The sequence below is a fragment of the Falco cherrug genome, chromosome 3 (genome assembly GCF_023634085.1).
Source record: "Falco cherrug isolate bFalChe1 chromosome 3, bFalChe1.pri, whole genome shotgun sequence".
Lineage (NCBI taxonomy): Eukaryota > Metazoa > Chordata > Aves > Falconiformes > Falconidae > Falco > Falco cherrug.
The window spans coordinates 20,306,473-20,542,075 of record NC_073699.1 but is presented as its reverse complement, the minus strand read 5'-3'; the positions used below and the strand labels follow the sequence as shown (position 1 = coordinate 20,542,075).

Below are 235,603 nucleotides of genomic sequence, written 5' to 3'. Positions count from 1 at the left end.
ATACCCATTAAATGCAACAAAACCAGGTCCAATGTGGCAGCCCCTGCCTGCTCGGACGCCCTCTAGGCATCTCCTTGACACCAGAAGATGGCAGCGAGGGTGAGGAGAGGGAGGCCAGCTGCCCGAGCCACCATCGCGGGGTCTGGCTGCGGGTGGGAAGCCACTGGGGAGGTGGCTGCAGGTGGGCACCCACCGATGTCACCCACCCCTGTTCCTTCTGTCACCACAGTTGTGGGGACAGCCTGACCGGGGGCACGTATCTGCCAGCTCTCGCCACCACAGGATCCCTTAGGACAGGGATTGCGCAGCCCCCCAGAAGGGTTCATCTTCCCTGACTCAGGGCCCGGTGGGGTTCGCGTGGGGCCTGGCCTGGGCTCCGTCTGCCAGAGGGAGCTGTGAGGAAGTGCTTGAGCTAAAGCTGTGATGGAGATGAGTCAAAACCACAGGCAAGCACAGTTATTGCAATGGAAACAGTCTGCAGCTCAGAGATTCAACGGGAAGTCCACATACATCCTTAAACCATAAGAAAAAAAAATTAAAGAGGAGGCTCAGAAGACAGCGGCTCAGCACCACTGGGAGCCAGTCAGTCAGTCTGTCCTCTCTGCAGGGAGCAGTGCAGGATGCCTCGTCCAGGGCAGCCAGCTCCCCAAACAACGCCTGACATCTTGCTGTGGGGCATATTAACACTTGGCCTAGTATTGTTTTAGTCCTAGCTGTTTGCTGTGTGCGTTGGCTAGCAATTACTTTGTGCTCCAGAGTCATGTATGGCCACTTGCAGAGTCCTTCAGTGCTTGGTATAAGCTTGCACCAAATGACCCTGACAAAGAGATTTTACCGCCTTCGTGTTGGAACCAGAAGCTGGAGCTGGTGTGACAGAGCTAGCTGGGTTCGGTACCCAGCCCTACAAGGAGCAACTATTAATGTGACTGAGTCAGGCACCTTCTGCCTCCGGAAAGTCCTTTGCCTGAGTGATGCCAGCAAGGCAATTGGCCTTGGAGAAAACTTGAACTGAAGTTACGAGGCAGTTACCTCTGTCACACGTGCAGCAGCTTGTCCAAGACTGAGCCATCTATCGTATTTTCATGTTTTATTTCAGTTATTGGAAGGTTTCAATATAGTCATTGTGTACCCCGGAAACCTGAGACACTCTGACTTTGGCTAGTTTCTACTAATGTGTAGATGCAAATTGATATATGTACAGTCATATTTGAGACTGTTACATTTTGCTTTAAAGGAAATCTGTTCCTACACACCTTTAATGTAAACAAGAAAATCACTGTTCTACCAAGTTACTCTTTGCTGTACTCACACAGTTACTGTTTAAATAGCAACTTACTTATGCTGGTTTGAATTTATACCTTGATTCGTGCAATTTTCCAGTGACTTTGCATGCCTGCTTCTTCTTTCTCCTTTTCATTCTGTGGAATAAAATAAAATTTAAAAAAAGGTTCTGATACAGTGAAGGAACTGAATCCAAGGCATGAATTCATGGAGTTTGTATCTTAAGAGCTCTGCTACATAACAGAAACCCAATGGGAAGAAAATCACTGAATGTTATTCAGGCACTGGTCTGTGATCAAGAACATTTGTACTAGTAATTTTTCCAACCAGTTTTGTTTATCCTAGTAGTTCTGGTTGTAGGTGCTTTTATCTTGTTTCCTAAGGAGCTGAAATGTTTATGCCTGTGCTGCCTGCCATCTTTCTCTGCCTGTCCCTCGCTTACCACTCTGAAAGTTGCCATTCAAGTTCAGGCAAATTTGACAGGGAAAAGTTCTTGGAAGTTTTGTGGAAATCAGTGCCTGGACAATATATTGGAGCCCCTACTTAGGGGAAACCAGCTCTGATCCATTCTAAGAGGCACCAGCCAACTGGCCTATCAGCAAAAACATGGACATGAATCTATAGCAAACATGTCTTATTTCTCCAGAAACGATGTGTATCACGCTTCCGTTTTCACTGAGAATTCTTGGAGCAGTGACCTAATTGACAAAAACTGGTTTGTGTAGGAACTCATGAAGTTAGTTTCTTGAAACATGGATGAATCTTTAATGGATCTGGATTGCAGAGACAATGAGAAGATGCTGAACTATCATTGCTTCTGTCAGTTTATAAGGAAATGCATGCTATGGCAAGGGATCCTTGATGGGAACCTTGGTAGGATCCTGAAATTATCTTATAAAGATGCTGTGGGATTATTTATTTGCTCTGGAGTTGCTGTAGCATAAATGAGTACTGTTTTCACTTTGAGCTGGTATGGCGGGCTGAAACGGTCAGGGTTCAGGAGCATCTAACATGGTGGTACAAACAGGGCTGAAACTCTCCTGTAGCAGAATGGAAGAAAGACTTGAGAAAAAAAATAATTCAGCCATCCCAACTTAACTGATCACCAGCTGAAGTCATTCCCTCCAGGTGCACACTCGAGGCCTTAAGTGACTGCTGTGAGTGTACAGCTGAGAGGTATACGTGTTAGTATAAGGGAGAAGTAGACTGAACTGCTAAACAACTCACATCCTCAGCTGGGCTGGGGAGAGGAGGCAGGAATGAAGTCTCGTCTCAGGCAAGATAAGCTTTGGTGTAGTTTTTCAATTGACTAATGTTAATGGAAATTAGTGTTCACAGAATCTGGTTGACTAATGTTGAGTGAAGTTAACAAAACAGAAAACGGATTGTTGAAGATTATTATAGTCTTGCCTTTGAAGTTCCCGGCCCTGTATAATGTTTCCCAGGACTCAAAGATCAAGGATGCGAGCAGCAAAATAAATGAAGGGCAGCTGTGATAAATCAAAGAAAGGAAGTTCAAATAAGTCCAAAGCTTCACAACTAAGACATAAAACAACAAACCAGGAGATAACGTAACATGTTGTAACAGTGCACATTACCAGTGTCAAGCTCTAGTCATCAGGCAGCATGGTAGGAGGGTGACTTTGCAGGTGTGATTTCAATTCAAGTGCTTGTGAGCTCTACAGTAAAATGCAGTGAGAAAACTGGGCTATATGAAAAGGGGTGTTTAAATGTCGAAGGCTGATGTACACAGTAGAAATTTAAGAATGTCCTTCAAAACACAGTATAGGTAGCTGTGAAAATGAAAAGATAATAAAGCCAGCACTGGAAAAACTGGCACAGTGCCAAAGTTGAATACCGTAACACGTTATCAGCCTGCTGATAATTACACCGTTCACAGTTACAGTTCTTGGAGATTATTCCACAAGAGAGGCTTAGTTTGATTAAAGCCTCACAAACCTTAGTTCAAGGATTTATTTTTTCAGCTGAAATGTCACCTGCAATATTTAAAACTAGCATGCATGTTACATTTGCAGCCATTAAATGATGGTTTCTCATTGTCCAGCAATACCTGCCACTGGATGTGCTCGTTGTTTTTCAACACAGAAGGTGACCGTGGCAGCTGGACCTGTAGAGGTGTGACTGGGGGTAGAGCTCTGAATGCTGTTTCAACATGTTGCAGACTCCTGAGATGCTGGGAGAATAACTGGCTGCAATGAATGTGCTACATTTCCTTCCTAGGAAAACAAGGAAGAGAAAGAAAAACAGAACAGAAAATATAATTATGCCATTGTATAAATCCATGGTGCACAAGTATCTTGAATAATGAATGTCTAGTCTGTCTCAAATGTAAGAACTAGGGAATACCACTGAAATGAACAGGAGGTTAGTTGTGGATAACTGGAGAGAAGACGTTTCTATGAAACACATTGTGGGACTTGTGAGATATGGTTAAAGTCAAAATGAGTGTGATATACAAAAGTGATAGACAAGTTCATAAAGGTTGGATGTGCTTGTCTCTGTTAATCACAATGTTCAGGTTTTGGTCATAGCTCAGGACCCTAAATAAACTCAGACCCTCTAAACCACCAAAGCACACACACTCTTCTGCTCTCCATAGGAGTTATTGAGTTAGACATATTTTTACTTCTTTTTTTTCCACGTACTTGTTCTTTTAATGGTTAGCTAAAAAAGCAAAGCAGTAGCTTGTGTATTCTATGTTCCAGGCATTGATTAATTTGTATTATCATATCCTGGTAAAACCATCATACCTGGTGATATCAGCCAGCAAAGCACCACAAAACAGGAGATAACAAGTCCAAGGCTCAAACAGGGAAAATCTGAGCCGGTTAGTAGAATAACCAGATAGCTCATTGCTGCCTCAGGTAAGTGCTGTCTTGTCACTCTTAATAGGCCAACAGGGACATGCAAAACAGTTATATTCAAATTAGGAGAAAATAGACAGTTGTAACCAAACCTAAATATTTATGTAAACTACAATAGCTTGGAGTATCTCAGCGACATAAAATTGGTTCTGTGCTGGAAACACTGGAGAAGAAACACTCAAGCACAAAGCTGCAGCGCACATGCCAAAATAGCCGGATACAAACACCATCAACGCAGTTAGAAATGGCTTTGAGAATTTCACATTGCACTGTTGTGACAAACAAGAACCCCAATAACCAATGCTTATGACACAACTAGCGCTTAGATACCTGTTTTCTTGTTATGTCATTTCTCTGCAAGGACAGCATATGTAATTGCACACAAAGCCAGAAGATCAGTCATGCTACTCTGATGTCATTCATGATAAGAAGAGGTAAACCTGAACAAGCTGGTACCCAGCCTACATTCATAGCTTCTCCCAGTCTCAGCCAGTCAGCCAGGACATTCTTAGCTACAGAGCATGTCCTCACAGCGTAAACACTGGCACAGTGAGTGGGAAGGTGCTATGATTTCTGTTAACATTGGCATGAAAGACCAGGACATTTCCTTCAAGAATGTATTAATCATAGGGACATGGTCCCTTTTAGGTTTAAAGTATGTGACAGAAGTGTGTGACAAGCATGCATTCATTTAATGCATGAATACATCATGAAAATCTTTTCCTCCATGTACGTTTTCTGGATAGGTAGATCTCTAGAGTGCTTCTACCACAGCAAAAATTGTAATTCAGCCCCAGCTGAATTTGCTATTTGGCAAAATTAGCAGCAATACTTTACTGTGGGCCCTAAAATTTAATCACAATTAATACACCTGTTGCTACATTATTTGAAACAGTGTCATCATTAGTATCTAGGAGATAAATGTCTATAGATGAATGGAATTTAAAGTATTTTTGTTTAAATACAGTGTAGAGTGTCTTGTGGATAATTTGAAGGCTCAGCCTGGAGACCTTATTAATAGTGACATCCTAAACATCAGTACGTGTCATCTGGCAAGTTACCATATCATTATCACTTCTTGATTAACTAGTATTTGCATAACAGTAACGCCAAAAAGTTTTTTTTTACATCTGATCTATTATTATTTTTTGAGGCATTTCTAGGGCTAAGCTTACAAGTATGTCCCAGAAAGCTACATACCTATAATTTGTGTATGAATCTAAAATAAATATATAGATTAATTAATTAATGTGAAAACCATAGCCCTATTATGCAAAATTAAGAACACCCAACCAACCAAACAGGAAGATGTGTCAAATACCCTATTTGTGAAGAGTATACAGTGGATGTAGTGGTGCAGGAAAATGACAGTGAAAAATAGCAGGATAAAAACTCAAATGAGGACCATGAAGGAGCTAACATAGGAAAAGCTCACGAAACGAGAGGAGCAGAAGCCTTGCACAGGCAAAAATTAGAACGACAATACAAATAAGCACTTCAGTAAAATTCTGTCCAAAAAACCTAATGCTGTTGTTTCTCTTGTTTCTGCTTGTTTCTAGTTTCACCCTCAGTCATGTTGAATAATAACACCTCAGGCTGTAACCATCCAAGAATTGTCAGTTAGCTCAGTTTTGTCATTCTCAACTTCCTCCTGGTGCTGAAATGTTAGATGAGTAGACTATCCCCTTCCCATCCTGCTCCACAATATACCTAGGAGTCCTTCTAGTCCCATGTCCTTTTTAGCCCCAAACCATCTGCCTGACATTAAAATGGAAAAAAGTCTGTGGACATGTCTGCAAGAAACACTCCGTTCTGAGGATTTCCATCTACCTGCATCATCAGGTATTACTAGGGCCTATGCCTAAAGCATGAGTGTTCCTGTATCATATTTTTGCTATTTTTTTGTGAAGTTCCTAACCATCTGTATTTTTTTTCTCTTGTTGCTGAATACTAGAGCTTGTCACGAAGCCTAACATTTTTCCATTGTAAACATTGTGTCAATGAGTAGCTGGAATTTTTTTCTCACAACTCTGTGAGTAATGATTAGTAGTGAGTATATCACAAGGGTTTATAAAGTCTTGAGATGCTGAACAATTTGACATCATGTGGTAAGCTGTAACCGGAATAACAGAAGTAACTTTTCATTCATCAGATGTTTTGGCCTCTCAGATCTCCAAGTATTCTTGACTCACAAAATAAATTGCCTGTACAATTAGGAGAGATCCTTGTCCTCTCATCTTCTCTCACTTAGGTGTTGGAGACTGGGTCATCGGTTTTGGCGTGGACCTTACCTAACAAAATTGACTTTCCCTGGAAAGCTGGTTGGTAAGTGGGTGATGAGGCTGCTTTTATCATGAACTGCTTCAGAGGAGATCCTGTGTCAGGCTTGAGGGGAGATACTGCCCTTTAAGCCCTCTTTGGAGAGCTGAATGAGTCTTCCTCCCAAATTTAACTATTTGCATGTGAGAAACATCGAAGGCAATTCAGAAACTTAGAAATCTTTAATTAAAAATTCTGTGCAAGTTCCATTCCTGGGGGAGTTGGTGCTGGGACTTGCCAAATCAGCATAAAGGAAAAGCACAGATGCTGCTGACCCTATTCTATGGTGGGGACATGCAGTAAGTGGGTCTCCTGAGACGCTTCCAGGCCAGTTTCCTATACCGAGTGACAATTTGGAGGGCTCCTCTCCAGAGAAAGGAGTCAGTGCAGCCAGGAAGGAAAGGTCTCATCTCTCTGCTGTTGCTGTGGAGACAGGCAGCATCCCACTGTGAAGGCAGTATAATACAGAGGGGAAAAGCTCTGAAGGACATCACAAAGACAATTTATTCCTTCCACCTCCTACCTCAGCCTGGCTCTGTTGCTGCTGCCTGCCTCCCAGCTTCTCTTCCCTTCCCGATTCTCTCCCTCTCTTTTCTTCAGCTTATGTCCCAGTTCTGTTCTTAGTGGGACTCTCTTCTCCCCATTCCTTTCCCCTTCACAGAACTTTCTTGAACCTTTTTATCCTTGTTTCACCCCTCTTCCCTGGGTGAACGCACCTTGGTGCAGTTTTCTTTCTGGACGCAACAACTACAGACTTGATTTTCTGATGCTTTTTTTCTGCTGAGGTGTTGAGAGCAGGACAGTGTTTCCACTACAGTTCAGCCCTTGGCGATATTGTTGCCAGGTTCTGTATTTCAAGACACCTAAATTTGTTCTTAATGAGAAAGCCTTGCTATGTTGCTGCTTCATCCCAGTTGTGTCACTGGTGCCTCCTTCCCCCAGTTCCTTTGGGACCCAGTTTTTCTTATGCAGAGTTGCAACCAAACTCTTTCTCCATAAAGAATTCGGGTTCTCTGTAGCACCAAAAATACCTTCTCTTTGGTTCAATAAAGGGACTGGTCATACCAAATCATTTTGCTGTATCTCAGCGCAGTGTGGTATGTGATTTATTTCAGAAGCATGTTGTACTGAGTTTCTCTCATTGCTTCAGCACTCTAAGAGATCCATAAATATTTTGAGAACTCAGGAGGTCCCAGACAAATACTTCCTTGCAAGGTGCTTTCACAAAAGAGAATATTGACTTGCCTCGTATTTTATTGACTTTAATTTCTCATTTTGAGTAGATAGGGTAGTTATTTAGGGGTTCATTGTGGAGGGAGATTAATGATGGAGTCAAGTATGTTTGTAATCCTGTGCAAATATTGTTTAAAGATTATTCCCTTAGAAAATTACCATTAGCTTAATTTAACAGTCTTTTTCTTTTGTCAAGCATCAATTCACAACAATTTTCAAATTCTTGAAAGGACCACAGGGTGGCAGAGTAATTAAACACATATCTACTGGAAACAGTTTATTACACAGACATAAAGAGAGGAATTAGGTGAGCCAGAGTCCCTGCTGGTGGTGATTACCCCAGTGGAGCTGAGTGATGCCATCAGCTTGTAGCGTTTCTGACGTCTCGCAGCAATGGAGGCACAATTTCAGTGTGCTCTGCCTGACGCCTGTGCCCAGACAGACCCATCAGCCGGAGGAGCAGCTTCACTGGTGGGTGATCCTCAGGCAACAGGCACGGAATGTCTTGTGTCACACAGCCTTACCTAACAACAGGATGTGATGTGGTTAAGGATGCAGACAAGGCTGAAACCTCTGCTTTGGAGACTAAAGTTTGAAAAAGACTGTTTTTTCTTTATTAAAAGCCTCATCAGTCATAGGAGAGTCTGATTCTGTATCTCATGAAAGCGGCTGTTTGGCACCCTGTCAAACTGTTTGCATCTGTTCCTGCCACCAGAACCACATATCCACAGATATGTGCTCACTGCATGCTTGCACCCGCCACCTACCCCAAAGCCTGGCTGGGGTGCTCATCTAGGGCAGGGAACAGCCAGATCACCTATGGCAGAGTGTGCTCCATCACGAGCAGTGCGGAATGAGCAACAGTCAACAGAAACTTGGGCTGAGAAGCAGGAATAGGTAGCAAAGGACTAGTAAAGAACAGTGTCTTAGACTGAATCTCAGCTGTTAGGTGCTGCCTCCCAAAGGAGAAAAAAAAAAAAAAGGTGCCTGAGTGTTCAGGGCTGGTTACAGTGCAGAGTCAAACTCTCGGTTCAGGCCACAGTGGTTTAAGCAAAGCTTTTTGATCTTGCAACATCAGCATGCATTAACACAGCTATAGCTGGGGGACAGCTTAAGAAGCTGGATTTCACCGCGTAGCTAGTAGGTGTTGTCTTGACACCTGGCATGTGGTTTAGAAAGCAGTTCCTTTTCAGCTCTTAGTCACACTTCCCAGCTGACACACACCCCCCAGCCCATGCACTAGAGTTGGATACAGGAGTCCTGGACTACAGCCTGGGCTAAACACACGATACAGAGATAGCTCAGGCTAAATGAGTTCATAATTGCTGCCAGTTAAATGCAGAATAAAATTAAGAGAACACAAACCAAAAAAGAACTACTGGGAATACATATGAAATATTCAAAGATTAAGGTTTCAGCCAGTATTACAGATGCTTTTTGGCAGGTAAATAGTTTTGTGACGTTCAAAATCAGACATTATTGCAAAACTACTGAATAAATGAAATAAGAGGAATTAGAAAATATTCCAGGTATAATAGATAAGTAGAGGGATCTGAGTGTATAGAACAAATGGCATCACTGGCATTGGGTAGTGCAAAATGCTGGTTTAGCAGAATGTACTGTCAACTTGAGTTATTGAGTCTACTGGTCTGATGTGAATTTCTGATCTTTTATCTTACTGAAGCTGTTTGTTTCCATAAAATATTTATCTGTTCACAGAAGCAAGCACTAAAACATGTACCCATCTCTTGGTCACACTTTAGCCATCAGTCTGCACAGGAATCTTGCTATCTCTGTCTGACCCAGTGAGTGGACATTTAATGCAAAATGGAAAAGCCAAGGAAGGACAGGCTTAGAAAGCCCCTTTCAGATTGTCTCTGCATATCTCAGGATCAAAATGCCTTTTTCTCTGCACTTGAGCTCACTATTATAACAATGACCAGGTCAGTGATGCATGAAATGTAAGACTCTAAACAGATATGAGTCTCACTCTAGTGCTGAAATGTTGGAGATATTGTGATAAATTCCTCCTGTTATCTCACCATGGTGCTTTTTGCAGGAACTTGGATGTTGTAATAGAAAAAGAGAAGTTTAAAACATACTATTATTTTTTTTTCCTGAAAACTCATTAGGTTTTCCTGTGGTTTATCACAAGACTAAAATTAGCTTGGCCAGATGCATTCAGTCCTTTGAATCACACAAGCACTGATTCTTCTGTCCCGTTCCTAGTAGAGAACTTAAATTGTTCAAACTTAAGAGCAGCAAATGAGCAGCAATGAATGTAATCTGTGCACTGACAAGAATGGGAAACACTATTGTACGTAGCCTGAAAAGAGGAGGGGAGACTGGACAATACCTGGTAGTTCCTCTAGTCCCCTTGCCAGGCCTCTAGTGCTAAGGAAGTGAACTGGTTGAAACACAAAGACAAGTGAGCTCTCTTTGCAAAGAAGCATGGGAATATAGAAAAAAAACCCACCCACATTCATTTTCCATGAGTGTTGCAAGAGCTACTTAAATGAAAAGCCAACTTAAAAGCCAAAAACCTATTTTGTATTTGTCTTCCTCAATGAGAGAGGGACCAAGTATTTATAAATTTGATGCTTACATAATGCTGGCTCTTATACAAAAATGGGAGGAAAAATAAAACTGTTAACCCATTGAACATCTCACCTGCTAATGCCTTTTCTCACTGAAGTCCTTCACCATCTTTTACATGAGGTGATCAATGCCTTAATGATTTGTTTGTCACTTGCCTGTTTGAAAAGATCAAGTCATCCCAGCAAGGGAAATTCAGACAACCGTATATGGGGCTCAGAAACAATGCTACAGGAGAAATGAGATGTATATACATGAATATGGGTAATTCTTTCATGTGAATGTCTCATGCCAAAATAAGCTTGCAGAAAATGAATTAGTAAGACTCAATAATTAATTTATCAAATCTCAAATTAATTTATCAAGCCAAGATGTAGGCCACATGCAATATACTTTAAAGCAGTGAAAGCAATGTTCTTATTTCCCTATGTAGACATCTAACATTTCACTACTTGGGCATTTACACAATGAAATAAAGTTTACACAAATTACTAGAATGTTTTCTAAAACTAGTACTCTAATACAATGTGTCTATTTGTGTGTGATGTTCCACAAAGCGTCATGACCTTGGGGGTTCAAACGTGTGGCCTTATACCTTACTGCATGCCAGAAAGTTTCCAGTGTCATCAAAAGTCACTGGAAGACACTGGACCTTCCCTTCATACCTGTGGTACCAACTCTCCACCAGACCTATGTAGCTTTTGTTACTTTCTTGATGTTGTGGAGGATGAGTTCCTGAAGTGTCCTAGGGCTCCAGCTCGAGGATCTGTCCTGCTTTTGGCTGAGGAATGACTTACTGTTAGCTAGCTATCTTCATCTCACTTAAGTCCAGCCATACTAAGGTAAAATGCATGTATTTGTACCTAAAATAGACACCAACTCCTAAAATTGATCCTATATCTATAAAAAAGAAATCAATCCACTTCCTGGAGGTTACCTCAAAGGGATCTCTCTCTCTTGCTGGTCAGGATTTCAGACTCAGCACATACTGTCCTACCTCTTAGAGGACCATCTTAGTCTTGGTGGACAGTCTCCCCTGGGAGGATAGGTCAAGACAGCTAAATCTTTTGCTAGAACTTATGTTCTATAGCAGTCTGTACATTGAAAACAAGATACAAACGTCTAACCGGTTTATTTTATCTACTCATTACTGGCTCTAGGCTGAAATGTGACCCTTTGGGGTTATGTTAATTCACCATTTTTGGGTGACAGCAGGCTTGGAGTGACTGATACCCAATTCCCTCCTCCCAGACACACTGTAACTGTAAGAAATTCAAGTGTGAACATGTGGAACAAATTACAAATGGGATATCAGTGCGCAAAGGTAAACATGTCCATGTATAATCATTAAATAATTCAGCACAGGAAATTGCACTGGCCTGCATTTTCCAAGAAGCAAGACTATGCAAGGAAAGATATGCATTTCAGGCTGCAGTTCCTCAGGCACCCGGAGTCACACCAATACCTTGCCACTGCCCAAAGGCAGCTCCTTTCCCCTTTTCCTCTCCCTCTTCCTCTTCTTTTGTTCCTGCTCCAAGCTGCCCAGGCCCACTCCACCTCGGTGCCAGCTCTGGCTACAGCTCTGCTCACTAGCCCAGAAGAAACTCTCCACTTCCTGGTACTCTTCTGTCTGTTCAGTGAAATGAATTGCAGCAAGCAGAGGTCTTAAAAGTGGGAAGCACAAGACACATTGCAGATTGTGCCACTGGATCTGAGAAGAACACCATATCCCCTTTTAGCAGTGATGAACGGCTGAATCATCTGAAGCCAGGTGATGGAGCTGAGGGCTTACCCAGAAATGGTCTGCAATGTACAGTAACGTTCTCTTGAAATTGTCTTTCATCATGTGCTACAGTGCTTGATAAAAATGACTCTGTAAATTCTTTGTCCTAAAGATAAGGTCAGATGAGATGGTTGTTTCAATTCCCTTTTTGTTTCCAGCTTTGTGAATCTGTACTTTGTATGTTTGCAGTATGAGTGGAATTAGAGGGTGTTTGCAAGTATTCAGATTAAATGCATGTCTTCCAAATCTACAGCAAGCAAGCTCAGGCTGTAGTATTTACAGTTCTAAGGTGTCCTCTCTCCCTGGCCCATTCCACAACTGAAATGAAGGCAGATTGTGTTTTTCTCCCTTTGCCATCTGTGGATCTCCAGTGCTCTTTGAGACCTGCAAAGATGCACATTAAAATGACTACACTGGGTTGAACCAAAGGTCGGTCCATCTAGTCCAGTGTCCTATAAACAGATGCATAGGGAACAGCATGGAAAGCATATATGAAATGTCTCTCAAGTGCTTGCCTAGCTTCCAGTTATTTTTAGAACAGAGAATTTCCTGAGCTGGATGTGGCTGCTGTCTGCTTAGTAACCCTCTGTAGACTTCTTTTCCAAGTACTTGTCCATTTTTTCCTTGACTCAAAGTCCATTCTTTTACACCCAGAGTCTCCTTTCGTAATTAATACCGCAAGCTTGCTATGGGCCCTGCAAAAAACTACCTCCTCCCTGTTGTCTGCAGCCTGGTTACTACTAGCTTCACTTGATTCCCTCATAGTTCTTCTCTTGGTTCTGAAACTACCGTCTAGGTCCCGAATCGATGACAATATTGCAAAGGCTTAAGCATATGCAATTTCCATGCAGAGTATGTGCAGGCAGAAACAAAAGTAATGAGTAGGCAATCAAGGTATATCTTAATTGCACGTGCTTGTAAATGAAAACCATGTCTGGATCACTGCACTGCAGAAGATGCCTCCTGGACTTTTTTTGAAAAGGCTGGTCCCCCCGTTCCCCCCTCCCCCATCAGAAATGTTGACAAACAGTGCTTATGACCTTGCAATTTATTTCCCATTTCCAAGACTAAATGCTCCTCTGCCCTCAGGAATTCCGCATCCGCGGTCGCCTGGAGACAAAGAGGTGAGGTGGGCAGGGGACCAATGTCTGAGAATAACCCCGGGGTAGCAGATGAGCTGGAATCCGGGCAGCAGGAGGGCAGCAGCAGTTCTGGAGGGTGAAAATCCGTCCCTCCCGCTCCCTGCCTGCCCCCCGCCCCGGGCAGCGCTAGGGATGGCTGCCGGAGCGCAGCGCAGCATCCCGCCGGCCCCGGGCCGACCCGCACACCCGGGCCGGCCTCTCCCGGGGGCGCTTCTCCTCCGTTCAGCGCGTCCTGCCGGTAGCCCCGCTGCTCAGCCGGGGAGGGAGCCGCGGGCACCGTGCCCCCGCGGGGAGGGAGCCGCGGCCGGGGAGCGCCGGTGCGCGGCCACCCTCTGCCCCCAGCCCGGCCGGTCCCCGAGAGCCGGGGGGCTCAGGGGGTCCGTGCAGGAGCCGGCCCCCTCCCGCGGGGGCAGGCAGCGCCGACCCTGCCGAGTGACAGCCGGGCGGGGACGCTGCTGCCTCGGCGAGCCCGGCTGCGGCTGCGGCGGCTGCAGCCATGTGTTTCTCCGCCTGCCTGTGACACAATAACACGGGAAGCTGGGGGGGGCGGGTGGGGGGGTGGGGGGATCCGAGCCTGCCGAGGGGAAAAGTGACCTGCCCCGCTCAGGTGAGCCGAAGCAGCGGGGGAAGGCCGCCGCCGTCGTCCCCCGTGTCCCCCCCCAGCCGCAGGCTCTGCAGCCGCCGGGGCCGGGCGGGAGGCGCCCCGCGGAGCTGCCGGCGGGGGCAGCGCGGCGGCGGGGGAGGGGGGGCGCCGGGCCCCCGGTCCCCCCTTACCCGGCGGTGCTGTGCCCGCAGGCCGGCGGCGATGGAGGAGGGCATGAGCAGCATGCAGCAGAAAGCGGCGGAGCTGGAGCACATGGCCGAGGTCCTGCTCACCGGCGAGCAGCTCCGGTAAGCCGTGCCTTCCCCCCCGCTTTGCCGGGGACACGTACCCGGGGGTCAGCAGCTGCCCCCCTGCAGGCGGGAGGGGGATCTGCGGAGCGGAGGGCGGGGGTCTGTGCCCTCGGGCTTTCCTTGCACCGGAGCACCTGCCCCGCTTCCAGCGCGTCCCCGGGCTCCGGCCCCGCTTTCCGCAGCGAGGAGGAGGAGGAGGAGGTGGGGAGGGGGCGGCCGGCGCTGCGAGCCCGGGGAGGCAAGTTACCGCCTCGGGGGTCTTCTGCCCCGGCGGGCAGGAGGCGTCTCAAGGAAAGGCTGCAGCTCGCTGAAGGGGTGAAGCGATGCCAGACGACTTGCGTCTTTAAAGATTAAAAAACCAACGACCAAAGAAACCGTAAGCAGTGAAGTGTTTCAGCACGCCAGGGCGAAACCAGCAGAGCACGGAGACCGGCTCCTGCACGGACCCCGTGAGCCCCCCGGCTCTCGGTGACCCTGCAGAGGTGCCGCTTATTCGAAGGGCTTGTTTTTATTTTGCATCAGCTGGACCCAACAGATGGAAGGGGATCCCGCCTGCCAGTGCCAGCAGTAATTAACAGTGCTGTGTGACTGGAGTTGTGTGCAGTGCAGAAGCCCTTAACAAAAATGCCTGACTCAGTTTTTAATTTCTGTGATGTATTTAAGTGTGCCATCTGTACCCATACACTTTAGGGGAGAAAAGGAAATTTAAAGGCTTTTGGCTTGTTGATCTTGTGATTCAGGAAGAAAAATCCTAATATTGCTATGTGTTATCCTTGTAACTAGAAAGATATTCTAAAACCACTTTCCCAGTAGTTCTTGCCTGAATTTTCTTCAAAATTTTTGCTCAAATGCCAGAAAAAACAGTACAAAATGACAGAAATGTTGCTTGATTTGTGAAGTGCTGTCATTGCTGCTGGTACAGATCCTGACATTTTCATCGGTTGCATCCACCTGGTAAGGACCATTGACACCTTGTGATGCACACCAGTGGTACCCCTGTTTGGGGAGTAAATGTTGTTTTAGTGGTCTGGCTCCAGTACACACCAGTGTCTGCTTCAAGCTTGGGATTCCAATGCAAAGTAGCCTGAAGTGAAACCCAGGGTGACGGGGTGCACTGGCACACAGGCTCTGCGTGGTGGACTTAGTGCAGAGCTGTTCATCCAAGAGCCTGATAAGAATCCTGCTGTTCCTAATTTACCTCACTAGAAATTGAAGATTCAAGGCTAATACAAAATTTCTGTTAAGATCACATTAATCTTTCTCTGTATACCTCTTAGTTAAATGTAAAAGCAAAAGCTTTGCAAACTCTCCCTAAGGAGACCACTGAGGAAACTTCAGCAGATCTGGCTCCTAGAATCAGCTCATTAGTGTCCCAATCAAGGATGGCATTTGTCATTTATTAAGGTAATGAAACACAGTGCTTTTTTTGGGGCAGGATGATCTATAGATGCAAACCATATTATACCCTGCCCTGTGAAGTTACCTATGGCCATTCCTTTGCCAATCTGTAGGAAGTGTCCTAGATCTCCTTGGACTATGGTTTCATGAACAGCTCATCCTGAATAATGCCTAGCTACGCTCCAGCAGGGGAGATCTGCTCTGCCCTGACCCCTGACTCTCCACTCCTGGCTGTGTAGTCCCATCACTTCCCCCCACTCCCAGATGAGTACCTGCTCACGTGCTTCCAGCACTTCTTGGGAGCAGATTCAATGTGGAGATCTGGTGGGTATGTTAGTCTGCTGACTGCCAGAACCCACAGAAGATAGGTGGCGGGAATGTGAAGCCAGGAGCAAGAACAGGAGGTAGTGGAGAAGTAAGATCTCCCATTCTGGCAGCAGTGAGCTACTGGGTCAGGTGGAACTGTTTTGTGAAACTGCACCCAAAATTGTCTCTCTTCCCCCGTTTTTTTGTAAGCTTTGTTCTGTTTCTCTGTTGGGATACTCTGTGTAAAAGGTTAGTCTTCTTCAGTTTTCCAGACAACAAAAGCCACAAAATATGCGATAGAAGACTGGCTGGTAGACAAGTTTTAGCCAACCCTGCATTTAAAGTTTCCTTTCTCCTGTCCAAGATAAGCGTATAATTGTTAAGGCTGAATGAAAACGTGTTTGCAGGATCAAAGACAGGCTCTCTCAGCAGCCTTTGGCACAGGCAAACAGATGATAGAATACCAACACACATTGGCACTCAAGGAGACATACTGTACTCTATTCTTAGTGATGTTTACAAATGCAAGATAAGCCCCCAGCAGGAGTGATGCAGCCAGACAGGTGACTGTGTGTATTTGGGTGAAAGTGCATATGAGCAAGTGTTGCATACTGCAAGATGAACACATAACTTAGGAACAAAAGTGTAAAATGAAACTGTAAGCATGGTGTTGCTTACACAAACCCAACCAAATGTAGGTATTTAAAGCACTCTTGCACTAGACCAAACAGCACGTGTGTCTAAACTCAAATACCTACAAGAGCTGCTTGATTTAAATTCCTTGCAAAGTTCCTGTTGCCCGTCTCACCCCAGCCTCAGGCATTGCCTCATAGCCCTCGTTCCAGAGGCCTGTTTGCACATCTGTCCCTATCTGGCAGGGACTTCATGCAGCGAGGGCTGAAGTCATTTGAGCAGCACCTTGGCAAGCCTGGCTTTGCACCCTGGCTGTGCCAGTGGTGGGGATAGAAGCCCTGTGCCCCTTTCGCCTCCTCAGGCAAGTGCATGCTGGCTAGGGGAGGGAGAGGAGGAGGCTAAAGAGTTTTTTCCTTGTCCTTGTTGCTGTCCCTCGGTTGCTTGTGACCTGTGTCTCCCCTTTGCTAGGTCAGGAACCTCTGCCCTGGTGTGTGCTACATCAGCTGGCGCCCAGGGAGCCGGCTGCTGGCACACGCTGGCTGTGGGCTTGCACCCACCAGCTTTGGTCATGAGCAGGTTGTGGGAGGTGAGGGTGTGATGTAAATCCTGGTCCGTTGGTGGGGTAATTTATGGAAAAAGAAACAGGATCTTGAGCTATATTTTAGCTAACAGGGTCAATTTTTATACCAGTAGTTCCGTCCTTTGCCTCTATACCCAGTAGCTGGCTGAGTGAATACCTAACTCTTACCTTTGGTTAATAGAAACGTATTTTTCAAATTGAGGACATACGAAGTTTGGCTTTTGGAAAACCTTTAAATTATCAGGCTGACAGCCATGAAACAAAGCTGAAGATTTCAGCAGTGTGGCGCTTCAGGGCAGACCCTTTGGCAGCTTCTCAGCACCGTGCATGAGACTAGGAAGAGCAAGGGGAGAGCTGGGATGGGCACAACCTGGCTGTGGGCTCTGTAGGCACCCGTGGCCCTGCAAGGACAAACTGCTGGGGCTCTGGCTGCCTGACAGCTCCAGCCACCCAAAATCCCAGCTCATCCCTCTGTTCTGCTGCGGTTTCAGAGATCCTCTTGCTCTTCAGTTCTTTTGAAGAGCTCCTCAGCTCTTTTGAGGCTGGCTGCAACAGAGCTGCCCTTAAAAGGCTCCATAACTTAGGAGCAATGAGTATAGACCTGTCTCCTGAAGAAACTGCGAGAACTGTGTTTGAGAGGATCATGGGGCCTTCAGCTTCCTCAGGACTGGGAGGAAGCCTGCACCCCACTACATCCCTGCCTGAAAACACCTGCCTTGGGCAGCCCTGGAGAAGCAAATGTCCTGGAGCTTCCTTGGCCTCGCTGGGTGTGCCTGAAGGAAGGTGGCACAGCCTTAGTGCTTTGTATAGTCATCGTTGGAAGCATAATAATGGGAACTTATAACGGCACTACTGAAGTTGATAAGAATTTTATTGGAAGCGGAGCAGTTCCAAGCTTGTTTCCCTCCTGGTCAAAGGCAACAGGTTGTGCTCATTTCAACACTGTTGGCAGAGGGATTAAAGTATTTCAGTCTGGGTTTGAGCATTAACTTAGAGCTGATCTTGCCACTGGCAAGCAAAAGCAGTTTCAATGGGCATGTTTTGATAGACATGCTGTCTGTCTTACAGCTCAGGGGTGTCTTAAATCTTCCTCGTCTGCTAATTGTTTCTTGATGCCAGCTTGTCACCAAAATCTTGTATATCTTCTAAGAGTCCTTCATTTCTTGCAGAAAATGGGCCTAATCATTCAAAGTGTCTTAAGGCTTCAGTTGACCAAACAGCAATATTAAAGAGCACCTTTTTTTTGTGTTCATTTTTTAAAAATCAGAAATTGTCATTGTATTCAAGTGCAGTTCTCTGTAGTAGGTGTAACTTGAATGATATTTAATGTCTCTGCAATCTTTCAGATACCTCTTTATCACCAGCCTTTTCAAGAAGCAACACCTTTCCCGATTCACACTTGTGTTAAATAGTTGAGTAAATAATCAGGAAACTTGCTAGATAAGCCAGTGATTTTAACAGAGTAGTGCTTATAATTCAGCTTCTTCTGTCTGCTTAGGGAAATATGAAGCATGTATTCCTTTCAAAGAGACAAAGTGCAACATATGGTTTAACAGGAATTTGTTCGCTTTTTTATCAGAGTTTGTACATGATTTTCATCTTGCCAAAGAGATTTTACATGGTAAACAGCTATACATTTTGAAGCTTCAAGCCAAGTCAGAACCAATTTTCACTGGTCTTCCAAAGGTCTCGCTTCGGGAAGATTATCACTTTAAGAAAACTTCTTGACATGTTGGAGTGCATAACTTTCAGAGTCATTAACTTCTGAAGGATAATAGCACCTACAGGTTCATAAATTTTTTCCTACTCTGAGCAGTAAATAGTCAGCCTTTTTCATGGTGGTAGGATTCAAAACTTCATTGGCACTCTAAAGTGCAATGGGCACTTTCACAGTAACATACAGTAACAGCTTCTAGAGAAATGTTATCAAAAGAGCCTTAGTGTTAGTGTACTGCCATAATATAGAAATATATTAACCATATAGTTACATAATTAATTAAATGTGTTTGAAAGTATAGTAACACTGTAGTGTAAGCTTATACACTAAAAGCAGGAAAAGGATTTAAGGTACAGAATTGTCTACAGGTCACTTCCTCTCAAGTCAGATCCTGACCAATATTCAGATATTAAACAAACGTATATGACATTTTTAGAGACAGAATTCATTAGGATGAGATTTTGTAATCTGCCTAAGCTAATCCAACGTTGTATTTCCACCTAAAGGGATGATGTGTTTTTCTACTCCCTGCACCTTGCTCTTGCAACCTCCTTAGTTCTTCACCAGTGGTTGCATTATCCTTAGCCAGGAGCTACTGATCAAGCTCAAAACTAATCCAGAAAAAAACAGTTTTCAGTTGTCTCACTTTAAGAGGATCTTGTCTGCTGACTTCTTCAGGGTGGGTAGGACACAGAAGATTATATTACCGTATCTCAGTGGAACAGAGTGCTTCAGAACTCTCTGTCCAAATAATTGCACTTTCATTAATTTGTTTTCCAAAATCAAGCGCCCCAAAAATTGGCAATCTTCTCTGTGAGGTTCCACTAGAGTAAGAAGAAAAGGTTTCAGAGTGAGGGTTGGTAGAGCTGTTGAAATCAAGAAGTTTCCCCACTAACTCTGTCCTATCACAACACTTCCAATTATATATTTTAATTAATATAAATTATTTTAATTTTATAAAAAGCATGTTTCTCACATTTGTATGTCCATTTTTTCTAGAATCTTTGATACCTGATGCACCTTCTTATGTGTTTCAATCTTGCCTGTTTGTACTAATTTTAATGACATTGAGTCCCAAATGTATATATAAACATGCATAGATACATGTACGGGCCAGGAATCTCAGTTTCTCATGTCCTTCAGTAAAATTTGTGGCTATTTAACATTTCTAGAAATCAAGACATGAGGCTTTTGTTTGCTCAGTTCTATCCTTTAAGCTACGCCTTTTAATAATTTAGTCGTTCCTGTCAGCAGCGTTCCTCAAGCACAACTCAGAGATCAAGAAGTTAGCAATGCGTGTGCAAACAGCAATTGCTCTTTGGTTATGTACGTAAGAAGGCGAATGTTGTACGAATGGTTTATGCTGTATATTTTATGTATTCTGTTCCAGATGGAGTCAATCATTAACTTTTGTCTCAGGTTAGCAGAGGTCATCAGGCAAGCAAAGGATCCTCGTGTGTAGCATGTGCAAGAATATTTTGTATTTATTTTATATTAGAGGAGCTGCCCATCAACAGGTGAAAGAAACTGGTCTGATGTTGGTGCTCGTGCAGGGAAGGCAGAATTAATGTGCCAAAAGCAATCTAGCTTTGCATTTACTACTGGATCCCTGCTCTGCGGGGGCAGTGGCCGTAGCCTGGCACCATGACAGAGGGGTCCTCCTATCACTGGTTGTCATTATTATTTGCTATTTGTGTAGTGATAGCACTTAGGAGTTTGAGCTGTTTATGAAGTCCCAGCAGGGGTAGGCACTGTGTGCTCTGAAGAAAAATAAAGCCCTTGCAACACAAATCTTGGCTGCGATTGCTAGCAGTTTCTTGCAGCGGTAGCGGGCTGTGGCTGGCAAGGTAGGGTCAGTGTGAAGCCACCAAGCTCAGGGAAATGAAGTGGGACTCTGTTGGGATTTCTAGTCTGGGAGGTCAGACACCAAGCCCAAGAGTGGCATCCTGAAAGCTCAGAGAAAAATACCCCCCAAGTGTGGAGATGCAGAGGTGATACTGTGTGTGCCAGGATGAGTGGGGAGCTCTGGGTGCAGTGTTTGGGAAAGGATCTGCTCTTTTCTCCCTCCAAAGTCACACCTCTCACACGAGCGAGAGACCTGACTGAAGCCAGGAGGGAGGTCAACAAGCTTTCACTAATGGATGAACGGACAAGGACTAGGAAGGAGTCTGCATCTCCTTTTAGTTGAGGTATTTTGTGTATCTGTGGACTCCAGTGCTTTTTGAAGTATAGAATTCCAGTGGTTTCTGTGATGTATGACTTAATGGAAGTGAAGGGTGCTGTCACAGGAGCAAATTTTAGCTCCTTCGCAGTCCAGCTAAGCTCCTGACAACTTCATCCCCAACAGTAAGTGTCCAGGCATGGAGTGCTGGCTTGGGTGGTAGCTCTTGGCTTAGGGTCTGCTCTCAGACATTCCCTCCTGAGGCTCTGGGCCCTTCTACCTTTCCTCTCGCTTATTCTCAGTTTTTATTTTCATAATCCTTGTGTTGTAGTTGTGTTAACTCTTTTGCCTCTTTCTTCCTTGGCAGAGCAGGTTTGTGTGAGTTCTTTTGCTAAGTGAAAAATACTTTTTTTTCTTTATTCAAGGCCAGGGTTGAATACAGTCATCTCCTCAAAATAAACTTTTGTGGGAAGGGATTAAACTGATGGAGAACTGGCAAAGGGGTTGAAAGGCTGGTTAAGAAGCAATAGCTAAGCAAGTTTGGTTGGTGCACCTGGTCCCTGAAGAAAAACTGCATTGAGGCTCTAAAGGTTAATAAAGACAGAAATGGCAAAGCTTCAGGTCTCAGCAGAACCACTGGCATTTGTAGAGTGAAGGACACACTTATGTATTAGTCATAGGTTGATGTTTTGTTGTTTTTTTTTTTCTTAAGCAACAGCAAGACATACAAACCCTATATTTTAAACAATTTTAATGCATAAACCACTGGAATTAAATAGAGCTTAAACCTGTTTGAACACAGGCTTATAAGGATCCTTAGTTACACTGTTTCAGCTAAGACTATTGTTATAATAGAATGGAGAGACAGATTTACAAAGGCATTTTGCCTCCACTAGGTAGCAAAAGGAAAGCTGAGAAGCTATTTTTAATCAATTTCATAAATATCAGCAACAGTAATGACTTTTAATTTTTTATTATTTTTTTTTTTACCTGTTTGGAGGTTTGACCTTTTCCTTGAATGTCACATTTTTCCTGTGGTCTTTAAGAGAAATGACTGTATTGTGAATATGCCTTTGTTTCTTGCAGCAGAAAGAATAAAACTGATCTCAGAGTTAAAGAGAAAATATTTAAACCTACACTGCCAGGAGAGTGCTATACAGCAGGAGTGGCAGTAAAATAATGTGCAATCTTTCTCCTTTATTTTTTTGAAAACTCTGAAGCATTGAGTTGCATGGAAAAGCATGGAGAAAGGGAAAAGATAACCCACAGACTGTCACAGGCTCACTCAGGCTCTGGAGAAACCTGCTAAGCCAAAGCAGGCTCCTCAGGCAGTGATTGTCAGCAGGTCTGCTGCCGTTACATCTATTTCTCTGTTCCTCAGCTGGGTTCTTCCTCACAGTACAGCTATGCAGGGATCCAGGTATGCCTGGAGCTAGAGAAGTGGAGAGGGGCTAGTAGTTTGGATGGCTAAAACTTCAAGCGAGTACTGCCACTGAAAGCAGCTGTCCTCTCTTGTATCCACACCGACATAGGTGTTTCTGCCTCCTGGTTCACTCCTCCGTGCTTCTGCTCCTTCAGACTGACTTAAGCATCTCTGGACCATTACCATATAGTGACCTGCACTGGGAAAGTGATCATCAGGGCTTTTTGCATGGCTTGTATTTCAGTTGGGTCAGTTTTACAAACCGATTTACCGCATGACCACATAAAAAGTGTCTTTGGATGCAATAGGGGGGTAGAAATGGGTGGTGGCATACCCCATGTCACTGAACTACAGTTTAAGGCTGTGGTTTTCTGATACAGCAGATCTAACTGCAGGCTGCTACTGCCCTGCTCTTATCACTTCCCTTGCACTTCGCACTGGTATTCGTCTGGGATCAGAAGTTCAGGTTACTAAAGCAGCTGAAGTCAAATAAGAAAAATTTAACTTTCTAAACAGGCTTAGCATGAGGTCAGACTGGTGCCAGCACTGGGGTGAGGGAGCCGGCAGAAGCTCATGGTCAAGGATGGAGAGAGGGAATGGTGGCAGCAGCCACTGCTGGGTTCGCTTGACTACCCCCTCAGTGCTTAATTTCCCCAAACTCAACATGGGTCAAACATTTGCCGGATTCCCATTAAAAAAATTCAGACTCTAGCAGAAGACAGACTGTAAAAATCATGTTGAGTTAAAATGCCCAACACACATGTTATTACCAGATTGGAACAGAAACTATGTTTGCAATTTGCCTAGATTATTTTACTTTCAGGGTTTTTACCTTTACTTCTGTGCTCTTGCCAGGGTATTGTGCATGGACAGAGACAAATACTGACGTTTCATGTGTTTTGAAATTTGTGCTATGTAGTTTATATAACTAGCACATCACAGTGCTACCGATGTGACAGCACTACTTCAGAATGCAACCCCCTACCTTAATTATCAGCCCTATAATTTTCCAGTCTCATAGTTTGCTTCTTAACAGTGCCTCAATCCGGTAAATGCATTCAGATCTCAAAGGTGCATTTACGAATAATTAAAAAATATTCCTGATTGGGCTTGCTAATTCAGAGCAAATATAGAAGCTGGATTTCCCACAACAAGCCCATAATTCTCCATTTCCTTGCAATTGTGTGGGTGATTACATGGACTACCACAGCTTCGTCACAGGGATTTGCAGGCAGATGAGAGTTTCCTGGTGTCTGTGGAGAACCAGGGGACTGTATGTCGTGCTGTGGGTTTTACAGTGGCATTGAGCTGATGCGTCTAGCTGCTGCTGCAGAAGAGGGCAGCCCACCTCCCCTGGGCTGGGGCTCCTGCTGCTTGGCCTGGTGCACCTGCCTGGGTGTGTGCCTGATGCTGTGGTGACCAGTCTGGGGGGCTCAGCCAGGTTACCGTCATGTCAAACTAGCACCAATGACAGTGCAAGGGATCAGGTCAGCTGGCCTGGGGTCAGGGGCGGAGGAGCTCCACAGACCCCCGATTTAACTGGGGGACCCCACAGTAAGATTGGCTTCTCATGGAGTCAAACCCTGATGTTAAAATACAGCTGTGCCAGTCCAGGAGCCCCTTCTCATCCCATTCATCCATTCTTCACCTGCCTAACCACTGTTTAGATGTCAGGGTTTTGGCAGAGATCATAGCAATGTTGGACAGGATTTGGGGGACTACATCCAGACAGCTCTGGGGCTCTTTGGGCGAGGGTGCCTCCTGTGTATTAAGGCAGCAAGCACAAAGAGGCTTGCTTGAAGATTTAAAACTGAATGGCAAAACTGAAACTAAATGGCTGGTCACAGCAAAAGCCAGCACTGCCTGAGAGATGGTGATAGAAAAGGTAGGAGCTTGAAAGTGAATGTAAGCACAGTAATACTGCGTTTGATGTGACAGAAGAGGGGGCAGTGGGAGGAATCAGGGAGATGTTGAGTTCAGAAACTGTGGAAACTGTATTTCCAGGAGCATTCCAGCTAGGTAAGAGCCAGACAAGATGATGTTTGTTAAGCACAGTGCATAGAAGAAGCCTTGAGGTGTGAGCTAATAGGGAAGGAGAACTTGTAACAGAACTTGAACTTTCTGGGGGAGAGGTGTTAGCTATCCTGGAGGTGCGCTGCGTGAGGAATTTACAGAGACCAGAGTTCTGCTGATAAGGAGCGCTCACACTGTCGTGTTTATCCTTTATGGATCTTATATAATCTGCCTGGTTTGGGAAGATTCTCCCACTCCCAGTAACACACCTGCCTTCTAGCACAGTGGCCTTTGACTTGGAGTCGTGTGGGTTTGTCTGGGTGGGTTGTTTCATTGCTTCTCACACTAAGGGACATTGCCAAAATGGGTATATTGCTGTAATGTTTCCATTAGCGTTCGGCTGAACTGCTGTACCATCCACTGGCTGTGTGGTTGCACCTCTTTCCTGCATATTGGGCCAAATGAGTTTAGTGGCAGGGGTTAAAAAGAAGTGTTTGTATGTTGTATCTGTTGCTCTTCACGTTGTTACTTGTGTCTTCAAAGTGCTGGGGTTACTTGAAGTAAGCCTGTGTATTCCTTTGCGTTTTCACAAGCCATTCTCAGCTCTGATTTAAGAGGCAGGTCATATGCAAGGCATAATTACAATATGGTTCGTAAAAACAGTAATTTTTAATTTAATTCCAATGACTATTGCAGAATACAGGAAGCTGAGGTTGTCAGTGCTTGTGAGTCCAGCACTTATGCTCATCCTCTTTGGGAGGAGAATCTGACAACCCATGGCCAACATGTCACTCAGAGTCAGGACTGCAATTAATGGAAATTACGTCTGAAAAGATGTTAGCTAAGCCTTATTTATAGTGCTGATTATTAGCGGTAGAACAATTTCCTTTCATTTTTTGCAGAAAGGATCCTTGTCCTGATAATCACACATCCTTTTCTGCAGTAGCATATAATTATATAGCTTAGAAATCAAGGTGATATAATAGAAAACTGTTAATTGTTTCCTGATGCTCAGCATATAATTAACTTGTAGTTTCTTCTAGTTGAAATTAATTTATTTTTACTAAGATGTAGAAAGAGTAACTCTTGGTTTAAGCTGCTATTTTGGTGCTTGGTTAGTGCAAACAGGGAGGATGTCATGTGAAGAAGCTCAAAGTAGCATTATCATGTACAAATCCCAAAAGAGATCGTACAAATACCGTTTTGAGAGTTATTTGGGGCTAGAAGCTTTAAAGACTTGTCTTGGACAATTGAAGTGTTTTCAAAACTAATAGCATTTGGACAAACTCAGACCTTGCAAGCCTTTTGGGAAATGGTAGAAGTAGATGAGGTTACATTAATACATAGGTCTCTGAGACAAGAAGAATGGCTCCATAATAGGAGCTATTGGTATCATACTGCTGCTTGTCTAATTAGACGAGGTGATGGAAGTATGTTGTTAAAAGCACACTAAAGAAAAGAAATAAAGCAAAGTTGGTTAAAAGATTATTTTAATAAGCTTAATTTATTCATTTAATCTTAATTTATACAAAATCATACAGTTGTCTAAAATAGACAGAAAAAAAAGTGTCTTTGTGCAAGAAGCAAGCCCCAAGAAGGGCTAGCTGTCAGGGTGGCGCTGGGCTGGAGTATGTGATGTACAAGGAGATGCTGAGGGCTGCATCTGCTCAGCCTAGAGAAGAGAAAGCTCAGGGGGATTTTACTGCTGGTTGGAACTACTTAAACGAGAAGGCATAGGAAAACAGGGAGAGAGACCTTTTCAAGGTGCACAGGGGTAGGACAAGAGGCAGTAGGCAAAATTTGCAAGGGAATTTCTAATGAGATATTTGGAAATAATTATTCACTGTGAGGGTAAGTAGAAGAGTTGGAATATAGGCCCAGAGAAGCTCAGAGGTGTTAAAATCTTGCCTGGACATGGTGCTGAGCAGCTTGTACTAACCGGACATGCTTTCAGTACAAGTTGGAACAGATGACCTCCAGAGGTCCCTTCCAACCTGAATTACCCTGTATTTCATGAAGGCATAGCGTGATGTCTTCTTTAAGTTGTGGTGGCTGATATTATCAGCATTTTGTTACTGTCTGGTAATGAGACATTATTATCCACTCGATTGCACTGGTGGGAGGGCTTGTGAGAATACTTCCTAACCGACTTCAGTGCAAAATCAGCTGGTTAGTTTGTCAAACGGATGCATTGGTTGACAATACCACTCCTTTTGCATTGTCCAGCTTTTCAAGCAGATTTGAGGATGAGAAATGTATCCATTTCCAAATGAATGCCCAAGAACTTTTGAAATCTCTGTTTCAACTGAGATTTTTTTGAAGATGTGAAGGTGAGGACCTGATTCCCTTGATTGCACTGCCTTAAGGCAGGCCAGGATTTTACCCCACATCATGTGAGGTTCACGAGATGCCAACATCACAACTCTTCATGCCACCAAGAGAGCTTTTCAAGGTGTCTGCGAGCTTATCTGTAGATCCATTTCTTAAGAACTTGGGGGACAGAAATACAAACTGCGCATACTTAGGGCATAATGGTTTTATATCTGTCCGTGGAGGAGGAGAACAGAGAAAAGTCTGGGGGCAGTGTACAAGGCAATACATGCTGGAAGGCCAGTAGATCACGTTAGTGCCAGAAATCTGCTGGCTATGTTGTCTTGGCATTACAAGGGGAACAGTGAGCTCAGGGCAAGCCACCTGCTCGTCTGTTCTCACTGCCTGCATGGCGATAACAACAAATGAATCGAGCGCTCTCAGATCTTTTCACATGTGCACAAAGGACCCACTTTGGGCGTTCGTTTCTGTGCATAAATTCCTGGTTTTCCATAGTGCTGCAGCTCCATCTGTCCTTGTAGAAAGTGTATTTTCAGCCCGGTGCTGAGGGAAGAAGGTATTAGAGCTGTTAACACTGTCCTCCCTTGGAGGGGCATGTCTCATCTGATAATCCATTTGGAAGGCAACAAGATATATTCCCTTGCTTTTACAGGTGTGATCAAAGACGTGATTAAATCAGGCATGCGCCCAACCATTATCACACCTTTTCTAAAGTAATATGTCTTTCAACATGCACAAAGCAATGAGATTTGTTGCTTTTTCTGCATGCTGTTGTGCTTTATCACAATGCTGCAAGGCCTAGATCCTTTAAAAGTATTTAATAATGGGGGAAAATCCAATCATTTTAGGTTTCTATAAAGTGGTGGTTTTCCCAAGTGCTATACTTGGAGCCTACTGTAATGAATCAAACAGTGGTGGTTGAAAGATAATTGCTTGCATTCACTTTGGCTACAGCGGGGCTAGAGCTGCTCCAAACTAATATATTAAGAACTTCATGTGACTTTTTTTGGTAAAATCTGTAAATCAACACCAGCTGAAACAGTGTCTCCTACATAATTTCACATGAAATATGTTTGTACTCTTGTGCTGGTTTCTTTTCTGATGAATATGGAACATCTGAGTTTATATGAGGCCAGTAACAGCCGTACTCTTGGGAAACGCATTACTGGGGCAAAGGAGGAAGAAAAAAGGATTGCATAAATGGTTCAGAAGAAGCACAATAAACATGGAGAGAATAATTTATTTAAACATATAGCAGCTAAGGAAAAGTTCCAGTGGACTGGAAACTGTGACATTATGCTTGCAGGCTGAAGACTGTACACAGAACATTTTTTCATGTAAAATATTAGTATTCCACCTCAGAAAATTATAGACCTGTGGAAGAAGACACAGAAGTGTTGGCCTCTTGTTCAATGCTTTTATGTCTTTAGTGGCCACAAACCTTTTGCAGTTTCTGCATTCATATATGCACAGTCTACTTATATATGGACTGCAATATTGTATATCTTTATCAATGATCTGGATGAGGGTATCAAGTGCACCCTCAGGAAGTTTGCAGAGGACACCAAGCTGGAGGGAGTGTTGATCAGCTTGGGGACAGGAAGGCTCTGCAGAAGCATCTGGACATGCTGGATCGATGGATCAAGGCCAGTTGTACGAGGTTCAACAAGGCTCAGTGCTGGGTCCTGCACCTGGGTCACACCAGCCCCATGCAGCACTACAGGCTTGGGGCAGAGCGGCTGGAAAGCTGCCTGGGGGGAAAGGGCCTGGGGGTGCTGGCTGACAGCTGGCTGGGCATGAGCCAGCAGTGTGCCCAGGTGGCCCAGAAGGCCAACAGCATCCTGGCCTGCATCAGCAATCGTGTGGCCAGCAGGACAAGGGCAGCGACCGTCCCCCTGCACTGGGCACTGGTGAGGCGGCACCTGGAACCCTGTGTTCAGTGTCGGGCCCCTCACTGCAGGGGGGACACGGAGGGGCTGGAGCGTGTCCAGAGATGGGCAACGGGGCTGGGGAAGGGGCTGGGGCACAAGTCTGATGGGGAGCGGCTGAGGGAGCTGGGGGTGTTCAGCCTGGAGAAAAGGAGGCTGAGGGGGGACCTTGTCGCTCTCTGCAGCTCCCCGAGAGGGGGCTGTAGGCAGGGGGGGGTCGGTCTCTTCTCCCAGGGAACAAGTGAGAGGACAAGAGGAAATGGCCTCAAGTTGTGCCAGGACAACAGTTTGGATTGGATATTAGGAAAAAATTCTTCACTGAAAGGGTGGTCAAGCACGCTTTGAACAGGCTGCCCAGGGAAGTGGTGGAGTCACCGTCCCTGGAGGTATTTAAAAGATGTGTAGATGTGGCACTTAGGGACGTGGTTTAGTGGTGGCCTTGGCAGTGCTGGGTTAATGGCTGAACTCATTGACTTTAAAGGTCTTTTCCAACCTAAATGATTTTATGATTCTATGATTCTGTAGTTCAGCATTCAGAAAACTCTTGGTAGTCACGTTCAGATGAAGACCTCACTGGCAATGGTTGTGTGGTGCTTTGATAGCCAGGGTGAGTAATGGACTTTGGCACACTCTTTAGCATGCCTCCACCTGTCTGGGTAAACTGCCCATGGTCCATCTGCCCAGCTGTGGTCGTTGACACCATCTGAGGAACAACCATTCCCAGGCTCCTACAGATCCTGCCTTTCCTCAGGAAAGATGCTGTCCAGGCTTGTCTTGAGTAAATGAATTTGATTTAGGATTAACACACAGTGTTGGGCCATTTACACTGATGATGGGTGAATGTCTAAGTCTGTGTAAAGGCACGGGGCAGGCCCTAACTTCTTAGCTCCTCTTGTCCTGTTGCCCATCTAAGGTCTATCCCTACCTGCCAGTGCAACATGTGTTTTGGATTCACGCTCAGGCCTGACCCAGAGCTGGTGTGTGCTGTAAGCGTAATCCAAGTCTACCAGCGTTCAGCTGAGGCTGACACCCTGCGTCGAGCTGATGCTGTGCCTTGGTGAATAAGGGTCAAGGTGCGTGTTCTGAGCTATTAAAGCAGTAAGAAGTCACAGTCTGAATTTATTGTCTGAGCACATAAATACTTGTACGCTGAGCTTTCTGCATGTGCGGAGAGACAATGTTGCTTAGAATGAGAAATGGGAAACATGTGGCCCAGCAATGGCAGCAAGCTTTTCAGCAGAGCAGCAGAACTTCTCTGGGCTTCTTATTGATTTATTTATTAATTTTGAAGGAAAATTTCCATTTATTCTGAAAAGCAGAGGAATAATGCTTCTGTAATACTTGTCTTTTCAAAGCTCATCTACTTGTGAACATTTAACAAGGCCTAATCAAACAAGATGAGATCCTTGTTAGCGTCCTGACAGAAGGAACTATTTATAAAGAGTGGTTACGCAGCAGCTGTGTATCTGTTCATATCTTGTATCAGATGTAGGAAAATGCTGAGCTCATTGAAAGAAACCATCCCCAGACTAGATTTTTGCAAAAGTGAAATAATTTCAATAGAATTACTCATTAACTAGGATTTTTATGAATACGTTTTCCTTAATAATAAAGTTCTTCATTAGCCTGCCAGAATTTAAGCAGTGAGTAACTTCACGCCATTGAGTAATCCCCTTAAATCCCTATACCATAATTCTTCATGTTACATGTTTGTATGACCTAGATAAAGGAAGAGATTTAAAGCAGATAGGATGGTTCTTTATCATTAAAACGTTTGTGTCAGAGAGCAATTCTATGTTTAAAAAATGAATACAGTAGTGTTATGTTGCAGAATTCTGAGTAAAATCACTGTTACCATTTGGCATAGATGCATTTGGAACTCATTAGTGCAGTTGGGGACAATCAATAGCTTTCTGAGACATTTTTTGTTTTTTCTCTGTAGACGGTGATGATTTTTTTTTTTTTTCATTTGGTACTCAAAGTGAAACTGGATGTTACAGGTTTCTCTTTAGGAAAAACATAAATAAGCAGAATGTTAATTAGGCTTATGCTGATTTGTTGCCTCTAGCTGGCTGTAAAGGTCATACTGGCTTATATTTTACACTCAAAGCAAAGTTTTTCTTAAGCAAACATGACAACTTAAGGGAACTGAAAAAGGCTGTAACGTGAGTATATTTAGGCTTCTATCCTATTTTGATTTATTTACTTTAATAATTACATACTCTATATTATTGCAAGAAATAATTTTTTAAAAAGGTCAGGTACCACTATATAACATTAGACAAATTCCAGGCTTAAAAAGACCAGGGTGACTATGACTATATAGTCGGGTTCTTTGCGGTAGCTTCATAAGATCTCAGATGAGTGTCTGGAGGTTCCTGCAAACCTGGTGATTTGTGCCTCAGCAGGATGAGTGGGTGTTGCACACAGAGGAAGGAAAACCAACTGAGCACAGACACACAGAGGCTTCACCCAAGGGTAAAATGCAGAGCTGGGCCGTGGAGCTGGTGGAGCGACCTTCTGACACTGCAGCTTCTCCTGGCTTATAAGCTTTGATTTACCAAAGAAGCAGACCAGACCCTTGGCCTCTGCATGCTGCTAGCCAGCTGATGGGGTTTCCCCACAGCAGATGCCCAGCCATTTTTTGACAGAGTTGTATGTCACCAAGGTTGTAGGATTTCCCTCAGACATTGGAGGAGAACATGCCACCAGTTTGCTGTTGACTGTCAGATAATGACAGGCCAGTGAAGCCCCTGTTGTTTCAATCAGCCACCTAAGGACTGTTGTATGCTAGCACAGAAAAAATGAAAAACAAGTAATACCCTGTTGCAAAAGCAAGGAAGCAGGCTGGCAAATATGGGCGTCTTTCATCATGCTTACGGCTCCTGTGCTTTGGCAAGCATATGAAGAATGTCTGTATATCTGCATGCCCACTTTTAATAAAAGCCTTAATATAAAGAGCAAATGTTTTAACATAGGGAGTACTTGAACCTTTCTTTTTTTGCAGCTGACGTGAAACAGGACTTTAGAGAAGCTGGGAGTCCTTGTATAGTGCATTCAAAGCCTGCCTCTGATATTCTTCCTCCCTGTAGTATTCCCAAGCTTATTAATAGATATCAGTGTAAAACATGTAATTATAAAATACAGGCCTGGAAGGTCTTCTGCAGAATATTACAACACATAATCCTTTGGTATATTTATTACAGTTCTCGAAGTTATTTTAAGTTCTTGCCTCAAGTAACAATTAGAAAATTTTGCTCCAAAACTTTGCCTTATTTTTACCTTAGGATTCCTCAGTGTCACTTTAATAGCTTTTCTTGCACTCTGCTTTTAACTCACCTGAAAGATTACAGACAGCAAATCTGTTCCTCCCCGTTTTTGTTTCGATAAGGCTAGACTCCCAGGCCAGTATCTTTTTCTCTCTGCTCATGAGACTGGCTCCTTATTTCTCATACCAGTGTAACACTGCTTCGTCGTGTCTCTTTGAGCTTATCGTTCTTGAAAGAGGATGGTATGAACAATACACAATACTTAGATGATGTCCTGTAGTATCATATACAATGACATGAACAACTGGATTTACTGTCATTTCTGGAAACATCTCAGTTAGTGCAACTAAGATTGCCTTTGTTTTTGTATGGTCTCAGCCTGTTGATAACCTGTAGTCAGTGAAAGTTTAGCTACTGCATATTCAGCTATTTTTTACTCTCTGTTGCTTTCAGCCTCCAAGTTCCTAGTATTCAGCAGAGCATTTTGTTGTTAGTGCGCAGCCTTGCATTTTATAGTCTTACCTGTGCCTCCATTTCTATGTGAAGGTCATCCACTAACAATTTAATCACCTCTAGGCCGTCCAGTCAAATGGATCGTTACTTTCAGTGTTTAAAAATTTGCATCAGCTCCAGCTTTATGTTATAGTTTAGTGGTCACACACTGGATTTCAATAGACTTCTGGGAGACAGTGGAAAGAACTCCCTTGAATCATGCCTTCTGTCAGTGTAACATCCTGCATATTGCAGGATTGACAGCTATAGGAGGCAAAAAAAGCATGAATCAGTGCCAAAATATGGAAAGATTATATTTTTATTTAAAGAAATTCAATAGATTCAATAGAGTGCTTTTTCTAGTCAGTATTTTTTCACTTACTGCTTTCACAGCTTCCTCCAAAGTAAAAATAAAGCCCAGTAATGCAGTTATGCAAAACATGAAAAAAAGGAAGCTATTCATTTAGAATGAGGATAAACAAAGTGCGATGATTTTAATACGACGTACAGTATGTTGAAAGAATACTGCATCTATACTCATTGTAAGTTGAGCCTACATATTTGTTGGAAGTGAGTATGAAGTCTTGGATCATAGTCTCAATATAAAATCAGGTTTGTTAACGACAGTACATAGCACTAAGTATTTTATTGCTCATTTTATTATCTGTCAGGTACTGGCTATTTGTGCTTAATGACGCTCATGATTACACAGCACAGTAATCAGTTAAGAGTTTTATGTAGAGATGGAAAATAATTGCTGAAAGCAGTTGAGATATTACTGCAGTATGACGTATTATTAATAATGAAGGCAGAATTTTTTTTCTTGCTCTCAGCAGGGTTGGCAAGGCCTGCTGAAAGGAGTGCAAACTGTTTGTGCACCTCAGGAGCATAACATATTGGGGAGAAGATCTCCTGCAGGTCTGCAGTGCTGGGGCTGAGAGCAGGCATGCCTGGAAGGACTTTGAGATCAGGGGTTACCCAAAGCCATAAAGTATCTCAGCAAAACTATTTGTCACTCATTGACAGGGTGGGAGAAATATCACAGCTGCACTTGAGATAAGGTGCTTGGCTAATTTCAGTTCTCCTGTGGATTTCTTGGGTTACCTCTGGCAGATAATGACACCTGTTACTGTTTGCAGTGCCAACCTGTTCAGTACTGTGGTGCTTTCTGGGTGTCACGGATCTGCTCTTCCCCAGATGCACTGGGAGGCAGGTGGGTGGAAAGACCTCCTGGTTTCTCAGGAGGTCTGAAACTTGCGGCACGCAGCGTAAGAGTGTAGCAAGGTCACACTTAGCTTTTCCCTGGGGGTAAATGTAACAGAGATGCCAGCCTTGCTGCATAAGGAACCTCAGCCTGTAGCTTTTTTTTGGCTCCCCTACCCCCTTGGATGCAACCTGCATCCAAGAGAGAGGTTGTCACACAGCAGGGCTTTCTGGCACCCACAGCCCCATGCTGCAGCCCCTCTTCTTGACTCCAGTGTCACGAACCTGTAGTCCAGCAACCTATTCCCCAGTTCCTGGTCTGTATCTCCAGGTACCTGAATGGCCGTGCTAGCAGGAATAGCTGCAACAGTAGGGCTGGGGCTGCTTGACCTGTATTTGTCCTGTTCGGCCCATTTAGCATTTCAAAGGAACGTTCACCTCTCCCAGCTGTGCTACTGAGATAACAGGTCTGCATTCCCTGACACCAATTTCATTGATTTACACCGTTCACCCGTGAGACCTATGCTGCTCCTTCTTCAGTTTTCTATCCACAAAATACTTCCTCTATTGAGAGTGATTTTCAGCGTAAGTCCACGAGGGTTGGTGGGCTTTTGGCTACTATGTTAATCCAGTCAAGGGATGTCTATAACAACAGTTGTCCTATGGTTTCTGGTCTGCACATTGAAATTTTGGTGGTTTATGGTAGAAGTCTTCAGTTTAGGTTTGGGAAGACATCCCCAATAAAATTAGTCCCTACAATACTTACTGATTTAGTAAGCTTAAGTATATCTTTGCAGTGGAGATACAGAAAAATAACGTGAATAAGAGCTAGTTGATGGACATAAGCGAAAATGGCTTCTTCTTCAGTGAAAAGTACATTGGTTCTTTCGAGGATCTGCATAGTAGTATCACATAGACCTTGACCTGCATGCATTTGTCCCAGTTGTGCATCCCAGCTCATCCATACATGAGTGAGAAGCACAATTATATTTGACTTCCTTATTGAGGAGGAGAACTGTGAGTTCCTGAGTCCTGACAGCTTCAGCCCAGAAAGCAAACAGCCAGAGCGAGACAGGCAGGCTTCCACTTTCCTTATGACTAGGGGCAAGTGACATAATAACTTGTCTGAATTTTTGTTTTTGTCTTTGTAAAACCCGGTTTTATGCTTTCCAGCGAGGCAAAAGCTCTCAAGGTTCAAGTGCACAGGCAGTTGGAAGTATTACTCATGTTTGTAGACGTTTTGATTAAAAGTGACATGAGAGTGAAATGGCTTGGCAGGCTAACCGGGGAGGTTAGCCACTTCACGGCTTCCTGAGGACATGCAGGAAAGTGTCGTCAGATCTGTAACCTTGCAAGATACTGAGTGTTGCTGCTTCTTGCAAGAGAGAAGTGAACAAATATTGTTCTGATGTGGTGATACCATTTAACTACCATCACACATGGATGTATGACAGCCCAAAGAGAAAAGTGGAGGAGGGACAGCAGTCCACTGAACACATTCCTTTCTCTTGCCCTAGAAAAAAAAAAAAAAAGTCAAACCCTAGAAAAATGCCATAACATAAACGTTCCAAAACATGATATAGAAGTTATCTAAAGATCCTATTTATATTCATTGTTTTACCAGATCAACGACTTTATGTTGTGTTGTTTTAAATGAAGATCAGATACAGGATACACCTTTGAGGTTTAAAAATCCAAACTTTGGTTTTGCAAGTGCTCTCTAGTTCTGTGACAGATCAATACAAACACACAGATCTAATTTCCTCTGCAGTCTGGAGTACTCACAAGGGAGGCTGTGGGTCTGAATTTCTGGCTTGAATTTGTGGGCTGAAAGAGTGTCTCCAAGAGATGTCATTTTGATTTCATGCTCGACCCTGAGCCATGCCTGTGTCTGTTCCCCAGAGCTTGCTTTGACCCCTGCCAGTGTTAGTAAGGTGTTACGAGGATGGGGGATGTCCCTGTGCATGCTCGGTTGCAGGCGCAGTGACGTTATTACTTTCTGAATTTATACAAAAGGACTTTATAAAATAGGCAGCCCCAATGTTTTATCTAAAGCCACAGGGGCACTGGTGAGCCATCACTTCTTTGGAAGCTTTAGGCTTTTCTTTGCAGTGCACCAAGAGATGGTTTATCTGAGATCTCTCCGGCTCTGTGCTCTCGCATCTCGTCATGTGGACTACACGGCTGTGGGCAAAAAAGTGGAGATAAACAGTGATGAGAACTGATACCAGGAGCTGCTTTAAAGACGCTCTTTCTAACCCTGTTTCAGATGGTATGTTTCCTTCTCTGCCACAGCTACCAACACATAAATGTCTTCCTCCTATTTCCAGTATGACCCCATGTTTTAAAGGGTATTTTAGCTCCTGTGAATATCAGCTAACAGAACTAAGTGATTGCAGAGCTGGAGCATAAATAGAAAGAGGAACAGGCAGCAGTGAATCGCTGACACTTCAGCTGAGACTTGGCAAGCCCAGCTGGAAATGCTTGTCCCAGCAATACACATTGCATTTGCAGAGTACCTTCACGATCACATCTGTGTACAAAGTTTATATCATCACTGACCTATTTTATTCTTTTGGCTGACAGTGCAAAGGCAAAAATTTATTGTAAAGGACATTTCATGTAGTTCTCTGTTTTCCTGGGTGTGTATATCTACACAGACGCTGCCATATGCTCCCTTATTTTGCAATGAATTGGGTCTGCAGCTGACCTGTGAGTTTTGACTTTCAGTGGGAATTATGCGTCTTAAGTCACTGAGACGCTTTGGAAAATGCCACTTTTTAGTAAGATGCCTGCCTACCATGCTGTAGGCAGGACATAAGCTTACATTCAGGAAACAGCCGAACTTTTATACTCTGGGAGGGTATAAAACTGTTCCGTTTTCAACTGAAAGGGGCAGTTCTGCCTGCTAGTGGAGCACCTGTGATGTCCCTTGAGATAAGTTATATAAAACCCGTGCTTTTCAGCCACGATGAATTGTTCTCATCTTTGGCAAGATATTTTTTCTGTTCGTTTAGTATTGTCACAAAGGACATGGTGACTTGCTTTGCTTAGAAATAAGTAAATCCTCTGACAGAAGTTCCAAATATATGAAAACTGTGAATCAATTTGAAGATGGCAGAAACCACCTGCGATGATTTTCCCCTCTGCATATCACTGTTAATTTTCAAGTGATCTAATCTGGTTTTATTCAGAGTTAACCTTAAAGTGAGAAAACTGTAGTAGCTCAATGCATGCTGACTGGCAGTGCTCAGGCTGGGATGATCACTGAAACCAAGGGTATACGCTACAGCGAGGTGTAACGCAGCAGTAAGCTGTGAGCATGCTGGAACTTATCAGTGGCAGTTCAGCACTCAGGCAGGACATGCTTTGTGCCATGACTAATTACAACATCAGTGTATATTGTTCTGTAATTAGTAAATTCTGCTAAGAATCTCCATTTTAAATGGTCTCTTCACTGCTGTTTTGTTCTTCCGCTAAAAAAGCAGTCATTCTATGATGCTGCATTCTGTGATATAGATGATATATATAGTATATATGGTATATAATATATAACATGATACATAATACATACAAATATAACATACAAATATTATATATCATTTGTACATATGTTTTATTTGTATATATCATATATATATATAGACAAATATGTATGCAGACATTTCTATGTACATCTCTCTATATATGTATGGCTTGGCTTCACCAAAGGTAAATTTTGCCTGACCCAACCTAGTGGCCTTCTATGATGAAGTGACTACAGCAGTGGACAAGGGAAGAGCTACGGATGTCATCTACCTGGACTTCTGTAAAGCTTTTGACACAGTCCCCCACAACAATCTTCTCTCTAAGTGGGAAAGATACAGATTTGATGGATGGGCTGTTCAGTGGATGAGGATTTAGTTGCATGGTCACATCCGGAGGATATTGGTCAATGACTCAATGTCCAGATGGAGATTGGTGACCAGTGGTGTACCTCATGGGTCCATACTGGGACCAGTACTGTTTAATATCTTCATCAATAACATAGATAGTGGGATTGAACGCACCCTCAGCAACTTTGCAGATGACACCAAGCTTAGCGGTGCAGTTGATATGCCTGAGGGATGGGATGCCATCCAGAGGGACGTGGACAAGCTCAAGGAGTGGGGCTGATGAGGTTCAACTAGGCCATGTGCAAAGTCCTGCGCCTGGGTTAGGGCAACCCCTGATATCAATACAGGCTGGGCAACGAAGGGATTGACAGCGGTCCTGCGGAGAAGGACTTGAGGGTTATTGGTGGGTTAAAAGCTGGACATGAGCCGGAAATTTGAGCTTGCAGCTCAGAAAGCCAACTGTATCCTGGTCTGCATCAATAGAAGAGTGGCCAGAAGGTCGAGGGAAGTGACTCTCCCCCTCTGCTCCATTCTGGTGAGACCCCACCTGGAGTACTGTGTCCAGCTCTGGAGCCGTCAGCGCAGAAAAGACACGGACCTGTTGGAGCGGGTCCAGAGGAGGGCCATGAAGATGATCAGAGGGCTGGAGCACCTCTCCTGTGAAGACGAGCTGGGAAGGTTGGGGTTTTTCAGCCTGGAGAAGAGAAGGCTCTGGGGACACTTTGCTGCAGCCTTTCAGTGTTTAAAGGGGACTTATAAGAAAGATGGGGACAGGCTTTTTAGTAGGGTCTGTAGTGATAGGACAAGGGGGGATGGTTTTAAACCAAAAGAGGGTAGGTTTAGATTAGATATTAGGAAGAAATTTTTTATGCTGAGGGTGGTGAGACACTGAAACAGGTTGCCTGGAGAGGTGGTAGATGCCCCATCCCCAGAAACATTCAAGTTCAGGTTGGATGGAGCACTGAGCAACGTGATCTAGTTGATGTCTGTTCATCGCAGGGGGATTGGACTAGATGACCTTTAAAGGTCCCTCCTGACCCAAACTGTTCTGTGATTCTGTGATATATGCATATGTAGGTGTGTGTATGATTGCTTCAGGAAGCTTTAAAAGAGATGAATGTGTGGAGCACAGTATGAAAGGCTTTACACGGTGTTGTCTATCGAGTGTCAGGAGCCAACCTGTTCCCTGCACATTTTTACTGAGCCTTGCTAGGATGAGCATAGGGACTGTATAGGATGTACAAGGAAATGGTAGATGAATTATTCAGAAAATTACCAAGGAGAGCAAGAGACTTTTTGTCTTTTCATGCATAGAAATCAGGACTGGATGGTGCTCTGCAAGATCTACATTTAGCCAAGCACAAACTACTAGACTTGATAGAGGGAAATAGCTGGGTGAGATATTTGGACCATGGTCCAGTTAGTGACATCATTAATGTCTTCAGCCAGCAGCCTGGCCTTTTCTGGGGTTTAAAAGGAAAGCTAGACTCTTGTGCAGGCACTACCTTTGCAAAATCCTTACCCATTGGCTCAGAAAAAGATGCAAGAAACTTCAAAATGCATAAGTTCCCTGGTGGAAAACAAAATGCAAGTTTCAGGTAGCTGTGAGCGCGATTTCTTCCTAAGTTAATGCCTGATTCTTCATTTCTAGGCAAAGGTTTCAATGTTTCCATTATCATGACTCTTCTGACAGTTGGCGAAGAAAATGCCTGATGGCCTCTCAACAAATTACATTGTTCCTGATTAACTCCAAAGATATTTACTGCAAAGCAGGAGCAGTATGTTCCAGGTTAGCCCATTCCATGCTACGTAGGAGGAAGGCACTTCTGTTTGGAGCAAGACTCCCTATGTGTTGTTAATTAGGAACAACTCCTGTTTAGACAAGCCCCCAGGAAAACTGTTCTGGCACGTATGCTTGCAAATACGAACTGTCTTTATTTGTTCTAAGCATGAATAAGAGCCATAGACATCAATTTGTAAACACTGAAGGGTTGCATATGCCTGTTACAGTTCACAGGCAGTTGCTCAGATGCTTGAGTTCTCACGTTGTTTTCTGCAGATAGGGGAGACTGTGGCCCTAAGTGCAAAATCTAGCAGGTAAGCTTGAATAATATATGGAATTACGTATGGATGATGTACTGGTGTTGCACAAGATTGTTTTCTGGTGTTAAGCTACTAAGTTGTAGGAAGAGGGACAAGTTTTGAGAGGCTGGCTGAATGAAGGTGTCCCCCCATCACCCCTTGTTGTTCACCCTGTCTCTTCTCTCCCATCTCCCCTTATGGTGGTCAGGGTTTGTCAGTGAGTTAATTCCCCTAAGCAGCTCTTGGGAAAAACTTCTAGTGAGAGAAACATGACTGGTGTCAAGTTAGGTCTTTTCCAGTCATTATGCAGACTTGCTGATGAAAAGTGATTAACATTACTTACAGAGAAAACATCAAGATCTTTTGGTGAGAAGCCAGTTTCCTAATGCCAAGGGATAAAGAATTTACCATTTTGCTTGAGTGTTGGTTCCAGTGTATAATTGCATTCACTGCTACATTTTTTTTTCTTTTTGTCCCATTTGATTTGGCTCCTGATAAATATTTCTGAACAGACACATTTTTAGAATTCCTCCCTAAACTTTCCATTTGCATAATGCAAGATAGGCTCAGGAACGTTACCTGAGGCTTTTCTGTTTGTAGTTTACACGAGGTACAATTTCAATTTATTGAGCTACTTCTCCTCCATACAGTTTGATTTTTAGCAGGTTTGTAGAGGTGAGGGAGCCCTAACAGAACAGCATACATCACCAGGGAGAAAATCTGAATTCCCTTTGTCTTCTTTATTCCAAACAAATTAGCCTGGACATAATTCAGTATGGAGACAGTTGCTATAGGCTGCAGAAAAAGTTCTCACTTCCATTTGAAAATTGTGGGTAAATTTGGTTTTTCAGGTTTCTTGAGGCTTATGTGGTCACGCTCTGATTGATTTAATGACTTTGTAACCTTTTAGCAAATTTGGATCCACTTTAGCAAGGGGGTGGAGATATTTAAGATAATGAAATTTCTGTGATTTTTATGAATATAGGCAAGAAGGTATAGAGAGAGACCTTGTAGATGCTCTGAGCGAGGAAGGTTGTAGTGGGAATTTGTGTCTTTTGACATGACAAAGAACTTGAAATATTTGTAAGCCCACCAACTGCAGGAAAGCCTTTGGCCAGAATTTAAGACATTTCTGGGGCTCTTGGCTACTGTCTTGTTTGCGAAATGCCAGACCACTCCCGGCACATTCCTATGTGATGTTTGGACAAAGAATTTCATAGAAGGGGGTTTCCCTCTTGTATCAGTTGAACTCCATCCCTTTAAACTTACACTGATGACTGAAAGCTGGGTTGAGCCATCTGCATATGTGTTATACACTGTTTCCCTAGTTTTGTACTTGCAGATTATTGTGCGACCTAAGACTGGATGAACATGAACAGAACCTGGAATATATTTTAAAAGTAAAGCTCCATCAGACGTACTGATAATTGCATGTTCTATAATTAAAACTATGCAGGCTTTTCTTTCTAAGTATGGCAACAGCTGTTAGAGCACATCTGGAAAACATGCTTTAAGCAAAGATATTTTAGCTCAGAGAATTTCACAGTGCATGAGATATTTACCAGCATTTCTTTCCAGAATACTAATCTGATTTATCAGTATTTTTCATATAAAAGTCTCTTCATTTTTTTATGATGTTTGCAAAGCTGATTTTGAATTCACATCACAGATTCGTCATTCCAGTGTAGTTCAAGGCTAAGTGCTGCAAACCAAAACCGCTGTTTTGCTACTGTTTTTAGGTAGAAGCCTATGTAAAGCCTTGTCTAATGCCCTAATAATATTTTCTTCACTGATTTCAGCCAAATATTTTACCTTTCTTTTAGTCTAATGAAAAACAATTTTTTTCATACTGGAGTCACATTCAGAGGAAAACTGGTTGGACTCCTGGTCTGTGCTTCTTGAGGCTCATGTGAATGCCCTTCTGTGCTGTCTCCCCCTCTGGAAAACAGAGGTAACCCCTGAAAGTATTATAGCATTATTCAGAACTTCTCTGAAGTCAGTGAGAGTGTTTACAAGGTAGGATCCTGGCCACTTGGAAATGAATGGCAATATTTCTGTTTATGATAGGAGCCCAGGTGTTGTGGCTTCTATGCTTTCTTAAAAACTGTTGTATAAACATAGCACTTCAAGAAACAGAATTATTGAAATTATTAATTAAAATGAAAACAAGAAAGCAAAAATCTTTTAAAAACTTCAAAAAGATCTCTGTCCATTAATTTACTGATAATGTTACTCCTTTTGTTTATTGGGAAAAAATAACTAAGAAGAAAGATGCAGAACCCCAGAACCTTTACCAACAAGGTAATATTCTAATCAGGATCTTGCATTCTGACCCAAGTGTCTCAAAACCAGCCAGCCAACTTGCTTTCAAGGTGATGGGGGGGATTATGCGGCTAGGTAGTGTTTACCAACAGTTCCCCAAGTGAGAAATCAGTTTTCCTTTACTTGGAGTAGGAGGCAACTTTTTATGCTAGAGAACGTTGTGTTGGAACAGCTTTGCACCCAAATTTTAAATCATAAATGCTATGCTTCTGGTGCAGCTGGAGGCAAAACACAATTACCCAACCAAGGAATGAACTGCAGCAAAAAAAAAAGGAATGAGATTTTTTTTTTTTAAATAAAAGAGAAACATGGAATGTATTAGTGGTAATGTGGGAAAATTAATTCCAAATTATTGACAGTTTAATTGACCTACAGGAAGTATTTTAATGGGCTTAGCATGCTTTGCTGTTCTTCATTTTTAGATCTTTTCCACTGGGCAGAAAACAAGTTTTTCCAAATACGGGGTTTAAAGTTGTAATAAATGGTTGCTGTGGATTGCCTGGTGGTCAGGCGCCAGTGGTGGGCGTGTGGCCAAGTCTCTTCCCCTTCCATCCAACACCTGCAAAGCCCACCCTGTGAGCAGGGCTTGGACGCCTCTGCACCACTCTTGTCCCAGCCTTGCTAGTTACAGAGGCTCTTTGCAAATGAGATTCACAAGGTGATTTGACCCCCAGGCTCCGGCTGCATGAAGAAAAGGTCATTAAAGATCGGCGACATCACCTCAAGACATACCCCAACTGCTTTGTTGCCAAAGAGTTGATCGACTGGCTGATCGACCATAAAGAAGCCTCTGACCGAGAGACAGCAATTAAACTGGTGCAGAAATTACTGGATCACAGCATTATCCACCATGGTAAGTGCAATATCAGCTGCTAAAAAGTTCTAAGCTAAATTTTACTGACTGCTCTGAAATAAAGGGAAATCCCACTCCTGCTCTTCAAGTATAGGACAGGTAGGATTTTTTCCCTGCCAGAAAGGGAGCATCTCCCTTGAACTGTGTTGCTCCACAAGGTCCCCTGTGTGCTAAGGGACACAGAGAGCCTGAAGAGGTGTTGAGGGACCTTCCCCGTATTGGTGGGTGGGGGGGATGGGGGTGTTACTGGAGACTGTGCTGCTGCTTCCCTGCCTCCAGAGCAACCCCAGCTGGGTCCTGACCCCTTTCTCCCTGCTGCCCTCACCTCCTTGCTCCTCAGAACACAAGTTTTCCAGCTAAAAAACCCATCTGAAAAATCAGCTGGCAAAAAAAGATCATTTTTCTCATGTGGATTAGTTCTCTGGCCCTGTCCCTCGTACCAGCTGCACAAACATTAGTGCTGGTACAGCTGCAAGAAAGTTAGTGGTCCAACTGTGCCCTGATTAATTTTCTCCTAAACTTGTTGTCTGTTTGAGATCTGTTCCTTTCAGCTTCTAGAATAACAATTTATGCCAATGAAAAGAGACTTTGAATTCAGTGGTAACATTTAGTTGCCTTTTGGTGCACAAAAAGGCTAGGAAGCACACAAAGAAAGAAGATCCAAGGCCTTGATTTGAAGTGTGTAGTATTACCCATTTCAAAAAGGCAAAATGTACCCTTTGTTTCTTTTTTAAGAGAAAACCGAATGACTGTGAACAGATGAATATTGACTTTATGCAGGGGTCACTGTATGTGCAGCAATACTGCTGCTATCTGCAATACATTAGCAACACCTTAATTAAAGTAAGAAATGCACATATTGAATGAGTGCCACTTCTACAGCTTCTGCTTGGCTATTAAATTAAAATTCTGGGTTGTTATGGAAACTGGGACTCACGGTAGATAGTTAAAGTATAAAGTAATTATAGGGTATTCAAGTCTGACTACTTAATCCTCTATTGAGAAAATGTCAGTGAAGAGTTGCGTGGATGCCTGAGTGACTTAATTTAATTGAGCGATAGATGTTTTATTGCTGAATGCTTGTTTAAAGCTTTAACAGCTTTCAAATGTTTTCTACCTCAGGATCCAATTGCACACTGTAACTTCAATACAAATTTTATATATATATGTGTATATATTACATACAGAGCAGGTGTTTCTCGAAAATGTTCAAGTATTGCACTCAAATTTAATAAAATGGTTTGCAAAGTGAGCTAGGGTAAATGCAGAGAGGTTCAATCAGATTCAAATCAGAGCAAAGGATGCTCAGAGCATCCTTTCAACTCCAGTGTCAATCGAAAGGGGCACCAGCTCCTGCTCCTGCGGTGTAGGTGGTGAGCCCCTGTGTGTGGACTAAGTCTGCTAGGAGCAGCTTGGTCGGGATATCTTTCCCATTCATTTATGCCCTTGCTGGAGCTCTGTTCTGTGTTTACAAGAGTCCACCGTCAGCTGCTGTCTTATTTAGCATTTCTCACTGTGCTCCTGTTGTACCTACCATTTGCTAGCTGGCATGGCAGAACGACGTAGACAATTCTAACAGGGCAGAAGGCTTTGATTTTAACTGCTTCTGCAGCAAGCCTCAGGTTTCCTACAGCGTAGCTCAACTGATACAAGTGACTTTAAGAAGTTTGCCAGTCCTTAAACAAACAAGTGTTCTACACTGGCGGCCTTTTAAACAAACAAGCTAACGGACTGTTTTCATCAAAAGATTTTCCGGGTATGTAGCAGATGGATGCTTTCTTGCTCTTTACGTTTGCAGTAATACTCACAAAACTGATGAACATCTACCCCCCTTGCCTAGAAATCTGGTTACCTACCTGAAAGTTTTCTCCAGCCTTTCATCAGCTATTAAAACTGAATAAAGTTGTATGCTCAGAAGTACAGGGGATTAGGCTCCATATGGGCTTACCTTGAAGTTCAGCAGCGATACCTGCTAAATAGATCCTCAACTCCTTCACATCTATATGAAGGTTTTTTTAATTTATTTTATCTTACGTTTCAGTCTGTGATGAGCATAAGGAATTTAAGGATGTCAAACTGTTCTACCGCTTCCGAAAAGATGATGGGACATTTCCACTGGACAACGAGGTGAAGGTATTCATGAGAGGACAAAGACTATATGAAAAGTATGTTTCAGTCTGTATCCATCCACAATGTATTGGTAATAGTACCACAGGAGGCAAATTATACTTATTAGCCTATTTTTGAATAGTTAGAGGCTTTCAAGTCATGTGGGAATGGATCTGGGTAATCCTGTGACTTTAGCTGGTAACTCTTCTCTCCCATTTATCTTTTTCCTTTCTACCATCTTCTTCTGTAGCATTTTCTTTAAAAGGAAATAGTATTTTCTGATGTTCTGGTTTGTAAATACATCCTATATGAGAACCCAATGTAAATTTAAGCCCTTGTACTCTTTCAGTAAAAATAATTAGTAAAGGATGATTTGTCATGTAAAACGGTAATACCAAGACCTAAAGCGTTAGTACCTCAAAGTGCACTGAACAAATGGCTACATATCTGTTGAGACTCCAAATCTACAGCTTCACCAGGTGGTATGATTTTAAACGACAGGTGAAATTAATCTTCAGTGTTCCGGTCTACAGAGCTTCTACATCAGAACGGTTATATTGAAAGTAGTTTCAGAAAAAACCACCAACCCAGCCAGGAGCGTCTAATTAAGATTTGAAACAGATGATTATGCTGAGATATTGAATATCCCACTGGATTACTTCTGTCAGATAACTAAGCAGCTTAACCATACTTCCCAGTCTATAATTAATGACATTTTTATTCATGATGTAGAGATTGTGAGCGGTACTTTCAAGCAGAGAGAATAAAATGCATGTTGACATATGCTACAAACTAATGCAGAAGTTGTGATGCGTTACTTACCGAAAAGCGCAAAGCACCCCCTGTCCTGCTTGGTAGAGCAGAAGTATGCAGCAGCCGGGAGAGATGCTGTGTTTTCTGGCTGGAGTAAATTTATTTTCCTCTTAGAATAAAGCACTCGGGAAAATCCCAAGTTTAAAAGCTGATGATAAATATTATTTTCGAGATCAGGAGTCTCTGAAGGTCAATTTGGTGAAAGAGCAATTAAAAGTGATACATAAACCAATAATTGTAAAAGCCACTCCTTTTGTTACACCCATCACATAAAATTCCCTGAGACTCAGTGACTGTGACTATTTAAAGTAAAAAAAAAAAAAATAATTGTATAAGAAACAAGAAAATATACCGCTGAAAAAATCCCTCACTGGATGCACTGGGACAGATGAATTGAATCACCCACCTCCAAAATCTTCTGTGCCTTACTAAGCACACAGCATTTGCGCCTTTAGACTCTGCGCCTGTAAGGCTGGTCCGTACTATGAAAAAGTCAATCAGTGCATCTACATTAGCAAACCCTTTTTTCTATTTCTTTTTCTATATTTCTGTTTTTCTGTGAGAAAAATAATGTTTTTGTTGTTGAGGCTGATAACAGTCCTCTGCATGAAAGGAGCCATGGTGGGAAGAACTTTGCTTTACCAGTGTCTGCTTCCATCCCCATTTCTCTGCATGGAGAACTGTCCCCAAACCAATGTCTAGTGTGCAGTTTGTCCAACATGATACTAGCAAAAAAATGTTCGTAACAGTATACATCGTTCCCATCTTGGAAACGGAGTTAACGCCAAAAGCAGCACCTATATCTAAATATAACCATGTCTCATGAGGTGGTTGCACCTAGGCAACGTATCTAAAGGGTTCAGAAACTTTTAAAACCATCCCCCAGTGCTAAATATAGTATAGAATAAAAATACATGGCATTTCAAAACCAGTCTGTGACAGTCAAATCTAGTCAAAATTCTCCTTGAATCATTGGAAATATTTTATATTCATGGGAGATAAGAACTCATACCTGGCCTTCACTTTGTTTATTGTAGCAAACCTAGTGTGCAGAGCACTTGGATTTTGTTAGATCCCTTGTTTATGCATGCTTATTAGCAACCCCTTTGCAGTTTCGCTGGATGTATTTTAAACTCAAAATCTAATACTGAAAGACTACTACAGAAAGAGTTCTGCAGTGACATGTGTCTGTGTAATGTATCTGTTGTATCAGGTATTTGCTGATAGTGTTGAGAAAAAAAAAATCAGTGCAATTAAAATAGTTATTAAATGGCAACAACTGGAGTAAAGGATTCATGCACAGATGTGAAGTCACTTACCAGTATCTTCAACTGGTCTATCAAAATGCCTGGAGGCCTAATTTCAAGAGAAATGCAACTATGCCAGAGGAAATCTATCTGAATCCAACACATTTTGAAAATCTGTGACGAATTTTGTAGGTGCTGCTGATCTTCACTAGGCTTAGCTAGTTTAAGATAGACATTATAATACTACTCTCTGCTTTTTTCCACCCACTGCATTAGGGCTGGAGTACCATTACATTCAGAAGCCAGTGGAGTTTCTGCTGGCCAAAATTGTGGACATGTTATTTGACATCAGTCCATGCAGATTTGTACCCTCAACGGGTAAAATGAGCAAAGGGCTCTAGAAGGAGCAGCAGGTTGTTGCATGTGCAGAGGATGTGGATGCATGTGGCAGGTTCCCTGCATTCAGACAGCTGTTTTGGGTAAATGCCTTCTGCTCTCCCTGGGACACGGGAACATGAGGACTGTACCCCGCCTGAGGAGCTCCCTTTCCTGGTCTCCCTTCTGTGTGACCACAAAGCTCCTCCTAGGCTGCATTCTCCTCTCATGTGGCATTACCTCCTTCACCTATTGTGGACATCTTCAGCAGCTATATATGTGTGATTAGAAGATTTAAAATCAGTCTCTGATTGTCTTCTTTCATTTGCACTGAAAATCACAAATTACTTCAGATTCCCTGCACATCATTGCAAATGTTGGTAATCCTTTCTGTGAGCATGCTTTGGGTTCAAGTTTATAACTAGAGATGAAACCTGCTGGATTTCCTACAGTCTTCTCTGAAAATTGTTGAATAGTTTGTAGGTCCAAGGATGGTATCAGTTTTCATACTCCACAGGACTGACCAGATAGATCAAATGAGATAAACATGTTTCCTGTTCAACAAAACCCTCCCTGCAAAACTTAAATAAATCCAGCACAGACCTTTCATAGCTTTAAAAGAAAAAAAAAAAAAAGAATCAAGTTGTGCAGGCAGCCTATTTTTATGATGTTTGCAATTCTCAGTAGGCTTCGGTCAGACACACAGGATTGTTGTTTCTGGTACGGTCAGATTTAGGAGCTGTAAGTCATCTCATGATACTGATTTCAGCTGAGATTTTTCAACCAGATTTCACAGTGAAAGAAGTGCAGATTTATGGTTTTAATTTCAGGAAATCATTCAGATAATTTTGAGACTGCATTCTTTGAATCACTTTCATTTTAACTCATCAGTGGTTAAGTCAAATTTATCCTCCGGTGCAGTTATTTAGATAAAACAAGGTTAAAATTTTCTTTTGGAAAGGTTTTGAATTTCAGTGTTTGGCTAAATACATTCTCTTAATACAGGATAACACCAGCTTTAACAAATAATATGTTTTGACGTGAATAGCAGCACGGGGTTTTTTTGTAACAAGGAGAAAATGGAACAGAGAGAGGCAGTTTCCAGTTCTGGCCAGTGAAAAGCCAGGTTTTTGGCTGATGTAAATTGGTACAGCTTTGTTGACAGCCATGGAGTTACAGTGATTTACTTCAGTTAGCAGTGTAAGTCTATAGATTGCTGTTTCTGGGTTTGTTAAACTGTCAATTTGTCGTGTCTGTTTGTTCACAAGTCCAAATCCTTTGCAGTGCTATTCTGGGCACATGCAGAAGGGTGTGAAATGTCAAGCTGAGTGTTTTTGCACTTGATATTTTTCCAAATTTCTTTTGTGTCTCTGTAAAAATCTAACAATTAGCATCTCTTTTTCAATGACCTCTCTATCTGCGTCTTCAGTGAGCTGGTCAACTAATTATAGACTCATCAAAAAACAGTTAACACAATCCTAAGGATTTTTTATTTGGTGCTTGCAGAGCCTGGGTAACCAGTTCTGGGTAACCATGTAGCGAATGGTACAAAAAGACACGAACTTTGGGTTTGCATTATTTTCTGGGGGGAAGAAGCCTGGTGAACAAGAGACATTTAAAGATGGTCCCTTGGAGCTCTGTCTGTATTGGATGTGGTTCGTGTGGGACAAGATGTTGCCTCGCATGCAGATGCTTGTAAACCAAAATATGAAAAAGTCTAAAGTCTTTGCAAGAGTTCTGTAGTCGACACCTTGTCCCCTGTGACACATACTTTTGGCCTCATCCTTGGATTCAGCTAATGTTGACTTAGTTCTTACTCAGCTCGGAGGTGCTGGCAGTGATGCGCTGACACCCAAATGAGCAGTTCATTATACCTGCCCCTGACATACAACTCTGGCTGAGCAGCCTGTGCCTGGTTTGATGACCTGCTGCCTGGTGGCCAGATCCAGTCAGTTCAGGCTTCTGGTTAGCTCTTGTTAAAGTCAAGGGAATAAATCTTTCAGGTGAAATAACAGGCTGGATCCTGTCAAACCTCCTCCTTGTGATTTCAAATGAAACTTCTCTCCTCTTTCTTCTTATGGCACAGATTTTTCCAATGCTTCCCAAAGGAGGTGAAGTTCCATGAACTCTGGATGTGCTGGCTATTTAAGAAGCAGGTGGCCCAAGTATGGATTTCAATTCAATTCAAATTCAATTTCAAATTTTTGAAAAAAAATTCAAATTTTTGATCAGAAGGGCAAAGATTATTCCAGAATATTCCTATTGTAGTTCAGTTGGGCCCTTAATTTCAAAGCAGTTGGTGAAGGGAGGAGACTATTAATCTTACATGCACAAAAGTAATCATGCCGTTGTTGAGCTGTTATTCTGAAAGTGTTACCACTAGTCCTGTTATTACAATAAACAAAATAATTTGTAGAAAAATGAAATCAGTAAATAAGGAGGCTATGGTTCTCAGCCTCCCAATAAAACAAAAATAAGTGGGATTCTTTATTAAAAGGAAGCAATTCTCATTTCTTCTTTCAAACTGTCTTCTCTTTCAAACTGTCAACCTCACTTTTGCATTAACAAAATATTGAGGCTTTTTTTTTTTTCCTTAATACCATGCCATTTGTGTAGGTTACTTGAATGGAGAAGAATTTTATTAGTATCTTTAGGTAGGTGCTAATTGCTAGGAGATTTAGAGACACCTCACAATGTTCCTCTGAACTCTGGTGTTACACGAGCCATCTGAGGCACAGAGATGCTAAGACTCAGATGTTAAAGTGTGTTCAGGTGTGTAACTCACTGACTGCAGCTACATCACTAAATATTGGATACTAAATATTTATCAACCACCCAAACCACAGAACTACCTTTTTGTCTTCCTTTTGGATTTTTCTGCAGCTGTTTTAGAGCTTCTGGGGAGAATTTTTAAAACCGTCTAAATAACTTTGGGGTATAGTCCTGCTAACTGTAAACATTAGTTAGGAATCTTTGAACACATTAGTCACAATCTGGTGCTTTTAGGCTTATTTTTTTCGAAGTTGATTATACAGTAACTTTTAGAGAAGCTAAGGAACTAAACAGGGGAAATGTGAAACTGAAAAACCTTGTTTTCTTCTACAGGAAAAGACAATAAAGCATTAACTTCACACAGGGATATAAAACCTAAATTTCTTGACTAAGCAGTTGTAATTCACATCCTAAGTTTCGATTGATAGCTTGAGGAAAGATTTAGTAAGTCAGTGAAAGGTTCACATATGTTTGCTTAGCATCAGTGAGATTTACTAGCGCAGATCGGGAGCTCCTTTTCTGAAGAACCGTTTTCCCTGCCAATTTTTTTTCGCCCCATACCAGGCTGATGAGTTCTGAAAATACTCTGCTGCAAGCCAGGGAAGAGGAAGGAGTCAAGTATGAACGGACCTTCGTGGCATCGGAGTTCATTGACTGGCTGATCCAGGAAGGAGAGGCCACAACACGGACTGAAGCAGAGCAGCTCGGTCGCAGACTTTTGGAGCATGGGATTATCCAGCATGGTGAGAAATTTACTGCCAGGTAGCACTTTCTTCAGGTCAAATCACGTGGAGGGGCTCTTGTCTCCTCGGCCATAATATGTCCAAGTTCTAAATAATTTCTGATAGGACTTTTGGTAACTTTCTGCAATAAAAGGGTGGCTTTTTCAAATACTAATTGTATTAGTTCTGAAAAATCTTCCTCAAATGCACAGTATAGCTACAATTTGGGATTGTATAGCAACAAGAAAAGACTGCGAATGCTCCTACACTTGTGGTAATTGTAGAACTTGTTATCAGCGATATGTATAATTGAGGTAAATGGCTTTGTAATGATCAAGTAGGGATTACAGCCATAAATAAGATCAATTCTCAATGTAGAATATAAATGACAGGTTTTTGTATATCTTCCTACTTGAGAACAGGAGCAGAGCATAATCTGATGCTTTCCCTCATCACCATGTTGCAGAGTCGTTCTAGTATGTTTGGGCAAGAAAAAGGGTATCGCTTTTGGCTGAAGTGTTATTATATTTGTCCTGGTGCTGTAACTTCTTTGAGGCAGGAATCGAGGATTTCTTTGTGGTCCAGCACCATGTGTCTGGCAGATGCACCTTCACCAAGGAGCTCCCTCTGTTACAGGTGGAGGAGACAGAGTTTTCTCTCCGTCCAGCTGTAAGGGTGAAGAAATGAACACCACTGGCACTGAAATCCATTTTACATGTTGTCATCATCTGCTCCCAGTGCAAGTTGCCCTTCTGTGACCAGGAGTTTTCCACGTTGCAGTGCTTCTGGGAGTGATGAAGGTGTGCCAGGAGATGACAGAACAAACTGTTAGAAGCTGTTAGTTATGTTGCTTAATGCACAATGGGAAAGTAATCAGATCCTGGTGATCCAAATGTTGTCACATCAACACTAATTCTGACAGAGAACAAACAATTCGCAATATTAACAGGTTGTTAATAGATAAGGTGCTAGGTTGACTAGGTTACTTGTTGCTCTGTAAGAAAACCTAGTTCTAAGCATTAGAGCAAAGCGGGGGTATGAGTGACCTGCACAGTTCCTTCATGGCTCTAATCATGCTCACATTATCTTTAGCTGCCAATTACTAGGAGCTACGTCTGAATGTTTACAGTAATCAGCTTCCAGTTCTATAATTACCCCTGTGCTTCCTATGATTTATAGGGTGCCAACTGCTTGGAGCTTGATGGACAGGGAAGGTATGCCGCCCCTCCTCTTTATAGCAGCAATGATTTCATTCCTATTTTTACCCAAGTATTTTCTGAGTATTATATAGGAGGTAAACATTCCTTAAAAGAAACGGGGTGGGTGGGGGGGGGAAAGACAGTAGTAAAATGTACGCTGCTGTTGATGTTTTTGCGGAGGAAATAGTCAGGACCTGACATTTGGTGCAAACCCGGATTTACTTTGCTATTGAAATCTTTGTAGAGCTAAGTCAGGATGTGGCTTTTATCTGCTATATGCAAATCAGCCATTGTTTCATTAACTAAGGCAAATGCTCAGCAGTGCGCCTTGTCCAGGAAATAATTTTGCCCCTGTCAAGCCAGGTTTCTGGGGGGATTCCTGTGCGATGCTGGTCCTGCTCACCTTTATGGGTTGCCCTGGCCAGTTTTGCAGATTTATCCCCTGCTCATCCTCTTCTCACAGTCAAGAGCACATGCAAAGCTGCCTGTTAGAAAGAGACTTGAAACTCATGACGTGACTGCAGACGGGGTGCTGGGAATTGGTTGATTGCTGAGGAAGGGCCTTCACACTCCAAGGTACTGTCATCTGCCTCAGCTTTTATTGGGGCAAAGGTGACTCGGGGGATTTCACACTGACTTGGTGGGGAAGCTGGAAGTAAAGTATAACTGAATTACATCCTTGAGATTTATCTTTATGAGTAGCCTTGCTTTGTGCACACTCCTAAACAACAGATCTCCTTCTCTTCTGGATTTCACTGAAACAATTTGTCTAGATAGTGTTAGGAATATTGATGAAGGTACTGGCAGAATTAACAGAGCTGGTTTGGGGTTCACCTTAGCAACTGGATACATTCTGTGCATTTGGAAGGTTCATGTAATGCTGGCTTGCTCTAAGAAGGGAGCTTGAAATGAGAAATCCCAGTACAGAACTGGGGATATAAACTGTAGAATGGCAGGAGTGGTATTCTCTTCCCCCCACCCACCATGTCTTACTGAATTCTGAATTCTAGGTCCAATTAAAAAACAAAACCAAAAAGAGTATTTTTCTATCTCTTTATACCATGAATTCATTTCGTCATACTGTGCTCCCTTTGTTTTGTATCTCATCAGCAGTACCAAAATGTTACTTGACACTAATTGGCATCCTTGTTGGCAGAGCCAGCAGAAAGACTCTCAACTGAACAGCAGCAAAGAATAAAACATTTTCCTGCCCTAAAGGCAACCTTTTGCAGTGTTGTTTAATATCCACAATATGGAATAAAATAAAGCTTGCTCTACTATTCTTATGAAGTATTTATTACCTGACCTAATGCAATAGAAAGTAATAGAAATGCTGTGGGGGTGGTGAGGCAGTGGAACAGGTTGCCCAGAGAAGCTGTGGATGCCCATTCCTGGAAGTGTTCAAGGCCAGGCTGGATGGGGCTTTGAGCAGCCTGGTCTGGTGGAAAGTGTCCCTGCCCATGGCAGCAGGGTTAGAACTAGGTGATCTTTAAGGTCCCCTCCAACCCAAACCATTCTATGGTTCTAAATTGCCAATCTCTGTAGTAATTTTCCAGCCACAACTGACTTGTGCAGTTTATTTTTACTGATACTGGCTTTCATTTCAATTACTTAGAGAAGCTTTATTCTGCAGCTGAGGTACTGTATTCAAAACAGCTTCCTGACACATTTATCTTCACTTTAATTGGTCAGACACAAACCAAGTTTCACACAGGAAACAAACACTGATGATAATTTTAAAAAGGAAAACAGCGGTTTAAGAGGAATTGTACAAGTGGTATAAAAACATCAAATGTTTCAGTTTAAAAATAATCCTCCTGATCTCTTGGGGCATATATAACTGTACATATTTCCCCTGCCATACATGAAAATGATGAAATGTGCTTAAGTGCTGAATTGCTTCCTTCCAAAATCCCAGTGGTGCATACAAATCATAACCCTCAAACCACCATTTTCACAAATAGGAGCCAGATGTCCTTTCCTATGGACTGGTACCACCAGGTGATATGGAATAAAAAAATATAAGTAGCAGGGTATTATGCACTGTATGCTTCTTGAAGGCTTGTGTCGGTAGTGTAACTGCCAGTAGTTATTCTGCATTTCTAAACATCAGTGGTCTTCCCCAGAATATAGGAATAAAGATTGTGTGAAGAATTATAAACATAGTGATTCATGTCCAATAAGGGCAGGGACAAAAGGCACACAGAACACTTTTCTCAGCTGTAGAAAAGCCCATTTCTGGTGTGGTGAGGTATGTAGACCTTTGTAATACTGAGAGATAAACCTTTTCTCCAGGAGACTGGATCTTTCCTAGTTCTTCATGGGAAATGGGGAGACAGATTAGCTGCTGTGGTCAAAATTCACGTGCAACAAGAGAAGGAAGCTCTGTGCCAGCTCTAGGGTAGATCAGACCCAAGCAAGGGTGGTCCGGGGGCAGGCAGAGGACAGTGTGAGCATCCACACACAGCCATAGCCCTTGCTCAGTCTGGAAAACGGAGTTACTGAAATGTCCAAGGAGGAAAGAAGGTACTACAGAACAATTTCTGGCATAATGTTTTGGCCCATACTTGTTTACAGCACTTGCTGCAGCACTTGCCCTGCACCTGAAGCCCCAGCAGCACAGCACCACTGATGTGACAAGCTAAGCCCTCCTGTCCTCCTCTGAGGACTCATTGGGTATGGAAGCTTAGGGGGTGAAGAAACATCTGCCTGCCTTGCAGAAAGGTTTAAGGTCTGGAATCTCAAGTGATAAATACTTTCCTTTTCAAAATCTGGTTAGTACTGTTAAGAGGAACCTATGCCTTCTTAGGATAGCACCTGCACTTTGCAAGATGAATATTTGCATTTCCTTTGTGGCAGCAACCAAACCATAGCCCATGTAGAAATGCTTTTCAGTGTGTTGTGGAGCGTGAGCACGTAGCGATTGCCCCACACCGCAGGCGGTACGGCGGGTGCCCCTCTCCCAGTTGAGCCTGCGAGAAATGTGGGTCCAAGGGGCAGTGCTTGCCTTCCCATGCCAGAACACATTCTCTCCCGTTCGCTGTTGCTGTTTCCCAAGCTGCTGCTTACCTTCAAGTGCATGTGCTTGGTGTTACCTCCTCTCTGACATTCTCCAGCACCTTCCCCAGGCAGTGACCACAGCGCAGTTCAGCATGAAGCAGTCTGCACGGCTGTCGACTCTGCTCCAGGGGGAGGAATGCAGATTCCCAACCTCAGGCTGGCAGAGGAACATTTGTGAGAATTTGCTTTCCTGAATGAGTGAGGGGTTGGGAAAATCTCTTTGGGACATGACTGGCTAGCAGGTACCTTCTTTGAAACATTTTATCAGCGCTAAGGTTTTATAATGGTAGTAAATATGTGGTAAGATGTCTTAGGCATGATATGTGTGTTCTGCCCCCACCTCCCCTTAGAATACCTTTCAGCTTTAAGAAGTTCTATTGAGTTAATTGCACTTGGCCAGAGCCGGTGCATTCAAGGCAGGCACATGTTCTGCTGGCTTAGCACAGAAGCAGGTGCTTAACTCAACTCAACTGCTCAAGTCAAGAGTTAATCTTTTATCAGCAAAATCCACTGTGCAAATTACTTTCAGAGGTGAAAACATTTTGTAGTGACTTAATGAGAACAGTAAATATTGACATATGCTATCTCCTTGTCTCTGCAGAAAAGTCTTAAAACATATTTAATTTTCCTTAAAACATATATTTAATTTTCCCTATTCTTTGCAAGACCTCTACTTTTATACAGCAAAATTTCCTTTAGCAAGACGATCAGTGCATTTAGTTTTAAGCATCAAGACACACGATGCAGTTGAAAGTTTGTTATAATTGTGGAAGGAGATCAAATATGTAACAAAGTGTTATTTCTTTTGCTCTTGTTGAAAAGGTTTCCCTCTCATCTAAAACTTCTGTAAGTTGTGAAATATGTGTTGTTACATTTTCTTTAGATGTCCCATTGCTTATGATCGGCTGACATCTCTTACTTTGTAAGTGAAAACCTGCCATATATGTGAAATATATAATTCTTCCTTAATTTGGGATTTCTCTTTTGAACCCTGTTTCTTGGAAATATCAACTGCAGGTTGCAATTTATAAGTGCTATTGAACCATCCCATAAATCCTTGACTTAAACGGTCATAGGTTTTCTCCTCCAAAAATCAATGCCTAGATTTTTTTTACATAATCTTTCTAGTTGACCTGAACACCTGGATTGCATCAGCTGTTAGATATATCCAAGCATCCGTTGTGTATACTCTGTGCTAGAAATTATAAAACATCACATTTTTGCAGATGGTGCCTTGATTTATCTCAGTAGAACACAAGCCTTCAGTTAGTCTTTGAAGTCCTGCAACACAATTTTGTTTTTATTATAAGCCTGGTTCCCCCGAGCTGATGCCACGCAGAGGGACTCGGCTGTTTATTTGTGTGGCAGTTCTTGCCAGGTAGGTCCCATACGCTGGGGCAGTAACCTCACCCATGGTAAGTCAACTGCTTATGCTAAATCTGGAGACCACTTTGGATATTTTTCATGGCTTTGCCCTGGTAGGGAAGTCATAGAGTGAGAGCTTTGTATGCAATTGTATCATCTTCCAGCTTCCTATTCTATCTGCTTCTCATTGTGCTCTTCTTGCAGTTTTTTTTTTAATCTAAAGCAGGAATGGGGTTCTGTTTTGAAAGAGCCATACGCCCTGTGCATTATGTAAATAACATACGAAGACTTCTTTTCATATTAACTACTGAATTCTATTTTTCTGACAGAGAATGGGTTTCAGTTTTTAACAGCTGCAACAGTAAAAAAAGATACCCAGATGGGCCTTTTCATCTTCTGCTTCCCTTGACACAGACTGTACTTTCCATACTTTATTTGGAAGCAAAGAAAAGCAGTTGGCTACGTTCTGTAAACTTGCTAAGTTAAAGATGATAAATCCTCATATACAAACTGAAAAGACTGCTGAAATGTGTGTGATTCAACAGTGGCTTTTCATGCTAGGGTAAGTCATGTGTATTTGAAAATAGACTGCAAATAGATGGCTAACCTGCTGGAAAGACAAAACGTATATAGAAACACTTATCTGCATATCTATTTTAAGACAGCTGAAATAGAATGTTAATGCACTGAGCAAAACATGCTACCTTAACGAAAACAGGATACTCTGTATTTCAGTTCCCAAGGAACTTTTGACCGTTGTCTATCGTAACCTTGATGCTTTAAAGGCAGTATAAAAGTTGTCTAGGCTTTTTTTCACTACACGAATATACCACAGTTCATGGAAACAGCTCAGAAAACATGGTTCTTTAATGATATCACAACTTTTTTTTTTTTTTTTTTGACCTACTCACAGGTCCAGGACCTGCTTACTTCTGGACGTGCTTACTGGCTTCACCCTTAGCTCAGAAGAGCTGGAAAAGCTCTCTGGATTTTATATTTCAGGACCAGGATTTGCCTCGCAGTTTTATACAAGAGGGTTGGTGGAAGCTAGAGCAGTTCAAGCTTAGGTCCATTTTCCGTTCAATGTGAATTCCTTGTAGCCCAAATGAGAAAAAAATACTGTTTTTTCTTGTTCGGTACAGCTGCACTGCCAAGAGTTTAACGTGCTGCTTGAGTACATTCGCAGGTGGGCTTATCTACGGTCTCTGCAGCATATGTACATTCATAAAAGGTGGAAATGCAAGTGTTGTGTTTATGTGGTGCAGGGAATCCAAGACCCAAGGCGCTGTGCTTGCTGAACATCTGTGGTGTCTCTTCCTTGATTTGAGGGAGCTCCAAGCAGGTGGAATTCATCAATGTGTAAAAGGAAACTAATCTGAATAGGTGCCGTTATTAAAATGCATTTGCAGTGCCAGATTAGCTTGAGAAAAACAGGAAGGCTTTGAGAGGAGTGGGGAGAGCATTGTCCAATGCAGAATAAAGTGTCAGTTATTCTCCTGCAGCCGCATGTGTGCGGGTGTGGGGCTGGAGCAGGAGAGGGACGGGCAGGAGCAGTGGGGCAGCCGAAAGCCCGGCGGCCGCGCTGTGCGGGACTTGGCAGCTGCTCGGTGTTTTCCAAGCTCACGGGCTCGCCCTTGCTCTGTGGAAGCCAAAGCGGACACACACTTCCACTTCTTCTCTGGCAAGGGACTGAAACTGAACTGGCAAAAGGCCTGAGGCACGGAGGAGACGGGCTCAGCAAGCTCTGCGCTATCCTTGCAGAGAGGCGTTTTTTTAAGGAACTGTTATTCCACAGCATTGATTTGTTTCCTTCCCTTTTAAACACTGGTTCTGCTTAGGAGGGGGGAGTGAGGAAGCAAAAGGACACGGGGCTGGAGCCAGACCCTTTCCCGTGCACGCTTTAGGAGCTGGTGGGAGCAGCTGGGGCTGTGCCCTCCTTCAGATAAACCAGCAGCGCCCCCCCCACCCCCACCCTCCCACCCCACCCCCCCGTCACTCCCTGCAGCCCGCCAGCGTGCATCACATCGTCATGCATTTGGTTTTGGTACCACATCAACTCTTTTGGGGAGATGTCCCACCACTTCAGAGGTCAAAACTGGTATGGTCACCTGTGACTTGCTAGATGAAGGCACAGACTATTGTAGCCAGTAATAATGAAGGTCTGGAGGGATCTCCTGCAGCTTTGAACTGGGTTTAGTGTCATTTTAATAGAGGGAACTACCTCAGTAAAAAGATAAAGTATATTTGAGAATGGACTGGGGCCGCTGCCTCGTGTAGCGAAAGGCTTGGAAATGTGTCGTGCCCGGCTGGAAAGAGTTCGGTGCTGCTTTTGTCTTTAAGTGGGGAAAGACATGACATATCCACGCTCAAAACTCCACATCCTCCGCTCATGCTTTTGTAACGTCTTCCTCTTAACCCTAGCACAAGCACATGCTCATGCAAACAAACAAGCGCACACTTGAATGTGTCCTCCCCTCTCTTGAGAAAAGCCGCTCACCCGGCTCCTCCGGGAGCCTCGATCTCTTTCCCACCACTCCCCCGACATGAAGCAGCCGTTCCCTGGCCCCAGCCGCGGGCTTGCCTGGTGACAGGGCTGTGTTCCTGGGGATGTGTGGGGCAGCTGGAGCGCGTCGCTGGATGTGACCCACTGGGAACAGCAGCTTTCAGCTGGTAGAAAGCATTAATCACTGCAGTGGAGATGTACGCAGATTATCAGTGCTAAAAATCGCAGGGAATTGAAGTGGTGGGAGGGATTTAGGGGAAAAGCCAGTTATGAAAATGGCCTGATTTTTAAGGCATGAGTCACACTACTTATTAAAAAAGGCTTTTGTACTTTCCAAAGCCCCCTCAGTTCTATGAAACCAATGTAAAGCTAATATTTCTCTCTCTGCTCTGCATCAGCCCCCTTGCAAAAGGAGAAAAGAAATGGCTGTTTGAGCCCTGTGCAGATCCCAGGATTTTATGTCAAAATCAGAAGCTGAAAGATTTGCGTGGCTGTTGCAATTTATATTTTATGTATCTGGACAGAAACTGTGATGCAGCCAGGCACAAGAAGCACCAAAGCTGCAACACTAGGTGCTCCCAACCAGAGAAATACCAAAATAGTCGGATTTCTCTCTTCTTAATAGAAATGTAAATGGGGAATGACCAGGTAAAATCCTTGCCAATGAAGTTTGCAAACTCTAGGGATAGATGAGACAGTAAACAAATAATTGAACTCTATTAATTACAATGGTCATTACCCCAAAAGGGGTGTGTTTTTTGCATCTAATGCTATAACTAGAAGGCAAGACATCTAGGAAATGAGAATACAGTCTCCACTCATTGGTGTGAAGCAACCCTGTGCAGGGAAAGGAGGATGTACAGGGCACGGATTGTCCCCATCTTACACTTTTTGTGCAGCCCGGTTGTAGTAACTACAGTTGTAGTGATCTATGAGCCTGAGGTGTGCAAGAAGTACAACAGCAAGTAAGGGAAGGGGAGTGGGGCTGTAACTGTGGCCATGCAGTTCTGATAAGTGGATTTGTAGAAAGGGTAAAGAAATTCTGAAGAGGACTCAAGGAGGGCTGACCCCCCCCCCCCCCCCCCCTCAGAATTTAAGAGATGTTATTTATTCAGCTGATCAAAGATATGTTTGAGCATTGCCTTCACTTCATAGATCGCTCTACAAAGACTTTTTATCAGATCTTACGTAACTTTTTGATGAAGGTGTGACAAAGCCCAGGGATTAGCAGCTAAAGTTAAACAAATTCAGCCTTGAGTTAAATCTTTATTGCCTGGCAGGGAATGTAACTGAAGGCTTGAACAGCTTGTCAGGGAAAGGGTAAAGTGGCTATTACAGGCTGCTTTAAAGTATGAATAAACAATTTTTTTTGTGAGATTTAAAGGTTACTTTTCCAATTCTGTTTCTGGGAGAAATTTTATGGCCTGTGCCTGTGGGATATTAGACTGGTGGGTTGTGACCATATCTCCAAAGTTTGATGTTGGTAACTGTGAATTAGTGTTGGTGCTTTTGCCTCCAGGACCATATATGCTACTTTTATGATTTTGGAGGTTGCCAGTCACTGTATTTTCACTTTGCTGTCTTCAGTGCATTTCATTCTGTTTCATAAGTTGCATGTGGTAACATGAACGTGTTGCCACATGAACACCGGTGAATTAAATTGGAACAAGAAACCCATGAAGTCACCCCACCTTGCTCTTTACATCACCCTTATCATGTACAAATATAGGTCCTGATATTCGTAAGCCGTGGCCTGACTTTTTAAGACAAACTGAAATGGGTGCCAGTTTGCGTTTCTTCTGTGTTATGAAAGGCAGTGAACTAATTCCGGAGCAGTTAAGTCAATCCGTACTTGGAGGCAGCAACTTCCACGAGAGGGACAGATACATGGAGCAAGAGCCTTGTCAGCTGCCACAGGTTTTATCTGCTGCTACTTCTGAGTCAACATTCCGTGTTAGCTCGAGGTAACAACCTCTAAATTACCTTTAAAGAAATCCCTCCCAAGCAAGTCTGTGCAGTCCTTTCCGCATTCTGCAATCAGCTCAGAAAAGTTTTTCACTCCCGCTTTTCTCTGCTGAGTGCAGCAAAACACAGACTGTTACAGCAGTTGAGCTGAGCACCCGTGCCTGCTCCAGCACCGCTCACCCAGCAGGGACTAAGCGTAACAAAAACAACCTTCTGTGCCTACTCTGCTTCTGGTATTCACATAGCTGTGGTTTATCAAGGACAAGGGAATGCGTAGCTCCTCCTGGCAAATGCTGAAAGTCAGTCGCTGCACCTGAGGAGTGTTTCAGCGGTAGGCTGCTCTGCTCCAGTGTCTGCCTCCCCCTTCTCAACCTCTTCCTTCTGATCCATGGTCTGCAAATCCCTTTTTCCACACCATCCCAGATACTCTTATCTTTGGGCAGAGGCACAGCATGGACATTTTATCCCAAATCATAAATATGTCAGATTTGAAAAAAAAAAAAAAAAGCCCCATGTGGCACACCAATAATTTTGGTGATATATTTTATTTGATGAGGTATGTACAAGGAGGCAGTCTGAACTAACTACTCCTGTTTATTTTTTTATCTTCTTCTTGAATACGCAGGAAGTTACATGTTGCTACAAATACATTATTTGCTCAAACTGAGGATGCATGCTGCTGTTGTAACACTCTTACGTGAAATGTGAACTATCTGTAGAAATTAAACTATGCATTAAACCATGGAAGTCAATGAGCACTCCAGATTCTGCACTAATGCTACTTGTCATAAGCATTCTGGCTACAAACCCTTTGTTGTGTAAATCATATACAAATATTCTACCACATACAGTCATTGGTCTTACCTTTTCCACTTGTATTCATTTGTTGTATAAAAATTCGCCCTTCCATGGACTAAAATAGTTACAGTGGGGATGAATTACCTCGACGTAAGACCTCAGCTTTGCTATTGTAAGTATATAAATATTACAAGATTTCAGTCAAAACAAGTATTGTTATTCTAAAATATATTCAGTATCTTGGCATAAGGAAGTTTACATTATCTAGTTTCATCGTCAGTAATTATTCTAGAATTTCAGAGTGCTTTACAATGTCTGCAACATAAGCGTGTGTAGATCTCTGGTTATCGTCATTTCTGAAGACTGTCAGAGCACTGCAGTTAATGACACAAACAGAATAGTTTTAATTAAAAGCTGTAGTGCCATAATATTTAACTTAAATCAAAACCCATACTGATATTTCTTATATTGCAAATGGTTGGCAACAATAATTCTACCTCCAAGGGAATATTTGTGGGGCCCCTTTCATTTAAGTTTATGAACCCCAGTAGTGCACTGAATAAGTAGTACTTGTCTTTTTAAGTTTCAGGTAACTCTTTAAGATGGCATAAAAAAAAAAAAGGAAATAAGTTTATTTTGTGTTTACATCGGGTTGTTCTGATAATGTGGTAGGATATTGCTAGATATTGGTACATTTACTTCTTGTGTCAGTGATCTGAAAATGAGACTGGTAGCTGTGAACTCCTACATGCTAACTCTGCCTCTGATGGCAAACCCTTCTGTGTATGTAGGCAAGTCTCCAAATCTCTCCTTCACTATTCCTGTTCTTCAAAAATAATGAATGTTATAAGCATTGTTTAATAGTATTGCATACTATATGTGTCCTTTTGAGATGCACTTTTGAGTGTGTGCCTGCAGTAATCAACGTGTCAGAACACAGTAAGGAATTGCTTGCAATGCTAAATTTGACTTAGCAAAGCCATTTTGCTCGTGGAGGATGCGTACGGCTGATTTGAGGAAACAACAGGTTCAGCACCAAAATGAAGTAGACAAAAGCCAAGTGGCTTTTCCAAAGCTCTTCAACAGAACCAGGCAATCTAGCTAACAAGGGTCTTCTGTGTAGGTGGTACTTGAAACATTGGAGTTTGGCTGACTGGCATGACCTTTCTGCTTTATTCATGAAAAAATGTAGTTTCAAACCTCTACCTTTTTTCAAAATTCTGAGCAATACCTTACAGCTGTGGGGCTCTGGGGCAGATGGTCTGCATGGCAGTGTGGGCACAAGTATTTGCAGTCAGAAAGCTCCTGTGTCCTGATTATTCCTTCTGTCCCAAAGGCAAATGTCCATCAGTGTCCCCAATCTGACAGCGGCCCAGGCAGGCAAGCGATATGATTCTTTGCAAGGCGGACATACAGTCTGACCCCATATGGCAGTTTCTGTATCCGTATGATGCCCTGAGGATCACATGTAGGACTGGCATCTTATTTAATATCTGAATGTCTTGACATCCGTGGCATGAATATACTGGAGAAGGTGACTTGGCTTTTTCCTCTTGAAGGCTATTCCGTCAGCTCACACGCATCAAATGACATACTGGCAGTTTATGCCTAAATACAGCCTTTTTTTGCAAGGCTGTCATGTATGTCATGTACTTCTGTGGGGCTCATGGAGATCAATCTGAGACACACAGAGGTGTTAAGAATGCCTTGGAGATGAGGATGAAGGGAAAGCAACGCTCCAGGCTCTGGATCTGGTGTAGCACCTTGGGCTCTGCTGCTTTTGGACCCCGTGTGTTGGGCAGAGCAAAGAGCAAGGCAGAAGTTCAGTGTCTGCAGCAGGAGGCTGAGGCCAAATGACTGAGTCATGTGCTCAAAGACTTCACTGACCCCTGAGTGCTTATCTGTGTTGCTGTTTACACTTGGTATATAAATACATATAACCCACCAGTTCTTACAATTCAATATTGGAAGAAATGTGATTTATAAACTATTTATAAACTGGTTAAATCCAGAATCTAGGTCCTTCATGGAAAAGGCTAACTGTGGGAAATCATTTCTGTGGAACGTGATCACAGGAGCTAGGTGAAGACGGGCAAAATGCAGCCAAAACATCTACTGCAGCTATCTGAGATGCTGCAGTACTAACGCAGGGAGTACTCCCAAGGGCTTTCCTCTGATTAAGCCGTGAAGGAGTCGGAGCGCTTTCGAGACCTGGCACAGAGCTCCATCCAACTAATGCATTTTTCATCGCTATTGAGATGCAGCATCAGTGGCAGCGAACACACGGATGTCACGGCAATGCTGCAGTAGTCTGCGGGTTGGCTCGGCGCTCTTGCTCCGACACTAGCAACCTGGGATTTGCTCTCAATGTCAAAACAGGTTGTAATTAAGGCTTCTGTTCATTATGTAAGAAATGATTTTTGGCTGGCTGCCTGTTCCCAAACCTCATGTATCCGTATGAAGGGGGGAAGTGGCCCGCAGGAAGCGTCTGGGACACAGTGTCTGTGGTGAACAAGACAGAGGAAATACACAGGTCTTGATTCTCTGCTGCCCTGTAGCTCCGGACAAGGTAGTCAGAGCTCCAAGGGGCTGCCCTAGACTGATGAATTAACAAAAAGAAAATTGTTCTAAGGAGCTAAGTCTGGTCTATAGTGACCAGCAGCAGCAAACGGTGTGCAGAGGAACCATGCGTGGAGATGGACCGCTATGCAACCTGTCACAGAAAGATAAAGTACTCCCATTTCCACTTGACAATAAGAAGTGCTTGTCATTAGTCAAAGTAGTGTAAAAGATTCCTGTCAGCAATGGCCACTAAATTTCCTACTCTTGTTATCAATGCTATAAAAGCCTGTATATTGAAGCCACCTGTATGAAGCTGATGACCTTTCTCCTTTTTCTGAGCCTGCAAGAAAGCGTTGCTTCCTTACAGCGAGGCACGCAGGGAACACATAGCAGACCGGTATGCTCTGATTTCAGTCTACCAGGCATAGACTTTTTATCCATTTCTTTTTCTAGTGTCCAACAAGCACCATTTTATGGACAACAACCTGCTCTACCAGTGCAGAATGAATTTCCGCCGCCGGCGGCGATTAATGGAGCTCCTCACTGAGAAATCCCGCTTGATGCCAGAAAGCCACGACAGCCCGTTTTGCCTGCGCAAGCAGAACCATGACAACAGAAAACACACCAGTTTTCTCTCAGGTGACTCATCAACTATACTGCTGTCTGTAGGGCAACTCCACGGGATATTAAAAAATCCTTTTTGGACGAGGGTTTCAGTGATTGAAAAGAAAGCAGGGCTGGGTATTATGTGTCCCTGTTCATAGGGGTTTTCCATTCACTCAATTTACCAGATCTTTAGCTCCCTGGGGTGTTTTTGTATCTCCATGAGTAGCATTTCAGATGCTGATCAAAATTCGGTGTCAACGAACAAACAGAGCTGGTTAAAATCCACCAAGGCCAAAGTAATTCGTCATACATTCTATGTGGAGTTTTCAAGAAGAGTAAAAGTGAGGGGAAGATGTCCTGCAGAGTTAGCTGTACAGCAGTATCTGGTAAGAACTGAAAGAATAAATGCAAAGTAAAAGGAAAACTAGAAAAACTTATTTCCCTACATTGAAAAGCCTCCTGGAAGACACTGAATGGGAGCAGTTCAGCCATTGTGTTAGTTACAGTATTGTATTCATGCAGGAGAGCCCATAGCAGCCTGCCAGTACCTAAGGGGGGCCTGCAAGAAAGCTGGAGAGGGACTTTTACAAGGGCACATAGTGGTAGGACAAGGGGGAATGAGTTTAAAATGAAAGAGGGTAGATTTAGATCAGATATTTGGAAGAAATTCCTTACTGTGAGGTTGGTGCAGCGCGTTCCCCAGAGAAGCTGTGGATGCCCCATCCCTGGAAGTGTTCAAGGCCAGGCTGGATGGGGCTCTGAGCAACCTGGTCTAGCAGAAGGTGTCCCTGCCCATGGCAGGGGGATTGGAACTAGATGATCTTTAAGGTCCCTTCCAACCCAAACCATTCTATGATTCTATGTAGAACACACTAACCCCTTCCCAGTGTTGTCAGTGAAAACATGGTTTATTGCTGCTGTTTTAAAGAAACCATGGAAACTAGTTTAATAATTGATACCGGTTCTCTTTCTCTCTGTATATTCTCTATTTGTAGTGAGTCCCACCAAGGAGATAAAGATTGTGTCGGCAGTACGGAGGAGCAGCATGAGTAGCTGTGGCAGCAGCGGGTACTTCAGCAGTAGCCCCACACTCAGCAGCAGTCCTCCTGTGCTCTGCAACCCCAAATCCGGTGAGCACCAGCATCCCTTACAATGCACAGGAGCCAGGGTGCAGACACCGCTTTGGGGAGAAGGCCATGTGAAGAATGCCTTGCATCGTGTCTTAGGTTTATCTTTTCAAGGATACATAAAAAATTGACAGTGTCACAGGTTTTGTAGGTCAGAGGGGACTCATCTTCTAGCCTGAAGTCCTGCTGAACACAAGCCAGACGTCTGCCTCCAGTAATCTCTGCATCAAGCCCATAATTGTGGTTTGAGCTGCAGTTTATCTCTTAGGAGGACATGCAGTCAGAGGCCCAGATTTGCCTCTTCATAGCCAGGTTCTCAACCGATTCAAATCTCCTCCTAGAGACATTCCTTTGGTGAAAGTCAGAGGAGAGTTTAACTATCCAGTGGCCACTTGAGTTGCTATGAAATAACACAACTCCGAAAACAGCAGCCTCTGAAAAAAAGAGGCAGCATTGCTTCAGCCTGTCAGGGACCATTTCAACATTTTTATTTGTTTAGGTCTTACACCAGTCTGTTTAGGAAGGTAAAAGAAGCGTTGAAGCTTATTTTCCTTTTGAAAGGATTTCCTACCCCACGCCAGAAGGTTAAACACACCCATTCTTCCACAGTTCAAAATTGTTTCTTACTGTACATCTGGGAAGGGGGAAGCAGACCAGAATAGGTATTGTTTCAGCCTCTCTGTTTCCCTCAGAAACAGCTCTGAATTTCAAAGTAGAGTCCCTGCTGCCCTTTGTGCTCCTTACTATTTCAAATTTACCTGGTCTCTGCCAGTGGTGTGGGGAAGTGTTGTGCAACGGGGGAAAGCTTCAGTGGATATGTGTAAGCTTTGCTTTTGAAGGGATGCTGAAATCTGAAGTGATTACTCAAGTGCTACATGAATCCCCTTCAAAACATTGACAATGTTTTGAATCCGGAGATGAGCGAGCTAAAGTGCGTGTCGTTCCTGCAGTGCAGAGTGGCCATCAGAATGAGAGGCATAGTTGTGAGGATATTTTCTTCCTCTCTCCTTTTAGTGCATTTCCTTCTCTCTCCTTAGGCTCTGTTGGGAATTCAGTATGAAGCTCTAAATTAAAATAATTTGAGGGACTCTGTAGGATTGCACACCTAGAAGCCATAACCACCTACACCAGACCTGCTGCCCAGCTCAGGGCAATGCTCACAGAGCTGGTGGTTGTTGCATCTTTGGAGTACCTTGCTGCTGGGCATTCGGCACCACTTACCAATGTGTACCCTATACGTGTACCAATAAGTACCCTATATGCAACGAGTTTACCCCTATGTAAAGAGTGCCACAGTGTCATGTTTTGGCAGAATATCTCTCAGGTATACTTCCCAGAAATGCTCTGATAGGTTTTATATGGGGAGCTCTTTGGCCCCAGTACATCATTAATTACATCCTGGAAAACTTTCTGGGACAGATAAAATAGCATTCATGCACTGTCGGTGAACGTGTGTGTTATCTGAAGTATGCTGACTATTCCATTCCTTTATGGTTCTGATTATATATGAAGTGTCAACCCAGGAGTAGTGAGAACAAGTTTATTTTAATGCAGCTGATTACACAACACTGGAAGAAAAAGGAGAGGCTGATGTTGCCCTTGCGTAAATTCTTTTATTTGTTAAAATAAATTCTCCCTTAGGACTAGTTTTCAAATTCTGAATAGCTTTAACAGACTCATACTTGAAAGGAGACAGCAACGGGCTTATAAACAAACATAGTTTTAAGAATTATAAAATTACCAGCAATGTAGGGTAATTTCTCCCATAGCACAAGTACAGATCCACATGTTATCTCGCTTAGGTTAACATAAGGCTGTCAGATGTAAATGTTACAGAGGAATTCTTACTCCTCTGCTGGACTATAAAGTGATTTTTTTCACAGTTTCCTGCTATCCAGACCAGTAGTATGTTGCTGAACTGCATGCTAATAAACACAAGGCAGAGGTATATTTATTGTCAGGTAAGATCTCTTGTAGGCAAACACTTGAAAAAAAATCCCAGGTCACGACCTGACCAGTCATGTAGAAAAACAATCGTCAAACAAAGATAGATTTCTGGAGGTATAATGAAGGGAGGCATGCAAAGGTGTCCTGTGTGGATGATTTACCTGATTCTGACTTGTCGAATGAGCAAAATCATTCAGTTTTTTTTTACATTGACCAGGCATGCTCTGCAAAATGTAATGCTGGCTAAATTGCAGTTTGTCAAAATCCATGGGAAGCTTAAAAATATAGTATTGTTTTGTATGCTAGAATTCTCTCTACTCCCATGAATGCCATTAAGAAAGTCAAGACTGTCTTCAAATACCATCTGTGGGAAATTTTATCTTCCACCTGTGACTGGAAAGGCAGACATTATCAAAATTATTTATCGCTAAACGAAAAGCAGCTATAATTTTAAAGGTGAAGTAGGAAAATATGGTGAATGACATACATCTTTATGTTGTCCTCCATCTTGTGAAGTGTTTATAGACAGATAAAAAATGGTACAGAGAATGATACTGATTTGATTTGGCAGAACTTTAAATTGACTTTGTTCAGAGGAAAATTACCCCATTACATAGCAAGACAGTGGGGAATCACCTGCAGAAACTTTTTGGTATTTCCTTTCATGTAAAATCCCAGCCAGCTAGAGGTTACCTAGGCTGTCCCTGGATAAGATGGAGTTAGATGCCTGTGCCTAAAACTGCAGAAATCTCTTGGGGTAATTCCTGACCCAACCAGGACTTTCTTATTACTTAATTCTGTGATTCAAACAGAGGGCACCAAACATGCACAGAGCGAGTCAGGAAGAAAAGCTGCTCCATGCCGGGAAGCTCGATCACTTGTTTTAACACTGGACACGGGAACAGCCACTTCTGATGTTTGTGATAGCGTTTAGTGGATCTTGATTGCAGACAAAAAATGCCCTGATTTTCCAAAGATCTTATCATTTGTTCTCAGGGTTATTCTGCAGTCTTTTCCTTGGCTCTGTGACTACTTTCAAGCAAGTCTGCGAGAACTGAGAGCGTGTAATGGAAGTGGGACCAAAAAAGATGTTGTATCCCAATGCTGTATCTTATTTATTAAGAGAAATTGCAGAGGAATGTTGGTATTGAGTATCTATTTATGTACCTCCACAGTATTAAAGAGACCCGTGACTGCTGATGAGCTCTTGATGCCTGGAGCCCCATATGTAAGAAAAACTTTTACGGTATGTCTCCAGTATTTTTCTTTATTTTCTGCATGTTGTATGCATAAGGTAATCCAAACAGACATTTTCTGATGGGATAATTAGAGCTTATTTGCATTTGGTAAGGTTTGTACTTTAAAATCCCAAACTCCATTATCAGTGTTTCCACACATTTCAGGTCTGATGCTGTGCTTGTTTATCCTGTCTTTATGCCAATGTCATGCTGCTGACTTAAATGGCGTGTAAAATTACATAAAGCAAATAACATTTGTATTATACAAACTCATCTAGTCTTTGTGCTCCTGGTAATATTTGCTTTACAGGAGTGGATTACCTGCCCAAAGTGAAGTATCTACTTATGTCTTTCTAAACTGTGATGGGACAGAAATTTTGATTCTTGCTCACTATTAGAGAAAGCCTGTCTGTAAAGGCATTTTTTAACCTAGTCATTGGAAGTACTGATTTTTACAGTCTCCTAGTTCCACAAAAAAGTTCATTAAGAGCAAGAGGAATGATTTGGATAGAGCTTTTCCCATGAGTGATACAGCAGCCTGTACATAACATCCCTTCCTACGTGTTTGAAATATAGAGATGTTGAAATTGCTGTCTCGAGCCATTTAGATGTTACCCCGTTGAATTTCACAGAGCTGCCTGATGGTGATCATGTCCTTCTTTTCTCTTTCCAGATCGTTGGTGATGCGGTGGGCTGGGGCTTTGTGGTGCGGGGCAGCAAGCCCTGCCACATCCAGGCTGTGGACCCCAGCGGGCCGGCAGCTGCCGCTGGGATGAAGGTGGGTTTTCAAAATGGGATGATTTACTGGGAGTATTTGTGCTGCTCAGTGAAGGTCTTGGTCTGCCTGGACTTGGGGAGGGAGAGGTGCTTTTGTTTCCACGATTGAGTCAGTTTCAGGCATTTATGCACGGTGTCTTTCACCCCCTCCTGTTTCTTTCCTTCCATCCTTGAGGTTCTTCAAGTCCCTTTTCCACATGAAACTCATTCATTCTTTCCCTTTTTTTGAGTTTGGGGTTTTTTTTGGTTGGTTAGCTGGTTTTGGTGGTGTTTTGTGGGTTTTTTTTTGGTTTTTTAAATGCACCTTTTCCCAACACTGCACAGTTTTATCTTCCGTCTTTACTTTGCCATTGATGTGGTTGGTAGTATGCAGCTTCGGGACTTTGCCTATATAGGAAGAGACAAAGTCAGACATACCTATTGAAAGTGAAGCAAGCATAACCCATTCACTGTAAAGCAGTTAAGATTCAAGACATTTTGGAAAGAAGAATGTGTGATACTTTCATATTTCATTAAGAGCTGAAATAGTTTCTTACATGATTTAAGAATAAATAAATACAAATTCCATGTGAAGGCTTTTGTAGTCAGTGCAGAGCCCATTGACTTACCTGCGTGTTTGGATCACATCCTGCATGCATCTGTGAATTAATCACTGCCTTGCACAGTGGGAAAAATAAAAGGAAAGCATTACGCCAAGTACAGATAAAAGCAAGAAAGGGAAACTAGCTGCTGCATCTGCTCCGATGTCCAGGCTGGGCCAGACCCAAAGATTAAATTATCATTTTATGTCACATTTTACTGTATGGTGGCAACACAGATGAAAGTTTCAGATGTATTCCACATGCAGTCCAGTTTGCCGTGAATTTTGTCCTACCTTCTAATTCATCTCCCTTTGCCATCACACTAACCCCAGCAGCCCCTCGCCTGTATATTCACACCCACCAAGCTGGAGGCAACACGTGCTGCCATGATTCCCAGGATGCGCATCCCGCCCATTGCACAATGCCAGATCTGCCATGGCACTCTCCTTAGGAAATGCACTGCAGGGGTTTCTCCGCTCTGGCTGCTGGGCTTTTTTTGTAAATGAAACTTGCAAGGGCGTACTGTCTTTGAACATTTACTTTTTTTGAGCACGGCAGGCAAAACCCCTGGGAGGGGGAATGGCAGCTGCAGAGCCTGTCGGCGCATGCAGCACCCTGACGCATCCTGCTGGCAAACAGCTTGATTCCTGAGGGAGCTGGGATTTTTGATACGTTTTATACAATACCTAAATATAGTATACAGTTACAATTTTTTTGTATGAGGAATATACTTTTCAAATCGTAATCCTGCCTAAAATTTAAAGGTCTTTAAATTTTAAAGGATTAATTTATTCATGTATATGTTCTAGATCCTGAACTTGGGAGTTTAGTACTTTACAGCATCTTTTACTCTCTGAATATAGCAGCTAGCAATAAAGTAGATTTATTCTGAAACCTGACTTGTAAAAATAACACTGTGGTGTCATATGTGTAATCTAAGAGATTTCACTTCTGCACTCAGCAGCTTAGAGCTGAATATAGTGGGGCTTTGGTTTGTTTTTACTTCTGGTTTCATGCTGGCAGCCCTGTGACCGCACACTAAAATGTTTCAGTTAAGTTAGGTTCTTTCATATTTCACCTCTGAAACTGGTTTTATGTACCAAATTATATCCTTGTATCTTCCATTCGTGCTCTCCGTGCATTCATGTACTCTGATGGGCCGAATCCTTCAAGATGTAAGAATGTAAAATAGTCCGTTGTCCTGAGGGGAGCAAACAATTATTTTAAAGCTGGGATATATTGCCTTGAATTTGCACAAAGGACAGATCTGATTATTTTCAAAGGTGCTGCCTTTATATAAAATCGCTTTTCAGAGCAGAACTGCACGTGAAACTTAATAGCTGTATATTAGATCAGTCCCTGTTTAGACACAAAAATTGGCGCCCCATTTTCAGAAATGCTGAATACCCTTAGCCCCTGGTGAAGAAATGCCAGTTTTCTTTGAAAATAAGTTTTTTTTTGTTGAGGTGTTCCCATGGCAATAGATATGTAAATTCTAGTGCAGTATTTGAAATTTTTAAGAATCTATGTCACTTAATCCATCTGTTTATAGAACTCTTCAATCTGGCAAATTTAAAGGAATCTCATGACAAGCTTTAGATGACAGCTTCTTGAAAAAAAACCTTCTCCTGTGTGGAAGCTGCAGGAGGGGCACTTTGAAAATAGACTATTGGGCACGGTAACTTCTGGTGGGCTGGTGCAAGGAGCTTTTGTCTGCCAGCGTTGCTTTGTGCGCTACACCAAAGAAGCGCTGACAAGGAAAGTTGGCTATGATGAAAAGGGCAAGAATTTGAAGAAGAGCCAAGACTTGGCATTGCAGTTTGTAGAAAAGTTCTTGGCGGTAGCAGCAGGGTTTTTCCTCCTAAGGAGATGCATCCAGTGTAATCATTTTTGGAAATGTCTTTATTTGTAAAGCTCATGATTTTGCACTTACCTCTCTTGGAGAGCACTATATTCCTGTCTCTGCATTACACTGGGCAAATTGTTGAGAGAGGACTGCCGCCCACAATCTCATTGTAGGACCTCAGTTTGTGCACTTAAATTTCTCCCATGTATTATATAAAGCAGTAAACGTTACGGGCTCAACCTACCTGTAGGACTTTGTGGTGGCTTGCTTTCAGTTTGACCTTGGCTGGGCTGCTGAGCTGCTCCAAAGTGCTGTGAACTGGGAGCCTGAGTAGGCAGTGGCGGTGTGGTGGGCACGGCGCTGGTTGGCTGGGATGCAGGGGTCTCTGTCACACACATCCACCTCTGCATGGCTGCACTTGCCGTCGCCTTGTGCCTGACATCCTCTTCTAGGGCAATTGTCAGACAATTTAATTCTGAGAAAATCCCTTCTAGCGTGGTCTGCTGAAGAGGTATGAGAGGGTGTTAAGTTTTTTGGCTTTAAGTCTCGTTACCTCTTCTGGGGCTGGTAAATAGGGTTACCATTTACAGTATGAGGTTTCAAGTATGAAGGTGAGCAAATAATTTAATAAATATCTTGTCAATTAGTTTTATTGAAGTATTTTTAGATCTGGTTTGTTGAAGTGTGGCTGCCTGTGACAGTGTTGTGAAGAGCGTGGTTGCTGTGAGCGCGTTAATGAGTGGGAGCTGGAGGCGACGCGGGGCTGTGAAAGGAGTCAGTGTTGCGATGCGTACTTCTAAGTTATTTGCAGCTCTGTTTTGCTGTCTGCTGTCATCAGTAGTGGAAGACAGGAACAACAGGATTTTGAAGTTCCCAGGTTGCTTTAATATTCAGTACTGACTGGCTGCAAAATTCAGGTCTCTGCAGATGACGTATTGCCAGTTGTCAGGAAAAATATTTTTCCCTTTTTTCAGTGTTTTATTCTGTAAGTTGATTTCTGGTTCTGAGGTACAAAGACTCTTTGAAAAGTTACACAACTTGACTTAAAACTGGTGACTTATATTACGTACCACACGATGTTATTTAATGTGATGTCACTGCAACAGAGTGTGAAAAAACGAGCAGACCTATCTTAGTGTGAGGCTTGTGAAAGAGACAAATTAATCACCCATTTTGCTGATATTCGTTCTTCCCTTTGGCTGGGGAAATCAGTTCCCAGCTCTAACCTTTGAGGAATGGTAAAGAATATCTGGTTCCTTAAACTGATTTTGAGCAAATTACTTCTTATAGGTGTTAAACCTAAGGTCCTTGTATTGTACAAATTGTCAATGGCCACTCAAGCTTTTCTGTCCAATTCTAGTTCTTCATTATTTCACTAAGTAGCAGGGAGCTTGGGGGACCATGTATGGTCACTGGTACCAACACCACCTGTTTTGAGCTCTGCTTGGGGATTATGGTATACAGCCAGGACTATTTCATAGAATCATAGAATCGTTCAGGTTGTAAAAGACCTTTAAGATCATCGAGTCCAGCCATTAACCTCACACTGCTTATAGGTTCAGCATGGTTCTGCTCTCCTCCTGATCTTTAGAAGCTGGCACAGGGTGGAGGTCAGCCTCATAAATTTTCTGCCTGTGCCATCGTCTTCTGCATTCTCATATGATTATATCAGGTCCAGGTCCTCAAATGGTTTCACTAGCAGGATAAGAGCCAAATCTCAAGTGTAACTGAGTAGCCACTGTCTCATGGAGCAGATCGAGGTCATCAGGCTCAGTTTCCCTGCAGTCACAGGAACATAGGTACTATCTGATAAATCCAGAGGATCCAAGTACTGCCACAATCATAAAGTGTTACAGGCTTGTAACATAAAGGATTAAAAGATACTCACTATAAGGTGCCAACTGGGGGGAAAACCAACCCAAAACCATGTGATGTCAGAGGAATTGCCAGTGCCTTCAATTCCTGCAATAGGAAGAAATTTGAACTGTGAGATTCTCAGGAGGTTGAACGTACCCCATGCTGCAGAGAAACACAAACCCTATTCCATGGTCCTTGTCAATCTGACCTCAAACCTGGTGACGGCTCAACAGCTGGACAAGCAAGATAAACCAGTCAAAAAATCTTTAGAAAACAAAACCAAAAAAAATCAAAATAATAATTAAAAAATTACTCCCTCAGTAGAAAATATCCCATTTGTGGCTGTGGCCAATCTCCAGTGCTTTACAGGACAGTGGGAAAAGTAGAGAAGCTTGGACATCATAAGTGAGGAACCTCTTCGTAACTCCTAAAGGCAGCCTAGTGGGAGCTTGAAGGCTGGTATTTATATTGTGTAAATGAGGCACAACAAACTTCCTTCTATTTAACCCTACTCCATGAGGCTTAGGAAAGGGAAGAAACCTCAGTGTTTGGTGCGTGGTCTGACCCTTTAAAGCACTGGGGAGATACTCCAGTGCTAACTGAAGGTATCCAAAAGCTACTTTCACTATCTCATGTAACTGAGCTTTAAATGAGATGATGAAGTAGGTTTGGATAAATATTTATGCTGTGCACTAGCATATGGTGTTGTTCAAGCAGATGCAATTCAGTCGTAGAATTCTTATCTTATACCAACATGTTACTGATTGTAGAAAAGCGTAAATTACACAAGCTGCCATCTGTTTTCAATTACCGCATGAAAACACTGAGGCAGGTTGGTATTTTCCTTTAGCTGTGCTATCAGCTCACTGCTGAATTTGATAATTACATTAGAGTGAATTCAGAATGAATGCATTTGGTAATGTGAACACTCAAAAAAAGTTGCTGACAAACTGCTTTCATAGCTTGTCCATAAATAGAGAAGCAGCAGAGCTAAACGCGTATAGCACTCCGTGCAATGAATGCCACTACTGTAGGGCTTGAATATAAATGTATATGTTTCAAACATGACTCTGTAAGCACCTCATTTTCTGATAGTATTTAATTATAAGCTATGACATAAAGGTCCATTCTCCTTCATAGAAATGTGGAAGCTGCATTCAATCAGCTGTGACTAGAGAAATCTAATTTTAAGAAATCAGATTTGTTATTTTACCGTAAGATCAACGCTGATTTTGCAAAACCAAAGAAAATTCAAACAAATTTTAGCTCTGTCTTTCACTTTATGCAGCTGTAACCAGAACCTCAGATTTTGTGTGCCATTATCCACCTCAGAGATTGGAGAGCTGAGCAGGGTAGCCATTAGCCTTGAACATCCTGTACATCATGCTCAAGAAGAGTGGTTAAGACATGTTAGGAGCATAGTAAGAACATAATGGTCAACAGTTCGGATGCTGTTTTTTCCCCATTTGATATTTAGTAGAAATCTTTGTCAAATACTCTAAAGAAAAATTTAGTAAGGCAGCTGTGTTAGTAGCGTGATTCCACAGAAGTTGGAAGAGATTAAATATTTGTGAATGTGGAAATACGCAACTCTGCCATCAACATCAGAAGTGGATTAGTGGTTAGTTGTCCTTGACAACTGTTTAACAGCGTGTATAGCAGTCACTGGACTTTCCTGAACGACACATGAATCTGTGCCTGGGTGTTCCTGCTCTGTGTCTGCCTTCTCTTTTTGGTCTGTGATCATCATTTGCTCAAGGAGTTTGCTGGTAAGCTGTGGTGATGCCTTTCCCAAAGTTTCCATTTCCATCGGATGTTTTTAATTAACCTCAATTATTAGTTCCAAATTTTTTTTTGAGTGAGTCCTGTCACCACTTTTCAATAAGTTGGATCTACCCTAAACACCTGTGACTCTAACTGTACTGGGATTATTGCCATCAAAATTATCACGATGACTTGTGACATGTCATAGTGACCATTGAGTACTGGTCAGCAAACTGTATTGCACCCATCTCCTCTTGTCTGAGAGTTTTCTGAATTTAGCCCTTTTACCAAAGTAGGGGCTTCTCTTGCTGAAGGAAAATGAGATTTTGTAAGCTGCATTGTGTGTTGCTGCCAGAACTTTGTCTGATTGCCGGAAGGAGACAAGGTTTGTCAGATCTCTCCTTTGCTTTCAATTACAGAATACTACAAGTCCAACAGCAGAGTCTTGAAGTCCTTGATCATCCTTTGCATTAGCACAGTGTCTTTAGGTTGACTGAAATCATCCAGTGTTTTCCCAGCAGTCCCCCTTTCTCTGCATCACTGGGAATCCCAGTGCAGCATTGGATGAGCTGCTAGTCAGTCTCTGTTCTGCCCCTTTGCTGCACCAGCGACTCAGGCTGTTGTATCCCCCTTCTGTGGTGGAAGCCCTCTCACTGTTGGACCTCTCTGAGTGTCAGGAGACTGTCTTAGAGACCCTGGACCACTGGCCTGCTGGTTGGACACAGACAATTTGGATTTGGATTCTCTTCTTTACCCTGTCACAAACCTTTTGTGCAACTACACCGACTGTTTTCCTACCAGCGTACATAGGTATTCTTTTAAGGTAGTTTGGGTTTAAACAGATGGAAAATGCTAACAAATCTGACATGCTATCAAACATAAGCAAAATGTTTGATAAGTAGATCCATTTTGGTACCAGTACAAATGAAAAAGCCTTTAGGTTTGCTAAAGTTTCCCTGTGTTCCATGGGGCTGTGGTTCACAGTCTTGGTTTCCCAGTCTCAGGGCAATACGTGCATCCGAGTTTACAGACTGGACCTGCAGACTCCCGAGCAGCAATGTTCCACTGACATGGGCTCTAAATGAGTTTCAAACTTCAGTTTGGATGACTCTTCTCTTTCTAAGCCGTCCTCCTCCCATCCTGACAGGAAATTTGTGTCTGTATTAACTCTGAACACTTTCGTTGTGACATACCACCCCGCCATCCCTGTGCAGGTTGTGACTGTTCCAGGGATAGAGACTTTATATTTCCAGTGCTACCTTACTTCAGTCTCTGCTAATCTTTACCAAAATTCTCCTCTGTTTTACTCTGTTTTCCACTAATAAATCATTAAACTCTTAAGTATGACATTCTAGTTCTTTCAAAGCTATGATGAAGCTGTTGTTTTCAGAGATGTCAGAATTTATCCTACATTCCTGCTTTTTTTTTTTATTATTATTTTGTATCTCCATTTTTCTGTTTGTTTCCTTGGTTTGCCTTGCTTCTTTCCCCACAGCGTTGTTTAAGGATCCGTTTGTTTTGAGGATGTCTCTTCTGGGGCCGCAGTACTTCTGTTGAAGTTGTTTTGGATGGTCAAGTGAACCCCACCCTTGTGAAGACGCCTCTGGGTGCACGGTCACCACCATGTAGATGGGGTGGGGGACTGTGCTCGCTTCCATGGGCTGTGGGCTTCTGTTCTTCTGAGTCAGTGGACATAAAACCAATGGAAAAGGAGATGCCAGCTTTATGTTGGGCTCGAGACTAGCTGCGTGCTGTGACCATCAGCACTTGCTGTTCCATGATAAAGAAATCAAAACTCCATGTATAAAAAGACAGCCCCCAGAGGCATAAGGGGCAAGATCCACCCCCATGCAGACAGGCAGCGTGGTGCTCCGGCACCACTCTTGCAGGAGGTAAACTGCAAACTGCGTGCCCAAAACAGGGAAAAATTATTATTATGGTTTTTAGTCCTATTTTTGAACTGCAGGATCCAAGTTGTTCACTATAGGGAAAGGAATTAAGGCAGTGGGAATTCCTCGGTGAAATATAAACGGAGTGGCTTTAGCTTTCTGAGTATAAATTTCACCTTTAACAGTGAATTTCTGTTTTCTTCCCCCTAAACTTATAGGACACAGGTTTAGCAAAGTTCTACTTGCGTATCCCAGACCTGAATTTTGGCCTGCAGAACAGTATTAGATTTCCAATAACTCTGTGTGACTTTTTCTAAAGACTCTTTTAACAGAGAGAGAGTTTTACTGGGCAATAAAATTACTTTTTTTTTTTTTCTTTACAACAACTGAAACCTAAGGCAAATACAGAAAGTTTCATAATAGCTCAGAGCTCTTTTTTCTGCATTCACAGCAGTGTAGTTGAGTTAGAATCAAATTTGTTTGTAGACCAATGACCTAAAATGCTCTTGGACAACAAGAAACCTACTATACTTATGTCTGTCCATTGGCTCCTTCTCATCAATAGTTAATATAATTAATGGAAAAAAAATTGTCTGCAAGTTCATAATCGGTGGTCTGTGGATGTTTTAAATTTAATCACATTACTGTAATAAAAAATACGTTTACATATTCTTTTCAAGTAAGTGTTTTTTTATGGCAGGATAACGCAGATATCTGAACACTCTGCATTTATGAAAGTGCTTTCTTGATTGTTTCCGGAGTCTTACAGCTGGAGCCATTCAGAACGAGAGAGAAAGCAGTCTTGGTTTCAGCTGCACTGTAAAACAGGGCTGTGTCTGTGTTTTGCTACAGCTTCCAAATTGCAGCATGGTCTGTAGCCCATTGAACGGCGAGATCTAGCACCGGCCAGAACAGCTGGGACCTTGCCCTCGCCTGAGCTTCCTTAGGCTACTGCTGGTCAGTCTTAGGTAGTCCAGGTTTTCTAAAGAGAGGACTGTCAGCTGAAAAACTTGTCTGCAGAATGGCTGAAATCTTAGAGTATCCTAAGTGTCTATAAAAAAAACACATAAAATCAGACGTCAGTACAGCAAAATGCTGGCATTTTGAACTGCTTTTGCTCTCAATTGAGGGTGAAAAGCACTGTGTATTATTAGGTTTACTTGCAATATCCATTTTATTTGAAGCCTGGAAGGGGTCCTCAGGTGCTGTTGGATTTACAGCATTGTGGCTATCACAGCTCTCTGCCCTGAGTACTTCAGGGATGATGCTGCTCGCCAGCTGTCTGTTTTACAGAACCCTTCCCTGCACTTTTCTGTGTCTTACTTCGTTGCTGCTCAGGACACTAGCTGGCTTCCTTTCATGATATAAGTGAACGATCCGGGAAACATGTTGCACTAAAGCCAAGGCTCTGTTTAGCTAGTCAAACACATGGAAAAACAATTGCACTTTTGTCTGTGCAAGCGGAGAGCAGCTGTTTGTCTCAAATGGTGCACACTGCTCCTGCTCATTGTAGCCTTGATACCGGAGGGTGCTGAGGGTGCCCTGTGGGGATCCAACTGCCCTTGGAACTCCCTTGTTTGGGCTGGTTTAGGGATTGTTTCACCTTTAGCCATTCCAGTTATTTTTTTTCAGAGCTGTTCTGTGGTAGGTATCGAATTGCAGTATACAATAAAAACACTTATAACGTTAAGCATGCAGTCACTGGTTTGCTTTCCTGATGTGGCCCAGCCCAGCTTGGCTTTATCTGTGGGTATTTCTCGCTGGGACTCAGATGAAGTCAGTCATTTTACACACCAATTCCCAATTAGGGCCGTGAGAAGCAGTGGCCTACATTTCCCTATTCCATATTTATAGAAGGTTTGCATTTCAGGGCATTAGGTCCTTATGTTATTACCCTCCAGGTATCTACAGATAGATTTGATTTACCTAATGTGAATAGTTCCCATTTGCTGTATCAGTGTTTGCCTGGCTGCTCGGTCTATCCGTTGGGGTTACTCTGCCGCCACGGAGCTGAGACTCACGTACAGAGCAAGAGCAACCCACCCCAAACCAAGAGCTGTTCTCGTGGGCTGCTGGCTCAGTGATTCCACCAGCAGAAAGGGAGGGATACAGACACTATCTAAACCAACAATGAGGCCCTTTGAGAATCTATGACTTTTTATATTATGTGACATTATATTATTGGATGTCTTAATTTTTTTTATATTACGTAGGTTTTATATTATGTTGTTTAATTTCTGATTTTTTTTTTCAGTTGGAGACCGATGAGTTTGGAATACTCTAAAAAACCCCAGTCTTTTTTAAAAACAACAAAAAAAAAAAGTATGTAATGAGTATGTGTAATGAAAACATGTAACAAACCCTTGCTCAGGCAAACCATCCCTACCAGACTTCAGCCACAGACCAAGATGGAGTGCCAGAATTATCCACTTACGTTTGTAATTCTGTAAATGGAGTTAGTTTCCTCTGCTATGCCTTGTACTGTGCTCTGCTGGTACCCAGTTTCTAGCCCACTGATGGAGCAGTGGGCCAGCTTAACACTGGTGTAAAGATTGAACAAGAAATGTGTTCCTCTAGAGAGAAAATCCTGTGTTTATGCAAGACCTGGATACTTGCCTACTCCCACACCACCCACTCTACAGCCAATTACACATTTGGTAGAGATATTTACTGAGCTGAACACACAGCTGCAATTTATTCTGTTTCATCCAGTAACCTCAGTTATGTAGAAAAGGACATTGCATGATTTTTTAACCTTCCGGTGACGTGCAGTAGGTTTTGATTTGTAAGGTTCCAGCCTTGATTTACTAAACCTAGCAAGATTGCATGAATTCTTAAAAAAGAAGAAAGAAAAAATTCTAACTGGAAACATAACTTTTTGGACCTCTGATTTTCATCTCTTTTCCTCATTCCACTGTGACAATGTAAGGCATAGCAGAGCGAGAGCAAATGCTTTAGTGCTGCCTGTGTTTACTTTTATTTAGAAGGTTGGTTTTGGGTCTTAGGCTTTTCTGTGGCAGCACGTTCAGCATCTCTGTGGCCTGAGCTCTTTGCTGAGCATGGGGATTCCTCTGCTTCATGGCTATGAGTTACCTATTAAAATAGAAGAGCCCCTGTGTCAGTATAAATGCAGATTGTGTGTGTGTGTACAAGAAGTTGAGCTCTACGCCCTCTCTCCACTGTTGTTCCCTGCCTCACATTTCTCTGTGCTTGTTCCTTCTGCCCTAACATCCATCTTGCCATTGATTTCCCTGGGACTTTAAGTGATCTGAAAACTTAAGCTGCAGTTTAGTGACCTAAGTGTAAGCTGCTGCCAGAAAGGTTGATCCTATCTTTACTTCCTTTTCATCTACCTCTTTCCCTTTGCCTCCAACCAGATCCCTATCTATTGCCTCCTTCCTCCAACCATGTCAGGCACATCAGGGAATTTATTTTGCCTGGAGACAGGTCCTTTCATTTATTTATTTTTGCTGGCACAAGATTAAAAGGGAGCGGTGCCTGGCTTTGGTGCATTGTTCCCCAGAGCCAGTGCAAAGGGACAGGAGCAATTCTTGGGAGTGCAGGCACCAAGTCTGGCTATGAGCCCTCCTCCCCTTTGGAACTGGTTTGATACCCGGATCCACAAAGTCCTTGGCCATTCAGGCCGAGGGTATCCCTTTCTGCTGGCAAAAAAAGTGGTGGAGTCCTAGGTCAGGTTACTGATCCAGCTTTTAATAAACAAAACTTTGCCCCCCATATTTCTTTTAAAAGTGAGATTAGCTCTTTACACCCTAAGGAGATGGAAACCTCACTCTCTGGCATTGTCACTAAAGATTTTGCGTACAAACCCATGTTGTGGTGTGTGAGGTAGAAGATGCTGATGTGGTAATTAGCTTGGAAGGTTTACTCAAGAGATCTAACAACTGGCAGGGCAAACCTGTGGGTTTACGCGCTTGTAAATAGCTCCTTTTTCAATGGTAACTGCGATAAAAAGTAGAAAGGGTGTAATTTTTTATTCGTGTGTGACAAAATAACAGACATAGATGGGAGTGTTTACTTTCACTCATTTCTTAACTACTTCATATTTCATATTTAAATTACATTTTAAAAATGATGCCTTGGTTTCCATCTGTTTACGTGAGAGCACAGTGGTGCTCGGGAGGCGAGAGTGGGAGTAGCAGTTCCCAGCATCCCTAGAGGAGCAAGGAGAATGTGAGGGGGAGAAATCCCACGGGACGGATACCTTGTCCTTTGAAACGGTGGAAGCTTGGATGTCCCCTTCCTCCTTGCTGAAGGCTGGAAAGCTGTGTTTCAGATGTTACACCCTTGTAGCACCTAAGCCTTCCACAAATTTTTCTGAAATCTGTCAGCAAGATAAGAAAAGCCAAAGCAGATATATCTCCTTTTTAAGTGATGGTAAAGAATAATTTATCTTTTTTTTGCTTCAATTTTACTTCTCTGTTGCAAGAGTTCAGTAACCTTCACAGGTGAGAGCTGTGGCCGTACCACAGGAATCAGCCAGTTAGTCTTCTATCTTAGAAGTGGCCCAGAGTTTTAAAAAGTATCTACAAGGTGTGAAGAGCTTGATTTCTCGGGTATTCTGCTTAAGGCATCTCCAGGTCACTGACAATTGCTAAATGTTAATCCTTCAGCCCCAGTTTGCATGGGTGCTTGTAAGGAAGGGTTCTTACTGGCAGACTGTCCTGGTATTTAATAGAAATCAGGATCTGGCAGATCTGTCATGCAGATTACATGTAGAAAACAGATGATTTTGCTAGCTGAACGTGAAGAACCTTTCCTCTGGAAGATCTCAGTGCATTTCAGAATACCATAATGAAACAATTATAAGCTTGAGCTACTCGACCAGCTGATCCTGTCCCTGAAGGTTTAGTAGGACATGAAAAAAAGCATTTACTTATACTTATTGAGGGTCTCTAACAGAAATATAAGCAGGCTCTTTCTGTAATGGATTTAATTTTAATTTTCATTAGCAAGAAGAAAAGCAAACCCACTAACACTAGACTATTCTTTTCTTTTTGAAATAGTTATGTTGTCAATTCTGGTATCAATTTTATTCTGTAAAATTGTCAAAATACACTTTTCTTTAGACAGCTCTGAAAGAAGTTATACTTAGAAGCTTTTATTTTAGTTCTTAGGAAAATTGCTGAAGAACTTTCCAGGGTTGAAAATAACTCCTACATTTGCCTGTATTCATCATTCCTATTGGATGCTAGTAAGTTTTTAAAAAAAAGACCAAAGAGAAACCGGAACATTTTTCCATGTATTTTGGGAATGGCTTGCCTTAAAGTAAAAATTATCTGTGTAACACATCTGGCATCACATCAGATGGTAAGAAGAAGTAACAGTCAAAGGAGCATGTCCTAAACTATCTGATAACTCTATGTAAATGAGTGTGCGTACAAACTAGGAACAGAGCAAAGGGTTAAATCCAGTCTGTCCCATGGTGGATGACTGAGCCAGCCCTGATTTGCACACAGCTTTCCCAACAACTGCCTGTTTCTGTGCAATGCGCTAATGACTTTTGAAGTACCTCGGTTTCAAAGGGATCTGCTCTGCAGCAGGATATGGCCCTGGTTTGAGCTGCCAGCTGCTAGAAATCTGTTTCAGATCTGTGCAGAGTCCAGGGGTGGAATCCTGGCTGCTCCAGAGTGAAAGATTAGTGCAAGGCTGGATTTCACTCTCTCTCTCCAGCATTTTTTAAGATTTCCCTTCAGGCAGTTGCCACATGTACAATAATAATCGCACCTTCAGTGCAAATGAATTGGTGGCAATGTTTTCAGCATCTCTTTACACTATTAACACCTGATGCCAGAGCAGCTATCAGTGTCAAACAGCCGGTGAAAACCTTGCCGTTTGCTTGGCCTTGGTGCTGCCGGAGGAGAAAACTCAAGAATGCTGGTAGAGACTTTGTGCTTTGCAGTCTTAGATGCTGAATTACTGCCCAGATAATTGGGTAAAATATCAGTGCTGCTGAAACCCAGTATTTTTTCCCACCATCTGTAATGTGTCATTGCATAATCTAGCTTTGTATTCAAGAATGTTAAGCCCAGGTTGTATTTGGTAACATTGATTTCTTTGGTACCTACTTGATCTGTATTTGTCATAGTGTTTGTACTCTCTTTCTTAAAGAGATGTTAGGCAAAAGATAAAAGCAGAGTGGATTCCAGACACTGATCCTGACACTGAAGTGTAAACGATAAATCCGTTGAGAATTAGAGCCTTAACCCACAGCTGCCGAGGTGGGACGCAGACGTCTGCCGCTGTGGAGAAGGGCAGACCCCCATGCCGCCTCCTCTATGCCTGTGTGTGCATTTGTGTTTCTCTTCATCCCAAGCTTTTTAAAAACTTTTATGTCAAATTAAAATGACTGTGTAATCATGGTCGTGTCCTACTGTTCTGAGATACATTATCTTTTGACTCTGTGCGGCTGTTACTTGCTTCATGACCGGTGATGAATGGCTGTGCATGCTGCATCTGTAAATTGAAACGCTTCTTTAAAACTGTCTCAAAGAACATTGCAGTCATTGCTTCAGCCAAGTTCTGTGGTGGGAATTTCCAGCTCTTCATGATCTTTCACAGCACCCTTCTCAAAAGTGTGCCTCGAAGAAGAAAGGAAATTTTTAAAGGTTTGTATATAAAAATACATTAAATTGAAAAAAGTCCAGCAGGCAAGGCCTGGTTCCACTGTGACTAAAGCCTACAGTGCAAACGCGTCTGAATATCCAAGGATCTAGGCTAACTGCTTATCCTCAAGCAATATTCCTGTAACATTCATCAATATTAAGGTTATCCTGAGGCAGAATGCTAAGTAAGAATTAGTGACAGGTATGCAATGCTTTTATTCAGTAGTTGGCTTGAAGGTAGTTGTGCAGTTCCACACTGGTGCCTGCAGCCTGGGTCTGACATCCCTCGGGAGCATCCCGCAGTCATCCTCAGCTCCCGATCAGTGCTGGCTCAGCTGCCCAGCCCCCGTGCGGGCAGCCCCCTGCGAGGGAGCAGGGCTTTGGTTTGCCCAGGGGGCAGTTCTCCTGGCAGGAAGATTGAGGGGTGTGGATGTACATCTCCAGGGCAGCTTGGCAAGGCCAAGTAGGGGCAGGCAGCCAAAGCTTGCCGTGGTGGGAAGAGCGATAACCAGGGAGGGGGAGGGAAGGGTTGTACAGCTCCAAGTACAGCACAATCCTGATTTTGGCCATTAAATGTTTTTGTAACTAATTATAATTCCTCTTCCCGCCATCTTCAGTTTGCTGATAAATGGCGTGACACATCTTTGCTAACTCCCGTGAGTGGTAGGTTACCAGATCCTTTCTGTTCAAATGTAAGCCCAAAGCTGAACTTTTCCTTTTCCTGGGAACACCTGGATTTGGTTAAACCTTCTGTATGTGCCAGTGGAAACCTGCAGAAAGACAGCGGTGCCTTTTCTGCTATCCTGACTTCTGTGGGCTGCTGCCAAGGTGGGGAATTGAAATACTTAACAATAAATGTTTATTACTGTAGCATTTAAATATTTGAAATTAATTAAGAGAGTCTTTTAATTTCAGTGTTACTTTATTTAAGTGTTATTGTTTCTGTGGTTTTTAGATCACCGCATCCTGACCAAAAAAATGGTCGGAATTTATTCTGGTCTTTGTCGTTTCTTGGTCTGAGGGGTAAAAATGGACGCTTATCTCCTGTCAGATTCCTTGGAGAGCTATGAGGAAATGAGCAATAAAAGGCTCTTTGAGTCTTTTTTAACTTTAGTTTATTATCTATTATAGTTACTGATGTGTGGAAACCAACAGAGAAATTTTATGTGTTTGCAGTTACAAAGCCCTTAACAGCTGTAGCTACAAGCTGAGCACCTACAGCTTTTTAAAATGTGTTTTTATAAATGTAACGTTAAATCATCATGATTTTGTAAACCAGTCTCCTTAAGAAAATTCTTGAGATAATAATATGTGGGTAGATATACTCATTCGGAGGTGATTTGTGGGTACTCACTCACTCTCACTTGTTTACTAACTCCACCAAGAGAGCAAGGCATGATGTGGGCTTTTGTGGGGCAGGACTGATGATGGCGAAAACGCGCGTCTCATTCCCCCTGGCTGGGTGCAGTGCTGGGTGGAGAACCAGGGCGGGGAGAAGAAAACTGGGTGAGTCAAGGGCACTCAGCATACCAAAGGGCTCAGAACCGTGCAAAACTCTCTTTTCATGCAATTTTAGGACAGAAGTATGCTTTTCTGTGCATTGTCCTGCTCTCTGTATTCCTCTTCTCATCTGGCTTGGGTGGACTTTGTGCATCTAATCCTGTCCACTGGAAACGGTGAAACTAATAAGCCCTTTGGATCAAGTGCAAAGGGCAGCACGAAGGGGACTGTTCTCAGCCTGTACGCATTGCTGATTAATAATACCGCCATGGGCATACATTAAAAAAAAACAAAACCCCCAAAAAACCCCACAACCCATTGAGAATGCAGACATGTCAACTCTTGTCTTTTGCGTAAGAAATGCACTCCTTGGCATTCAGATTGCTGTTCACTACTGTGGTGCCCATATAGCCCCCATTTACACCATTGCAGTCCTGGTCTGAGTGACTGGCCAGCCTGGAAAGTCTGTTCCTTTGCCAGGGACGTTCCCCAGAGGCCTCCGAATGCCCCTGATATGATCCAGCATGCAGATGTATCCATCACACGCTTGCATGCTTGTCCCTGGCCAGACACGAGACCCATGCATTGGGATTCCAGTAACTTGAGAAGTCTGAGAATATGCAGCAGTAAAACAAACATCAGCCATTCAACTTCCAAAAATTGCATTAAGCCAGAAGAGACAATGTTATTTCTGCAGGTCTGTTTTAAATCAACCCAAGTATTATACTGGAGCCAAAGCTATAATTCAGTAAAACTTGATACAATCTTGGAAGGCCACAGAAAGTGTTAAGAAATACCACTGGAAGTTGAGACCTGTAGATACTGCAATAATATGCATTTTAAACTACAGAGACATGCCTCTTAAATACCATTTGAGGCACACTGCAGAGGATGATGGGTTACCTTTTCAACAAAAATCCTTAAAATTCAGAAGGTTTTGTCTGCATGCAAAACCTGAACCATTTTCCCAATGCTTGCAGCTGAAATACTGAATATGAATGTATAGGAAAGATGCATCCATAGTGCCATGGAAGTTGGCTAAGTGGAATGGCTGATGGCCATACTCTGATGGTCATTTAGGCTCCCTGTAAGGCTGCCAGCCAGGATCTTCAGCTCTGTAGGGGAGTTCTGAGGGCAAGGGGTAAGGCGTAAGAGAGACCTCTGCCTGCCCTTCAGGGGCTGCTGCTGCCACTCTTCCTGTGCAGAGGCTTTAAGGAGCAGAGATTAAAGTTGTTGGTGGCATTTTTGATGAAATGTTACATTTTTTTGGATTGGCTTTTCTTCCTCTGTAATTTTCCTTAAATGGAACATCGATGGCTACATTCTGTACATTCTGCGCAAATACAAACTGAGTTTCACCAAATGTTTTACTTGAGAGGGAAGGTGGCTGGTGCACAAAAGTTAAATGACTTGGCTCTGAGAAAATCTGTTTTAGAGCCAGCATGGGAAGACACCAGAGCTGCTTCCCACCTCTCCTGCATGCATTTATTTCTGTGTTGTGTTTCTGCCTAAATAGGAAAAGTAAAAAGATAAAATAAAGCATGAATGTCTCTAGTGATACTTGCTTCATATCTTCTTTCTTACAGACTCAAGATGACTTATGAGTAGTATAACCTTCTACTGAATGTATTGTTTTCATTGAAATATCAGGATAACATTATTGCTTTAGGCTCCATATTTTTATCATTAAAAATACAGATCTAGACACTACACATTTTTGGCCTTTTTACCAAATACTGTAATATTATGATTGGATACAGAGAAGGCTTAATGGTTTTGAGGAATCAATATTGTGATCTTTCTTTTCCTCCACAGTCTTTTACAATATCAATGTGACTTCTTTCTGATGAACTCTTTTAAGATACACAGTGGTGTCGTCAGAATAGAAATATTCTGATATTCTATCAAGAAATATTTTCGGTAGAAATATCAAGACTTTTTGCTCAGAAAGTGGCCTCTGACGGTACAAGACTTTCAGCAGTTGAATTTGTTACGGCTCTTAAAAACACAATATTAGCGTACTTGAAATTAATTAATGAGTCATACTTGCTGAAGAAAACCAAAAACTGTACACATAAAAAGTAAAAATAACTACATCTGTAAGAAAATCTCCTGAAAATGACAGTGACATTTTAATCCATCCTAGTACTGACTTCATCTTCCATGGTATTATTTCCAAGAATCTGGATCCTTTGGGTTCGTGTTGTACTGGTGGAGGTTTTGGCACTGAATCTAGTGAACTCATCATCCAGACCTTGCTCTGAGCCTGGAAATACGACGCATATTTTTACTATGATTACCAAGAACTGTTTAAAATGGTTTCTATGAAAGTGTTTAAGGCAAACTAAGAGTAATGGGCCTTTTGCAATGGCCAGAGCTGTCTTGTCCCATATTGTTTGCAAAGTGCCATCGATATTGGAAAATATCATTGTTAGAAGAAAAATATAATTATTATAAGAAAAGTGATTGATGTAGGACTTCAAAATTCCATCTATTTGAAAGTTGCATTGATGTTTTTAAAAAAATCACAGAAAATTAACTTGCCAGATTGATTCTAAGAAATGTGGTTTTCTTAAGAGTGGTGAATGAGATGGTGTGAAGAGTTCTGGAGGTTTTGCACACCCAGGAGTTGAGAATACATCTGTGTAAACAGCCTTACAAAAAAAGTCTGATGAGTAACTTGTTTTGCTACTTGCTTTTCTCCTCAGGTTTGCCAATTTGTCGTATCTGTCAATGGCCTCAACGTTCTCCATGTGGACTACAGGACAGTGAGCAACCTCATCCTGACTGGCCCTCGAACGATTGTGATGGAGGTGATGGAAGAAATAGAGTCCTGAGAAGGAAAAAACCTCTTACAGGACACTTTTGTGAGAGAAATAGCGACAACTGGTGGAGCAGCATGACACAAGGAGGAAGAATGTTGCTGTGTCTAAATAGATGATTTTGCTTTTAGGGGAGGGGGGCTGTCTTCATTTAACAATAATAGCACTGGTGGTGATGCTAAAAAGTGGACAATTGATACCAGCATGTTTTCACTAAGGACTTTTCTTTGCCCAACGGAGACAAGGTTAAGGCCTTTAGTTTGTCTGTCCAGCCATGTCTGCGTCGGTCAGAATGGTTTCCCACCTGAGAGGCTGTGCAGATATCCTCACGGTCCACACTGGATCAGAGCACTTCAGGAGATGAAAGAACCAAACACTGTGGGGTTAGGATGTCACAGATGGTTTGCATATCATATTTACGTCAGTAGACATCCTCCTGGTGTCCAGCTTTGTTCGAGGAGCGTGTGCCGTCACAGTTGCTCTCTTCTCGGGCGAGGGGCAGCTGACTCAATGCTGGCTTGATTGCAATCAAACACGAATGAACTGCAGATGCATGAAAAAAAAAAGTGTCCATTCTCTGCAGAGGATACTCTGGTATGAATGCTTGGGTCTGACTGAATACATGGTTTAGTCTAGAAAGAAAAATTCTGCAAATAGAAAAGCGTGCGGTACTTTCACAAAATCTGCCTTTGAAAATTGGACTTTTTCTTTTAGATGCCAACACCGGCTTAGGTGCTCAAGTATAAAATATTGATTTTGGTTCTTTCCTTATCTGTAAAGGAAAGGTGTCTCAGCCTTGCTGTTCATCACTTTGGAGAAATTTTAGACACCATTCCTGGAAGAAGAATGTTTAGGAGGTTGAAATGGAAGATTCTCAGTGTTAGAATTAGCAATGATACATCCAGATGTTCCAGTAGAGAAAGTACACTTCAAATTGAAGCAATGTACTTGAATGTACATTAAGCTTGTTAGCACTTTCCAATCATCTAATGTTTTGCAAACTACAGACTTGCCACATGAGTTGTATTTGACACTATTACTAATAAAACATTATATTTAACTGACACTTACTCTTTTTCAAACAGCAGGGTTTCTTCATTGGTGAATTCATGAAACAAACCTTTTTAAAAAATGTATCTACAAATTCCATATTCTGCAGACTTAGGTGAACTCCTCAACTTGATGGTAAGTGCACTGCTTGGGTTTTCTTTGATCTTTGAACTGAATAAATAAATGCATCCTTGTCCACAGAATTAAAAATACATATTGCAGACTTTCTCTGCTCTCTGAATTTTACAACTAAAGCTTGAATTTCTACATGACCAAACCACAAATCGTTCAGTTACGAGGTGGGGAAAGTATTTTTTCCTCAAATGATTTTGAAATATGTTTTATATTAAAAATAGTTCTCACTAAATACATTGCTCTTGCAGTATATTTTTCACCACTCAAACACTTTTACATCAGAGATGCAGCAAATGTTCAAAATCACATATGCCTACAGCTGTGTAGATAGAAGTCTGTGTATTCGTTATTTCTGATATAGTGTATCTGTGGTTGATTTTTCATCGTGAAAACTTCTCATATTCCACTAATATGCAGCAGTGCAGGGAGGTATAAAACTGCAACTGCTAACTTGATGCTAACCAGGCACAAAAGTGTTTGGAGGATTCTTTCAAACTGTCATTTAGTATGACAGTTGTTTATCCCGATGTACCCCGAAAAACTTCAATACACATAAATAACCTATAGCAGATTATATTCTACAGTTCATCTAAAAGAGTTCAGCATGTAATGTTATATGAAATTGTAACAACTGCCAATGGTATCCACTGAGACGGTTGGAAGACATCCTGTTGTCCCAGAAATGTGTCGGTATGCTACAAGTTTCTGATCTTGGGAATCCAGGAATGCTTCCCCAAATATCTCTGTTTTCTTTTCTTTTTTGCCTGGCTTGTTTTGGTGGCTTCATTGGTATATACCTTGAACAACTTTAAAATATAAATTCTACATGTTAGGCTAGGTTAAATATTAAAATGTGAAGGATTTTCTTAGCAAAATGCTAATGATTCTCTCTAATGCCATTGTGGATTCTTGTGTCTTACATCTCTTGCCTTAGTTAATATTCTGCTACAGGTTCCCCATAGCTTACAGATAATTAAGAAACTGGGTCAGAATTTAGCTTAATAATGCATTACAGAGTGCACTTTAGACTGGAGCAAAAAGAGTGAGAATGGGGTCAGGGAGAAATCTGTGCATATCATTATGTTACAGATTGGAGATGGCATTTTCATTTGCAAGATACTTTAGTCTCTATCCGAATTTGAGCAACATTGCTTGCCTGTTGTTTAATGGGGATTTCTGTATTGTGTTCCCAACTTGATTTGCAATCCAGAATTTAATTAATTCTTTCCCTCTTCAATGTGACAAAGGTGTTCAAATTATCTCTGCAGTGAAATTTTGTGTTTTGGAAAAACGGATGCAAAGTTAACAATTTAGCTATGAAATGTATCATTTCCAATTAAATTGCAGTTTGTCTGCACATAGTGATACATATCCTCTGAAACATCCCGCAGGAGACAGTGTCAAACTCTCATGCATTGCAGAGGGCACAGAATTTTGAATATAATAGAGCACATTGCTTCCTGCGAAATACCAGGGGAAATGTAAGATTATTCACAGAAGTGAGGCATTTCAAGAGATGCATGAATATCAGTATGGACTAAAGCAAGAAACCAGAAAGGAAAAAAAACCCTGGCATCAGCAGTAATAACTTCATTAAAAAGATAGGCATTTTTGTAAGACTTACTCTCTTACGTGATTGCATTTTTTTATTATTATAGATCCTGTGAGATCCTCTAATAAATCTCTATGCTGTAATAACACAGATTAGTGCCACTCCTCTGCACATGTACATTTGCAAGTCATTTATGGAATGTCTTCAAGCAATATAATAGTTAATTAAATTCAAGTAGCAGTTAAGCTAATTGGAGCATTAATTCAGTGCAATATTTGTCCTGTTTTTCTTCTGTTGTATTTCCTTCAAGATACATAATGTTGATTATCAAGATCAAATACTATATGTATACTGTTGAACACAACTGGTTCCATAGTTAGTCCTATGGAAGGCATTTCACTCACTAAATAATGCAGTAATCTGCTTCGGATGTATCAGAATTTGATTGGCTGCATTTCAGGTCTCCATAGAAGTTGAAAATAAAATTGAAAGCATCAAAAAGATACAGTGGTGTCATAGCAGCATCTACAATACCAACGGGTCTGTCCTAGTCTTTCTTCTATGAGATTACCTTCAGGAGGAGGTTTGGGAGGAAAAAGTTATGCAGTAGGAATATTTTTCTTGTATTTATCTTGGTATTTTCTTCAATTTCTAGTTACATCCTCACTAATAACTACAGAGTGCTAGGGATGTGTCAAACTGTCCCACAGTTACTGGTTTAATGGTCAGCATGTCCGCTTAGCATGATCTGGACCTCTGATAAAATTGCCCAAGTGCAGTTCAGAGATGAACATGAGATCAGAGTTTGGGCATAGGAGTGCAGGTGGTGGTGTGCCATTTGGCCTTAGGACCAGAAAACAGTCCCTGTATCAATCTGATGTACTACCACAGACATAGCCAAAGACAGTAGTCTGAGGATTAGGAAGAAGAAGGAGTGACTAACTTCTTTCTTCGTCGGCACTGACAGCTATGATGCATGCAAGTTTCCTTTTCCCAGTGGATGGAGACAGAATGATCAGATTACAAGGTAATGCTCTAATAATCTCAGATAACAGCAGGAATGAAATACTAATTTTTATTGCTAATTTTGCTAAATAAGAATTCTACTAATTTCAGAGACAGGAAAAAACAGAGACAATATGGTTTGCAAAAATGTTTGCCTAATGCAAGACAGACTGAGAAATCAATTGTTGCAATTGTGAGTATTTTCTTCCCAGTGTATAATTAGAACTAGACCACTCATGTAAGTGAAAAAACATGTGCATGTCACATGCATTAGTAAAGCTAGACAACATCACTCTTCAAACGAAGTGAATTACTAACCTTTTACAATAAAACTGCCATTAAAGGTTTCCATAAATCACACTTACAAAATTTGTCTTTATCTGGTGAGTGATGTGGTTTATATTTTTTGCTTATATGTGTTACTTATAAAACCAGAAATAGCAACTGCCAATGTAATGATTCCTTTTGTATACATGCAGTTAAGATAAAAATATCACTGATATTCCAGAGAAGCTGAATGATTTAAAACCATTACATTTCTCTAAAAACTTCTACATAAATAAATATTTACACAGCCATTTTTAAAATGAAACATTAATGCAAGACATAATCTAAGAATGTCAAAGAATGTCACGGGACTCAATGATACAATGGATTTATGCTATAAAGACAGTGTTTCATTTATAGGTACTGAGTCTTTATGCTTGCAGTTCCTTAGAAGAGTTCAGAAATATTCAGAAGGGAATAGCTGTAACTGTCAAACGGAGTGTCCCCCAGAAAAATGGCTGTATTGTTGCAGTTAGGTATTCATTCTCATATTGTCCATGGGAGCTGTGAATTTCCAGGACTGTTGAAACTCAAGTTGCACAAGAATACACTTAAAAAGAAACGCTTAGCTTCAAGAGCACTGTATGCCAGGTAGCACAAATTGTCTTGTCTCTTATACAAATGCTGCTATACACACAATAGCTTTCCCATCCTATGTCACCATAGCTCTCACTGAACTTAGAGTACAACAGTTGCCTACTGGCTTTTGTATGGACTTGTCAAATAATAATTGATGATTTCAGAATTTTCAGGCAATTAGAGCCATAAGGAATTCTCTTATATTTACGTGCAACTTCTTGCCTCTGTTCCTAAGGTGTTTCTACCCAGGCTTCTACAAAATGGTCACTAGGTTATTGCATGTGGACAGCTAGCAGCATGCAGGCCATTCTGAAGGGGTGTTTGCATCATGCCTGAGCAGCCGAACACCTCCTTTTACAGGGAAATGTTCCTACAGCTCCTGCTGCTGTGTGCGCCCAAGCAGGACAAGCTGGGAAACACTGGTCTAAAGGACAACCCATGCCCACCAGGCTGTTCCGCCTCTGCCAGTGATTTATGGACATACTTTGTTCTCTTCCCTATTCTATTTCTTTTGCCACATAGTTAACAACGGTCCGATTTTCTGCTTCCAGCTCAAAAATTGGTTCTTGAAGGTCCTGATGGCCCTGCTTTCTTTGTCATTTTTACTCGTCTGTGTTTGAGGGGCTCTTAATCATGGTCAGCATCACTAGCTTTTCATGAATTAGCAGTGCTTATTTATCAAGCCTAAGATTTCAGGAAAATGCATGAACTATCTGCTGCTTTGCTGTCGAATGATAGCTAACATACAAACAAAGTCTTGAGATACGAGAACAAAATAAGACAAAGTTACCAGAATGATGGAATAAAAATCATTTGAGGTATAAAAAACCACCACACTTACTCTTAACAAACCTTCATATGGTTCATAACAGAGTATGACCATGGCTTTCATGGACTTCCTCAGTTTATGGAAAGAAAAGATGAGAGAACTCCAAAGAATGTTGTTTTCCTCTCATCCTATGGATGAGCTACCACAGACCCTCTGCTCCTTCCCTCCATCACATCCTGGCTGGAGTACAGCTTCCCAACCATAGCTGGGCTTAGAACCACATAAACTCACATCTTCACTGCAAACTGTAAGTGACTGGAGAATTTAATCATTAGGATTTATGTTTTCCTCTTCAGATTTTACAGTGACTTGTACCAAACAGGAAAAAAAACCCCAAAAACCCCGAAAACATTTCTCCCTCCATCCAGTTAAGAAATGCTCCTTTTGCCCCTTATGTTTTCGGTGGAACGTGTAATGAACAGAAATTATACTTTTCTGTTTTTGTACCCAACATAACTCAGGGAATACTAGTTCTTACCTGCACTTCTCAGGCAAACCTCCACTGAGTCTCCCAGGGAAAATTTTACCTGAGCAAAACCTGCAATATGATGCCTATTACTAAATTGTAGCTGGAAAATACGTAGTATATACAAACCACTAGGGTTTTTTTGAAAAAAACAAAACAAAACAAAACAACAACAACAACAAAAAAATCCAGTTAGTTCTTTTAAAATTCTTATTGATGATTTTAAAGTAGAAGCAAAATGAATGTAGAATGGAGAAGAGCATCCATCAGGCAAGTGCAGTGACAGGGTGTAGTATGGAAAGGTTCTGTCCCATTACGTTTCTTAATAGCATCACAAAGGAGAAAAGCAGGTTTATGACAAAATGTACAGTTTACATTTTTACCTCTGTCTTCTCAATAAAACCAAAGTTGTAATGAATACTTTTGTATTTAAGAACATAAAATGCACTGTATAAGAACGTAGTGAAGATTTGTTTGTGAAATATTTGTTTCAAATGTAACAAGCTACCCAAACAAAACATTTCCTTTAAAGAAACAATATTCATTTATAATATGAAGTGATGAAAACTTTTTTTCATATTTTTGATTTCTAAAATCTTTATGAAATATTTATGTATATCAGCAAACACTGCATGTATCAACTAAAAATATACATGCAGATAAGCAGGCTTGACTTAACAGCTGTTTTGTCAATGGAGTCCAGCAATGGGGCCAAACTGAGCTCTTCATGTTTATTAGCAAAAGTTTAATTAAGCATGATGCTGAGCAAAGCCTGGGAAACATTAAGTTTTTTCGCTTGGAAGAAGTGCTTAGTAGTTTGCAGGATCAGAAATCCATTTAATTTCTATTCTCAAAGTGCCCTAACATCCTTGCTTTACCTGCAAAGTATTTCTAGAAACAAGATTTTCTTAAAACTCCTTTAAATATTGCAATGGAACCCACTAGCTTTTATGGGTTAACTTGGAAAGGAAGAAACATGAAAGTATTTAAGATCTTAATGTTACATTTTCCTGTTGCCTGTTTGGTTTTACAGGCATTGTGAGCTCAACTGCTTTTTGAAGATAACTTACTGCACCCTTTTGTTTGTTACTGCAGTTTGGGATGTGTGTGTGCTTTGTTTGTGTTGCCAAAATCAACAAGATCCTGTTGAATATTAAAAACATTCAATATTTCATTTTCCATTACGCTCCAGCAGGCAAACCATCTATTACAAAATATGCTTACAAGAAGCATTTACAAAAGGGTGCTGTTACTCTCTTAAATGTTCAGTTTTCATTATAAAATATGCATTACACTTTTTAAATTATGTTTCATTACCTGCTGTACATGTATCTGCACGATTGTATTACTGTTCGTTTTCCTAAGAGACTATTTTCCAATGGCTATTGATTCACCTTCCTTATAACAGCATCAGTATTCCATTCCAGAGCCCATTTAAGTGTAAATCCCCTTGACCTTATCTCCTACATAGTAAAAAAAATAAAAAATCTTCTCTTCTGGTTCAGGTGGAGATTATATTTGGAAGATGAAGGCATAGAAAACTTCTACTTTAATTCTTATTCGTTGTTTCTTTTGCAAAAAACAGAAAATGCTGTCTTAATGTGCAGAGCTTCAGGAAGCCATATAATACAGGAAGAAAAAATTTATAATTAGGGTCAAATTGTCCACATTTTAAAGGCTCTTTGATGATACCCTCTTCCAGTAGTTACCATGATTAACTCCTAACAATGGGCTTGTAATTACAAAGGTGACCTTTGGCACTGGGCTAATGCAGTGCTCTCTTCCCTGATCTGCAGGTAACCTGAAAAAGCACCACAGCAGGGTGATGGCATCTACTGCTACTTATCTAATTGGAATCTGAACACAGAAACCAGGGGGTTGGTTCTGTTGCCTACGCATAAGTTTCAAGTGCCATCTAAAGATGCTTTAGGGTATTTGAGACATTCTCACGGGACAGAGAGGGACCTATGGGGAAGCCCATGCCCCCTCAAAATTACATCTAGAGACAAAGTCCCAGAAGATGCCTTAAATACTGTAGGATGTGTCAAATGGCACTAGACACCTATGTGTGAACAACTGAATGACATCCCTGATAACCACCACTTAGTATCAGCAAATTCAATTATCTGACTGCTGGTAATTTTATTGGAGTTACCCAGCTGTATATTCAATTAGTGCTGATGATGAGAAAGAACTTCCTGGCTGTCCAGCCAATTCTCTGAGAAATTGTTGCACAATTGTATCATGCAGAACTGACTATGATGATGTGCTATTCTTAAATGTCCCAAGAAATGTGTCTCCTTTTCCTTTCTTCTTAATGTTTTTTGTCAAGATGCAAAGTGGCCTCTCACTCCAGGACAGCTTTGTTTCTGAATTGTCTATCGCCAGTCAAAGGGACCAGAGCCATTTGTCAGCTGAGCTGCAGTCTGTGTATATAAGTGACCATACGTAATTACTTTCTGCATGTTCCAGCAGACTCTTCCTGCTTCTTGGGTGTTACTGTTTTTAAGTTATCCTGAAAAGGACTGATTTCACTCAAGGAGTAGCAAGGCAGCAACCTGCCTCTGTCAGGGAAATGAGATCATAAGAAGGAGCAGCAGCTACTGCAACCACAGCAGATGAGAACAAAGGTAGCAGCAGCTATTTCCACTTAAACCTGAGTTTTATTCCACTCCTTGCAATGTGACATGTACTGTAACTCTCAGGTGTCCTGAAGTGTTTATATACCTCCCTTATGCTTCAGTGATGGGTCTCCCTCTACGTCCTTTGCACCATAGTCATGTACCTTGGTGTTTGACATCTCAGCCCTTGGTACGAGGGCAGCTTCTGCTCACCCCCCATAGCAGAAGGAGGCAGAGGCAGTGTCCAAAACCAAATGAGGAATTCAAAAGTGAATTATAGAGAATTTAGGTGGTGACATAAAAAAAAAACATTTAAAAAAATCCATTTAAAAATACCTGTTAACCCACACAGGTGCTTAGAGGGCCATCAGCACTGAAGATTTCACCAGTAGTTACCGAACATGTTGCAACTGCGACTGTAGCCTTACCAGCTGGCTTATACATCTTCACGTTCAACAGGTTTAACAACTGGCAGCACTTCCTCGGGTTCCCCACTTCCACATCTACCAAAGTGTCACCTGACGAGCCCCTAGACCCACTGTCGAGGAGGTAAAACCCACATGGGCAACCTGGATATCTAAGGTCATCCAGGAAGCCTGTGGAGGAGCAGAGCTGGAACTTGCTCTTGCACGCAAGACCTTGGCTGGTTCGCTGCCTGCTGGGCAACCCCCCGGAGGGGAAGCAAGACACATCCCCTGTATTGACTGCAACCCATGGGCTCCGTGGCTGTGGAAAAATATTACCCTTTATGTATCATGTATCTTCTGTAGCTGTCAATTTGCTATTTGCAATCCCATATGTTTCGTTTTGGCAGGCTCTTGTCACCAGCGTGCCAGGTACCCATCATGTGCAGCCAACCTGTGAGCTCCTCAGCTCCACGCTCCCCTCCAAGCTCCCCTTCTTCCCCACCTTTCCCAGCCAGAGGCTCCCTCTGTAGCAAGCCCCAGTGCCAAGCTCCGCTTGCTGAGGCCGGATCGGGCCCCAGTCCCTGTACAAACAAAAAAACCAAAGCCACAAGAACAGCCGGCAGTGCTCTGAGAAGCCAGTCATACCAAACACCGTCAATAGCATGTTCAGCTGAGGGTTTGGTTTGTCCGGCACATTCCTGCCCATTGCTAAAAAGCAAGCGTTTGGGAAGCTCACAGGCTTTTCAAAGGAAGAACGGCATAGCTGAATAAGTATCGCTACAGTTCATGCAATATTTCTAGTAAAACAACAGAAGTGGGAATTTGTAAGTAAATATGACAGTTAACATCTTTTGAACTGCGACAGCTGTAAAATGTGGGTTTCAGTCATGTAAAAAGACTGTGAATTGTGAAGAATTCAGATGTTTAATTTTACCTCCATCAATAACTATTACTGACATTAATTGCATATAGAAAGCCCTATAAATCTTACATGCTTGCTAGGCAAGTGAAGAAAATTAACACTAGTTTAACAAACAGTGTTGAAAATCTTTTGAGAATGGAGTTAGGCAAATGACAATACTGAATATAAATATTGATGGTGAGCTTCTGTTTTATTTACCCACTTGAAAATCAGGAATAATTCCATTAACTCTACAAAAATGCCACTTGACTATAAGAGCAGAAGCAAAACTACAGTCTGTCCTTTCATTGGCAGCTTGATTTTAACAGCAGAATGGTAAAAGACAGCTTACGTTTGGGAAATTATTATGGAAATTGGAACTGGACTTGCCCACCAAATGTAGCCTTTGTTTAATAAGAAATGTCATTCAACGTGAGAAGCACGGATTTGACTATGATGAGTCTCTAAATCACTCTAGAAAAAAAAAGGCAACAAAAAAGAGAGTGGATGCTCGTTGTGACTACCGCCAATACAGAATTATGCTGTTCTGCTGATAGACAAGGCAGTTATTCAGCATCACTAAAGCACCAAGTCTTGTTCAGGCACTTATTTTAATGGGCTGTGTTAAGTGTGTCACACTAGGCTCTCACCTAATTCTGTAAACCCAGAAATAAGTCACGGCACTGCACTTCAACGGTGTTCCTCTCCTGAGAAAATTTTATATCCTATGAAATATTTTGTAAGTTATGTGAGGAAATTTTTTTGAAAATGAACAGAAGGCACACAGCAATCTGAACTTACTTGCCCTCTCTTGCGGTTGTAATATTTGCTGAACGTGGCAAAAGGCCATGGGTGGAATTTTTTTAAAAGATAAAATACAGGAAGAATGTAGCACATGGGAGAAAGAAAGCTTTTCTTCACTTCCTCCAGTTACATCTTTTTTTTCTCTCTGTAGAGTACAGCCAATAACTCCCCAAGTTTTTGAACCTATCAGCAGATACGACACACAGAAAATGAACTTCAGACTGTAGAGCAGGGCAGAAACATGATTTTTGGAAATGTACCTTTATGCTTAACAGCTGATGTTAGTAACAAAGTGCATCGTTACTGATACGGTACAGAAGCAGCTAATGGACAGACATCTGGATGGTTCTGCATGACCTGGTGGAGAACTGCTCAGGGAGAGCCACTATGTGCAACAGCTGAGCCTGAACCTTGTGGAATTGTGAAGGTGCTTATAGTTTTCCCTGAAATACGTGGACGCTACCTTCCCTCTTCCCTACAAGTGAGTTTCACTCTTGATTTTAGTGGAATACAGTCAAATCACAACCAAGTTGCTTTTATTGTTACATAGACTGACGTCCCCCTTGTAGACTCCTACAGTCAGCATATTTTAGGTCCAACCCAGTTATTTTACTGAAGACAACTCATTTCCCCAACCCTCACTCTCCTCCCCCTCAGCTTCCCAGGCTTCCCAGGCTGGCAGTCTGAACAGGAACGGAGAGCAGGGAGATGAGAGGGGGAGTTTTCCAAAGTTTAATGTCAGTCAAAGAATAGTCTGACTCCCCCCGTCCCCGTGGAGAGTTAGTTACCTGTGCTATATGGGAGACAGGGGGGCAAGTTATTCCTTTGGCTGGCATCAGGGAAAAACAATTGAACAGGATAGAATAGGATCATGATCCATCTTGATCTAATCAAGCTGCTGTCCAATTGTCTGTACAGTAAGTCTCTTACACAGACTGATAGTGACTGTAACAAACCAGCATATGCAGAAGCAATGTGAACATAAGGTTTGTTACTACAAGGACTCACAGGTTTGCTTCTCAGTGCAAAAGCATTCAGAGCTTCCAGATTTTAAGGACTAATTCTCCAGGTCTAACTCTGCTCTTTTTTGAAGGGACAGATTGGCTGATGTCCCAGACAGCACTAACTGCTTTCCATGTGCTGAATAATCACAATAATAATAATAACAACAACAACAATAACAATGATAATGATGATGATAATAATAACAATAACAATATTAATATCAACTATTTAAAATAATAACAACGTTGTTAAATGCCTAGTGACCCGAAGCAGATGTTTTAGCTAGCCTTCCAATACTGCAAACCTAGGGACAGAGATTTTAATTGTGTAAGATAATGAAGAATATAGACTACTCCACCAGTATCTCTGAAGACTGTGCTGTAAGGAATGTTGTGCTCTTCAAGGCTCTGTTTTCCTCAGGGCCCTGTTGTAAACTGACTTACCTTAAGCACTGTGTTAAACAGGCCATGGACAAACATTCTTCTGTGCACTGTATGATAAAGAACATTATGGTGGCCAATGACAATACTACAAGAACATTTAAACTAGCATTTATGAAGGATGCCACCTGTAAATTAAAGATTACAATAGCACCCAAACAGTGATAATTGAAAGGAAATAGCAAAAAAGAGTTGACATGCGGATTACAGTACTTTGTCAAAAAGCCTGAGATGAGAAGTCAGTCACTGCAGTTCACTCAATAAATACTAGAAAATGGTGTAACATCATAGATGGAGTGTTGCTAAATGTCCTATTTTTACCTGGGTTTTGTGAAGAACATGGATTGAGGTGATATTCAGTGCAAGATCCAGATGCTGCAAAAACTTGTACAACTGCATAAAATATAGTCGGGGAGTGGTGTGGGGGGGTGGGTGGTGGGGGTGGGGGAAGGCTAACCCCAAAGCTTTTGAGATGTTATCTGCTTTTCGTGGTTGCAAACTACTGCCTCTCCTTTTTTCAGCTTTCATATTCTTTGTCACAATACCCTATAATTCTTTAAGTCATCAGATCAATCGCTTTGGAGCATAATTACTGCCAGCTATTTGTTTAAGGCTAGTATATACACTTGCTTTCCTCCTGTGTAATATCCTGTCATTTTTTGCTTTATATTTAAGGTACTTAAGTCATGTTCAGTGGGAAATGTCCAAGCACTTCCTGGGTGCACAGGAGACACAGAGAGCTAGTTCTGCAACATGTGCAGAGCAGAACCAAAACTTTGCCTCCTTCTTCTCTTTATCCCATCAACTCTTGGCAAATCTTGAGACAGCTCATTGACAACAGCCACACATACTCTTGGAGGGTAGGTACCACTCTACGACTTCAGCAGTAATCCTGAGCAGCACCACAGTCCATCCCATGGCAGCACCTTCTTCTCTGGAGAGCAGCTTCATACGGGTTGGCTTTGGCTGAGTGGAACCCTTCTGCACAGAAACTGAGTCATGCAGGTCTTTGCAGCTGATAATTTATTGAGTCTTACAACGTAGATCAGACGGGAGCTATTGAAGTGTTGTGTTTTAGCAGATGCAGTACTGGAATTTGGACGCTCAGAAGCTGGAGAGGGGTTTGTTAATACGCAAAGGAGATTCTGGTCCAAGACTGCCCCCCTCTGTTATTGCCTCACAACTGGAAAAAATGTTTTCAACTGCTGTAAATTCTCATACCTGATAATGTGAGAATACCAGTATACTGATTTTTATTGGAAAAAAATTAAGTGACGGTTATTTCAGCTGCTTAAATGCCCCTGAAATGTAAAAATGGAAGGCATACGGAATTTCTTCAGTAATTGAGTAGGGGTAATTTTATTGAGCTGTTTGCAACAACTAGAATATTAATATTTCTCTTGGTTTTCTCCATTCACATTTTATGTAAAATTACCCTGAAATACAGGCTATGATTTTTTACAGTAATCGGTTTTTCTGTGGCAAATACAAATTTCAGTATCACTTGTCTTTTGTAAGATTTCTGCTAAGGTCAATTTAGCATTTTATTTGTGGAAAGCTAACTTCATACGTTTAACATATACTTAAGTAAATACCGTAAGACTGAGTCTATTCTTGAAAATTCCAATTGTGATGCTTAAAGATGTGTAGGGGAACAAAGCACCCATCTCTGAACCTTGTCATCCACATCAAATCCCTTAAAACAAAACCAGCAAAGAGAACCAGGCTGTTTAAAACTAAACAAAAGAAACAGATGAATAAAATTTATGAACAATATAAATTGCTATCTTAAAAGTGAGTTTTGTTTGGGTATTTATTCAGTGGCAAAAAAACCCCACCTCTATGTGTTGTCAAGCAGTATTATCGTAGGAGACAATTCCGTAATTATTTTTCAGAGCCTAATGAACAGATGTGGTTTTCCTAAAATTGCAAATTCAAAAAACTGAAAATTCAGGGTTTTGCATTAATCAACAAGGTGGAAAAATGGATCATTGGACAGTATTTAACTATTCTTGTTCCTCTTGTCAAGCATTTTACTCTCATGGCCACGTATAGTGGAAAAGTGCTGAAAGTAGACTGGGGCCGATCAGAGATGTGTAACTGGAGCATTCACGAGTATGTAGGGTAGGAGCTCAGACAAGAAGCTCAGTAGGAAATAGACGAGAAGCTCTGCTTTTAGGTAACAGCTTAAGATACATGTTATTTGGAAAGGAATTCGTCCTTGTTCCAGACATCTCTTGTATTCATTACTCTAAGTATATATTACAGAGACCACCATGGTATTGCTTCCAGCTCTTACTGGGTTTAAATGTTCATTTCAGCCTGGATTTAATTTTGAAGAAAATTACTTCTGGCACAGCCAGCCAGAATCTGTAGGACTTCTGCTTACTCAGTAAAAAATGGGGGGTTTGCTGTGTAATGTTTTACCATTGGTGGGCTGCAACTTAATCTGCACTGCAGTGTAATCTGGTGAAAAGAAATCTGTGCTCGCTTGGGCCAGCCCAATATCATATTTGAGCCTACCTATTTCCAGCTGCTAGTAGATCTAAACATCACAAAGTCTGGTCTTTCCTCTTTGCTCAGAGCACCCTGCCTCCATGTCGGCAGCCTCCCAGGATCTGCCCATCAAACACATCTCTCTCTCGGGACAGCTGATGAAGTCTCAGCATGCAGTCTGGGAGCAAGTGGGAGCGGTGATTATGGGTTTTGCATTTTAACTGAAATGTTGTTTATCTTAATGTTAATAACGCCTTCTCCCAACTTTCTCATCGACACACTGTTGGAGCATGGGCTAGAGAAGTGGACAGTGGCATGAACCAAAAACTGGCTGAATTCCTGGTTGCACTTCATGAAGTTGCAACCAGCGAGAAGTCCGGCTGGAAGCCAGTCACTAGAGATGTACCCCAGGGGTTGATATCAGAGCCAATGCTGTTTAATCTCTATTAACGGACTGGTCAATGGTGGGGAGTGCACCTTGAACAAGTTTGCAGAAAAACCTGGGAGGAGTGGCTGATACACAGGAAGGATGTGCTGCCATTCAGAGCACCCTCAGCAGGCTGGAGAAATGGCAAAACAGGAACCTCATGAAGTTCAGCAAAGGGAAGTGCAAGCTCCTGCCCTTAGGAAGGAATAACCCCAGGTACCAGTACATACTGGTGGCTGACTGACTAGAAAGCAGCTTTGCAGAAAAGGCCCTGGGCATGCTGGACACCAAGGTGACCATAAACCAGCACTGTGCCCTTGCAGTAAAGAAGGCAAACAGCTTCCCAGCCTGCATGGGGAAGAGCATTTCCAGCAGGTTGAAGGAGGCAATCCTTCCACTCTACTCAGCCCTGGCAAGGCTGCATTTGGATGCTGGGTCAAGTACTGGGCTCACCAGTACAGGAGAGACATGGACTTATTGGAGTGAGTCCAGTGAAGGGCCATGGAGATGATTAAGGGCTTGGAGCATCTTTCATAAAGAGGAGAGGCTGAGAGAGCTGGGCTTGTTCAAGCTAGAGAAGAGAAGGCTCAGGGAGATCTTTTCCGTATGGATAAATACCTGATAGAAGGGAATGAAGAAAAGGGAGCCAAACTCCTCTCATTGCACCAAGCAACAGGATGAAAAGGCAATGGGTATGAAAAAGGCAACGGGTATGAATTGAAACACATGAAATTCCATCTGAACACAAGAAAACACTTTCTTGCATGCACACCCACACACACAGCCCCCCACACGCCCCCCTGAGAAGGTTGTCAGATGCTGGAGTAAGTTGCCCAGGGAGGTTGTGGAGTCCCCATTCTTGGAGATACTCATAACTTGACTCGACATGGCTGTGTTTAACCTGCTCTAGCTGACCCTCCATGAACATGAGTGGGGTTGGACTGGATGTTCTCTAGACATGTCTTCCAATGGTTCTGTGATCCTGGGTAACGCTCATGGGTCCAGAACACTGCTTGGCAGCAGACCAGGAAATTCTTCCTTCTCCTTGCAGCCTGAGGGAGAAGGAACACACAAACCCTCCCTGCCCAGTGAGGTGAGATGGGCTCCTACTGTGTGAGCATCATGTGAGGATAACATCACTTCTCTGGTGGGCTGCCCTTTCGTTGCAGCTGCGAGGAGGCTGTGGGTGCAGGAGTTAAGTTAGTGCTTGGGGCTCCAGTTTCTCAGCAGGTTGAACTCAGCCTCCCTGCTGCTCATGGACCATAATGTGTGGCTGAACTCCCTCCCTAAATGGATCTGGATGAGCTACATTTGTCAGAGCCTAAGAAAAGGGAGCTTAGCTCCTGGCTGTGTCTCCAGGCTCATCGAGCTATATCTGTTCCTCAGCATTGGCCAGAAAAGAGCTCAACAGCTAGCTCAGATGCTGAAGTATAAACCAGGATAGATTAATCTTACTTCACAAATCTAAAAGGATCTAATTTGACTGCAGAATGAAAACATAACTTCATGAAACACTAAACTTGCCATACCTTTATCAGTTCCATCACCTTCTGGAACCTTCATACCGAGAGATGAACAGAAAAATACATGACCAAGAAATATTGGTATTTTCCCACCTCCCTATGTTCCATTTGCTCAGTTTTGCTCCCTTTCCTGCACATTTGGAGGAGCAGGACCAATCCTAAACATGAACAGTTACAGTTCAATGGCCATGGCATCAGTCTGGCTTCTTATGTATCCCTTTCACTTACCTCATTATGTGTAATAAGCTTCAGATGAATCAACTCAGCAACTCACTAAATGCTGACAGCACTGAAATCTCCTAAAAAGTATCAAGGAAATGAAAATGACTTATCAGGCATGCCAACCGATAATGATGCAAAGCTGGACTACTCTGACAGCTCCTGCCTAAAAATAGAGATGTAAAAAGCCACATTTGTGGGGCTGGTATCAGAGAAATAGTTGTAGCACAAAGGAAGTCATTAGAAAAAAAACATCACAAAAAATAGACTAGCTACCTTTTCCAGAAGTTGTTTCATTGCATATTCATATCACAATATAACTGTGTAATTGTCTTAACTAATGAAGGTAAACTTTAAAAAGTAAGCACGGCAAATATGTTAGAGGCAGTGTATCACAATTACATTTTTCATTCAATTTTTTTTCCCTGTTTTTAATTTGGAAAATACAGTCCTAAGTCCTTCTCCCATCTCTCAGCACATGACTTCATAAATCACTTAATTAGTGCAAGTGTTGACAGACTGATCTTGGCAAACCACTTTTCAAAAAGCATTGTATGTACCATTCTATTTAATAAAAATTACAAAATATAAAGAAAAAGTCAGCTATGCTTTACCTCAATTATTACCTCTGTCTTTGTGTTCTTTAGTTCTTTTAACAGCAAAAAATAAATTAAAAAAAAATATCTATGGATTGTTGTTAGGCCTAGGGACTAGTTTGAGTCACACAAACGGATGTTCCATAGTCAAAACCTTTGGATGCAATTGGATAGTGGGGGAGAGAGGGCATTTAAAAATGTACATCTGTTTGTAAGATATATTAGTTTAGAAGAGAAAAACACTACTCACCTTCATAAACATAATTGTAATGAAAGAATATAAGACCTGTTAAGTTTTTAATTATTCACAATTTAGAAATAACCTCCAAACTTGATATTCTCACTTCCCAAGTCTTGTAAAAAATGGCATAGCAACTAACATTGCATTCATTAGTATATAAGAAACCCCAGAGAAATATTCTAAGTATATCCTAAAAAGCAGAAGATATTAAAGCAAGGTGAGGATTGATATAATTACAGTGTAATTTTTCCCCACAGCCACCAAAACCATCCATTATTGTTTCTGTTCAATTCCCACAAATACTGCTGTTGATGATCCATTTGTTGTTTCACTTGTACCATTAGATAATCAGCCTGGCTCACTTTGAGCTCACCAGCCTGCACTGCTTCTGTCTTATGTTGGATTAGTGGAATTGTTTCCAGCTGTATTTTTGATACCATTCCCATGTTATCCTATTTATAGGAATTTTGTGAAATCTATATAGCCAAACAAAGGATGGACCATGTCTTGCTGGTGTGAATGCTTTTAAAACATGGTGGCTGTAAATCATTGTGGGTTTTTTTTGAAATCACTAAGGCTTGGCCAGTTCAAAATCGTAGAAGGTAAATTCATGGGGAAAATTTACATTCAGTAAATTTCTTCTTAAAACTCCAGGGTTCTTTTTTTTTGGATGGAAGACAAAAAGTAAACATTGGTAAATAATCTGCACATTGATATTGTGCATATTGTGAACTTACTCTATTTGTAGATGTGCATCTTACAGAAATTCTTTCAAGGAAGCTTTAAATTTTAAATTTTAGCTTGAACTTTTGAACACGAGCTGTTCCTTGTAATTATGTAAGGAGATCTATGGCGCTTTCCAGAGAAAGCTGAGTAAAGCTGAATGGCAACGTGTGATTCGCTCTAAAAAGTGGACAAATAGTGTAAAAAATAGCATTGTAAATCAGGAGAATAAACTGATATTGATAAAATCAGCTGAGTTACTCTTGAAAGCACACACTTTGCATAAACGTAAAATGTTAGTCTCATTTCTGCTGCAAACAGGTGATTAAAGTATAAAGTAATTTGAAGGATGCAGAGTTACAGAATCTATTTACCCATCGGCGGGATTCTAGAGATTTTTTACTCAGTCCCAGTACTCTGACTAGCTGCAACCACACGATGGTGCTCATGGACTTTGCTTACTACATTATAAATCGGGGGCGGGGGGGGGGGGGGGGGGACGGACGGACGACTGAGAGAGAGGGAGCCAGACTTCAGCTGGCTTTTCCTTGTCCTGCCCTGAAACACACGAGCCAGCAGCAGTCACGGATTAGGCTGATTTATCGCTCTGCTACACTTACCGAGTTTTCAAGGGCATTGCAAATAGACCTATCCATCTGCTTCCTTGTCTTCTGGATATTACTGTTTAGCTAAATACATAAATTAGGGACTGAAAAGGTAGGAAATGGTTCATGTTTCACGTCAATGAGCCGAACGTCTTACTGCTTCAGAGGAATTGTTACCTTGCAAACTACTCTCTTCTTGACTGGTGCAAAAGTTGCACCCAGCTGGAGGTGCAGTGGAATAACTGCAGACAGCAGGATCTCCCAGATTCCTCGATCTGGAGATGCTTTTTAGATGTAGGAATGCTTTTTAACCTTTGCTATAGAAAACAACCTGACTTAAAGAGTTTCTTTAAAGCTCAAACACTGCTGCAGTTTTAGTGGAAAGGTATCTGTGTACTGTGGATTTGGACAAGAGCCTGCAGGACTGGGAATACTACATGGCAACAGGAGGTTCTGCTTTACAGTTGGTCCTTGTCGTCTCCCCAAGACTTACTGCCTTCCTCGCCCCTAGAAGGGGCTTCGATTTACAGTAAAAAAGGGATGCACATCTCTGTTTCACCTACAGCTGTTGTTTCTTTACTGTAGTTCTTCGGTGATTTCATTTGTAATTTCATACAGACGGCCAGTCATGTTGTAACGAGTATTTTCATTCACCTCTTAAATTCTCGGGACTTATTAGTAGCCTTAATTGGAAATTCGGTAGCGTATAGCTCAAGGTAACTCGTATTTCTGTAGGAATTCGCAGTGCCACGTCCCCATCGCAGTGTCCGTCCATAGGGCAAAAACGTGCATATGTACTACGACGCTTTTAATCAAGGTTTATACTAAGCCAGACTAGTGCTTGAACACTTTAATATAAATATTTCCCCGATGAATCATTAATCCACACACCGCATTACACGGCACCGGGGGATACTCCCATTCCAAGCCGTACTGCGGAGTAGGCACCTTCTAAATCATTGAAAACGAAGCGAGCGAGGGACTTAGAGGAGAGGAACATGAGTTAGAAGGTAAAAAAAACAGAAGAAAGAGGACACCGCCATGCACAGCACCTGCCCCGCCCCGCCCGCCTCCCCGCGCACCTGGCCGCGCCCCCGCCGCGGAGGTCGGGCTCGGGGGCGGGGGGCTGGAGCTCAGGCACCGCTCATGCCTCTTTTTTTTTTTTTTTTTTCTCTCCCTCCTTTATTTTTTTTTTCCTCCCCCCTTCTTTCCACCTTCTGCTCTATAATTGCCCGCCTCCTTTCGCTCCCCTTTCGCCTTATCAGATGCGGCGCAGCGAGGGGAAGAGCGGCCAGAGGGGAGGGAAGCGGCTCTCCCGCAGCCGTCTCAGCACCCGCAGCCACGCGTGAAAGCGAGCGGCGCACGCCCCGCCGGCGGCTCCCCCGCTGATGCCCGCACAGGTCGGTGTGAGCTCCGCGTCCTCTCCTTCGAGAGCTGGGGCGAGGCGGGCGGGGGGTCAGCGGCGGCAGCGCCTCCCGCCCACCTGCCCGGCCACCCCCGCGGCGGCCCGAGGGGAGCCCCGGCGGGGGAGCTGGCCGAGGCAGGAGGCGGAAGGGTGGTGGGGAGGGGGGAGCCCCTTAGAAACTCCCGCGAAAGCCTTACTTCTAAAAAACAACAACTAAAATATAACCGGTCACGCTTTAAAACGGAGGCACGCTTTACAACGTCTCCTCACGGCCGGCGGGTGTTACCGCGGGTGGCTGCCCGGGCAGGCGAGCCCGCCCCCGAGCCGCCGCTCCCCGCCGGCGTGGGGTTCCCGGCGGGCAGCCCCTGCGTCTCGCCTCAGCTCGGCGGAGGCAACGCGCTCCCCCGCTGACCCTTTAACTTGCGGGGTGGGGGACCTGTCTCGCAAACGGGAGGCCCGTGGGCAGTGCGTGGCGGCGGGGCGTCAGGAGCGGCTGGAGCCGTGTTGCGAGGGCTGTGGAGAGGCGAACGAAACGCGCCTACCGGGTCGTGGCACCGCCGGCGGCTCTGCCGGAGCCGGGACGGCGTCTCAGCCTCGCCGCCGGCCCCTCTGCCGCTTTCCCGCCCTTCCCGTGTGGGGGCGGCGGCCATGGCGGCGGGCCCGGCGGCTCCCTCGAGGCCGCGGCGGTGCCGGGGCAGGTTGCGCTCTTCTCTTCGCCCCGCGGATCGTCGCCCCGGGGAACGTGTGACTGTCCCCAGGCAGCGGGGTGGACGCCGGGCCACGCTGCTCCGTGACGACCCGCCGAGATGGGAGAAGAAACCCAGTTCCCACTCAGAAGGGCAGCACGAAGCCGCCGGCCGTGGGGAGGGGTGGCAGGGCTGTGCCGAGGCGCCTCTGCCTCTCCGCCTGGGCTGGCCGCGTTCTGCGCAGCGCGGGGGTGTGTGTCCCGTTTCTGCCGGGCTGGGAGGCCTTGGAGGCAGGCTGTTCCCTCAGGAGCAGGTGCCCTGTCGCCCAAGGCCGGCGCAGAGGCCCCAGCCAGGCAGGCAGGCAGGCGTCCTGGAGCCCGCAGGGGAGAGGAGCTGTGAGCACCCAGGAGAGCGGGACTCACCTCACGGGCAGGCCTCCCTGCTTGGCCGCGTTTGGCCTCTGCTGCCAGGGCTAGTCTGTCCAATAATTTTTACAAATAGTTAATAAAGAGCAGGATCAATAAGATATTTCTTCTTATTCCCAGATGATGTCAGCCACAAGGTGGCCGCAGACCAGTGGTTACCTTTCCTAGTTAGCTGAACCTTGAAGTGCAGGTCAGAGCAGAGGTGACCTTGTGCCTAGTTTATACAGCACCAGCTGTATGTATCCCAATGAACCACCTCTGCGCAATGACTTTTCTCTAAAAGCATCTGTAAAGAGTGTTTCTATGCAGGATTACCCATCGGTTAGTATTCATAGCTCTTATTTGGGAGGAGGGTTTATATCAAACCTAGCAGACAGGGAACCATCACCGTGAGTGAATAATTTAATGTCTAGGTTATTATGTGGAAAGATTTGCACATCATCAATGGTGACTGCATTGAAGAATGAGTTGTACACTCTTCTTTGAAGAGTCTATGTTTAGTTGCTCTGGGTTGTTCCTGAGTGAAGGGAGAAGCATCAATGCCCATTGTGAGATGCACAAGGGGTGAATTTCAGACTGTTTAAGACCTAACTCTTCGTTTTTCCTGTTGCCTATCACTAGGCAACTGTCTGCTGACTCTGCTGACTCACATGGATCCGATCCTTGGGTGTCTGGCACTTTGTTTTTATGTAGTAGGAAGCCTGTGCACTTTGCTTGGGTTTCTGAATTCCATCTGGAGGATGTGTCCTAAGAACTGGGCATAGCAATACCTGTTTCTGGCACACATCTGTGTTATTGGATCTAGCTGTTTGCCTCTGTCTTGAGAGATCTATACTGTAAAATATAGATTTGTAATATATATTTAATTTGTGTGAAATTTGTTGATAATTTGGCTAAAACCTAGGTAACATCCTGTGGGGATGGAATTCACAGTGTTTAAGACTCCTATATATTTCTAGGTAGCATATCACACATTCATGACTGGGATTTGCAACAGCAGACCTACCAAGTCCTGGGATAATTATGGCAAATCATAAATACTTGAAGAGAAAAAGAGATGTAGGTCTTGTCCAGTTATCTGTTTAATAATAGTTGAGGTACTTTAGTTTGCCTTTTATATTAGATAGTAGTTGTACCACTTGCTTTGTGCCTTCTTCAGAAGACAGTGAAAGCATGGAAGGCAAATTCGATTATGGTATGTTGGGAATGTTTGAGAAAGTGACACAGGAGGTAAATGAGAGGGACCTGCAACACGGAAATATGTAAACCAAAATTTACCAAAGTAAACCTTCAAATGCTGACTCTTTGGTGACAGAAAGAAATCTACTATTAATTATCTTAATCTAATTCTCCTGTAAAACGCTAACAGGAGAGGGCAGCAAAAATTCTTCTTCCTGGCCCGGAAAATCAGCTAAAACCAGTGCAGTAAAGTTGAGCGATAAACAAACATTTATAAGCACATTATTATGAACATGTTGATATATCTTGAGAGGTGCTTCTATATCTGTTGAATAATTGTACTGGAAAGCGTTAAAGGCCAAGTTCAGATAAGGAATTTTGTACTGTTCTTAACCTAGCTTCTGTGGACAGATAAATTACCCATTCTGGAACTTGTTCTTTGGCACCAGAATTGCTTCCTGTAACCCAGCTAGTTCACCTAGGACTACCTTGAGCATTCATGTAACAGAGCTGCACTCTGAAGTGTTGAGGTTCCTAACTGATTGGAGTAAATATTTTTGACCATGCTATTACCTACAAATAGAATTAGTGCTTATTCAGCTGATATGCTGCGTGTCTTCTGAGCTGTGTCTGCTTTAGTCACATTAAGTGACAGGTAGTACAACAGAAAGAGCAGAATCTTTTGAGTAAGATGGAAAAAGGAAAAATAGAGTAGGCTGTAGAGGACAGTGAGAAGAGGACTTGTGTTTCCTCCGAACCAATTTCTGTGTTTTTTGACAACTGATGTGCAAAATTGCTTAGTTGAACTGATCAATGATTATTTCACTGGAGTTATTGAGTACGTCTATTTGCTGTTTTATGGTAGGCTTGCAGGGCAATTCTCATCTCATTTTTTTTTAATTACAGAATCCTGAAATACATAATTTCACACCCCATTCTGGATGCTTTCTGAATAAGAAGTAGATGACTGGTTTAGTCCTACTTTGGTATTGAGAGCTTCAGAGTTCTCTACCAGAGGCATCTTCATTAGGTGCTTGCAACACTGGATTGTGTAGAGATGCCCATTTTAGCTTGTTATGCATAGCACGCTCTACTCCTAGTGCTCATGTATGCTTAAAGTTTTTTTCTTTACATGGGTTGAATTTTCAGAACTGTTGAGTAGCCCAAATGTTGAGTAGTTCTTTGTCCCTTTCAGGTAAAATATGTTTTGGTTATAAAGCTGCTGTCAGAATGAAATCTTGGCTTCACTGATGTCTATAAATTCCTAATATTTTTTAAATGGAATCCAGATTTTGCCCACACTTCTCATTAAGGTGGATACTTTATCTTTGCAGGTTTAATAAGTTTTTGGGTTTTTTTGTTTTCTTTTTTCTCCTATGTGTTTTCAGACCTGCTGATACTGTGTGTATTGAGGGGAGGAAGATGCTTTGTCGGTATGAGATACAGAGCTATCTCCTCTTGGCTTTTTTAACTGTCGCAGTTTTCTTCATCAATGATGCCCAGGGCCAAGGTAAGTCATGATTAAAAAGCTGGAGCTTTTCACTCTTATGTGCAGAAATAGACTTTCTTATTCCAAATGCAAGTGTTACTTCCCTCTTAGTAGGATGTGGATCCGGTACTACTGAAATGAAGCCGAAGTTTTGCTGCTGATCGTGGGGTGGGGGGAGTAGATTTGTGTGCGCTTTGACCCTAGTATCTCAAGTAGCGTAAATCTTTTGGCAAATACAGATGTCTCAAAATAAGTTATACAAAACAGTGATTTTTTTTTTTTACCCATATTTACATGGAAGTACTGATTAGAAATTGTTGTGACTGTTCTCTAAATAATAAGTTTGAAGGACCAGCTATGATATTAAGCTTGTATGAAATGTGTATTTTTTTCTTTGTTGGAACAGTAGCTGTTGTAACACTTACATCATTCAGCATTGCACAGGACTGTTAAATGTCACAGACTACTTCTGCAGCTTTTGAAAAAAAAAATTCCTTTGTGGGTATTAAAAGATACTGCTGAGATTGTTAGGCTTAAATGCTTGTTGGATCGTATTGACAGTGGCTTGACTTCTAGAGAAAATTTATCCTATTGCTTGGGGAAGAAGGGAGGCAGAATGCCAATGAGTTCTTATGATTTCTAAAGAAAGACATTTCTCTCAACTTTATATTTATGTAAGCCCTTTGATATGAGACTGCATAGGCATAACTGGGAGCAGAATTGATCCTGGGGCTCTTCTAAAGCATCTTGTATAATGCATTATTCATGAGCACATTCAGAGATTAGTGGCAACCTGAGGCTTTCCAGGTTCTGGTAAATGCAAGTAGCAGTGCTGTCTGGTCTGCGTGGCACTCAAGTGCTGGGGAAGCATACCATCTCGGATACTTGGGAATCTACGAGTGTTTTACAAGCCTCTCCCAGAACTTAGGGACATATGTAAGCAGTAATATTTAATGTGGGCGATGTGAGGTGAATGAAGAAATACATGTTCCCAATGTTCAACACATCAATTCTGGTCAGAAATGAGGTCCAGAATATTTGTGACTTAATGAGCCAATAAAGCAAAGCATATGTTTAGTCCTCTCTGTATTTCAGTCCTAATACATATGGTTAAGATTTGCAAAACAGGATTGGGGATTGAGATCCATCTCCAGAAAGTTTTACAAAATTCCTTGAGCTTGGAAAACCATACTCTTCCCCCACTCTTTTTTTTTTAACTTGGATTTTATCAGCCATATGTAAGGGAGAAAACTCTCAAACTATTAATAGAATGAAATGAAGGTCAGGATTTTTTCTACAGTCATCACACCAGCAGAAGCTAGAGTTGATGTACTGGATGAATAAAGAACAATACTTCCCTTGTTCTTATACTCTTTCAGCAAGCATCAGCTGCTGAATGCTGTCAGCGGTGTGATACTAAGCTAAGTGGACTATTGCCTTGGCCCAAAATGGCCGTCATATTATTCAATGAGGTGATAGGAAGTCTCTATTCCATGTTCGCAGAATAAAAATATCTCTTGCTACACTTAAAGTAAGGAGATGTTTCTCAAATCCTTTCTTTTCTCAAGGTTGCCACCCCTTGCAGTAAACTTTTCATGCAGCTGGCCAGCTATTAACGATTTAATACAGAGCTAACAGTATGTTTGTCTGTTTTAAGAAACCGTGCACTCTGCCAAGGTGTATGGAGAGCTGGTATTAGTTGCAGTTTGTGTTTCCTTCCTTTGGCAAAGATGTTCAGGTAAAGGTGTGTAATGTGACTTCTTGGAAAGGACGCTATATTTGGGAGACTGAAGTCAACACGCCTGAAGCTACAACTTATTCCTTCAACTGAGGAGCTATCTGCATTGAGCTACATGGTTTCATGTCATTTATTGCTTGAATGCCTTATAAACCACACAGCACCATTCAGTTTTTACTCAACAATTATTCTTTCATCACTGCTGTTTCATCCTCATTCAGCATAATGTCACATAAACAACAGCTTTTGTCTACTTATATTCTTATATAGTACACAAAAATAGTGCTGGGCAAGAAAAAGACACTAGAATTTTCCATTTATTCATAAAGAAACTTGCTTTAAGAATTTTCCTTCTGTATTTAAAGTTGGAAACTTTTCTTTGTGTAGCAATAATTTCCATGTGTTACTAATGTAATTGGTAAGTAATTGCAGTACATATTAACTTGGTCAATTCTTATGACGAAAGGAAATTGGAAGCCACAAGGTTTAGTTAGTATGCAGTCTTAGACTATTGGATGTCTTGGAGAGCTGCACATACGCAGTTTACGGTATTCTTCCTTTCCATTGAGATAACTGAATAGTTCAAAACACTCTTTCCCTAGTTGTCCACAATAGTCATGTATTTGGAGCGCTAATTTACCTGGTGGTATAAACCAAAGTCTTGAACTTGTCTGTAGCTTTCTTTTGGGTGACTGCTCTAATGTTGCTGACGGCCATTCTCTTTTGCATTCCTGTAAAACCACTTAACAAGCTCTAGCTACTGATTTTTATCAGTTAACTGACTCAGCTTGGATTAATTTTTTTCCCTTTCTGCAAGAAGTGAGATTTTGTTCCACAGACAATAAAGGTCCAAAGAAATAAAGATACCCTCCTCAGGTTGGTGAATGCGTAGTAATTCCCATCAATATTTTGTTGTCTGTTCCAGTGTTAGATTTTTAACTTCCTTAGCTATATGTACTTTTCTATGCCAGAACATTAGTCTTTGCACAACTAAGACACAGTTGAGTATCTGTCTGGTGAATAATTCTTTTCTTCCTGATGGTTAATTGCTGTGTGGGAATGTCTGTTCCCTTGCACTGCCACCTTTGATACAAAAAGCACCCAGTGAAAATTGACTAGTTATGTAAAGACTATTCTGGCACAACTCTTCTAGTCTTTCCACATTGTAACTCTGTAGTAAACAGAAAAACTTCTGTGTCCTTCTTTGCTTGTAAGATCTGTGATTGTTTTTTAGGGGCTCCCAAAATTTACCTGGTTTGGTGATGGCTAATAGCAATTATGTCAGAATTATGCTTCTTTGTTAGAAGGTGCTTCCATAAATGCTTAAGCTGAAAGTAAGATGGAATGGAATGACAGCAGAAAGGAGATGGCAGAGAAAATTAACTCTGCAATTCTAAGACATGATTATTGTGTCAATTCTTGGTGTTACTTTGTTGCTGTCTGCTTTGCCTTATAATCCCCATACGAATTTACCATTTAATCTTGGTAAAATGTGCAGCGTTTTTACACTTGCATACTGTCATTGTTCAAAAGTTTGCTATTCTGTAGACCAAATAAATAACAAAAGGAACTGCATAGTTTGCAAATGTCTAGGTATGATTTGTCACTCTTAATCCATTCAGCCCCAATTCATTGCGGTTTATGTATCGCTCAAAGACAGAATGACTCTTGAGAATGAATTAAAAGCTGTAATCCATAACTACAGTCTGCTTGGCTTTCAAAACTTTTTTGCCATAGTCTCTGTCATTTTTTTACAATTACAGCATGCTGAATGTTCTTGCAGAAACCTGCCCAGCCAAACCTTTTGCAATACGAGGGCCAAATTTTCAAAGAACTGATTTCGCATTTGCAGTGATTCCTGCACACGCTCTTGCTTGCAGCCTCTCTTTCTCTAAACTTCAGGGAGGTGACAGGCAGTCTGAAGACAAGGTCTGATAAGGTTGTGCCCAGCAACTGGAGAAATGCATTGTTTGGGTGTAAGCCCTGTGCTGTGAAACAGGAGTTTTTAGTGTATGGAACTGGTGCGCTGCCTGCTGTTTCTGTCCCCTTGCCTCTCTTCTTGAGCTTGTTCTCTGAAGTTTTTGAGAATGTGTAGGTGTTTCTAAGCTGGTTTTGGTGCTTACGTACTCTCTTTTCTGTGTTCTGGTGTGAACTCCCTCAAGGCAGAGAACTGCATAACCTGCCTTTAGTCTGGCAAAACTGTCCCTTATGAATTGAGGGGCTGGATGCAAGGGAACACACTTCTTGTATTAAACCTTCAGATTTTTAATTCTAAGACCCAAAATGTTTTTAATGGTAGATGACATGAAAAAAACACCACCCCAAATCTCAAAAAAACCTACAGCCTGCCTCTTTCTTTTATTTCTTCCCCCAGGCTGTTGGAAAAATAAGCATGTAGGAAAAAGTAATCAGTTCAGGACAGGTCTTTGGCTGCTGCTAGTGCCAGAGCTGCATTGACTGTAGCAGGTCAAATGAAGAGGCCAGAGACTGTTGGCTAGCACATTCTGCCTGTTGACTCAGATGCTCCATATGTTGTAATCCTTAAATCTCAGAAATGTCATGAGAGCTGTTGGTTAATTATATCTAGTGGACCAACAAACCATGCGCATGAGCCTAGTCAATTAAGAGCTATCTTGGGCCCTGGGGAAAAGAAATTTTCACTTCCCCCCTTCACACATTTTCCCTTATTTTATAGACTTAGTAACAGAAACCTTAAGGGTGGTAGTTGCAGAGACATGGAAAGTGAAGGAGACAGTTCAGAGGGTTGTGGAGGTAGTGGGAAGAGGAGGGTAAGATTGATGGAGGTGTGTGTTAGGTTTTTCTAGCCCTTTCTGTTGGTCAGCATCTGGGTAGCTTCCCTGGCTGCATTTCTCTCTAGATCATTCAGTTCTGTGAGCCAAACCCTATTTAAATGTCTGAAGGTTTCCTGTTATTGGCAGCCTTGGATACCATGGGCTGCACAACTAGCAGCTCTGCTTCAGTTGTTTGCTGTGAAGCAGGTGTGTGGCTCCCTGAAGCAAAGCGGCAATGCCATGTAGAGTGTTGTCCAGCACCAGTGGAGCTTGCCTGAGCAAAAGGATGCAAAGCTGTAAAAAAATAGTTTATGAGCATAGACACAAAGTTGCTGATATTGCAGTAACATAGGGTGGCTTTTCCGTTTGTTGCTCTGTGCATTGCTTCACTGAAGTACCACCTCTTTCTGAATCATGTCATACTTTTTCTCATTTCACCTGCTGCTTCTGTTTGAAACCTAGGTGATGGTACAATATAAATAGAAGCCAGATTTGCTTACCCTCCAGATTGCCCTTGTCTAAATCTTGACTTGCCTGTGCATGCCTGCTAGTCTTGCTGAGACTGAAGCAGTGCTTGCAGCTGGGCAAGTCTGTGTGCTGCTTAGGCCAGGTTTGCAAATTGGGCAGCTGATGTTCCCTCTGCCTTGTGCATATCTATCTTTCCTCTTGGTTTTTGTGTCTTCAACAAGGCTTTGAAAATTTGGCCCTGAGTGACCTTAAATGTGGGGAAACGCCCATGATAATGCAAGGTAAAGGAGGCTAGGTAATGCATATTGTCAGGGTAAGCAAGGAGAGCAATTTTAATTCCCATATATTAACAAAGAGCATTTTTATTACCAGCTTTGCCTGCTAAACTAGAGTCTTAACATCTAACACTGTTTGTCTTCCCGTCCTCTGCTGTTAGGTTGTTAGTTTGTTTCTATAAAGGGATAAATAAAAGGTATGTCTGAAGTAGTGCACCTGGGGATGTCATTTTACAAACTAATAAACTGATGTTTGTGACATTTTAAATAACTTGCATCCTTTATCATTAAAATTTTGTGTTGTCTTCCTATATGTGTTTATTTTTGTTTGTTTGAAATTGGTGGTTGCTTTTTATTTGAATTTAAAATGTTGTTTTCTTTCCCCACTTGCAGTGTCCCCACCAACAAGACTAAGATACAATGTAGTCAGTCCTGACAGTGTACAGATCTCTTGGAAAGCCCCAAAAGGGCAATTCACTGGGTATAAGCTTCTTGTCACTCCAAGTTCAGGTAAAACAAAAGTCTCTCTGTTCTCTTTTAAGGTGAAAGGACTGTCTTTCTAAGGCTGAACAGCTTTTCAGAGGCTAGTGTCATCCTTCAGGGCTAAGGAACTCCGAGCAAGCTGTGGCTAACAGAGTATTGGCTGGTCAACAGAAGAGAGAAATTGATCTCGTGGGGGGTGGTCATAAGCATAGAATATGGAAACTGAATGCTTGAGGTAGTAGAAGTGGGTGGGTGCTAGTTATGCTCCATATGTAGTTCTTGGGAATTGTCGCTGATCATCTGTCTCTACCTTTCTTCCAGTGGGGTGTAAGGAAATTCAGGAAGTGTTCAAGGGAGAACATAGGAACCCTATTTCAGCCAAAGCTTTGAGGTGGATCTCCCCGGGCCTTCTCCTATACTGAGCTCCCAAGAAAAGACCAAAAAGATTTTAGACTAAAAATAACCCCAAAACCTTTTAAAATTTTTTTGAATGAAAACTTGAAACATAAAGATAGGCAACAACGTGGCTGTGTCAGGCTACCTGTGTAGAGGTACTACTGTACATACTTGAATTTAGACAATGATACACTTTTAACACATAGCTAAAATACATCTTTGTACATATTATTATACAATCTTTATGTATACATAGAAATGTGTACTATTTGTATTTATACATGAGAATTTCCTTGCCTGAAGGAAGTGGGCAAAGAGGGTATTCAGAGCTGATGTGGGTACAGTGGGGTCAGAACTGGCAGCCACTCACAGAGCAGTGTCAAAGCCTGTAGGTGTAATGTTACCAAACTTGACAGCTTTTTGTCAAATGTTTATTTTTTTTTTCTTTATGAATAGTTTTGCTGGACACATTGGCTATTCCATGAGGCCCAGACAAAAGGCTGACCGATTGACCTTAGAGTGTTTCTACCTAAGAAAATTGGTCCCTGTCTTTGGTTAGGCTGCCTGACTTCTTGGTTTTCCAGGATGCCCTCTGGTCTGGCTGTATGGATAATCTAAAAAGTGGTAACACTTGGGTCATTCTAGAGCTTGATGTAGTTCTAAGTCATTACATTTACTGTGCTGTAAGAAAAGCAAACAAAGTTATTTGTGGGTTTTTTTCTGTCTTACAGGTGGGAAAACCAATCAATTAATTCTTCAAAACACTGCAACCAAAGCAATTATTCAAGGTCTTATTCCAGATCAAAACTATGCCCTTCAGATCATTGCATTCAGTGAAGACAAGGAGAGTAAGCCAGCGCAAGGCCAGTTCAGAAGTATGTGTCTTTTCATGCCTGACATGCAGAATTTATCAGATATTTAATGTAGCATATGAAATTGTAACAAAATCTAACACTAAGTGGGACAATGGAAAAACAGGTTCCTCTGTGGTGGAAGGCTAACCAGAGCCACAGATTTTAACTGGTACATACACAGCTGGAGGCCTGAATTGATCCAGTCGCTCTTGCACAGGAGTTTCTTGCTTTGGGCTATCTTTGTCTGCATTGGTTTGGAATCCCTTTCTTCCCTGTTCCATTATGAAATTAACCAGTATCTCATGGAAAAGAATCTTCAGTGAGTGGAAACCAGAAGGGAAGCACTATATTCTGATACTTTAAAAATTTCCTGCCCTTCGTTCAGCTTTTTATTAAAACATTCTTATAGCTGTGCCAACTGGCAACTAGTTGATAGTTCAATGATACTATGAAAGGCTGAATTCTTAATGATCTTCAGCTGTAAAATATGTTTACAAATCACACTTAAGACTTTTTTTATCTGACCTACACACACTCTTAATATCTATGTCATAGTGATATACATGTCTTAGCTAATTTGTCTTGATCTGCATCTTAAACAGTTCAGTTAAATATGATCAGTGGCGATTTGGTTGATAAAGACAAAAATGTGACAATTTGATAAAGACAAAAAAAGTCTGGGAGTATGGTTGAAAGCCTACTGAATTCCCTTGACACTGAATATTTCTCACTGCCATTGCTAAAACACCTTTCTCTTGGAACCAGCACAAGATAAAATATACTGGTTACTTGATGTGGTTTGTGTCAAAGTCTTTCTAGCTTTTCCTCACTGCAACTCTGTGTTTACTACTTTAAGTTCTATCCCGGTTAGGAAACCCACAAAACCACAGATTACTTTAGCATTAAAGAGCAGCCCACAGAAATCTACACCAAATTCTATAATTAAGTGTGGCTGTTTTTTAAACTGCCTCTATTCTTCAGGAAAAGTAGAGCTGGCAACTTGATTTAAGAATATGAGGGTTATGTTTTATTTAGTAAATTCTTTCTTTGTGACAGGTGAAATCATGTGGTACTTAATGAGGCTGGAGTTTCATTTGACAATATGATGCCTTGCATGAGTAAAACCAGATAGAGCATGTATTCAAATCCTCTTTTGCTCTCCTGTATTCTATGGGTTTTTTCCACTTCTCTGACAAATGGTCAATAATTCTTGAGATGAAAAAAGGTCAAACATATACAAAGCTTGGAGAATATCTTCTGGTTTAGTACATTGGAAATATGTTTTTAATGCTGCTGAGTTGTAATTGATGTATAAAGAATTCTCAAGCCTACAATAAAATTTTATTGTTAAAAGAATATTCCTCTTTATATTGCCAGGTATACTTTCCTATTCTAGTGCTAGTATGTTCTTATTCTAGTACACAGTATGTAGTTAACAAAGATCACTGGGGAATTTTTTCCTTTTAAAACGCAGCTGTAAAAACATGTACTACATCAGCTTTTTGTCAGTGTAAATATCTAGTAAAACTGGTGTCTTCTTGTCTCTTCTTCCGATGTGGTTACAATTCTGACCATTAGAAATAGCTTTCTCAAATCCAGAAATCTCTGTCAGGACGTGATCAGCTTGTCTTCTATGAGCATTTTCAGACTTCTGTTCGGTTTCTCTGAAGACTTGCCACTCAACAGCACTAACATTAGAGGCCATCAAGCAGCTTCTTAGCTTGCTCATAGCCTTTTCTCAAAGGAATGCTCTTAGAAGGCTAAACAATGGCATTCTTTTATACTAGCATTATTCTGGTAATTTCACTTCTCTTATTTTAGTTGGAGTCTAATTTAGGTAAGGGTTAAACTCAGCCTTCTGAGTAAGACCTGGTATTATCGTAGCTTTTATCTGTAACCCTACCTTGGTAGAAGCTGACTCCTCAGTAAGCTTGTGGACCTGAATTTGCTTCTGAATCAGTTTTACAACTGTTTGCTAAGGATGCAGATGATGTACAGGTACACGTGCTGTGTTAATAAGGAGAGGAGACAAACTTCAAGTTTTTCACCAGTTTTCTTACCTCTGTACCTGGAGTGCGAGAGCTGTAGGTCCTGCAGAAGATTATCGCACTGAGGAGGTCACGCTCAGATGTTTGGCAGTGGCTTGTTGTCTTTCTAAGACCTTAGGATGGTCTTGTGATTATATTTTGCATTGGAACTTAGAGCGGTCTTGACAGTTTCAGATATTCCATGTACTGTTGAGTAGATCAGTGAAATCCATTTGACTTTGCTTCCACTTCTATAAAACAGAATACTTGTATTGCCTATTTTATATTATATGTTTCAAGATTCAAACAACCTTCTTTCACACTCTCGCAATGTTTTCTGAAGGATATAGCACAGAGAGGCTGTGATCCTGGCTAAGGGTCAGTGTCTGCCTGGATGAACGTCAGTCATAATCCTGCTCTACATAAACTGAAGTTTTTAATTTGAGCAGAATTTTGTTTTCTATGAAAGATATTCTCTGGTTCATTCCTTTAAGCTGTTCCTGGCCATTGTAGACAGCTGAGACACTGACACCAATAAGTGTTCTAAGAAAATTCTGAAAGGATTTCTTTTTTTTCAAATACGTGACTTTTGCAATGATTTTGCCAGAATTTTTCAGACTGAGTGATACTGGCTACTAATGTAATATTAGGAATTGCTAATCAAGCTGGATTCTGCTTGGCTGTTATGAGAGATTTGGGACATCATAAGGGAGGTATCCCACCCACTTGTGGGACAGGAAACTGTTGAATTCTGAACTTTGGAGTAACTTTGCTCTCATGGGAGTATCTGGTGCCCTGAACACAGATTTGGGCATGGGATCTAAGCTGATTCTTTGAAGAGAATAATGTAACAGCTGGCTTATGTGCTTTTTTGTTGAATGACTTGGAGTGGAACTCTGATGCTGGACTTTCCCCAGCTAGTTTTGCCAATTTTCTGGACTATATTTCCAGTGCTGGTTCTTGTCAGCGTGGGCTTAGGTGCTGATGTCACTGTATTTGGACTCTCCTGTGTGAGGAGAGTCACTTTTGAGAATTTTAATGATGATAGGATGGGGAAAGATTTATAAAAAGTATAAACCCAAAGGGAGGGAGGGAAAACCCTGTAACAGTCACTTGTTACTTAAACATATGGCAACATGTTGCATTGGACTTCTTTATCTGTAAGAAGAAATTTACATGCTTCTGACTGCACTGTGTCTAGTTTAATTGATTATTTCCCCCTCCTTTTGCTTTTCAGTTAAAGATATAGAGAGAAGAAAGGAAACAAGTAAATCCAAGGTGAAGGATCCAGAAAAAACAAATGCGAGTAAACCAGCTCCAGAAGGTCAGATCATACACATATGACTTGTGTGATATTCTGAAAATAATCAACTTTTTTTATTGAACTTGGCCATTGCATAGATTTTCTTTAAGTCAGTACTTCAAATCTGGTTCCCAGGGTTAAGTTAAACAAAAGGGAAAAAATCAGTATTTTCAGTAATATTGGAGAGTTGCTGCAACAGAAGTATGGCTTTTAGTTCTGTGTTTTGCCTTACTACTTTATACAGTAAGCACTGAATACCACCATCAATAGCACAAAAGCAGTCTTTGAGCCTGCACTGAAAAATCATGTTGCCTGTTCTGGATACACTTTGAGTAGTAAAAGAATTGCATGCGCACGTGTGTGTATATACATAAAGATTTCATATCACCTTGGCTGCAAGACAGACTTGCAGTGTTAATTCCACTAAGGTCAAATTGGTATTATTGTATAATTATGTACATAATAACTTGATAACTTTGTCCTAATGTAAGCCATATATATGTGAAAACATTTTAAATATTTTAAGGGGAAAAAAAGGAATTCATTTTTTCTGGTTGCAAGGAACCAATCTTGTGGTGAAATGTGATACTGCTTGTCATGAGAAGCTTGCCTAGTATGGACAGTAAGATATATTTCAAGCTTAATATATAACTATTTCCTGTTATTCTAAAATTCAAATAGCATCTTCTTTATGAAGTAATTCCAACAGTAATTATTCTCGGCAGTTGTTATTTATGATGTACTGAACACGCACAGACAAGAATAGCTTGATATGACCTTAAATAGTCTCTCTGTGAATAAATTGTACAGTTTCAAGGATCCCACTTCTCCTGTCCCTGTTAGCTGTCTTCTACTAATGCAAGTATCAAAGACCTCACCCAAAGCTCTTTGAAGCCCGTGCAATTCTTTCTCTCTTCAGTGGGTTTTACTTCTTACCATACATACTTGTGTCATGTTGTATTTATTAACACTATGCAAGTTTGTTTCCATGCAGCATTTCTCAAGCCAAAGCACCCTTGAATTCATCACACTGGCTGCGCTGGGGAAAATTTTAGCTTGTATTTACAACACTTAAAGAGGCCAGTTATACCTGCTAGTGTGTGATAGGGTAGTGGATAGATGATCTTTCTTTCATGTCTAGAGGAAGACTGAGTTGGAAGAAATGAGAGAACTAAAGAAGGAAAGTGTGATTTCTTAATGAAGGACAAGTGATAAAAGTTGAAGGAGGGAAAACTGGGCCAGTAATAGGAAAATGTTGATTAAATGCAGACAGAGGAAAGTGTCTGCCAGACTGTGGGAGAGGATTTATGCTTATGTGGAGTAGGGGCAAAAATACAGTTGGCAAAAGGAGATTGGATCTGCAGTCTCTTCCTTTTTAGGATTCTTGTTTACTTGCAAAGTCTTTAGGTCAATTGCTTTCCTCCTCCCCAGACAGATTTTTATTCATCTAAACTTCTGCAGTCGTGTCAGGGCAGTTTGTATCAGGGCAAAATACACTTCCACTCAGCCCTTGTGAAAAGCTATTGCCTTACGCATACTGTAGTAGGTTTTACTAGAAAACTGGGGTATATATTTTAAAGAAAGGCAAAAATTACAAACTTCTTGACCATCAAAACTGACCAAAAAGAAAAAAAAGTTATGCTATTTTTTTTGAATTCTTGATTTTTGTTTAGCCATATTCCCAACCCAGCTATATTTTAGTGTAAAGTAATAGACTTTTTTTCTTACTGTCTAGCTATTGCATATTTCTTCCCTTTGTGCAGTATAATGATTATTCAAAGTGATGGAGATTCCAACTGAATGACTTCAGTTGGAATGGGTGTAGGGTGAGAGTCCAAGCAAAAACGTACAGAAATAACAGCATCAGCAAAAAATGTGTAGTTGGGATAGAAGTGAATTCAGAACTGATACACAAAGAGTAATAGTATCAAAGCTTTCCTAGTTTAATATATGAAGACCATTCCACCTCAAAATGAAATTGGTTTAGAAAAAATAAGGAAGAATCTGTAGAAAAATGGATTAAAGAAATAAAAGCAAATTTTTATGGCAAACCCATGAAGAATAAATTGATCCTCTGCAGATGTTTGACATGAAATTATTTGAGTATGACCAAATGAATACAGGCCAGCAGTTAATTGGTTTCATAGCACTTTAGTATATGGCTAGATTTGATGGATTTAATAGCAATCCTGGTACATTCTGTGGCTGTGTTATATCCTTGATCAAATTGTTAAGACCTTAGGAGTTAACAATACAAAAGAAATTATTAAGTAGTAGAATATCTTATCTGAAAACTAGTGCAATCTTTGCCCACAAAACAGTTGAAAACAACTGTTGTCTAGATTGATGGTGTTAGTGGTTGTGGCTTCTGCTCTTGTCTTGACTGAAAGAATAGCAATAGCCTGTTTCACCATTTCTGCAAGTATTGAGTCAAGTTTTGATCTAAGGAGGTGCCTTCTGTGAACATGTGCCCTACTCGTTACAGGAGGATGTTTATATAAGAAGAAACTAGAGTGTCTTTTTAAGCCTTAGAAAGACAAAGGTCATCAGTCATTCTCCTGCCTATGAGGAACTGTCTGGCAAAATTCTCCGGTGTGAATAATTGGACAGATTTGGCATGTAGTAGGCCAGAAAATCTGAAATCAGTGTTTTGGGACAAAGCTAATAAAACAGAGCAATACACTTGTCAGCATGCTTGAAAAAGCATGTGGACTTTGTCAATAATGCAAGGTCTAGTTTGTTATTATGATAACTCATGTATCCTGCTGATTTTCCTGAAAGGGACAAAAGGCACATAATCATAGAAATCTGTTGTTTATAAATACTTAGCTAATATGCTTTCTTCAGGGTCACATAATAAACCCCAGAATTTTCACTTGCAATTTCAGTGGGGCAAAGATTTCAGCATAACCCTTCTACTCATGGAAACCAGCTCTTCACTAAGAAACACAAGATGGGTATCAGTATTAATGATTTGAAATGGTTTCAAAGCTTCTCGTGCTTATTTTCATCTGTGGTTTGGAGGACTGATTCTGCAGTGCTGTCTGCTATTTGATTACCAACAGTCTGAGGCTCTGGGTAGTGCTTGGAGGTGTGGATGTCTTCTAAACTCCCAAATCTACCTTTTTCTTCTGTCCTTAAATTAGTTTGTATTGGGTTCACTCTGTTGTTATGGAACTCTGTCAGTGGCTTGTGTGGCTTGCTAGTAATTTTTCCAGCAGCTTCAGTAACCTAGATTAAAATTTTCCATCTATTCTGTCCTGCCCATTCAAGTAGTTTGAAAAGATTTACTCCTTTCTTTCCTGCTCTAAGTACTATGCTCTTATCACAAACAAACCTCCAGTGTATATCTAGTAATGTCATTGTGCCAAATTAATTCAGGTTTAATGTCTATCAGTCATCCATCAAATCTTTATTTTATGTTTGATTTCCAGAAACTTTCTTTACTTCTGCACAACCACTTTCAAGTCTCCAGTCTCTGTTTTTCTAGATATTTCTATATTTTTCAGAGCCTGTTGGTTTTCAGCTTAGTGATTTATTGCTGCTCTGTGTGTTCATATTAATAATGTCAGAAGCCTTTTCTCTTTCTCTCTGTTGAGATAAAGCTCACAGACTCAGCTTCTTTCAGCACACACTGATATTTGAGTACTTGTACCCTGGCGCTTCTCCAACTCCCACATGTACAAAGCTCCTTTCTGTACAGTGACAGGGGTTAATATATTCTGTGCCTTCTCAGATTTTTTTACAGTTTCTCAGAGAGCTTCTATGAGTGATTCTCTAATCAAATACCTTTGGGGAGGAGAGAACCAGTGTTTTGACTATATCCTGTGACAAATATGCCAGAATATTTTGCTGTGTATACGAAATGTTCTTAGTCACCCATTTCAATAAAAACAAAATGTTGAAGGCCAGTTTCATTTTCTTGCTTTTGTGGGCTTTATTTTGAGGGTTTTTAGTTTAGTAGTATGGTGGCTTAGCCTAGGCTAGCAGCCAAACTCCCACCTAGCTGCTTGCTCACTCCCCTCCCCAGCAGGATGGAAAAGAAAAGAGGAAGAACAGGAATGAAAAAGCTTATGGGTTGAGATAAAGACAAGGAGACTGCTTACAAACTACCATGGAGTCAGCTGGGGGAAAATGTAATTTATTGCCAATTAAAATAATTAAAAAAAAAAAAAGCCAACGCTGGTAGTGGGAAACAAAACAGACAAACATTAAAATAACAGCTTTCTTCCCTGCTTTCCCAGGCTCAACTTGACCTCATTCCTCCTCCCGGACTCCTCCCTTGTTATCACTGCAGGTTACACTCAGTCCAAGTCCCTTCAGAGAGGCAGCAAGTGGTGCAAAAGTGGTTTTGAGGGGTTATGATCAAGAAACAGTGGTTTCTTGCTACCATTCTTTTCTTCTCTTGTATTTCTTCTCCAGTGTGTCCCCTTCACAGGCTGCAGGAAATATCTGCTCTACCATGGAGCACCTCCTCCTGCAATTGTGGGGTTCCCTCTGCTGTTTCTCATTCTTTCCCCCCACCCCAGCCTGGCATTTTCTACCCTTTCTTAAATGTTTTCCCAGAGGTGCCACCAGCTGTGCACAGGCACAGGGTGGCCCCTGGCCTCTTCTCAAAAAGGCCACCCCCGCAGCCTCCCTGCTACCAAATCTTGGTACAGACACACAATACAAGAGGCACTTTATTAGTGCTCTGCTAGCGTAAAGCATTCACACAGTCTTAGTTTGGGAACTCCCTTTTGTAAATCTCAAATTGGGATGATTTAGGACAGCATAGAGCATGTATGGACCAGATTTCTCTTCCGAATCAAGCTTTCACTGGATAAACCTTCTACAGACTGTAGACTCTTAAAATGATGAGAAATTATCTCCCATAAAAGATTGTGTGCTTTATGCACGATGTAATGTAGCAGTTACTTTCTCATCATAAAGTGCGTGTAATATAGTCATCTAGTAAGTATGACTTACTAGGGAGGTCAGAGGTTTTCATTGCACAGGAGAGAACATGCTGATTAGTTCAACCTTCCCAAATGAATATTGCATTTCATCCCTGGAGCAAGTCCATTAGGGCAGGTGTGGTTTTTTTTACTGATTCCTATGAAAATCTAGTGACACGTGGCCTAGTTAAAAAGCCTGAGAGTACTGCAGCTTTTTAAATCACTTGGATGCTTCTTTCTGATGGCGTCACCTTTACCACATGTCAGGAACCAAACTGGCAGAACATTACCCGAGCTGTCTGGGCCAGTGTGGGGCCACCTGGATGACCTGAGAAAGGGGCTATTGCTCCTCAGTTCCCTGCCCAAATGGAGTATGCAGGAGGAAGGTCTAGGATAAATCAACTGACAATAAAAGCTAGATGTGAGTTTCTCATTGTGGAAGGCTGAGACAAGCGGGTAGAAGTTTAGGAAAGAAAATTTATAATTAATCTGTTGGGCAACTTGGGAATGGAAAAATCAGGCACTGGGTAAGTAAAAAATAACGTAGAAATCGTAATGGGCCTCAGATATAGGAAAAAACTGCAGAAGCTCTTTTTAATGAACTGTGTAATGCCGTACCTTTTCTGCCACAAAGTGTAATAGGAAGGTGCAGATGCCAGGTTATACTGTTTGTGTGTAGGTAATATAGCATGAACTAATGTTGAAAACATTGAATAGTGACTTCATGTGTCTTGACTGATATTCCTGCATTTGTATATCTAAATATAAACGTTTTCAAGGAAAAGGTAAAAATGACCTGTAAGTATAAACAAATGTTTCCTTTGAAAGAATTTAGTATTATTAGTGACCTTTACTTGTGACCTTTAGTGAACATAATATTATTAGTATTTAATTATTATTATGCAAACAGACACATATACATACAAGTTATAACTATCGGGGAGAGTGGCTGCTCACTCAGAGTTCCCTCTGACACATGCCGATCCCATTCTCCTTTTTGTTTTTCTCACTACTCAGTGCTGCACAGAGAAGAGATTTGGTTGTATTGCACTAAATTTCAAGTTTTTAGCACTTTCAGGATTTAGTATCATAAAGTCTCCTGGAAAGAGATGTGAAGCCATCTGTCAGGTGATAATAGGAATAAGTATGCCTGTGGTTTCTTTCAGGTGAGCGTGCTTCGCCAGTGCTCTGAATCAGCAGAAACAATGTCACTGTGATGCTGGATTTCTTGTAGTTTTTCCTGTGAACACAACTTTCAGCTTCCTAGTCTATGTCTAGAAAATAGGTGGACCTCTCAGTTGCCTGCCAAACCTGTGTACACATATCTAAGTTATTCTGTTTTGTGGTGAGATAGTTTTTGATTTTTTTTTTCTTCCAAGTGCATTTTTTGTTACTAGCGATATTATTATTTGCATTATATCTACAATCTTTCAAGTGTAAATATTTCTGAATTATTGTTTTCATAATATTTTTTTCTTCCAGTGCTATGTACGCTATCAAATAATGCAAAAGACTTGTAATTCCTCAAAATGACATGGTATACATGTCTGAGGTTTCTATTACAATAACCCTTGCAACAAGGTCACATCAGATAGCGATAGAAATGAGAGGTGCAGTAAACGTGAAAAATACACTGACTTGCTTTCTTATTCCAATACTTCTATCACCTTTGATGTGAATAAGCTTTGACATTCACTCTGTAGCTGTTGAATGGCACTATTTAAGCAGAGTAGGAAAAAATCTGCAGAGAGGTATATTAAGGTGCTATTCAGCAGAAGAGACTTAATTATCAAATGTATTAACTTGTCTGTTTAGTTAATGTCAGATGCTTCAGTAAGTATTACTAGACAGTGTGAAACGAGTGCTATGAGGTATTTGACTAAGCCACAGGAATGAATAACTTCTGAACTTCTGCTCTGTTGGCCATGTTTTATAGTTTTACTCACTCCATCCTGGCTAATGTAACTGCAAATGTTGGTTTTAGTCATGACGTTTTTATATTTTTTTTGTTACTTACTGGACTAACTCCTAGGCTATGGAACTCATTAACTGTGTCTTTGTGCAGCCTATAACTGGCCTTACTAAAGCGTTTCCCTGAGTTTTGTGGAGGGCACTTCAGCTCTTATATTATGAGCAAACAGAAGAAAGAGATCATAATTACATTGGGTTGGCATTTTTCCTCAGTACCATTCTGTTCTTCCTGAACAGTCCCTACCTTCTCAGCCCTTGCACATTAATCTGTCTTTGTAAAAGAAAAGTTTATTGGAAAGTACTTGGTTTTTCCAGTGTCGATATGATTCCTTTTTTGTCTTGTGTTAGGGATCACTAAATCCTGTAGCCCAGTAGAAGCATGCAGGGTTGCCTCAGCTTCATGTCCCCAGATCCAACCAGTAGTAAGGCTAAGCATGTAGTCCTGATAGGTCTGCGGTGGTCAAGCGCTGGGCTTGGCCAAACTGGCCCGCATTACCTCTTTATCTGTCTGTTTTCCCATGCTTGTTCCTCCCCAAAGTACCTCGATCCTTTCCTTGCATTGCCTTTGGTTCCCCCCTGAACATACCATACTAAATTTTGTACAATCCCCAGGTACTCTTTCCTGTATCCCATAAGTCTCATTACCCCCTAAGCCGTAATGCCCACCAGTCTGAACCATGAACAGACCATGTTATGAAGTAAATATAAGTTATAAAAATTTGAGTACAAGTTATAAAATTGTGTTGGTGATCTTGGAAGATTCTAGCAAGGTGAGACCCTTGTAATTAATGTTTAGTTTCTGGGTTTGTGCTGTACTTACACAAGAGGCAAACACTGAACTACTTGGCCCAAGGCTGCATAATAGGTGAAGCACAACATCACCAGGAAGGTATCTTGTGTTTGGATAATTCCATGATTAGTATTTGCAGATTAGTTTGTTGGGTGTTTGTTGTTTGTTTGTTTGTTTTTTAATTAGTTTCTGTTTACTTTTTTGGGGGGGTTGTTTGGTTTTGGTTTGTGGGTTTTTTTGGTTTTTTTTTCTTCCACTTTTGTGTAGAATAATATCAAAAGGTTGCTTGAACAAGTTGCACCCAAGTTTACTACAAAACTAATATCAGTGCAGGTATATTGTCCAGTACAGCACACTCCCTGGTGAATGCGCTAGCCTGCTCAGAACTAGCTAGATGAAGGACTTCTACCTTATCATCCATTATAAAGTGTAGACATAACCCTGGCCGTTATTTTTAGCATCAGTTTCTCAGATGCTGGAGAACAGGGACAGATGCATTTCCTACCCTGGAGATATGGTAAGTCCTTCAAATATTGTGGAGTACCTCAGTATGATAGGGTTTATTTTTGGACATGTCTAAGTTAAAGTCTGCATCAAAAAGTATAGTTTAGAACTATAGATTGAACTAACTAAAATAGAAGTTTAGATCTATCGATTGCATTTGTCTAAATGGTAGGCTACTATCTACATTTCCCTATAATATGTATATACATCATACTGAAACTTGAATATTTCGTCTTTGCACTGTGTTTGCAGGGGTTATGTGGATCATTACATTGCCGTGTATGAAAAAGGATGTATGTTTGCTGTCATTTAACCACCTCACAGCTGTAGACACGTACTCTGTGTAGGTTGTTACGTTACTTCAGGACTGCTTTTTTTTCAGTTAAGTTTTGAGTTCTGTGCTTACCATCTTGACAAGGATTTTAGTAGTCTTTACCAAAAATTGCTTTTCAGCACTGTGTGGCATGCAGTGACATGCAATCTTTTGACCTGATTGTGAATAAGGCTTGTGTGTGTGGTGTATACCTGCTTGTTTTCTAGCATTTGCTAATCAATTAAAGGTAATATGAACATAAGAATGAATTCATTATCTATGTTTCTTTAGGGGGGGGGGGAGGGGTTGGCCTCACATCCTCATGTCTCCTTTGAGAAGACTGGGGGATGCTTGGACCATGCTGCAACATTCTGAGAACATTTTGGACCACCATAAAGCTTTGGCAAGGATTTATAATTATGGTCACCTTACCACACTTTTCTGACCAGACTGAAGGTGCTTAGTCCAGGAATAATCTTACAGACCTATTTTGGTCTCAGACTCTGTCACTTCAATTTTGGAGTCACTTGGCTTTGTTCTGCCTATCCTTAGCCCAAGCGGACAATTCATGATGCACCCTATCTAAGCTTTCACTAGTGAAAGCAGCACCCGACCATTTGATTTTTGCCAATAGGACTCTTTCTTAAACATCTGCAGCCAGTTGGATGTGTTAGTGGTTTCACTGCTGGTCAGATCACCATCCTGATGCGGTGCTAAAAGATCTCTGCTCTGGACTCCACTTAGAACCTGCCCAGCAATCCTATCAGCAGGGCCCCATCCATCCTAGCTGGTGGAGCATGGTTTTTTCTGACTATTTTTCAACTTGTGCCATGTGAGTGATGGCTTTTGATTCTTCTTCTATGTGACTCCTCATGGACATCTTTTTTCTCAATTTCAGGTGATGCAAACATCTGTTTAAAAACAGGGGATGAAGTAGACTTGTCGGAATATACCATTGCTTTCTTTGATATATGAATTTAGGATACCCCATCCAAGCCATGTTGCTTTCTATGCTTCTCAGAAAGTTGAATTTTATTAGAGACATTCATTAAGTTTCCAAGCTAGTTTATAAACCTGTGAGCCACCATACAGAGCTTTGTACATTAGAAGTTCCTTGTTAGTCCCTGGAGGACTTGCAGAACTTGCAAGGAAAATTTTGGATAAACTCCCCTTTACTGTCTGGAAAGTTTAGCTCATTGTGCATGGACGATCAATGCTTATTCCAGGAGTTCTTCATAAGAATTTCTCTGGAGGACATAGCTAAGCTTTTGTATCCTTTGACTACTGCTTGCACCTTAGATTTCCTTTTGCAATGGCAATGCTTTTATGGACCTGGCCAGGATCCTTTGTTAGACTCCTGCTTCCTGCCTCCCACGACTGGAAAACCTGATGGGAAGTATCAGCATTGACATGATTTTCCTTTGCCATCATTTTGGTAGTTGCTTTGGAGAAAACCAAGCAAGCTACATTTAGAGATTGCAGCATTTACATCTGCCATCTGGCCAAACTAAATAGCCATGCAAGTATGTTGAAATCATCTGAATAAGTGATACGTTCTTGAGAGAAAGCAAGCTTGAAACTGAAGACCCTGAAGTAAATATGAAGGGTGGCATTGGAAAAGGGTTCATTTTGAGAGTGCGTTTTGAGTAGTGCATTTTGATCCTGACAGAATCCCCAGTTGAAGTGAGATCAGAGAAGAGAGAGGAACAGAGAGAGAACGGTTGGGGAGCGAGGGGTTGATCTTAACGTAAGAGTCTCATATGTATTTTGTAACTGCTTTGTCTGATTTGGATATCTATGAAATTGTGAATATTTTATTTATTTACCTTAGCCTGGTTTGTTATGGAGTATTAATACAGAGGTTGCTAGATACCTCCTTCAATTAGTGTATACCAGACAAGCTCTTGCTTTGTTCAGAAAATAAAAAGCTTATCATTAGAAATTATGGCTGGTCTCCATTCTTACCCAGGGATTGTACTTATACCCTGGCTCCTCCTTTCTGTAGGAGGAACTACTTTTCTTCCATCTATCAGTATGCATATCATACATACATCATAGCTATCATCGTATACATAGTTGTGGATGTGCATTACCTCTCATACAGTGTTCCAGTCCTGGCAGAAGCTGGAGGCTGGACAGATTGTCTTTCTGTTATCCACAGTCTCCCTCCCTGTCCCTCTTAACGAATTCCTCTTGACTGCATCTGCTTCATTGAAAAGCAGACACAGTGTTGACACATAGAATGACATATTTAGAGAATCTGTAGCTTGGGGCTGGGGGCAGAAGCTTTTTAGCTCTCTTTTTCTACTCTCTGAGTAGAAAAAGAGTGTAGAAGAAGCTTAGTCTATCTTGGACCTAAATGTAAGTTTCAATTTTGTCAAAAAGTGATCCAGCTGCTATTATCAGAACTACTCAGGTTCATAACCCTTGAGTTACAAGATGTTTGTCCTCATATCTTTGCACAGTAAATATGTATAATGCTTGATAAATCCGAACCATTACCAACTGAAAACCTCCTGTCTGGGTTCTTTTTTTCTTTGGTAGGTTTCCTTAAGGCATGGCCTTTTTTGTGTGCAATCTATTCTTACTTGAAGTGAGAGATCACTATTCATATTCTTGAATCACTGATTAATAGAAGCTCAGTTGAATTAAGTCTTTCATTCTCTTCAGACTGCTTTTCATCTCTTCAAGGCATTAGCTTTTGAGCATCCATCCAATCCACAGTGCACTGGCATGGCTGGATTCTGCTGACAGCAAGAGACTGTCATCCTAAGTCACGTTCAGGGTCTGTATTGACATTTTTCATTATTGAAATACTTCTGTTATCACCATGCTGAGACACTCCTTAACACTTCATCATCTGGCAGCATGAATTCTCATAATTTGAAGTCTGTAGGCTTGCTCATGACTATGTATATTTTAGGTAAATATCTCAGTATATCATGAGATACACCAAAAAACATATTGAAAATGGAATTATTGAAAGGTCTTGAGGGTATGGAGAGGAGAGGTGAGGTAGAAGGTAGGGAAACAAGAGAGGAGATAGGAATGGTATTTCACAGGCCACAGACAATTTAGTCTTTGCTACAAGGTATTTATCTCCTTGAAAAAGAAATTGCTTGGTGCTACCTAGTCTGTGAAACTGAAGCTACATAGTAACAACTTTAAACCCCGGGCAATTTTTAAAATAGGCCTGGCAGCCTGGAAGGGAAAACTATGAAAAGCTTTGTGGAGGTGGTAGCAGACAGATACATTAATGAATTGCACTGAAGTGCAAGACCAAGACCCTCTTGTAAGAAAGCTATAATCAAAAAGGATTGATACATTTATTAGCAAACTTATCATGGATTTGTATTCCAGTTGTACTGAATACCGTGATGAACCAGCAGCATTGCTTTGTGCTCTGGACAGGAAAATGGGCGATTAAGGTTAATATTTTGGTATCTTTTCAGCCACTGTGATTCCTGAGGTGGCCTTGTCTTGAATGCAACTAGGAGGTGCTGAATCTCTTGCTTTGCAGCTGTCTGCTGTACAAGTTCCCTTTCAAGGATCTTCCTTACACTTTGAGAGGGGGAAGTCTTGTTTCACAGTTGGTCTCATTCACCAGATACTAACACTGTTGATTGACATCAGGCAGGAGCTTGTACTGAGGAGGGATGATTTCAGGGTCATTTCACCCTCGCTGCATAATCTGAGCTCTCATGTTCCTGGTGGAACTGTTGATGCAGGACTGATTCTGGGCTGTCTCATGGTCAGCACCCTTTGCCTCATGCCCTGTGTGCTGAAAAAGCCTTGGTGTTACAACTGAGCTATGCCCCTGTGCTGTTTTTTGCTGGGATAGTTGGTTACCCTGGTTAAAAAGGTGCTTGTTAGTATCTGAAACAGAACTTACTTACCTGGCTGAGTAGTCCATGTTTTCCACCTCAAAGGTGTTCTTGCCAGTCTGGTTAGCTGCACTGATCGTACTGGTCTGTCTGCATATGATGAGGGAGTCCTGTTTCTTTATCTGGCTGCTGGGTTTCGTGTGTGTCTTTGGCACAGAAGTGTTTGTTTGGCTCATTATTCCCTAGTAAGTGGAACTGTGGTATTCTTGTACTCTGCTCTCCTGGAATCCTCAAAGGAACTTCTCTGGAGCACCAGCTTGATGCCTGAACATATTTAGTTTCCTTGTATGCAGGACAGTTAGCAAAATTAGGGCTGCATAGTGGTGCAGACAGCCGTTTCACAAGTTAATGTTAGTCTCAGCAGGGTCTTTGCTTGGGTTTGGTTTGGTTGTGTGGTTAAAAATGGGGGGTAAAATTCCTGGTCTTTTGGACTGATCTTTCTAATAAGCATTATAAAGCAGGGGTCCTCAAACTTTTTAACCAGGGGGCTGGCACGTGGATGCAGTGGCAGGCAGTCATCTGCGGCTGCTTGGTTTCCCCCCCAACCCCCGGCGGGGGGTTCTGTAAATACCGGGGGCCGGATTGAGGACCCTGGGGGGCCGTAGTTTGAGGACCTGTGTTATAAAGGAAGGAAAACTGTAAAATGTGAGCATAGGTTGGCAGCTCCTTCAAAAAGAATAAATTGTCTATGGCCTGTGAAATACCACTCTTGTCTCCCTACCTGGTATCTCATTTCTCTCTCCATACCCTCAAGACCTTTCAAAGTCAACATCCAAATTTAACTCAATACCTAGGGGATGGGGAGGTGGTGTCAAACCATAGCAGATGTTTCTGCCTTAAGAGTTTCATAATGTTTAGTGGGCTTTTTTTGTTCTCCAAGAAGCAGTGACAAACCATCAGTTGCAAGCAGTAATGATGGATCTGGTAGAGGTTGATTGAGGTACTTTTATGATCTTGATGAGGCATTTCTGTTTATCTATACCCTAAAAAAATGAAATGACACTCAGAAGCTTGTTTTCTGTCTCAACAGAATCGGAGGGCTTTTGACAGCCTTGCAACTGCTGGTATTTTTTTAATCTGGGAATAGGAAACAGATGGTGGGAGGGAAACCCTAAAACTAATCTAATAGAATGCAATTATGCAACAATTATTATTTATTGGAAAAAATGGAGCAAGAATAACTGAAAAAATATTTCTTGAATATTGAATAAATATTTATTGAATACTGAACATTTTTTCCTTGGAAAAAAAATTAAAAAGGTCCTATGTTGAGCTCCATAGGACTATTTTAATAAATTCTTATATGGTTACCCTCACCCTGCTTTTCAGGCATCGGGGTGGTTTAACTGTATGTGTGCATGTTGAAGTACGTGGTTTTAGTTAAGGGCCAGCTATTTCATTTTGATTATGGCTATTGTAAATTGCTAAGTAGCTACTGGCCAAGCTAAAAATAAACCCAGATGTCTAAACATAGTTTGTACTTTATGGTGAGACTCTCCTTTGGTTTTGACAGCTCCTGTAACCATTGTGTACTTTGGGTAGCAGCCAGTAATTTGTCTAGATTAATTAATATAATTGTCTTTTTCTCAGTGTAAATTTTAAATTCACTCTTATGTATTTAGAACTTGCCCACAGAGGCTGTGGAGTCTCCCCTGGAGATGTTCAAAACATGCCTGGACACGACTCTGTGCAAAATCTGATCTAGGTGAACCTGCTTTAGCTGGGAGTTGGACTGGATGATGGACAGAGGTCCCTTCCAACTCTGACCATTCTGTGATCTGTGTTTATTGCTGGAAGATATTTAAAAAAATATCATACGCAATGTAATCATTAGAGTCTTATTACTTCCTATGCAGACCTTTTCTGTAAAATCAAATTAGTGTTTTTGTCATATGTCTGCATATTAAAGCAGTGTGCCTTTCTAAAGAATGCCAACAGCCTCCTGGGCTTCATTAGGAAGAAAGTTGTCAGCAGGCTGAGGGAGGTGATCCTTCCCTCTGCTCAGCCCTGGTGAGGGGCCACATGTAGAGTTCTGTGTCCAGCGCTGGGCTGGCTCCTTAGTAGAAGACATGGAGTTACTGGAGTGAATCCAGTGAAGGGACATGAAGATGATGAAGGTCTTGGAGCATCTTTCGTAAGAGCAGAGGCTGAGAGATCTGGACTGTTCAGCCTGGAGGACAGCAGGTTCAAGGGATATCTTTGCAATGTGTAAAAATACACATCAGAAGGAGTAAAGAAGGCAGAGACTTTTCTCATTGGTGTCCAGTCAAAGGATGAGAGGCAGTGGACAGAAACTAAAATAACTGTAAATTCTATTTAATAAAAGAAAGCACTTTTTTTTTACTGTGAGGATCGTCAAAATTGAAGCAGCTTACTTGGGTTGTGGAGTCTATCCTTGGAGACTCGTACCTGACTGGACATGGCCTGGAGCAATCTGTTGTAATTGCTCCTGCTTCGAGCAGAGCAGTTTGACTCGACAGTCTCAAGAGGTCCCTTCTCACCTTCATTACCCTGTGATTCTGGGAGTCTGAGATTTTTCAGAATAGGGTATTTAGTCAGACATGTCTGCTAATTAGACAACAGATGAATTGCTACATTTGAGAGGGCATGAATTTAATCCTGAGCTTTTGTGGATTGACACATGACATCCAAAATTAGTGATGCTTCTGAAGATTAGCACGTATCTATATTTATACAAGCATATACATTGGTTACATTGTGGTAATATCATTTCAAGAAATGCCTGGAGGTAATAGAGGGGCTTGAATTGCACTGTAGCTGTACTGCACCAGTTTTTTTGATTTTGGACACACTGGCCTCAACATACCCAGATCTATAATGCTGAGCTGTAATGTAACAGCGTTGTAGTGGTTTGCTTCAACTAATTTTTAATTAGTTCTGTCACTTTCATAGATATGCAGTTTGTTCTTTTAGGCAGGCTCTTTTTGGTTATTTTACCTGTTGTGTTAAAGCTGTAACTTAGTTACAAGCTCAGACACAGACCAGCTCTATATCATGGTTTAGAGGGATTTATATATACAACTTAATGTTGAGGATTTCTGAGTGCCAGTTTTGTCTGCAGCCCTCTGATTAACTGCCTTCTAGACAGCCAGAGAAAACTGTCTCAGGGATTTCATACTTCAGTAAAGCAAAGGGAAAAATAAACTTTTTAAATCCTGTTGTATTTATTACATAGAAGTGATAGATAAATATGACCATATTAATAAAAAATTATGGTTCTCTGCCTTGAAAAGTAATTTAGACTTTGAGACAGCTGTTTCATCTAAAATATACATGTGCTCAGATGCAGAACTGGGAGCAATGAACAGTAGAGAATTATCACTGTAATCTGCAGAAGAGTTTCTTGGGTTTCTTTAGGTTGTACTTTACAGGAGGGTTGCGGACCATCTCCATCATTATGGAAAATCATATCGTAAATCATTATGGCTAAATGGACATTGTATCTTGCTGTGTTGAACTTCAGTTTCAGGAAAGATTTCAGCAGTGTGCTTGGTTCTGTATTGACAAGTCGCCTGTTGGAAGAAAAATGGAAATAAATGTTTTGAACTCTCAGTTTAAATGCAAGGGGATTTTAAAATATATTTTTCTATTTAGGTATACCGACCAAGAGAGTTTAGTGTTGCTGTTTGGGAAGTTGCTGCAGACATCAGGTGCTTCAGTGCTATCAATCAGCAATGGTTTGCCAGAAAGCATCAGCACTTTCTTTCATAGTTACCTTTTATATCTATTCTGTGTCTCAAGTAAATTAGAAAGTTAAGATGTAGGAATAAAGTTCTAAAGGTTTTTCTAATGTAGTGATTGCTTACTGCAGAAGTACAACTATCAGCAAGTATGCTTGCAAAGATGCACAAAAAATGGCTGTATGCTTCCTTCTCTCACACTTGAGAATTATCACTAGTATGTGTAGGCAAATAATGTGTTTTATCAGCTACTTATTTAATTAGTTTTGTGCCTTTAAATTCAAATGCTTTAAATAATATTTATTTATTGCTGTGTACTTTTTGAAAGAAGCAAAATTATTGAACTACTGCCTTCACAGTCAAATCTGACATGATTAGACACAACAGATTCAGTAAATCTTAATATTCTAACTCCCCCAAATAACAAATTTGTAGGCCTGCCAGTTGGGCTATATTAGTTTCCTGGAACAGAGTGAGGTGCATGGGAAAGGGCTGGCTGCTTTATTTTATTTTGTTGTTTTTTTTTTTTCTAGGGAGCAGGGACAAACTTCTAACCTCATTGGGCTGCTCTTTCAACCTAGCGATGTTCCAGCATTTGAGTCCTTCAAATTCAAGCTATGGTTGGATCTAGTTCAAAGAAAAGCAGTTATGTTGAATGCATTTGTCTGGTCCATAGCCTGACATATGGGATGTGTTAAACTGAAGTCTAAGTGCAATGGTGATATCACTAGCACAATGCAATAATATCAATGTCAGAAGCATGAACTAGTGAGGAGCTGAACACTGCCTCACATCCCTCTATTTTTTAAACCCGTTTTAAAAAAAAGTGACATTTTGCTGATGTGGATTTATATTGCACTTGTCTACAGTGGGTTTTATATTGCCCTTGTCTACAGTGGAGCTTCTGCTCAGCTGAGGTGCTGTCAATCACTGTGGAAGATTGACTTTTCTCTGTCATGCTGTATTCACAAGGTCTTTTTCACTTGCTTCTGTCATCAAGCTTCTTGTCTTCTGTGCATTGTTGTCCTGTGAATGAGTCTTCTATTGATATTGTATTATTACTGACCTCTGCTTGAACTTTCTTCCTCTCCTTCCACATATATTATTTGACTTTTCCACTGTGACGGAGTAAGAAAGGAAACGACATATTGCAGACTCAGAAAGAATTATAGTCTTAACTTCTAGCAGAGGAAGTGTGTGTTTTGGCTCTTGAAAATGAGAACAGAGTTTCATACCAAGAGGAGGCAAAATATCAAATGTGTTTCTGCAAAATGTATCATAACTGAATGTAAATTGAACTGGTTCTTCTAAGGCCCTGAGTCCTACTGGATGGCAGTGCCTGTATTTGCTTCCTTTCCCTTTGCCTTTCAAAGAACTTTCAAACAGTAGTAGCGTTAACTCCAAGAGTCAAAGAGCCACTACTCTAGTCTAAAAATCAGAGGTTTGTATTTGTGCCTAGCTAAGGCTTGCAGGTTGTTTTTTTGTTGTCCAGCTTCTATTTTTTTGACATTGCTTACTTGCTCACTGAATGCATGTGTGAAAGAATAGCAACAGGTTGAAAATGCGGCTTCAGGGAGGTGGTCAATGTTTACAGAAGCTTGCAGACCCTGCTTTGTTCTGTGCATCCCCTGTACTGCCAGAGCCCCTCCTAGTCCTCACTCTGTACTCCATTCCCTTCAATGGGACATCTCAAGGGTCACATTTTGCAGGGTCTAGTAACTCTTCCTCTATCCAAGAAAGTTCTGCCTGGATCTTTTTTTCAGTGTTGCCATCCTTGGCTTCACTCTCAGCCAAACTGACAAGGGTCTTGATAGTGCTATAGCACTTGCGCATTGGAATTGCAAGCAAATGCATCACTTTTAATGTCTGGGGCCTTGAGGGATCAAAGACAGGAAACTTCATTTGATAGGTGCAAAATTCCTTCAATGCTGGTTATTCTTTGAAAGATTTCCCTGAAACAAAGGAACTGAAATTCTTGATGATGATATGACTGTTGGCAATACTGAAGCAGGTTTTGTGCAAATATCTTATCCTAATATATGGCTGATAGCCTTCAGCTATAAGCTGGTGTCTTTGGAGGTGAAAATTTGAGCCTGTGCTGTCATTTGTGACATGGAGAAATGAGCAGACCAAGTCCCTTCCTCCTCAGTTAGTTTCCTAGCAGAGTGGCAAGCTGAACAACACTAGGAAGATTGTAAATTTGTTATTGAAAGTCTGTTAATTTTTTACTTTCTCCCCATCAAACTCCTTCACCTATTGTAGTGGATACACTGAAGGCAGTTGCTGGTATAATAAAATCTTTTTCTGATTTTAGGATGTTTGCAATTCTGTCACTTTCTCTAATCTAAAAATCACAGGCTCTGTTATTGTTCATTGTAGAATGCGGCACCTGAAGTAGAATAATGCTATCTGTATAACATTAGGCAACATTTTACAAAATTAGGTAACTAATTTTGTAAACTAAACTAAAAGCTTCCTCCCTACCGTCCTGCTCCTGAAACTGGGTGAGTATTGTGTAACTCACAGGCAAATGGTACCTTCTGTCTCACTACTATTTTCTTGATGACCAAGTAGAAGGGAACTATGCACAGCCTGATGACAGTATGGAAACTTGTAGTGGGCTAAAACACTAAGTGGTTGAAGTTTTTTTTATATGGACATATATGTTGTCATCCTCCCCTAAGAAATGTTTTTGAGAAAATTGTCTATTAAAGTTATGTTTAGATAGTTGAAATGTTCAAAATTATCCTCATACCCTGTAGGAATTCATGAGCATCTATGGTTGTACGGAAAGATTCTTAAAAAAGACATTTGGTAGAACTGGTAATGGAAACTGGCTAATCTCAGTGAGGTGCATAAATTATTTGCTACACACTGTGTCTTTTAGACTAACTTTATAAACTAGGATGATATGGTGTTTGTATTCCTATCAGGTTTTAAAGATTTCTATACAGCATGCTATTCTGTTTAATATCTCACTGTTGTTTATTCCATTTTAGGAAACTTTCTACAATTCTATTAAGTACAACAAGGAGAAAACATAAGCAAATAGTGGGTGTACAGAAGTAACAAAACCTAAATGTTTTATGCAGAAAAGATTCAACAAGTATCTCCTATCTACGAAGAACGAATCAAATTTTCACATTCTGTGACATTGCAGTACAATCTTGGATCAAACCACACATGCTTTTTTAACAAAAAAAAAATAATAAATAATTGAATGATACTATTTGCACTGATCTGATGATGTGGAAATAAAATACTAAAAGGAATGCCGTTATTGTTTTCTTTATTCTTTGGATTTTGGAATTTTTACTGAATGGATTTACTAAAACCAATAAAAGGTTTTATTCACAAAGCCATCACTCAGGATTAAAGAAGCCTTGTGGGCAAAACTTGCTGATAATGAAATAAGTAAGACCTAGGGTATGAACTGGGTTTCATGGTAAGCATAGGACTTTAGAAGTAGAAAAGGGAAATACAGCCACACAGACCCTGTTATCCTCATTGGGCTATATAATTAAGCTGCTGGAATCGTATAGAAAAGGTACATCTGTGCTACAGTACAGCTGCTTGGATGTGATTCAGGGGTCCAGTTCTATCATCCTTACTGGTGTTGAGCAGCTTTTTACTTTGCCAAGAGTTCTTGTGAAGCTTAAGAAGCTAATTGTTACCAGTGTGAGACGGGCACAATTGAACTGCTTGTTAATGGAAGACAAATACTGCAAGTACTGCAGGCTGATTAACAGGAAGTTTATTTGGCAAAGATATTTAAAACATGAATTTTGCTGTGACCAGTAAGTTCCTATTAAATCACAAAACAGATTCCAGTCCTGCTGAAATCAGGGGAAGTTTTCCTGTTGACTTCAGCAATAGAAAGATTTGGACCTCCTTTGGATTTGTCTTCCAATTTAAGATCATTTTTCTGATGCTTACTAAATGTTCCCCAGTGTTTATACATTAAAATGTGTTGCCAATTCAAATAGCATTGTCTTGTACTGTAAAAACTAAAATAAAATATTTGTTTTGGCATCTTTGTAAGTGGAATTTTTGTCATGTGTTTAGAACTTCTTCTACACTGCTAGCTGCACGTAGGAAATGTTCCCTGCTCTTCTAAAAACATTTTTAGTGCACGTTTAAGACATTAACTGTAACTTTATGGATTAGTTTTCTTGCTCAGTGGATTTACACTGCAGTATGAATCTAACTCTTAATTATTACTAATTGTTTTAAGTCCTTCTGCACATCAGGTTGTTTTTGCCTGTAAGATTATAATTTTGTCTTTAATGAAAAGATTGTCATTAATAATATGGTGTTGAAGTTTTAAGATGCTGTGTGACTTTCTTACTTCCATCCTTATTCTACAGACAATCTGGTGGGGAGTTCGCTGTTTTCATACTTCAAACATTAGGCCTTGTTTAGTGTACCTGTGTAACATCACTCATTTTCCCTCCCTACAATATGAATTCACTTTTTCTGCAACCTTACTTTTACAGTCACAGAGCCACTTCTGTGGGATGTGGCAATTCTGTCTGAGGTTATAGAAACCTCTTCCTTTCTCTTACTTCCCTTCTTGTCATTTTCTTGAACTGAAAGTGCCACACTTGTTTGGGCTTCTCAATTTCTTAAGAATCTGTATCCCTAAAAACCTTGTTGCCTTATCTTGCTATTTGTGTCTAATCTCTACTCCCATTTCCTCTGATTTCCCCATTGGTTAGCTAAATCTGAGACTGTTAACATGAGTCTCTACTAAATCTCATCAAATCTTTTCTGCTGCTTTTTTGATGTTTTATTTTTGTGTACTTTTCCATATATCTGTAAGACTAAATTTTCAGGTGGTGCTAGTTCTTATATGAATTTGAATCTGAGGTCTTTGCATTTTACCTTTGCTGTATTGAGTGCCTCCTACTTAGGTTTAATACAGCATATTCAGTAGACCTTCAACTTTACTCTAGACTCCCAGGGTGAGATTCACTTCTAACTTTACAAGCCTGCAATGGCAGCTGAAGAAGTTTTTTTTCTACAGAGTTGAGATCTATAGAAAGACTTGCTTTTCTGTGTTAACTATAAAAGGGGTCTTGATACCTGTTTTGGATGTCTGCATCACTAGGTAGCTCACTCTGCATTGCCTACACCTAAGGTTAGGTGTCATGAACTGTATATCAAGTATGTATATTCTCGAGAGTGAAAATGAACTGCTGGTTTGGTTGTGCTATGTGACAATTATTTTTTTCTTTCTGAAGTATTGTATTTTTAGAAGCAGGATTTCTTTTTCATGGGTATCCCAACAATAATTTTGAACAGCTTAATGAAAGAACTGAAGTAGATAATGGCCAAACTCTTCTATCACTGCATTTAGAACAAATGCATTTAGCGATTTTGCTTATTTCTCACTTTTCCCATGGAAGAAAGTTTTAAGTATTAAGCTCAGTGGGAGGAGGAAGGTATAAATTTATTGAGTTACAATTTTATTGTTGAATTAACAATATTATTTTAATTTTAATTTACAGGAAACCTGTTTACCTGTAAAACTCCAGCAATTGCAGATATTGTGATACTGGTAGATGGTTCTTGGAGTATTGGCAGATTCAATTTCAGGCTTGTTCGACTGTTCCTGGAAAATCTGGTTTCCGCTTTCAATGTGGGATCTGAGAAAACAAGAGTAGGTAAGGTGCCATATTTTTTTCTTAGGGTTTCTATAGCAATGTAAAAATTTCATTATTTCAGGATAGTTGACAGTTTAATGCTACTTATTTGTGCAAGACTCATCTTCACCTGAAACTAGGGCTTCTATCACAGGAGTAATCCTGCTGGAATGTATGTAGTATTAATTCCTCACAGTTTAATGTGATACTCAGCTTAAGTAAACTCTAATGCAGTGTCAGTGGAAAAGAAAAAAAGAGTGGAAACAGTCTTACTGATCTAAGTCAGCATTAGATCAAACCCGTACAGTTTAATTTTCAGAGGAAGAATGTGCCAGTGGATGGCTTTTATCATGGTTTAAACTGGCTCAAATGTTATATTTCTGTTCCGCTACTTGTATTTTAGCTTGTTCAAAAGCATATTAAATAAAATTGTTCTTTTTCAAACAACAATTTCTTGGAATCTTACTAAACACTGAAAAATTGTGTGCTCCTTCTTATTTACTTTCCTTAGCACTTGAAAGAAAGCCTTTGAAAATAAATTGAGGAGCTGCCATTCAGAACAACTTTATACTATTTTTTTGGCATTAAGCAATGCAATTTTTCTAGTATGGTAGCAAAGTTACTTATGGTAAGCTTACTGTGGTAAGCCAATGGTAACCAAATACATAAATTATAGATACTTGAAAAAAAAATGCTTTGTTGTCAAATGGCTTACCTAATTTCTGTTTCTTTAGGTCTTGCACAGTACAGTGGTGATCCCCGAATTGAATGGCATTTGAACGCCTATGGCACAAAAGATGCTGTTTTGGATGCAGTCCGTAATCTACCGTATAAAGGAGGGAATACATTAACAGGTACAGTGTATGTTTTAGCTTTAGTTCTTTTATTAAAAAACGTATTCTGTTGCACAGATGAAGAAGTGTTAGTGCTTATTATGAAGGGTAAAAAGGATAGGGATTTTGCAGCTTGCCAATGGATTTATCCAATGTCAGTGAAGTCTTCTGAGGTGCTTGTCTCATTGGCTTCACTGGGAATCTTTCTGCACAGGACAGGGTCTCATAAAATGTGCATGAACTCTCTCTGCTGGAAGTAAAGTCTTTTACCTGTTAGGAAGAAAATGCAAAATCCATTCACAATGTTCATGCACAGAGCTTTATTCTGGAGGAGGAAAGAATGTTGTTTTAATATCTGACAACTGGCAATAGTAACTTTTCAAATGATCACCTGGGGCTTTTAGATTTCCATTGACCTTTCAGTAGTTAGAGCACTGAAACCCCAGAAGACACTTAGTGATGGATAAATGGGGGATGCCTGTCAACCTGGGAAAAATACAGTCTCTGAATGCAATTCCAGTATCTTCAAAGCAGCAGTCAGTAATGTTGGCTGTCTTGCCAGCAGAATGATATATCCAAAGACCCAGACATAGCGTTAAGTAAATTGCCGCCTGCCTTTTTTTTTTTTTTTTTTTTTTTCTTTTTTCTGGTGGGGAGGGAAGGGGAGAAAGAATGTGAAAGATTCTCCTCTTCTGCAACAGCCTTTATTTTGGTAGAAGGAGTGATTGCAGTGGGACAAAGGACAGATGGACTCTGCTATGATTCTAGGAATGAAATTACTGTGTGGTAGCAAGTAGTAAATTATCACAATTATTTTATATGGATGCTAGAAGAAGGTGAGTTAGTAACCTTTCTTGTGGGACACTGAAGAAAGTTTTCAGATAGGATCCCATTGTGACTTGTAAGTTTGTCCTGAGGAGTTGTTCTTCTTCCTTCCCTTTAAATAATTAGCAGTTATTAAAATCAGATTCTCCCTAAGCCTTATTTAACCTTTTCTTGAGCTTGTAAATTGGAAAAAACAAACAAACAAATTAAAGTAAGATTGTATGCAGTATGGGGATTTACTAAGCTATCCAGCACATGCTTTCATATAAGTAATGCAGTTAGAAGGAGAGGGGACTTCCTGTTCTAACTGTAAAGTAAGAGAGAAAAGACGATGCATTGACGGGAAGATCAGTTTAGTTTTCCATAGCAGTTTAAAATACATGGGTGGATCAAAAGGCTGCTAAAAATGAATGCCACCTTCTCTGTAGTTTAGGTTGCTTGTTGGAGTTTAATCTTTCAGTAAATAAATTCTTTTACACATTCTTCATTATGAGATTTTGCAGGATTTTTACACTGAGTGGAAAGACAAATACTGCAATATTAGCAAAATTAATGCACATTTTCCCCTCTTAAAGTCTTTTAAAATGTTGCCTTTTTTAGGACTTGCCTTAACTTATATATTGGAAAACAGCTTTAAGCCTGAAGCAGGTGCAAGACCTGGAGTATCTAAAATTGGTATACTGATCACTGATGGGAAGTCCCAAGATGATGTTATCCCTCCTGCTAAAAACCTACGAGATGCTGGCATTGAGCTGTTTGCTATTGGTGTGTATTCTGCATATTGCATCCCATTAGTCTCTGGTGTATTTGTATCTGTTGCCCTTTATAGTAAGGAAGTGTTCCTTTCTGTCTGTATCTGCTAAGTATCACTGTTAATTTAAGTCTTTAATATGTTTTCCAATTCATTGCTGCTGTAACTGGAATTTAGCAGTATACGTGGATGCTACATTAAGCAAGAGACAGCTGAAAAAATGCCAGTTGTGGTGGCAGAAATTAACATCTTGAAGTAATATCTTAACAACAGAGCAATCTGTAGTTGGTCATTAAAACAAATAGGACTGGATTTTAGTAATTTTTATCAATCCCTGTGTATACAAGAATTTTTTCTTTTTTGTTGCAAATATTTTCTGTATTTTTCTTTTCAATGAAAGGTGTAAAGAATGCAGATATAAATGAACTCAAAGAGATTGCCTCTGAACCTGACAGCACACATGTCTACAACGTTGCTGACTTTAACTTCATGCACACCATTGTTGAAGGTCTTACCAGAACAGTGTGCTCACGAGTAGAGGAACAGGACAAGGAAATCAAAGGTGAATAAGAAGCAAGATGTAATGTAACTTAATATGAACTTAATATGAACTTAGACCTACAAATCCTATTCCAAATATCTGCAATTCTAAGCTGGCTTCTGGCACTTGACTCATGCTGCATACTCTTCTGCTCACAGGAAAGTACATTGTCAGGGAAGTTACCTAACTAGGTGTGTTTTATTCCTGCTTTGATATCTTAGTTCTTTTGTCTTTATCTATGATAGTGGTAAATATTAACGTATTTGGTAGTACCAAAAAATATAAAAATATACATTCATTCTGCTATAACTGTTTCCAAGTGGTGGGTCAGGAATTTTTTTTTATAATACACAGTTTTGGGGTTGAATTACTTTAACAGTTGCACATGGAATTGTTACAATTGTGCTGTGCTTTCCATCTTCTAACTTACTGTTTTTATTCCCTCGCAAGTTTTCAAATTTTTAAACTATTAAGATTGCTTTGGTCCTCCCTGATGATGGATATTTTTTTTCTTTCTTCTTAAATACACAAAAATATATATTTCAGAGCATAAGAGAAGGTGGTGGTGAAAAAAAAATTTCTTATATAAAAAAACCTTCTCTGACTACAGTACTTTCTTGCTTTTCTGAACAGAAGAAGTGGCTGTGAAAAAACATTGCAATTTGCCAGGTCCTACCTGAGGAGATTCTTTCGGAAAGGATTCAGTGGATTTTGTTTGTATTGCTTGGTTTGTGATTCTTTAATATCACAGAAATGCAGAGTGATTTTTCAATAAGCTTGTAATATATATCAATAAGGAAGGCTGTCTCTCACACATTCTTCTACCTGTGTAGTGAAGAAGTGTGTATTATTAAGGCTTCATTCCATCCTTTTCCCTCTTTTATTCACCTGGAAACTGGAAGAAATACAGAATATTAGCTGTGTCTTTTAGGGGGAATAAGCATCAGATGGGAAATCAAGAGGGAGAGGATGGAAAAACCATAGAGAGATGATACATCTTTGTGGAAAGGAGTGATTGCCAGAGAAGATGACCATTGACTACATCTCTTCAAGCTGCTGACAGGCAGCATAGCTGTTTCCAGCCTGCAGAGGAGCACAGGAGGTCACAGCTGTATATGTACTTGGATGTTTTTCTTGACTGGAAGGAAAGCAACCTGAAAAAAAATCCCAGAAAGAAAGGACTTGAAAGGATGATGGAAGGAAGGACAGGAAGGCTTAGTTTTGTATTTTTGTCTATGTCATATAAAGGTTTATGAAAGACCAGGGAGGCTTAGTCCCAGTGAAAACTCCATGTGCAATACTGTACTCATTCTTAGTTCTTTGTTTCCATTGAAGATGACCTAAGTAACTGCAGTAGCCAATTATTTGATTTTCTGATGAGGAGTGATCTTTGGAGCTTCAGCAAATACAACAAAAAAATTACAATTTTGCAGAGGTGAATAAAAAATTGTGTTGTCTCTAACCTAGGAACAATTGTTGCTTCACTTGGGGCTCCTTCGGATTTGGTCACATCTGAGGTAACAGCTAGAGGATTCCGGGTTAGCTGGACCCATGCACCAGGCAAAGTGGAAAAATACAGGGTTGTGTACTATCCCACTCGAGGAGGACAACCAGAAGAGGTAACAGGAGGAGAAGTTTTCCAGAATTTTTTAATACAACAGCAAGAACTAGCCAGGCAGCAAATCCATGGTCTCATTTAAATCTGCCCTGAAATTCCCTATTTGGGCTCTGAAACCCGCTACAGAAAGGAGATATAGTCACATTGCATGGTAGTGAACGTTGGGTAGTAGCCAGGCTGCTTTTCTGTCATGCAATTTAAAGTAATTGTTCTATAACAATGAGCACTTTTTGAGGGTGAACTGCCTGCATTTTTGCTTACACATATGCTTTCTTGAACCAATTCTATAGACTTCCCCTGCACCATTCTGTTCACAAGAACAGAAGAGGTAGCCGCAGATGGTAAGCTGGATTTTCAGTTCTGAGAAAAAGTAATTCATAAAAGGAAGATGATACAAGTGCATATTTTGGGACACCTACAACTGGTCATTGAAAATTTGGAGAGAGGTGTTTATTTGAATAAGACAGGCATTTTAGAGCAGGAAAAAATGCAGTGTAACAAGCGCTTGGCTTCAGCTGACAACTTACAAAATTGAATGGAAAAGCAGAAGAGCCAAAGGATTTAACTAAGGATATGTTTTATTTCTTTTTGTACTAGAAACTTGTTTAGCATGGATATGTATTAATGTCAATTTGAAGTACTGTGTGTGTACATATGTAATACTAAAGGAATATTTATGATGATGCAGTAGTTCTATCCAAAAGTGCCCAATACACACTCTTAAGCTGTATTCCTTTATTTATCTAAGCAATTCCTGTGTTGTAAATGGCTGCCTGTATCAGCTAAACATTTTGATTACATATAAGTTGCTGTTCTTTTTTCAGACACATTACTGTACATAAAGTAGCAAAAGCAAATGATTTATGAATTGAACTTCAGTACATTGATTCTTAGATGCTGGTGTAAAAATTGACTGAAAGGAGAGTTGTTGATTTGATGGTAGTATAGTCAGTTTGCTTTATGCGTATTTAGCTGCATTTTCTTCTGAACAGGTTGTGGTAGATGGAAGCTTATCGACAGCAGTTCTGAAAAACCTGATGTCTTTAACTGAATACCAGATAGCTGTATTTGCTATATACTCGAATGCTGCTAGTGAGGGCCTCCGTGGAACTGAAACGACACGTAAGTATCCCTACCGTGTTTGTTATGGATTTGACTGCATTTAATCACACTGTGGAAGCATTAGTCTTTCTGAAAAAGGAATACAGAAGGGAGTCTCTTCCAATTTAGCTTCTTTTAATGCATTTGCCTTACATTCATTTATCTTTGAATTAATTCTGTGCTACGTTCCTAAGTACAAATGCTCTGTGGATATTTAAACACTGAGAAAGGTTTTATCTCTGGGCTGAACTTTGAAGTCAGTTGTATTGAACCCTAAATTAGAATGTTTCCACACTTTGGGTGCAGAGCCAAGCTTTATAAATTAGGTTTGTGGCTGAAGATGATCTCATGACTGGAGGATTAGGTGGGACCAGAAACACCTGCATGTGATTCCCACCAGTGCCAAAGATTTCAAGGTAACTTCTGTAAGTTCCTTCCTTAATGATTCAGTTATTTTCTGTCTGTAAAACGGTGACTTGGGATATTGTTAGAATGAATACATTTGCAGTTTGGAGTTCTATAATGAAAACTGTACTAGTACCTGAGACAATGTGCTATTGATGACTTCAATTTTATGTATTTGTATACAAAATAGAGTTACTTTTTTAGTAAACATGACAGTTATTATAAGAATGAAAGTAAAGAGTAACTTTTTAGTTAAACTAGGACCCAGGAAGTCAATATGTGATAAATAAATAGCTGGTATCTGCTGGAAGAACAAAACAGCAGGGTTCAAGCAATCTAGAAGATTTCTACAGTGCTTTGACAATGACTTCCTGACACAAGTGATCAAGGAGCTAGCAAGAGAAGGTGCTCTGTTGTAGCTGATACTTAAAACCAAGGAAGAACTTACGGCAGGTGTTTAAAGTCACAGGTAGCTTTGGCTGCAGTGAACATGAGATAGTGGAATTCAGGATTCTAAGAGGAAGGAGGAGTGCAAAAAACACGACCACAACTCTGGATTTCATGATAGCAGTCTTCAGTCTTATCAGACACGTGGTTGGAAGAATCCCAAGGGTTATAGCCCTGGAGAGAGAAGGGGGATCCAGAATAACATCTTGATACCCAACGATCACATTCTGCAGGCTCAAGAAAGATCATATTGATAAGCAGGAAATAAAACGAAGGTGACAGGAGGCTGGCATAGGTAAGCAAGGAAATCCTAACAGAACTCAGACATAAAAAGGAAGTGTATAAGAGATGGAAGAAGAGGCAGGTGACCCAGGAGAAATATAGAGTTGCTGTCTGATCTTGAGGAGTTAAGTTTAGGAAAGCAAAGGCCAACCTGGAGCTGAACCTGGCAAGAAATGTGAAGAGCAATAAGAACAAACTCTACAAGTGAATAAACAGTAAAAGGAAGACTAAGGAAAACATGGGCCCACTCCTGAATGGGACAAGGGGACCTTGTGACAAAGTGGAAAACACTGAGGTACTCAGTGCCTTCTGTGATTTGATCTTTACTGGTTAAAATGGCCTTCAGAGATCCCAGGCTGCTGAGATCAGTGGGAAAGTCTGGAGAAAGGAAGACTTACTTTCATTTGAAGAGTACCAGTATAGGGAGCACTTAAGCAAACTGGACACGCATAAGTCCACGGGACTGGATGGACTACATCTGTGAGTGCTGAGGGAGCTGGCCTATGTCATTGTGAGGACTACCTCGGTTATCCTTGCTAGGTCATGGTGACTGGGATAAGTTCCTGAAAACTGGAAGAAAGCAAATGTTAATCCTTTGTGAAGCAGGATCTGGGAAACTACAGGCTGAGCATTGTCACCTCAATCCCTGGAAAGGTGATGGAGCAACTAATCCTTGAAACCCTTTTCCAAACACATGAAGGACAAGGAGGTGATTGGAATTAGTTAGCATGGATGTATGAAGGGGAAAGCATGTCTGACCTCATGCATTTCAACAAAGGGAAGTGCAAAGCCCTGCCCCTGGAGACCAATAACCCAATGCATCAGTACACACTGCGGGATGACCATCTGAAAGGCAGCTTTGTGGAGAAGGACCTGGGGGTCTTGGGAAACAATGAGCTGACTGTGAACCAGCAATGCACCTTTGTCACAAAGAAGGTCAAACGCCTCCTGGATTGCGTTAGAAAAGGATTGCCAGCAGGTTGAGGGAGGTTGTTCTTGCCCTCTGCTCAACACTGATGAGACCACACCTGGATGCTTGGTCCTGTGCTGCGCTCCCCAATACAAGAGAGATGTGGACTTACTGGAGTGAGTCCATAAGGATGATTAGGGCTTGGAGCATCTTTCATGGAAGGAGAGACTGAGACAGCTATGGCTCTTCAGCCTTGAGGAGAGAAGGCTTAGGGTGATCCTATCAATATACAAAAATCCCAGATGGGTGGGAATGAAGAAGAGGGAGCCAGACTCTTGTCAGTGGTGCCCACTGACAGGACAAGAGCCAATGGGCACAAATTAAAAAAACTATGAAATTAAATATGAACAGAAGAGATGATTTTATAGTGATCTTGGTCAAACACTGAAATAGGTTGTCCAGAGAGGCTGTGGAGTTTGCATATCTGGAGATATTTAAATCCCAACTGGACATGGTTCTGAGCAACCTGCTCCTGGTGACTCCGAACAGGGAAGTTAGCTGGACTAGATGATCTCAAGAGGTGCCTGTCATCCTCAATGGTCCTTTGAATTCTGTGTTTGTGCTTCCCAATCTGAAAAGAAAATAAAACAGGTTAATATAAAATTACTTGAGACTATTTTAGTTTCAAGTCTCCCAGAATGTCATCTGTAGCCGTGTTATACCCCATAACACAGTGTTAGGACCTGTTAAATGTATTGAGACAGAGAGAACAGTCACGTACTAAGCCAACAGGATTGTTTTGTATTGCACCTGGTATTCCTTTGAAGTCACCTAGTCAAGTTCTGACGGAGCTCAACCCTGCTGGCTTTCTGAGATCTGATCAGATCACACCCCGAGGTCATGCAGCATCAAGCATTTTATACAGCTGTCTTTGATAGTGTGTTGGAAGTAATAGTCTGACATGTGCAAGTATTAATCACTTCACATAATAAAATACCTGCAATTTGAAAGTATTTTTTACTGTGCTAATGGAGAACTATGGAAAATTGCAGTTTAAATTCCTGCCTTTTTGTGAGATACTGACAGATTAAAATAGCCACCAGTCACATCTGTTCATATAGAACATTGAAAATAGCCTACAGCTATGTGAAATCTAAATAGATACATTCAATGTGTGTAATGTACAGATAATTAGATAGGTTTCTGATTTAATAGTAATTTCTAACTTGAAATAAGTATGAAATGCATTCACATTTTAATTTGATGCAAATATATTTTTACAAATTTTAATTTATTCCAGTTGCTTTTTAGTAGGTTTAATTTATCCCTATGTTACCAGAGTATTAGGATACTGTGGTAACTGTCCAAGAAGCAAATCAACATTAACTACAGGATATTTATGTTTGAGATTCTGAGCTCTTCAGCTGAAGATTCCAGTAGAAAACCTCTTGCTTAATTTCCAGTCACCTCTTTGTTAATTATTATTTATATTGCCAAAGTATCTTAGAGTTTCTGTTGAGAGTTAAAAAAAAAGTAATAAGAGTTAGAGGATGTTTTTCTTGTATATTTTTACACTCAAAGGAAGGAAAAAGACAGGTGATGAGTACTTTGTCTGTGATCCTTGGGCAGTTTGATTAGGAATGAGACAATGTGGTAGAAAGTGCCTTCAGAATATCTCAACATGTACTTCTGTTCTGTAGGTATCAGAGGTCTGAGTGGTGCTCCGAGGAAGGACACTGAAGTACATTTGAAAATTTTTGTGGGTAGTTTCTCCCTATAATTAGAGCAATTATAGGGAGCAATTGTTGAGAATTCATGGGAATAGAAGTCAACACATCAACAAAGGTTTAAATAGGATGGAGGCAGGCTTCAAAATGTTTGGAAGTGAAGACAGATGGGTAACCTGGAAGTGGAAATGTAAAGAGAGACCTGGTTTGAAGTTTTGCCCACTTTTACAGACCTGAACAACAGACTGAATGAACAGCCTCAATGAACAAGAAAGGACTAGACTGGCGTGTTTAGTACATGGGAAGTTGAGAGTTCTGTTAGAGCTTGTTGAACATTATGTAATAGATATGCCACTCCTTGGAGATGTCAGCTAGACAGGATGCAAACTTTGTTTGGGCAAGGAGATTAGAGAAACCGTGAATTGCTAGCATTCTAATTGGAACTGGTTGCTGAATCTGTGTTTGCAGATTAGATTCTTCAGAAACATGCAAAGCAGAGCGTTGTAGAGGCTTAACATCCAGCCTATTACATTCTTTCTGAGTTGCTAATAAGAAAGGTTTGATATCAAGTACTAATTGCCTTCTGGTTTTTTTCAGACTCTTTTGAGTCATTTTAGGGACTATTGTCAGTGTAGAAGTTCCAAAGAAGCAGCCAAAGTTCCCCTATATCTCTCCAGTGACTGGATATTTTGGTGGGTTCCATCAATGATGTAACAGCACTGGAGAGGTCTTGGGATGTTATTCCAAGAGAGCATAAAAGTAAGAACAATCAGAGAAGTGCAAAATACTACTCTAAAGAGTTACAGAAATACAAAGAAATATTCGGGAACCCAGATTGGTGCTGTGTTCTTGTATCAGTGACTTAAATTCACAAGTAAACCTCATAATAATGTTTGAATTTCACTCAGCCTGCTTAGTTGTACTCACCAGGTTAGCATTCACCATGATTTGCAATGAATGATCTTGCCCTCGTTTCCATAATCCTACTGACATAAGCCTGGGAGCCAGTTTGGACAGTCCAGGCCTTAAATACACAACAGTTTGTAGTCAAAATATTTTGACATGTGCATTGTGCTCATTCAGGGTTTCCTCCAGGGTGTCCTACCTCATGGCTGTCGCTTCCATGCTCTGACTTGGGAACTATTGCCAGAAAGAGCCACCTCTGGGGACTGCTACTTGTTCTTAATAGGAACCGTGCCCATTCTTCCATAGCCAGTGGCCATCCTCCTGGAGATCAGGGACAGGGAAGGGTGAGATCTGAACAGATGATTTGATGCTTAAAGAACAGAAATCCTCCCGTTTGAAATGTTCAAAGACATTTAGGACAAAGAGTTGAAATGCTTGGTAAGGGGTAACCCTGCTCTGCTTTAGAATTGGTTAGGTCATCATTTCCTTGTTTCTCTAATTCTGCGTTCTTTTGTGTACTAATCAGCTCTTCATAGTCGTGGCATACAGACTGCACTTCCACGCCTGGCAATAGCTATCTTCCTTTGTGTTTCCTGGGGTAAAATAAACTGCTTGAAAAATAGCTGGTTGTTTAAGTGAGATCACTGAAGTGTCTGTCTCTTGTTCCACTGTAGTTGCCTTGCCAATGGCATCAGATCTGCAATTGTACGATGTGTCACAGAGCAGCATGAGAGCAAAGTGGAATGGAGTAGCAGGTGCCACAGGTTACATGATCCTATATGCTCCCCTCACGGAAGGATTGGCAGCAGATGAGAAGGAGGTGATGTATTGTGCTTTCATTTGAACAGAATTTATTCAAAACATAAATCTTTAAAAGAATAAACTAGTACATCACCTTTAACCTTCAACTTGATCAGCAAATACTTTGGGTTTTTCTTCCATGACTGCCTTAGGTACTGTATGTGTTTCAGACTATGAATAAAGTGCAAGTATCAGTTGATTATTTTTATGTCATTGCCGTAAAAATGCAACACTTTCAGCTGAATTTGAGTGACACTTTTGAAATTATATATGAGCTGATACTGTATCATATAAAAGTAGCACTCAAAGGAAGAAAAAAATAAAGTAAAACTAACTTATTTTCTAAGTCTGTTATCAGAAGAATATGAAGTTTAGCCTTTGTTCATATCAGGACCTTTAAAAGTAAATAAAATTTGCAGGTGTGACCTTTATTGGTTTTCTTTTAGTTCTGCTCAATGTTTATTTTAAAATATAAAAATACTAACTTCCATCAAAAGAGTTTTTAGAAATATTTTTAGAAGGAAAAGTAGGTGGGACAAGGTAAACTCCAGTCCTCTGTCACTAAAATAGTAAACCCAATAGACTTTTCTAAAGTTGCTAGCATAGTTCTAATGGAACTTCTGGGCTAGGATTTAAAAGTTTGTGCTCAAGTTTCTATATGCATAATTAAGATTATGTACAACATCTCTGTTCAAGCAAGAACACTAAAAAGCATGCAGGGGCATGTGAACTTGTGGAGAGTGTAGGAAGCTACTGAAAGCTCGTATAGACGTGCTCTCTGCTAAATGAGTGGCTGTGAGCACTTAATTCTGTTAAAAATGGGGCCTCCCTGAAAACTAGCTGATTCAGGAGGGCTGAGCCTTACCCCAGAGAAAGACTTTTTTGCAGTGGATAAGTCAGTCTGTGTTAATGTGACTCTCAGTGAAAAGTAGAGGAGGAAAATGATACAAAACTGAGCCTCAATGTGCACAGAAATCAATTCCTCCTATGAAATTTCAGTCCTGTGATCAAAGATGAAACAAGATGTAGCTGGGAACGAAAAGGTCTTAGTAGCTGCATGTTCTAGAGAGCACTGTTTTGCCATCATTAATGTGACCAGTTACGTTTAAAGTCCTTTTACCTGTATGTTGGCTTTTTGCTATTGGACAATTTTGTTATTTTGATTATTGTGCAAAATCCCAACATCTGGGGCCAGGTACCACCGGCACAGTATCAGACAAATGCTCAGCAGAGCATTTGATCACATATCTAATTTCAAGTGTGTAAATATTATCCTCCCCATCATGAGCTAATTCAGAAATAATGTGGGTTTTTTATTATTCGTGGTGTGTTTAGATAAAAATTGGGGAGGCCTCAACAGATCTTGAACTGGATGGACTACTGCCAAATACAGAATATACCGTGACGGTTTATGCCATGTTTGGAGAAGAAGCTAGTGATCCCCTTACAGGACAAGAAACTACATGTAGGTAGCACATATCTATATTCACTTCAGTGTTAATAAAACTTCAGAATGGTCTTTGCACAGATTAGAGCAAACATCTGATTTTAAAATCTGGTTTGAACAGTCCATAGGGCAAAGCCTTAACTGTACTTAAGTTTCTCAGTGTGAATGCTTAATTTATAGAGGCTGAGGATGTGAGTTTCTACAAAGCATCTTGGTTTTGGAACAGGATTGTGAACTCTTCTCTCCTGTTGGTAGTGGTACTATGGATATCCCTGTTGGTAGTGGTACTAGGTACCACTATATATCCATAGTAGTAGAACTACTGAAGGTTTTCTGAACTTGCTGAAGGTGAACGAAGGTCACCACATAGAGCTAAATTGAGACTGCTCTGTTTAGCCTCCAGTAGCCAGAGAACCAGGTGTGTCAGGGAGCCTGCTCAGATGAAGTTCATTCCTCTGGCACGGTAGTTGTACAGATGGAAAAGAAGCAAAGAGAAGATTTCTGTCCAACCCCTGCTCCCTAACATCTGGTAAACGAAGGGTTGGAAAGTGCACTCATGATAATGATAGATGGTGTGTTTTTCATAAGCAGGAAGAATTTTGCCAGCTAAATTCTGTCCTCTGCTAACTGTGCACAGCACTATATGTCAGCTCTCTAAATAGCCTCAGCATTTGGAAGACAAAGGAATTGAAAATAAGTGATTGTGCTGCCGGGTTATTTCTGGGACTGCATTCAGTGACATCTCTATTTCTCCCAGCAGTGGAGTGATTGCTTCCTCTTGTTCTATGTTCCTGGCATGAGTAAGACAGCGTGAAAGTGACTTACATTTTATAGGTGAGAGAAGTTGAGGCATGCAAGTGCTAAGAAAAAGAAGGGCCAGAGCAGTTGCTTGTAAGGTCAGCAAGTAGTGGTGGAAGAAGCTCTAGGAATGTTGTTTGAACTGGGTCACTTTGACAAGACAGCTGTAGACAGACAAGGGCCAATAGTGAACTACTGCAACCTGGGCTTGTTTGTGAACTTGAGGCGAGTGCAGAAGATTCTTAATACTTGGAGAATAAAATCTTTGGCTCTTTGTCCTTCTGTTCCTTTCTCGCTCTCTTTGTGTTTCACTTCTTGCGCCCCCCCCCCCCCCCCCCTTCTTTTTTTGGTCAATATCTGCCCAATATCTGGTTTTCATTTATCCTAAACAGTAGTTTACGTAGTTTATGACTGTGCCAGCCTGAATCCACTTCATGTCATATGATCTTGGAGGCTACACAGCCCTAAACCTGGCTAACACATTGGGTGGAAGATTGCATGCAAATTCCAGATACAGATACAAGCTGAAGATTCATGACTGCAGACTGAGACCACAGAAGCTAGTAACATACGTTAGTCAGCCCATCATCACTGCTGTTACCTGACCAGAAAAAAACCAAAACTAACTGGGCTACAGCCTTCATTTATTTTTAGGGAGACTCAATGCAGCCAACTCTGACTGGTCTTTAGCACTGTAATATGAGAGAAGATTGATTCTACCCTTCCATATGCAGCTATTCAAATTCGCCCTCTTCTAGTGGGTCATTCTGGGAGGAAAGAAACCTCTTGGTGACCACACCTGTCCCACATGGTCAGCGTTCAATGGTAATATATTTCCTGTCTGGATTCAGATTTAAGCTATTTTTTTTTTTTTTTTACTTAAGTTGTTTGGTGTTTTGTTTTTTTTTTTAATTGTGATAGTTTCTGGCTCCAAACTAATAAACAGGCTACTTAGCATTTTCTTCCTGGAGCATATATCTGCCTGAAGAGTGATCTGCTTGATTTGTTGTAGCATTAGGTGTAGTATCTGATATTCTGTATTTAGTAAATGATAGATTCTACACATTGTGTCATCTTGGTTACTGTAGGAAAACCTTTCTCTGTGCCAAACAGAGGCATGACCAGCAAGCTCATTCTGAGGTGGTGTTTCTTTCTGGGGCCAGTATTTATCTAAGACTCACTGTAAATATCACATAACTGCCTGTCTGGTTGAGAGCAACATTGTCAGGAGGTTGGTTCCAAAAGGAAAGGACTGGGACTGAAGCATTCTGTGGTATGGCCTGGATGGTGAAATGAAGTGCATTCCATGACTGACAGAAAGTAGAAAGGAGAGCCAGCACGTGATACTCTCTTCACTAGACTCAGAGGAATATACTGAATGCCAGAAAGTGTGGCAAACCCATCTAATGCAATTCCAACGTGTTCCTGTCTTCTCTCTTCTCATAGCCAAGCTGACTTGGCTGTTCCTAAGCTGGTTAGGTGTTTGCTTGCAGATTCTGAGTCAATATATGGCCTGGCTAAAAATCCCACATAAAGCAGGGTTTTGGTTTTTTTATCTGCTGCTTTTTCCCATATGTTCTTGTGTAAGAGAAACAGCTTCTGAAGTGCTGATATTTATGTGTCCACATGGATTGGTGAGGAGTGTGTGTGTGAAGGCAGGATGGACAGAAAGGTTTCACAATTCAGAGAAAATTAGCAGATGTTGGGTTAAGGTAGAACCTACTGCTGAGAGTAACAGACAGCACAAATCACTTTCCCTGGTGTGACAGAAAAGTGGATGCAATCTCAGACTCACTCTTGCATGACCTCGTTTTCCTTCAGCTTATGGCAGTTAAAGAATATATAGTATATAAATATGCCTTTAACCAGTGTTGCTGTTGGGAAAGGGTTTCTTTCTGTAATGAAAGAGGCAAAGTTAAGGAGAGGTAAAAAAGACAGATCTTTGAAGGTCTTCTGAGCTAGTTATGCATTTTGGACAAACTCACCTTTATGTCAGGGACTTTTAGGATTCAGAAAGTTTTTTTTTTGCCAAAATGCTCGTCATTAAATACTTCTGCTGGGTACTCATGGAAAACAAATGCATATAGGCTGAAGATGTAATTGAATTAAATAAATTCACAAATACAAACACAAGTTTATTGCAGGTATTGTGTAGGCTAGATCTTGCTATGATGTCTGTGATGAACAATAATGTAATTTCTTCCTTTTTCTGTATTAGTTTAGATGCACTTAGCATCTGTTTCAGCAAAGAGCTAAGCCATTTTTACCTGGCTTTAAGTATTGTGTAGCTCCATTGCAGTAGGTCTTTTAATATAAGTATTGGTGGTATAAATTTTTGAATGGAAAACGTGGTGTTTATTTTCAAGACATGAATAAGTTCAGAGCTAAAACCTGGAATCACTTTCATGGTTTTATTTCTTTTCTTTTCAAGTGCCTCTAAGTCCACCAGCAAACTTGAAATTTTCTGATGTTGGACACAGTAGTGCTAAGCTAACATGGGATCCTGCTTCCAAAAATGTAAATGGCTATCGCATCATGTATGTTAAAACAGATGGAACAGAAACCAATGAGGTAAATCATTAGGATCTCTCTTCCATTAATCAGTCTTGGACCCCCCCAAACTTCTGTAATTATTATGTGTAACTTTTATAAACAAAAGCTACCTTGCAAGCTGTGACAAAAGATTTGCTAGAGAATTCTGAAACTTACTGCAGGTAAGAGTTTGCTCTAGTGTTTGGTACACATTTGAAGTGGACCATATGTTTGGGGTGGGGTGGGGTAACCAGTACTCTGAACTTCTTGCATACCAGAACAGTCATTGCTGGCATACATAATCTGAAGGAAACTACTCAAGTGAACAACATTTTGTAGGTGCAGGATCTTGATTAAATGCATGGTATGGGAATACTTCTTCTTGATTCAGTCTAGATAAAAAGGCTTTCGATAAATCATATGTCATAGACTCAAGCTCATTCAAAAAGACTATCCGATGACTTCACCACATTTTCTTAACATTTATTGCTTTAATTATATATCAAAAAGTCTTTTCCTGAAAATAGGATTTGGCTTGAACAGAGTGATAAGGTGATACCAAGATGTTCTAACTTACTCTTGCATTTAATAATTTACTTACGCAATATTTAGTTATGCCTTGTTACTAAAGGTGCTTTAGAATAATTTTTAGCAGCCTGAATTCTGTGATAGAATGAAAAAGGGGACAGAATGATATCAATACAGAAATCTGAAAAAAATACAGAAGAGGTTTTAAAAAAATAATTGCAGTAAACAGGTCCAATTATTAAAACAGTCCAGATCCCTTACAGAATAAGTTTTCATGGATAACTTAGCTCTCCAAAAAAGTCTTTAATAGTTTTTATGTGTAAGTATGTTTCTTCTGGGACATATCTGGTCTTTCATCCGTACAAGATGGAGTATCTGTATTAAACCTGAAGAAACTCTTCCCAAGTTTAGAAAAGTAAATACCTGCCCAAAGTTCTGTGTCTTTTCTTTCTGCTAGGTGCCTTAAAATTTAAATTAGAAATCACTTGACCTCTTCCTATGTATTACCCTTAATATAGATAATACATGTGTCTGTACTCATCACAATGGTATTTGAACATCTCGGGCTTGTGGTAATATACTTTATAGTGTAAGTGAACATTCAGCAGGTTTTTATCTACCTCTCAACTTTTCCTTTATGTCTGTTCAAAGAGGAGATGGCATTTTTTTGTTTGCTCTGTATTCGTAGCATTTCCCCTGTGGTGCCAAGCTAATGTGACACTGAATAATTAGAGTGCTAAACTGTCAGTTTATACAGCTTCCAGTTTTATATCCCCAGCAAAGTCATATTAACTGCAGCCTGGATAGAGACCAGATGAAACTGTCATTTAGTCTCTTGACAGATGTTAAACATAATGGTCTCTGCAATGATTATCCATGAGAAGGGACTGGATTCAACTGCCCAGAAAGTTCCTTCCCCTTCAGGATTCCTGAACACACAGTGCTGATATGTTAGCTAATGAGTTAGAATTATGGTTTATCCCCAGCCAGCAACTAAACCCCACACAGTCACTTGCCCCTGGGGGAACGGGGGAGAGAATCAGAAGGGTAAAAGTGAGAAAACTTATGGGTTGAGGTAAACACAGTTTAATAAGGTAAAACAAAAGCTGCGTGCGCAAGCACAGAAAAGCAATGAATTGATTCACCGCTTCCTATGGGCAGGCAGGTGTTCAGACATCTCCAGGAAAGCAGGGCTCGGTCATGCATAAAAGTTACTTGAGAAGACAATCCCATCACTCCAAATTTTCCATCTGCTGCCTCCTCCTTCCCGCAGCTTTATATGCTGAGCATAACAACATACGGTATGGAATATCCCTTTGGTCAGCTGTCCTGGCTGTGCCCCCTCCCAGCTTCTTGTGCAGCCCCAGCCTCCTCGCTGGTGCGGTGGGATGAGAAGCAGAAAAGGCCTTGCTCAGCAATAATGAAAACATCCCTGTATCATCAACACTGTTTTGAGCACAAATCCAAAACAGAGCCCCATACTAGCTACTGTGAAGAAAATTACCTCTACCCCATCCAAAACCAGCACATTCTCCACGCCTTACTCCATACCATTTACGTCATGCTCAGCTCCCACACTATCCATTACATCCTCATTACCCACCACTCCCTTTCCCATCCTTTGATATAATACACAGATACAATTCCCTTAATCTATGGATGACCCCTGTAAAATGTCTGTAAAATGACCACAGAATGGCCATGGAGTTCATTTAGTCCATGACTTTGGGCTCCATCTGTTGTGGTGGTGACTCGGGGCAGGAGAGGTGTTGTGTTGTGTGGAGTTACTGGGCACCAAAGCCAGCTCAGGTCAGGTCACTGCTGCACTTGCGCTGCTTCTTGTAAGGCCTGTCCACTGGTTCAGGTGGTTGCTGCTATATTGTTCCTATAACATGAAACTCAGATCATGGGTTACAACCATTTAAAGGTATTTCCATTACAATCTCCACCCCTGGTCCCTTTAGGCCACATTATAGGTTTAGCTGCAGTGAACTCCTCCCCTTGCTCCTAGCCTGGAGGCTTACTAAGGCTGAATTCTCCTTTTCCCTAGTTTGTTGTAAACAAAATTTTCTTTTTCTCTAGTTTGTCTATCTTAAGTGATTTTATCAGCTTTTATGGCCCCAAAATTACACTTGTTCATAGTTTCACAGAATTTCTTTACTAATTACATGACATTCTCTTTCTGTGTCATTATTACCCAGCAGAATTTCAGACACTGATAATGTAAAGCGTGTGATCAATATCTATTGCAAATTATGCTTTCTCTAGGAGGAGGTTGGTCATGTTTCAACCCATACTCTAAAAAATCTGGCATCCCTTACAGAGTATACTGTTGCTATTTTCTCCCTGTATGATGAAGGACAATCTGAACCACTTACTGGCAGCTTTACCACAAGTGAGTATTGCTGAACTTTTGAAGGGTTTCCAAGAAGAATTTTTATACTCTCTTTACTTTACTGGAAAGTAAGACCAGTAACAGCAAGTGTCTGTGACTGAATTCAGATATATGGAATGCTTTCTGTTATTTTCATTGAGTTTTCAGCTTCTTTTCTCCTTTATTATGGGGCCAAGTGCATCCTCGTTCATGGGAGTAGCCTTTTGACATAATGAAAACATTTGTGTGGATAAGGTTCATTAAGTCTTTCCACATCTTTTATTGTGATTAGGTAGAAAGCATTTGTCTTCCCAGCTTTCTGAAGCATCATTCCATGTGATGGCATTTGTCTTTCCAGCTGAAGTGTGATCAGTTTTGAGTCATACATTTAACCCAGTGAACTATCTAGGCAATAAAGGGTAGAACCTTATATACATACAGAGAAACTGGAACACCAAAAGACATTTAAGGCTTCTGTAGTCGTTTAGCACTGTTATAGTTGTGCAGAACTGTAACTGTAGTTCTGCACTAATAACTGATGACACTTATTAATGTTTTCTAACACAACAATGGGAAGAGAAGGACTTTGAGAGAAGAGAAACATGAGGTGGAAGAGGGAGAACACGCATGTATGGAACAAGAGGTTGATATGTGTAAGCTGCAAATGGAAATGCACATAGAATCTCTGGAAATCTCCCAAGAGATTGGGAATTTGCTTTGAGGTAGTGGAAAAGAAAAGAGCATGGTGCACAGAGCTCTGAGCAAAGGAGAGGGACCGGAGGGTTGCATGGAGCTCCTTCATTGGAGAGCAGGCAAAGACTCTTGTCCAGTTAGAGCAGATAAAGAGCATGTATTGTGCATATTCCCCTCCCCCACTACAAACCCCCTTCCCTAAGTACAAATAAGTGTGCAAAGAATTCCATAGTGCCTTTGTTATCTGCCTCCCATGTTATACCCTTTGTGACAAACTGCAAGTAAAATCGTACATGCTTGAGATTGCCATCTATGCAAGTAGCAGAGAATAATTTACTCTCACTTTTCTTTGCATAAAATTTTGCAGAAAGAGTTCCAGCTCCCCAGCATCTGGAAATTGATGAAGCATCGAGAGATAGTTTTAGGGTCAGCTGGAAGCCCACCTCATCAGATATTGCTTTTTACAGATTGGCATGGATTCCTTTGGAAGGGGGGGAAGCTGAAGAGGTGAGTTGCCTTGACTTCCTGAGGGTATGAAATGGAAGAGAGAATTCCATTCTGAAGACACCTATGTCACAACTTTTACCAATTAAATATGGCTAATTGGCTTACAGAAAAATCTACTCCACTGCAAAGCTCTCTAAAGCAAACTCAAACCAATATTCCAGTTTCTTTTTGAAGAGGACGTGGGGAGAGAAGAGTTCTTTTGTGAATAATCAATCTAATCTGTAATGTGCCAACTGCTGTAGAACTAGCATGGCTTTTGATGCTACTTCAATTTTTAGAGGTTCGTGACCTTCACTTTGCTGTGAAGACGACGTTAGCTGCAGAGCAGCTATATTGTCACATAAAGATTGATCCACATTTGCCTAATGTGCTGGCCACAGTAAACATGCCTGCGAAGCCTTAATTACATAATGTTGCAAAGGGAAGAATTTACACATAGCCAATTTATTATATTGTTCCTTTATTCCTCTCTGTGGTTCTTTGTCTTTTCTCCCACCTCATGCTGTATTTTTTGCTCTAGGCCCTTACGTGTTTTCTCCACAATGCCATTTTCATCGGTCTGAATTTTTAAATGATTTTTCTTTTTTTTTTTTTTTTTCATTTTCCTGTTCTATTCTCTTTTTCCAAGTAGAATAAGACAGACACTTTCTCTCCCTTTCCCAAACTTTCATCTTTCGTAGTCTGTCTCATTTCCTTTTCCCTTTCTTTCTTTATTTACTCATTATTTTGGCTTCTTTTGTACTCCTCAGTCTTTAATGACTCTCTCAAACATCTTGCTTTCTTGGCATCAGCACTGTGAGGAGAGGCCACATCTGCAAACTGTTTATCTGGATACAGAACTCAGTGGGGAAGATGACATTTTGCACCTGGCCTGAGGTTTCATGCATCTTTTTGTCATCCATTAGCGCACAAAGCAGTCATTGCAGCTTAGGTTATGCGGCATTTTTTCTGTAAATTTAGCCTGATTCTTTCCCCCTTTCACCTAGTGAGAGGTAGTCATGCAAGAAAGAAAGAAATTACAAGAGTGAGCTGGGAAAACAAGGAGCTGGCAGATGAGTGAGTGGACACAGGTCATCCCCTAGCATTTTCTCCTGCAGTAGATGAACTGATTTTTTTTCTGTTTAAGTTCCACCAAGTAGCTGTCAGTGAATCACTTTAAGCCATATGCATTTTTAAGTGAGATTTATGCTGTGTTCTTTGAGTGTGAGAATAAATGATCAAGAAATATTTGAACTGTTAAGGTTCCACTTGTTTGTTGTATTCATTAAGAACTGCTGGAGGCCCTAATACTTTAGTACATCGAAATATTAAAAATACCCAAGCTGCTTTCTTGTTCTCCTTGCATGACCTCTCTAATGGGGTCAGGCCTAGGATAGCACAATACCTCCAGGCTATTGCCTCTTAAAGCTTCTTTCCCAGCTAAGCGATCAGTCATGCAGAGAAATGACATGCACTCCCTCTGTCTTTCTCCCAAGACCCAACTTGCCAATTAGCTGAGTGGGGTCAGGGGGTGGTGGTGAGAATTACACACCTCTCGGCTTCACCCACACTGCTGATGGGTGAGGAGCATTTAGTGGGGCATTAACACTAAAAAGCCAGAATAAATTTAAGAGTGATCTTTTATTTTTTAGGTTACAGTAGAGAATGCATCCTGCTATACTCATATGCTTGTTACTATTCTTGCTTCTGTTATTTGTCCTCTCTGCTTGGAAATTCAGTACTTTGTGGGGTTTTTTTGTGGTCTTCTCTGTGGGCTAAATTAGCGGGGAACAGAGGGTGATGGAAGCGATGCTTAAGAAAGTATGCCAAAGTTGTGTGTGAGATAATAACTATGTACAGATATTTTATAATGATTTGATGCACGACTAGAGGCTCTGGGGAATTAGAAAGGAAGGTATTACTTATACCTACTTAGTATACAGCTAGACTCGCTCAAGCTTGTTTCTGAAATTTTCCCAAGAGAACCTGTGCCAGAACGTGTGTAGTGTGCGATGCCTAATTCATTACTTGATAGTTGTAGAAGACATGGTCCCAACTCATTTCTTTCTGCTTTTGTTTTCCGTATCTGAGTTCAGAAGGTCTGTGATTGTTTTAGGTCCCTCTTCCCCAGGACCAACTCAGGAAATCTCCTGCGGTAATTAAAAGAATAAAGTGTGAATCACTGTTTCTGCTAACTGCAGTAGTAGGTTTTATGCAGTACATATCTATTGTTTGATTTCCATTATAAGTCTTTGATTCTGTGTGTACAGTGGCCACCTTTAAAAATTTGCCAGCGTTAACCTAGAGAAAGGTTGTTTTATTGTAGGATCTGTCTGCGGAACCTAAAAATTATTCCCAGAACCAGTCAGCCCATTTCACCAGACTTGCTGCTTAGGCTCCTTGCGTTCTGCTTTACAGTTCCTTTAGCTCCAACTCCTGCCTATCTGTTGATTCCTTCCAATAAAATAAAGACACAAAAATCTGAAGTGAAACCTTCTGCTTACAGTTAACATTGCACATGTGAATCTTCTGCTGCTATCACAGGTAGAAATAAGGAGAATTACTCTTTAAAACTTCACACCATATGGCAAACTTCTCATCAGCACATCCTATTAATCCCCAAGCCTGCAGCAAATGTTCTTTCAAGTTGCATTCAGATGTGTAGAACCATAACTCAGATTGTCATTCTGGTATAGAAACATTTTGTAAGTCTGTGGACACGCTGAAAACTTTTGTCATAAGAGTGCCTGAATGGTAGGAATATGAATGAAAGTTAATTTACCCTGCTGTGTTGCTTTCATTGATAAATGTTTTGAATTTTAGTGATTTTCAAATGAAATGCATATGGTCAGCTTTAGCAATTAATTACTTGTGGGTGAAAGTGTAAGACTACACATTAGAATAATCAAGCTAGCCACAAAACAATAAATACATTTTCAGTATTCTTAACAGTATTTTTTCCAGATGTACTCTGTGATACTTTTAATCTCAACATAGTTAATCAATTCTTTGGACAAATCTGAGTGTAGATTACATGTATTTTAAAGAAGGATCCATTTTCCTTCTCTCATGTCTCTCAATTCATGTAAGTTAATCAAATGCAGAACTGATTTTCTTTAATCTTGCTGTGTTACTTAGATTGTCATAAATGGAGACGCAGACAGTCATGTCATTGAGGGTTTGTTGCCCAACACAGAATATGAAGTTTCTTTGCTGGCAGTTTTTGATGATGAAAGTGAAAGTGAAGTTGTTGCTGTTCTTGGAGCTACATGTAAGACAAACTCTGGATTGTAATTTTTAGAGATGTTTAAGTGATCTATATTTAATGCATATATCTTATATTAAAAATATAGTACATCTTTGGGTAGCTATAATATTGAAGGATGTAGTGGTTTAGCACTATGTCTTTGCTGACTGCATTTTTTACTTTTCTTATTTAATATTATGTGGTAGATGGCATTGAATCAAAATGATGGTTTGGCTCCCTATCTGAGCTGTGGTATTAATAGCCTTTGCATCTGTACAGATATTCTTCCATCCTACATTTCAATATTTTATCTTTGAACAGGGTTTTTTTTATGAGAAGATGTATTAGATTCGGGGGAGGGTTAAACATTTTAAAGTAAATAATTTTCAGGAGTTTTCATTTAAGATGTTTGGCATTTACAGTATACAGTTTTCTTGAAAAAGCTTACAAGGGCATCCTGAGACATTAACATGGAAGTAATGAAGATAAAACTTGAAAATCATGTACAGTGTATTTTATAGTTTATAATTGAAAGAGGGGCCAGCCTTTCAGGTAGATTGCTCACTCTATCCATTCTCTTTCATGGATAGTGACTTGGTTAAGTAAGCAACTGTATTTTTCATGTGCAAATTAAAAAATTTATTTGATTCTTAGTAATTTAATTGCAGGTATAATCTTTTACCTTCTGTTTAGACAAACCAAATGATGCTGATATTGCCTGGTGCTACTGAGTGTACTTTCTGTTGTTTACTTGGATAGAAGTGGAGAACCCTTAAAAAGTTTTCAATTTAATTAATCTGACAGCCTTGACAAATGGTCGATATGGAAGTCATCATGCATGGTTCAGCCAGAAATGTGGGAAACTATATGCATTCTTATTTAATTGTAGACTTTATAATCATGTATTATCTGTAGATCTAAATGCTAATCCTGCAAATATATGTGCCCAAAGTAAACTAAATGAATAGTTCCCTTGTAGTTTCTGAAATGCCTGAAGTGTGTGGGATACTCGTAGGTGTGAGCACATAGTTTCATTGTCATAGTTAGAAATACAAGATAAATACTGTGTCTTTCATGTTTTGTTGAATTGTTAGTGAGCCGAGTATTGTTTTTCAGTTGCAAGGGATACCACAATACCTACCACGGTGACTACTACCAGTACCACAACTTCTAAGCCCACCACAGCAGGTAAACAGCAAATGTCAACAGTTTAAATGCTGAATGCAAAAACCTAAGGCTCCCCACAAGCACACGCAGATCTAGGGGCAGAAAGCTGTGGTATTACCAAGCAGCTGATATCCCCGGTTTCTGATGGTCAGTGTGGTCAGCACACTGCCATGGTAAATCTCGTGGAGGTGTCGACTCCGTGCAAGGGATGTCACCTGTGAAAGGTGCACACTGTTGTGCTCCTGCACCACCCTTTTGCATGTGGTCAGCCCTCCTGCACGTGACATGTGTGGGTGAGGAGCCAACCTGTAACACGGTGGAGGGACTCTGAATAATACCATACACAGGAATTCCGAGACTAATTTGGAAAATTCAGCTGTTTTCTCTTTCCCTTTATGTAGATGATCTTGGAAACTCTTCAGAATTTTGCTTGGTTTTGAGTGTTCTGTTTGTTTTCCCTGGAATTAGAAAATGGACTTTTAAGGAACAAAGGTTCTGGATTATTTCTCTTCTGTAACATTCTGGCTGCAGTGGAGTTTTGATTATTCTAAAGCTCCATAAGCCCAGTAATATAAACAAAGGAGATGGGGTAATATATGTTAATGGAAGTATAGGATAACTATTATTTTATTAACATTTTTGTTTACTAATTTTTTATGTTCTTAAGCTCAAGTATGACTGAACTATATGAATTTGCCCCCCTGTGGATCTGCAGACCCACCACGACTTCAGTAGGGCTTGCAACTACTTATTAATTAAATATTTTTTGCTTTAGTTTTTCGAACAGGAATCAGAAACCTTGTTATAGATGATGAAACAACCTCAAGTCTGAGGGTGATATGGGACATTTCAGATTACAATGTTCAGCAGTTCCGAGTGACCTATCTCACTGCAAAAGGTGACCGTGCTGAGGAAGCGGTAAGAATGGTCTGTATGGGTTTTGTGAATGGCTTCATAAGCTCCAAAAGTTTGTTTAATAATTGCTAAGGCATGATCTTCCTTATATGACAGTCTTGTTGCAATCAGTAAAAGATCCATGTTTGGTATTACTGTGAGACTGAACTTCAAAGTTTTATTCATATAGTACCTGCTGCACTGCAGGCAACAGCAGTCAAATGTAAGATCAAGGCCCAGTCACACAGATGTTTAAAGAAGTCATAGTTAAAAACCTAGCTGCCTGTCCTTTTTCCTGTATTTTTTAATTTTTAAAATTTTGGTGGGTTTTTTTTTTTTTCTTTTGGGGATATTTTACTCGTAGACCTTTTTCTATCCTGAGATTGTGTTTTAACAACTCTTAATATTCCAGAGTGCCTAAGAATATTTGTTATTTTTCTAATACCTCGTCATGATCAAAATTAAAATTGTCTTGCACAAAAAAAGTTTCTGGTGATCAAGATTTTGGAAAATACTTGAAAGAATGAAGAATGCTACATGTACTCCTTTGTGCATAAAGCAAATAATAAAAAAAAGAAAACCTAGCTGAATTATTGTAAGATTTCACAATTTTTGAGATAACTTCAGAATTCTGGGAGAAAAAGTACTTTTTTTTTTTTTTTTTATTAACTGGGGAAAACTTAATATTGCAGTGCTTGGCTTCCACAAAAACTGTTATAAAATTTTGAGATAGCTCTATGTAGATACATTTATGCAATCAAATTGCATAGTTTGAGGTTATTTTCTTACTAAATAGCCCAGAATGCAAAAGTATTCCCCATATCATTCTCCTTCTGTGTCTGTTATGTGACTCCTTTCTGCTCATAGAACAGTAGTATTGGAAATATGGGATATTCTTTTTGATGTCTAACAGCTAACATTTTTAGCCCTGTGTCAGGCTCTATCAGTGAAGAACACTAAAAGGAGTTAGTTGAGTATCTTTCTTCTAGAAAAATATGAATCAATCTTTTTTCATTTTGGTTTCATTCATCTTTTATGAGATCTTGGTAGAAAATTACTTCTTAGCCATATCTTTCAACTATAATCTGAAAATGAACTTTCAATGTAGTGCTTTCAGACTGGAAAACATGATTTATGAATTTACCTTGACTATACAATAGTATAGTTTACAATACAGTGGCAGGCTTACATAGCATAAGGGTACAAATGATACTGTTCTTCTGACAATAACCCAAAGTTTCTGAAATTCAGATCCCACATTTACAGTTTCAGCTTTGGGAAGCTTAATCAAATTCAGTTGGATGATACAAATGTAGTTCTGTTTTAGTATTCAATGACCATTATTTTAAAAGGAAATTAAAGCTGTAGGAAAGGTATTCAAATTCTGGCTGTCAGAAGGATATTAGAGTTGACTCAAAAGCTCATTAAAGAAAATTATAGAATCGTAAGATTAGGTAGGTATCTTGGCTCTAATTCTACAAATTATTTAAGTACACTCTCAAGTCTTGTTATCTTTGGTCACATGTCAGCAAACAGATTAAGCATGTGTTTCATCTTTGAAATTAATCGTGTGCATAAATACTTTACTGAATAAGGAATGACGTGATATTATACTTAAAATTTAGCTCATTTTAAACGGAAGGAATGTATTTTATCATGTAGCTTCAAGCACCTGAGAGGTGCAACACAGATATCAATAAAACAACACAGATGTTCAATTTTTAGTGGAGTGTTTATAAATTTAAGTACATTTCTTAAGCAGAACCTGAAAGTTTTGTGGAATTTGGGCTTAAATATACTACAGCATGACAATTCTGTGGTGGATGCTTAAGTTTTTTGGCTCTGATTTCAGTAATATAAATTTCAGTTACTCCTCCCTTTCCATAAAAATATTAATACGCTTTTTAATCCTTGATGCAATTGGCTGAAAATCAGGGACTAGAAAATGTAATAGAATACTTTTCCTACAGAAGGGTCAAGCTCTAAATTGCATGTTTGTTCTTGGGTGTGCTATACATACTGGAAGGATCACATTTTTTTCTTTCTTAAAGCCAAGAATGTTTCTCACTGCTGGAAACTGTACTTTTCTGTAGAAGATCTCTGATGTGCACATGTGGAAGAGAGAGAGTTCTCAATGCTTGCATCCCCTCTCCTAAAAAACAAACAAAAAAATTGGCCGTTCTTTTTTTCAGAAATTGGTTTGTGTGTTTTGAGTATACGTATGGAAGAGTTTAGCACAGGAATCTTTCATGCACATGTATATAGATGTTTTAAACCAGTTTTGATCAATGAAGGAAGTACTTCTTTGACAAGTCTCAACACCTGGGTGTACTACATTAATTTCCTTCTGTGCATCACTTGCCAAAATTGGTAGTAGTTTGAATGTATCCTGGAGTCTTAAAACTGATGTGAACTTTCTTGTCTGAGTATATGCTTCAGAAAATTTTACGCTGCCATCATCACATTCATCAGTCTTCTTTGAAACAATGAAACACTTTTAGACTCAGCTTCTGCTTTCCCCTCTTGAGTTTAAAGGGCTTATAGTCTCTCAGCTTCTTGCCAAATATGTTCAGTTGATGGCTGAGATGATAGATTCACCCAGTGGACAGGGACCAGGGAGGGTCCAAAATATGAGGTTGGACTTTGGGACTGTTGCTTCTAACAATGCCACTTCAGAGCATAGGTTTGGTGCAGGAAATATAGGATTGGTTTATCTTTTTTTACCATGTCCACTCCATGAGTTAGGTAGCTCCCATTCAGGCATTGGAGGCTTTCTGAGATTAGAATTTTACTGACAAGTTAAAAGATTGCAAGGCTTTACTTGGGCATCTCTTCCACCACTATTGTGATACTAGCTTTTGAAGCTCTGGCTAAAATATAGTAATCTATTGAAGAGTTTCAGAAATAGCTGCTTATGGGGAAACCTTGTACTGTATTAAAAGAAGCAGTGCTTAATTCAGTGGGTTGAGACATTTGCTCTAGCACACTGAAAACTTCCTGGAGGGATTTCTACAGCTTCTCTACTTCTAATGATTTGCCTAGTTGGACTTCATCTGCAGATCTTCCATGTTTCATGGCAGTTTGGGATCCTCTGCTATTTCTGGGATGTACTTCTTCCTCTCCTGTATAGCCACATTAATTTCCTTGTCCCCAGACTAGATGCAGATGGGACAAACATGTTTTATTCTGCTTCCTCAGTTCATGCTTCCTGATCTCCTGAATTCATTTTGCTTCCTCTCAGGGAAGGAGGATTTTCTGTCCCCAAAGAACAACCAACCTTTCTTAATGGGCGTATCTTTGGACAATCATATTCATGTCAAGGATAAATACAATAAGAGGATTTTTGTCTCTACAGTAAAATTGTTTAAATACTGACCATCCATATAGTACCAGTGGTTTATGGAGGTGTAGTGGCTCATAGGTTTGATATAAAACTGTGTTATCTGATAGGCACGTTCTTAGTTTTATTTTACTCAGGTATAACTAGTAGATTTGTTAAAAGGGTGGATAGTTTATTTTATTTTACTGTAGAGCATCAGAAATATTTTAAAATGCAAGCTATACAGCAATACTAGTGGAACATGGTGTCAGAGATCATGTAAGGTACAAAAAGGTTTCAACTCTAGTCATTAAGCTTGATTGTTTCTGTTTTTCTGACTGTCCAGGTAATGGTGCCTGGGAGGCAAAACACTCTTCTGCTTCAGCCTCTGCTGTCTGATACAGAATACAAAGTTACCATCACTCCCATCTATTCGGACGGGGAAGGAGTCAGTGTCTCAGCTCCTGGCAGAACTCGTAAGTACAAACTTTCTGCTTTGGCCAGAACATCCATGAAGAAAGGCTTACTTTTTTAGCCTTTTTTCCTTGGCTGTAGTAATATATTTCAGTATAAATGTGGGCTTATTTTACATGACTTATATAACTCAAGCTTTATATTAAACTCAGCTCTTTGATTTATGAACAATGGGTTACTTCTAATTGACAGGTTGTATTTTATATTCAAATACTGTGAGTTTGCAGAAACTTGTTGAGTAATAAAGCTGGTAAGTCCTTGATAGACAGCCCACCAAGGACAAGCCAACTAATGCAGAAAATAAAGTAAACAATGCCTGCTGGCATAGTATCAAACCAACCATTGTACTGTGAGATTATCTTTTGTGTGAGATCATTACTTCCTAAAGGTCATTAGAAATGCTGCTGAACTTTATAAAAGCGATTGCATTATCTCTAGAGTTCTGACCAAGTACCAAAAGATTACTCAACTGTAACTGAAGTTCCCTCTCTACTGCATATTGGTAAAAAATCATCTTATTGTACACTGCTGGTCATGATAGTATAATTCTATTGAACTGCCTAAATTGAAATGCTATTTGTGCAGACACTTAAATCACTTGTATATCATTCCTTTGATTCCATTTGAAAGTGTTGTGTTCACAAGAACATGATTTATACTTTTAAAACTTTAGTGCACTTGGATTGAAAGAAACTATATAAATAAAAGATAATTATCTCTGAATTGTCTTAAGTTTGAAAAATAAAGCTAGGGACAAATTTGGGATTTAATTTGAAATTTCATTTTTTGTTGATCAAAGATTGTAATTGATCCTTGGTGTAACTTGGTTTAACTTTCTTAAATATATCACCATTAATGCACTGACATAATGCCAAGGATGTATTTGATTAAAGGCTTTCATGCTGGCAATTTTACCTGTAAATCTGAGAGTATTGGGTATTGCACTATTTTTGTGTGCATGTCTTGAGTTTCATGTATGTGCTTGTATGAGATACACTTGTAAAAGCTGTTTGGTTTCCTTTTAGTACCCCTGTCTGCTCCTAGAAATTTACGTGTCTCAGATGAATGGTACAACAGATTACGTATCAGTTGGGATGCCCCACCATCACCAACAATGGGTTACAGAATTGTCTACAAACCTATCAACAGTGAGTTTTTAAACTGATTTTTTTTGTCATTTGTTTTTGAGGTACAATGTCTTGACATAATCTTTTTCTGAATATTGTACTTAAATCTAACAGTTGCAGTTAACAGCCTTGAAAGCTCTATTAACTTAGGTGTCTCAGGTTTTGAATTATGAAAGTTTCATAGTCACAAAATGATGCAGGTTGGAAGGGATCTCTGGAGATCATCTGGTCTAAGTCCCTGATCAAAACAGGGCCAGCTGGGAACAGGTTTCACTGGCCTTTGTCTAGTCAAGTTTTTAATATCTCCAAGAGTGGAGATTTCAAAACCTCTCTAAGCATCGCTTCCAGCTTTTGGCTACCCTCGCTGTAAAATTGTCTTTCCTGATATCTAGTAAAAATTTCCAATGTTGCAGATTTTGCTTATTTTCTCTTTCCATCTTCCTGTTTGCCTCGGAAGACGTCCTGTCTCTGTCTTCACTACCACCTCCCATTAGGCAGGTGTAGGCAGCAGTAAGATTCCACCTTAGACTTCCCATTTTAAGGCTGATCAAACCCAACTCTTTCAGTCTGTTCTTTTATGTAATTTTTACCATGACTCTTTCTATTTATTTCAGAGACTACCTTTGCTCTTTTCCTGTTCCTCTCTTCTGTGTTCTCCTATTCCTCATCTTCCCTTCCCTCACAATACAAAGTTTTAGTTTCCTTGACTTTTATTTCCACTCTACACACTCTACACGTCTCGAATACTTGACATTTTATTTGTTGCCCATTTTGTGTGTGCTGAATCCTTTGCCTACCTGCACATTGCAGCTAGACAAGGCACCCAAGTTCCTTTGAATTTCTTTAGAACGACATGGTCCTCTATTGAGAGTGAAACACAAATGTGTGACCATTAAGGGACTAAAGTACTGTCCAAAGATGATGCTGTTGCCTGGTTTCTGAAGTGTATCCAGAACAGCTAAAAAACATGACAAAGGACCTGTTTGCAGTTCTGATTTGGGAAACTTTTATTCTTTTCTGTTTTCATTATCATCTTTGCACAGTGTTAAATGATGCTGTTGTATAAGCACCCCTTAGGGACTGTATTGCTGGCTGGCATCTTCTGTCCCCCCTGTTGGTCCTGGCACACTGTCAAACTGAGGAGATCTTTGGCTGCCTATTTAGGGCAGTAGTAAGTCACTGAAGCAGAACAAAAGGGTCTTAACAGATGTCAGTGTCTAGCCCTGCCCTAATGAATCCCACTGCTGAATTTCCCAAGTGTGTTGCGGCTTCTATCCATGCAAGGACTGAGCAGAGTGTCTTTGGTTTTGTATATGGTAAAAAAAAAACACCTTTAGGAGCACATGTAATTTTGGATGTGTCTTGAGATTTGTTTTAACTACCTGCTAATTAATTTATTTAACTTTTTGCAGTTCCTGGCCCTGCGTTGGAGACCTTTGTAGGGGATGATATTAATACCATTCTCATTCTCAATCTCTTCAGTGGAACAGAGTACAGTGTGAAAGTATTTGCTTCATACTCAACAGGCTTCAGTGATGCCCTAACAGGCGTAGCCAAAACCTGTAAGAATGATTTCATGCTGTTCAGATCTCTACAGGCTGTTTTTCACTATAACTGTGTCTTGGTGCTGCTCCCTGAATAAATTTTCATGAGGAAGACTTTCTCAGTTGTGTGCAAATTGTTTTCCTGAAATGAAAGTCTCTTTTTATCAGCTTTAATCAAGCTTTATCAAGCTTTAAAATAATCTGCTGGATGTTAGCAAGACAGGGATCATAAAGCAGTTGTTACTGTTTATCAGCCAAACATATATGCCTAGTAGTAGATATAAATCTCCTTAATGGAAAATCTATTTAGTCATTTTTTTTTCTTTTTTTCCTAGAGCCGTATATATAATTTATTCTTTAAATCTAAAGCTCAATTTTAAATTAAATTTTGACAGAAATGTTGCTGTTGATGATATTTTTGTGCTTATTTGTAATAACTGAATTTTTAGCAGTGTTCATTAGTCTTATCAGTTGACTTACGCTCCAAACTTTTGATCTAAAGATTCACTTCTTTTTCTTCTTGTTTTGGATTTTCTTGACATCATTTTTTAAAGCAGCTATTGAAATTATTTGTTAAAAATGAATTGGCACAAGTGTTTCACTATAATTCTTTGTAATTTTTTCTTGTATGTCTTATTAGAGGCATAAATCTAATTTTTTGGTATTTAATTTTCAGTGTACCTGGGTGTGACAAATTTGGATTCCTATCAAGTCCGCATGACTAGTCTCTGTGCTCAGTGGCAGCTTCACAGACATGCTACTGCATACAGGGTAGTTATAGAATCGCTTGTGGGTGAGTTATTAAATCATTCAATACGCAGATACAGCCTAACCCAGACAATTGAATTGCATAAGTTAAGAAATTGTATGCAGTTGAACCTGTAGACTGGCTTCTGAAATACTGGAAATGATGGACAGAAGAGAGTTGTGTACACACTGAAAGTTCCAGCAGTAGAAGTAGCATTCCTGTCCTTTTATATCAAACATATGTTGGTAACTTGTCCTCTTTGTGGGAGGGAGTTTGATCTGTCAGTAGAAGGTAGGGTTTACCTGAGTTTTCACTGCTGTGAGGGACAGAAGATGGATAAAGGATGACCTGAGTACATCTTAAGATTGTACATGAACTATCAGTGATAGCTTTGTAGGATTAGGATGGACATGAGAGGAGGGTAGAAGGGTAGAGAAAGCTCTAATTGAATTCAGACCATGCTCACTGGGTCAGAAGAGTGTCCAGTTTTGTCTGTTCTCATTCCGTTGATTGATAATTACAACTTGTAGTAATATTACTCATCTGGATAAATGTGAGATATTTTTATGTGGCAACACATGGTGTCTTGATGCTTTTAGCACTGGCTGTGTAAATGTGAATTAGAGTCTCTTCTATATCACTGCTTCTCAGATGTAGCCAGAAGAGGTTATGGAGAAGTCACTATTTGTGCAGACTAATTCTCTTATCCCCAGTAGACATCGGTGATCTTTTGAATGGTGACAAATTAAAAACTTGGATACTTTGAGAGAAGTGCAGTTAATAACATTCAATGGGATCCATCAAAGGTATCAAGAAAAATAGTACTAATTTGGTTGCAAAAAAATAGTGACCTTTCTGTGGAATGGCAAATGGATGGTGATAAAGTTTATTTGAGGGCCTGGAATACAGACAAGCTGTTCAGAAAGCAGAGATCTTGGCTGGCACAAGACAGCACAGATTTCCTTCTCATCTAAGAGCTAGCCAACATCCTGCTTTCATCATATAGAAATGCCAGAATTGTTTTAACTGAACCAAGAGTCTAAATGTGAGCAAAACAAGCTAAAGTGTGAACAATTGCTTTTTATTATCTATTATGAAGAGTTTTGTTTGTCAGATTGGGTGTGTGTCTCATTCAGGCAGTGATCAATTAATTTTTTGCTAATGTAACACCTCCGGATAAACATCAGGTGTTTTTTCCTTAGCAGTGAATGACCGTTCGGCATTTTTAGTATATACTCTATAAAAGATGAGATCACTTGCTTGTATTTCACTTCTTTCTGCTACAGATAAAGAATTGTGCTGAGGGTTTTCTTATTATTGAAATTTTATGCTATTTCTAGTACCCAGGCTTTTTCCATTGTCAACACATTTTCCAATTCAGAATTTAGCAGAATTAATTTTGGATCCCTGTAAATACTGTCCCTTAACCAACTTGTTAGGTGGTTACTAGTGAAAGCTGGAATACAAGTTCAGTCTCTTTTGCAATTACTAAGCACATTACAGACTCTGAGAACCAGAGGCATAGACAAAGCATGCCATAGAATTACATAATGCAACAATTCCTCGTTAGGCACTGATAATTTAGGACCAGATCCAAAGCCCATTGATGACAGTGTTAGTGATTTTATTAACTTCAGTGCATGGGGTGAAATTCACCTTTTTTCCTGCAGATGTCTGGCACATTCCTTAGCTCCTACTTAATATGAAGGATGAAATGTTACAGACACCTCTGCACAGAGGTGAATTTCCAGAAATAAGGCAACATGTAGTTTATTAATTCATGTCAACCACTTGCCCTTCATCTACTGTCATGTCCCCTTCTTATTTCAGACTTAAATTACATTATTCAATAAAACAGAATAAAGGTTTTAATGGTTTCATTTCTAATTCCAGATGGGAAAAAGCGAGAAGTAAATCTCGGTGGAGGGACGCCTAGACATTGTTTCTTTGAGCTGATGCCTGGAACTGAATACAAAATTAGTGTTCACACACAGCTTCAGGAGATAGAGGGCCCTGCTGTAAGCATCATGGAGACAACATGTGAGTAAAATAGATCAGACTTCAGCCAGCATCGATAATGCTTGATTGCTTCTCATGTTTTGCCCTTTGCCCACAGATTCCTATGCAATTTCCTTTAGCTGAGTAGCAGAGGTGCAGGATTCTTAAAGCACTGCTGTGTGTTACTTGTGGAGTCACATTCACCAACGGTCTTGGACTTCTTAATGAAAATAAAACAGGGAGGATGGTTTAGCTTTCTTCATAAAAAGTCCCACCAGGGGATACTTTGAAAATCTCTGACTTGAGGGGGGAGGGGCAAGGCAGATCCGGAAAAATGAAGCAGAGAAAGTTTTGTATCCTGCAGCTTTTGTTATTTAGTAAAATGTCACCAGTGTCTGAGTAATTCACACTTAAATGTCACCTTGATACCCCATCTACTTATGTATTTTAAAACCAACCAACAAATCAACCTTTGTATTATTCTCGATAACACAAGACAGGCAAAAAAAACCCCTCACAGCTGTTTATTAAGGGAAGATCCTGCTTTCATGAGTTCAAAATACTGCAAAACAAAATATAGCATGAGCAGAGTGAATATTTTAACATTATCTTTCTTTCTTCAAGCCCATTTTCAATCTCAGTGATACCCTTCCTCTCATACTATATTACTATACACCACGATCTTGTTACCCTTCTCTCAGGGCAGGTAATGTTTATAATTTTCAAGTTTATAAATTTCCTCTCCCACACATAGGAAAAACTTGCACAGGTGCATGACTCCACTTCTCAGTTGTTCAGGGCTCATTCTCAAACCAGCGAGGAACAAGCCAAGCTTCCTGCTTTTTGGACGAATGCATTTTGTGTGCTCTGCAGTTCAAGGAGTTAGAAGACATAAGGAAGAACACACCTTGGCCTATATGTCCATTTGAGAAAGATGGTTTGTGATGCAGACAAATTGTTATATCATCTCAAAAGAAAATACTCTTCAGGGTGACCTGTACCCCTCTGGTGCTTAGAGAGCAGCCTTTCAAGTCACTTTACAGCAGATGTGAGTCTTTCTAAATGGATATTGTACTGGTCTGTCTGTGGCCATGGAGGTCCTGGGCGTTAGTTTCTTGTAGGTGTTTCAGAGTCTTGGCCTTTTCTCTTGTTGAAGCCAATGGGAAAACCCACATCAGCTGCAGTGGGAGTCAACTTGGATGCGGACATGAGGATTGTAATGAATCCTGTTTGCACTAATCTTTCCCAAAGATAGGTGCCTTTTCTGAAGTTGTTGTATCTAGCTCTATCCATTGTCTATAGACATAACTTATATGTCTTATAGCAAATAACAAGTACAGTCTTACTTGAAGGAATGATATTCTGTCACCTGTGGATTCTTACGCTAATCGCACTGAAAAAAATTGGAAAAAATGCCTTCGAACAAAAGCAGAACTTTTCCTCAGATACTGTTGTGGAAGTCAACACATATGCATGTTATCTCTGAGAATTCAGCCAAGACTGTGTTGAAAGGCAATAAATAGAGCTCTTACATTCAGCAGAGCTGTCAGTCAGTGATCATGTATTCAGCTAGGTTTCTGTGAGGTAGCCGTTCCAAAGCTGATTTTCAGGAGAAGGATGAGACTGTTCAGAAACTTTACATAGTAACTTTAGTAGAAGTTGCTGCAGGCAACAAAGTCACAGCCCTGTAGAGATGTGGTCGGAACTGCATTTCTAGCTGGAAACAAGGTCTTCCGCCAAATTCAGGAAAATCTTGATCAGGACAGGCTGTAATCTGCTCTGAGTGCAGGCACTGGCTTGCTTTTGCACTGTTTCTATTTTGGACTAATATCTTCCTTCCAGGGTAGGTAGAGACCTACTTTCTGTGACTAAGGACTGGTTGTGTTCAGAAAGGAGAAAGACACTGACCTTTTACAAAATGAATTATGGATACCAGGTCAAGAATAGGGCTGCCACATGGCCTGCTCCACTGGGGAAAGACAAAAAGGGGAAGTTCCAGTAGCAGTTCAGTTGTGTCACTGTACCATTCATACTGAAATGCAGCCATTAACGGCTCTGTAATAGCACTGTCCAGTAGAGGAGGACATTACATGCACATCCTTACGTGCATTTCTCTGCAATTGTATAACTAGTTGATTAGAGAGAATGAATTTTGAATGTGGAGATGAGTAGAAAATGCCGTGTTTAATATAGATAAAATATGTTAGACTTTAAAACATTTTAAAAGATTTCTTCTTTTTTTCTTCCAGTACCATTTCCAACTCAGCCACCAACAACACCTTCAACACCACCTCCACCGCCTACAATCCCTCCTGCGAAAGAAGGTAAGTGCTGCCTATGTGGGTTTATAATAATTTTAAGGTGTTGATGCAATGTTTTTCTTCTTCTAACACTATTTTAGACCTGTGGGGATCAGATTTCGAAATGTATTTGCTTTAGCAAGACTGTTAAGGCAGCTGGCTTAAATTTAATGAGCCAGAAGTCTGTCATGTTTATTGTATTGTTGAAATTTGCAGAAAAGAGGGTTAATAAGTGTGAGACTTTCTTTTTTCAGAAGTCCTAAAGCATACATTGTTTGTAACTGAAGCAGACATCCTGGGGTAATTAAACTTCTAAAGCAGCATGATTTTTAAAAATATGTCTGCTTTAGGTAATGAGAAAAGTGTTGTCATGTTCAGTTTCTTCTCTCTTTCAATGTAGAGTTCCTTCTATTTATCATTTGAACACATAGTGTTTTGTGCAGTCTTATTAATATTTCTGTGAGGGGAGCATCGCTGTTGGAGATTGAGGGTCAAATTCATTAGCTTGAAGTTGGTGGACCAAACCAATGTATAGTAATTGAGAATGTAACCCATAAGTACATAGAAAAAAAAAAAGACCTTGTGTCTGTGTTGTAGAACTGCATAGCAGCAGATTTTATTTTTTTTTTAAATCCAAGAACTAATCAACAGAAAAGAAGAAATACAGGTACATATCTTCCTGTCCCATTCTCTGGATTTAGATGAACATTTTTCTTCAAGATGAAGTATGTTGAAAAACATAACTTTGCTTTGAGACTGTTTCTGGCCCCAAGCAATAGACTTGGAATCTGTAGAGTGTTGAAGATTCCCATTTCCCAAGAAAGAGTGGGCAACTTGTGTGAGCAGGTGTACAGCTCTGCAGGCCATTTTGTGTAAGAACATGCTGGAATAAGATGAGATGAGGGAAACCTGTGCAGCTCTTAAATAGTACAGTTGAAAGGTGAGCATTAGGCACCACGGAACTAAGCGTAACTTTTTGAAAGGGCTATTTTCCCCCTGGGAACCTCCACAGTCAAGGAGTCTGGGATTGTATAAGTTCACGTGTGACTTTACTTAACAACCTGAAAAAAAAAAATGGTTAGCCAGATTTTAAAGAACGATTATGCCTTGAAGTGTATTTTGGGATAGGATCTGTCAGTGCAGGCCATTCACCCCTTGCAGAGCTCAGATGGTTCTACACCTGCACTGAAGTCAATGCCAGCAGGTCTGTTTGCTAAAGCATTATTAACTAACATTAAACAAGGGCTTTTCATGACAGTTGCATTTTCTTAAGTGATATATGAGATTTCATGAAGAGTTAAAGCATTGCTCTAATTCCAAAATGCTTGCTTTTCTTTCTCAGTGTGTAAAGCAGCCAAAGCTGACCTGGCATTCCTGGTGGATGGGTCATGGAGTATTGGAGATGACAATTTCAATAAAATAATTAGCTTTCTCTATAGCACGGTTGGAGCTTTGGATAAGATTGGTCCTGATGGAACACAGGTAATCCACATGTAGAGACACAGAGGATGCATAGACTTGACAGGGTATTTTACTGTAGCACCAGAAGGGGAATGTATAAAAAAAATAACTGACATCATTTCACAGTTCATTTGAAGATATAAACTGGTTTAGGACAGCACTTTTTTTCCCAATATCTTCTTCTATACACACCGTATGGTGGAACTAATGATACGAATTTTGCTAGCATGAAAGCTAAGTATCATTTCGGTCTTCTCTAAATCATTCTAATGAGATTTCAGTTGTGTTAATGTTTTTGGTATTGGTACTCACTGTGGTGTTTATTTCTATATAAGCTAAAAATGGCATTGATAAGGAAAATTAAAGGTTTGTTTATTTAAAATCACGTGCTCTACAGAGTCTAAAGTGCTTGAAATAAAATACAGTATTTATAATGATTATTTGGTTTATGTATTTGATTAAAGATGCTTGAATCTGCTCCATAAAGATTATTGGCAAATCTACTGTTGTTTGAAGTGTTACTTGTGCAATATGCAGTTTGGGATTGCATTGAAAATTATTTTTAACTGGTCCAAAGCCTGAAGAATGCTCAGTTTTTACTGTTTCTTGCTATACAGTTGTTTTCGCAGAATGTAGTCCATGGTGCTTCAGAAACTGAAGCCCAAGCTTAAGCCTAAGCATGTGAATAGCTCTTTTTAAACAAGGGGCAGCACTTACAGAATATGAGGTTCAATATATGTTTTGTGAGTTGTAAAGGTTTAGTGCACAGTATTGAAATACAGGGTCTGGACTCATGTAACGTCATATTTAGGAGAGACTGTTTCAGAATATGGTCTTGCATCTTTCTATTACTTGCTTCAGTATTGCTTCCTAACTTAATTTACTTATGTGCAGGTATTAATTTGTGGAGACTGAATTAAGTCCCTGCAGTTTTGTGTATGAGTAACTGTACACACGTGAGCAACTGTAACTAGGATTTTGCTTTTGGGCTTGATTGAGAGTGCTCTGCCAAAGTGGGTATTTACTTTTCTCATCCTGTTTGCTGCAGAATGAAACCAGAAAGTGTTAGATTATTGCCAAGGCTTCAGAGAGTAAAATTAAACATTATTTAGTGAAAGCTTCTTAAAAAGAAAAGAAATTCTGGCTTCAATTTAAGGATGAACCAAAGTTACAAGATAAATCTTGTTTTAAATGCACTGATTCACTTACTTTTTGCTTATACACTGGGTGGTGCTTTAGTAATGAACACATCTTCTGTGTGCACAGGTGGCAATAATTCAGTTCAGTGATGATCCCAGGACAGAATTTAAATTAAATGCATACAAAACAAAAGAGACTCTTCTTGAAGCTATTCAGCAAATAGCCTACAAAGGAGGAAATACAAAAACAGGTGAGAAAGGTCATGATGATGATGCAGATTTTCTCCCTGGTTCTTTCTGTGCAGTATTTCTTTCCCATTTGCTAAGTGGTTTATATAAGTGCAAAACCAGTGACAACGTGTTATCTCCAAGCTGGAGGTGAAAGGTTAGTTTTTTAAACTTTGAAGTTAGAAAGTCTTCATAATCTGCAGTTGACACTCTTCACCTCTTGCTGCTGGGTATTCACCCCTCTGATCAGCAGTGATGTCAAGGATCAAGGAGGAAGGGAAGAAAGGAGAAAGGCAGCAAGGCAGAAGTGAGTTTGCGGATTGTGGGAGGTGGAATGGGGAGCAATATGAAATCAGCTTGGCAAGTGGAAAAGTAGGAGGGGAGATAAGGTGGGAGGGAGGATGTAGAAAACAGTGGACAGAGTGGAGGATCTGCTTGGTTATAAGCCAGGACAGTTAAGCCTCAGTGGTATGTTTAAGACTAGGCTGGGGGAAGATGTCTGTTAACTGAATGGAGTTATATTTTAATTAATCCCTTAACATAGCTCTCTGATGTGAAGAAATTAAAGATGACTGCTGAAAGGGTTAAAATCTGTTTTAGTTGGAAACCTATGTTTTATTATTCTCAGACTGCACAGAAATTTCTTGCAGCTGTTGCATTGCATTCCAGTCTCAGTCATATCAAAATAACACATTTTTGGTTTACTCAAGAAAATGTTACAATGGCACTTCCAGTTGTTACCTGGATTGGGCCCTACAATCCAGTAAGGGAAGATTTTGTTACTTCTAACCTGCACAGAATACCATTTCCCACACATGTCATGCTCTTGATCTTCACCTTCTAGATTGAGAAATTGATGGCTGAAGTCATCAAATTTTCAAAGGTCAAAATTAAACTTTTCTGAATCTCTATTTTAATAACTACTGAGTGCGCTAATTTACAGACTGCTCAGGACCTGACAGATTTCTCTTTTTATCGATGTCTAACATACGATATGAGAAGCCAAGAGAAATTGGATTTATGTCACAGTAGAAGCATGCTGTCAATTTTTTCTGTTTCAGGCAAAGCCATTAAACATGCAAGAGAATTCCTGTTTACTGGAGAGGCAGGCATGAGAAGGGGCATCCCAAAGGTTTTGGTTGTCATTACTGATGGGCGATCACAAGATGATGTGAACAAAGTCTCCAGAGAAATGCAACTAGATGGTAAAATGTGTAGTTTCAAGAATTATTCATATTTTCCTTTTTCTCATTAATTATGAATACATAAGTGTGGGCATGAGATAAGGGTAAATTTTGCTCCAGGAAGATTTCCAAGTTTAAAGAAAACAGGCAGTAGTTGCTGAGAAACTCAAAATATCACTAAGCTATGGTTAGATTCTGGATTTTGTTCGGTGATTAATGCTTTTATTTTTCATTTTGATGGCAGTGCTAAAATCATGTAGTAGTCAGTGGAATTGCTCTCAGGATGAATACTTTAGAGGACATGATCCTGAGAACATGGACTGTCATCTGTGAAGTGTAGTCTTGCAGTTACCAGCAAACCGAATGGTTTTGTTTCCTATACAAGAGGTCCTTTGAAAATTCTTTCATATATTCTTTTACTGGTTGTGATCTGCTCTCATGTTACAGTAATTACCTTAGGATTTTTTCTTTAAAGCACTGATTTTAGAGCTTTAAGCAGCCATACAGTGTTGTGAGTCTAAGCATAAGAACTGGGTTAGTTGCAGAAACGTCTGGTACTGAGGATTGTATCAAAACCCAAAGGGTGCAGTGGGCTACATGGACAAAACCAAAGGATGGAAGAAAAAAGTTATCATCCTTTTAATGTGAGGAGATCTAAGAAGAAATTACATATGTGCTTTTTTATTTGCCTTTACACTTTGGCAGCTAAGAAGTTACCAGCATATATTACTGACTCTTGAAACACAATCATTGATCTTGGCTGCTTGCTTATATTGTTGCTAGATGCTGAGTGCAGCGTCTTCATGAATAAGATCATATCATAAAATAGTGGAGCATGCATAACTTGTTTTAATACCAGTCAAGAAACCCCCATATTTGTGAATTAATTGGAGTGTGTATCTAAGCTGAACAGAAAATGTTTAACTGGCAGGTAAGTCTTGCCATTGCCTTATTAACTATTAGACTGGCAATGACCTCAAGAGGAGATGGCACGTGGTGGGGGTTCAGTTGCTGATTGGGATGTGTCGCCTTGGACAAATGACTTCCTCTCTCCCATTTCTTTTTATGCATGCTGCATGTGTAGGCTGCGGATAGGCTGTAGCAGGTAGTGACTTGCATCTACAGTAGAGACTGGCATGAAGAGGTGCTGATATTGGATGAGACATGAAGATATTGTTATAATACATTAATTCAAAGTTTTGTTATGTTAAAAGCTCTGCAGAATGTGATGAATGCCCTTGGGCCTTATTCAAGCTAAAAGACAATCTTGATTGACTGGAGTGAATTTGGGACTGAGCCATGCGAGAACAGTGTGTCCATTAACAATATTCAGCCTGATGTAGACAGGTTTTTTCTTTATCTTTTATGGAAAGGAAAATGTTGAAAACGTTTTAGCTACTTTGCTGTTCCTTAAACATATAGGATACAATTTCCGTTTAATTTTAATCTTGTAAGTCAGGCCCAAATTTCAAAATATATCCATGCAGAATATATCGAACAAATTCAACCAGTGCAGTTAAGTTGCTGGTGAAATGAGAATGCATTTATTTCAGTATGCATTCATGAGGCAGCAGTGGCTCGAAAACTCTGATTAATATATGGCACAGAACAAAATCTGTGAAAGACCTACAGGAAATTAATTTCTGTACTTTGTATTTATGATATACTTGATACATGGATATTTTTGTGTGTCATACAGTACAGCATTAAATTAGAAAAGCATTTAAACTTATGCAAGAATTTTAAACTACGAGTGGTCTTATATGTGTTCAAGAAAACATGCTTTAATTAACTGATTAAGCATAAATAGCCGAAGGAAATACCTCACAGAGAATGTATTACCTTTATTTTAGATTACATGCATTAATTTTCTTGTGTTGCAGGATAATAATAGAATTTCCAACTTTATATTTAATCAGGAAAGGAGCCAGTGCAAATACAGTGGTGTTCATATTGTATTTCCACTCTCTAAATGAATGACTCACAAGAGTGTTCTTTTTTCTTTTACAGGTTTCAGCTTTTTTGCTATTGGAGTAGCTGATGCTGACTATTCAGAATTAGTTAATATTGGCAGCAAGCCCAGTGAACGACATGTCTTCTTTGTGGATGACTTTGATGCCTTTACAAAGATTGAAGATGAGCTGATCACTTTTGTTTGTGAAACTGCATCAGCAAGTTAGTCATTTTGACTTACACTTGCTTCTAAAATAAGTGCTAAATAGTGGGGGTTTTCTAACGATTAATTTTCTATTAAGAGATATTCTTGATCTTTTAAACATCATTTACTGCAGGTATTGTAAACTCAAATGTTATTTCCAGAAAAGATTAAGGAAATGAAAGTGTTGTGACTTCAGAATAATCAATGGTTGTTTGTTATAAATCCAAGATACAGCCATTGATTGTCAGAAACTTACTTCAGACATGAAACATTGTTAATGGGTCAGAATTTTGTCATAAAAAGTTAATTACATTTTATTTCCTAGGCTACCATCTGTAAGAGCACAGTTAGCTACATTTATTATTACTCAAATCACCATGGATAATTTGTTAATGGAGAGCTAATCATTAATGTTTGTATTATCAGAGAAAGTAGAAGAGTTGTAGCCTAAAGAAAAGCATAAAATATGCCCAAACTCTTTGAAATCTGTGAAAATGCCATACTTCAGACTCTTTATGAAAATGAAGGGAAAGACTTTCTGGAACAACACCTAATGGTTAGAGTTCAATCATTTGTTTGCTTTTAGGTGTGTGCCCGCAATATGTTTCCTTATATATAAGAAGCCAGGAAGTAGGCACTGTATAGCTGACGTGAATAATTGGTGATTGTACAGAGTTCTTGTGCATAGGACTGTTTGTTATCATGAAACTGTAAATTATGTCAGAGCTGCTAAGCACAAATATGTTGCTTGTGTCCCATCAGTTCTTTGGTTTTGAGCAGAAACTCTGCTTTCAGTGAAAGAGAGAATGTTGATTACTGAGAATACTCAACAGTAGCATTTGTAGGTCGCTTGTGCTTGTATTCCAAAAGTGATCTCTCTGAATATGAGTATCCTGGGGTGCCATATTTGACACCCTGCCTCTAGGCTTATTGATTGCCCTGGGCACTTTTCCTGGAAGAGATTAGTGTGCTTTCTTCCCTACCAGAGGAAAAATATGAACCAGATTTACAACTATTTAAAATATGTGCACACGTCTTAAGGGCTGCATGCAGTTCTGGTCTGTGTTGCTCATGAAAGCTATTGTGAAGTTTGAAAAGGTACAGAGGATGCCAGCTAAAGTAATTGAACTTGATTGAGATTGAGTTAAGCTGGAGAAATTCACAAATAGAGAATTAGGGAGCATTGGCTGAAACACAGTATAAGACATACTTTTTTATGCAGCAGGCAGTGAATTTGTGTCCACAAGAGGTTGTGAAGGCAGGTTCATAGGAGTATACAAATTCATAGGCAACAGATCCATGAAAGGATGTTAAATGGAACGCACAGGGATGTACTCTTTAACGTCTTTGCTGCAACCCTTGTGGATCCTAAGGAGCAACAACCGAATGGGGTAGAAAGTGGCTGGGTTTGCATGCCCTTCCTAAAGAGCATCTCCTTTTGCTACTGTTGGGGATAGAGTACTGGGCTGAGTGGATCGTTGTTCTGACCCAGTGGGACATCACTTGTATCCTTAAATGTATCTTTCCTTCTTTTCCAGCCTGCCCATTGGTAGTTAAAGATGGCAACAATTTTGCAGGTACAGTATTTTTGTGTTTATTTTTTTCCTGATTTATGGAATCATTTTCATTACCGGATTTTCACAATATTAGGCAATAATTTTCCCTTTACGCTAACAGCTGTTAAACAGATGGTGAATGAAACTCTTTGATGCAACTGGCTTTGTCATTTATTTGTTTCCTGTAATGCGGTATTAATTTAAATTAATAGAATGTATGTTTTGATACCTTCCAGGATTTAAAATGATGGAAATGTTTGGATTGGTTGAAAAGGAGTTTTCAGCTGTAGAAGGGGTTTCAATGGAACCTGGTACATTTAATGTTTACCCATGTTACAGACTGCACAAGGATGCCCTGGTATCCCAGCCTACCAAGTATGTATTAACATATAAGTATTCATAAAACACATGAAGGTAATTGTCTAGTGCAGACAATTCTTTGTTTCAGGGACCAATATTTTCATGTCAGAAGAGCAGAGATGCTAGTGTATATCTACATTATACTAATGAGTAGGAAGAGTGTCTGGGGTCCTGAGTTCTCGATCAGTTTCATTCAAAAATAGCACTTGTGCGTAAAAGTTAGTAAGCCCACTGGCTCTTTTGGGTTTCTTGTATGAGCCAGTTTCAGGCTTGTGCCAGTTTAGCACCTAGCAATTTCATGCAGGGGTATGTCTGGGCAGATTCCAGTATGTAGTACTTTGTGAAAGGTGCCTGTGGAATGCAAGTTGAAGTCTTACAGAGTGCAGAATGTCTTTGAAGTGGGGTCAGAATGAGAACCTGCTTTAGCTGTCCTCGGTCACTTTTACTTGAGTCCAAGTCCGTTTGTTGATTACAAAGGAAGATTATCTCATTATGCTGAAATGAGTCTGTGTGAACACGGTCTAGTAGCTTCCTGGAAGGCAGGACATAGTTCACTGATTGGGAGAGAAATGGAGGAAGTGATGAAGAAACCTCTGACCAAACTTTTACAGTCATTCCTCAGAGAGGAAGTGATGGAAACTCTCAGTTTCTTCTATGACCACTGTGTATGTTGTGTTTGGTTCCTCTCAGTCCAGTCCCCCACTTTGTATTAAGTTGCACCAGAGAAAAACAGTAGCCCTGCTGGATTAATCATGGGAAGATGTAACAAAAAGTATCCTTTAGGTGAGATAAGGAAGAAAAACAGTGGGAAATTACTTTTGAGGTTTATATTAAATGTCAGATTAGTCTTTTTGTGTGATTGTGATTATCTTCTTGTATCCCAGGTGGAGCTATACTTTTTTTTTTTGGTGTTTTTTTTTTTTTTGCATTCTTCATATTTAGTGTCCTCCTGGGTCTAGATGGGCTGAAATTTCCAGGGATTGGCATTTCTCACTTCTTTTTCACTTTCTGCTTCTTTCTAATTGGATCTGCTGCATTTATATGCTCTTCTCTTGCTGCCATCCTAGCCCAATTTTACTGCTTCATTAGACTTTCACTGCCTTTCACTTGATGATCTACAGGTACGTCTGAATAATAACACTTGGTTTTGTCATCTCATCTGTGCACTGAATGCCATTAATATTATTCTCCTTTTTGAGCTCTGTATCCCCAAACCCTGTTTGCCCCACCCTGATTACTGATTTTTTTTCATTCTTTGTACAGTAGGCATACTGTAAGGCTTTTTTTTTCCTTGCTTTTTTTTTTTTTTTTTTTTTTTTGTACCTATTCAGTACCCTTCCCTTTTCTCTATGGGAAATTTGCAGTGTAACATCATGTTTGATCATCTGAAAACACTGTGCAGCACATATTGATTATATATCACATTTAACTCCTTTTCCAGCATGATTAACATCTATACATCTTACATGTGCTAGAAACATTTAGAAGGAATGAATCATATTTGGGGAAAATAAATTGATTAAATAACCTCTTCAGGCTTCTTTCAGATGCCTTTATTGTGATTTTAAGAAATCGGGCCAATTAACATTTTCAAAATATAGTTAGTAGTTTCAGACACTCACCCAAATGTCCCACTTTGGGATTTGGCAATGAAAGATTAATTTAAATTTGAAGTACTAAATAAAAAAAAATTATGAAAAGGTGTAAAATTACATACTTATTTTATGTCATGTATTTCCTTTCTCTTCTGCAAAAATTCTAGAACAGATTGTGTTTCTGTATGTGTGAACTGTTTTGGCTTCACTTTCTTATATAGTGGCTTTGAAATGTGTAAGCTAAATTCCCTATAATTTAGAAAGCTTCCTTTAACAGTCTCTGTCATGGCTAATTTTAATCCATTAGTAATGGTTAAATGACAAAGGATATGCCTATTGAGATTGGTCTTCCAAGCAACTTCTATTTTCATTGTCCGTTAAACCACGTAATAACAAAGGTCTTGTGAGTAGCTACTGTTTTTTAAAAGCTTTTAATATAATTAATTGCATCTTTACTTCAAAATGACCTCTGATTTGATCTTCAAATTAAAGAAAAAAAGAATAATTTAGCACAATTTTGTAAATTTCAAGGAAAAAAATCTCCTTTCTTCATAAGTATTCTTTTATTATTTATCAATTTGAGTAGATTTTGCAAACACTTACTCATACTGCTTCTCAGTCTTGACTTCCAAAGAAATACACAGAGTAATAGGAAGTATGTTAGCTGAACAGATGGTGAGTAAATCACCAGTTTTAATGTTTCTTTCAGTTTGAAAGGTGTTCTTTCTCTTACAGGTATTTGCATCCTGAAGGTCTCCCTTCTGATTACACCATTACGTTTCTCTTCCGTATACTTCCTGACACACCTCCAGAGCCATTTGCTCTTTGGGAGATTTTAAATGAAGGATATGAACCACTGGTTGGAGTTATTTTAGACAGTATGTATTTTGTGTTTTGTCAGTGACTTTTTCTTTAACTGAATGAATGATTCATTCTGTGTCTAGATTTATTATTGCCAGTGTTATAATATCCTGCCAGAACAGTTACCTGAATCCGGAAGGTGAGAGTCTCTAATGTATGTTTTTTAGATTTAATTTAATGGAGTTTAATTTGCAGTTAAGAGTCAAATTTCGAGTACGCTGCTCTAAACTGGGAGTAATGATACTGAAATGCAAAGAGCTGTACTGGATGTAAATTGATATAAGGAATTTACTCATTTGCTTTTAAAATTTCCACTGCTCTGAATCTGTTTCTAATAGAATCTGTCTTGATATATGCCAGTGGTACTGACAGTATGGTATACATAGAGGAAATGCAGTCTGGGGATAGTAGACTTAAAGCTAGAGACATGATCTCTGGATGATTCTTTTCATTTCTACTTGATTTGACTTCCACAACTGTAAACCAGGGATTATAATTTAGGTTTCCATATTTACTGTTGAAAAGATGCAGATACCACGGTAGATGTTCTTCATAGCTGCCAATTTTAAAAGAGATATATTAGTACTTATCTTTCTTTCTTTCCTAGAATTTTTTAGATAAGTCACCTTGAAATAGGTAGAAATCAGGCATTTAGCTAGCTTGAGGATCTGTATCTGCTTTCCTTGTCCAAGTCCCACACAGAACTAGAGGGAGAGTAGGATCACATAGACATGGGTGAGGTAGGCTCCCAACCACTGGCCCATCCTTTTTGTCAAACCGCAAAAGACCTTTCCTCTGAAATAACTTGTTTCTTCTGGGTCAGTATATCACTTATGAATGTGTTTTACCAACTTTAGATCTGATATCATTTGCACTCTTTGTAACACAAAATGGACTCTTTTAAATAATGTATCAGGCCTTTTCTTCCTCTAACACAGAGCCCTTATTTTTATTCTCACACAGATGGTGGTAAAACCCTGACTTTCTTTAACTACGACTACAAAGGAGATTTTCAAACTGTGACTTTTGAAGGTCCTGAAATAAGGAAGATATTTTATGGGAGTTTTCATAAGGTTAGTAATGGTAGTAGAGAAAAAACCAAAAACCAAACCACTCTGAATAAAGATGTGTGAATTTTTCATGTTTTGAAATCTTCCTTCATGTGGTCAACCACTGCCAATAGAAATGTGTTTTGCGTATTCAGAATCATGTACCAAGCTGTTTTAAGTCTCTTTGCAATAATGAACTAACGTTAAAGAAGTCATAGTTTTTGTGATGAAGCTGATATGATAAATTTTCATCTCATGCTTTGTGCCTCTGTTTTAGAGTTGATTAAAAATACTTGTCTTGAAATGTAATTTAGAGATAAATTGACTTCTCCTTTTAAGGTTTGGATTAGAAATGTCATTCAATGAAAAGAAAATGTTAAGCAAAAAAAAATATACTCTTTTTTTGACTAGAGCTGTTATTTTTAAACATATTTTAAGGGCTATGCCGTTACAAACTTTTCTTGGCTGTTAGAGAACTCACAACATTCTTTCTGAAAGCAGATGAAGTAGTGCTGGGATTGTAGCACATATTTGTTGTGGAAGGTGCTTTTGTTGTTCACTTTTATTCCTGATGTTTGTATCTTTCCTAAATAAAAAAAGGAAGCTGTGGACTGAGGGACGGTATTTACAAAGCTCAACTTTTCTGTACTTGTTTTTTAATCAAGAGCAAGAAAGAGAAGGTAGGACAGAGCTGGGGTCTAATTCTGACTCTTTTAAGTTGTACTTTGGAACAATATATGGCACTTTAGCAAATTCTCCTCTTAAGCATTTTTCTGTATTTTGAATGATGATCCTTGCTAGATGTGTGTTTGAAAAGTGCACAAGACCAAATTCATAGCAGCTTTTCAGTTATTTATTTCCAGCTGAGCCCAGACCAAAGCAGCCAAAGGACTTCTTCCTGCCATTCTCTGACCTTGGGCTCCGATCCCCATGTAGTTAGTGTACTGGTATAGAGAAGATATTACATTTCTACCAGCTTTTCATCTGGTGTCCCCCCTCCCTCAAATTGTCCTTTCCTTTGCTTAACTGAGAGTTTGCTCATGACAGGACGGTTGTGGCTAGGATTGTCCTCTCTGCTGGGAATGTCTTTGCTGCATCATCAATGTGCAACAGAGTGTGAGTCAAGGCAGAAGGGAAGTAACTTGGTTGCTGTGTTCTGCTTTTCTGTACCACGTTTGATGTGGTTTGATCTTTTTCAGTGTAAAAACTTCACTACAAAAGGTTTTGCTGTGTTGTTAATGTATAATTTACAGACTAAATTTTACTGCTTAGTTTTGGCTTTTGCGAGTGGCTATAAAGGACGTATTGGTGAAATGCAGTGCTATATAGCAGGATTATACAAGGCCCAGGAAGTATTACTGACCACATAAATCAAGGGTTCTTCGGGATCTGGGTGGTGTATGAACATTGTGTGGATCTTTTGCAAGGGATAAATTATTTTCTTACTCAATAAATTATGTGAGGTGCCAGTTTGTATGCAGATGTTCCATAAGCAGAAAAATAAGGTAAATTCATTAAGCAGGTAAGAATTGTAGGATAATTCAGGTTGGAAGGGACCTCTAGAGGTCACCTAGATTATTTGCTGTGGATTATTCTGAGTTTCATTAGCAAACAGGGAGTAAGGGGCTCATTTAAAAAAATACCTGCCTATTCCCAGGAATGTATATATATCCTCTGTGCTCCTTTGTGTGTTAAAACATCTTTTCTTTTGCTTAGTTGCATGTTGTTATCAGCAAGACTACAGCCAAAATAATTATTGACTGCAAACAAGTGGGCGAGAAGACCATTAATGCAGCCGGGAATATTAGTTCTGATGGCATAGAAGTGCTGGGGAGAATGGTCAGATCCAGAGGACCAAGAGACAACTCTGCGCCAGTGAGTAGTACAAGACCAATTCTTTAAAATATTTCAAATATATGAAAAAAGTGTTTGGGATTTCTGCCATTAATTTTAAGTTGAAGCAGAGTGAACTCATATTTCAGACAGTAAAGTTCCAGCATTTCAGAAATTCTGCAAAAGCCTGCAAATAGTTCTCAACTTGGACAAAATCTATTTTTGATTATTTTAATAAATAAGTCACTAGATCATCCTTGTTCAAATGTTATTCGCAAACACGTGTGTGAGCACAGTCGATACATTCGGATATGACTTATGTTCTAAACTTCATTACATGGAGTAATACAATGTATATAACTCCTTTGCCTGGAATAATTTAAACTTTGTTTTGAGTGATGATTATTCCCTATGTCTCTTATACTCTCTTACTCTTTGTTTGCTCTCTATCTTACTGTCTGTTCATTAAATAATTGAACTGGTTTGACACAGATGGCCCCCGAAAGCCCTTGTCTTGGTATATCTAGTTCTTTTATAATATAAAGTATTTAAAATGTGAAAGAACTTTCCCAAGATTAAGTACTCTGTCATTCCTATGAAATTATTCTCTTAGAAGCAGTAATTGATCATTGGGTTGGCATGGCAACCTATGGGAGTCTTTCAGTTTTGCTCCGGATGTCATTAAGAAGGTTTATTTGGGTTTTTCAGGTAGATTTAGTTGTTTAAGAAGAATTGACAGTGTGTGATGAGCTTAGGAAGGCTTCTTTGCTCTATTGTATGATTGCTGATTTTCTTTGAACTTCCTTGACCCTCCAAGGAGGTTAGCAGAGAATGTGAACTTTGAACTCAAGGCTTGATTTGAACAGGAATGAAGTGTCAAAAATGTATTCACTTGCTACTGTGTGGAAATACTCATTTTTAGTAAAAAATGTGCCCTTGGAATATATCTCTGTGTACAAAAAAGAGCCTTGGGACCTCAAACTTATGGATAATAGTTATATGAAAACTCTAAAGACAATTACACAGAGAAACCTTTGTAGTCACATTCCAATAGAAACAGAAAAAGGCAGACTTAGGAAATCTTGGCATTAGAGAAAGCTTTGTAAAGAAATGGAAAGAAATGGTGTCTTTTGTTAGAACCCAGGAATCTATAAAAGAGACTGCCCACTCACTGAAAAATTTGGTTTTGTTCACATGAACTGCGAAACTGATGTAAGACTACAAATGGGTAGCTGAAGATGAAAATTCTTTACTCCGCAGTACTGTTTAGCTTCCTTCAAGTATTGCTGCATACACCAAATTATAAGCAGGTCAAAAAAGCACCCAAATACCATTCTTTAAAGTCTCCATTCTGCACATTTTATTCATATTGAGTAGAACTTGTATGAATAGCCACATTTAAGGCATGAATGAGTTGGTTTCCTCTGCTCCAAAAAATTAGAGGACATCAAAGGAAGCTAGTAGGAGGCAGGATAGAGGCTCCTCTCACAACAGGTAGTAGATCAGTGCAGCTCCTTGTAGAATTTTGTGGGTGTTAAATATTTACATAGATCGTAGGGAAGCCTGGACAGATGAATGAAATGGAAATATTGGTTGTTAACAAACCTGTGGCAGGAAATCCCTGATCTGAAAGTCATGAAAGCTGGTAGACCGTAAGGTAGAAGTACACATGTGCCTCCTTAGATATTGCTTTTGCCACCATTGGAATTAGAATTCTGGGATTTAGTTGGTTCTGGTGTCTTCACAGTTTTAAAAGGCTCATGAAGGCTGGCATACAAGAAAAAATCCTATTCGTAAGACGTTAAAAATAGGTTTGAATTGATATAAAAATTGGGGCTTGTTGGTAGTTCTGAAAAGTTCTTTTTTCATCAGCTGTATTTTCATGAAATGCTTTAATCTTAGTCTTAGACGTGTGTATTATCTAAAATAAAAACTGACAGGCAGTTATTTTGGAATAAAATTATGGATGTTCTGTTCTGACTGTATTCACATATAGCAGTTTAACATAGTCAGAATGTTTTTAGTGTATTTTTTTAAATAAATGAATCTAGTGCAATCACCTGAATTCTGCAAAACATTTCAATTTTGAGGGAATATAATTATATCAGTGTTTTTTCCCATCGATGCATATGGTGTGCAACAGTTCAGTGAACAGGCAAAAATATAGATAGATAGGACAAAAAGAGGATTAGGCTAAAGGTGCCTAGCCCTTTTAACATCTCTCAATAGTGATGCATCTCTGGGTCAAACACTCCAGCCAACTAGAGCAATGAAACCTGACTGTGACATGCAACAAATAATGTTATTTATTCCTTCAGTGGGATTTAATAAAAAGTCCAGCTTTAAAACGTAATGCGTGATGTGGTCTGCTCTTGAGAAATCTTTGCAGAACTGTAGCCTGATCAGATGAGGATGGTCAGAGTTTTCCATCTCACTGATTCTGCTTGTGGGGCTGGACATTTAGAAAGCAAAATCAGTATGAATGCAGAGAATTATGAATAAATGTTTAATGGTAGAAAAGAAAGCTTTGTTTAATTATTTAGCTTGAGTCAGAGCAACCCACGTAATATTTTAAAATAAGAATACTGAGTCATTCAACATTTGGATGGTGAATACAGCAATTTGGAGAATGTCTGTTTTCTCTTTATTTTACACCAACATGCTTTATCACTATGGATCTCTAGATTGTCTAATCCAGAGAAAATGAATGCGTGTACACGCCTATGTAGGACTGCATAAATTTAGCCAATACTGTCAACCTTCCATTGTTCATGATAACAGAATAGCTTGGGCTGGACTGGGTTATGGAGAAAATGGCAATCTGCCATTCTTCTGAAGCTAAGCTGCTTTCTGCATAAGCAGCTCAGGTGTTGCTGCACTCCTTTTCTGGATGTCTTATTTGCTTAAGTATAGTATCATGCAAATGCTGAGGGTCATTCTGAGTCCCAGAGCAGTACATTCATGTACTACTATGCTCAGGCTAATGAGTTCTCCTGGGATTGGTAGCTTTGGGATGTGTAGCAGAGAGGCATCTAAGTGGCTCCACATGGAACCAGCTTGTATTTGACATAGCCAGGGACACAGACTTGCTGGACTCAGGATAGACCTTTGTGGGGCCAAATCAAGGGTCCCAAAGCTGCCTTCATGCTGCCTGCGCTTCAGCTATCTAAGGTGTTTACAGCATGGAGCCAGCTCACGTGGGTCTGCATCTGTAGCGCAGCATATCTACAAACCAGATAATCTGCTGGCAGGTAAGAGGAGTTTCTATGTGTATGAAAGTTTTCCTTTGTTTAAAATATAATAGTTTACCTATAATAGAAAAAAAAATGAGGCGAAACTGAAGGTGTGCATCTGTAGTTCATTCTAGCAGCTTTAGAAACAGTGCAGCTTTAAGAAAATTTTTAATTTCACTCCTCTCCAGTTCTAGTGTTAAAATAATGGCACTGAAAATAATAATGGGAGCAAACCCAAAGATAGTTCTATCTCTAGCAGTTCCTCAAATTTTTTAACATATGGGGTTAATTTAATAGTGTGTTCTGTTCCATTCCCCTGTCTATTCAGTATGCACATAAATGAAGCATGGAAAAAGAATAGGAATAGTAACAGAAGAAAGCTTCATTCCTCTAAACCTCTTTGTTCAGTTTAAGGCTGCAAAGGAGATAATTGGTTTTCCAATTGGTTTTACCATTGAGTCCTGTTCAGTATATTGCTTCTGATTACCTAGCAGCCTTTTACCAAATGTGTGTGTTCTCATAGATTAAATGCTTGCTCAAGCCATGTTCACAGACCTGTGGTGGGAATTTTCTGCCCATGTTGTCATGTACTGAGCAAGCTTTTCGTCATCCTTAAACTGTCATTGCCTGGGGATAATATGGATAAGAGAGGGCATATTCTAAAGTAAAATAAAACTGGAGAAAATGATTAATATTATTTGTGGTTCAGCTTCAGTGTAAGTAATAAGCTACAGGCGACCTTGTCCCAGATAAAATATGAGCATCAGACCAGTGGTTTAAAAGGAATTACTCAGTTTTGAGAAGCTGAGCTCTCTTTTGCCTGACTCTTGATGCCTCCTTTACTACAAAAAAGTATTGGGAGACACCATTGGGCAAAATCAGAAATTTAATCAAGGAGGTGGGGGTAATCCAAGAAATACCTGCAGCATTTAACCTTGAACAGCTTGCTTAATCCATGTAATGTCTGACAGTTCAGACAAGTTTGTTAGAACACAAGCCTTTTACCGTTCAAATTAACATATTTGTGGCTAGCTGCTTGAATTTGACAGCCTTCCTCTGTCTAGTCGAAGTGCTTGAATCAAGGTAGCTTTACTTGCTGATGTCTCCATTTTGCAATGATCTTACAACTAACAGTCATCTTGCACATCGCTCTTGTTTTGAAACAGTTGCAGTTACAGATGTTTGACATTGTTTGTGCTACCTCATGGGCCAATCGAGACAAATGCTGTGAGCTTCCTGGCTTGGTAAGAAACCTCTTTCAATAACTGTAGAGTTTACCTTTTACTTTCCCCTTTATTGAGACAAATGTTTTAATGGAAATGGATGGGTAAGAGTTATAAAAAAAGCTCAAGTATGCTTTGATTACTTGTCCTATTGAAAGTCTAAGAGATGTATGTTTCTGAATCAAGTAGGTGCTTTTGAGGCATCCACACAGTACCGTATCTCAGATTCATAAAATTCTTAACTTCTGAATCGAAGTTTTAGTTTCATAAAATTCTTAACTTCTGAATCAAAGTTTTGGACATCATTCTCTTCTTATCTTGATCTTTCTTTAGAGAGATGAGGAAAATTGCCCTGCCCTTCCTCATGCTTGTTCCTGTTCAGAAGCTAATAAGGGTCCTCTTGGACCTCCTGGACCACCGGTAAGGTTTTATTCAGGTTTGTGGTTGACTGTACCAAACAGTCTGCTGGCCACCTTTATTCAAAATATGAATATACTGCCATTGTGTAACTAATAAGGTTAAATTAGGGTTTTACGTGTTGGCAAAAAGATAAAATTACCTTCAATTTGTAGCAAAGATGCCAAGTAATATGCTACAAAAAACCTTGAATCCTGTTATCTGTCTGTAGCATTAGCAGATAAATCATAGTTAATGCCATTTATTTTCAAATTTTTAATCATCTTCTGTCTACGCTAGCACATGCATATTAAATGTAGGTTGGATTTTAGCTTTCTGAAATGCTCAGTTTACAGTGTTCTTATGAATTAAAGATATGGAGTATGACAATGCCACTTGTGTGATAAATGATGAAACAAGACTTTTCTGTCTTAAAAGCCCTACCTAAGTACAATATTTACTGGAAAGTGGAACTAAAAGTGCTGGTTCTGAGAGCTCCTTAGAGGCAGAGAGGTACCTGAAAGCTGTGAAGGGAAAAGAGGATGAAATGAACTGGCTTTGGTGAAAGCTGAATTGAAACTCTTCTAGCTTGCCAGTGAATGATGAAGGACACACTGTCACAACTTTTACCTGTACTTTGTGGTGCTACTTCATAGCACTCGTCTAAGTGTTTACTGTGTAACTCTTAAGTAAATGTATATCTAAGTTCCTTGCGTAACCAGTGGAACTAGACAGTCTCTTCCAGAAGACAATTATTTAACTTTCCTTCCATCTCAGCATAGTATCTTAGAAAGATGAATAAACCTCCTTTCTCTTTACTGGCTTGTGGAAGAACTCAGACAATGTATCAGACCAGTTAATGGAGATACAGGTCACTAAAGTTAGATAACTCAATCTCACATCCCAAGGCTGATTTTTTAGCAGTTTAGAAAAGTTGTAGGCTCTCTTTGCAATGGTCTATTATAGATTTGGTTTAATGAGACTCCTAACTGGGATGCTGGGGTGTTTGTAGAACAGTCATGTGTTTTTTTTCTTTTACAACTAGATTGAAAACTCTTATTGGCATCTTAGGGCTGCTTGCTAAGTTAGCTTGAGATAAGACCCTATTGTGAAGAAGTTTGAACTGTGTTTCTGTTCATACTGTGTCCTGGTTGGTCCTAAAGCATGTTTTGAAGAGAAAGATCAAGTGAAGAATGTGAAGGAAAATAAGTTTCTGAAAAGGTCTAATTAGCAAATTACATGAGATACATGTTCAACAACAAAATTCACATGCACATAAGACATTCATGTAAGAGATCCTAGCAGACATTTACCCTGTTAACAACTCACTGGTTAGTCTTTCTGCAAGAACTGTTCTGCAAGCTCTGGTACAAAAATTTGGAAAGGAACTCACGATAAAATTCATTGAAGAGCTGTTATCTTGAATAAGGAAAAATTATTGTGTTCTCCTATTTGAATGTAGATTATAAAGAAAGTATGGATTAAGCTTTTAATTTCTGTATATAGGTGACCAACTTGTGTTCTGTGAAAAAGACAATGGGATAAATCACGCAAAAATGCAACTGAAATGGAGCCATTTGACCACATTTCACAGTAAAATGAAAAATGTTTAAAAATTATTTGACTGGAAGGATGTGTGTTACTATACGAATTCCTGATACGTGTATGTTCTGAACTAAAGTTTAACCTAGCAGTAAAATAATGTTTTACATTTATTACATTTAGGTTTAACAGTGTTTTGAGAATCATAATGCCATGCAAGAGGGGGCTTAAAATCAAGCAGAAAAATCACTTTCTAGACAGAGGAGTATGTGATTCTGGAACTCAGCCTCTTCTAAGTGGTACATTTTTTGCCAGACAGTTAGATGGCATAGCTCTGGAAAAAAGTAAGAGGCCTAGGAAAAAGCGGAGCAAAAGAATAAAGTCAGTGTTCATCTCTGCGCCAACCAAAAGTCAGAAAGTCACATGTGCTATGTCTGGCCAGTACTGCTCCAAGTTGTTAAAATGTCATGTGACTTTTCTGTAAGCCAAGGATTTTACTGTTTAAGAGATCAGAATTCTGCCATGTAGCCAGTTTTAGACATCAGACTAAAAAGACTCCAAATAAAAGGCTTCCATTTGACTGGGATAGTAACTCTGGAAATACTTTTTAAGCTCTTTTAGGAAGTGGGTCATTTTGGGTAAGACAAAGTATCATTTAAAGTTAAGATTACCTGGCAGTTTTCATTATGGGATAGTGGTTTTACAGCTGTATCTTTGCCAGAACTAGATCATGCTCTCTGAAGTTCCCCACTCAAAGTAAGAGTAAGGTATCACACAAACCTGACACCTGCCTTTGAAAGAAGTGTGGCAGAACTGGAGAAGGTGAAAAAGGACACAAAAAATGTTGGAGGATTGGAGACCTTTAATTGCAAAGAAAAGCTTTCAGTGTTTCATAGGTTTTACCTATTAATAAGAAATAAAAGGGGATTTGACAACAGTTGGTTAAGAGTTGTTTATGGGGAAAAGCACTTGTTATTAAGAAGTTACGTAGAATAAGAGAAAAAAAACACAACAAGAATTCTTGGCTAGAAGCAGAAGCCAAAGAAATGAAAAATTTGAAATTGGTCATACAAGCTTAGTTGTGCTGGGGAATAACCACCAAAACAAGTTTATGAGAAAAATGAGGGAGGCTCTTGTGATGTTTTCATCTTAAATCAATGCTTTTCTGGAACCAGGCAAAGGTTACTGGGTTCAAAATGTGAACAAGTGTACCAAATTCACTGTGAATCTTAAAGCATATGATTTCACGGCTCAGCATCAGGCTATTTGTAAGTATATGTTCTTACTCAGTAAAAATGTAATCTGTCTCTGAGAACAAAATGGGAGAAAACTGTGATTTTTTTGAATATTAAAAAGTTGCAGTTATTTTGCTCAGTATTTGCATAAGAATTTTTAATCTGAGAGAGATGCAGGAGAAAGGCAGAGGCAGGAGGGAGGGCGGAGAGAGCTACTGGGCTGGAATGCAGAAATGAGGACCTGAAATTTGGGAACTGGCAACTGGAACATGGTTCTGTGGAGAGCGTGGGATCAGATTTTAGGGCTGGAATTGGTCGTGGCCCTAGAGCTGTGGGATGGAAGTGAGAATACTGAAGGAGCTGAGACAAGGAGTAGAAAACTACTGTGTGGTCACACATATGGAGACTATCATGATACCTTCATTGAAGAGCAAGAGTACTCTGGTACTTCCAAACATTTATGTTATTGGCATTCCTATTTAAAGTCTCCTAGATTAGTATCTATAAGCAGTATATGCATTATACCTGATAAGGTTATTTTCTATTTTTTAGTCTTTAATGTAAGTACTGTTATTTTTATAAGTACTTTTGTAGCTTCTAAAGGAAGTTATTCAGTTATGGTGCCTGGTTGTATGAGGTCCTTTTTGAGTATGAAGAGGGGCAGAATTCCTGTGAAGCTCATATTCCAAGAGATTAAGCAATATAATCAGGTGGAGGAAAAGTGAAATTGATCTGAAGAAAGTGGGAAAAAAATGTTTTTATTTATGCTATCCTAGAGTACACAGTGCATGCATCATGTGCATGCAAAACACATGGCAGCTATCCGTAGATATATGCAACTCGAGTGTCTCAGATGATACTAATGAAAAAGGCAACAGTTGGTTAATAAATGATTAACAGATGTATGCACCGCTGAAGAAAGCAAAAAAGAGAAAAATGGACAGAAGAGTATTTTACCTCAAAGAAGCTCTAAATTAAACCATGGTAAATCTTGTAGATTATGGAGTTTTCCTTGGTGAAAAATACTCCTGAGTCATTGGAATCATAGAATCATTTGTGTTGGAAAAGACCTTTAAAATCACGGGGTCCCAACCGTTAGCCCAGCACTGCGAAGTCTACCACTAAACCATGTCCCTAAGTGCCACATCTAAACATTTTTTAAACATCTCCATGGATGGTGACTCCACCACCAACTCCACCACCTCCTTGGACAGCCTGTTTCAATGCTTGACCACCCTTTCAGTGAAGAAATTTTTCCTAATATCCAATCTAAACCTCCCCAGGTGCAACTTGAGGCCATTTCTTCTTGTACTATCACTTGTTCCCTGGGAGAAGAGACCGACCCCCCCCCGCCTACAGCCCCCTCTCGGGGAGCTGCAGAGAGCGACAAGGTCCCCCCTCAGCCTCCTTTTCTCCAGGCTGAACACCCCCAGCTCCCTCAGCCGCTCCCCATCAGACTTGTGCCCCAGCCCCTTCCCCAGCCCCGTTGCCCGTCTCTGGACACGCTCCAGCCCCTCCGTGTCCCCCCTGCAGTGAGGGGCCCAACACTGAACACAGGGTTCCAGGTGCTGCCTCACCAGTGCCCAGTGCAGGGGGACGGTCACTGCCCTTGTCCTGCTGGCCACACAATTGCTGATAGAAGCCAGGATGCCATTTGCCTTCTTGGAAACTCAGCCTTTAACAATGTGATGATTTTGGTGAGAATAGGCACATGTGCAGGAGGTCTCAGCAACTGGAAGGGGAACCCATGACCACATGTATAAATTCCATCCCTGTTGTAGCTTTCAGTGTTATGTTGAGGCTTATGTGGTGTGCATTCCTGGCTCTAGAAATTAGCCACATCTGTGTTTAAATCTGTTTCTGTGTATGGCCACGCTTAAGTAGGTTCTCAGTTTAATTACTCCAGTGGAAGATATCAACAGGATATTCACTGATTTCTGAACGCTGCCTCAGGAACAAGAAAAAACTGTTTGGGCTTCTCTGGATTTCGTTTTTGTTTATTTGAGTGTTTTGGTTTTCAGCAAGTCCTGTGCTTGTGCTTCACAGGGTGGCCCAGGTGTCAGAGGTGCCAAAGGTCATCGTGGTGATCCAGGTCCAAAGGTACTTTTATAGCACTTTACAATTGACACATGCACAGGTTCTTGGTTTCTCTCTGCTGCATGTAAACCTTGAAATGAATTCCAGATTGTCTCTGATGTTGCTGAGGAAAACGCATAGTGAAATGCCATTGGCGTTTGGTGTGTCTCTTTTCATAACAATTGCTTGTCCTGTTTATTCCTTGATAAAAGATATGAAATTCAGAATGCTGCTTTCACAGCATAAATCTTCTCTTTTTTTTTTTTTTGTATTTGTATTTATAAAGGAACAAGGCAGTTTTAAACTGAACCCTAACTGCTTAATCAAATGTTAACTCATATTTCAGATGTTTTTGAGTCTATTGGTATTTAATTCTTCAAACAGAAGCTGCATTTGCCCATATGATAAGAGTTTAACTTATGTCCTGTGCTACTTTAGGGACCAGATGGACCTCGAGGTGAAATTGGTGTTCCTGGACCCCAAGGACCTCCAGGACCACAAGGACCCAGTGGACTTTCTATTCAAGGGCTTCCAGTGAGACTTATAAAATCAATAGAGTTCTTTTGTGTGATGTTTTGCACAGCACATATCTTAGACTGATTGAAATATCTTTTGGTGTCCTGATCAGAATCTGAATTTCAATATTTGGAGTGAAATTACAGATTTGGCTTTAACCTATAGTATATGTGGGTTCAATGCCAACATTTCTGGTTTTATTTCATCTGAATTTTTAGTTAGCTGCAGGGATTTGATCACAGGTTGAATATGACCCAGGTATTAGCATCCAAGCCTGGAGACAAGTGAAAAAAATTGCAGTGGGATTGTAACATGACACCAAAAAAGAATAAAAAAAATAATATTTTATCTTTTCCTGGTTGTGGTATTGCTCATCATGGATCAGTTCTGACTTGAAAGGTGTGCCCAAGCAAGAACACCGTATTTGCTGCCAAAATTAAACAACAGTATTCACTGCATTACAGAGTCTGTCACCAGAGGAGGTGGTTAGGCCTGGAGTTTGCAATGCTGTTGTGAAATAAGTCTCAGAATTTCATCATAAAGACACATTGGTAGAATAATGAACCAGCAGCGCTAATGTTTCATGTACGTTTCTGGTAGATGGGTACACATAAGCCTTGAAAGGTAGTAGATACGTATCTCTTTCTGCTAGACATTTTCGAAAATTTGCTACGTTATAATATGCTTTTTTCTTTTTAGCCACTTTTTACTTGATACTCTTGATGATGCTGTCATCAGAGAATAATACTGAATACATTAATTATAAGAATATTTATTTCATAGCAACATTGTGTTTCTGCATAAAATTTAATTAAAATCAGTTTATTATCTAGAAAATTATATCTGTTCTGTGTATGTACTGCAGAAACACATCTAGTTTTAATAGAAATCCATTGGTTTCATAATTATAGAAAGCACATTTGAGGGCTGCACAGAAACAGATTTCTTTGAGGAGAAAAGAAAATAACTACCTTTTTTTGTAACATAAGGGCTATAGTTTTGTCAGGTTAATTCTGAAGTATTTTGTCAGGTTAATTATGAATTGTAAATTCTTCATTTAGTTTTGCAAATAGAGTCTGTAGATTTGCTTCAGCAGGAAAAGTAGTCTGTTTTCTTATTGGTTGGTGTTTGGTTTTTTCTCCTAAAGAAGCTGAAAGGAACCATTAAAAAAATAGGAAAGTAACCATGTATTTGGTTTACTATGTGTGATTCTTAATTTGCAGGGGCCACCAGGTGAAAAGGGAGAGAAGGGAGATCTTGGTTTTCCTGGCCTGCAGGTATTCCCTAAATTACTGTTTAACCTGTCTCTTACTAAATTAGAATGTTGAATTGACATCACTGTGGATTTACGGCACATATTCAAAACTGCTTAGAAATGTGTTGTTAGGTTGAATTTGAACAGAGATTTACAATCAAGAGGAGTTTAGGGTATGCTGGTGTGGAGTGACCAAAGCGTTTGGGGCCTGAAGAACCAATTACTTTCTTGACCTTGTTTAACACTGAAATAGCTTTTCTATAGACTCAAAAAGTATCCACTCTAAGACTTCTGCTTACACAGTGAATAATTGCATCTGCTTGTTTTCAATTTAAACCCATTAAATTTCTCCTGTAATTATCTAGGAGGACAGATCGGGCACTTAATCTTTTTAATGCTATCTTTCACAAGATTGTATTCATTGTATCTCAAGTATTCAGCCAGTCTTACTCAGTTTGGTGTCTGTTACTTAGTCTGGAGATTGCATTCCAATTCACTGCTGCTTTTCAGGTTCATTTGCTCTTCTGTTTTTAGATGCTTCTCTTCTGCTGATTATATCACTCCAGTATTTGTTGGCTGTTACCAGATTCCCCCTTCTTGCTCATATGTGCTAGGGATAGTAAAGTCATCCAGCCTTTCCTCATAGATGAGTTTTGTTAGCCTTCTGGACCACTGCAGTGATGGCCCCAGACTGCTGCTCTGCAGCCTTCATGAGTCAGAGTGTGACATTTCACCTGAGCAACGGGGAACTGCTGGATGTAACTTGTAGTTGTGCTCAGGCAGGTATTTCCCCTTTGATATTGCTTCACTGACCAAGCAATATGGCAACAGGCTCCATTTTAGCAAGAGAAAGAAACAGGAGCTATATTTTTAGGTTAAGGTACTGATGTTGCGCAGTGGAGTTACACTGTCACGATGCTGCAGTGATGTAGGAAATCAAACTCTTTTCAGTTTAGTGGCACAGGAGGCCTGACTTAATGAAATTGTCAGTGTTCTTAACAGGGGATTGTAGTGAGGGGGTATGAAGCCTGTGCATTTTAACAGTGCCTATTTAACCATTTCTCATCTCACAGAAATACCTCCTTTACTGAATCTCTTCTATGATCCCACCCATTGCTGAACTTCCTAGTTCCATTTATCCAAAACATTTATCCAAAAGCATGTGACAGTTTCATTGGAAAGTGATTTAGTTGGATTCTGTTCACTTGATCTCATCATTTGCCCTCTCTTTGTAATGCTTAGGGTGTCCCAGGAGCATCAGGTTCACCTGGAAGAGATGGAGCTCAAGGTCAAAGGGTAAGGTAAAATGAACACGTTTTACATTTAGGAGTTTCCATTCCCTAGTGGATATGTTTCCCAGCATGGGTGATTTATTATAGCTTACGTCACTTGTATTCTACCGCTTCCGGAGATCCATAACTGTGCAATCAGCAGAGAAGGGTGGAGTATCCTTTCATCTGCTGGATCAGGGTTGAGAAATGCCAAGTGAGTAATGGGGAGCTATGCACTATGTTTGCGTTTAAGGCATTTGGGAGGACTAGATGTCACTTGTGTCCAGCACTGCCAATTAGTCTACTTGCTTACAAGTTTAAAATTAGATGGTGGTTACATGGTACCTAATTAGATTGCCCTCAAATGCGATGATCTAAATTTGGTTTCTAGGTAATTAATGAACGACAGAGACAACTGGAAGGGTATTTAATAATGAATGTAGAACAATGCCTGTAGAAACTGGTGACATCAGGAAAAGTTGAATACTAATATAAAAATTTAGTCAACCTTATTCTGCTTCTGATAGAACAAATGAAGATATTTACAGTCTGTCTAGGAATCAGTAAAAAACTTTCATATTCATGTGTGTAGTTAAACCTAAGTCCTCTCTGTCTCCTTGGGGAGAGTTTTGTTTCATTATTAGTCAAGTGCTGGAAAGTTATTGTTAGCACAATACAAGGTTACTGTCTACAGCAGAACCTCATTATGAAATATAACTTTTCAGTTTGATTTGAACAAGATTTACATATTCATGATCCTTTTTTGGATATGTTAATGTAACTTGAACTTTAGAAAAATCTGGACCTTCCTTGGATTTCTGGCTTTAACCTGAGACCTTGTTATAAAAAAACATCCCTACAGTGAAACGTGTATTTGAGCTCACTATTATGAATTTAAGCACTGGCATATCTTTATGTATTAGAGTAATTCCACTGAAGTTAATGTAGAATTTGGGCAATGCATAATGTTTTTCCTCTAAAACCAAGAAAAGAAAGTAATTCTATTAAGGTAAAGGTTTATTCAACATTATCATCAGATGAATAACCTCCTAATCAGGTGAATAGCCTCATGATTTTCAATTAAGTTGTGGTAAAATATGAAAGTAAGTATATTCCTTTTCCTACTTCATAATACTGTGATGCCTTCTTTTGTATGTAAACTCATTTTTGCATGGTTTTAATGTCATCTTTTGGGCTGTGTTGGAATCTTTCCCCCTAAATTTCCCAAGCTGATATCACCTGTTCATCTCCAGGTTAATAGAGACTTGGAGTCTGATGGACATTTGGATTTTTGCCACTATGCTGTTTAATCTTGGTCGTAGCCAGGTTGAGGTGACTTGGTGCTAGATGCTGTAAATGTGAGTGGTATGTGCCTCTATTTTCTGAATTCCTGATCACGAGGGACACTGAGCATTCTGCAGTTCAGGGAGAAGAGAATGCTGTGTTTTTACTTTATTCTGTAGCTAATTTTATGCTTAACAGCGGAGGCCCTCAGCCATGTCTTGGTGTCAGCCAGCAGTTCCGAAGTGGTCTAGTTTTCCCACACGTGGAAGTCAGCAGGTTGTTGCAGAGAGATGGTATTTTTGAGAAAAGCTGGGAGCAAAACTAGTGCAGCAAAGGTTTTTGATACAGCCTGGACTGCTTATTCTGTAGAATTCTCTGCAGTGTTGCGTATAATAAGGTAGGCCAATTGCATAAATTGCTAGTTTTTATAGATATGGTAATAAGGCTTTGTTCATGCATTCACTTTCTTCTGGTGTTAATCAAAGGAGCTGAATAAATAGCCTAAATCTCATAAAATTAGATCTGTTAGCCTGTTATTGTCTCTGTGTGACCCTCATGCAATATTGTCCAGTAGTAATTATTTCTATGGCAACAAATAATTACGTTATACTAATTTTATGGTGTTGTAACTCATTTGATTCCTGTGAAGTTCTGACAACATAAAATTGCTTTTAATGGGTGAAGATTCAATCCAGTTGTTTCACCGCGGTCTCTTTGAAGGCCAAGCACTTGAGAAAGGCGTAATTCTAAAGGGCATAACTGCACCAACAGCAAAGGGGTACTGGAAAATTCTGGAGAAGTAAATTGCCTTTTTGTATAATGTTCTCTTTGTTGAGCTTCCTCCTGTTAGCCAAGATGCCAAACTGTTTTGCAGCTATTATGCTACGAGAACGGATTTTTAATATGTTATTCTTAGCTTAGCTATCATCTCCTCTATAGTATTTATTGTCCATTGAAATATTTTAATTATAGTGATACCAGTGCTGTGAAGTACTTAAACAGATGGCTAAATCACACTGATTTTAATGGGAGGTAAGCATGGGGCTGATATTTATTAGGAGATCTCTGAGAGCTTAGCTGAGCTAGGGATAATATGATATTAGACTCAGGAAGTCCTGGAATGGAGATTTTTTCCTTCCAGTTGCTGGCAGTTGGAATCACCACTTTTACAGTTCTTTTTCCTTCCCTTTTATTTTGATTTCTAGTGTTCATAATTTCTGGTTTTAGTTTTGAATTCAGTTGAGAAAATGTCCCTTTTTTCCTCTTAATGTTTTAATTCAACAATTAGTCTATAAAGGCTCTTTTTGTATTTCTGAAATTCTACTTTTTAGTCCCTGGTTTATTTGTTTTTCTTGGGTTTTAGTACCTCATTAAGACATAGAACATCTCCCCTGTCGGTTGTGTGAATTCATACAAAGATCATTTTCATAATGAATTACCCTCCCCATGAAAAAGAGTGGGATGTAATAAAAATACCATGTGAAGGCTGAATCAAAGTAAAAAATGTGTTCTCTGATAATAAAGAAAACTTTCTGAATATGCGTGATAGTATTTATACCTGTCTGGCAACAGGTTTAAATCTACATCTCAGATGCCATATGAGGAACAGTCCCCTCCCCTCTCATCACCTTCCAGTTATAAAAGAGTATAATAGAAGATTTTATAAAATAAAAAATTGTCTCTTTATATTTTATGGCTGGGTCTGTGGTTGTTTGGTGTTCTTGCTGTCCGTATTTGTAGCTGGCAATATAGAGAAGTTTTACTAAAGAGGACAGATTGTGCTTCTCCACCAACTCTCCCAAGCATATCGTGTTGAAAGATACAGCTTGAATTGCACGTGGGAGAGAATCCAAACCAACATCATGCTTCTGGTGAGTATGCAGACAGTAATTAGACTCCCTTGTGCTTTTGGTTACATCTCTTTCAGCCAAGCATATAAGTTTGGAAGCAGACTGTGACTGACCCTTGTTGAGATGTGTAGGTAGAGTGGGGAAAAGTCTCCCCTTTCCCATATCTGCACGGCTGCTATCCAAGGTCAGGTCACAACTGCAATCCCCGTTGTTTATTGTGAAGTGCAGGCCTTCCCGAGAGATAGATCTACACAGCTGCAACAAGAGAAGCCTAATATATCATCCTGAGTGGGAAGCATGCTCTGCTTGATGACATAATGTAGGGAGAGATCTCTATTACACTGACTCCCAAGTTTGTATCTCTCGTGTCCATGACATTGTTACTGCTTGCAGTTGCCTGGTAGTTTCCTTAGGAGTGTCTTCTCCTGGCCAAGTTTCTCCTTGGCAAAGAGGCATGGTTCTTCCTTAGCAGGTTAAAAAGTTACGGAGGAAGCTCTGTTGGATGTGCTTCCCTATATGTCTGCTGGGGTGGAACCACAGAGTTAAACTGTCAAGTGATCGATTTCTCTTGCTGAGCTGCTGCAGATAGTTTGGAGTCCAGAAGCATTGACCAATGTTGCCTTACTGTGCTTGAAGACACCGATCTGCAGTAAGATACCTCTAACTGATAGAAAGAATGATTCAGTCTCAAACATTTCTTCAGCTGCTGATGGCCCCTCTTGAGCTCACTCTGAGCAAAAGGGCAAAGAGACCAGCTGAGACACAAAGCCTTTGTCTGTAGGCTAGTAAATTAGATACTGCCAGAACAGGATTTTAAGCATTGGCTAGTGACCTATGCAGTGTAATGCTTGTCATTCCTCTTGGGAGTGTTGGGCTGGACCAACTCTTTCAGGACATTGTTTAGGGGACAGCATAGATCAGAAGCCATTTCCAGTAGGGAGTTCAGATGCACGTTCTTTTAGCGGGATTTATAGAGTCATAAAACAAAGGCTGGAAGGGACCTTCAGAGGACATCTAGTCCAACAGTCTGCTCAAAACAGGTCTGTTCAGATCAGGTTGCTCAGGTCCATGTTAAGTTGAGTCTTGAACACTTCCAAGTATGAAGATTCCACAACATCTCTGGGCAACCCATGACAATATTAAGTTTCATTGTAACATTTTTTTCCCAACTTTTAATCACAATTTCCCTTGTTTCCACATATGTCTGTTGCCTCTTGTCCTATCACTATGCACCTCTGAGAAGAGTCTGTTACATCTCTTTTGCCTCTGGTCAGGTAGTTTAGACAGCAATAAGGTTGCCAAGCAGAGCAAACCCACTTCTTTTGACCTTTCTTCATATGTCCTGTGACATATGAAGCCCCTGAACACCTTCATGTCCCTCCACTCTACCTGCTCCTGTATGTCAGTCTGCGTTGTACTGGGGAGACCAGAAGTAGACACAGAAGTCCAGATGTAGTCTTAAAAGCTCTCAGTGGAGAGCAAGGGGCATTTTCCTGAACCTTCAACTGAACCTGCTGGCTGCGCTCCTACAGCCAGGATGTGGTTTTCTGCCTTTGCTGCAGGGGCATGCTGATGACTGGTGCTTGACCTGTTTGCCCCCTGGGAGCCCCTGGTTCTTTTCCACAAAGCCACAGAAATGCAGTTATGTATGTTGATATGAGCTGTGTCACATCTTTTCTCTTTATTGACAAGCAAAGGCATAGTCAAAGGGATACACAAAGGAAGGAGTATTATCTTCCAGATGTTAATCTTAATAGCACACTGCAAATCCTGGAGGAGAAATATGACTGATTAACAAAAGATATGCAAGAAATGAATTTTGAGGAATTAATAGTAAAATCATTTCAGACTACCAGTTTGTGGATGGCACTGATAGTTTCATAAGGAAAAAGAGGAGAAGGTAAGTCAACATCATTGGGTGTTAAGACAGAACTAGCCTATTTTGATTAAATAAGGGTTGTGTGTTCTGAGCAATGTTTCAAAAATAAAAACCAAATCCACCCACATTTCTGCTCTTTTTCTGGGTTAGCTTTAATTAAAAATAACTCATGTTGGTGCAAAATCTTTTGCAAGCTACATCTTAGATTCATAGACTGAGATAGTGTTTAGTAATATTTCTCTGATGATCACGATGTTTTATCTTGAAAGCGGGAATATTTGTTTTTTAATTTTTCATCAGAAAAAGGAGAAAAAATGAGGAAAATTAAATAAATAAAAAAAAGACAAGACAGTCATGGGTCCCAGCCTGCAGTGTTGTTTTGTTTTTAAAGGCTGTACGTGAAAGTCTTTCAAGCCTGGGCTCAGTAGCTTCAGTTAAGGTTTTGCCACAGCATCTAGGGCTACTTGAAAAATCATAACTCCACAAGTACCCCAAACAAATTCCAGGCTACCAAAAGCTGAAGAGTTTATAGTGAGATCAGCAGCAGTACTGAATTCAGAAGAGGTGAGATTTTACAGGGATTTAGGTGGTGCCTACGTTCTGTAATGTCATTTGTATTCTGGCCAATAAAATCTGTTATAAAAAAAAAAATCTGTCATAACTACAGTGTTTCTCCATAATTGTTTATCCTGCCATTAGCAAAATATGTCCTGATTTAAGTTAACCTTTCAATATAATATACACCTTGATTCTAAACTGCCATGCATCTGAGGTCACGCATCAAAGTCTGTCCCATCCTGCTTTTGGATCTGCAGCTCCATGGGGGACATTCAGTGGCTCTGATCCGTCATTCCTGCCCTGGATGTGACTCATCAGAGAGAAAGCGCTGTTGTGCTGTGTAATTCCCCCAGTCATTCTGGAGGTGGTTGAGCAAACACGAGACTTCAAGAAATGGGAGGGTAAATAACATCTTTAAGGCTTCAGTGCTCGGAGTACAACTTTGTGAATTCTCACAGTGCTGTCTTTTCATCTATGTTACATGGACCAAAAAGATAATGAGAGAAAGAGCCAGAAGAAATACATTCCCAGTCTTCCTGCCAATTTCCTGGTACCTATTAACTACTCACAAGTTCAGAATGAGTATCATCAGATCCGTTCTGGCCATTGGATGGTCTGAGTAACATCACTTCCAACCCTGCTGGCAGCACAGATTTGTATCTTTGGACTTTTACCTGTATAAGAGAATAGGTACTGTCCCGATCTTTGTTGAACCAAACCTCTCTTTGACTTCATTTATAAATAGCAATTTCCATATCTAACAAATACGGTAGGAGGCAATTTTTTTGTGGGCAAGCAATACAGACACAGTGCCAAGAGAAATGAATTGTAGAATGGACAGGGGATGATTCTTGAGCAGCCAAGAGTAAGAACGCTGCTCAAAAGAAAGAAATTGTTGAAACATGAATTGTTGAAAGAAAGAAATATGTTGAAAGGAAATGTCGTTCTGATCGTACTGGTAATTCTACTCTTTAACTGGGATGGGAGGAGGGCCATACAGCATTATTTTTCTTTAGAAGCTTGTGTGAAGCCCCACTAGATCCTAGAAGTTAGTAGAAAGCTCTACATTTCCCTCCTCCTATTTAAATTAAGCCCTTAAGAGGGTCTGACCAGTTTTCATCCTGCTTTAGGACTGATCAAAAATAAATGCTTTAAAAAGTGAAACATACCTGTAAATATGAAGGTATCAGTCTCCCTGAAGGTTTTACTGTTATGAAAACAAGTCTAGTTTGTGTTATCTGTTAGGGACTTCCATGTTACTATAGAACTGTGAAGATCTATCACTGAATTTTTCAAAACATTTTTCACAACTGAATGCTTCTGCCAGAGAATATCAGAAACCCTATTTTATAATTTGTAATGCATTTCAAAGTTCCTTATACTATTTTCTGTTTCCTTTAGAAACACCAGTTTTGAAGACTGAACACACTTTCTTTTGCAGATTTGTTTAACTGAGCTAAGCAATCTTTTCTCTGTATATGTCTTCAAAGTACCGTGATAGAGACACTATTAGTATCTTTTATTTGATGCCACTCACTTGTTACATTTGCTTTAGTTCTTACCATGATAGGGGAGCTGCTTTGGTCCCTGAAGCTTCAGGAACCATCTGGCTACATTGTGAAATAGGAAAATATTTCCTTATCAAGTCTAAGGATGCATAGATGACATAATATGAGTTGACTATGTGGCTTATTTTATCATCAAAAACACCCTTCTGGTGGACTTTTAAAAAATCCTTTCCAGGTATATGGCAGATAATATTCCCCAGCCAGTTTTTTTTAATGCCATATGATAGCAGGCTTGAATCATAGTTTCCAAATTATGTAAAGCACAAAACTAGTAGTTCATGCTATATTCATTACTAAAACCATGTCAGAAATAAAGTTTCAGAAAAAAAGTAAAAAATGAAAAAGCTGTGATTTTTTTTTTTTCTGAAGCTCTTTGAGATACTGAGGCCTAGAATGTTCTTTACTGTGTGTCAGCATAAACATTTTCAAACCCCCTCTTTCCTTCTACTCTCACCTCCATATTCTGGTCTTGAGCCAGAGATAAGTTCATACTTCTCCTTTTTAGGCTGTGTAGTAATTAAAGAATTGACATCAGCAGGCTGGTCAGAAACCTATGCTTTATAGCATGTGGATACAAAATGTGCATATTGGTTAATTTGCAAGAATACTTTATTAGTGGTGTGTTTCTTCTACATCTGGTCAGTCTTTTTTCTATGATTTGCTTGCTTTCCACTTTCCAAGTTATCTATAGTTTTTGGCTCTCGTTTCTGGAAGCTCTGAAGCACGTTCATAATGTAAACCACATGAGCATTCCTGCTACTTCCTGAATCAGGACCTCGGTGATAGCTAGTACATATGTACAGTATTGCTGGGCAGAGAGGTGGACTCTCAATTGCCATCTTTCAGCACTTAATCAGTGGGACTGTGAATAGTTGCAACCAGTGAGAACAGATGTAGAAGCGTGACCCGTTTTGTGGTAGAGAAGTTTGACAGCAAACCCCCTCATTTACCTTGCTATAGCAATGTTATAAGTGAAATCCACTCAGAGGTGAAAACTGCCGGTGCAGAGTTTTGCGTTGCTGCTTCTTACTTCAAAAGCATTGTGAGACTAGTTAGGTTTTGTTGGGTTATTTTTTTTCAAATATCGGTGACACTCTTTTTCCTTTGCAGAAATAAAACCTCCCCAGGGCAAATAAGGGAATTTTATTCCAAGAAACCACTACCACCAGTTATTAATTTAAGAAAAAACAAGAACAAAAAGGAAAGAAAAAATCTTTTAGATGAAATGGAACAGATTCACGAAGTACATATAAAAAGCTGATAAAATTGCATGTATTTCTCTTTTATAGGGTCTTCCTGGCAAAGATGGACCCACAGGCCCACAAGGACCTCCTGGCCCAACGGTGAGTATTGCGCGTGGAATTTGTTACAGTAGTCAGTAAGATTTGGAGGGATATTTAGCCTTCTGTGGACAGACCAAGGCCAAAGGTTTTCCTTGGAAATTAAAATTCTCGTGATGCATGGGGTTGCAGAGAGCTGCTTGTCCAGTGTCATTTCTTTGCACTTACTTACCTCAAGAAAAAATGTCTCCCATGGGAAGGGGAGATGGTTGTTCCACCAATAGATTGGTATCTTGTTCTTAGTCAAGTAACTGCACTATATAAAGGGAATTAGCGTAACATTTGAAATAAGACTTCCTTTTTGTAAGAAATCCCAGTTAGGATTGTTAGTTGAAGTGAATTGCAAGTTTTGCTTGGACTGGAGGCTGGAGGTGAGTGCAGGTATTCAAATGCTCACATAGAATAACCAAGGAAGACAGCAGAAGCCGCATTCAGCCTTCAAAGCAAGGTGTGTGTTGCATCTACAATTAGTCTCATCCTTCTCAGCTAGGGCAGCTAAGCAAAGTTAACGTCTTCTTGACAGATTTAAGATGTTGGGTGAAACTGCTGATTTTATTGAGAACTCGCCAAGCAATCCTGTTCTTTTTACAAAGAATGTTCTATGTCATTCCCCCTGAACACGGTAGTATCATCACAAGATTCAGTCTAGCCATTCAGCAGAAAAACCGTTCCAGAAAGCAACACAAGTCCATTTTTCTCAAGTGCTTTCCTCAGAGCTGTGCTTCTGGTGCTCTTTTTCCTGCAGCATGTACTACTTAGTCCTCTCTTCCAAAATCTCCAGTCTTTGATTGGCAGAACTGTGTACCGTCTGCTTTGTGCACTTCTTCTCCATCACACAATTATTTCTCTAATCAGCTTTTATGGATGTTGATTGTCATCACCACTGTTTTCTTTCTCTTTTTCCATGTAGGGCATACCTGGTGCTCCAGGTGTTCCAGGTGTTACTGGAAGCCAGGGGCCACAAGGTGATGTTGGAGCTCCTGTAAGTAAAATAAATATTGCTATATTTGCTGTTGTGCATTAGTTGGTTTCTGATCCTGGCTTCAGTGTTTTACAGTGATGCCTCAACATTTATGGCTTATGATCTGTTTGCAGTTAGTGGCTAAAAAAAGCATCATGTTAGTCTGTCTTTGTTCATTCTTCAAAATTAAATCTATTTGTTGATCTTACCTACAATGTTTGGGATATAGGGATTACAGAGTCAAAACACAAGACGAAAACACAGAAGTTAAAAACATAACCCTATGTGAATTTGTAGTCTGTATGTAATTACTTTCCCCTTTTTTCCCCTTTGCAGTTCAAGCAACTCTTGGGAAATTAAAGTATGCCATTTACTAACCTAAATATTTCCAAATTATTATTCTGATTTTCAAACGATGAAAATATTGCATGAATAAAAAGCTGGCTTTTGTGGTTACTTTGGGTTTACATCAGAAGTACTGACTAATGATCAGAGCTTGTTGTAGGTTGTTATTATAGATTTGACCGTCAGTTTCACTGAGTGGAATATTACACCCTCGATATCTAAAATTAGCATTAGGAACCTCTAATACTAGGTTTGTCTTTCAGATATTATTTTCTGTATTATTAAAACCTCCCAGTTTAACTAGAAGAAAGGAATATATCTATAAAATGAGCGTGTATATTACAGAAAAGAGAGGATTTACAGTGGACCTCTTTTTCTCTGTAGCAGTTAGTATTGTGTATTCACATTTTAACATTTGACCACTTGGTTAATTATAAAGCCCGCTTAGGTTTTTTTCCATATATCACAGTGAATGTTCTATTTAATTTTTAGAGAGTTCAGAATGGGATGGTGTGTATTTCTGACTTGATTTGTAGAATAGAAATTTTTCTTTCCAAAATCCAGTCTGCTTTGGAGACTTAGTCCAGTGCAAGCATTTTTATTTCGTTAGGTAGAAATGAAATGATTGATAATATATAAGCAAAGATAATTACCTAATGCCCAGTTCTGCATAGTTTCTAAGTGTAATCATGAAATCTACTAAGGAGATTTGATGAGCTATGGAACTTATTACTATCAACGTATAACATGCTGACTATTCTGTTCCTGTCCAAACACATGTTCCAGATATGGAACTAAATTTCCTAGATATTCCTGTGAGTCATGTAAGCCCTCTGCTGTGAATGTTTAGACTCTAGTCGTTCTGAGAAAACAGCTAGGTGGGTGAAAAATTATTAAGCTTCAGTAACTGCCTTTCCCAAAAGGTAGGGTAATAGAAATGAGACCTAGAAATAATCTTGCAGTCTTTGTAGGAGTTTCTTCTTTCTCAGGATAGAATAAGCTGTGCTTTAACCATGCACCAGTTGGCTGGTTATCTCTTCATGCAGACATTTCCTCACTTTAGGAGTTTCTGAGAGATGTCAATCCTACCCCAAAAGTTTCCGTAGGTGAAGCTGTAGCTGCCCTGGACAACTTGTTCCAATCCGTAATGATCCTTACCATCATTACATTATTACGTTATCTCTAATGTCATACTTAATTTTCTGTGCAGTTGAATCCCATTGCGGACTCTGTTCTTAGAAGATGCAGAGTCTTCATGCAGCAAATGCTACAAATTTCAGACATATTTTGTCACCCACCAGACTTCTCTTCCTTATACTCAGTGATAATTAGACCCAGTTCATCCATGTGAAATGCATCATCTGGTGACCTGCGCTTGCTGCCATTTTAAACAAAAGAATTCAGTATATGACAACTCCCTGAGAAAGTCATTGTTGCCATGTAGTTGCTGAAGATCAACACTTTGTTGCATACAGAAATGGAAAAACTGTATTTGTTTTTGTCATGTAGCTTTCTGAAACCTTGCTCCTTGTTTATTTTTTCTCCTTTTACTGTAATGCTGCAAGGGAGACTGCTTAGGTGTTAAAATTTGTGAGCAAGAACAAAATGAGAATTAATTTTTTATTGAATCTTTTCATAGGGTCCTCCTGGAGCTAAGGGTGAACGGGGTGAACGGGTAAGTTTGTGTTCACATTAGCCACCATTTTGTTTCCTGTCTGGCCTTCTGTTTCATAAAAAGCGTTATCCAGCAATTAATGTTTCTCTGTGTTTACAGGCACAATAGTTTTCTCTATGCAATCAAGCAAACTTTCCTTCTTTTTCAGACATTGTTTTATATATAGCTACATTAATGTGTTGAAGGTGAGAAGTATGTGCCTTTAAGCATGCCCCCAAATCTCTCTTTAGGGTTATCTTCTCAGACCTCTGTTTGATGGCTAAAAACAGTAATGGGAACCAGGGAAATCCCAAGACTCCTTTGGCTTTTTTTCTCATCTGAGAGGACACAATGTCTCAGGGATAATAAATGCCTTTAATTACTTTAAGTGTTTTGGAGCAGAAACGATGCAACAAATTGTGTTATGACACTGCTGCTGTTGTTATCCAGGGTGATCTCCAGTCCCAAGCAATGGTGCGTGCAGTTGCCCGTCAAGTGTGTGAACAACTCATCCAGGGTAAATCCATCGATAGTCAAATGTTTCTATTTCTAGAATAGATCTTTTCCTGCTACAATTACTTACAAATATGAGGCTTTTCAAAGCATCCAAGGGGATCTGTTTGTTTTAGGCTAGACAGTCAGGATTTGTGTTTGAACTAGGTTTATGTTCAACTGGTTTTCTATCCAACTAGAGCTGATTAGCATCAACCGTCTAAAAAAAAAAAGCCTGAATTGTCTGAAAGATATCGTATACACCAGCTTCTGCTGCAGCAGATTTAAATTTTATAGACATAAAATACAAAAAACCCCACCAAAGCAAGGAAATAAAATTCTACGTAACAGTTCTTCTATTTCCCTATTCCTTTTCCTGTTTCTTCACCAAAAAGTGTATTATCAAAGCATGACAAACCACAGCCTTGAGGACCTGCCAGTGTTCTATTCAAACTCAGCTGAACCAGATTCTCCACTGCAACTTGAACATTATGACCTTTTTTTTTCCTGACAGGTCATATGGCCAGATATAACTCAATTCTGAACCAGATTCCAAGTCAGTCTGTCTCAACACGAACCATTGCGGGACCTCCTGGTGAGCCAGGACGGCCAGGGGCTCCAGGGCCACAGGGTGAGCAAGGATCACCAGGCATGCAAGGGTTTCCAGGAAGCCCTGGTCAACCAGGAAGACCAGGAGAAAGAGGTAGGCTTCGTACTTCACACGTACAAAAACATACCTCTGCTTTCCTGATACATTCTGATGGCTCGTGTCTCCTGGCTAAAGGTGAGAACAACAGTGTTCTCACTAGTTGATTGGTGAGCTCAACACAGACCGTAATGAAAGCTCCAGAGACTCAGTCATGAAGGTAAACGCAGGCTTTGGCACGTGTGATTTGGCAGGGTCAGACAGAGATTTAATGCCTAAACAGATGAAAGATTGGTAGCATCTAACTGGGCACATTCCATCACAGCATGCTTTCATCTTAGAAGGGCTCTGAAGTGAGATGGATCGCTAAATGTGTAAGCAAAGGAGCTTTTGAAGAAAGTCAGCTGCAAAACTGACAGGTCCATGCTGGGGAGAGATTGACCTTTTCTGCTAAACTTGAAATATGTCAGTCTGAACATTTCTTAATTATGATCATCTGAAAGGAGCCAGGTTGATGATAAGAGGGGAAAAGTCCTAGTTTATGAGGGGTTGAGAGGATCAAGGAGAGGAAACGGTGAGGTCAGAAAGAAGTAATACAATTACCTGTTCATTTAGAAGAGTTCTTTTCTGTATTCTTTTTTAGGTGTAGGCTAGATCCCTTTTGCCTTTCCTCTAGCAGCACTGCCTAATAAAGAAACAAGCCTCATGTTTTGATTTACTCTCTCTTTGTGCAACCCTGGCAATCTTTGGTGTAATGGAGTAGCAGTAACTTCACAGAGGTAGTACTGAGATCCGTAATTGTGAAAGTGCTTTGAAAACCATCGTATGAGGACGTGACCAAAAACCCAAGAGACAAATTCTGATATTCAAAAGCGATGAATTGGTGTTGCTGTTACAAAATCTGCTAACTGGGATTTTAAAAATTAATAGCTATGAAGGCTGCTCAGTTCTGGAGCTTAATGGTTTCAGTTCACGGTAGCCATGATGACCAGAGTTAAAACATTGTTTCCAAAGAAAGTCTTTGCGTGAATCTGTGAGTGTATGGGTCCTTTCTTCTGCTTAAGACTGTAATTCTAATTGCATTCTTGAAAAAAAGAGGCAAGGTTTAGGGCACTGGCCTCTCAGTCATGCTGCTGCCTGCTCCAGTTGAGCAAACACCAGACACTGTCCAGAAAGGAGGAATGAGGGAGCGGGAGACAGGTAGAAAAGAAAATTGAAAGAGACTGCAAGTAAGGAACTGACTTTAAAAGAAGTGACCTGGGGATGCTGAATGTAGATTTCAGAGTAGTTGCTTCCATACTAATGCTAGAGTATTTTAAATGGCTTCTCAGGCAGGGTCTGTTTTAGGACACAGACTAATTTTGGTGGGGCTTCAGGAATGGAGGAACCAAAATGCCAGGCTACGAAAAGGGAAACCTGGCCAGTGCTTAGCATGTATTTTCCGTTGTCTTTGTTGTGCTGAGGCCCAGACCAGCATGTTGTACTACTATGAAATCACAGTTAATAGATATAGTCATTTAAATGAAACACAACGTGGATTAACCCACTACTGATAATAGCTGGGAAGCAGCGTTGCCAACAAGAGTGAGTACAGAAATGGTAAAACCACACTAAAAAAGAATATTACTCTTTTCCACTCATTTAGGCAGGTAGTGCTTGTGTGGAATTTCATACCTGGTAAAGAGCAAGCTCTTATCAAGCATACTTGAAGAACTATTAGCAGACAGCCAGAGATCTCTGCAGATTTTCATTAAATGTGATGCCGAATGGTGGGAGTGTTTTGCAGTATTTATAGCTTAAAATTAGATTGTTTTAAGAATCAAGAATCTATATGTAAACTTAAAGGCAAAATAATTGGCTCGTTCATTTGAAGTGAAAATGGATTTTAGGACATTCATGTAACTGGAGCCTTGCACAGAATCTGGAAGGAAGAGGAAGGAGCTCATTCAGAAACTAGGTAAAAATATAGACTAGTTTATTAGTCCTTGAGGATTCGATTTCTTCAGAAGCAACTGAAATTTTAGACCGATGTGTGCTTGATATAGAAGCAGTTTATTTAGCAGAAAGATACCTTTTGAGTTGTACAGACCCTTGGGATATTTCAGAATCCATTTCTAAGGAATTGCTCTAAGCTAACCTCAAAATGCAGCAGTGAAAAGTAAAAACTATTTTTACCAGCTTCATGCTTGTGGAAAATGATTGGAAGTTTCTTGTGCATTCCCAATTCTCACTTGATTCCAGCTACGTCTCGGAGAGTCAAGTAGCAGACTAAAATTGCTCTGCTTCTGGATAGAAGGGGGTTTAGTTTCCAGTGAATACAGAGAGGGAGGGTAAATGGACTCGGCCCCCATCCCTTGCTGTGTTCTGAAGCATTGTTTGTATTTAACTTGTTCAGCAAGTCATGATGTACAGTACTGTCCTGAAGGTCTCCAGACAGCCACTTGGAAGTCTTTATGAGCAATGTGTTTCTTTTCGCTGATGTCATCGGCATTTTGGTTGTATATGAAATCAGTTTAATATTCAAAACCAGTGCCAAGTTAGCAACTCTGAAAAGTCAGACTCCACCTCTGAGTACAGAAAATGCACTGCAACAGCAAAAGCAGTGTCCATAGAGCGTACTAAAAAGTAATAGACATTAGAAGGAAAAAAGACCCGTTTGTTTATCGAGTAGCATTGCTTTTGTTCCCTCCGGGTTCAAACTATTGGTGTTGCTGCAAGAACCTGTTACTGGCTCTGAGCTGCATGGCCAGGTGCTGGTAGACTGGGAAGAGAAAAGGTGGGGGGAGGGTAGATGTTTCCTCCTGCTCACCTCCCCTGCCCACCACCCATTTAACCCCAGCCTGTAAGAAGGGGGAACTTCTGAAAGCAGTGTGTGGAACTGGTTAGAAATCCTGCACCAAAGAGAGCTTTGCTGGAAAATGTCAGCAGTGAGAGATCTTGACATCAGTGAACTTCCCTGCTCACTTGCCTGGCCAATACCTTCTTTTCCCTTGTTTACCTTGTCACTCTGCCAAGCGTTAATCAGATGTTTTGGAAAGAGGCTTGGATTGAGCGAGTGTTTTGGAGTTTTGTTGGAAACCTCCACATGAACTTCTAGGTCCAGGCTGTCCCATTCCTGGATGTATTCTCTCACTAGTAACTGAGCTGGTCCTTCCAAGAAAGACCACCTCGGTGAGAAAGGATAAGTCATGGTCTTGACAGATTCAGTGCTCAGTGTCTGTTGCCAGCTAAGATCTGCTTTTCCCAGTGGAAGCCTAAGTGAACGGATTAGGATCACACTAAAAGACATTTGCTATTTGGTTTTCCCAGCTAACTATTGTTTTAGCTGTACATTGTGGAGTCTTATCTGTTGTATTTTTCTAATGATGTGAAAAGAAACCTCTCTGGCAATCTCAGTGTTTGTTAGCAATATTTGCCTTTTACTGGTGCCCCAGCAGGCCATTTGAATTGGACCAGTGACTTAAAGATTAAGGAGGCTACATCGTGTAATCAGTCCCCTGTAGTATATAATCCCAGATAATTTACCAGCATTTTGCTCTTTTTACATATTTGCATAAATGTAGAAGTTTGAAAAAAAACCCAAACCCAGCCACTGATAATTCACAGCACTCATCTCTATTTTAATTTTAACTAGTTCACAGCACTGGTTTCTATTTTTGTTTCAGCCAATTCTTTTGTTTTGATTCTATGTTTATGAGGACTTAAATAACTAGTGCCTGGCTTCTCAGTGCTCGGGAAGTAGTTGGGCTTCCACAAAATAATTTATAAAAGTAAAGTTTCAGCATAGTTTTTTCTTCATTTTTCTTTCTCTGCTTTTTATAATACATGGATAGTTTTCTCAGCTTTGAGGAAAAATGTGAAAGAAGTATAAAAAATTAGGCTGAGGCACTTCTAGCTTTCAGATGCTGTGAAAGTGCAATTATTCTTGACTACTGCTCTTATGGACTTCTGCTCTTATGACATGTCCTGAAGTGATACATAAAACTTAGGCTACTCACTCCATCCCAATATGATTAAAATACAGTAAATACCTAACCTGTCACTGGGAAAGTCACTATACTGAAGTATAGCTTCATCCGTATCTGCTTCCTGGCTTTACGTGAAAGAATTAGTTAAACATCTGTTATCAAAAGCCACCTGTTTACAGCTCTGATGGCAACATTCCAACGATATTAAATGGAACTTCTGCCGTTTGAGTCAATTGAATATTTTCATTTCCAATTTTAGCTTCGTCTGGATAAAAAACCCATAAAATATCACCATGTGATATGTTACAGTTACAAATGAGTATCTTTGAAAGAGGACATTTTTGATAGCAGTTTAATTTTTCTTAGTTGCAATATGCAGTTCTCCTCAAAGGACAGTATTCTCTTAAAGACAAAAATAGATAAGCAATACCTAAGATTTTATTTTCTGCAGAAACCATGGTCATTTAATTTTCTTTGCTAGAGAATATGCTCATGATTTTGGTTTTGTTTTTAATAACTGATGCTATCAAAAGGTATCTTTAGCGGAATGTTGAAAATAATTGATTTCATATGGTTGTGATCTCCATGGGGCTGAAAAATAAGCCATTGCTTATTTTGGATGGGGACAAGACATAAAGAAAGTGGTTAGTGTGAAGGGGGAGAGACAGTTTGATGGTATTGCTGTAGTGTGTCCAGAGCACAAATATGAAAACACTTACTAGAATGTGAACCGACTTTAACTCAAATGACAAATTTTGATACACGCTTTTATCCCTGGGAGTGATTAACCATGCAGTAACATACATGGAGAGTGATGTCTGGTTGACTTTCTGTAAGCTGTGCTCCAGTGGAACGCAAAGATGACCTTGACAGAAAGCGAAATGGGTGAATTTTGAATGTTCTGTCATTTATAGGAGGGAGCCATTAGCTGTGACCACAAGAGGTCTGTGAATCTGTTAGCTTACTCTCATTAAAGAGCTTTTGTTGGAAAGTCCATTCGGGAAGCCCGTGGAGTGCTTGATTTCATAAACTCATGTGAGTTTTGCCTTAGGAGAGGCTATTCATGCACTTGGGTAAACTTTATTGGAAATTAGACTAAAAGAAACCTGAAGCAGACTTGTATCTTGGCCTGCAGTATGTTTGTTTTAGGAACCTGATATCCCTGTGATTTCAAAGAAGGTTTGCCCTGCACAAAAGCTTCATAACTTGTTCCAGAATGAACATTTTATCCTTAGCCTGGGCAGATTTGTTCCATATTTATCATTTCTTACTGTAGCTCACTCTGTGAACATCACGTATGGGTGTGTGCTCTTTTATGTGTGTAGAATAATAACTGAGTGCATGGAAGGCTGTGATTTGAAAACATTGTGGCTGTTGTCTTTGAAGTCACCATGTAACGTTATTGTACAGTAGGATAAGCAGTGGTCCTTGTACTAAACATCTGTGTAGATTCCAGATGGTTATCATGGGCCAGCCTTCTTATGATCAAAGTAATCCACACATGCAGACTTTGCCTTTTGCAACTGGCAAACGTTTCCTTACAGGTCGTGTCTGGCAAGAGACAGTGTAGATGAGCTGGCCTTGTTAAGAGGCCTGCAGCAGAAGCAGGGAATTGCAACAGAAAAAAACCTCTCCGTATGTTTGAAGGAGGCCAGGGCTAAGCAAATTTTTAGGTATCTGCAAACTGCATTTGGAATGCAGGACAAGAGGTTTGCCTGAAAAATTTGCCTTTATGAAATGGGTGGAATTCAGTTATCGGTCACAGATGACGGGTTTTTTTGGCAGGTTCCCCCTGGAATATAAATGTAGGTTAGAGCCTATACCTGCCACCTAGGGCTGCTCCCTGCATACACTGTGCAAGGCAGTCATTCATCGGCAGTTCTGGATAGCCCTTCCAACTGAAACTGCAATCTCTGCTAACAAATGCTGGATTGCAAACAGGAGGTTCACACTGGACTCGGAAGACAGTCTCTGAGGGCCGGAATCCCATCTATTATGTTGCTAAGAATCCCAGAAGAAAAGATGTTAGCAAATTTCAAGATGCCTCAGTAATTCAAACATTTAAGACCCATTGACCTTCAGTCAATCACGACAATCAATCAATGTGTTTTGCAGGCAGGAGTTCGAGCCTCTGGGTCAGAGCACGTTCTGGGGTACACCCTGGCACACGTATTCCTATGCTGGTCAAAGGAACATTTGGCAACACTTCTGATGTGCTGATGTAGATAGAGAGTAACGTTAGACTCAGAAGAAACTGCTGCAGCATTGTAATCGTCAATGACTAAACAGTCAGCACAACCAAACACAAATATTTCACTTACAGTAATAATTGTATAAACATTTTGTTACCCATAAATTGAGGGATGAAACATCTAAGACCTTGCTCTGTCTCACCCAATATCCTCTGGAAGTAAGAGGAAGATACCTGGTATTTGCAAAATAATTTGCAAAACATCACCCAGGTTATCACACCTGCTCTTTTTTAACACTTTCTGCTAATTTATTTTGGCCATGGTATTTCTGCACCTGGTGACCAAGTCTCTCCTGTAAAATACAGTGTTACTAGAAACACTTGGAAAGTTTTGGAGACCCCCTAACGGCAAATGTTGTGAAAAGTAGCTATGGTTGTATAATTTCCTCTATGAGAAAACAACCGGTCACCAAAAGACATTAAAAAACAAACTAAAAAAGCCCCAAAATTATGCATTCGAAGGAAATAAAAGGTACAAGTGGGAAACAGGAAATACCCAAACTATGCCAGGACACTGGCAAAAAGCCCTGTAGAGGTAAGACAAAAAGCTCATCATGCTTAGGTTAAAAATGATGAGCTCGGTTTGGAGTTACTGATCGCAGTGGTGTGGCCTGTGTTTTCCACGACTGGGCCACATGATGTGTTGCCATGGGAGCCTCCTGGTCTGTAGAAGACCTAGAACTCCTCAGCAGATACCGCATCCCCTGTAATTCAGTGGACTCTTATTTTGTAAACTTGATGTGAGGAATTCTTTGTCAGTGAGGAGTTTTAATTACAATTTTTTCCACAGTTAAGAGTCTGTTCTTACTTATTTGCTTCCATCAGAAACTGGCTTAGGAAGGAAAAAAAGAAATCTTCTATGGCTCATTGCAAAAATGAGGTGTCCTCCAGATGTTTTTCCCTAAGAGGCAACGGTTACCTGAGCAGAAGGGAAGGAAGGAGGCCAGTCAGTTGAAATTGTAGATAGTGCCCCATCACGGGCAGCAGCTGTTTCTTTCTACTTTGTTTTTACGAAGGTGCTCTATATTGGCTTTGACTCTGAAAGTGTGGAAGCTGTGAAGCAGTAAGAGAAATTACCAGTGCTTGGAGGTCTGGAAAATGGGGGGAACGACCCACAAACCAGCCTGGATTTGGTGTCTTTGAACTATCCAAATCAAACAGAGACTTTATGAGAGTTTCCAAGTTGTCGGTGGAAACTCAGGGTCTGGAATTCGTAGTTTTGACACCTACTTTAGTTTGACACCGCTCATTGTGATCACTGCGTATAGAGTGTTTTTATAGGATGCCATTGTGGTACTGCAGAAGGAGATGGAAAGCTGGAAGAAGGTAGTGCCTTCTCTGGGTTACTAGATCTGTGATCACCATGGATCAGACCCAACGATAGAAATTTAGGGCTGTGAGCAAGTGCAGGAGCACAACTCAATGGCGGTGCATGTTGGAACATCAGTTTTGTGACTGGGAAACTCTTGGACTGGGCTTTGTTTGAGCAGACGGATTTTGAGTGGGCTGAAACTCCTTCCTTGTGTTTTAGCAAGACTCCGCAATAACCCACGGTAACTCTCTTCGTTTATGTGTGGGACCATCTTAAGCTGAACCGCTGTTTGGTGGGTGAATGTTTGCAGGAAAATTGGCTGCAGCATTAAAACTTTGACTTTTCTGGGCCACACAGTAATTTATAGACAGCTTTGTGAGGCTCTCAGGATTCTTCTGACTTACAATAGTTGTACCTTGGTGTAGTCCAGAGGCAGCTTTCCAGCAGGAAGCACAGCCTGGAAACTGGCCGATGCCTCTGCATACCACCTCGATGAAACCACCATGGCAGCAGGAATGTTTAAGACCCCAGGAATGCCATGTTTCCCTTGAGAGGCTGTCAGGGAAAGGAGGGAAAAAGAACCAAATAATTCTTTATTTTTACCGCCTTCCTTCTCTGCCGTCTGCTTTTAGATGAAAAATAACATATGGAACTGTAATCCTGGTTAAATAATAAACACCGCACACAGTTTTGCTCAAAATGTGACTCTGATGAGTACTATTTCCTTAGGTTTACCGGGCGAGAAAGGAGAAAAAGGCAACCCAGGTGTTGGAACGCAAGGACCCCGAGGCCCACCAGGATCTACAGGTAAAGTAGTTATGTTTGAGGCATCGGGATTAGACCACTCAGACCCGTGTGCAGAGCAGCCGAGACCTGCAGGGCTCGGTCGTCTGCTTCTGAGGCGGAAGCAGCAGAAGAGTCTGGTTTCAGGTACCTCAACTATCATAATGTTCTCACTACGTAATGTGACGCTGTGATGGGCCCTGTGATGGCGTCATCGCTCACACTATTTTCCTTTTCCCTGTGATAAACTGCATCTCCAAAGATTTCTTTTCTTAATGTTTTAAGAAGGTGTTCGGGTTTGGGGTTTTTTTGTTTGTTTTTTTTTTTTTTTTTTGTTGTTGTTGGGGTTTTTTGTTTGGTTTTGGGTGGGTTTTTTCCCCCAAAAATGGGGTCTGGAAGGGGAAAAAATTAATCTGGACTAATTACATCTGTTTTCTCCTTGACTCAAGGTCATACCTAACTGTGACTTGACAGAGACATTTTTATTAATTAAGCATGTTAATCACAGGGATTTATGTTTAGCTCCTGAAAGCGCAAAGAGGCCAATATTCACGTTCTGTTGAAACAGGTGTAAAATTGCATTGACTTCATTAGGAAATTCTGGCCGTTAGAGCACCAGGATCAAGGCACAGCATTCCCCAGAATCTGCATGGAAAGGCAGCGGGGAGGAATCGAGAGCTGCACAGGCATCCGGGGCTGCCCTCCCCCATGAAACCGCCTTTCTGAATGTCTGATGCTTGGTGAAACATTTGCTCTAAATTTCTGGCTAAAAGCTGTTTCTGGCAAGGAAGGTGAAGCAGCGGCCAGAGAGGGAGGCTCGTCAGGAGCGGGTCTCCTCTCTGGCTGCTGCTTTGTTTCTCTTGCCAGAGGAAGGCTGCAGCCTTGCCCTCAGGTTGCCCAGGGGAGTCAGAGCCTGGATGCCTAGCTCCTCTGCTCAAGCTGGCCCCTGGAAGTGTTTGCAGCACACTCAGTGCCATGTTTTCCAGGCCTGGAAAGGTGGCCTCAGCTCCCCGCTTTTATGAGAGATGTTATTTGGATGTTTCATCTCCCCTTTCTACGCAGGACCTCCAGGAGAAAGTCGAACTGGCAGCCCAGGACCACCAGGATCCCCAGGCCCACGAGGTCCCGCTGGCCACACAGGGCCCCCGGGCTCACAGGGTCCTTCTGGCCCACCGGGGTACTGCGATCCATCCTCCTGCGCTGGTTACGGCATGGGAGGTGAGTAGGCAGGAGTCGGGGCGGCTGCCGTTTGCTGCAGAGGTGGGGATGGCATTTTCTAACAGCCAAAGTAAGATGGAGGCTACTGGTGAACCTTGCGCTAAAAACGTGGTAGCTCCCTAAAAACGTGCGTGTCCAGTGATTTTTGTGGGACTGCAGCACAAAGAGAAGACGACCCCAGCGTAGTGACCAGAGGAAGCCCACCATCTGATCCCAGCCTGTAAAACGTGTCCCACGCAGTGGGCTTTTGTCCTGTACATGTTTGTGTAGTTGTACGAGCCTGCTCCATCTCAACAGTCTGTGTGTTGACCCCCCCTCCTCATGTTCTCGGTGGCAGAGGTTTTACATTTGTAGTTTTTCAAACGTGTTGCTCGACCTCCCCTTCCGTGTGTGTGCCTCCGAACGGCATGAGAGCATGACCCTTACTAAACCCCCAGTAGTGTAACCTGACACAGGGATGCACGTGTCCGTCATTAACCAGTGAAACAAGCCGGAGAGAATGATTCTTTCCACATCTTCTCTGTATCCTACTTTCCCGCCTCGTTACAGCACGGAGAGGCCATGGGAGGAAGTTAACACAATTACCGAAAATTACGTCGCCCAACCTAAGATCGGAATTAGTAAAGCACTAGATACTATGAATGTTCCACACAAGGCGTATTTGATGTTTACGGTTTAATCTGCCCGTGAGCTGACGCGTATGTTTTACTTACCTGAATGTTTTTGTTGTCGTCTCTTCCTACCCTTTCCTCCTCACTTCCCCTCCCCGTCGTCCCGTTTCCTGTTTGAAGGCCCAATCCCTTACAATGGCTACCAGTCCCGAAGGTGAAAGGCTCATTCTGGTTCAGGTCATTTGGCTGAAGGTCAGAGATGGATGCTGAACTGCTCTGTGCTTTCCATCAACGAGATTGACTACCACTAACGAACTTACTCGCTGCTGTACATGCACTTAGCTTCCTTGCACTGCTAAAAATTATTGCCTGACCCGTTTTTTGCCTGTTCATCGTGTATTCTAGGCCATAATTGGAATAAGCTAAAGCAGGCAGATTGTGCAGCGTATGAGCGCAGTATTACAACTGGACATTTGACAAATTCTGGTGGTGGTTTCCAACTAACTTGGCTGTCTGTTGGTGGGTTCCCAATTGCTCCAGCTTATTAATTTTGTTAAATGCGTTCACTGTTCCTTTATGTGAATAAAAGATTTGTATTTAAAGATTATATATATATATACACACACTCACATTATATATAAATATATCTAGATATAAAAAGTCAAGTTCCTAATGAGTGCTTTAATTTTCTACTCCCCTTCTCCTGTGTTAACCGTATGAATACTCTTGGTGGTGGTGGGTTAAGGTGGATACGGTGAGCCAACTGATCAAGACATCCCAGTAGTGCAGTTACCACATAACTCCTACCAAATCTATGACCCTGAGGACCCTTACGATGGTGAGCAACAGCCGTACGTAGTTCACGGGTCCTACCCCTTACCATCCCCATACTCCCAGTCCTCCTATCCATCACCGCATCTTGCTCAACCAGAGTTTACTCCTGTTCGAGAAGAGATGGAAGCTGTTGAACTGAGATCCCCAGGAATTAGTCGCTTCACAAGGAAGATAGCCAAAAGGAGCGTCAAGACTCCAGTACGCAAAAGGGCAAATGGAAAGAAACCCTCTCACTGAACTGTTTCAAAAAGGGAAACATTTTACGTGCAGCTGTGTTTGGCCTTTTGTCCAGGTGCCTCACCTGTCACAGGAGATGTTTACAGGCTCTTATCTTAAAGGAGAAAAAAAGAGTGTACATGACCAGTTGACACAACAAATAATGGTAATTATCTTGCATGCCAGAAACTTAGTTTGTTAGTGGGGTGGTGCTAGATGATGATGAAAGGTCACTTGTAGATCTTTCCCTGGAGTACTGTTCCATACACTATTCCAACTATATCTACAAAAATGCATCCGGCTAGTTGGTGTACTTAGAACCATTCAAAGAAGTTACTGTTTTGTTATCCGTGTTTTTCCAGTAGATTATATTCTGTTAGTTTTGGATTAATTGCTTTACTAGCAGAGTAACCCGACTAAATTCACCGGAGAACAATGCATAATCAGGTTTCCTTGAACCCAGCTTATTACCTTGTGCAAAGTCATCTTATGTTAACGGACTATTATTTTTTTAACCCACATTATATAAATACACAAGAATGTTCATGGGAGCACGCTGATAATTTATTGTGAACCTCTTTCATTTCTGTTTTGTATGCAAATAAAAGTGGCAAGCTTTTATATGTTAATTTTGTATTTGCTTGATTTTTAACTTGGAACAATTATCTAGATCTTCAGGGGACAGAATGTAAAGAGAAGAAAATACCTTTTCCTTTTCCAACACTTCCAGGCAACAGTTCTATTTTAAAGGATATAGGCACTTAGTATAAGCAATATTTAGCCTTATTTTTAAAATATATGAACAAGTGTAGAGAATAACTGTGAGATGAGGTGGTCTTACAGTCTGTGGAGGTGAGGTTTTGCATATTGATGTGCCAAAGTCAAAAGAGGGGCAGGTACAGTTGCCAAGACAACCTGGATCAGCTAATGAGGAGAGGAAGGAAAAACCCCAACCCAAGCACTTGAGGAGCACAGAGCGATTCATTATGTTAAAACCAAACCAGGTCAATTATAAAGTGACAATAAACAGCTTTGAACAGCACTATGGAGACCAAGCATCAAAGCCAGATTTAAAATAGCTCAAACACATTAATTTAAATTCAAAGCATAGATTTGGAACACTTTTAATCCAGTGCTGTAACAACACAGAGAGTGGATGGCCTGTGGATCCCGGGACTGTTGTCCTGCTTGCCGCTGTCTGGCTGTTGTCTGTTCGTGCTCAGTAAGGAAAGACCTCTCAGCTTTTGATCTAGTGACTGCCAGAAGCTCTCTGAGCTCACCGGGAAGGAGACGAACGGGTACCTTCACTGTGTAATCACAAATTATCTGGCCTAGAATTCAACATCATTAATAACAAACAGTTTGTACGTGGGACTAACACCCGCAGCTGTGTATATCCCAGGGCGAGTTCTGGCTAGGTGGCTGTATACCTTTCTACGCCGTGTTTGTTTTCCCGTTATTTCTTGCACCCTTAACTCCCACCACTTGCCTGGGAGAAAGGTGAGAAACGTTGATGGAAATGTGAGTTGAATGTCCGTTCCGTACCTGGACTTGCATTTAAAGTAGAAGGGAGAAAAGGACAACATAACTTACAAAATTTTATCTTTAAGCAGCTTCACCCCAGTTTACAGAACACTAAGGCACTAAGCAAGCGTGGCTGCGCGCACATGCCTGTAGGCAGCACAGCATTGTTAGAGAGGCATTGTTAAAATTACACGCAGGATATGGCTGCATCACGTGATTAATTTTCCTGCTTGCACTTGGCTGCCAACACCCACGTTAACCTACCCCAAATGTGAACTCCCTCTCTGCCCCCTTCCCGGCTGGCTCTCTCGCACCCCCGCTGTGCTCACACCTTCTAGAGTCTCCCCCACGACTTGCCAGCGACTCGGAGGTCACCGATGGAAAATCCGCATTCAAGCAATTCTGCCCGTGTTGTCTCAGAAAGAATCTGAGCCTCATGTTACAGTTCATAATTAATTTGCACCCTAGGCTGGTTGTCGAGTAACACTATAGCCAAATCTCAAGTTCCTGTGGGACCAGGAAGAGTGGTAGGGCAAAACCAGGGACGTAAGGAAGACAGCACAGACATAGTCAAACTCATCAAAAATAAGACGGCTGGTGTTATCTGTCCCATATTTGAAACTGACAGTAACAGCCTCACCAAACTGCTGAGTGGTCACCTACACTGCACCCCTCCAGCACCTCCCACACCAGCCCCCACCGCGTGGGCTGGGGGAGCAGCTGGGAGCAGCACTGCACCCTTCTGCCCCCGGGGGACCCGGCGGACCCGGCCTGTGGGCTCCCCGGCTGCGCGACACACGCGACCGGCTGCCGGTGCAACCGTCTTCCCTCTCAGGCCATACAGGATGTACACGCAGTGAAGTAAACTCAACTTACAAACAAATGAAGTAGGCATACTCATTACAATTTTATAACTTAACTTATATACTAAAGCGCAAACTTCAATTGCACTAGTTACTTTGCTTTAACTTTATATCTATAATGACATTTACTGGCACCCTGCTAACCAAAATGCTTCACGTATCATTGGTCATACGTTCGCTTGGGTATACCTTGGTAATAAAAACTGACTGGTGGGCACTACCAAAGTTATAAAAATATTATTCAGGATTTGTATGCTTGCCAAAAAAAGTAAGACGCAGACGCATATGGTCAACATTTTCTCCAAAATGCAGTCTCTGAATAACCAGGAGTGTCTCCTATTTTTCCAGACAGCCTAAGAAACTGAAGTTGGCGACTGTGAAGTATTTAGCATGTGATGAACAGTTGATGCCACCCAGATCTTACCAATAAAGTGTATGTACCGTGTCCTTATACAGAAAAGAACATTTACTTTAACTTACTGCTTTAAAAAGTACTTTTACTAGTTAACTAAATGTGGTTACGGACTTGGAAATGAAGTCTGCACACTCACTGGCTAGGAACGTTTCCTGGGATAAGCGCACCTGAAATGCCAAAGAAATACCCAACAGCAAACCATTATTTCATATGATGAAACATGATTATGAATAAAACCATGTTTTTCTTCCTGTATGATGCTTGTACAAAACCAAACTAGAAAACACAAGTTTTCCTCACCGAACATTGTAAAATTTGGCAGATAACACATCAGCATTTTCTATGATATAGAAAACAACAGGTGCTTCATTTATTTGCACAACAGCTTTGCCTTGAGGGTTACCTGTGCAGAAAAGTAATAATGAACTTCAGGGAAGTAATTTGCAGAAGCAATATAATTTTTCAGACTTACTTTGCATCACTGAACACTTAAGTTCTGTTTCCTCATTTGGTTTTCATAATAATGTTGCCACTGTGTTGTTTAATACATTCTTTAAGTAAGGAAGGTGTGCTCCTGTGACTTGAATCAAAATCAGATTTGGGCTTAAGACGGGGGGGGGGCCAAGGAAGAGTATCTCCATGTGATCTGCCTTTACTGTCTGTTATTCCGGTAAGCTCTTCAACAAAATCTATACTATGTTGGGCTGTCAGCAGACCTACTCCTAGAGAGGAAGAGTCACTTAAGAAAATACATGCTGCACCACCCCAGACTGGTGCTTTAGCTGGTAAACAGCACCGCGAGTCCCAAGTGCACCGTCTTCAAAAGCTATGCCTAGCTGGAGTGGTGTTCTCCTCATCTACTGTCCAAGGCAGGCAGAACAATACGGGTATCGACTCTCCTGTTGACAATCAAATAGCACCTCCATATCAAGAATGAAATAATATTAGGAGTATATTTAGTATCATTCAGCAGCTAGAAAGTAGGGAAGAGTCAGCCCTGATGCTGTCGTTCAGCACACTAGAGATTTAAGTACAG

General features: G+C 40.5%; 2 protein-coding genes across 6 annotated transcripts; both read left to right on the top strand.

Moving 5' to 3' along the window:
• Window positions 1-13,745: 13,745 nt before the first annotated feature.
• DEPTOR (DEP domain containing MTOR interacting protein) lies at window positions 13,746-89,851 on the top strand. 2 transcript variants are annotated; one of them, XM_055704047.1, is made up of 10 exons: window positions 13,746-13,845; window positions 14,034-14,129; window positions 42,540-42,718; window positions 44,760-44,883; window positions 50,599-50,777; window positions 64,662-64,847; window positions 65,810-65,944; window positions 69,064-69,134; window positions 69,800-69,904; window positions 88,672-89,851. In XM_055704047.1, the coding sequence occupies exons 2-10, from the start codon at window positions 14,044-14,046 to the stop codon at window positions 88,798-88,800; spliced, it is 1,194 nt and encodes a 397-aa protein (XP_055560022.1). In that variant the 5' UTR covers window positions 13,746-13,845; window positions 14,034-14,043; the 3' UTR covers window positions 88,801-89,851. The 2 variants fall into 2 exon arrangements, with proteins under 2 accessions (XP_055560022.1, XP_055560021.1); XM_055704046.1 differs by lacking the exon at window positions 13,746-13,845 and having other exon boundaries at window positions 13,874-14,129.
• An 18,875-nt stretch (window positions 89,852-108,726) lies between these two features.
• COL14A1 (collagen type XIV alpha 1 chain) lies at window positions 108,727-232,394 on the top strand. Of its 4 annotated transcripts, XM_055705621.1 has the most exons (49): window positions 108,727-108,746; window positions 109,002-109,136; window positions 112,820-112,941; window positions 118,587-118,703; window positions 119,804-119,947; window positions 123,191-123,277; window positions 144,867-145,022; window positions 145,736-145,855; window positions 147,260-147,424; window positions 147,811-147,972; window positions 149,419-149,570; window positions 150,562-150,691; window positions 156,022-156,167; window positions 157,484-157,613; window positions 160,825-160,964; window positions 163,722-163,848; window positions 164,888-165,027; window positions 168,145-168,277; window positions 169,370-169,441; window positions 170,196-170,347; window positions 173,980-174,109; window positions 175,133-175,255; window positions 176,647-176,796; window positions 177,455-177,571; window positions 179,420-179,566; window positions 181,774-181,848; window positions 183,167-183,306; window positions 184,552-184,675; window positions 185,714-185,857; window positions 187,847-188,011; window positions 189,533-189,571; window positions 189,787-189,925; window positions 192,241-192,383; window positions 193,330-193,439; window positions 195,132-195,290; window positions 199,648-199,725; window positions 200,038-200,124; window positions 204,924-204,977; window positions 205,392-205,487; window positions 206,693-206,746; window positions 207,967-208,020; window positions 216,424-216,477; window positions 217,385-217,456; window positions 219,420-219,455; window positions 219,885-219,951; window positions 220,441-220,629; window positions 228,833-228,910; window positions 229,949-230,104; window positions 231,461-232,394. In XM_055705621.1, the coding sequence occupies exons 3-49, from the start codon at window positions 112,854-112,856 to the stop codon at window positions 231,784-231,786; spliced, it is 5,667 nt and encodes a 1,888-aa protein (XP_055561596.1). In that variant the 5' UTR covers window positions 108,727-108,746; window positions 109,002-109,136; window positions 112,820-112,853; the 3' UTR covers window positions 231,787-232,394. The 4 variants fall into 4 exon arrangements, with proteins under 4 accessions (XP_055561596.1, XP_055561595.1, XP_055561597.1 ...); XM_055705620.1 differs by lacking the exon at window positions 108,727-108,746 and having other exon boundaries at window positions 108,963-109,136; XM_055705622.1 differs by lacking the exon at window positions 108,727-108,746 and having other exon boundaries at window positions 108,964-109,136; window positions 170,196-170,338.
• The last annotated feature ends 3,209 nt before the right edge of the window (window positions 232,395-235,603 follow it).

What these genes read in the sequence shown, in the direction of transcription:
- DEPTOR (XM_055704047.1), top strand. Translation starts at nt 14,044, where the DNA reads ATGGAGGAGGGCATGAGCAGCATGCAGCAGAAAGCGGCGGAGCTGGAG. An exon ending in GGACAAAGACTATATGAAAA is followed by an intron (nt 44,884 to 50,598) that starts GTATGTTTCAGT and finishes GCCCCATACCAG; the next exon opens with GCTGATGAGTTCTGAAAATA. An exon ending in GCATGGGATTATCCAGCATG is followed by an intron (nt 50,778 to 64,661) that starts GTGAGAAATTTA and finishes TTCTTTTTCTAG; the next exon opens with TGTCCAACAAGCACCATTTT.
- COL14A1 (XM_055705621.1), top strand. Translation starts at nt 112,854, where the DNA reads ATGCTTTGTCGGTATGAGATACAGAGCTATCTCCTCTTGGCTTTTTTA. An exon ending in AACAGGCGTAGCCAAAACCT is followed by an intron (nt 176,797 to 177,454) that starts GTAAGAATGATT and finishes TTTAATTTTCAG; the next exon opens with TGTACCTGGGTGTGACAAAT. An exon ending in AAGGACCTCCTGGCCCAACG is followed by an intron (nt 216,478 to 217,384) that starts GTGAGTATTGCG and finishes TTTTCCATGTAG; the next exon opens with GGCATACCTGGTGCTCCAGG.